At 47.5% G+C, this 255,393-nt stretch overlaps 11 protein-coding genes and 2 long non-coding RNA genes across 23 annotated transcripts; 5 read left to right on the top strand and 8 right to left on the bottom strand.

Annotated features, from left to right (window-relative positions):
• Window positions 1-4,094: 4,094 nt before the first annotated feature.
• Window positions 4,095-24,367, top strand: LOC308465268 (uncharacterized protein). Its single transcript, XM_080985044.1, has 14 exons — window positions 4,095-4,872; window positions 5,470-5,565; window positions 5,849-6,079; window positions 6,410-6,432; window positions 8,180-8,301; window positions 8,960-8,992; window positions 11,033-11,526; window positions 14,914-15,378; window positions 15,868-15,963; window positions 16,538-16,768; window positions 17,216-17,238; window positions 18,283-18,404; window positions 20,025-20,057; window positions 22,990-24,367. Exons 1-14 carry the CDS (start codon window positions 4,372-4,374, stop codon window positions 23,505-23,507), a joined length of 2,988 nt encoding a protein of 995 aa, XP_080841170.1. The 5' UTR covers window positions 4,095-4,371; the 3' UTR covers window positions 23,508-24,367.
• A 5,305-nt stretch (window positions 24,368-29,672) lies between these two features.
• Window positions 29,673-36,357, bottom strand: LOC308470002 (zinc finger protein 82-like). 3 transcript variants are annotated; one of them, XM_080993194.1, is made up of 4 exons: window positions 35,254-36,355; window positions 33,454-33,580; window positions 32,318-32,428; window positions 29,673-30,646 (listed from the first exon to the last, which is right to left on the bottom strand). In XM_080993194.1, the coding sequence occupies exons 1-4, from the start codon at window positions 35,392-35,394 to the stop codon at window positions 30,084-30,086; spliced, it is 942 nt and encodes a 313-aa protein (XP_080849320.1). In that variant the 5' UTR covers window positions 35,395-36,355; the 3' UTR covers window positions 29,673-30,083. The 3 variants fall into 3 exon arrangements, with proteins under 3 accessions (XP_080849320.1, XP_080849322.1, XP_080849321.1); XM_080993196.1 differs by having other exon boundaries at window positions 35,149-35,692; XM_080993195.1 differs by lacking the exon at window positions 32,318-32,428 and having other exon boundaries at window positions 35,254-36,357.
• A 772-nt stretch (window positions 36,358-37,129) lies between these two features.
• On the bottom strand, window positions 37,130-76,731 carry LOC308470217. The gene is made up of 3 exons (XR_013982270.1): window positions 76,520-76,731; window positions 38,424-39,007; window positions 37,130-37,786 (listed from the first exon to the last, which is right to left on the bottom strand). It is a non-coding gene; the product is annotated as an uncharacterized lncRNA (long non-coding RNA).
• LOC308469938 (uncharacterized protein) lies at window positions 39,863-49,635 on the bottom strand. The gene is made up of 5 exons (XM_080993069.1): window positions 49,360-49,635; window positions 48,197-48,279; window positions 45,836-45,962; window positions 44,402-44,512; window positions 39,863-42,963 (listed from the first exon to the last, which is right to left on the bottom strand). Exons 2-5 carry the CDS (start codon window positions 48,269-48,271, stop codon window positions 41,819-41,821), a joined length of 1,458 nt encoding a protein of 485 aa, XP_080849195.1. The 5' UTR covers window positions 48,272-48,279; window positions 49,360-49,635; the 3' UTR covers window positions 39,863-41,818.
• LOC308469840 (uncharacterized protein) lies at window positions 62,307-71,181 on the bottom strand. Of its 2 annotated transcripts, none has more exons than XM_080992846.1 (5): window positions 71,145-71,181; window positions 66,554-66,636; window positions 65,520-65,646; window positions 65,311-65,406; window positions 62,307-64,807 (listed from the first exon to the last, which is right to left on the bottom strand). In XM_080992846.1, the coding sequence occupies exons 2-5, from the start codon at window positions 66,626-66,628 to the stop codon at window positions 63,708-63,710; spliced, it is 1,398 nt and encodes a 465-aa protein (XP_080848972.1). In that variant the 5' UTR covers window positions 66,629-66,636; window positions 71,145-71,181; the 3' UTR covers window positions 62,307-63,707. The 2 variants fall into 2 exon arrangements, with proteins under 2 accessions (XP_080848972.1, XP_080848971.1); XM_080992845.1 differs by lacking the exon at window positions 71,145-71,181 and adding an exon at window positions 68,459-68,593.
• A 1,000-nt stretch (window positions 76,732-77,731) lies between the features above and the next one.
• ATF6B (activating transcription factor 6 beta) lies at window positions 77,732-94,067 on the bottom strand (the record flags this gene model as incomplete). Its single annotated transcript, XM_080992125.1, is given in 17 exon segments — window positions 77,732-78,660; window positions 79,714-79,798; window positions 80,975-81,086; window positions 81,561-81,631; window positions 81,818-81,908; window positions 82,030-82,137; window positions 82,770-82,940; window positions 83,965-84,056; window positions 86,603-86,788; window positions 87,560-87,747; window positions 88,447-88,623; window positions 89,157-89,286; window positions 89,374-89,480; window positions 90,493-90,577; window positions 92,201-92,304; window positions 93,585-93,888; window positions 93,891-94,067. Coding segments are annotated over 17 exon segments (2,472 nt in total). The 3' UTR covers window positions 77,732-78,376.
• Window positions 94,035-101,752, top strand: FKBPL (FKBP prolyl isomerase like). 4 transcript variants are annotated; one of them, XM_080993185.1, is made up of 3 exons: window positions 94,035-94,172; window positions 100,445-100,534; window positions 100,675-101,752. In XM_080993185.1, exon 3 carries the CDS (start codon window positions 100,773-100,775, stop codon window positions 101,724-101,726), a length of 954 nt encoding a protein of 317 aa, XP_080849311.1. In that variant the 5' UTR covers window positions 94,035-94,172; window positions 100,445-100,534; window positions 100,675-100,772; the 3' UTR covers window positions 101,727-101,752. The 4 variants fall into 4 exon arrangements, with proteins under 4 accessions (XP_080849311.1, XP_080849310.1, XP_080849312.1 ...); XM_080993184.1 differs by having other exon boundaries at window positions 94,041-94,176; XM_080993186.1 differs by lacking the exon at window positions 94,035-94,172 and adding an exon at window positions 96,331-96,450.
• Window positions 96,446-99,399, bottom strand: LOC308470155. Of its 2 annotated transcripts, none has more exons than XR_013982193.1 (4): window positions 99,385-99,399; window positions 98,635-99,252; window positions 98,328-98,423; window positions 96,446-96,720 (listed from the first exon to the last, which is right to left on the bottom strand). It is a non-coding gene; the product is annotated as an uncharacterized lncRNA (long non-coding RNA). The 2 variants fall into 2 exon arrangements; XR_013982194.1 differs by having other exon boundaries at window positions 98,635-99,247.
• A 2,502-nt stretch (window positions 101,753-104,254) lies between the features above and the next one.
• On the bottom strand, window positions 104,255-130,992 carry PRRT1 (proline rich transmembrane protein 1). Of its 2 annotated transcripts, none has more exons than XM_080993290.1 (4): window positions 130,695-130,992; window positions 114,267-114,679; window positions 112,424-112,549; window positions 104,255-108,274 (listed from the first exon to the last, which is right to left on the bottom strand). In XM_080993290.1, exons 1-4 carry the CDS (start codon window positions 130,711-130,713, stop codon window positions 108,098-108,100), a joined length of 735 nt encoding a protein of 244 aa, XP_080849416.1. In that variant the 5' UTR covers window positions 130,714-130,992; the 3' UTR covers window positions 104,255-108,097. The 2 variants fall into 2 exon arrangements, with proteins under 2 accessions (XP_080849416.1, XP_080849415.1); XM_080993289.1 differs by having other exon boundaries at window positions 112,424-112,600; window positions 130,695-130,989.
• Window positions 130,993-134,999: 4,007 nt separating this feature from the next.
• SLC25A53 (solute carrier family 25 member 53) lies at window positions 135,000-137,743 on the top strand. Its single transcript, XM_080993241.1, has 2 exons — window positions 135,000-135,362; window positions 136,755-137,743. The coding sequence occupies exon 2, from the start codon at window positions 136,793-136,795 to the stop codon at window positions 137,645-137,647; it is 855 nt and encodes a 284-aa protein (XP_080849367.1). The 5' UTR covers window positions 135,000-135,362; window positions 136,755-136,792; the 3' UTR covers window positions 137,648-137,743.
• Window positions 137,744-140,523: 2,780 nt separating this feature from the next.
• On the top strand, window positions 140,524-146,360 carry LOC308470147 (thymosin beta-15A homolog). The gene is made up of 3 exons (XM_080993436.1): window positions 140,524-140,667; window positions 143,498-143,632; window positions 145,920-146,360. The coding sequence occupies exons 2-3, from the start codon at window positions 143,533-143,535 to the stop codon at window positions 145,955-145,957; spliced, it is 138 nt and encodes a 45-aa protein (XP_080849562.1). The 5' UTR covers window positions 140,524-140,667; window positions 143,498-143,532; the 3' UTR covers window positions 145,958-146,360.
• Window positions 146,361-148,742: 2,382 nt separating this feature from the next.
• On the bottom strand, window positions 148,743-189,307 carry LOC308469563 (carnitine O-acetyltransferase-like). The gene is made up of 14 exons (XM_080992198.1): window positions 189,137-189,307; window positions 184,526-184,747; window positions 181,696-181,814; window positions 163,936-163,989; window positions 162,495-162,660; window positions 161,923-162,097; window positions 160,401-160,579; window positions 158,535-158,635; window positions 157,332-157,451; window positions 155,231-155,353; window positions 153,699-153,834; window positions 152,006-152,068; window positions 150,711-150,848; window positions 148,743-149,258 (listed from the first exon to the last, which is right to left on the bottom strand). Exons 1-14 carry the CDS (start codon window positions 189,200-189,202, stop codon window positions 149,031-149,033), a joined length of 1,890 nt encoding a protein of 629 aa, XP_080848324.1. The 5' UTR covers window positions 189,203-189,307; the 3' UTR covers window positions 148,743-149,030.
• Window positions 189,308-202,160: 12,853 nt separating this feature from the next.
• On the top strand, window positions 202,161-255,171 carry PPT2 (palmitoyl-protein thioesterase 2). 3 transcript variants are annotated; one of them, XR_013982173.1, is made up of 10 exons: window positions 202,176-202,287; window positions 232,883-233,055; window positions 237,831-237,984; window positions 240,034-240,129; window positions 241,427-241,534; window positions 243,692-243,775; window positions 245,767-245,851; window positions 248,500-248,554; window positions 249,882-251,133; window positions 251,256-255,171. XR_013982173.1 is itself a non-coding variant. In XM_080993231.1 (9 exons), the coding sequence occupies exons 2-9, from the start codon at window positions 232,894-232,896 to the stop codon at window positions 250,023-250,025; spliced, it is 888 nt and encodes a 295-aa protein (XP_080849357.1). In that variant the 5' UTR covers window positions 202,161-202,287; window positions 232,883-232,893; the 3' UTR covers window positions 250,026-255,171. The 3 variants fall into 3 exon arrangements, 1 of the variants encoding a protein (XP_080849357.1); XR_013982174.1 differs by having other exon boundaries at window positions 249,882-252,583; window positions 252,626-255,171; XM_080993231.1 differs by having other exon boundaries at window positions 202,161-202,287; window positions 249,882-255,171.
• The last annotated feature ends 222 nt before the right edge of the window (window positions 255,172-255,393 follow it).

Below are 255,393 nucleotides of genomic sequence, written 5' to 3'. Positions count from 1 at the left end.
AAAGCTCCTCTATATGTTGTAGCTTCTCTTCAGACCTTCCTGTGTTTGCCATGAATGTCTGCAGGAGGAGTCAATCCAGTTTGGGTGAGGGGCAGATTTCAGGGGCTTCCCTGCATAAGCTATTTTGCACCTGGGTCCATTTCTGGATCTCAGCATTCGGATTAAAAATGAAAGCAAATCCCCCAAGTCTGAAGTCTGCCCATCCCTTTATTTGGGGGAATCCCACCACCAGGAGAGAAGTGAGTCTGAGCCGTATCTGCCATGTCAGTGAGAGAGCAGGTATCCTATTGACACCCTACTTTTCAACACAGACAGTTGTGGGCAAATGGAAGGGGGGGAACTCAAAAGAATGCCAATTGCAATAGTTCCCCATCCCATTTTCAACAGAAGCATTGCAACCACCATCAAACAGATGGGGCAACAAATTGGCAGAGGCATTTTCATTCAACATTTTTATCAGTCACCCAAATGGCAATTCTCAAATCGGAAGAGGAAGTGAGACCAGCATATCTTTCTAATCTCTTCTGACCTCTATGGCACAAACAACAACAACAACAATAATAATAATAAATTTTATTTATATCCCGCCCTCCCCAGCCGAAGCCGGGCTCAGGGCAGCTAACAACAATAAAACGGTACAAAAGTACAGCATAAACAACATTTTAAAATCATTCATTTTAAAATTAATTAACAAGAAATTAAGCCTACAGCCCTGTGCTCACTTCCCTGAGATAAGTCCCTTTGAACTTACTATTGAATAGACATAGGAGTGCCCTCTATTTCCTGGAGATAAAAAGGATTAGCTCACAGGTTTTGGTGATTGCCTAGAGAAAGGCCTTCACACGTGTGGTTTTAGCCACTGGCTTACACACCCTTTTAAAGTTGGTGAGAGGAAGGGTTTGAGACCAAAAGCCCTTTCCTGTTCGCCTCCACAGCTTCAGCTGATTCCGAGGTAGACTGCCTCTGCACCAGGAGGTTTCATTGAGCAGGATGCTGTGCTCTGTCCCCGGTGACATTTCAGCCCTTTCTTCTGCTCCGGACTGCACATCTCCAACTCCATGGATCTCCTGCCCTGTTCAAAGGAGTGTGGGAGACAGGGGAAAAAGGATAAATGGCACACACAGAGGGAAGGTGGGGAAGGTGCTGTGCGCCAGCCCTTCCAGCCGGGGGAACTGATCTCCTATCTGCTGCGGTTCCTGCCAGGTTGGCTGTGAATAAAGTTCCTCTCCTCCATGACTTGACTGTCGGTGAGCAGGCTGGTCTAGTCTATTCCTGAGGCCTTATGGGTAAACATGGTGGAGTTGGTGCAGCATCGGGGCAGACTTGAGAGCCAGCCAGCGGGGGGTTACTGTGGTCTACAGTGGTACCTTGGGTTACGTACTTAATTCGTTCCGGAGGTCCGTACTTAACCTGAAACTGTTCTTAACCTGAAGCACCACTTTAGCTAATGGGGCCTCCTGCTGCCACCACGCCACTGGAGCAAGATTTATGTTCTCATCCTGCGGTAATATTTGTTCTGTTCTCTTAACCTGAGGTAATATTTCTGGGTTAAGGTAATGGGTATAGGGACCCCTGACCATTAGGTCCAGTCGTGACCGATTCTGGGGTTGCGGCGCTCATCTCGCCGGGTCATGTGGCCAGCATGACCAAGCCGCTTCTGGCGAACCAGAGCAGCGCACGGAAATGCCGTTTACCTGCCTGCTGGAGCAGTACCTATTTATCTACTTGCACTTTGACGTGCTTTCGAACTGCTAGGTTGGCAGGAGCAGGAACCGAGCAACGGGAGCTCACCCCATTGTGGGGATTTGAACCGCCAACCTTCTGATCGGCAAGCCCTAGGCTCTGTGGTTTAACCCACAGCACCACCCGCGTCCCTATTTCTGGGTTAGCGGAGTCTGTAACCTGAAGCGTATGTAAGCTGAGGTACCACTGTATAGAGATTCTCTTTCTCTCTCCAGCTGAATGGGGATCTAGAGTGTTTGTTCCCGGCACTGAGTAATCGGGACAGATTTGGGATTCTGCTGGTTTCCTGCCCGCCTCGCTTCCCAGCAGTTCCCCTGGCAGAGTGGCAGAGCCAGTCTTGGGGGCAGAGTTAAGGGCTCCCAGACTGCTGCATCTGGGGGGCTTCAACCTCCATGCTGAGGCGACTGGCTCTGGGGGTGGCGGCTCAGGAATTCATGTCTGCCGTGACAACCGTGGGGCTGTCCCAAGAGGTTGCTGGCCTGATTAATATCGCCAGGTGCACACCAGATTAAGAGGAGAACCCTCACTTCAGCATGGATCAAATGAAACATCAGAGAAAAATGCTCAGAGCATCAACACTGAAATTCCCCCCCAAAAAAGCCATGTGTTCTCTTTCTTTATGAGGAATATGTATCAGCCACCAAACAATAATACTTTATTATTACATTATTATTATTATCATTATTACAGTGGTACCTCGCAAGACGAACGCCTCGCAAGACGGAAAACCCGCTAGACGAAAGGGTTTTCCGTTTTGGAGGCGCTTCGCAAAACGAATTTCCCTATGGGCTTGCTTCGCAACACGACAGCCCATAGGGAAATCTCCGGGACAGCGGGGAAGCGCAGCACGTCTCGGACCTCCTCCGAAGCCTGGCGGCGGGGCGGGGACACCTCCCCCCCCCGCCGCCGGGCTTCGGAACGATGCCCCGATGCCAGGCGGCGGGCGGGAACGCCTCCCCCCGCCATCGGGACCATGCCCCGATGCCGGCCGGCTGGCCGGCGGGAACGCCTCCCCCCGCCGCCCGCCATCGGGACCATGCCCCGATGCCGGCCGGCCGGCGGGAATGCCTCCCCCCGCCGCCCGCCATCGGGACCATGCCCCGATGCCGGCCGGCGGGCGGGAACGCCTCCCCCCGCCGCCCGCCATCGGGACCATGCCCCGATGCCGGGCGGAGGGCTTTTAAAGGCAGGCAGGCAGGCGGGGGGGACAAAGATTTTCGCCCCCCGCCAGCCTTCAGAAGAGGTCCTGGACCTCTTCTGAAGGCTGGCGGGGGGGCGAAAATCTTTGTCCCCCCTGGCTGCCTTCCCGGGAGGGCTTTTAAATCGCCCTGGACAAAGATTTTCGCCCCCCGCCAGCCTTCAGAAGAGGTCCAGGACCTCTTCTGAAGGCTGGCGGGGGGCAAAAGTCTTTGTCCCCCCTGCCTGCCTTCCCAGGGGCTTTTAAATCGCCCCGGACAGCGGAGAAGTCCTCCGCTGTCCAGGGCGATTTTAAAATGCTGCCGTGGGGGGGGGGAGCAAAGACTTTCGCCGCCCCCAGCCTTCAGAAGAGGTCGGGGGACAGATTGTCCCCGGACCTGGTCTGAAGTCGGTTTCCATAGGAACGCATTAATTGATTTTCAATGCATTCCTATGGGAAACTGTGCATCGCAAGACGAAAAACTCGCAAGAAGAAAAAACTTGCGGAACGAATTAATTTCGTCATGCGAGGCACCACTGTATTATTATTATTATTATTATTATTATTATTATTATTATTTATTAATACTTTTTTATGAAGATAAAAAAATCACAAGTAAAAAGAGAGAAAACACTTCCCCCACACCAAAAGATAAAAAATAAAAAACTTCCATGGTTCATGTTAACGTAAACCCCTGTTTTTGTTAGGGACGCAGGTGGCGCTGTGGGTTAAAGCCTCAGCACCTAGGACTTGCCGATCGAAAGGTCGGCGGTTCGAATCCCCGTGGTGGGGTGCGCTCCTGTCGTTCGGTCCCAGCGCCTGCCAACCTAGCAGTTCGAAAGCACCTCCGGGTGCAAGTATTTAAATAGGGACTGCTTTCTAGCGGGAAGGTAAACGGTGTTCCGTGTGCTGCCCTGGCTTGCCAGAGCAGCGATGTCACGCTGGCCACGTGACCCGGAAGTGTCTGCGGACAGCACTGGCTCCCGGCCTATAGAGTGAGATGAGCGCACAACCCCAGAGTCTGGCAAGACTGGCCCGTACGGGCAGGGGTACCTTTACCTTTAAACCCCTGTTTAAAAGGCAAGCAGCCACGCCCCCCGACCACTCCGATTGGCCAGCCGGGGGGAGTGACGCGCCTAGGACTACCAATCACGCGGGCGACATCCCCCCGCCCACAAGAGAGTTCACTCCTGCAACTCCGGAAGGGAAGAGGTTTTCTCTTCCTCTCCTAGGCGCCTGGCTCCTTGATTTAGCAAGGAGTTCTGCCCGTTCTCTTTGAAAAAGCAAATTTCAATGTCACAGAGACCCTGTTCTACTGCAATGCACGTCTCTAAGGCAGCCGAGATCCTGAATTTCCTTCCTTGAATTTCCTGGGTGGGGGAAGCAGAACCCCAGATCTCCACGTCTGCGGAGCGGAAGGGATATCTCGAGTCCCGCCGTGGAATCTCCTCATGGAAAGGAAACGGAGACATCCATTCGTGCACGAAGAGCAAAGCAAACGAAAGCACCTCTCTCTTCCTGGCGAGGCAGCAGCCATGGCTGCATCTGGGGGTCCCGTGCAGGATCTCTGCGAGGAAGCCACTTGCCCCATCTGCCTGGAGAGTTTCCGGGATCCAGTGATCATCCCGGAGTGCGGGCACAACTTCTGCCGATCCTGCCTGATCCAGTGCTGGGGGGAATCCGAGGGAGAGGCTTCCTGCCCTCAGTGCAGAGAAATCATTCAGCACAGGACCCTCATCCCCAATCGGCCGCTGGCAAATGTTTTGGAAAAACTCCGTCTTCAAGGTGAAAAGGGGGCAGAAGGAAAGGGGAAGATCTGCGAGAAGCACCAGGAGCCCCTGAAGCTCTTCTGCCAGGAGGACGAAAGCCCGATCTGTGTGGTGTGTGACAGATCCAAGGAGCACAAGGGCCACGAGGTGATTCCTCTGGAGGAGGCGTCCCAGGAGTACAAGGTGGGAAATCTCTCTGGGTTTCGTTTGGGGATGATGAGGGTGAATTAGCAACAGAGAAGGGGGTCTTGCAAGAAAACGCTTTAATGTATTCTCCCCTCCAGCAGCCAAAGAGTCACTCGCCAGCAGGAGCTTTTGTGCAGCCTTCTAAAACTAAACCTCTGAAACTCTATTCAATAAACATTTCTTTTTTTCCTTTTGGGGGATTACAGTGCCCCCAATGTCCCCCTGCAGGAGAAACCCACCCCCAGTTCATCCTCTGGTAGTAGCTCCCTTAGGAAAGGGCTGGAGGGAGGAGCAATGGAGGTGGCAGGGAAAGAATCACAGAATGGTGGAGTTGGAAGGGACCCTGAGGGCCATCTAGTCCAACCCCCTGCAATGCAGGAATTCTGCCCACAGCTGTCCCTGGTTGGGCTCGAACCACCAACCTTCTGGTTAACAGCCAGACACACTGGCCAATTGCGCCACAGGCTCCCTGAATGAAGAAGGCAAAGACCACAGTTTTCGGGGCAGGGAGCAAGCATGTGATTCAACTTTCCTGTTATTATGAATTCCAACAAGGAAAAAAGCAAGCAAACTTTGATTTTGTTTTGTTTTCAGGATCAGATCAGCACCTGCCTAGACAACACGAAGAAGGAGAGAGAAAAATTTCTGGTGTTTAAAGCAGACGCAGAAAAGGAAAGTCAAGACCTGCTTGTAAGCACCATTGTTTCTTTTAAGATCTTCGGGGGGGGAATGAATATGGAATACAGAAAGTGGTTTCTTTTTGAACAGCCCTATCTCTTATCTCTCACAGTGCATGAAAGACCATTTAATGGAGGGGTTGGGCTTGTGAGTTTTTATGAAGCTCTTTCTCTGCTGAATATGTCAGAAGTGGCCTTCCAAGGGAATTGGGATAACTGGCCTCTTCATCCTGCAAGAGCAGACTAGATGCCTGATCTTGGCCCACTCTTCTCTTCTTTCAACCTCTTTGCTGCAGAAACAAACAGTTGCAGAGAGGGAAAAGATGGTGGCTGAGATCAGGTGGCTGCGCCAGTTTCTGGAAGAACAAGAGAAACGTATTCTGGCCCAGATGGCAGAGGTGGAGAAGGAGATTGCAGCCCAAAGGGAGGAGCACCTGGCCAGACTCTCCAGGGAACTCTCCTCTCTTGACAGCCTCATCCAGGAGATGGAGGAGAAGCTTCAGGAACCAGAGAGTGAACTCCTGCAGGTGAGGCCTCATCCTAATGCGAGAGGGTGGAGTGTGCTGCTTCAGACTATAGGCATTTTTAGTCACATAAAAATGTTGCTGGGATGAAAACAGTACATGAAGGGTGAAAGGCGTCATTCCTGGGGACGCAGAAGGGAGTCTGCTAGATCAAACCACAGGCCCCTTCATTCTAGCATCATGTTCTCTCATTAGCCAACCAGAGGTCTCTGAGAAGCCTAAACAGTAGTGCTCTCTAATCCTGTGATCCCCAGCAGTTGCCACTCAGCTGCTTAGGATTTATAACTGACTGCAGAAACAGCTCCACTGACATCTTTATTTCTTTCCTTCCAGGATATTGGAAGCTTCTTGCAGAGGTAAGTGATGGAAAAACCCCTGCCTTATTCTGATGCTATTGGTCTCATCAAGAATCATAGCAAGGAAGCTATTCCTTCTTCCCCCCCATTACATACTTCTCCCTTTTCCCTGATGGATTCATTTCCTCTGCAATAGATACAGAAAAGGGAGACATTCCAAAGGGGCTTCACTATAACTTACCCTTAAATATCCAGTGCATTTCTGGCTTCTGCAGGTTCTTCCTCAGACATAAGAAGGTGAGAAAGGGCCCTGCTGGATCCGGCCAGTGAAATTCCCCCCTCCCCAAAAAAAGCCATGTGTTCTCTGATTTTATGAGGAATATGTATCAGCCACCAAACAATAATACTTTAGCAGTATATAATGATTAAAAAAAAATTGCAAGTAAAAAGAGAGAAAACACTTCCCCCACACCAAAAGATAAAAAATAATAAAATTCCATGGTTCATGTTAATTTAAACTCCTGTTTAAACGGCAAGCAGCCAGTGACCCATCTAGTCCACCATCCTCTTTTCACAGTGTTTAACCAGAAGCCTGTGGGAAACCCGTGATCAGGATCCGAGCCCCAGAGGAGAAAACACAGCTTTAATTTCTAATAGTTCTCTCCGCTTTAAATATAACCACTGGGCTACAATATATTAATAATTTTAATCATTTGGAATGCTTCACTGGTGTAGTCCTAGAATCTCTGCATAAGGACCCATTATTGTTCACCTTTCTTCAAAAAAATGATATGCATATATCAGCTTATTTCCCTTCAATCTCATATTCATATATTTATTCCTATGTATTATGGAAGCAGGTGTGTATTGGTTTTTCTTCAACTCCTTCAATGCTTTTAGATCCACACGTCAACAAAATGCTCCCTTTTGCCAACTCTGCTCCCAAGTCCTAATGATATATCCATGATGCCTTTATCATCAGGATGAGACACCTGCCTTGTCAGAAAGCTTCTTGCATTGGAAAGATGGTGGCCTGACTTTGTTCTTCTCCTCCCAGGTCTCAGGAGAAGGAGAACTTAGAGGATCCTCCTGTGGCTTTTCAAAGGGGCACTGTGACATTCCAAAGGGGCTTCACTATAACTTACCCTTAAATATCCAGTGTCTTTCTGTCTCCTGCAGGTTCTTCCTCATATGTAAGAATGTGAAAAAGGGCCCTGCTGGATCAGGCCAGTGGCCCATCTAGTCCACCATCCTCTTTTCACAGTGCTTAACCAGAAGCCTGTGGGAAACCTGTGATCAGGATCCGAGCCCCAGAGGACACTCCCCTCCTGTACTTCAGAGGCACCACTGCCTTTGACCCAGGCATCGTGAATAGTAGCTGCTGAGAGCCTTGTCCCCAAACAGCTTCATATTTTGAAAATCTTCCATGCTGAGAAAATACAGCTTTAATTTCTCTACTTTCATTTGAAATGCTTCACCAAAATTGGTGCAGTCCTAAAATGTCTGCATAAGGACCCATTATTGTTTACTTTTCTTCAAAAGAATAATTTGCATATATCAGCTTCTTTACCTTTAATCTCATCTTCAAATATTTCCTGCCATGTATTATGGAAGCAGGTGTGTGTCGGTTTTCCTTCAACTTGTTAGGTGGTCTCTAGATCCACACGTCATCCAGATGATCCCTTTTGCCATAGAACTCTGCTCTCAATTCTTCATGATAGATCCATGATGCCTTCATCATCAGGATGAGCCTTGTCAGAAAGCTCCTTGCATTGGAAGGATGGTGACTTTGTTCTTCTCCTCCCAGGTCTCAGGAGAAGGAGAACTTAGAGGATCCTCCTGTGGCTTTTCCTCCTGCGCTGAAGTGGAGGATCTGGGACGTCTGTGATATGAGTCTCTTCTTGGAGGGAGTTATGAAGAAATTCAGAGGTAATAAAGAAGGGCTGAAAATATTTTATACTGGATATTTGAAATTGTTCATGAAAGGCTCCAAGTCATTAGCAGTGCCAGGAAAATGACAGGGGTGACCTGGGGTGATTATGCACAATCCCCAGGAATGTAAGCCTCCCTCAAGTGGTGAGTGTCTGTAAAAAGTTGTACTTGACCTCTGCACATCTCTCAGCCAGACTTTGGGTGCTTTCACACATCTCACTTTTGGGGCATTTCTCCTGTTCCTTTGGCCCTGAGATTGATGTAAGGGGTGCAGGAGGGAGGGGGGCTGTCCAGGAGCCAGCCAGGAGCAGAGGGGACTGGGGTTGAGGCCTCCCATCCTGGAACAGGGGTGTCTGGACCTTGTTGTTGATGGGGAGATCTTCTGGGGGTCTTGCTCCTCCTCCCAAGATTTGGGCAGGACTGACCTTTGATATCACCCCTGCCCTGGTTATGCAGGGATAGCCAGTATGGAGACCTTCAAATAGTTTTAACTTCAACTCCCATAATCTCCAGCCGGCGTGGCCAGTGGTTAGGGATGATGGGACTTGTAGTCCACAATACCTGGCTACTATCTCATGAGCTCATATTGTTCATTCCAGGTTTGTTGTTTGAATGATGTTGTGGTGCTAATTCTATGTTCTCTTTTCTCTCCCAGACACTGTGGAATATGGACTGCAGCTGCGAAAAGGTACATTTCCGGGTCAAGCAGAGACACTTATTCGGGAGAGATGGGATCTACTTCTCAAAAGACCAGGCCACTGCAGCTCTTCCATCCATGCCTTATTTCCCCTTATTTCCCAGAGGCATCTGTTCCGTGAGAGCAGCTTGCTGGGCTAGATGGGCTCTTGGCCTGATCCTGCAGACTCTTAGGAAGCCCCCAGCCCAGGATGGCTGGCTTTTCTGTGCCGAATCTCCATAAGACACAGGGCTGGTGTGACGCCAAAGGCTCCCGGCACATGAGGGGGAAATATCCCTTTGAGCCATACAAGATCCCCAACCCATTTAGGAGCGTTTATGTAAGAGTAAGGTGTAAGAGTGGGAAATGCATGAGCACAAATAGCTCAGAAAATGGCTGCAACAGCCTTTGGGGGTGAGAAATTAAACGGGTTCTGGTGTCAGTGGAGGGAGCTGGGGGCTGCCTGAGTGTGAACTCCAGTGGATCAGCGTCCCTGCAAGATGGGGGTCTTGTATTGGAGGGGAGACATGGCTTCTCTGCTTAAACTAGAGAAACCTGAATAAACTTAAAAGAGCAGGGCAGAATTGCACCACAGACCAGGGGAAAAGGCTCAGTGGGAAGATAGAAGTCTAGTCTGGCCTGATCCTGGACACAACAAAAAGGGAATCATAAGAGCTGGAAAAGGTGCTGTAGATGGCAGCATAAAGGAAACTCTTACTATCTTTAAAAAAAAATTCTGGGATTCTTCTAGACAACAGCAGTGAGTAAAATGCATAAAGGCTAATCAAGACAATAAGAAACTAGAAAAACCCATTACATAAAAAAAAGACTAATAGCAGCACTGGCAACATCCCACATCAGACTTAATCTCCAAAGGCCACTGTGCAAATGTGTGTCTGTAAAAAGAAATCACTTGACTAACCGGGGGGGGGGGGGGGGGGGGAACGATGGCACTTCAGAGCAGATCTTCTTTCTATTGTCCACCAGCCTGACCAAGTTTAAATAGGCTTCTCATTGTGCTTCTACAGCCCACTTTTCCCATAAATGTGAGGAACAGGGAAGAAAAAGATGAATCATATAGCCAATCAGGTCTGGGGAGCCAGGATGGGGTCTTTGCGTTGAAGGTGACAGGTGGGAATGGCACTTCCTAGGTTTTACTGGGTTCGGCTTTAACACACACACACACACACAAAATGTAATAGATGTCAATTTGAAAGAAAGAATTATCCATTTTCAGCATCCCTCTTACCAAACCGAAAGCGATAATCAAGTTAGTTCTTGGCTGACTGCTCATACTTTGACCAAAGGCCCACACTGCAGAACATGGGAGGGAGTCCCTCAGAAGGTGGTGGACTCTCCTTCCTTGGAGGTTTTTAAGCAGAGGTTGGGTGGCCCCCTGTGGTGGGTGCTTTAATTCAGATTTCTGCATTGCAGGGGGTTGGACTAGATGACCCTTGGGGTCCCTCCCAACTCTACAATCATACGATGGGCTTTCAAGAATCCCAAGCAGGACAAGAATCACACAAGGGGGTTCCGGGTAGCCTAACCACTTTCTTGCTTTTTCTAAACTACCTGGAAGGATTAAACATTAAACTGGTTAGAAAAGAGCGAGAGCACTTGCTGCCAGTTTTACCTGGTATGTCAAGCATGGTCTGTGATGTGAAGTAGAAGATTAAGATGTGAATTAGGGAGTCCCTGCTTTGACTCCCTTCTGCCATGAACTGTCGGGGTGGGGGTGGCCTTAGACAAGCCACTGCCTCTCAGCCTCAGTTTTCCCATCTGAAAAATGGGCATAGTAAGATTGACTCAACTTACAGGGTCTTTGCAAGGGTTCTATGCAGATAATGTGTGCTAAGTACTTCATACCCTTGGAAGAACTACAGATGTTTCAAGAAGCATTTTTAAGAACTTGATGGACATCCCTGTCTCCAATGCAAAGCCATGGAGTCCCTGTTCATTTCAGAGGGGATGCTATTTCTGTCATGTGCCTAAATAAAAGTCAGCTTTTCAGTTGAGGTCGTTTCTCTTCTCTTTCCTCATCTGCCCCCACAGAAAATGTAACTTTGGATCCAGACACAGCAAATCCCTACCTCATCCTGTCTGAGGATCGAAAGAGTGTGAGAGAGGGAGACTTCTATCAAGACCTGCCAGACAACCCTGAGAGATTTGACACACATGGCTTTGTGCTGGGATGTGAGGGTTTTACATCAGGCAGACATTTCTGGGAGGTCACTGTGGGAAGAGAGGAGGGGTGGGGGGTGGGGGTGGCCAGAAAGTCTGTGAAGAGGAAGGGTGTTGTGTCTTTTGATGCTACGGAGGGGATCTGGTGTTTCGGGAACTGGGTCTTTGGGTACGACCCCCTTGAGGCCCCTGTTCCAAGTGAGGAGCCCAAGAGGATCCAAGTGGCCCTGAACTGTGAGGGGGGACAGATGTCCTTTTACGATGCTGATACAGCAGCCCTCCTCTACATGTTCCCTGCAGCCCCCTTCTCAGGAGAGACCCTCCAGCCCTTGTTTTACGTGAGGAAGAACGAGAACCTGAGACTCTCTTGACTGAGGGTGCCCACAGGCAAGCGTATATTCCTTGCCATTATGACATATTCAGTCTTCCCTTCAAGATTGAGCTTACAAGCACTTGAGAAATCATATTTGCAGAACTGTGATTGGCCATCCCTTGCGTCAATCATGATGCAACTCTCTATTCCTGGGCCAGCTTTTTAAATGACACTGATTGATTGGGTCCCCTTTCAATCCCCAAACATAGGAAAAACATAGGAACATAGGAACTAACCCTACACACATTCCTGTTTCAATGTAGTTCTCTCTCTAACCCCCAACTCTGACTTAAGATTTCTAGAGAAAATACTGTCATTTTTTCCTGAATAAAATCAGAATTATGCAAAGAGCATCACTTAAAACCTTTCTCAGCCTCAATCCTGTTCTCAGATTCCCCTTTCCTCCTCCAAGATCTCCACTGGCCAGGGAGATGGAAGTTTCAAAATCCCTCTTTTTTGCTGCTCCTCAGGGAAGCTTATGTGGCAATTCAGCAAAATCTCTATATCCAAAGAGACCTGTTTGCTAGTTGAGTACAGATTGCACCCTGGAACCATTCCTCAAAACAAATGAATAAATAGAAAGAACATGAGAGACCTCATGGGTGGGGGGGCATTGGCAGTGGGGAAAAGAATTTCTAAGTCCACCTTGCTTCCCGGCCTCTAGAAAGGTCAAGATCTTTGGCTTCGGACAAGTAAGGATGGTTGCTTGGGGGGCATTTTCGAGGGTCTTCCTGACTTATTCAATATTGCCCTTGCATGCACAAAGAGTCGGACACGCCTAAACAACAACAAAAATGCTGAGCCCAGGAAGGTAACCCCCCACGTAGGTCTTGGGCCTCGAGGTAACAAAATCCTCTCTGACAATGAAGAGCCTCTGTCAGAGGTTGTGAATGACAATCTAGACTAGAGAATGTTAGGGGGTGGGGGTAGATTCCCATGTATACAATTATTTTCTCCAAGGTGCTTCGTAGTGAATAGTCAGTTTGTTGTTGTTTGTTGTTTAGTCGTGTCCGACTCTTCGTGACCCCATGGACCACAGCACACCAGGCACTCCTATCTTCCACAGCCTCCCGCAGTTTGGTCAAACATGTTGTGTGTCCCCCCCAAGTTTTAGTCTGAGGATACCCACCCCCCAACAGGTTTTTACTGTTTCCCCCGTGACGCCTCATCCCTTCCGCTCTAGACTGGACATCTCCAACTCCACAGAAATCCTGCCCTGTTCAAAGGAAAGTATGGTGTGGGAGACAGGGAGGGGAAAGATCAGGGACCCACAGCAGAGGCAGGTGGGGGGTGTTACATGTGCCAGGCCTCCCTCTGACCTGAGGAACCGATATCCTATCAGCCAGCCCTGAGGACCATGACTACTGAGGTTCATGCTAGATTGCCTGTGAATAAAGTTCCTCTCCTCCATTACTTGATTGTGGGTGAGGAGGCCAGTCTGGTCTGTATTCCTGAGACCTGGATGGGTAAACAAGGTGGAGTTGGTCTGGCCCAGTTGTGCCCACCTGGGTACTCAGTGCAGGATCAGGGCAGACTTGAGAGCCAGCAAGTGGGGGGGTTGCTGTGGTCTAGAGAGATTCCTCTTTCTCTCTCCAGATGAATGGGGATCTACAGTGTTCGTTCCTGGCACTGGGTAATTAATTGGGACAGATTTGGGATTCTGCTGGCTGCTTCACTTCCCAGCAGTCCCCCTGCCTGAGTGGCAGAGCCAGTCTTGGTGGCAGCGTTGAGGGCTCCCAGACTGCTTCATCTGGGGGGGACATCCATGTTGAGGCGACTGACTCTGGGGGTGGCGGCTCAGGAATTCATGGCTGCCTTGACAACTATACAGAACCAATAAAACAACAAAAAACAAGAACAGAACAATTGTACAAAAATTAATCCCCAACCAAATATCCATCCCACCCGCCCACCCCCAAAAAAGGAAAAAAAGAAATAAAAATTTAAATTGCCACCGACTGCTTGAGGACATTTTAAAACACATTAACCGCTTGGAACAGGGAAGCAATGGCAGAACACTTCCCAAAAGTTTGTTCCAAATAAGGGCCTGGGCCAGTTGGAAAGGCCTTGGAAGGAAGAAGAAGAAGAAGAAGAAGAAGAAGAAGAAGAAGAAGAAGAAGAAGAAGAAGAAGAAGAGAGTTTGGATTTGATATCCCGCCTTTCACTCCCTTTAAGGAGTCTCAAAGCGGCTAACATTCCCTTCCTCCCCCACAACGAACACTCTGTGAGGTGAGTGGGGCAGAGAGACTTCAGAGAAGTGTGACTGGCCCAAGGTCACCTAGAAGCTGCATGTGGAGGAGCGGAGACACGAACCCAGTTCACCAGATTACGAGTCTACTGCTCTTAACCGCTACACCACACAGTCCTCCCCACAGCCGATGGTCCGAGGCCTCACCGCAGCAGGAGTCCCTTTATAGCTGGGAGAGAGGGCCTGGGCCAGTTGGAAAAGGCCTTGGAAGGGAGCAGGCCCAAATTAGACCCAAATTAAGAAGAGTGCCCTCACCTCAGCATGGATCAAATGAAATGTCAGAGAAAAATGTTCAGAGCATCGACACTGAATTTTTTTTAAAACACTGATTTGAAAAGAATTTTATGAGGAATGTGTCAACCACCGAACAAGAATAATTCAGCAGTATAGTGGTACCTTGGGTTACATACGCTTCAGGTTACAGACTCCGCTAACCCAGAAATAATACCTCGGGTTAAGAACTTTGCTTCAGGATGAGAACAGAAATTGTGCTCCGGCGGCGCAGCAGCAGCAGGAGGAGGCCCCATTAGCTAAAGTGGTGCTTCGGGTTAAGAACAGTTTCAGGTTAAGAACGGACCTCCAGAATGAATTAAGTACTTAACCTGAGGTACCACTGTATATAAAGATTAAAAAATCGCAAGTAAAAAGAGAGAGAACTCTTCCCCTCACCAAAAAATAAAAAAGAAAGATAAATGATTCCATCCATGTTAATTTTTCTGAGAGGATGGACAGACTGGAGATGGGATCAGTGGATGTAAAAAAAGCGGGAAGAAGCTGGACCTGAAAACAGCTTTAAAATTCCCCAGGTCAGTGGCTGCTGAGGGGTCTCCAATTGTCCCATGAGAATGAGCATCGTAGTGGAGGGTTGGGCTGTGATGCTCCTTGGAGGCTGAACATTGTGCCCTGAAGCTGGAAAGATTTAAAAATGAATTTCCATATCAAAGACTTAAATCCACTTAAATCCACTTCTCAAAGGCAGCAGAGATCCTGAGTCACCCTGCTTGGGTGGGGCAAGCAATATGCCAGATCTCCTTTCTAACTCCACATCTGCAGTGCAAGGAAATTTTGAGTCACCCCCTGGAAAGGAAATGGAAACACATCCATTCGCGCGCGAAAAGCAAAGAAAAGTGATCCAAGCTCTCTCTTCCTGGCGAGGCAGCAGCCATGGCTGCTTCTGGAGGTCCCGTGCAGGATCTCTGCGAGGAAGCCACTTGCCCCATCTGCCTGGAGTATTTCAGGGATCCAGTGATCATCCCGGAGTGCGGGCACAACTTCTGCCGATCCTGCCTGATCCAGTATTGGGGGAAGTCCGAGGGAGAGGCTTCCTGCCCTCATTGCAGAGAAATCATTCAGCACAGGAACCTCATCCCCAATCGGCCGCTGAAAAATGTTGTGGAAATACTAGTAGCCGAGAAAGTCTCCCTTCCAGGGGAAAAGGGGGCAGAAGGAAAGGGGAAGATCTGTGAGAAGCACCAGGAGCCCCTGAAGCTCTTCTGCAAGGAGGAGGAAAGCCCCATCTGTGTGGTGTGTGACAGATCCAAGGAGCACAAGAAACATGAGGTGATTCCTCTGGAGGAGGCGTCCCAGGAGTACAAGGTAGGAAAATGCAGTGGGTCTTACTTGGGGTGCAGTGGGGAGACATAGGTGTGCACAAGGGAGACTTGAAACAAAATGTTTTACTACACACACACACACGCCAGACAAGAGAAAATCTCCAGTAAGAGATCCTGGGCTGCTTCACAGGGGCCAAATTCTGGGATGCCAAAGGGTGACCCAAGCATACTACAGTGGTACCTCGGGTTAAGTACTTAATTCGTTCCGGAGGTCCGTACTTAACCTGAAACTGTTCTTAACCTGAAGCACCACTTTAGCTAATGGGGCCTCCTGCTGCTGCTGCGCCGCCAGAGCACAATTTCTGTTCTCATCCTGAAGCAAAGTTCTTAACCTGAAGCACTATTTCTAGGTTAGCGGAGTCTGTAACCTGAAGCGTATGTAACCCGAGGTACCACTGTATTTAACTTGCCTATTATCTGTATACTAAAACGTTTGTTTTTAAAGAAAGGAACCAAACTGTTTTCTTTTCAGGATCAACTCTGCAACTGGATAGAAATTCTGAAGAAGGAGACGTGGGAAACTCTGGCAGTTAAAGCAGACTTTGAGAAGGAAAGCCAAGACCTGCTTGTAAGTGTTGCTCTTCCCGGGGTGTGGAAAAGTGCCATATATTTCAGAATCGCTGTCTGAAATCCATAAAGGGGTGTATGTGTGTGTGAGAGAGGGGGGTGTTATCTAATGCACCCCCTTACTATTTATAATGGCCTGATTGCCCAAAGAACATGAAATAGCATGGGGTGAGGGGTGATTGTAAGCTTGCTTCTGAATATTGGTGCGAATGTCAGATGTGCCCTTCCAAAGGAATTCTCAGAACTGATCTCTTGAGTCTGCAAAGCCTCACTCTTGGTTCCTGAGACTCACCCGCGGTTCTCACCTTTTCACTTTACAGTGGTACCTCGGGTTAAGAACTTAATTCGTTCTGGAGGTCCATTCTTAACCTGAAACTGTTCTTAACCTGAGGTACCACTTTACCTATGGGGCCTCCCGCTGTCACAGCGTGATTTCTGTTCTCATCCTGAGGTAAAGTTCTTAACCCGAGGTACTATTTCTGGGTTAGCAGAGTCTGTAACCTGAAGCGTCTGTAACCTGAAGTGTCTGTAACCTGAAGCGCCTGTAACCCGAGGTACCACTGTATTTGCTGCAGAAACGAACAGAATCAGAGAGGGAAAAGATGGTGGCTGAGTTCCGACGGCTACGACAGTTTCTGGAAGCACTAGAGAAAAATCTCCTGGCCCAGATGGCAGAGGTGGAGAAGGAGATTGCCAGGAAAAGCGAGGAGCACCTGGCCAGGCTCTCAGAGAAGCTCTCCTCTCTTGAAAACCGCATCAAGGTGATGCAGGAGAAGTTTCAGCAGCCAGCGAGCCAACTCCTGCAGGTAGAGTCTGGTTCTGAGTGGAGTGTACCAATTCACATTACAAACAGGGAGATACCATTTTTGAAATCTCCCCCACCCACATAAAGCCAATCAGGGGTGGAAGGCTGAACTGGTACACATTATCCCAGTCTTCAACACTTTCCAGCCTGAAACTCACTTTTAAACCAAACATGCATTAAAAAAAAAAACAAAAAAAAACCTTGCCCCTGCACAAATGGCTGTACTTTGCCATTTGACTCACTTATCTTACGATTATAGATGTGTGTGTATTAGATGGGGAAGGTTTGGTTTTGCACTTGGACGATATATATATATATATATATATATATATATATATATATATATATATGCCTGTTTTTTCTTCAGCTGTTGAGCGATTGAAATAGACCCACTCCATGTTACACAGGGAAATGTCTTCACTGAATCTCCCTTTTTATTTCCCTCTAGGATATCAGAAGCTTCTTACAGAGGTAAGCACAAAGATCACTTAGGATCACTGCCGGGGAGTAGCCCCAACTCACGCGTAGGAAACTATAGGAATATGTTAAGGAGGAGAGAGAAACAACAGTGACCTTACTATATAAGTGTTTTGCTGTCATACAGCTCTTACTGCCAGAAAGTTATTCCTTAGTTGGAAACTCCTTTCTTGTAATTTGAAGCCAGTGTGGTGTGGGAGCCAGTATGGTTGTAGTGGTTAAGAGCGGTGGACTCGTAATCTGGTGAACCAGGTTCGCTTCCCCGCTCCTCCACCTGCAGCTGCTGGGTGACCTTGGGCTAGTCACACTTCTCTGAAGTCTCTCAGCCTCACTCACCTCACAGAGTGTTTGTTGTGGGGGAGGAAGGGAAAGGAGAATGTTAGCCCCTTTGAAACTCCTTAGGTAAAGGTAAAGGGACCCCTGATCATTAGGTCCAGTCGTGGCCGACTCTGGGGTTGCGCCGCTCATCTCGCTTTATTGGCCGAGGGAGCAGGCGTACAGCTTCCGGGTCATGTGGCCAGCATGACTAAACCGCTTCTGGCGAACCAGAGCAGCACACGGAAACGCCGTTTACCTTCCCACCGGAGCGGTACCTATTTATCTACTTGCACTTTGACATGCTTTTGAACTGCTAGGTTGGCAGGAGCAGGGACCGAGCAACGGGAGCTCACCCCGTCGCAGGGATTTGAACCGCCGACCTTCTGATCAGCAAGTCCTAGGCTCTGTGGTTTAACCCACAGCGCCACCTGCGTCCCTTTGAGACTCCTTAGGGTATTGATAAAGCGGGATATCACATCCAAACTCCTCCTTGTTTCGTCGTCTTCTTCTTCTTGTCTTACCCTCCAGAGCAGGAGGAAACAAGTTTCCTCCATCTTCCATGTGTCAGCCCTTTAGATATTTGAAGATATCCTCTCAGTCTCATCTTTACCGGGTTAAACATGCCCAACTCCTGCGACCGTTCCTCATAAGGCACGTGGCTTTACAGAGAGCTGCTCTTCATTGGAAGGATGGTGGGTTGATGATGGTCTTCTCCCCCAGGTCTCGGGCAAAGCAGAACTTGCAGGATCCTCCTGTGGCTTTTCCCTCTGCCCTGAAGTGGAGGATTTGGGACTTCTGCGATATAAACCCCTTCCTGGAGGGTGTTATGAAAAAATTCACAGGTAATGAAAAAGAGCTGCAAGGTTCATGTTAAAAATTGTGCACAAATGCCTCAAGGTCATTTGTAATGTGAGCAAGATAGAATAATACAATAATTAGGCAATGAAAAGGCAAATATATTTACCGTATTTTTCACTCTATAAGACACACCAGACCACAAGACGCACCTAGTTTTTGGAGGAGGAAAACAAGAAAAAAAATATTCTGAATCTCAGAAGCCAGAACAGCAAGAGGGATCGCTGCGCAGTGAAAGCAGCAATCCCTCTTGCTGTTCTGGCTTCTGGGATAGCTGCGCAGCCTGCATTCGCTCCATAAGACGCACACACATTTCCCCTTACTTTTTAGGAGGGGAAAAGTTAGTCTTATAGAGCAAAAAATATGCAGAAAGGGCTCTGCTCAAACATAGTCTGGACAACTACATCCTGCTCATTTGTAGATGCTATGGGCTTCAGCATCCAGCCTTGTTTAACAGTGGGATGGGGGAATGATTTCACATCGTCCAAACTCTGGGTCCCTCTAGCTCAATATTGTCTACATTGATGCTCTCCAGGAGTTCAGGCAAGAGGCGTTTCCATCCCTCCCTGGATAGGCCAGGGACTGACCCTGGAACCTGGCATGGCTGAAGATAAGGCCATCCTCCAATGGCAGCAAGCCTTAACTCCCCACTCAAAAACCTGGGAATTCAATCCACCCTCTCGGTCTGGGGAGCTGAATTTGCAGCCAAAAAAGGGGACAGCTGAGACTCGTTCTCCCCTTCCCAGGATCAGGAAGGTTCTGCTGTGATTCGGCAGCTCCTCAAGGTTTCTGGGGAGATCTGTGAGTTGGGGGGGCGGGTCCCTGTTTTTCCAAGCAGACATAAGCTTGTTGGTCCAGGCACCGCCCCTGCCCTGATGTATGCAGGGAGAATCAACATGGTGGCTTGCCAGTGTTTTTGCCCACAACTCCCATCATCCCCAGCCAGCATGGTCCGTTCCTAGGAATGATGGGACTTGCAGTCCATAACATCTGGAGGGCACCATGTTGGCCACCCCGAGCTATAATGCTATGAGCTCATCGAATTGTAGGGGACCTTTTGCCAAATGCAAAAGGGTTCATTCTTAATGGATATTTGAAGTAACGACAAACCACTGGTGGAGCAGAAAGTCTGGATTTATTGAGCAAAAATAGGACTTTAGACCCACATACAAAAATGCAAATCCTCACCCAAGGTCAAAAAGGCAGGCAATCAACAATCTGTTAACACAGAGGAGCTAAACAGCCAACAAACAGCCACATCTCCCTCTTTACAAGGGCACAGTACTAGGCTACCGGTAGAATCCCTCCTTCCAGCTGTAGGGAGGCCCAAGGACGAGCTTAGGTCAGTATTGAATGAAAGGTTAATTGCACAAGGCCAGCTCCAGCTCCTAAATCACAATTCTTCCGCATTTCCACTAAAGGGTCATCTAGTCCAACCCCCTGCAAAGCAGGAATTTTTTGCCCAACATGGGTCTTGAACCCGTGACCTTGAGATTAAGAGTCTCGCGCTCTACTGATGGAGCTACCAAGGCTCATGTTATCATTACCAGGTTCTGACCGGGAATGGTGGTGTGGCACTGAGTCTATGTTCCCCTTTCCTTCTCCAGAATCTCTGCGGTCAGGACTTCAGCTGAGAAAAGGTAAATTTCCAAGTCTGTCTGGGGTGAAGAGCTCCAAGAGATCTCCTTCAGAAGGGGGTCGTTGGAGGCGCATTTCACGTTCTCATATCTGTGTCCGTTCACCAATAAAGACTGGCAGAACATAGGTGGTGGCAGCACACAGCTTAAACGATCCAGCAGGTGGATCCACTGCCCCACATCAGAGAGATCTCTCCCCATTTGCTTTAAGCTCAAAGAACCCAAATTCTGTTGTGTGTCCTCTTCTGCCTGTGACTCACTCAGCTATGTGTTTTTCTTCATGCACAGACAATAAGATTATATCCTCCTTAGCCATGAGTCCAGACATGTTTGCTTTCAAGACCTCACAGATATTTCTTTGTTATTTTGTCAGGGATGTTTTTAACCAAAAAAGGAAGGCGACAACTCTGCTGGGGCTGGAGCTCCATTAACTCCTCCTAATCTAACTTCTAATGGGATGCGGGTGGCGCTGTGAGTTAAACCACAGAGCTTAGGACTTGCCAATCAGAAGGTCGGCGGTTCGAATCCCCGCGACGGGGTGAGCTCCCATTGCTCGGTCCCAGCTCCTGCCAGTTCGAAAGCACGTCAAAGTGCAAGTAGATAAACAGGCGGGAAGGTAAACGGCGTTTCCGTGTACTGCTCTGGTTTGCCAGAAGCGGCTTAGTCATGCTGGCCACATGACCTGGAAGCTGTACGCCGGCTCCCTCAGCCAATAAAGCGAGATGAGTGCCGCAACCCCAGAGTCGGCCACAACTGGACCTAATGGTCAGGGGTCTCTTTACCTTTACCATTAACTCCTAATCTCATAAAATGAGGGAGGCAGTGCAGGATGTGGAGACAGAAACCTGGTCTTGTCCTGGACATTTTATCCTGGACATTTTAGGAGCAGGTGGGTAGTAGTGTAGCAGGGCTGGGTGATATATCAATATATTGTCCAAAACTGGTTTGAAATCCATATTGTGCTAATCGGTTTTGTAATTTTTGACCTGGTAATATATCACGAATCACGATGTGTGTATGTGTGTTATGCAAAAAACACAGGGAAGGAAAAGCCGGGAAGCCAGCCAATGCTTCTTTCACTTCCAGCTGCCTCTGTTAACTCTGCCAGCTCAAACACTCCTTTGCCTCATGTAGGGGGCAGCAAATCTCAAGAGTGGGTGCCAGCAAAAATCGCGATGTGGGAAAAACCGTGAAGCCAGCTCAAGCTCCATCCTTATTTCAGACATTGTGATATATCAGTATATTGCAATGTTTAGCTGGTGATATATCGTGACCTTGAAAACCAGGTACTGTGGTACCTTGCTTCTCAAACTTAATCCGTTCCAGAGGTCCATTCCAAAACCAAGGCGCGCTTTCTCATAGAAAGTAATGCAAAATGGATTCATCCGTTCCAGGCAGTGAAGCCTTATTGCCCCAGGGAATCGTTTGCCCGCGTCCCCAGGACCAAAGAAAGAGTAAAATAACACCAGGAAAGTTTCTTCTTTGGAGAAAAGAATTTAATCTGTGCACAGAGACAGCCAGCAGAATAGTTTCTGAAATCTGGCTGCAAAGCAATACACATCAGCAAACTTTCTTATACTTTGAGAACATTCACCCACCTCCCAAACTTCCCCCAAACTTCCCCAATCAGCTGGCAAGTTTTCACTTATTCCCTTTTAGGGCATATCTTTATTGCTGGCTAAGCACTCCCTCCCCTCTCCTTCGTACACGTGTCTTTTTGCTAGCTAAGCAGCCCCTTGTACGTGTCTTTTTTTTTTTTAATCTTGCATTACTGAAGCAGGAAGCGCAAGGCAGGAAATGGCCCCTCAGCCTGTCTGGTAGCTGGCTTGACCACAATTGCAGAAGTAAGTTTAGTGCAAAGACTCACTATGTACAGATAATATGAAGATTAACCCTTCAGCAGAACAACCGCTAAAACAGCAATTTAACATGAACTATACTATCTAACAAGACCATTGATCCATAAAATGAAAGCAATAATCAATGTACTGTACAATAAAATAAAAAAGACAGTATTGTAGATAATAATATATATATATATATATATATATATATATATATATATATATATATCTTACCTGCACTGATGATAGTAATTGTTTGGATGGGGGGCTTTTTAAAATCCATTTCTGCAGTCACACAATCAATCAATCAATCAGTAGCTGAACTGTGTTCCGCACAGTCACAAGAACAAATTAACCAAAAAAAGCCTTTAAAAAAAAAACCAACGCTAAATAAATAGCAAAAACAAAAGCGCCAAACTTAATCCATTCCGGAAGTTCGTTTGACTTCTGAAATGTTCAAAAACCAAGGCGCAGCTTCTGGTTGGTGCACAGGGCCATCTTAAGCATATCCGGCACCGTGGTGCAAAGATTCCCCCCCCCCCAAAGTTGTTGACCTTTTTTTAGGGGGCTGACACCACACATACACATTATTATCTCTGCTTGGGAAGAGAAAACAGGAAACCTAAACAAAGAACCAGTAAACGGTTAGGATGCAGCTTAACTGTGTATCAGAAAGGCACCCAGCCAATTTGGTTGACAATGAATATTCCTGCAGGCATTTCTGAGATCATGGTCTTTCCAACAAGTGGCTATGTTAATTGTCTTACTTTAAATGTTGTGATGATCCTATGCCCTTTTAAAATGTGGTTTTGGGGAGTGAGGGGGTTATTAGGGTTGTTGTTCTTATTTTGATTATGTATTTTGTGGTTTTATATTTTGATTTTATCGCCCAGCCCTACAGTGCAGCTGCCCCCAGGAGCCTGCTGGCCTGTGTCAACTGCCTCACCATGCCTCTTGGGTGGGCCGGCATTGAAGTCTTGTTGACAAAATAAGGAAGCGCTTTCCTCTGCCATATGTTTAGACTTAATCCAATCTCCCGGCTGACGTTGCTGGTCTTCTCTTTCCTCCCCTGACCCCCCACCCCACTGCAGAGAACGTAACTTTGGATCCAGGCACAGCCCATTCCCTGCTCATCCTGTCTGGAGATCTTAAGAGTGTGAGGAAGGGAGAAAGGCATCAAGACATACTAAACAACCCGAAGAGATTCGACTACCAATACTACGTGCTGGGACGTGAGGCGTTCAGGGAAGGCAGACGTTTCTGGGAAGTGGCTGTGGGGAGCGAGGGGGAATGGGCCGTGGGGGTGGCCAGAGAGTCTGTGAAGAGGAAAGGCGAGTTCATCCCGGGTCCTAAGGAAGGTTTCTGGCGCATAGGGAAGTGGAGTGATCAATATAGGGTCTCCACCCGCAATGGGCCCCCTGTTTCGATTCTGGGTGGGGAGCCCAAGAGGATCCGAGTGGCCCTGAACTGTGAAGGGGGACGGGTGTCCTTTTACAATGCAGATACAGCAGCCCTCCTCCACTCATTCTCAGAAGCCTCCTTCTCAGGAGAGACCCTCCAGCCCTTCTTTTATGTGAGCAAGAAAGGCATCCTGAAACTCTCTGCCTAAGGGTGGAGACAGATGGGCATAGACTCACTGCACTGATACAGCTTCCTCCCTGGCAGTGGCGGGCTTTGGCAACCTTTAGTACCCTGGTGCCCTAAGCAAGGTCAAAATCTGCCAAGCCCAAATGGTTTTTCTCAGTCGCAGGCGTTCTCAATTTTGCGCCCCCTTCAGCTCAGTGTCCTGTTCAGGGGAACCACCCTAAATGCACGATCGAACTCACAAGGTTACTTCAGCCCCGAGGAGCCATAAGTTGCTGCAGAATGATTGGCTGGCCCATGTGGCATTCACGATGCCACGCCTCCTTTTCAACCCAGTTCTGTACAAGGGGTGCTACCCAACGGAGCAGACCCCTTTGCATTCTTTGACAAAGCTGGCCATGTTTATTAACTTTGAAGGGTATACTCTGAATAGGACTAGCATTGGGCACCACCCACAGCAATGATTTTGGCTGCCTCTTGGGTCAATCCAGAAGACTGTCAAAAGCATTTTAGTGCCAACTTCTCCTAATAAACACATGTCTATATGCAGTTTTGACCAATGTACACATTCCCACCACCCCCAATATATTTCTCCTAGCATAATGCATCTTTGTATGTTATTTTCACAACAATATTCATTTTCACGCTGCCAGTTTTTTGAGCACTTTCACCCAATAAACGTATTATTGTGAGCATAGGTTTGGCTTGGGAAATGGCATTGCAATATTTGGATAAATGCACATTTCAATGGATAGCTATGTTTTAGGTTGTCAGGTTGCTATTGGAATGTGTGGGTCAGATTGATTCAGTTTTCAGTACGTTCTTTTTTTAATTATTTTTTAAAACACATTTTTATTTTTATTAAAGATTTGTTGGTTTACAAAAGTATGCACAATGTCTCTTTTTTCAAGTTACGCTTTCTACAGATCAGTTTCATTTGTTGAGACGTTAGTGTTACATTAGGAAGAAAAGGGAGAAAGAGGTGGAGGGGGGCATGGTGAGTGGGGGTGGGGTGGAAACGCTTCCATTCTACTTAGTGTATGTGTGGGGTTTTGTGTCAGCGTCACTTGTGCAGGTTCTCTTTACTATTCACTCATACAGTGGTACCTCTGTTTGCAAACGCTTCTGGTTACGCACGCTTCGGGTAATGAGCTCTGCTAACCCAGAAGTACGTGCTCCTGGAAGCGAACTTTGCCCCTGAATGCGAGTGGAAATCGTGCACCAGAGGCACACGCACAGCAGGAGATGCCATCCTCAGGTTGAGATGGTTTCCCGTTATGAACGGACCTCTGGAACGGATTAAGTTTGTAACCGGAGGTACCACTGTATTCCTTTGGTGGTGAGGGAGGTTGGAGTTGGCCTAGGGCAGGGGTCTGCAACCCGCGGCTCCGGAGCCGCATGTGGCTCTTTTACACCTTTGCCGCGGCTCCGGGGCGGATACTAGCGAGGGGAGGAGGCGCATTGTGCGCCCCGACACTCCCCACTGTGGCGGGCACTGTACTGGCTGTGATGTCGCATGGGGGCGGTGCGTGCGTTAGTCACGCACTGTCCTGACGTCACCTTCCCGCCCGCTGTCAGATCGGACATTAAGGTAAGAAACAATATATGCAGTGTTATATTTGTTTTAAATGTCACAATGGTTTTGCGGTTCCCAGTTTTTTTTTTCTTCGGAAACGGGTCCAAGTGGCTCTTTTTGTCTTAAAGGTTGCAGACCCCTGGCCTAGGGGGATTAATGAGGCAGAGGAAATATTTACAGTGGTACCTCTGGTTGCGAACGGGATCCGTTCCGGAGGCCCGTTCACAACATGAAAAGAATACAACCTGCAACGGTGCATCTGCGCACTTGCAGGTTGCGATTCGCCACTTCTGCGCATGATGTCATTTTGTGCGTCTGTGCATGCGCGAGCAGCGAAACCCAGAAGTAAACCTTTCCGGTACTTCCAGGTCACCGCAGGACGTAACCTGAAAGAACGTAACATGAAGCGGACGTAACATGAGGTATGACTGTAGTTTTTTAAGGAGAGCCAATATGGTTTCTGGATTGCTCTCCTGTACTGTTTTAGACATGTGGTTTATATACTTATGTATGTGTGTTTATCTTGTGCAATTGTCAACAATTATTCTATTTTTGAGACCTTAGAATTCCTGTAACACCTGGCACCTAAAGCTATATAATGATGGTGCCAGATGAGCCTTTGAGCAGAGCATTCCACAAGTGGGAATTGGCTCAACACGGGGATGTCGTCTACCATCATTCAATGTGTGTGTACCATCATTCAACGTGTGTGTGTGTATGTGTGTGTTGGAATATCTGATGGGTTTGGGACTTTGGAATTGGAAAACCTGCTTTTAAAAGTCCTGCTCCACTGAATATCAAAGGTAATGCCGAGCCGGTAAAAAATTCTGCCATCATCGTGTACAGAAAATTCCTTACGCAGAAAATTCCTTACGCAGAAAATTCCTTTTTGTTGTTATTGTTGTTGTTGTTTAGTCGTTTAGTCGTGTCCGACTCTTTGTGACCCCATGGACCAGAGCATGCCAGACACTCCTGTCTTCCACTGCCTCCCGCAGTTTGGTCAAACTCATGCTGGTAGCTTCAAGTATTGCAATTTTACATATTTCCTGCAAACACCCCTCCTTACACAGAGCTGCATTTCTGCGTTATCTTCAACCAGGGAACAGAAAGCTATCCAAGTGGAACTTGGGTGACCTCTACTGGCACGTGGAGAATTAAGTGTTGGAAAGCATGAGGAGAAAAATGGCTATCTGCCACCAGATGAATGATGAAGACCTTCCGATCAGCAAGCCCAAGAGGCTCAGTAGTTTAGACCACAGCGCCACCCACATTTTACCATTTTTGTGCATGGGCAATGCTGCTTTGGCTACCTAAGTGCAACAATACTCACAGCCCGGACACAGGTTATGGAGGCAATGATATGCTTTTTGTGGACTAGACTCCAGTTCATCAAATGCATGAAACAACTGGAATATTTCTAGCGTGCCTGGAATAATCCTACACAAAATGGAATGATAGTCATCCCCTCTCCCTTACGTCCATAAAGATCATATTAAGATAGCACTTGTATCTATGCATGTACCATACATTTAAAGTACAGTGGTACCTTTGGTTAAGTACTTAATTTGTTCTGGAGGTCAGTACTTAACCTGAAACTGTTCTTAACCTGAAGCACCACTTTAGCTAATGGGGCCTCCTGCTGCCGCCGCCAGAGCCCAATTTCTGTTCTTATCCTGAAGCAAAGTTCTTAACCTGAAGCACTATTCCGTTCTTATTCTGTTCTGTCCTGAAGCAAAATTCTTAACCTGAACCACTATTTCTGGGTTAGCGGAGTGTGTAACCTGAAGCGTATGTAACCCGAGGTACCACTGTACATTCTTATTATTAAATGTATATACTGTCCTTCATAAAAAGACTACAGAGATATTTACAGCATAGAGCACAAATGTCAAGATGTAATATCTGTACAATATGAACAAGACAAGTCACCCAAGACTCTGAATTGTGCCTCAAAACAAACTGTCAATCAGGCAGCCGAAGGGCTTGTCTCCTGAGTGAATTTTATTTATTTTATAATTTCTATACCACCCTTCATCTGAGGAACACAGGGCAGTTTACAACATAAAAACACAAAAATACATAACATAGTAACAAAGAAAAGCCCAATAGCCCCCACCTTTATTGAAACTCTTTGAACTGAAACATTGTAATTCATTGAAACATTGAATGCTCTCTTTAAAAACATTCTTTAGAGTTTTCTTTTATTTTATATATTTTTAATTGAAGCAGGTCAAACAAATCAATACAATAAAGACAACAGAAATGCAGAAAAAAAGCAGCGAGTGACTTCTCAGTTGGGTTTCCACAAGGGAACTCTGAGCAAAACATTTTTGATTTTCTGCACATTTACAGGGTTCCTCCCATGTGTGGGCTCTCTAGTCCTGAGGTACCATCAAAATTTTCCCTACATTCCAAGCATTCATGGGTTTGTTTTTTTGTCCTGTGTGGAGGTTGATGTGATTTTCCAAAAGGCTTGCACATTGATTTAACTATTTCCCACTCGTGGCATTTGCAGGGTCTCTCCTGTGTGGACTCTCTAGCCCAGGCTTCCTCAACCTCGGCCCTCCTGATGTTTTGAGACTACAATTCCCATCATCCCATGACCACTGGTCCTGCTAGCTAGGGATCATGGGAGTTGTAGGCCAAAAACATCTGGAGGGCCCGAGGTTGAGGAAGCCTGCTCTAGTGTCTGAGGAACACGAAGCATCGATAAAAACTTTTTCCTACACTCCATTTATGAGGTTTCTCTCTCTTGTGGAGCCTGTGGAGTAGTGTTGGAAACAAAAAATGCCCTTTTCCCTTATGGAGTATCCAAGAGCCCATATAGAGTCCTTACGTAGGTTCCCTATTGGTAGGAGAAAATAACAGAGGCCAACCAGAGAATATTGAGAAGCAAAGCAGCTAGTAAGCTTGATCTTTATTGATCTGTTGCAACAGGGTGCTCCCCTCACATGCAGGAGAAGGAGAAGAACCCAGAACAATGGCGCGCAAGGCCTTATAAAGACTTTTGAAATTGCCACCCTGTAGATCAAGACCACCCCCAGAAACATCATACATACATCACAGAAGGGGTGTAACTTAAGACCACCCCTCAGATACATCATACCTACATCACAGAAAAGGCGGTCTTAAAACAGAAATTTGAATATTGTTTGTTGTTTATCTCCTGTCTGGCAGGTTACTTGATTGGATTTCCTGGGGAGCCTGGCTAGTCTTTTGTAATGATAAATACCAGTTCCTGGGCCAGGTCACAGGCTCACACCCTATTCATATCTTAAATGTGCCCTTAAGACAGGATTTGTGAGGAAAGAGACAATGGGGAGGTTTCCCACTTTGACCTTGCAGAGAAAACATTTGCTCAGTTTAGGAATCAAAATGGTTTCAGGTCGGTCTTCCTGTGTTGATCTATGTATGTGCTTGGTTGGTACACTTATGAACATTTAACATATAACTAAGACCTCAAAGTTCTTATCACAGTAGCTGGGGGGGAGGCTGTGGGTCTGTGGCCCTGTGGCACATTTTTTTTGAGGGGGTGCGACCAGGCACCCCCACAACAGGCTCCCTCATAGGAGCCTGGCTCCAGCGCATGAGGGAGCTGTGGAGGCAGCTTTCTGGTGCAACAGTCCAATGCTGGCAGCTGCAGCTACACTCCGGGGCAGAGAGAGGAGAGTTGGTGGCAACTTGGGATGGAAAAGTTTGTTTACTGAGCAAGTTGAGTCATGGAGTGTTGTTGTTTTTTCCCCTTCCAGCAAACACTTACCTAGCAACAGCTCCTGATTGGCCAGTTCCATGGGAGGCAGTTGGAGTGGAGTGAGAGAAGGTGTGAGGAATTCATTCAGTCTGTGAGGGGGATTCTGTCAGGAGAGTTTGTTCTGACATGGGGTAGAGCTGAGGAGAGCCGAGAACTGACAGTATATGCTCTCAGGTTCTGAATCGCAGAACACCGTTAAAACAGAAAAGATACCGTCCTGAAGGGGAGCAGTTAGGATTACCCTAAAAACCCTAAAACTAGGGAACAGAGTCCATTGTTTTCTCAGAGCCTTGCTAAAAACAAGATTGCAACTTGCTTCTGTCCGGAAACCATGCCAAAGCACAAGAATGAAAAACTGGAACACTCTGAAACCCCCTCACCCCCTTTCCTGGGAAGAGCCCAAAAATGGTCCCAAGACAGGAACTTTCTGTTCATGCTCAGGAGACACATGGGAGGAGAAAGGGGGAGGGAACTGGAAGGGGGATATATACTCTATGCAAATGCATGTGAACTCGTGCTTGTTTTTGTGAGTTATCACACTTGCTCCTCTGCCCCCCCCCCATGGCAGAATAAAAGCTCTTTCTCTGGATTTAACCCCTTGGTGTCACTTGGCTCCTTTCGTCCCTGCTCGGGTGCAACATTTTCCTATCCATGGTTAATAAGGCCTAGAAAGGCTACATTTCCACATGGAAAAAGGGTCCTTAGAGGGAATACTGACAGGAAAGGGCAGTCGTGATTCTGAGGCAAAGGAGGATTTGGGGGTCTGTAAGGAAACAGTCCAGTTAAAATCCTAAATTCCTGAAGTGTGTGGGGGAGAAGTCTGATCTATAGAAGATGTGTAAAAGAAAGTAACCCGAACAGCATTCAGCTTAAAACTTGAAACTGTACTCATTTTAACAAAACGCAACAGCACTGGTTGTTACATTTCAGTGGAAGAAGAAGAAGAACCAAAACTCCTAGTTTACATCTGTTATAATACAGTTTGTTTGCAACCTGTTTTCCCAAAAGAAAAACCCACTGTCGCTCGTGATTCATTCTCCGTTGGGGATTTATCCTGTGGGAAAGGGAAACAGAGGGCTGGCCCAGTTGCGCCAGGGAGAGAAAGTGCTGTTGCGCCGTTGCACCACTCTCCGCGGCTGGGTGCCACCAGGCGAGGATGCTGCCAAGGCAGTTTTCTCACGCCTGGCCGCAGCATACCCCCTGCCGCTGTGTGGATCTTTTGGCGGCTCAAAAGCCACAAGCGTCAAGCAAAACACTCTCTACACTTCATGCATTTATAGGCTTTCCTCACTTGTGTGAAGCCTCTGATGTTTGAGGAGGTGTGTTTGTTGGGAGAAACGCTTCCCGCACTTTCCACAACGATAGGGCTTCTCTCCTGTGTGGATCCTCTGGTGAGCCTGAACCTGCGACTGCTGAGTGAAACGTTTTCCGCACTCAGAACATCCATACGGTTTCTCCCCTGTGTGGATTCTCTCATGTGCTATAATGTGCGACTGCTGGCGAAAACGTTTTCCGCACTCAGAACATCCATACGGTTTCTCCCCTGTGTGGATTCTCTCATGTGCTATAATTTGCGACTGCTGGCGAAAACATTTCCCACACTCTGAGCACTGATAGGGCTTCTTTCCAGTGAGAACTCGACGGTGGCTCAGGGGGACCTCTCTCCTTTGTGGTTTACACGTTCGCTCAGAAACTGTGGTTTTTTGACAGAACATGTTTGATGCTCTAAGCAACCGTGAGGTTTTTTCTCCAGTGCGGCATTTCTGTTGTTCGATAAGGCAGATCTGAGGAAGATCTTTCCCATACACAGGGCACAACGGCCATCTCCCAACATCACCTGCAAGGATAAACAACAATTCACTTCTGAACTTGAGAAGGAAGGAAAGGAAGGTAGTGAAATTAATAAAGGAAGGAAACAACACATGAAGATGTGCGAGAAACTGAAATTGGTTGCTGGGGTGTGCGTGAATAATGATTTATCATCTGTTGTTGATAAACGGCCTCGGTCCAGTATATCTGAAGGAGCGTCTTCACCCCCATCGTTCTACCCGGACACTGAGGTCCAGCACCGAGGGCCTTCTGGTGGTTCCCTCGCTGCAAGAAGCAAGGTTACAGGGAACCAGGCAGAGGGCCTTCTCGGTAGTGGCACCCGCCCTGTGGAACGCCCTCCCACTGGATGTCAAAGAGAACAACAACTACCAGACTTTTAGAAGTCATCTGAAGGCAGCCCTGTTTAGGGAAGCTTTTAATGTTTGATGCATTACTGTATTTTAATATTTTGTTGGAAGCTGCCCAGACCAAATGGGTAGGGTATATTATTATTATTATTATTATTATTATTATTATTATTATTATTTCGTTCTGCTCAATTATTTTTACTTCACCCTACACATGTGTGGGTCATTCAGCGCCTTTCTGTGAACTACAGGAACCAGCAGTCCCATGTAATTTATCTGTTACTGGACGCCATCTGAACTGACTACAGGCTGAGAATGAAATGTTTTAATATTCCTCCCTAAATAAACTTCTTGCACATAGAAAAGTAATGTGTCAGGGGAAAAACTTCACTCCCCCCGCTCTTTTTTAAAAGCAAGCATTAAGACATCAGACCATAGAATCATAAAACTGTACAGTTGGAAGGGACCCCAAAAGTCTTCTAATCCAACCATCTGCAATGCAGGAGCTGGATTGTGTATGGTGCTGATAACGCTAAGGTTGCAGGTTTGATCCCTGTAAGGGTCAGCTGCAAATTCCTGCATTGCAGGGGGTTGGACTAGATGATCCTTAGGGTCCCTTCCAACTCTGTGATTTTATGAGAAAGCTAAAGAATCTCTGACAGATGGCCATCCAACCTTAGGGTTTTTGCCTCTCACTAACCAAGACAAATATTCCTAAATGGGAGCCAGGATAAAATAGTTGATAAAAAAAAAAAGTAATACAGTGGAACCTTGGTTCTCGAACTTAATTCATTCTGGAAGTCCGTTCAACTCCCGAAACCATTCAAAAACCAAGGCGTGGCTTCCAATTGGCTGCAGGAGCTTCTTGCACTCAAGCGGAAGCCATGTCAGATGTTCGACTTCCGAAAAACGTTCAAAAACCGGAACACTTCCAGGTTTTTGGCGTTCGGGAGCTGATTTGTTCGGCAACTAAGCCGTTCAGGAACCAAGGTATGACTGTATAGTGATTCTTATAACATGGCAAGGGACAATGTCAACTGGAAACTGTGAACTGTGAAGTGGTCCACAGCTTAGGGGAGGTACAGTGGCTGTTACGGAGGTGTTGACAGTGTTGGAATGAACTTTGTAGATAAGCAAAGCTGAGGTAGCAAAAGGAATTAAAAGACTTCAACCATAGGGATGCAATGTCTTCTGGGTGATTATAACTCTCTCTTGGAACAAAATGGCTCATATATAAGAGCCAATTCTCAAGGGGCAATTAAGAGTCCCTGGTAATCCCTAAATGGTTTTGTGTTTGTGTGTTTTTCCACCAGCTTCCCCTAACTTCTCACCTGACTCGGTGTCCGACATCCCTGATGCATCCAAGACTTGAGTACCCGGCACCCAGGGCTGTTCTCCCTGTTCCAGCTGGGAGATGAGAGGTGGCTTAGCCAGTAAAAATCCTTGCCAAGAAGGAACAAAAGAGTGAGTAGTTTGGTGGAAACTTCCTAAATTTGGGGATGGGGAACCTGTGCAGATGTTGTGGCATTCCCCGGCCAACATGGCCAATGGCCAGAGATTTTGGGGAGTTGTAGACCAACAACACATGGAAAGCTGCAGATTCCTGGTTCCTGCTATCATTGAAGGGAGAGAACAGAAGACAAGACAGCTCCTCTCAAAAAGCTGCAGATGTCTGCTAGCTCCATCTGGTATGCTGGCTGAGACCCTACCTGCCTGCAGACTGTCTCACCAGAGTGGTGCATGCTCTGGTAATCCCCTGCTTGGACTACTGCAACGCGCTCTACATGGGGCAACCTTTGAAGGTGACTCAGAAACTACAGCTAGACTGGTGAATGGGAGTGGCTGCTGGGACCATATAACACTGGTCCCAAAGGATCTACCTTGGCTCCCAGTACGTTTCTGAGCGCAATTCAAAGTGTTGGTGCTGATCTTTAAAGCCCTAAATGGCCTCAGCTCTGTATATCTGAAGGAGCGTCTCCACCCACATTGTTCAGCCTGAGGTCCAGCTCTGAGGGCCTTCTGCTGGTTCCCTCACTGCGAGAATTTCTTATACTGATTTTTGGTAATTTGTAAACTGATTAGAGATTCCTCTTCAAATAAGAAGCGGTGCACAAAATAAATAAATCACTACACTGATGTTTAACTACTGTACCACAACAGCTGTGATACCCCAGGAGAGATAGATTTCATTATTATAGACCACCCATGACCATTGCCTGTAGATCTCAGCACAGAAACCAAAGAGGCTGCTGACGGAAGCATAAAGCAACGCATTTCCATGCTACCTGTGTCCAAGTGCTCTCTACATTCTGGAGAAAGAAAGCAAATGGAAGTCTGACCAACTGAAATAAACTCAACTCTCCTGAAAATGTAAAGGATTGGTGGGAGAGAAGAGATGCCGATGACAAACGCACAGGTTCCTTGCAAATCATCCAGCCTCCACCAGAAGAGGAATCAAAATGCTTACCTAACGAGGCCAAGTTCTCATAATTCTCCATCATGACTTCAGCGTACAAGGCTTTTTGATATGGATCCAGCAAACCTCCTTGTCCCTCGGTGAAATACACAGCCACATCCTCAAAAGTTACTAGACTCTACAGGAAGAAAAAGGCCTTGGTTGTTCTCTTCTTTTGGCTGGGACTTAGCCAAAGTGATGCCTAAAATTCAGAGATGGTGGCAGCCTGGGAGGGTTGGCCCATAATGTGCAGTGATGATGGCATCTCCTTTACTTACCAGAGTGCTGTTCAAGGATGGGCGATGTATAATGATAATGAATGGCGTAAAGGTAAAGGAACCCCTGACCATTAGGTCCAGTCGTGGCCGACTCTGGGGTTGCGGCGCTCATCTCGCTTTACTGGCCGAGGAAGACGGCGTACAGCTTCCGGGTCATGTGGCCAGCATGACTAAGCCGCTTCTGGCGAACCAGAGCAGCGCACGGAAATGCCATTTACCTTCCCGCTGGAGCGGTACCTATTTATCTACTTGCACTTTGATGTGCTTTCGAACTGCTAGGTTGGCTAGAGCAGGGACCGAGCAACGGGAGCTCACCCCGTTGTGGGGATTCGAACCACCAACCTTCTGATTGGCAAGTCAATGATAATGAATGGCATTGATGTGACCAAAATATGGGCGCCCCTGTGTGTGTGAGAGAGAGCGAGTCCGGGGGGGGGTGTCCAATTCCTTTTCAACTGCCCAAGTAAACAGTGGTTTGCTTCTTTCCTCCTGCTCCACCTTGGCCAGCTTGGTTCTTTTCTGATGCTTTGGACTACAACTCCCATCAGCCCCTGCTCCCCACATAATACACTACAGTGGTACCTCAGGTTAAGAACTTAATTCGTTTTGGAGGTCCGTTCTTAACCTGAAACTGTTCTTAACCTGAGGTACCACTTTAGCTAATGGGGCCTCCTACTGCTGCCGCCGTGCAATTTCTGTTCTCATCCTGAAGCAAAGTTCTTAACTCAAGGTACTATTTCTGAGTTAGTGGAGTCTGTATCCTGAAGCGTATGTTACCCGAGGTACCACTGCAGAGGCTTGGTGGCACATTGGAAACTGTCTTACACATGTCAGAATAGTTGTTCTTCCAACCCCGGAATTATCCATTCTGACTAGCAGAGGAGATACCACCTACCCAATCCTTCACTAGAAATGCTAAGGGTTCAACATTGGGACATCCAAACGTCCAGCATGCAAAGCTGCAATTATTATTATTCTCTACCCATATGACTGGGTTGTCCCAGCCGGAACCACTGGCAATGCCGTTGCTATTACCTGTTACTATTATATTTATCACGTTACTAAAATGTATGCACCACCCTTTGTCTAAAGAACACAAGGGAAACCAAGCCGGTCTCGGCTGCGGCCTCTTTAAAAGGCCACCATTCGAATTGCGCGCCATCCCGCCTCGTTTAAGAAGAGCTTGCGCAGGAGGGAGACGAGTTACTGGGAATCGCCCGCGCGCGTAATACGCGCACACGTTCAGAGCGAACACCCGGGCCTTTTGAGGTCGTGGGAACTGCGCGCAGCGACGGGCTTCTTCCTCCCCAACCCGCTCGAGCTCTGCCCAACCCGGGGCGGCGCAGCCGAGGAGAAACGCGCCCCTAAATTCCTGCAGAAACCGAAACACTCTCCCCACCGCGCCTCCCATTTCCCCGCCGCCACTGACCGGCATCTGCACCACCCGAAGAATCATTCAGACGTTCCCTCGAAGCTGCACACCCCGCTTCTTCTATCTCGGGATCTCAGCCCTTCGGGTCCCTGTTCCACTAACCTGCAGAGGTTTAAACCACTGGTCTCTTAGCCTAGGAATTTGCATTTCCTGGAGGATTTTTTTCGGCGTCGTTTGCGTCCGTCTGTCCCCCACAATACCACTTCCTGCGGGTCGTGGGAAATGCAGGATTTGGGTCCTCATTTTTACGCGCGCGCACTCACCCGCAGCCCGAGTTTGAAAGACCACATCGAATCAGATTTGGAAGGGGCCCTGAGCATCATCATCTAGTCCAACCCCCTGCAATGCAGGAATATGCTGCTGTCCCACGTGGGGATCGAACCTGCAACCTTCATGTTATAAGCGCCATGCTCTAACCATACTCTGCTCCCAAGGATCTACTTGTGCATGAAAAGGAGAAGCTTTTGGATTTCTTAAATCATTTTTAAACCATTGCCCTAGGGGCACTTTCCACCATAGGAGGGGGGAAAAGGAAGCTGTCCAGCTTTGTTTTCTCCATATTGGGGGAGAGGGGGGGCCATGAAACTAGGCAAAATATTCAAACCAATCGTTCAGGGTAGACCACTGCCATTATCTCCATATGGCCTGCTGAGTTTCCCTGCTATGCTGTGAAACTGAAAGAACTGAAGGAAGGAGACTGAAAGAATTTAAAATAATTAAACAACTGAACAGTTAAGTTACAAGTTTGGAGCATCGGAAAATGTTGATGAGAATGGGATGGAACATGGCCAGCAAGAAACGGCGTACTCTTACAGAGGCGAGCTGGGAGATTTCAAAGGAAAGACATCGGCTTGGGTTTGTTTGGTTTAAGGGGAGGGCGACCAAAGATTGAACTGTTAAAAAGATTTTCTAGGAAATACAGTCTGCCTCCCCACTGCTATGATGGGCTGGCTGTTAAGGTGCCTGGGAAAACAGAGAGCCAGAGGGTCAACGTTGGAATTCCTATTTTAGAATGAACAGAGGTATTTGGACTGGAAAGAATCTTTGACAGAGTGGACTGTGCAGATAAGAAAAGGAAAAACATCTAGTAAAAGTGAACTATTGGGCTTTTAGACATGCAGAAGGGAAGAAAGGAATTTATTTTAGAAATGATGATTGCTGATTGTAGATCGATTGTGAAGCCACCTCACTTGTAGATACTAGTTACAGGTAGGTAGCCGTGTTGGTCTGCCATAGTCAAAATAAAATAAAATAAAATAAAATCATTTAAAAATTCCTTCCAGTAGCACCTTAGAGACCAACTAAGTTAGTTATTGGTATGAGCTTTCATGTGCATGTACACTTTTGAGTTGGTCTCTAAGGTGCTACTTGTAGATATTGTAAATGTTAAAATATTGTATGTGCAGGAACTGGCAAGCGGACAGCTGATGGTTAAGGATAAGTAAGTTTAAAAACAAAAAAAACCCTAATGTAATGTAAGATTAATTGTAAAGAATGTGAACTAGAAACAACTAGGAAAATAAAGCAGCAACAAAAGGAAATTTTGGACACATCAAGAACGTAGTGCAAGAAACCAGTTTTTGGAGAAATTGCATTATATTTGTGTTAATTTGCAGCTGATCTGGTAAAATTTGGAAAACGAATAAAAACGATTTTGCGAAAGGTTCCCTTTATCTGGTTTAGAGAAGTTGTGTGAAAAGAACGGAAGGAAGAACCTTACCTGCCAGGTGTGCAGCTGAAGACTCAGCCAGAAATTTTCATGGGCACATGCCTATGTCACTTCAAGTTCAACATTCCTATAGAAAAAATCTGTCTTGGGCTGAGTGGTACAGCTTTCAGTATACTGAAGTGTGCAATCAAATACACACACTTACCTGGGAGTAAGTTCCACTGAGCACATTGAGTTATTTCTGAGTCAACATGCACAAGGGCTGCTCAGTAAGAATTAACAAAATGGAAATATCCGAATTTCGCATCGTTAATGCTTCTTAATTTTAATTCAGGTGGGAGCAAAGTAAGACACAACATAAATTCAAAGCTTTGCATCCTTTGATACAAAGCAAAGGCAACCTACATTAATAACAAGGAAAGCAGATGTAAGATATGCTAATAAACTTATGCCAAAAATTTAAATGCAAAACTAAGGAAAGCTAAATACACTTTATATTTTCAAGAAAAAACTACCCCACCTCCAATAAAACATAAGGAACTATGTATAGTACTCATCTAAAACCAGTCTCAAAGAGACATTATCCTATGGCCAATAAGGGAAGCTTCGATATTTCAGGCGGCAGGGAAGTGTTGAGTTCTTTATTTTTCTGGATGTTGATTTGCTACAAATTACTTACATGTGTGGGTAGACTAGTAAAAAAAAAAGTCGAGAATTTAAGACACCAGGTTGATTTAAACAAACAAGCAAAATTATGTCAGTCAAGCAGAGGGGGAGATTTTTTAAAAGGTTGCAGTTGAGTCGCCTGCAGGTGTCCCAAACGATTCATCCAATTTATTCAAGTTATCAAAAGGCGACAGCACTTTGCAAAGGCAGGCAGCCACCCTTGTGGGCTTACGACACACCCTTTTAAATTGCCATGGCCTGAGCAATCTTCACAGCACATCGCCTTCAGCAAACGAGAACCTTGAGCCAACAGTGTGACGCGGCAGCTAAAAAAGCCAATGCAATTCTGGGCTGCATCAATAGGAGTATAGCATCTAGATCAAGGGAAGTAATAGTGCCACTGTCTTCTGCTCTGGTCAGACCTCACCTGGAGTACTGTGTCCAGTTCTGGGCACCATAGTTCAAGAAGGACACTGACAAACTGGAACGTGTCCAGAGGAGGGCAACCAAAATGGTCAAAGGCCTGGAAACGATGCCTTATGAGGAACGGCTAAGAGAGCTGGGCATGTTTAGCCTGGAGAAGAGGAGGTTAAGGGGTGATATGATAGCCATGTTCAAATATATAAAAGGATGTCACATAGAGGAGGGAGAAAGGTTGTTTTCTGCTGCTCCAGAGAAGCGGACACGGAGCAATGGATCCAAACTACAAGAAAGAAGATTCCACCTAAACAGGAAGAACTTCCTGACAGTAAGAGCTGTTCGACAGTGGAATTTGCTGCCAAGGAGTGTGGTGGAGTCTCCTTCTTTGGAGGTCTTTAAGCAGAGGCTTGACAACCATATGTCAGGAGTGCTCTGATGGTGTTTCCTGCTTGGCAGGGGGTTGGACTCGATGGCCCTTGTGGTCTCTTCCAACTCTATGATTCTATGATTCTATGACCTTTTCCGCTGCTTCTCCTAGCAATAGCAGCAGCACTTTGGATATTATTCCCTTTTAAGCTCCCCTTGCCCCACACCAAATACATGAGACTGAACTGCTTCTCAAGCAGCTTCCCTTAAAAAGCAGAGGAAGAGGAGCTGGTGCCCTCCCAGATCCCATCAGCCCCAGTCAACACAGCTGGAAGCCAGGGATTATGGGGGTTGTACTGCTGCTGACAAAGATGGAGGTTCCTCACCCCTGCCCTAAAGCTCAAATTAGACACTGATGTGGGGGGAGGACCTGCTAGTCAGCTGCATCTCCTTTTCCTGTATGGATATCTCAGTCAGTAGACCACAAGACTCATTGATCTCCGGGTCAAGGGTTCGAGCCCCACATTGGGCAAAATATTATTGCGTTGAAGGGGGGTTGGACTAGATGATCCTTGTGGCCCCTTCTGACTCTACAAGTTCTATAACTCTCTGACCCAGAACTAATAAAATTAAATTTAATTTAAAAATTCCTTCCAGTAGCACCTTAGAGACCAACTACTGTATTTTTCGCTCTCTAAGACGTACCTGCAGCATCTTAAAAAGCAGAGACATCACCTTGCCGACAAAGGTCCGTATAAAGCTATGGTTTTCCCAGGAGTGATGTTTGGAAGTGAGAGCTGGACCATAAAGAAAGCTGATCGCCGAAGAATTTATGCTTTTGAATTATGGTGCTGGAGGAGACTCTTGAGAGTCCCATGGACTGCAAGAAGATCAAACCTCTCCATTCTGAAGGAAATCAGCCCTGAGTGCTCACTGGAAGGACAGATCCTGAAGCTGAGGCTCCAGTACTTTGGCCACCTCATGAGAAGAAAAGACTCCCTGGAAAAGACCCTGATGTTGGGAAAGATGGAGGGCACAAGGAGAAGGGGACGACAGAGGACGAGATGGTTGGACAGTGTTCTCGAAGCTACCAGCATGAGTTTGACCAAACTGCGGGAGGCAGTGGAAGACAGAAGTGCCTGGCGTGCTCTGGTCCATGGGGTCACGAAGAGTCGGACACGACTAAACAACAACAAGACGCACCTGACCATAAGACGCACCTAGTTTTTAGCGGAGGAAATGGGGAAAGCCCTGTTTTGGGGAGGGTTAGCTCACAGTTGTGAAGCTTCTTTTGCAAAGGGTAAATACCCGCTTTTTTGAGGATCAGCTGACAGTTGTGCAGCTTGTCATTGGTATGAGCTTTCGTGTGCATGCACACTTCTTCAGATACCAAATTAAATAAACTAATTTAAACTGCAAGAAGGCATGAAAAGGGCAAAAACGGAACGAAAATCACAGGAAGGCACTTTGGCATATCAGTCTACCTCACTTGTCGTCGTTTCCACAATGTCCTCCAGCGATGCGGAAGACCGTGTTACCATTCAAGCCAGTCTGGTAAGTGCTGCTGGCTTTTGAAAAGGTTTTTTTAAAAAAAGGTTTTAAAGAGCTCTAGCTGTTTGCAGGCTTTTTAAATGATGTTCCCCACGACACGTAATTTCACATTTATGCGCGGTACCCAAGGACGTAATCCCTGCGTTAGGTGGGGCGATGCCCGTATAATATTTTAATTGTTTTTACGTGTGCAGTTGTTTTACATGTGCGGTTTTAAAATTATTTTTAAACGAAGTTTGTATTTTAAATTACATCGCTTTAACTTTTTGACGGATGCTGCCCTGGGCTTCTTTGGGAAAGGGAAGGACAGGACAGAAATTTAATAAATAAAAATAATACGGTTAATTGTACTTGTGAAACTGCTTCAAGATGCTTTGCAGGAAGCGATTAACAAATGAAATTAATAATAATAATAATAATAATAATAATAATAATAATAATAATAATATTATTTCCGGGAGGCAGGGAAATGTCAAGTGCAGTAATGTCGCACCCCTGATCTCTTTTCACTTGATGTTACTGGAGAAACTGGAGGAATCAGATGCACATCAGTCCTAAGCACAAATCTCTCAATTCACATCAAGTTTAGGGCCTTGGAAAAAGCACCATTCAATGCAACCAGCTCTGGACTCAGGTGCTTCAAGAGTTCATTCACCTGAGAGAACTCCCCTGTGCAGAATTTAGAACTGTGGCAGTCCAACGTGGGTTCACATTTCCAAGCTTAGTGCTGCGCAAAACTCTCTAGGCGATTTGTTAACAGGGAAATACACCTCTCATGGGTCATTCCATGCCAAGTGATCCAGTGACTTTTACCTTACCATTTTATATTGCTTTCAGTTTTAGTTTCCTAAAAGTAGTATAAGCGACGATCCCAGATTTCGGCAAGCTATCGTTCTGCTTTGAAATACATTTTTAAAAGAAAAGCCAAACTAGCTTTTAACTAAATAACTTTTTAAAGAAATGCCTGAAGGTCTGGTTTATTCTGCTATATTTCACTCCAAGAAAACCCAATTATGCTAAATAGAATCCAATAAGGCAGACAGGTACGTACAAAATATTTTTATTAACTGTGATGTCATTGAGATCCCAAGATGAAATTTTGCAGGAAGCTCTTAGAAATATGAAATATTCCATACATTTGGGGGGGGGGAATCTTAATCATATTGATTTTTTAAAATCACCTTTAAAATTTTTAGCTTAATTTTACAATTTAAAGGAGATCCATCATGTGCCACATCATATTAAATTTCTGTATTTTTAGTTTTGAAGTATCTCCATTCTGGGCTGAGCTTTTAAGGTTTTTGTGTAATAGGGCATGATCAAAACTGTCAATTTTTTGAAATTCCAAACCTTCATACGTCAAAAAAGGGACGAGATGAAAGAATTAAAAGTTTAGATTTAAACTTAGTTTTGCTCATTCAACAAGTGTACAACAGGTGTAAAGAGTGTACAAAGTTTTAAGAAAATTGGATTTACAATTTTATAATATGCAGAGAATAACATGTGCTGAAAAACCAGAAAGAGGAGCTGAGGGAAGTCTGGGGTGGGGGGGGGGGTTGCTTTTATGAGGAGGGGGGAGGGAAAAAATGGGGGAGGAGGAGTTTGGATTTGAGGAGTTTGGATTTGATATCCCGCTTTATCACTACCTGAAGGAGTCTCAAAGCGGCTAAAAATCTCCTTTCCCTTCCTCCCCCAAAACAAACACTCTGTGAGGTGAGTGGGGCTGAGAGACTTCAGAGAAGTGTGACTGGACCAAGGTCACCCAGCAGCTGCATGTGGTGGGGGAGCGAACCTGGTTCACCAGATTACGAGACTACCGCTCTTAACCACTACACCACACTGGCTCTCAGTGTGAGGAGGAGGAGGATGTGTTTTTGATAAATTGTTATGTTGAAATTCCTAATTAAAAATATTCAAAAAAAAGAAAGAAAATTGGATGGAAAAAAATTAATTAAAAATCGGATCACTTGATATGGAATGACCCTCACCAGAGATTCAGAGCGCTTCTTGTTTAACTGCTCCAGGACAAGGCAGCGTGCCCGCGGCCGACAGCTTCTCTTTCACGTGAAACTTCTGGTGCTTCACGATGTGCGACCGGTGAGAGAAGCACTTCCCGCACTCCAGGCACTTGTAGGGCCTCTCGCCCGTGTGGACCCTCTTGTGAGCCAAGACGTTCGAGCGGTCCGAAAAGCGCTTCCCGCACTCGGAGCAGGCGAAGGGCTTTTCCCCCGTGTGGACCCTCTTGTGCCTGGCCAGGGACGAGCTGTCGGCGAAAGACTTCCCGCACTCGGAGCAGGCGTAGGGCCTCTCCCCCGTGTGGATGCGCTGGTGTTTCACCAGCCCCGACTGCTGGGCGAAGAACTTGCCGCACTCCAGGCACGTGTAGGGCTTCTCAGAGGTGTGGACGCGGCAGTGCTTCACGAGCGCCGAGGGCCGGGGAAAACACTTGCCGCACTCTAGGCACTCATAGGGCTGCTCCCCGGTGTGGATCATCCAGTGGCTCACGAGGGCAGAGTGCTGGTCAAAACATTCCCCACACTCCAGGCACTTGTAGGGGTTGGCTCCCTGGTGAACTCTCTGGTGCGCCACGACGTGCGACCGGTCAGCAAAGCACTTCCCACACTCCAGGCACTTGTAGGGCTTCCTCCCCGTGTGGACCCTCTGGTGCCTCACGAAGGCCGGGTGGTCGGCAAAGTGTTCCCCGCATTGCAAGCACTTGTGGGGCTTCTCCTGCAGGTGGGTTTTCTGGTGGGCCGAAAGGGACGACTCCTGAGTGAAGCCCTTCCCGCACTCCAGGCACGTGTGGCGAGGCCCGCCGGCCGCCGCGTGGATGCGCCGGTGCTTCACGAGGGACGAGGGCTGAGGGAAACATCTCCCGCACTCCAGACATTCGTACGGCTCCTCTCCGGTGTGCACCCTCCAGTGGCTCACGAAGGCTGCGTGCTGTTCGAAGCCATCGCCGCATTCCTGGCATTTGTAGGTTTTCTCTCCCGCCCGGGTCGCGACGGGGCCCGGCTGCCGAGCAAAACACTCCCCGCACACCAGACACCGGAAAGATCTCTTGCCCACCAAGATTCTCTGGGGCACGACGCCGCAACGATTCCCACACCGGGGGCACGCTTCCATTTCCAGAGGGTCACCTGGTGGGAGAAAGGAGGATTTCTTAGTCCATGTTTTAAACTAATGGAATCAGAGAACTGTAGAGTTGGAAGGGACCCCAACAGTCATCTACTTCAACCCCTTTCAAATACATATACAGTGGTGCCTCGCAAGACGAAATTAATCCGTTCCGCGAGTCTCTTCATCTTGCGGTTTTTTCGTCTTGCGAAGCACGGCTATTAGCGGCTTAGCGGCTATTAACAGCTTAGCGGCTTTAAGAAAAAGGAAACAAACTCGCAAGAACTCGCAAGACGTTTCGTCTTGCGAAGCAAGCACATAGGGAAATTCATCTTGCGGAACGACTCAAAAAACGGAAAACTCTTTCGTCTTGCGCGTTTTTCGTCTTGCGAGGCATTCGTCTTGAGGGGCACCACTGTACAGTGGTACGTCGGTTACATACGCTTCAGGTTACATACGCTTCAGGTTACACACTCCGCTAACCCAGAAATAGGGCTTCAGGTTAAGAACAGTTTCAGGTTAAGAACGGACCTCTGGAACGAATTAAGTACTTAACCCGACGTACCAATGTACATACATAAACCCCTGCGTAATTTTATCTGTACGCTGCCTTTCCACAGCTCAAACCGTGCTCAAGGTGGCTTACAACATGAAACAAATACATAACCACGAGATAGCAAAAGTAGTCAAAATCAATAAATGAATCATTAAAAAATACAAAACCAAACTGAACGATTCCCACATAAATCGCAACAAAATCTAAAATAAAAATACAAAAAAGCAGCAGCGCTCAACAAAGAAACCCAAACCCCCCGACCTAATGCAGGAATCTCAGCTAAAGCATCCCTGACAGATGGCCATCCAACCTCTGCTTTAAAACCTCCAACGAAGGACAACTCCACAATCTCCTGAGAACCCACGTTTTATGTTCTATGGAGTTTGCGGATCCCGTTCGCATCCAGAGGTACCACTGTATCTTAATTATCTTGAGATGGTGGTGATTTAAGAAATGGATGGTGATGATTTTGTTGAATCTATACTGTTACGTTTTGGTTGGAACAGCCTTACTTGTTTTTATGATTCTATTATTATAACTCGCCCTGGGATATTGTGGATAAGAAATTCAATCAATCAATCAATCAATCAATCAATCAATATTATTTATTCCTCAGCCACTCTGGGCGGCTTCCAAAAAAAATTAAAATACTGTAATACATCAAACATTAAAAGCTTCCCTAAACAGGGCTGCCTTCAGATGTCTTCTGAAAGTCTGGTAGTTGTTTTTCTCTTTGACATCTGGTGGGAGGGCCTTCCACAGGGAGGGCGCCACTACCGAGAAGGCCCTCTGCCTGGTTCCCTGTAACTTGCACAAGGGAGAAGGAGTGTTCCAAACAATCACTAAAAGGGAGGCAAGGGAAGAACATCAACTGGCTGAGGTTTTTTTTATCACCAACAACTTACCTGAGCAGACATCAAGGATCCCTGCTTCACCTCTGTTTTGGGATTCGGGTACCCAGAGTTCTTCTCCTCGTTCCATCTGGGAGATGAGTTCAGGCTTTGGGCACAGAAATCCTGTAGGCAAGGCAATGTGAGAGTGTCAGTTTGCATTTCGTAGTACAGAAAGTATCGATCTTTCCTATTCTGCTTAGTTCAAGAGGGTTCTAGAAAGTTTCTTTCTATGTGAAAGAAACAGGAAGGTTTCTGTTGTTTGGATTATTTCTTCTGGGAAGCTGAGTACAGCTGGTTTAAACTGCTTCTGTTATCTTTTTGTCAAGGCCATACTGACTATAATAGTAAGACCAGGAGAAGCCTGGGCCTCACTCACTTTCTCTTTTCTGTCTCCTTTGTTCTGGTGTTCTGTTTCTGTTTGCTATAGTGTTACAGTTTAAACTTATTATAAGTATTGTAAGTTTTCTTGTAATTGCCGCAACTGGATTTTTTATGGAGTGTACCAATCCTGAATGTGCTGGATTTGTGACCATTATGCTCATTTGCCAAAGCTCTGCTGGATGAAGTACAATGCCCTCTAGTCTATTTTTTGGGAACTCTGCTGTGTGTTTAAGTTTCTTCCTGCTCCTCCTTCATGGCCGACAGAGAGTACTTGATGTACCTTGTCATAATTCCTTAAATAGTGCTACTCAAACTGAGTCCTGGGGAAATCTGAGATTCCTCAGAAGCTCTTCATGGGTGCATAAGAATTCCCACAGATAATAATAATAATAATAATAATAATAATAATAATAATTTTTATTTATACACCGCCCTCCCCAGCCAAGGCCGGGCTCAGAGCGGCTTACAAGCAATAATAAAAACAAGTTGAATGATTACAACTTAAAAACAAAATTAAAATACAACATTTTAAGATGAGCTTCCATCTTATATAGTGCAGATATAGGTTGATATAGGTTTCCCCAGTAATGATGTATGGAAGTGAGAGCTGGACCATAAAGGCTGATCGCTGAAGAATTGATGCTTTTGAATTCTGGTGTTGGAGGAGACTCTTGAGAGTCCCATGGACTGCAAGAAGATCAAACCTCTCCATTCTGAAGGAAATCAGCCCTGAGTGCTCACTGGAAGGACAGATCGTGAAGCTGAGGCTCCAATACTTTGGCCACCTCATGAGAAGAGAAGACTCCCTGGAAAAGACCCTGATGTTGGGAAAGATGGAGGGCACAAGGAGAAGGGGACGACAGAGGACGAGATGGTTGGACAGTGTTCTCGAAGCTACCAGCATGAGTTTGACCAAACTGCAGGAGGCAGTGGAAGACAGGAGTGCCTGGCGTGCTCTGGTCCAGGGGGTCACGAAGAGTCGGACACGACTAAACGACTAAACAACAACAGGTTGACAGCCTCAGCGAGGATCAGGCCTCTACATCGAGGCTGCAAACTCCTTACCCAGTGAAGTTACATTCCCATAGTTCTCCATCATGACATCCCTGTACAAGGCCCTTTGGTCTGGATCCAGCAGAGCCCCCTGGCTCTCTGTGAAATAGACGGCCACATCTTCAAAAGTCACCGGACTCTGTAAGAATAAAGGGTTCTGTCTAGTTCCCACTACTTCATGAACGACATTTCAGGGTTTTTTTTAGAAAATGTAATCAATTAGTCAGTGAATAGTTTGAAAAGATTTATGGCATGTCAGCTTTAAAAATTTTGATTTTACAACAACTTCTTTGCATGGGTAACATTCCTAGCTCTAAGCCAGGCATAGGCAAACTCGGCCCGCCAGATGTTTTGGGACTACAACTCCCATCATCCCTAGCTAACAGGACCAGTGGTCAGGGATGATGGGAATTGTAGTCACAAAACATCTGGAGGGCCGAGTTTGCCCATGCCTGTTTGCTCCTGGACAGGCAGGTGTCGTTTTGGCTATATAAGCACCGGCAAAAGGAAAACTTAGGCCACTTTTAGTATGTACACTATGATGTTAAATATGCTTACCACTGACAGAGAGGATAAGTAAACCTCAACATCGCAGGCGGGGAACAAAAGGCAAGTGCCCTTTCTGGCCTTAGGAGGCTGGATTCTCCATACCCACATCTTCTATTGTAATGGGAGTTAGAATCACAGAGTTGGAAGGGACCACAAGAACCATTTAGCAATGCAGGAACTTTTCACCCAATTCTTATTATTTTTGAACATGGCTCTCCTATCCTGTGCCAATAGCTCTGTAGATCAGGTGGGCAGAAGAGCCTGAACAGTGGTACCGCTGGTTAAGAACTTAATTCATTCTGGAGGTCCATTCTTAACCTGAAACTATTCTTAACCTGAAGCACCACTTTAGCTAATGGGGCCTCCTGCTGCCACCGCCGCGCCGCAGCAGCACGATTTCTGTTCTCATCCTGAAGCAAAGTGCTTAACCCGAGGTACTATTTCTGGGTTAGCGGAATCTGTAACCTGAAGCGTCTGTAACCTGAAGCGTCTGTAACCTGAGGTACCACTGTATTTCTGAGCCCCAGCAGAAAATAAGGCTGCTTGCTTGGCATCCCCTAGCCCAATCCTATGCTCTGGAAAAGCCTGTCCAAACTGGGCACCCTCCAGATGTTGCCCTCTAGTGCCCATCAGTCCTGGCCAGCACGGCCAATGGTCGGGGGGATGATGGGAGTTAGAGTCCAGCAGAAACAGCAGCGGGAAGGGACCAGGCTTGGGTCAGTTGCCTGGCATAAACATCCTGCTGAACCCAGCAGGATCCGACTCTCAAGTCCAGGGCAGGAGCCATAGGTGCCTGTTCCTCCCCCAGCACCTGCCGCAGACCCTTCCTCCTTACCTGACCCAGCTCCGTTGCCATATAAGTGAAAATTGCGTAAGTGGGGATCACCCCCTAAATGCCCTCTCTGCCGCTCTCTCTCCAATCCAGATCAGAAATACAGTGGTACCTCAGGTTACATACGCTTCAGGTTACATATGCATCAGGTTACAGACTCCTCTAACCCAGAAATCGTGCTTCAGGTTAAGAACTTTGCTTCAGGATGACAACAGAAATCATGCTCCGGTGGTGCGGCGGCAGCAGGAGGCCCCATTAGCTAAAGTGGTGCTTCAGGTTAAGAACAGTTTCAGGTGAAGTACAGACCTCCGGAACGAATTACAGTGGTGCCTCGCAAGACGAAATTAATCCGTTCCGCGAGTGTCTTCGTCTAGCGGTTTTTTCGTCTTGCGAAGCAACCCTATTAGCGGATTAGCGCTATTAGCGGTTTAGCGGCTATTAAAGGCTTAGCGGCTTAGCTGCTAAAAGGCTATTAGCGGCTTAGAAAAAGGGGGGGGGAGTGAAAAAAAATCTCAAGACTCGCAAGACATTTTCGTCTTGCGAAGCAAGCCCATAGGGAAATTCGTCCTGCGAAGCAACTCAAAAACGGAAAACCCTTTCGTCTAGCGGGTTTTCCGTCTTGCGAGGCATTCGTCTTGCCGGGCACCACTGTACCGTATTTTTTGCACCATAACACTCACTTTTTTCCTCCTAAAAAGTAAGGGGAAATGTCTGTGCGTGTTATGGAGGGAATGCCTACGGGTGGCATGCCTACGGATTTTTCTCCTCTAAAAACTACGTGCATGTTATGGTCGGGTGCGTGTTATAGAGCGAAAAATACGGTAAGTACTTAACCCGAGGTACCACTGTACTATAGCAAAACTAGCCACAACTGGAATTGAAGCTGGAATTGAAGCAGGAGGCAGGAGCATAGCTGTCAAGTTTTCCCTCTCAAGTCAGGGCAGCAGCCATAGGTGCCTGTTCCTTCCCCATCGCAGAGCCTTCCTCCTTACCTGAGTCAGCTCCGTTGCTGCCCTGGCCATTTCTACAGAAAGGGGGGATAATCCGGATTCAAGCGCCGACATCATTCTGCATTCTGCGGGGGACCAAAGGGTGGCTTATCAAAATTGGGGATACGAGCAACACAGAGTCACATACATGCAACCCTCTTCGCCCCACTTGTTCCCAGAGCATCCTCTACTTCACTTTCCCCTTTTCTCCCCGCCCCCAACCAATGAATAATAATAATAATAATTTTTTAAAAAATATTTATAACCCGCCCTTCCCGGTTCAGAAAATCAGGCTCAGGGCTGCTAACAACAAATTTATGCAACAAAAAACAGCATAAAATACAGTATAAAACATGAACAACAATAAATTCAGAATTCAATAATCAATTTAGGGGGGAAATCCATCCAATAAACATTCGATGATCACCAGGGCTAGCTGGCTAAATTAGTCCTATTTGGGCCAGCGAGGAGACCAGGGGAGAATTAGCTGTGGGATCCCAGTTAACAACCATGTCAGGCTGAGAGAGACACACAGAGAGAAAACAGAGCAGAAGAGAACAGAAGAGAGGAGAGAAAGAGAGAGAGAGAGAATATGAATATGTCTGATCATGGGATATCCAAGTGAGCTTCAAGGCCATTGGGTACCCAATCTCCCTCGTCTCAGTCCAACACTCTTAACCACACTAGCCTTCTGGATAAAAGGTGCCCTCTTAAGAAAAAGAAAGAAAAAAGACTTTTGACTATCTCTATCCTCTTCCGGGACCAAGAAGGCAGCCACCCCTAAACTGCAGACCAACAGCCTCCCAGGCAAGGTTGCCATGGGAGTGTGGAGAGACAAGTGGCAGCAGGTTGATGGAATCCTATTGAGTGTGCAGGCAAGGAACCCCCCTTGCCATCCAGAAAAGCCACGGGAATTAGTCAGCCATTCCGGCTACTTCCTTTGGGAGCCTTCTTTGCCTTCTTTGTCTGGAATGTCCCCCGCCCCCTTTTAGTTTTATTTTTCAGTCCGGAAAGCACTTATCCAGCAACAATGGCAGGGCGTGCAAAGAGAGGAGCCTTTTTGCAAAAAAGGGTTCTGCCTCCTCCTGCTCCTCCTCCTCCTCCTCCCAGCTCCATGACGTCTTTCGCCCCTCCAGGGTCCCCCAAAAGCCAGCCCGCCCACCCACCCCTTAACGGGGCTCCTGCGGGCGCTTCCTCGGCGTCGCTCCTGACAATTCCATCCCATCCCTCATCCAGGCTCCTCCAAGCTGGGGCGCACGGAAGCCCAGTGGCCGCTGGGAATTGTAGTCCTTTGGCCCGCGTCCTTCCGTTGCGCGAAGTTACGTTTTGCAAAGGGGGTTTCTGGGAATTGTAGTCCTCGCTTCCCTGCTCTGCTCGCAGCTGGCGCTTTGGAAACGAGTTGGTGCTTGCTTTTGGCAGTTCTTGCGTGGTGGTGGGAGGGGGGGCAGCCTAACGTTGCTTTTGTTTAATAATAATAATAATAATAATAATAATAATAATAATAATGTATATTGTATTTTAAAATTGGGTTTCAGAGTTTTTAGGGGTTTTTGAATGTTTTATGTAGTTTTTCAAATTCATTGTATGGGACAATGACAATAAAGATATTGTATATCGAATAATAATAATAATAATAATAATAATAATAATAATTTTATTTTATTTATACCCCGCCCTCCCCGGCCAAAGCCGGGCTCAGGGCGGCTAACACCAGTAAAATTACAATGGAAACATAATAGGAGGTGGGAACCCAATTTAAAATACAGGTTAAAATGCAATTTAAAAAGCAGCCTCATTTTAAAAGTAGCCCCCACCTTTCCCCCTTGACAGATAAAAATAAGAACAGCTGAAAATTTGGGAGGGGTGTGAATAATTAAAAAGCAATTAAAATAAATATAACGTTAGGGATTAAACCATATATAGAGCCTTGCTAATTACTGCAGAATTTCCTTCCCCCCACCCCCACCCCAATGTGCTGCAAAGTCCTGCATTGTAGAGGGTCGGGCTAGAGTGGGGTCCCTTCCCACTCTACAATTCTGAGATTCTATGAAATATTTGTTAAACCTCAACAATATTCCGCCGTACTCATGTTCCATGTTTGCATGGATGCTTCTTTAATACTCTTCTCCCACCCGCTCCTGGGTATCTTCTCTCTTTTCTTTCTTATTGCCCCCCCTTCTCTTATGATTTTAAAGCTGCAATAAAATTATATGAGGGGGAAAAGGAAATAAACAGGGCCTTGCTGGATCAGGCAAAGAATCCTTATAACAACTTTGGATCGGCAGAACTGGCACTGTTACAGGTACCATATAATACTTGCTCCAGGTTGGTAGGGAATCAATCTTTTAGTGCGGCACCATTTACACTTTGGAAGGCAGATGCCTTCACTGAACTCTTTTCAGTACCTGCTGGAAACATTTTTGCTTATGCATGCCTACCCGGATATGTAGAATGTTGACGTGTGCTTTATTCAACTTTTTATCTTATTGCTGACATCAATTTTTTAAAGAGTTGTCTTTACTGATAATTACATTGTTTCATTCTTTTTTATTCAAACTGCTTTGAAGTTGTTGGTGGGTTGTTGTTGTTTTGCAATCAAGTGGTATACATTTTTATGCAGTAAATAAATATTGAATCCTAGAGTTGTTTCCCATGAACTTTCTTCTTTTTTTCTTTTAAAGAAAGGCTTGTGCTGTAAGTTACGGGATATAATGAACATAGTCAAATGAAAAGATAAAGTGAAAATACAACAACGGATATTGTTTTATGATAACTTGGAAGTTCCTTTATTGATTACAAGGAATATATGTTAAAACTTTTCTTAACCGTTAACGTGAAAAGTTACGTTTATCCATACAGAACACAAAGACAAGAGACATCACAAAACCCCCCAGGTAAGAAAAAAATCCAATCAGGTTACATCGTTTAATGCATTCTTCTTACCCACTCACGTAAATGATCCAATATATAAGTACCCTATATACTGAGTTTATTCTGAGTATTCATTCTTTCAATCAATCAATCAATCAATCAATCAGCTTACAGCAAGCCCAAATTACTCTCAAACCGTCCAGAATATTATTCCACTTTTAAATATTACAAGTGCCTTGTATTAAAATATTAACAATAGATCTATGCTGCTGGAGCCAGAAGGATAGTTACCATATTTTTCGCTCTAGAAGATGCACCAGACCACAAGATGCACCTAGTTTTTGGAGGAGGAAAACAAGAAAAAAAATATTCTGAATCTCAGAAGCCAGAACAGCAAGAGGGATCGCTGCGCAGTGAAAGCAGCAATCCCTCCTGCTGTTCTGGCTTCTGGGATCGCTGCACAGCCTGCATTCGCTCCATAAGACGCACACACATTTCCCCATACTTTTAAGGAGGGAAAAAGTGAGTCTTATAAAGCAAAAAATACTGTATGTTCTACCTCCACTGTCGGAGAAAGTATGCCTCTGAAAACCAGTTGCGAGGAGCTGCAAGGAAGGAGAGCACAGCTGTGATCAAGAGTCCTACTTGTGGGCTCCCCAAGGCCACTGTGAGAATAGGATGGGCTTCATGGGCCCTTGGGCTGTTCCGGCACAGCTCTTCTGACGTTCCTATGAACCGGTGGCGCCTGTTGTAGTTTCACTGCCCAGGCGCCAGTCGTTACTCCATTTGAGGCCACAACGAGCGGGAGAAGGAGGAGCGCTCGCTGAATGTGCAACCAGCAAACTCACCTCCAGTGTTGGGGTCTGATGGCAATTGACACTGGTCAGCCCCCATGACCCACCAGAGGACACATGCTGACGGGGTTTGCCATAAAAACAATGCCCGTTTCGCCCTGGCAAGCAGAGCAAAAACAACAGGGTCACCGAAGAAGGGGAGCAAAAGGAAGGGGTGGCCGCATAGTGATGCAACAGGGCCACTTCCTCGCCTGCCAGGAAGCCTGACTGTTTAGGGCAGATGTCTAGCCTGCAAACACCAGTTTGTGAGCCAAGTGGCCACTGACCAAGGAGGAGCAACCCCAGGTTTTTCTGGCAGCACCCAAAGGAAGTTGAGAGAATAAAGGTCAGGAAGGTGGGTCAACAACCCCAATGTTACCCCTTAATTTCTCAAGCTACTCTGGGGGCGCCCAATAACACACCAACCCGTGATTTTGATTTAGCTACAACTTGCTACCTCCCGTTTATTTTGGATCTTCAGGGGTGGAAGGGAATATTCCCCCCATCTTTATTTTCCATTTCATCAATTCTATCTAACGTTGATTAAATTATTTTCCTCCAGTATTTCTTAATTTTCAATTCAAGCTTGCTGAATATCATTCGTTCATATATCTGCATCTTTTTAGCCTATTCAGTTTTTATTTTAACCAGGCTATGGGCTATTTCCACCTATGTAATACTGATTAATATTTTTATCATTTTTTTCTTTATTTGCAATATATATCATTCATAAATGGTGATTTATACACTGCTGTTTTTTTTGTTTTTGTAACCCCACCTCCCGACACAGAAGCACCATGTGTCTCAGTTATGTTTAATTTTGAAGTCATTTCAGCTTTTAAACAAAGGTATCATCCCACAAATGTGTTCTGCTGATTTAGAATATTTTTTCAGTTTTATTCAAGAAGTGTGATGAAATATTTCTGTCCTTGTTCTTTCCCATGCAGAGCTACTTTATATTTATATTTAATATTTAAAAATCTACAGGATTCTTACAAAGTAGCTCTAAGGATATGGGATTCATAAACTAATTTTGTCATCCAGAGCACTCATTATTCTCCCCTTACATAATCCTATGAAATTTAACTGCAATTTGCTATTAGCTCTATCAATCAGATTGCAAACACTGAATCTTATTTGAGATTGCTATTCTAAACACACTTACTAGACAGCAAATCCCACTGAAGACAGTGGAATATTTGTCTCAGTAAACTTGCGCTCTGAATCAGTTGAATATATCCAATAAAACTGATTTTTCACAACACCACAATACTCAAAATCTAATATCTACTTCAATTAAGAAATATTTATTTCTTAAAAACCAACGTGATAAATTAATATAATTAATCATCACAGGTCCCCAATTTGCCATCTCTCTCCTCACGATTGTAATGACTGCAGTAATCACACTGTGGAAAACATTTACAGAACAATGCATACATATCCAATATTAATTTGCTGGAGTCTTTTTATCCAACATTTAACCACAAGATTATTATGCATATCACATGCCAACTGCTCTTATAAATCCCCCTATCTGTTAAACCGATTAATAAGTTCCTTCTTTTATTTAACAACACCAACAAAGATTGCCATAGTTCATAAAATGAAACTCAGGACACAAAAGTTATTTTTGGCAAAGTTTTCAAGACTTTTTTTGCTAAATCTTTTTTTTTTTAAAGTGTTTTTGAGCTACTGTATTTTTAATGCCAATTGCCAAAATCTACACTACCGACATGGGCCACGTCTGGAAAATTCCACATGTATGTCAACCCTACTTTAACGTTGCACACGATCCTGACAAGTACAGTACTTTTGAGTGCCCTTCGATTTTGACCGCCAGCGTTAAGCAACTAACTGTTCCAAACTCTCCCACTGAACTCAAATGAGAGGCTGTAGAATCACAGAATTGTAGCGTTGGAAGGGATCCCGAGGGTCATCTACTCCAACACCCTGCAAGGCAGGAATCTCCCCCCCCCCCAGACTTGGGGCTCGAACCCACAACCGTGAGATTAGGAGTCTCATGCTCTGTTGACGGAACTACCCTATCTGAGTTAAGTGCAAAGCTCATGTTTTGCACGGATTGCCAATCAGTTACGACCATGCTATGCTAGATGGATTCAAGGTTTGATTATAAGGCAGCTTCACGTGTCTCGCTATGAGATTTGGAATTGCTTAAATTAGGCTGGGTTGTGCCTATTGATTCTCGCTTAATTCTTTCCAGTTGTCAGTGCCTAGGGGCTGTATCCAGCACTTGCAGCCGTGCTCATGCAGCAGACTCCAGTACAACAAAACTACTTCTTCTCCTGTCCCCTCCACACCCTACACCAGCACCCCCAAATCAGCTCCCAGGGGATGGGGAAGTCAGGTTATTATTTCCCCCCCGCAAGGTGGAAAGGAGAGGAAATGGAAGTTCCATTGCATAAGCAAAACTCCAGTGTTCAATGCAGCCCTTTGTAGTGATTAATACTATGAGGTTGTGTTTTAAAAAAGAAAAAACGCCAGAAATTTCTGAGCCTGTTTAAAAAACCCCCAGAAAGCTTTAAAACGTAATTTGAGCCACGCTAAACACAAAACAAGAAGCAATGAAATATTGCATGTATACACGCACATACATACTGTCTCTATGTAGTGGAATATCAAATCAATAAACGCAGTGTATTATAGGATTATAATGAAATTATAAATTATCGAAGGCAAACTTCACATAAATTGCAAGCTGGAACAAAACATGCAGCACAAAGCAAACATAGAGGGGAAATGAAGGTCACAAACACAACACAAAGAGCAAAGAGCCATGAGTGGTGCAGATGTGCAGAATGGTGAGCCACGAAACGAACTTTCCAAGTGCTAGGAATGAACTAGTTGGGTTTCGCAAAGTTCACTGGATTACTTCAAAAATCTCCAAAGCCGTCCCTATAATTCCCGGGGGAAGAGAACGTGAATTAAGTTTGTTTTGGGGGTAGAACTTTGAACCATATCTAGTTCAGCTTCGGCTTCTTTCTTTTACGTGCGTTTTTGACTCTTCTAGGCTCCTTTACAATCGTTAATTGTTTCAACAAAACAAAATAAACAATTCACACCTTGTCTTCTTAAACTATATTTCACTCTTCAGCACAGCAGCCTGTAGCATCCTGAATGCTGAGATTCTTTTTGGTCAAGGATCCTTTAGGCCCACTTGAATTGAACTGTGGTCCGAACTAGTTCATTTTGGAAAGGGAAGACACTGAACTGGGATAAGTTCCCTTTTGGAGTCACTGAACTTGAGCTAGTTCCTATGGGGGGGGGGAGAGCTTTCTAAGCTCCAGACTGACTTTCCAACTTGGCCTTCAGCTAGGTAGCCAATAAGTAAATAATTCATTTAACATCCCCATCATTTTATTTTTTTATATTTGTAGCCCACCTCTCCTCCAGGGGGGAAGCACATGCCCTCCTCCAAAATTTTATGTCAGTTTATTCTGGTGGGTTAGTGAGAAAAATCCTGTCACGCAAAATGGTGGTTTAGGCAGGGCTGGCCTTGCATGAGGCGGCTGGGAAGGAGAGCTGAAGGCAAGAACTGGGGTCTTAATGGTACAAGAAGACTTTTCAAAGTGTTTGCCCTGGGAGGGCGAGGAAGGGTGCCATTTTGGCTCTGCTTCAGGCCAGAGATAAACATCATTAGACTCTGCTGCAGGCCGCAAAATGGACTCTGCATGTGTGTGTGTGAGAAAGAGAGAGAGAGATCATGCTCACACCATACATTTAAAGCAGTATAAAACTACTTTATAAACGGTCATGGCTTCCCCCCAATAATTATGGGAGCTATAGTTTGTTAAGGGTGCCGAGAGTACATTCCCCCTCTCAGAGCTACAGTTCCCAGAGGGATTGACTGTTAAACTCCTCTGGGAATTGTAGTCCTTGTGAGGGGAATAGGGAGGTCTCCTCACAACACTCAGCACCCGTAACAAACTACAGTTCCCAGGATTCCTTGGGGGAAGCCCTGACTGTTCAAAGCGGTGCAACAGTGCTTTAAATGGGATCCCTGAGAAGGGGTCTGTGCATATTTTATACCCCCAAATCCACCCACTCTGTACCCACCTCTATGGGATCCCTGTCAGGGTGAAGTACTATCTGGGCTAAGAGAGAGGTTCTCTCTTGGCAGCTGCAATGTCCCCATGGGATACTACTTTTCCTTTCAAAAGCGCATGGTGACGGCACATTTAATGCAACCAGAATTTCAGAAACACTGCTAGGAACCGGAGCCAAACCTCCTTCCTGTCCCTGGTGACCCCCCCACCCCCAGCCATTAAGAACCAAGGCTGCCCCTATCTGTATATAATGTGGAGTTTGGAACTGACAGGGTTAAAACTCACTGGTGTCCTGTATCTGGATCTGGGAGGAGCTGGGAGGAGCTCCATGCAGAGAAGTGCGTCACAGGATGTTGTTCTGATGCTCTTCAGATCTGTCTCTGCAACTGACAGAGAAGCAGCTCAACTTAGGAGCTGCTGTGAGAGTGCTTTTGGAAAGCACAAAGATGCCGGAATGCTCCGATGGTGTCTGATGGAATTTATTGCTCTGTAAATAAAGCTACTAGAGATAAGGACGGACTGTCTCTGGACTGATTTATCCCTTTTTCTCACACGGAAGCAGGACCGCTGCTACTCTGCAATTTCTTTGGCCAGGTCAGGGGAGAGCAGAGCCTACGCCGAGGAAGCGCTGCCTGGACCCAAAGATTTATTTCTCCAAAGGTTATGGAAGTTACGTGTTTCCTGACAAGTGTGAGAAGGGAGGAAGGCTGCCAGCTTTGAGTTGCTGTGATCTCCTGCCAGGAAGGGCAGTGAGGAATGCTGGTGATCGGAGCCAAGAGCCAAGAGGTAACGGCTGCTGCTTCGGACGACCAGTTTTGCTGGCATCTTGTGAGTACGCTTGAAGCCCCAGGGGGGAGGAGATGGCTGCTCAGGCATAGCAAGGCCATGAAAGCTTCAACATCCCCTTCGAAAGGCTGCATGGGGCCAATTGGGAGGCCTGGAGTAAGAGCATGCACCGCTGGCTGGCAGAAAGGAAGCTGTGGGACTGCACCCAGGCCGATCCAGTCTTTGCCCAGTCCAGTGAGAGGTCTGCAAAAGCTTCTGAAGCAGACGTGGCTGCTCTGGAGAGAGAGCAAAGGGTGCTAGCCATTTTAAGGGCCAGCGTTGATACTTGGCTGTTGCCAAAGCTCCAAGGGAGGAAGCCCTGGGTCGCGTGGCAGGCACTGAAGATGGCATGTCAAGCCTTAGTGGGAGCCAGACCAGAGGGGGCTGAGAGTTGCCCAGAGATTGCCCTATGTTCAGAGGGGGCTGGAGCTGTTTTGGGAAGCCATGCTTCACCACATCTGTGTGATGGACTGTGTGCTGGAGAGAAGCTAAGAGCTGGGAAGAGGAAGGCAGTTGCAGGCTGTTCCTTAGGCAGCAGAGCACCCAAGAGTGGGGGTGCAGGCCAGGCAAGCCGTTCCAAGAGCTCTGCGAAAGCGAAAGTCTCCAAGAGTTGTTTGTGCTTTGAGGCGACGTCCAACAGCGCTGGGAAGCATCCGCTGGAAGCCCAGGCTGCCAAGGACACCAGCTGGCGTGGAATGTCAACAAAGCAGGTTCCCAGGGCCGGTTCTCAGCAGAGACGTGAGAAAGCAGCAGGCCAGGAGGAAGACAAGGCGTCTTATCACCTCACAGCTGCGTTGGTCTGTCTGGGAAGCAGCGAAAGCCCTAGTCGGGGGGAGGCTGTGGCCATGGCAACCAGGAAGGACACTGACAGTGGGGGTGCAACCAACGCCATGGCATCTTTGGAAAACAGCCAAAGAGACACTTTTTCTTTTGTTGTCGACAGTGGAGCGTCGCATTGCCTCGTTAACTCCAGAGAGCTCCTGAGGAACTGCAAGACAGTTAAAACTGCACGCTCTGTTATCTTAGCAGATGGGTCGAAAAGACCGCTGACTGAATCTGGGTCTTTGTTTTGCTCTTTTCTAGGTTGTGAAGTGCCAGCTTATTTTGTCCCAGAACTTGCCCATTCTCTTTTGAGTGTGTCAGCATTAATGGCTATTGGAATTGATGTTCTGTTCTCTAATAATTTGTGCTCTTTTTACAGGGATGGGAAGAAGATCTACAGTGTTGAGAGGAAAGACAGGCTCTTTCTGGTGGAGATGCCCATTGAAAATGGGGCTGGTGGGAAAATGGGGCTGGTGGAAAATGAGGCTTGTGGAGAGTCCATTGATGATGCCCAAGTGCAGTGTGCTAATGTCCCACCACACCATGATTGTATTCACTTATGGCACAGGAAATTTGGGCACGCTGGGTGGTCACTTGTGCGGAAAGCAGCAATGAACACAATTGGGTGTAGGTTCAAGGCATGTGACAAATACCTAGATTGTCAAGCCTGTAAGCAATCAAAGGTCACAACATGCACATACCCCAGGTCAGAGAGGAGGACCAGCAAACCTTTTGAACTTGTGCATGCAGATTTGTCAGGTCCCATGCCAACACCTTCTTTAGCTGGATCTAAATGGGTTCTGATTCTGATTGATGATTTTTCGAAACACACTTGGCTGTTTACGCTTAGATGCAAGTCAGAAGCAGCTGCATTGATCAGAGATTGGATCACAGCGGTAGAGCTGCGTTTCTCTACCAGGGTGGTTTCCTTTCAATCTGATCGCGGGGGGGAATTCACAGGTTCTGCGCTGCAATCGTTTTTCAGGCAGAAAGGTATCAGTCATCGATTGACTGCCCCCTACTCTCCGCAACAGAACGGGGTGGCGGAGGAGAAGTTTCGCACTTTACAGGAATCAGCGAATGCTATGTTGGCAGACTCGGGTTTGCCACAGCGTTTTTGGGCTGAAAGTTATAAGACAGCATGCTTTGTGCAGAACAGGGTGTTCAATTCAAGTGTAGGAGACACACCGTATTTTCTGCTTCATGGGAAGAAACCGAAGGTGGACTTTTTCCACATTTTCGGTTCGCAGGCTTGGGTTTTGGTTCCAAAGGCCATGCGCAGAAAGGGTGAACCAAGGTCTAGGAAGATGATCTTTGTAGGCTATGAGCCGAGTTCAAAGGCGTGGCGTTTCGCATACCCTACTGGCAACCAGTCTAAGCTGCTTATTAGCGGCAGTGCTGAGTTTTGCGAGCAGAGTGGGTGGAAACGTCTTCACGGGAACCCAGATGTTCTGTTAGACTCAGGTGATGAGGAGGAGGAGGACGAAGCTGAACCTGTTGCTGAGGCACAGAGTCCAGAGCAGGGATCTCCAAGGCAGAGGCCCCAAACCTCTCCAAAAGGGAGTCCCAAGACCCCTCCACAGGTCTCTGTCAAGTCTGAGCCGAGGAGTGAGCCATCCTCGCCAGCAGCACCAGCTGTACGCCCAAAACAGCGCAGCAGGTCAGAGGGGGAGGTTTCTGACACAGGAGATGGTAGGGCTGATCCAGGTGAATCAGGCGCAGGTCCAGAATTCACACTGAGGAGGTCAGCAAGATCAACCAAGGGTAAGCCTCCTGAAAGGTATGAAGCCACTAGTGTTTGGGTTGGTGTGGCTAGGTGTGAGCCTGAATCCTTTGAGGATGTTCAGAAGTTGCCTCAGGAAGAAGCTAGCAAATGGCGTGAGGCGATGCAGAAGGAGATGAACTCAATGGAGTCTCTTGGTGTGTTCTCACTCACTCAACTGCCGGCTAACCAGCGAGCTGTTAGTTGTAGGTGGATTTACCGCTTGAAACCCACAGAAACGGGAGAACCACAGTACAAAGCGAGATTAGTGGCACGGGGATTCACACAGAAAAAGGGTGTCCACTTCACAGAGGTCTATTCGCCGACCTCAAGAGCGGAGACTTTGAGAATGCTTTTGGCGATAGCAGCACAGAGAGGTTGGAAGGTGAGTCATTTTGATGTAGATGTTGCCTACCTGAATTCAGATCTCCAGGAGGAGTTATATATGCTTCCTCCTCCAGGGTTTGAAGTCAGTGAGCAAGGCAGCGTGTGGCGATTGCACAAATCCATCTATGGGTTACGCCAATCTGCCAGGAATTGGAATATGTGCCTACATGAAGCCTTAGAAGAGCTAGGTTTTAAGAGGTCTGTTGCAGACAGTTGCCTGTACCTGAAGGGGTCAGGAGAGACACAGGAAGTGATTCTTGTTTTTGTTGATGATATCTTAATGATGTCACAGACTAGTGAACAGATGCAGAAGTTTGCTAGGGAGCTTGGAAAGTGGTTCAAGTTGAAGCAGCTTGGGGATGTCAAATCCTACTTAGGTGTTCAAATAGCGAAGACTGAGGATGGTAGCTTTTTGCTTTGCCAGAAAGGTAAGATTGAACAGTTGCTTGAAAAGTTCAGAATGTCTGATTGTGTAGGTGCCAGGTCACCCATGGAGGCTGGATACGCGAAAGAATGTCAGCAAGCAGAACGCGTTGTGTTCGAAAATACTGAAGTGTTTCAGTCAGCCCTAGGGAGTTTGTTGTACTTGTCTCAGTGGAGCAGACCAGACATTGCGTTTGCTGTCAATCTGCTCAGCAGGGAAGCATCAAACCCCAGTGTGCAAGCCTGGAATGGCATCAAGAGAGTTCTGAGGTATTTGCAGGAAACCAAAGACTTTTGTCTTAGGTTGCCAGCTCAAGGAGAAGTAAAGCTGACTTGCTTTGTGGATTCGGATTGGGCTAACTCTGAAGACCGCAAATCAGTGTCAGGCCTAGTGGTGAAGTTTGGGGACTCAGTAGTTGGGTGGAGGTCCCGGAAGCAAAGTCTCATAGCGCTTTCATCTACTGAAGCCGAGTTCAGTGCGCTATCAGATGCTTGCAGAGAGCTGGAGTTCTATGTGTGTTTGGTCAAGGAAATCTGTGGAGAGAATTGTCTGCCCGTTGTGGTGCATGAGGACAATCAACCTTGCCTCAAATTGGCTGAGACGGGGCAATTCAAGGCGAGGACCAAACATTTGGACATACGTTTCCGGAATGTATGTCAGAGCGTTCATGAGGGGCTAGTTGCTCTGAAATACTGTCCCTCAACAAAGAACCTCGCTGATGGTTTCACAAAACCATTAACCTTCCAGAAGCACGAGGAGTTCTGTGAGGGTCTGTGTATGGGGAAAGCATTGTTGACTGTTGTCTCCAGATGCAGGACAAGAGGGGGTGTGGAGTTTGGAACTGACAGGGTTAAAACTCACTGGTGTCCTGTATCTGGATCTGGGAGGAGCTGGGAGGAGCTCCATGCAGAGAAGTGCGTCACAGGATGTTGTTCTGATGCTCTTCAGATCTGTCTCTGCAACTGACAGAGAAGCAGCTCAACTTAGGAGCTGCTGTGAGAGTGCTTTTGGAAAGCACAAAGATGCCGGAATGCTCCGATGGTGTCTGATGGAATTTATTGCTCTGTAAATAAAGCTACTAGAGATAAGGACGGACTGTCTCTGGACTGATTTATCCCTTTTTCTCACACGGAAGCAGGACCGCTGCTACTCTGCAATTTCTTTGGCCAGGTCAGGGGAGAGCAGAGCCTACGCCGAGGAAGCGCTGCCTGGACCCAAAGATTTATTTCTCCAAATATAAGCCTGCTCCAGGTTCTGGTTTAATTTTAAAATTGAAATAACTTTTATTGTTTTTTTTCCAAAAAGGAGGAGGTTATACAAGATTTTGCAAAACAGTGCTATCAAACAGGACTCTAGTGGCAAGATAAATACCCCATATACAATTATAGATCATTGTCGAACATAAAATAAAGCCTAAATAAATAAATAAACGGCACCTACGCAGATGTGTGGAAGGTAACAACTAGAACTGTGTATAACACAGACAACGTAATGGTTGATCAAGACAAACTCTGGGCTCCGTTGATCCCCTCTGGCACCCTCCATATGTTTCCAGACTACATCTCCCTTCGTCTCTGACCGTTGGCCATGCTTGGCCGCGGCTGAATGGATTTGAAAGGTTGATACTCCACTTTGAGCTCTGGCTCCGCACGTCACAGACTTTGGCCCCACGCACTGACCCCAACAGATCACCCTCAAGAGAAAGTGGCCCTCAATGTGTGTGTGTGTGTGTGTGTGTGTGTGTGTGGTTTCACCACCCCTGCTCTAGAGTACAACAGAACGCTGCAAACCGTAATATACATAGCTAGATGCTCATAAGCATTACCTTGCGTTAGAGACACAGAACTGAGCATAAACTAGGCCGCTAAGCAACAACCAAAGTACTTAAACGACAACAGTGCTAATCGGAAAACTGAAGTGCTTTCCCCTACCGTACCATTCCGATTCAAACCCTAACGCGACAGGTGCCCGGAATCGGGCTTCGGGTCGCAAAACTGCCATACGGAACATTTTAAAGCCAGCATTACAGATCAGAACAGCTTTGGTTATATAGCTGTACGTTCAGCTGAAATCTTTCCTCTTCTCTCAACTACTCAAAAGCAGCTTATACTTTTCTTTAAGAAAGGCATTCGGCCCCGATTCCCGAAATTCTACTCTTCCTGCAGCTTCGGTGACTGATGGGAACATAGGTGTGGCTTAAGGAGATGTTCAGTAAACGAAGGTGCAACTTTACAGAGGAGACGCTGAGGCTACTCCTTTGGGGACTCGAGGCTCCACAGCGATAAAGCATACCAGATATTCAGGGATAATGGGGGCAACCTCCGCAGTAACTCACTCCTGAGCCGGACACTCGGAACCGAAAGAGTACATACCTGATTTCTCCCACACCGTTACAGCCTAGTAACAAGGACAGATACAAACATTTCAGAGTGGTGGGGTGACTGGCAAGGGCCTCTGCTGCCTTCAATATAAATGTGTTTATTCTCTTAGCCTGGGGGGTAAGCTCCAAAAAGTTGGGAGCCAGGGAAAGGGCAGCTGCGGACAGCGCCAACTGGCTAGCACCCGTGCTGTCACAAACAGCTTTCCCTGCTCCCCCGTGATGCAAACAGTTGTAAAATATTTGGTGGGCTGGGTTTTCCTGTTTGAGAAAGGAACAACAGAAGAACGTACGTGAGGTCCGCTGGCTTGTTTGTTAAAGGTAGACAACACACACAGCTGAGCCCATTTGACTTGTTGGTGTGTGGCTGCCCTGCTGACTGCAAAGTCAAGCTCAGGTAAAGAACTGTGGCTATTTGCTAAATACTAAATCCGTCTTCACCCCAAGGTACTTCTCACCTAAGCCTGAGAAGGTCCTCTTGGCATGCTTCCTATAGGTATCTGGTTGGCCACTGTGGGTGCAGGATGCTGGACAAAATGGGCCTCTGGCCTGATCCAGCAAATTCTTTTTATGTTCTTAACCAGGTGGTTAAGAAAGCCCAACAGAGACTCCATCTCCTCAGAGTATTGCGGAAGAACGATGTCAATCAACATTTGATTATCTCCTTCTACCAATCAACAATAGAAAGTGTCCTTTCATACTGCATCACGGTGTGGTACGCTGGTTTGACATCATCTGATAGGAAGTGCCTGCAGAGGGTGGTGAATACAGCACAAGATATTATGGGCTGTCCTGTGAATCCGCTGGATGAAATAGCGGAAGAACGTTGCCTCAGGAGAGTGAGGAAAATTCTCAGGGATGATTCACACCCTGGCCGGCACTTTCTTGATCTCCTGCCCTCATGCAGAAGATATAGAAGCATGATTAGTCCCACCAACAGGGTAAAGAACAGCTTCTATCCGTGGGCTGTTAGGCTGCTGAATGAAAAGATAACAACAGGGCAACTGACTTTCGGGTTTGGGGTGTGTGTGTGTGTGTGTGTGTGTGTGAGTAAACGAGGGGAATTAAGAGAGCTGAGTTGGGGGTGCTCGTTTAATCTCACTGTATACAAGTTGTACAAGTGACAATAAAGTATTTCAATTTCAATTAAGTGCTGGCTATTTGATACTGAATAAGGCTCCCCTTCTCCATCAAGCTCTCGAGATCGTTGAGGCGTTGGCTGGCTTTTGCTCTCAAGTGAACTCTGTGGTGAACCCGGAGGTGCGAGTGCCGAGCGAAGCACTTCCCGCACTCCAAGCATTTGTAGGGTTTCTCCCCCGTGTGGACTCGCTGGTGCTTCACGAGGTTGGACAGCTGAGAGAAGCATTTCTCGCACTCCATACACTTGTAGGGCTTCTCTCCCGTGTGGACTCGCTGGTGGCTCACCAGGGCCGAGCGCTGAGCGAAGCACTTCCCGCACTCCTGGCACTTGTGAGGCTTCTCCCCCGTGTGGACCCGCTGGTGGTTCACGACGTCCGAATGGATGGCGAAGCACTTGCCACACTCCAAGCACTTGTACGGCCTCTCCCCCGTGTGGATGCGCCGGTGTTTCACGAGGTCCGACTGCTGGGCGAAGCACTTCCCGCACTTCAAGCACTTGTAGGGCTTCTCGCCCGTGTGGACCCTCTGGTGGTTCACGAGGTTCGACTGGTGAGCAAAGCGCTTCCCGCACTCCTGACACTTGTAGGGCTTCTCCCCCGTGTGGACTCTCTGGTGGTTCACGAGGACGGACTGCCGTGCGAAGCATTTCGCACACTCCAAGCACTGGTAGGGCTTCTCCCCCGTGTGGACCCTTTGGTGGTTGATGAGGACCGAGTGGCGTGCGAAACACTTCTCGCACTCGGGACACTTGTACGGCTTCTCTCCCGTGTGGACTCTCCGGTGCCTGACAAGCTGCGATCTCTGGGTGAAGCACTTGACGCACTCCAGGCATTTGTAAGGTTTCTCCCCCGTGTGGATCCTGTGGTGGTTCACGAGGACGGACTGGCGCGAAAAGCACTTCCCGCACTCCAGGCACTTGAAGGGCCTCTCCCCTGTGTGGACCCGCTGGTGTTTCACGAGCTCCGAATGGTGAACGAAATACTTCGCACACTCCAAGCACTTGAAGGGCTTCTCTCCCATGTGGACCAAGCGGTGTATGACGAGATCCGGTTTCTGAGGGAAGCATTTCCCACACTTGCGGCACGAGTTCTTCTTCCTCAAGACACCTGGAAGGGTGAGAAGTGGGGGGGGGGGGGGACACTGACAGGACTGACCTTCAACTCCAGAAGAGGAAGAATCGTAGAAAGTCAATCAGGGTGAGTTGTGGGAAATAAGCTGTAAATTTCCTGGAGAAATTTTTTGCCACAGGAGGTGGTGGCGGCAACCAGACCGCCAAATCGGGCGGCTTTAAAACTGGAAGCAAGCTGTAAATTTCCTGAGGTAAATTTTTGCCACAGAAAGTGGTGGCCACCAGACCACCAAATCAGGTGACTTTAAAACAATTCAGAGGTTTGGTGGCTGGGGCGACCCGAGAGAGGGTATTCCTTGTGGCAGCCCCAAAGTTGTGGGATTCCCTCCCCACACAGGGTAAGCAAGTGTTTCGAAGAAGAGCAGTGGGAAGAGGCAACACATCCAAATGTAATGGCTGAGACTCATGGCTGGCCATGTTTCGGTGATGGGGACACACCTCAATGGATTATTTGCCTGTTGGCATGCCCTAACCTCTCACCTGAGCACCTGCTGCCCAAGTTCCGAGGATCTGGTACCCAGGGAGCTTCTCCTTGTTCCAGACGAGTGATGAGGACAGGCTTTGCAACCGGAAACCCTTGATAAAAGATTTTCAAAAAATTAAAAACCCTCCTCTTCCCGCAAAGGACTATCAGAAAGCAGGAGTTTTTTCTCCCTAGCTTAACAAAACAAGGCAGCAAAGTTCCTTACCTAAGGAGGTCACGTTCTCATAATTCTCCATCATGACCTCTCTATATAGAGCTCTCTGATTTGGGTCCAGCAGAGCGCCTTGTGCCTCTGTGAAATAGACGGCCACATCTCTGAAAGTCACCAGCCTCTGGAAGAAAGAAGAATCCTCGTCTCAGCCTCAAAAGCTCTCACCCGCAGAGAGAAAATGAAAGGCTGCAAACATTTCTATATTTCATTCCATAGTACTTATATACCAGAGTGTTTAAACAACCGATCCTTCTTCCTAGAGAGCTCTGGGAACTATAGCTCTGAAAGGGGAGGAGGGGGTCTCTTAACAATTCTCAGCACCCTTAACAAACTATAGTTCCCAGGATCCTCTGGGGGAAGCTATGACTGTTGAAAGTAATGTTAATAGTGTACAGTGGTACCTCGGGTTACATACACTTCAGGTTACAGACGCTTCAGGTTACACACTCCGCTAACCCAGAAATATTACCTCAGGTTAAGAACTTTGCTTCAGGATGAGAACAGAAATCGTGCTCCGGCGGCACGGTGGCAGCAGGAGGCCCCATTAGCTAAAGTGGTGCTTCAGGTTAAGAACAGTCTCAGGTTAAGAACAGACCTCCAGAACGAATTAAGTACTTAACCCGAGGTACCATTGTATTGTATCACATCCACGCAAGCCAGATGCGCAATCCCTCAATGGGCAGCACTTTTCCGTGGAGTTAAAAGGGTATTTTTGCATGTTCAGTGGTACCTCTGGTTGCAAACGGGATCCGTTCCAGAGGCCAGTTCGCAACATAAAAAGAGCGCAACCCACAGCGGCACATCTGTGCACACGTGGGTTGCGATTTGCCGCTTCTGCGCATGCGTGTGACGTCATTTTGCGTTTCTGCGCATGTGCGAGCGGCAAAACCCGGAAGTAATCCTTTCCGGTACTTCCGGGTCGCCGCAGGATGTAACCTGAAAGAACGTAACATGAAGCAAACACAACATGAGGTATGACTGTACCCCAATCACTTCCACTTGGAAGGACTTTGGGCCCCAAATCTTACCTGAGTTGGCTCAGCTGCAGCTCTTTCCCATCCTCTGGAAGGAGGAGACAATCCGGACAGAAACATGGCCCTCATATTGTCTTCTGTAGAAGTTAAAAAACCAAAGAAAAAGTGGTTCATTTCAAGTACAAAGGAGGGGGGGGGAAATCTCGTTTTTCAACATTACATTGGATTTTATGAGGTAAAATGCACGATGGGAAAAAGAGACACACACACCCATATATTTCCCTCCCAGAGCTACAGTTCCCAGAGTTCCATGTGAAGAGGATTTGACTGTTGCACCACTCTGGAAATTGTAGCTTGGTGGGGGTGGGAGGGAAAAGCCACCATTTACCCTTTTTGCTCCACACCCAGGGCCGGCCCAAGACATTTTGCCGTTTGAGGCAAAGGGACAAGCTGGCAGAAGCTGACCACGTAGGCGGCCGAATCGTGCTTCAACGCCGGCGAGAGGACAGCAGCCTCTTCCACCTCACCTGAGGCTAGCGAGCCACCTTTGGAGGCGCAGGCCAGGCGACATGGTGCTTGCTCAATTCCATCCTACCAACAGTTCAGCCCCATTCTCCGCCTCACCTGCTGCCCTGAGGCGGCCACCTCAGTCGCTCTAACAGCAGGCTCAGTGGCCCTGAGCACCCTCATCCAAAGAGATCCCAGGGGCATTGAGACAACATCTCTCCAGTTAAAGGAGCAAGGCACACGATAAAACAGGAAAACGCAAACTAAAAACCAAAATCCGTCGCCCAACTGAGCAGAGCGCTTCCTGCATCTGACAACGCAGACTCCAGTCCGCAAAAACTTCTGGCACCATGACTTCAGGCGCCCTGCGACTCTCTTTGGTGCGTTAGCTGCAACAGACTTACATTCTTGCCCCCCCCCCAGACTCTGCCCACCTGCACATGCGTTTTGGAGTAGGGGTCAAGAAGGAGGACGCTATCGGAGGCTACTAGCCACAACGGCTACGTCTTTCCTCCACTGTCGGAGAGACAGCATGCTTCTGTATACCTGTTGCCAGGAATCGCAAGCAAAGGGACTGCTCTTGCACCCGGGTCCTGCTTGGGGGCACTGGGTTGGCGACTGTGAGACCAGGACAGGGTGGATCCTGCTTTCGGTGCACCATATTGATTGGTTTGCAATCCATTTTTTTTAGCCACCCCTCATCCAAAGAGATCCATAGATGTCAACGTTTCCCTATTTTTTAAGGGAAATTCCCTTATTCCGAATAGGATTCCTCGCAAGAAAAGGGAAAAGTTGACAGCTATGAAGAGATCCCAGGGGCACTCACACAGCTCTCCAGTTAAAGAAGCAAGGCTCACAATAAAACAGGAAAACGCAAATTAAAAACCAAGTTGTTGTTGTTTTTTAAGTCCTGCTACTACCCTGTGGGCCGCGAGATGCCGTTTGCTGCCCCAACTCTAACCACCGCTAATGGTCAGGGATGATGGGAATTGCAGCCCGGAAAAATCGGGGGAGGGGCACTCAGCAAGGCTGCAGAATTACTAGATGACCCGACTTCTTTTTGCTTTGCTTTTAAAAATCTGTTTCTTCCTGTCCTTCCCTTCACATCTCGTTCGATTGCTAAAAAGGGGAGAGGACAGCAGGCGCCCAAGCAAGCCGTGATCTCCTCCTGCCCACCGTTTTTGCCTCCACTGAATTCCCCCCATTCTTCTTCTTCCACCTTTCCAAGGTTTGGGGTTTGGGGGGGTGGGAGCGGCGGAGGGAGAGGAAACAAAGGAAAACTCAAGAGCCCTGCAGCCGCTCCCTTCTCCACCCCACACCGCTTCCAGATCCATCACCCTCAAAATCTAAGACAGAATCAGAAAAGTGGGGCGAGGGGGAGGAAAGATGGGAGCCCACCCCACCCAGCCTCCTTCTCCAGGAAGGCAAGCGCCGCTCTTTCTGGACCCTCACCTGCATTGGCTAAATTGCGCACAGGCTCCTCCAGGATGCAATTCACCAAGGTTGGGGGCGCGCCACCCCACCGCACCCCACTCCCAGCAGATCCCTTTCCGCTCCCCAACCTCCCCACCCCCAGATCCAATGTCTCCGCTAGATCTCTTGGGATTCAGACAGCCTGACCCTGCCTGCTGGGACTTGTAGTCCTCTTCCCCCCCCCTCTCTCTCTCGCCCCCTCCTTTGCGTCTGCCCCGCACAAAAACCAAACAGAGGGGATTCTGGGAGCTGTAGTTCCCCCAGCGCCACCCTCGCCTGTGATTTAGGAGCAAACGCCAGGCTGTCGAGAGCACTGCTGTCAAAAATATAAAAAAGGGTCTGCGATGGGCTTGCATTTTTCAAAACCAAACAGAAAGCAACAACAGCTTTTGGCGGGTTGTAAGCCCGTCGTGGTTTCATTCTGATCAAGCTCATGCCCAAAATTCACTGAAGTGTTTTATGTCCCGTCCTCTGGCTGCGTCGGGATGGCATGGGGATGAGGGACCAACTCCCTTCTCTTGCGGGGGCCCAATTAGTGCCATTGCCTTCCGTTAAGAGTTTGGGTGTAATCCTTGACGCCTCCCTTTCCATGGAGGCGCAGGTTACAGCAACAGCCAAGGCGACATTTTCCCACCTTCGGCGCATCAAGCAGTTGGTCCCTTACCTTTCCCGCCCCGACCTGGCCACAGTGATCCATGCGATGGTCACCTCCAGGCTTGACTACTGTAATTCCCTCTACGCGGGGCTGCCCTTGAAACTGTCCCACAAACTCCAGCGGGTGCAGATTGCTGCAGCGAGGCTCCTCATGGGGTCTCTGCCATGGGAGCATATTCACCCAGTGCTTTTCCAGCTGCACTGGCTCCCGGTGGAGTACAGGGTCAGGTTCAAGGTGCTGGTTTTGACCTTTAAAGCCCTTCACGGCCTAGGACCCTCGTACCTATGGGACCGCCTCTCCCGGTATACCCCATGGAGAGCCTCAAGGTCCATAAATAGCAACACCCTAGTGGTCCCAGGCCCTAAGGAAGTCAGATTAGCCTCAACCGGAGCAGGGCCTTCTCAGCACTGGCTCCGGCCTGGTGGAACGCTCTGCCTCATGAGACCAGGGCCCTGCAGGATCTGATTTCTTTCCACAGGGCCTGTAAGACAGAGTTGTTCTGCCTGGCCTTTGTCTCTTGGAGCCAATTTGATTCCCTCCCCCTCTTTCTTTTTTCTTTTTCCTTTCTCCTCCTGTGATGAGGCTGTATTTTAATATTTTAATGTTTCAATATTTTAAGGTTGTATTTTAATCTTGTTTTTAAGTTGTATTCATTCAACTTGTTTTTATTATTGCTTGTTAGCCGCCTTGAGCCCGGCCTTGGCTGGGGAGGGCAGGGTATAAATAAAAATTATGATGATGATGATGATGATGATGTTTCCTAAATGGTGTGTTTTATGACGACTCTCGTCTGATCTGCAGCTGAATAACATATTTGGTTTAAAGGGAGGTCAGAGTGAACTAGCTGTTAGGTTGCGTTCATGGCTTAGAGAAAAACAAGTTAGCAGGCAGTTTGGTTCCTTCTCATGTGTAGCAGCGTTTGCACCTCTTTCCCTGCTGCTCCTGAACCTAGACTTAAATGTCCGCATGCAAAGAACCGATGCAATGGCTGTTGTACTCCTGGGATAGCTCAGTTGGTAGACTGCGAGACTCTTAATCTCGGTCATGGGTTCGAGTTTGGGCAAAGATTCCTGCATTGCAGGAGGTTGGACTAGATGATTCTAAAATGGTCTCATTCGCTGCAACACAACCTTCTTTCGGACCAGGCCAGGCTGAGGTCGCTGCAGGGTAGAACTCAGGATTGCCAGAGCCTGTTTCCTTTTGGATTTCCAGATCTTTTCCTCAAAAGGCACCCTAGTCTAGCCCTTTCACTTATAGGAATACAGTGGTGCCTCGCAAGACGAAATTAATCCGTTCCACGAGTCTCTTCGTCTAGCGGTTTTTTCGTCTTGCGAAGCAACCCTATTAGCGGCTTAGCGGATTAGCGCTATTAGCGGTTTAGCGGTTTAGCGGCTATTAAAGGCTTAGCGGCTAAAAGGCTATTAGCGGCTTAGCGGCTTAGAAAAAGGGGGGGGGGAGCGAAAAAAATCACAAGACTCGCAAGACTTTTTCGTTTTGCGAAGCAAGCCCATAGGGAAATTCGTCTTGCGAAGCGCATCGAAAAACGGAAAACCCTTTCGTCTAGCGGGTTTTTCGTCTTGCGAGGCATTTGTCTTGCGGGGCACCACTGTATAATGAGAAATACTCATAACACATTCTGGGTTTTTTTTAACACAGCACCTCACTTGTATTTGAGCTTCATTAGCAAAATAAGGTTAAATGGTTCTAATTATTCCATAGCTCCTTCTCCAAAGGAACTTACGTAGTAACTGGGGAGAAATGAATATGAGTGAATTCGGTCGCAGTTGGAAAGAATGAGAATGCTATTATTATTATTATTATTATTATTATTATTATTATACCGCCCTTCATTCAAAGATCTCAAGATGGTTCCCAGAACAAAAATGTGCGATTAAAAATGCATAATAAAAACAGAAACAAATCTATAACCCCCTTCCTCCTTCCACAAGCATGTAAAAGGATATGAGATGTCAGTCAGCCCAAGTCCTGATTAAACAGGAACATTTTTACCTGACACCTAAAGATGACTAATGAAGGTGCCCAACGAGCCTCCCAGGGGAGACCATTTCACAAATGAAAACAATTTGAATAACAGTCACAACAGAATGGAATGCCTCTGTCACGTGACTCACAGTCAGCCAATCACATGAGAGATAAGGGTGCCGTGGGCTTTGAAGATGCTCAAACTCAGGACGAAAGGGAAAAATGTGCTAAGAAGAAGACACACTTGGCAAACCCTCACCGGGATCAACTCCCATCCGGAAACCTCAGTCCCCACTGTGGAAGGGCTTGTGGATTCGCCTCCCCTGGTATGCCCCACAGAGGACCTTAAGGTCCACAAATGACAACATTTTGGAGGTCCCAAGTTGCAAGGTGGTTAGATTGGTCTCAGCTAGGGCCAGGGCCTTTTCAGTACTGGCCCTGACTTGGTGGAACGCTCTGTCACATGAGACTAGGGCCCTGCGGGACTTGACATCTTTCTGCAGGGCCTGCAAGACAGAGCTGTTCCGTCTGGCCTTTGGTTTGGACTCAGTCTGACCCTTATGTTTCCCTCCCCTTAGTGTCTTGATTTATTGGCTACTTTTAAAATGAGGCTGCATTTTAAATTGCATTTTAACCTATACAGTGGTACCTGTACTGCCCCTATTGCCCAACTTCAAGAGCATGCACTCAGAGAACTGGATCTTCCCAGTAGGACGCCTGGTGCAAGCTAGTGACTTCCTAAAAATCACTGCAACCCCCCCTCCCCGCTGCTTGCCCACCAGGTTTCTCTTACGCACAGCAACCCAGGTCATGTGGGCGGGGAGGGGGGGTTGCAGTGATTTTTAGGAAGTCACTAGCTTGCACCAGGCGTCCTACTGGGAAGATCCAGTTCTCTGAGTGCATGTTCTGGAAGTTGGGCAATAGGGGCAGTACAGGATTCCTTTTGGTGTACTGACCTCCCCGCTGCACCAAGGATTCCCTGTCCGAGCTGCTTCAGGTCGTGGCGGATTTTCTCCTGGAGACACCTAGTTTGGTTGTCCTAGGGGATTTTAACATCCATGCCGACATGACCTTAAAAGGGGCCGCTCGGGACTTCGTGGAAAGCATGGCCTCCATGGGGCTGTCCCTGAATAAGTTTGGCCCAACTCATAGTCATGGACATGCCTTAGACCTGGTGTTCACCTCTAGTGACGTGGGTGATCTGACACTAAGTAAAAGTGAAACAAAAGAAGTGCCATGGTCAGATCACTTCCTGGTGCAACTGGACTTCTCCGCGACCCTTCCCCTCTGCAGGGAGGTGGGACCAATTTGGATGGTCCGCCCCCGCCACTTAATGGATCCAAATGGTTTCCAGAGAGTGGTAGGGGATGCTTTAGCCCATGTTGATGGCCTTTCAGCTGATTCCCTGGCCCGCTGGAATGCGGAGTTAACCAGGGCTATCGACTGTCTGGCTCCAAAGCGCCCTCTCCGATTGCATGGAGCCCGGACAGCCCCGTGGTTTTCTTCGGAGCTGAGGGCGATGAAACAATCGCTGAGACGGCTAGAGCGTCGGTGGCAGAAAACTCACTCCGAATCTGACCGGATACACGTCGAGCCTACCAAGTGGCGATAGCGACGGCGAAGAAGACTTTCTTCACCGCCTCTATTGCATCTGCAGAAAATAGTAGCAGGAGACTCTTTCAGGTGGTTCGCAATTTAACGGAACCACCTTTACCACCGGGGCATTGTAAAGACCCCAAGATCTCCTGCAACGATTTTGCAAAGTTTTTTGCAGATAAAATCACTCATATTCGGAAGGAGCTAGACACCACCGTGGGAGCAGGGCCAGGGCGGGAGAGTGCTAGAGCTCTGTCTGGTCAAGTTGCATGGAATCAATTTCAATCCGTTACCCCCGAGGATGTGGACAGGCTGCTTGGATGCGTGAAAGCAACCACCTGTCTCCTGGATCCTTGCCCATCCTGGCTAATAAAAGCAAGCCGGGAAGGGCTGGGCGATGGGCTCTGCGGGGTGGTGAATGCTTCCCTCTGTGAGGGAACATTCCCAGATCCGCTGAAAGAGGCGGTCATTAAACCGCTTCTTAAAAAACCATCTTTAGACCCGGCCAGTATGGCCAACTATCACCCAGTCTCAAATCTTCCATTCTTGGGCAAGGTGATTGAGCGCGTGGTTGCTGAACAACTCCAGGCACGCCTGGAGGATGCGGACCATTTGGATCCCTTCCAATCGGGATTCAGGCCTCACCATGGGACTGAAACTGCCTTGGTCGCGCTGGTTGATGATCTCCGGCGAGCTAGGGACAAAGGTGAGAGTTGTTTCCTGGTTCCGCTGGATCTCTCAGCGGCCTTTGATGAAATCGACCATAACATCCTTCTGGACCGTCTAGAGGGGCTGGGAGCTGGGGGCACTGTTATACAGTGGTTTCGCTCCTTCCTCCTGGGCCGTGTTCAGAAAGTGGTGGTGGGGGATGAGTGTTCAGACCCCTGGGCCCTCACTTGTGGGGTGCCTCAGGGTTCTGTCCTCTCCCCCATGCTTTTTAACATCTATATGAAGCCGCTGGGAAAGATCATCAGGGGATTTGGACTGGGTGTCCATCAATATGCAGATGATACCCAGCTCTACCTCTCTTTCAAATCAGAACCAGTGAAGGCGGTGAAGGTCCTGTGTGAGTGCCTGGAGGCGGTTGGAGGATGGATGGTGGCTAATGGATTGAAGTTGAATCCTGACAAGACAGAAGTATTGTTTTTAGGGGACAGGGGGCGGGCTGGTGTGGAGGACTCCCTGGTCCTGAATAGGGTAACTGTGCCCCTGAAGGACCAGGTGCGCAGCCTGGGAGTCATTTTGGACTCACAGCTGTCCATGGAGGCGCAGGTCAACTCTGTATCCAGGGCAGCAGTCTACCAACTCCACCTGGTACGCAGGCTGAGACCCTACCTGCCCGCGGACTGTCTCGCCAGAGTGGTGCATGCTCTAGTTATCTCCCGCTTGGACTACTGCAATGCGCTCTACGTGGGGCTACCTTTGAAGGTGACCCGGAAACTACAATTAATCCAGAATGCGGCAGCTAGACTGGTGACTGGGGGCGGCCGCCGAGACCACCTAACACCGGTCTTGAAAGACCTACATTGGCTCCCAGTACGTTTCCGAGCACAATTCAAAGTGTTGGTGTTGGCCTTTAAAGCCCTAAACGGCCTCGGCCCAGTATACCTGAAGGAGCGTCTCCACCCCCATCGTTCTGCCCGGACGCTGAGGTCCAGCGCCGAGGGCCTTCTGGCGGTTCCCTCATTGCGAGAAGCAAAGCTACAGGGAACCAGGCAGAGGGCCTTCTCGGTAGTGGCGCCCGCCCTGTGGAACGCCCTCCCATCAGATGTCAAAGCGATAAATAACTACCTGACATTTAGAAGGCATCTTAAGGCAGCCCTGTTCAGGGAAGCTTTTAATCTGTGATATTTTACTGTATTTTTTGTTTCTATGGAAGCCGCCCAGAGTGGCTGGGGAAACCCAGCCAGATGGGCGGGGTACAAATAATAAATTATTATTATTATTATTATTATTATTATTATTATTATTATATACCTTGGGTTAAGGACTTAATTCGTTCTGGAGGTCCATTCTTAACCTGAAACTGTTCTTAACCTGAAGCACCACTTTAGCTAATGGGGCCTTCTGCTGCTGCCACGCCACCGGAGCACGATTTCTGTTCTCATCCTGAAGCAAAATTCTTAACCCGAGGTACTATTTCTGGGTTAGCGGAGTCTGTAACCTGAAGCGTATGTAACCTGAAGCGTATGTAACCCGAGGTACCACTGTATTTTAAATTGTATTCCCCCCCCCCCCATTACGTTTTTACTGTGATTTTATTGGTGTTAGCCGTCCTGAGCCCGGGGTATAAATAATAATAATAATAATAATAATAATAATAATAATTATTATTATTATTACACCAACCACCCGTCTCGCTGATCCACAGCAAAAGCAGGGCTTTGGTTAAAATAATTGGCTTTCCACCTCTGCAGAACTGCCCCCGGCGTTCAGGAATCCATGAGGTTCCATCAGCCTCCAGGGACGGACCATCCAATCTGGGCTTACCACCCATCCAGACTTTATGAGATATGGTGATCCAGGGGGATGCACTGAACACACAACCTCTTGTATGTACACAGAACCCTATTTATAGTTCTAGGAAGAAACACCATGCAGTCGTGGGCATATGATGCCAGTGGGCATGACACTAAAATATTAAAATATAACCCCTGCTCACTGAGCAATAGCAGCTGGTTGAAACCAGTTTTTTCAAAAATCCTTGACTCGCTACCTGTCCGCTGGCAGCTCTCGCCTCCTTGCATTCCTTCTCTTGCAACATGGTTCCCAGTTTATGTGCTACTGGGAGTCTAGACATGTTCTCGACAGGCATTTGAGTCGTGTATGTGAGTGCCAGGCTTTCCCCTGCCCCTCCCTACCCTGAGCAAGGCTCCACCCGGTTGCCAACTATTTTAATTTCAAAAAAGTTTGATTTTTACTACCCATCTGATTTTGAAACCCCACGATGGAATTGTGTTTTAGTTAACAAGATGCGTGAAGCACTTCATTAAAGTGTTTTTGCCTGGATAACTCAGCTGGTTAGAGCATGGTGCTGATAACGCCAAGGTTTTTCTGCATTGAGGGGGGTTGGACTAGATGATCCTCAGGGTCTCTTCCAACTATAATACTATTGGAGGGGGGGAAGCTCTCTAAGTGGCTCACATAATACAAAATGTTGATAAGAAAATACAGATAAAAACCAATGCGCCTAAAAGAAAAAGAAAAACAAATTACACCTAATAAAATTTGGCAAATCTAGTGAAAGTTGTTGTTGTTTAGTCGTTTAGTCGTGTCTGACTCTTCGTGACCCCATGGACCAGAGCACGCCAGGCACTCCTGTCTTCCACTGCCTCCCACAGTTTGGTCAGACTCATGCTGGTAGCTTCAAGAACACTGTCCAACCATCTCGTCCTCTGTTGTCCCCTTCTCCTTGTACCCTCCATCTTTCCCAACATCAGGGTCTTTTCTAGGGAGTCTTCTCTTCTCATGAGGTGGCCAAAGTACTGGAGCCTCAGCTTCAGGATCTGTCCTTCCAGTGAGCACTCAGGGCTGATTTCCTTCAGAATGGATGCGTTTCTAGTGAAAGAGGAGAGTGCAAAATATGGTCTGAAGCTCATCACCTAAAAAACTAAGATCATGGCCACTGGTCCCATCACCTCCTGGCAAATAGAAGGGGAAGAAATGGAGGCAGTGATAATTTTTTCTTTCTTGGGCTCCATGATCACTGCAGATGGTGACAGCAGTCACGAAATTAAAAGACGCCTGCTCCTTGGGAGAAAGGCGATGACAAACCTAGACAGCATCTTAAAAAGCAGAGACATCACCTTGCCAACAAAGGTCCGTATAGTTAAAGCTATGGTTTTCCCAGTAGTGATGTATGGAAGTGAGAGCTGGACCATAAAGAAGGCTGATCGCCGAAGAATGGATGCTTTTGAATTATGGTGCTGGAGGAGACTCTTGAGAGTCCCACGGACTGCAAGATCAAACCTCTCCATTCTGAAGGAAATCAGCCCTGAGTGCTCACTGGAAGGACAGATCCTGAAGCTCAGGCTCCAATACTTTGGCCACCTCCTGAGAAGAGAAGACTCCCTGGAAAAGCCCCTGATGTTGGGAAAGATGGAAGGCACAAGGAGAAGGGGATGACAGAGGACGAGATGGTTGGACAGTGTTCTCGAAGATACCAGCAGGAGTTTGACCAAACTGCAGGAGGCAGTGGAAGACAGGAGTGCCTGGCGTGCTCTGGTCCATGGGGTCACAGAGTCGGACACGACTAAATGACTAAACAGCAACAACAAGGATAAAATTCAGTTTTAAAACTGATATACATAATATAAAAATCGCAAGTCTGGGAAGGCCTGTCTTAAACTAAAAAGCTTGCAGCTGGCCTTGAAAAACGTACAAATGCACCTATATAGTATCAACCTGCAGAGTTCCACAGAGTAGGCCCTGCTATGCTGAAAGACAGATTGTAGCTTCACTAAATATTGAAATACGACATGTGATCGGATCGTAGTTTTTGCTATAAAAGCACACAGCTTTTCGCCAGAGGGGAGCAGGCAGCAGTATTTTGAAACTCAAGACAAAACCAGCAAGAGAAGCTTTGCTCTCTGTCTGGACCGCGCTGTGCCTGTTGTCTATTCCACCCCAGCATCAGTTGCCAGCAATAAGGGACACAGCTCTCTTTACAGTATTATCTGTAAATGATAAAATGTGAAGATTTTTACGGTTAAAGTAAGTGTGATTTTAAAAAAAGGTTAGAAATTATGATATATGTAAACTGCTAAATATGAGGTAAAATGAAAACCAGATGGGGGGACTTGGAGAAGCCCACCGAACGATGTTTAGAGAAAAATAATGATATGACAAGAATTTGTTTGTATTGTTTGTTTTTCTGTTTGTTTATTTGTGTTATAAAATGAATAAAAAATTTTGAAGGGAAAAAAAGGGGACACAGCTCTCTTGTTCAGACTATATGAGTGGCATGTACTGTGGTGCTTCAAAACCAGCGGAAAGGGGGAAAAAGCAAGAGAAAACAGTTCTGGTCACATATTAAGTTTATTTTGCACCTATTATCTTTTTTTAAAATAAAAAAAAACACAAGGAGGATCCAAAGGGGGCAGATCTAAGTGCCATCAGAGTAACTGGGAGGGGAGTGTCCACACACACACACAAACATACTGCATTTTGCAAACTTCCCTTTGCCCCTCTCCTACACACACACACACACACACATACACACAATGCATTTTGCAAAGTTCCCTTTCCCCTTCTCCTACATACATACACACAGACACACACACGATTGGAGACAGTAGTTTAAAATAGACACCCTTCCTCACTCTCCCACATTTACCCAAATGCACAGGTTCCTTAGTCTCAGCCATCAGGGGCAGCAGAGGCGCACAGAAAGTCTCAACTGGACCACGCGGGGGGGGGGTGTTGTGGGGGGGAGGCAGTGGCCGAGGTGCCAGCCCCCAGCCCCCCGAACCGCAGGATCCAATCCCCACTGACCCCTCCTGGAGGCAGCCGGAGATCAGGTGACAAAAGTGGCATAGCCCGTTTCTCGACACGAGCAGGAGTTCCACTGAGGGGGCGGGTCCGTTCCCCTGGCGCGAGGGCCCCCACTTTCCGTCAAGTGGGCTCTTCTCCCCGGTGTCGTCGGGGTGGGGGGCCTCCCTTTTCTAGCCCCCTCCCCCATGCTCCCCGAGGTACAGGGTGCGCTGCGGGGGCCGCCGGCCTGAGGGCAAGGTGGGTCTGGGGGCCCGCAAGGCTGCGCGGGCCGTCGCTCTCCCGGAAAAGGCCGGCGGGGAAGAAGGGTGGGTGCGGTTGTCGCGGGTGGCGGCGTCGTGCCGCCTCAGGAAGGGAGGCACCGTGGAGCTCTTGATGTGGATGACGCGGGTGTCCATGACCTCACAGTCTATCTGCATCATCACTTCGTAGCCCAGGGACGAATTGTACAGGCTCTCTGGGGGAGAAAGAAAACAAAGCAAGAAGGCGATTCTTATTTATTTATTTCATATTTGCTTCGTAGAATTTATACCCTCCCTCTGGAGGGAATGAGAATGGTCGTCTCCCCCCCCCCCCCAACTGTATATTAGCATATTATTGTAACCCGTCCTGGCACCTACTGGTATAAATTTTATAATATAGGTAAAGGTAGAGGTAAAGGTAAAGGGTCCAGTCCCAGACGACTCTGGGGTTGCAGCGCTCAACTCGCTTTACTGGCCGAGGGAGCCGGTGTACAGCTTCCAGATCATGTGGCCAGAATGACTAAGCCGCTTCTGGCGAACCAGAGCAGCGCACGGAAATGCTGTTTACCTTCCCGCCGGAGAGGTACCTAATTATCTACTTGCAGTTCGTGCTTTCAAACTGTTAGGTTGGCAGGAGCAAGGACTGAGCAACGGGAGCTCACCCCGTCGCGGGGATTCAAACCGCCAATCTTCTGATCGGCAAGCCCTAGGCTCTGTGGTTTAACCCACAGCGTCACCCGCATCCTAATAATAATAATAATATAGGTTAAAAAAAGGTAAAGGTAAAGGACCCCTGGACGGGCAAGTCCAGTCAAAGGCAACTATGGGGTTGTGGCGTTCATCTTGCTTTCAGACCAAGGTTAGCCAGCGTTTGTCCACAGACAGCTTTCCGGGTCATGTGACCACCATGACTAAACCGCTCCTGGCACAACGGGACACTGTGACGGAAACCAGAGCGCGCAGAAATGCCATTTACCTTCCCGCCGCAGCGGTACCTATTTATGTACTTGCACTGGTGTGCTTTCGAACTCCTAGGTTGGCAGGAGCTTAGACAGAGCAAAGGGAACTCACTCCATCGCATGGATTCAAATCGCTGACCTTCCAATCGGCAAGCCCAAGGGGCTCAGTGGTTTAGACCACAGCGCCATAGGGATATATATATATATATATATGGAGATGCAGATAGTCAGTGACTGCATCTCGCACAAAACATTTGGACACAAAGTCCTCAAGTCTACCCACACATTTTCTTTTCTTTCTTTTTTTACCGTTGAGAGCCATGGCTGGCATCACCAGTGACATTTTTGGGCGGGAGGTTTTGTTGTGGCTGATGGCAGGCAGCAGCAAGTGATCCTAAGGTTAAAAGAGGGGAAAAGACAGGAGGGGGAAATCTGTCAGTTTGCATTTCTTTGTGCAGAAAGTATGTATTGATCTGAAGTGTAGAGATCTTTCCTATTCTACTTAATTCAAGAGGGTTCTGGAAGCTTCTCTGTGTGAAAGAAGCAAGCAAAAGGTTCCTGATGTTTGGGTTGTTCCTTCAGAGAGGCTGAGTACAGCTGGCCTAAACTGGTTCTGTTATCTCTTCTGTCAAGGTCATGCTGACTATAATGTAAGGCCAGAAGGAGCCTGGGATTCACTTTCTCTTTCTATCTCTTTTCCTTCTGGTGTGGTGTTCTGTACATAGACTTATTAGAAGTTATTGTAAGTTTAAGTTAAGTCTGCTGCAACTGGATTTCTTATGGACAGTGCCAGTCCTGAATGTATTGGATTTGTGACCATTGTGCTCATTTGCCTTCAGAAGCAATAAAGCTCTGCTGGATGAAATACAATTGCTTCTGGTCTTTGGGAATCCTGCAATGTGTTTAAGTTTTTACTCTGCTAACTCTAAGTCGGAGTTCTGCTCTGGATCAATACTGAGTGGGATTTCATGACAAAATCATCACTGATGTAAGAATTAAGAGACCCAGGGTGTGCTGGAGTTCAAGGACACGCCCTGACAACCTCTCCCTGTTTGGCTCCCAGACTCCACAAATGCCGGCCCAAGGAGCTGTGTTCATCATCCCAGACGCCTGCATTGCAAGGTGACTCTCATGGTCCCTTCCCATTCTATAATTCTATTATCCCAGCTATTAAAAAAACATTTAAAAGATGGGTGCAAAGCAGAGGTAGGAACGGGGTATGGCTGTGAAAGGAATGTGGCCTGGGGACAGCCCCAGCATCCCTGAGCGCTAGCCATGCTGGAAGGAGCTGATGGGAGTTGTAGTTCAGCAACTACAGGAAGGGCCACAGGTTAGGCACTCCTGCCTGGTGGCTTCCGAGAAGGGAAAATTCTCCATTTGCATCTTTGCCCCAGTGTGCCTTTATGCAACCTGTAATCTTCTGCCCAAGGGCTTCCTTCCTCTACTGCTTTCTTCTTGGCTCTCTCTCTGGAGCCACATGCCTGAAGGAGAACATTGTGCAATGCAAAATCTGGGGCGCCGCACTGCCTGCTCAACTCTCTCAGTGCCCCGCAAGCCGCTCTTTACTCACCCTGCGGAAGGACACCACGTAGAAAGTATCCTCGCGGCGGTCAATGGCGTCCATGAAGTCGTGTTCCGTGTGGTCAGGGTGCTGGTATACCTGCAGCTGACTGAGGGAATTCCTGGAAAGGTAGAGGAGGGGGGGGTTGGAGAGGAGATCTGTTTGCAAACATAAGGGCTCCCTCCACCTCATCACTGTCACGGGACACAGGAATGGAGTCTCCAGTGGGTGGGTAGAGGGAGCAACGAAGCAAGGAGCCAATTTGAAGAGGCTCCACCAGGCCTCCTCTCCCTTAGCCCTGGAGGCAGCTGTTCCATTAGCCAGTCTCTGGGGGAGAGATGGGAAGCAGGGCTCACCCCATCCGTTCTGCTGTGAGAGGCCAGCTCAATTGCGCACCTCCTACCCCTTATAATGCCAGCTGGTCATTATAAGAACTTAAGATTGGTGCTGGAGTTTGAGTTCTTCCTCTTCCCTCCCTGATCCCTTTTCCTCGTGTGTGTTGGGAAGGGGGTTAGCTTGTCAGCCAGAGGGGCAGGGTGTTTCCACATCGAAAAAGGGAGCTAACTCAAAACAATTTGGTGCAGAAGCCGCTTACCTCTCAGGGTGCCTGGGGGGGCTGGCGGGGACGTAGCGGGAGGGGCTAGGGGGCTTCTTTTGTGGCTTTTCCTGAAATGAAGAATGAAATTAGGATATGAAAAGGCTGTGAAGCAACAGAGCCCCTGGCCCTGCCCTCAACCTTGTTGGCAAACCACAGTAAGATTCTGGGCGCCCTTGTCTAGCCCCACAAGGGATTATCGCCACTGCACCCCTCCATTTCCCAGCCCAGTTGCCTCCCCACAATCCACATCACACCTGGCTGGCTTGAGCTGCTTTGCGAGACTGTGAGGGTTTCCTGCGGTTGATCTGGTGCCGGCGGACCCAGCCGCTGAGCTCGTCTGCCAGTCTGTAGGGGGGATGAGGACGCAGGCAGAAGGGTCACCCACAATGTTCCCAGGCCTCAATGCTCACAAAAGTCCTCTCCAAAATGCTTAGCACCCCCTCCCTTCTCCTGCCCCAGGACCCACCTGAGGGATTCAGTGCGGTTGAACTGGCGGCAATCGGAAGCGAGGAACAACTTGTCCAAGTCCCTCAGCATCAGGTCCTTCATGTCAGAGAAGGGAGCCGACAAGTTTCTTGGGGGGGGGGGTGGAGAGAGAGAGAAGAAAATGTGAATTTTAAATAGAGATTGGCCGAGAGAGGAAATCAAGTGTTGAGGGAGAGCTGAGAAGAGCACATGAAGATTTGGGAGTCGCACAATCTGTAAGTAGCTGTTCAGCCCGGAGCAAAACCACATGTTTCAAGAACAGAATGAGGTGGGCTGGCTGCAGTTGGACAGTCCCCTTCCCTTCCTGCCAAACCAACTTTGCATTTTACACCATACATCTGTAATGCGGGAATCTCGACTAAATCATCCATGACTCATGGCCGTCCAAGCTCTGCTCAGAAACTTCCAACGTCACCTTTAGTTCCTTGGGAGAAATGGGTGGGGCAGGAATGCAATAAGCAAATAAAGGAAGGCCTGGGGAGGGGAGTATGAGTTGGCAGAGTCAAATGGGGCCGCCAGAGAGGCATGGAAGGCTATTGTCGGTCCTCTCCAAGCCAGAGGACCCTCACCCCTGGTTTAGCATCACATCCAAACACAGTCAAGGATTTCTTCCTGGTTGCCAGGGCCCCCAAAATAATTTTTACAGAGAGATGCATGGGCAGATTGTTTCTTCTTCTCTTCACCGCCTTGTTGTTTCTCCTGCCTGCCCCCCAAATTTACCGGAACTGTGCCTTTCTCAGCCTGGCTGGGGCCTCCTCTTGCCGTTCTTCCTGCTCCTCCTCTGGAGTGTCGTGGGTCTCCTCCGCGATGCCTAAGAGGTGCCTCCGGCCAGGGCCAGCCTCCACCTCCTGCTTCGGCAGCTCCACGTCTGCCGCCTTGCGCTCACTGATGCTGGAGAGATGGAAACGGGGAGTTAAGTTCCCTAGAGGAGTTCAGGGACACTCTACCAAAGAGGTCTGACCTTACTTTATTATCGTTTTTATTTCATTAAAATATCTATGAACCTATCTGTAAAGGTAAAGGACCCCTGGATGGTTAGGTCCAGTCAAAGGTGACTACAGTGGTACCTCGGGTTACAGACGCTTCAGGTTACAGACTCGTGCTAACCCAGAAATAGTACCTCGGGTTAAGAACTTTGCTTCAGGATGAGAACAGAAATTGTGTGGTGGCGACGCAGCGGGAGGCCCCATTAGCTAAAGTGGTGCTTCAGGTTAAGAACAGTTTCAGGTTAAGAACGGACCTCCAGAATGAATTAAGTTCATAACCCGAGGTACCACTGTATGGGGTTGCGGCACTCATCTCACTTTCAGGCCAAGGGAGCCAGCGTTTGTCCACCGACAGATTTCTGGGTCATGTGGCCAGCAGGACTAAACTACTTCTGGCTCAATGGAACATCGTGACGGAAGCCAGAGCGCCTGGAAACGCCGTTTATCTTCCCGCCGGTGTGGTACCTATTTATCTACTTGCACTGGCATGCTTTCGAACTGCTAGGTTGGCAGGAGCTAGAACAAAACAACAGGAGCTCACTCCATCATGGGGATTTGAACCGCCGATTTTCCAACTGGCAAGCCCAAGAGGCTCGGTGGTTTAGGCCACAGCGCACTGAGTCACAGCATGTGACTCCTTTCCTAGCGTGATGCAAAAAGGAGAGTTGCCTACAAGAAATGTGGGGTGGGAGAGCTTTCAGGGCTCTAGTCCAACTTCAACCCAGGAAATATGCTTCCCTATCCAGTCTGCTAAACTTTGCCAAACATCCAGCAAGCCTACACATGCCAGCTTCACCACCTACGAGTGAAACCAATTTCTCTGGGGCCTTGCCAACTTCAGAGGCTCCCAGACAGGGACTGCCTAGCAAAGTCATTCACTCCCCAACTATGGGACTGGAGGGACACCCGCAAGCACTCTGAAGCCTCACCTGACAGGCCCAAAGTTGAAAGCTATGAAGAGCAGCAGCACCATGACGCAGATGACTTTCCGGTTGCCAGAGCCAAATTTCAGCTCATTGTTCTGCAGGGAGAAGGCAAGAAACATGTGGTTATGGCCACAGAGGCATGTTGCCCACTTAGAAGTCTCACTGCCGGTATAATACCACTTTTCCAATTTTCCCCGGCAGTGAGACTTGGTATTATACCAACAAAAATAGAGTGGCTTACCAAATTATTGGAGTGCTACAATATATCCAAAACAATGGGAGAAATTGGAAGGATCTCAAAAGAGGATAGACAGGGACTGGAAGGTGTTTAAAGGATACTTGCAAAACCATATCGAAAAATCAGAACTCCTATTAGAATAAACAAGTTCCGTTTTAAATACTGAAATACTAAATAAGATGGATAACAATGTGTAATAGAAAAAGAAGCATGAAAGTAGGTTAAAGGTGTGTGAAAGAAAGTAATAGAAGTGGAAAGAAATTGCAATTGAGCAGATTGGAAGTCTAACACAAAGGTGGGGTGAGGGGTGGTGGATGGTGATGGGAAAAGGAATTATCCGTGGGATTGAGTGTAGGTATGTTTGAACATTTTTAAGGATTGTATAAAATGTATGTTTGTATGCTTGTATATTTGCAATATGTGTGTATTAAAGCTGAATTATTTTAACAATAAAAACTTTTTTTAAAAAAGAAGCCTCACTGCCCTTGCAGTGCCCAAATCGTTATTATTTAGCCAAGGGACGTCAACTGTGTCCCTTCTGTGTCCCTTCCAATGGGATTGTGAGAGTTTGGGGCTCCCCTTTGGGGAGTGGGCATCATCGTATCGTAGCCCTGTATGGCACTGGTAGACGGCCCAGCCGACTTCTCGTACAGAGTGAGACAAACTAGAAAACATCTAGACAAAGGTTCCCATCACTGAAGAGAAGCTTTCCATTAACCACTTGCATCCAAATGTCATGTTTAAGGATTTCAAGACAAACAGAACCAAACACCAATTATTTTGAAAGCAGACTGCTGTTCTTCATAAAACAATGGAGATGATAGCAGCCGAGCCACTGGAACCAAACTTGTGAAAAAAAAACTCTTTTTACTGTTTAGGGAAGCTTTTAATGTTTAATAGACTATTGTATTTTAATATTCTCTTGAAAGCTGCCCAGAGTGTCTGGGGAAACCCAGCCAGATGGGTGGGGTATAAATAAAAAATTATTATTATTATTATTATTGGTAACTAAGCACTAGAACAGTTTTTACTGCTGCTTTAGTTTCCTGTTTCTTAATGTTTATTATATATTGTATTTGGGAGGGGAGGACTTGGAATTTATGATGAAGGGTGGTAAATTATATAAACATAAATACGAATATGAATATAAATATAAATACAATAACACCTCCCCAGAAGAGGTGTAAGCATTTCAGTGCTGGCGAGGCATTTATAGATGCAGAAGTGATACGTTTCAGCAGCTATGAACAGCCCATCCCTGCCCAGCACAGGAGGGAAGACAGATATGGGAAAGGAGGAAGTCTTAGTCCACACAGGAAGAGGGCCATGACATGTGTTCCCTTATTTTCTCCTGCAAGGAGAGGCAGAACAGGCAGAATGAAAACCACACTGCCAGACTCCTTAGGATGACCCTGCATTCTGGCTCTCACGTGTTCACTCCAAACTCCATCCATCTGCAGAGGTGAGACTCGTGTGCAGTCATGCAACTGCCCAAGCAAACGTGTAAGAGGCAGTCAGGTAGAGTTTCTTGGGCCACGGCCTCTCCTGTTGTACCATAATCACTCACTCTAATAGCAGGCTCATAATCATAATTTATTATTCATACCCTGCCCATCTGGCTGGGTTTCCCCAGCCACTCTGGGCGGCTTTCAACAGAATATTAAAATACAATAGTCTATTAAACATTAAAAGCTTCCCTAAACAGGGCTGCCTTCAGATGTCTTCTAAAAGTCTGGTAGCTGTTTTTCTCTTTTGACATCTGATGGGAGGGCATTCCACAGGGCAGGTGCCACTACCGAGAAGGCCCTCTGCCTGGTTCCCTGTAACTTGGCTTCTCGCAGTGAGGGAACCACCAGAAGGCCCGCGGTACTGGACCTCAGTGTCCGGGCAGAATGATGGGGGTGGAGACGCTCCTTCAGGAATACTGGGCCGAGGCCGTTTAGGGCTTTAAAGGTCAGCACCAACACTTTGAATTGTGCTCAGAAACGTACTGGGAGCTCAGGTGGTGAGGGCCAACAGGACTGGAGTTAAAGTGGGACAGCAGAGGAACGAGAGAGGTTCATGCTTGCTCAAAGGAACCCCGAGGTTTACAGAAGTTAAACTCAAATTAAACTCAAACAGGGCAATTCCACCTCTCCACCAGCCTGAAAATCAGCTCAGTGAGAACCATGCAGGCAGGCTTGGCAGCCACGGTGTTTGCTGAGTATCACTGGCTGACATCCAGAACAGAAGAGCTGCTGTTGGGAGGCAAAGCTACACTGCAGCATTTTGTTGCAGTCCTGCTGGTAATCCACAGATTGCTGAAATGTGGATGTAATGCGGGTGGACAAATATGCAGGCACACACGGTGCGGGGTCTGTGAGGGACCCAACAAAGCTGCAGGTCTGGCCGGCAGGCACGCACCTCGTTCAGGACACAGTCCAGCCGGCGGCGAAGGAGCGTGTTCTCCCGCCGCAGCCGCTCGTTATCCGTCAGGGCCTCCCGCAGCCGAGACTCCAGCCCTTGCAGATATTCCTTCTTTTTCCGCCGCGACTGGCAGGCCGATTCACGGTTCTTGATCATCCGCTGCTGCCTTTTAAGTACCTTGATCTTTGGGGAATTAGCAAAGGGGGTGGGGAATGCTATATTCTCTCTCTCTCTCTCTCTCTCTCACACACACACACACACACACACACACACACATGCATACACTCTCGCTTTAAAACAGAGCTGCGGAGGCTGCGGCCCTCCAATTGTAATTGGGTTAAAATAATAATAATAATAATAATAATAATAATAATAATAATAATAATAATTTTTATTTATACCCCGCCCTCCCCAGCCAAGGCCAGGCTCAGGGCGGCTAACAAGCAATAATAAAAACAAGTTGAATGACTACAACTTAAAAACAAGATTAAAATACAACATTAAAATATTGAAACATTAAAATATTAAAATGCAGCCTCATCACAGGAGGAGAAAGGAAAAAGGAAAAAGAAAGAGGGGGAGGGAATCAAATTGGCTCCAAGAGACAAAGGCCAGGCAGAACAACTCTGTCTTACAGGCCCTGCGGAAAGAAATCAGATCCTGCAGGGCCCTGGTCTCATGAGGCAGAGCGTTCCACCAGGCCGGAGCCAGTGTTGAGAAGGCCCTGGCTCTGGTTGAAGCTAATCTAACTTCCTTAGGGCCCGGGACCACTAGGGTGTTGCTATTTATGGACCTTGAGGCTCTCCGTGGGGCATACAAACACAAAGCACACATGTGGCCATAATGTTCAGCCATATAACCCCCCCCCCCCCGTCACATGTGTTCAGGAGAAGTCCCAGGACAGGACCAGTGAAGCCCGGAGCAGCAGAAAGAAGGGGGCCAAAAGGTACTTACGTCAATCTCTTGGTTGCAGGGTCCTATTTGCGTTGGCGCCGGGACAATAGTTTTGGTTTCTGGTTTGGGGGCAGAGGGAGTTGGTTTTGCTGGGAGACTTTCCTTTAGAGGGGACTGGACCTTGATCAGCCCAGAGACGGGGAGATGCAGCAGCTCAGACTGGGAAATCACAACACTCTGCGCTGGAACTGAGGTTAAAAAAGAAGGCAAGGTCCTATAAATCCATGCCTGCCACACATACATTGTAGTTTTGCCCCACACAAAAAAAGGTTCTTTTCATTCATTATTAAATTTCTATACTGCTCTCCCTCCCAAAGGACCCCAGGGTAGCAAACAACAAAGCAGCGAAAGAACACAATTAAAATCAGTTTGAAAGGTTTTCAGCCTCGCGGGCACATTTGGGCTTTTGAGCAAGGTGGCCCCAAGTCACTTCTCTCCCCATGATCAGCCCCCTCCCAAGAGACCGAGAAAGCACACTGTGAAGGAGAACGCCAGCTCCAATGAAGTGAGTGAGCCTTAAAAAGCACAGAGAGCTGAAAGGGCGGGGGGAGAGAGTAGCACTCTTCCAACTTCAGCTCTACGTACTTTTCGAAGGTGAAAAATGGCAACCACCCTGACTACCTCATAACCAAGGGGGGCTCAGAGGACCAGTGGATGCCAAGGGAAGCCCTCAAGGGTGCAACTGTGCAGCTGGGGGCCACGTTTAACAACATTAGGGAAATTTGAAAAGAGGACTTGTGTGCCCCTTAGTACAGCGTGTTCGGTTGCACTTTGAACCGGGGTTCAAGCAGGCTCCTATTAGCCGAACCTTTCTCTGTTTCTGCACTGCCCAGTCTGTGGCCTTTCACATGCTCTGGATCACAACCCCCAGACAGCGAAAGCATTACCTGAAATCGCTGGGTTGATAGCCTGCGGCTGGGACACAGGTACAGGCTGCAATAAGATGGTCTTACTGGACGTGGCTGCAGGCTGCACTGGGACAGTGGTGACCACAACTGGCTTTGGCTGAATGGGGGGCTTCCGGCTGAGAATGCTCTCGGCTTTATTGGAAGCTGCCGGTTTCCCTGTAACAGAACAAGCTAATCAGTGAAGCCGCTTTTCTGAAGGGCACCTTATTAGGTTAAACTAAATGACCCAATTTTTTGCCACAGGAATCTCATATTGACTTAATTTGCATCTCTTTCTCCCTAAAGGTAAAGGGACCCCTGACCATTAGGTCCAGTCATGGCCGACTCTGAAGTTGCGGTGCTCATCTCGCTTTATTGGCCGAGGGAGCTGGCGTACGGCTTCCGGGTCATGTGGCCAGCATGACTAAGCCGCTTCTGGCGAACCAGAGCAGCGCACGGAAACGCCGTTTACCTTCCTGCCGGAGCGGTACCTATTTATCTACTTGCACTTTAACGTGCTTTTGAACTGCTAGGTTGGCAGGAGCAGGGACCCAGCAACGGGAGCTCACCCCGTCGCGGGGATTCGAACCGCCGACCTTCTGATCGGCAAGCCCTAGGCTCTGTGGTTTAACCCACAGCGCCACCCGCATCCTCCCCTTTCTCCCTAGGCACTTGCTATTTCTACCCACTCGCTCTCATCCACTACATACCTGTTTCAGGAGCCGGGACGACACTGATCTGCACCGTGCCAAAGTGGGGGGGTAGGACATCTCCATACATGCACGGAGGGGTGGGGGGTTGTTCGGTCTTCACTCCCATCACATCGGCCTGGCCAGGGGCCTGCGAGAGAAAAACGCAGGCCTGAGCACAAGAGCTTAAGGGGCAGGAGGCAAGATTCTACTGTATCAAGAGGCCCAACAAGCATACCTGCCCTGAGAGATCAGCGGAGGAGGAGGAGGAGGAAGAGGACAGCGTAGAGGAATCAGAGCAATGCGACGAGGCGGGGGAGACGGGCTCCGACTTCACCTGCAGCTCTAAAGGAAGACGGTGAACAAATCACTAACATGCTTTCACTGCCAGCCACTTCAACTGTGGAAACAAAGAAGCCGCTCAAACTTATTTCCTCTGTGCCCCCTGGGAAGTTTGCACTGAAAATAAATGCTGGACACGTATTTGTCTGGGAGGTGCCAAGGCAAAGAGAAGCTCCTTGTTACCAAGAAGCCCAGTCTAGCCCTGAAATGGGCTAGATTGCTGTCCAATGGCAAAGGGCAGCTTAACCCCTGCCAAACTGCCTTCAGGAAGAAGAGGGAAACTGCCAAACGCAGGTTATTTGTGGTTTCGAGCCTTAGCTGGTAGGGCAGAGCTTAGGGAGATCAGTGAAAGCAATATGCCCTCTCACCCCTTCTGCTGCTCTACCCACTAGCCAGTTTAGTTGCTGGCATTAAATATAAGACTTATATATAAAAACTATAGAAACTAGGTGGTCCAGGATGGGGGAGGAAAAAAACTTTGCTCCATGTTAATTCTAGGCTGTTCAAACCATACTGAGGCTCAGAAATAACAACTGTTCTGCTGTAACAGGCCAATGACCCATCTAACCCGCTGTCTTGACAGTGGCCAGTTAGATGTCTCTGGTGCACCCATGACGAGGGCCTGAAGGCAACAGCCCCCTCCTCTACCCCTCAAAAGTGGAAGAAAGGGATCTCCTTCTGTAGCATGGGGCTGCTTTATACCAACTGGTCCACGGGTTCTTCCTTGTCCAGTATTCTAGACTCTGACTGGCAGTGACTCTCCAATGTTTCACTGAGACCTTTTTAAACTGGAGAGGCTGGGGAATCAGACCTGGGATCTTGTCCATGCACCTCGACCAAGAGTGCTGACACATTATTTGCATTAACTCACAAAGACAACCTAGCCTAATGTGGGTCTCGTCTCCGTGCACCTGGTCCACACACCTGTATACTGTATCATCCTACCATATATATATACAGCTCTGCATCTCTCAGGCTCTCAGCAGCCCTCCCACAATCTCACAAAGGTACTTACCTGGGAAGAGAGAGTCGTGCAGTGGGTCCCAAGGTGGGTCGGGGGGCACCGTTTCCATGTCCAGGTCGAACCCATCACTGAACTGCTGCCAAGAGAGTTAGGATAGAAAACAAAACTGATCTCTGTGTGTGTCTTTCTGTGAAGCATTTTCACCCCAGTCTTTGGCCATAAATAAGCAGCTTGCAAAGATCAGTAATAAGGCTTCAGGTTTACAATGTAAATGATGCAACAGAAAAAGGAATTATGCAGGGAGAAGAAAAATGCAAACTCGTGCATCAATTCTTAATGTTACAACATTCCATTTCCGCTGTAAAGGAAACATTTCAGGGAGAAGATGAACCACACATTGTTAGTGTTTTAGCAGAGGTGGTGGAGTGCTTCCCTTCTCGCCTTCTGTACATCCTGAATGAATATATATTAATATGCATGCACAGCCGACAGGCAACAAGCCAGTGAAAGCTGGGAATTTGAGGGCATTATTGTGGGTGTAGCTTATTAACAAGTATGGGGTTTATAGTTTTGTAGGGCAAGAGTGGGCTAAACTTGTAGCGGGAGATGAGAGTTTGTGGCTTGGCGTCACAGATTTGGTAGTACACATCTGTGCAGCTTATTCAAGGACCAAGGTGAACATAGATAAATCTAGTACATGCAATCTAAAGAGGAAAATGCCCCTTTCACTGTGAAGATAAGGGACCTGGATCTCCCAAATGCAAACCCTGCTCACACCATCCTATATCAGTGGTGGAGAACCTATGGCACGCATGCCAGTGGACACTCATAGAGCCCTCTCTGTTGGCACACGTGCCATCGCCCCAGCAGGGCCAAAGTGGGCAGCCACCCCCCCCAGCACTGTGGGCAGGAAACACTCCCTATAGCATGCACCGGCCACAGCAGCGTTGGGGGATTTGCGCACCCGCCAACCAGCTGATATTTGGCCGCACCACTCCCCCCCCCACCGTGATTGGTTGGATTGTTTGCTGCCATGAGCAGAAGATAGTCAGTGGCAATACTGCGTGTGACTTGCGACTGTGTCACGGTTTGTTTGTTTTATTTCTGCTGCCGGTGAGCGTTGAGACGATTTGTAGCTTCAGCCTGCTACAGGAAGTGTTGTCCATGTGTGTTAGTGTTTATCTGCACGGCCTACCCCCCCCCCCAAAGCTCCACAGCTCCTGCCAATCCTCCCCACATTTTTATTATGGTATATTTATTTTTATGTGCGCATGCAGACAATCATTATTATCCCATATTAAATTGCCGTGTTGGCACTTCGCAATAAATTAGTGGGTTTTGGATTGCAGTTTGGGCACTCAGTCTCTAAAGGTTCGCCACCACTGTCCTATAACAATAACAAACAACAACAACAACAATTTATTATTTATACCCCGCCCATCTCGCTGGACTTCCCCAGCCACTCTGGGCGGCTTCCAACAAAATTTTAAAATACAGTAATGCACCAAACATTAAAAGCTTCCCTAAACGTCCCTATATCATGCACAAGCCCCATTATGCATGCATGTGCCCTCAGAAGATGTAGCAACAGGAATGAGGGTGAGCAGGTCCTCAAGACAAACAGCATTAAGGACTGATGTTAAGTAGCAGGGAGTGGATGAAAGATAAACAGAAGGTGAGAAGAGCATGCTGCTATGCAATGGCATAAGGAAGTAAAAAGCCTTTTCTAGGAAGGCATGTGAGAGGAGGCAGCTCTCACCAGGGAATGGGCACAGCCGCCATCCACAATGCTGCGTTCGAGGCAGGGGAAGAGCTCAGCTGCCACATCCCCATCGTCTTCCAGGCAGCTGTACAGACCTGCATCTGTGGGGAGAATGGGAAGGGGCAGTCAGTAGGGCAAGGAACAGACTCAAAACATGTTTTCACCCTTTACTGCTCTCCTTTTTCACTTATAGCCCATACCATGCACATCTGTGGGTGTATGCATTAAGCAAGGCTTTGCTCCCACCTTCTCCCCAAATACAACTAGAGCTGCTCCCCCTTATAATACCGTTCTGGAATTCTAGATTCTGGTGATTAGCCACATAAACAACTCACTCCACAGTAATAGAAATAAGCATGTTTTTGCCAGTTTGACTGAATCCACTAATATATTTTAAAGATTTCCCCCTCATTTCACAGCATGTATATTTTCAATTTTCGCTGATGTTGTTTACACATTGTATTTTGTTTAAAAAAAAAACAATAAAAAGACCACACATGGTTTGTCCTTTACCTCACAGCAGGTGCCTTTGGCCTCAACTACATTATTATGACAGGTAAAGAACAAAAACAAAGCACAAGCAGCCTTCAAAGACTAAAGTCAACGTGTCCCGAACACGATGGATGGTGTTGTGGGAGGTGGGGACCTGTGAACCTCCAGATCTTTGTTAAGGCAACAACTCACACATCCCTGAAGCATAAGCTCAGTCGGTAGAGCATGAGACACTTTAAAAAAATTATTATTTTTAATAAATTTTATTTTTGCATTTTCCTATTTTACATAAATGAATTCAAAACATAAACATAAAATACCTTCTGACTTCCCTCCCCCTATATTGTGGATCTTAATGTAATGGTTTCCCCCTTGGCATCTCTATCATAACTCTTATTTTTATAAAAGCTTTGTCAATTCATAGTTCAATTTTGTACTACAAGTTTTCAGTCAATCCTACCAATGTATGTAGTTGATTACAATAGCTTAATCTTAGGGTCTTGAGTCCCACGTTGGGTGAAAGGTTCCTGCGTTGCAGGGGGCCATAGCTGTCAACTTTTCCCTTTCCTTGCGAGGAATCCTGTTCGGAATAAGGGAATTTCCCTTTCAAAAATGGAAACGTTGACAGCTATGCAGGGGACTGAACTGGAGCCCCCTTCGGCAGGTGCATGGCAGGTGGGCACCCACCAGGTGAAGCTCCGCCCCTCCACCTCGTGGAGACGCAGAGGGCCTGTCGCTCACCTGTTTAAACTGTGGGCTAAGGTAGCGCAGGATCCTCCTTCCCTCCCACCTTCTTCGCCTTTGCAGCCCCTTCCCCAACAGCCACGTTCCGCCCACCCCAAACAAGCTCCGCCCACCGGCTCCCCCCCCGCCCCCGCCGAGCACCCACCCCAGTCCTCGCTGCTCAGCAGGTTATCCGCGCGGAAACGGCTCGAGTCGCTCAGAAGCAGCAGCTCCGAAGCCAGCGCCGCCATCTTCCTTCCGCCTTCCCGGTACACTACGCTGCACGGCCGACTCCGGCTCCCGCCCCCCCTCCCGCTGCCATAACAACAGAAGCGCCCAATAGGACGCCGGCTCCGTCGCCTCCTCGGCCAACCAGAGCGAGCAAGAGGCGGGTCACGGCCGGAATATCCACCAGTGGAGAAGGAGGATGATACGGAAGTTGTACCGAGCACCAGTGGAGAAGGAGGATGATACGGAAGTTGTACCGAGCACGCGGAGAAGGCGGAAGCCGCGAGTGCGCTTGCGCGCGGCGGTTGCTACAAACAGCGCGCAAGCGCATTATGGAACGCGAAGTGGTTTTCTTTCTTTTGAATGTCCGCTTGGTTTTGTGGGATGGCTCACAGAGCCGCGCTTGGGTCGAAGGACGCATGCGCAGTGGGGAAACTGCGCGGCGCTTGTCCCGGGACGCCTTGAAATTCCAGCGCGAAGGATTGAGCCTGCACCACGCTGCGTCAACGCGCTCCACGAGGCAAGGGTGGGTAAGTATTAATTCGGCGCACGCGCACTGATAAAATAGAGGTTTCAGGCGCTGCGATGCGTTTGTGCGTGTATAGAATCTAGGGAAAAGAGCGCATGCGTAAAGAAGGGGAAATAACTTGACGCGCAAGTGCTTATGGGAGTTGTAGTTTGGTTGTATTTTTTTAAATGAGGGGTTTCTATTCCTTTTAAGAATTATTATTATTAGGCCCCTTTGGCCCTTGAAAAATGTTGGAAAAGTGGCATATTCTTAGTCTCAGTTTCCTGTTTGAAAAATGAAAACAGCATCATTTCTCTCACACGGGTGTTTTAAGGATAGTGAGGCGCATTTTATATTATAGAGCACCTAAAGGTTGCTGTCGTTTTTATTCATGCATCTTTCTAGCTCTATTTGTATCTTTTTTAACAAGCAGTCTAGTGCACAGGTATTTTAACAAAGGACTTTCCCCCTTGTATGGAGCTAGGGAGTCGAAAAAGAGAAATGCTTTCCGCTGCCGATGGTTGATGTTTAAAGATGCTAGGAGCACAAGGGGCTATTTATTCATTTATATGTTTTAAAACCCATCCCTTTTGTTTTGGAAAAAAACCCAATACAAATATTTTATATGAAAGCGAAAAAGAAAAAAAATATGCCAGGTTTAAAATTGCATTTACTTATTTATTTTATATAAAAAATTGTGTGCCACTTGATTGTAAAAATGAAACAAAACCTCAAAGTGGATGTGACACGTTCAGGTTGGTTTAGTCCCTTGTTTTGCCAGGACAGCAGGGCAAATTGTGGCAAACTTTTTCAGAGGTGCCTCAGGGAATTGGGTGTTAGGAAGGTTGCCATGAGAGACCTCATTGCCCCACAGCACGACTGATTTGGCATGGTAAGCCCTAGATGTAGCAATGATATTATCAAAGGGTGGGGAATGAAATAACGCCAGGTTTCCTTTGCTTTTACTACTCTCTCTTATCCACCATCAAATCCAGACTTCCAAAGAAATGCTTCTCATTCCCTTTGTTTATATTCCAGCAGAAGCAGCCAGTTCCTAAGGTTGCAACATTTTTCCAGCAGCAGAACAAATTTAGACAGGGAAGATTTTCCCAGGAAAGCGTGGGTTCAGGGAGCCTACTTGAATAAAATATGGGGGGGCGGCGTGCCTAGGTAAGCCCCACCCTGCATAACCCTGTCAATTCCCTGGAGAGAGAAGGGACTCATGGAAAGTATGTGTTAACGTGGATATCCACAGTTGGACAAATATCAAAATCCGGAGATTGTTCATGATCCTGAAGGGTCCTATCAACCAAAAGTCAAAGAAGCCCTTCCTGATCATCCCACCCTCACCATTATGAGATAGGTGATTGAAATTCAATAAATAACGTAAGTAACAATCATGTTTAAATCACGTTGCTTCCTCCAAAGAATCCTTGGAACTGTTAAGGATGCTGGGGAATAGTGGCTTTGTGAAATACAGACTACAGTGGTACCTCGGGTTAAGAACTTAATTCGTTCTGGAGGTCCGTTCTTAACCTGAAACTGTTCTTAACCTGAGGTACCACTTTAGCTAATGGGGCCTCCCGCTGCTGCCGCACGATTTCTGTTTTCATCCTGAAGCAAAGTTCTTAACCCGAGGTACTATTTCTGGGTTAGCGGAGTCTGTAACCTGAAGCGTATGTAACCTGAAGCGTATGTAACCCGAGGTACCACTGTACAGCCCCCAAGATTGCTTGGGGGAAGCCATGTGCTTTAAATGTATGGGGGGGTGTATGCAGCAAGCCTTACGAGGAACAGTTGAAAGAGCTGGTTATGTTTAGTCTGGATAAGAAAATATTAAAAGGAGGCATGAGAGCAGCCCTGAAGTATCTGAAGGACTGTGGAGCAGAACTGTTCACTGTTGCACCCAAGGGCAAGACTAGACCCAATGAGGTGGAAACTGTGGGGAAGCAGATTTTGGCTAAGCGTTAGGTGATGCTTCCTGACATCATGAACGGTTTGACAGCAGAATGGACTGCACTGGAAAGGTATATGGCTTCTGTGGAAGGATAGCTGAAGAGGAAAAATACTGTTCTTTTCACCTTTGTGTGTGTGTGTGTGTATACCGATATGTTCTTTACTGGGTTTCTATTTTCCTTTCATCATCCCATTTCCTGCCCCAACCTGCGAGTATGAGGCTGCCAAAAAAAAATACTCCCAATAGAGAAAAACATTGTGGATCCCATTCTATTTCACAACCACCTCCTGCAAAACATACTGACCGACTCCCAAATTATGCTTCTTACAACGAGTTGGTGTAGTAGAGCACGCAAAGTGCTTCTTTTATTTAAGCAGATTTAACAGTAGAACGGTGAGGTGGAGGGGAGGCTAAAGGATGCTCAGGTCTGTTCGATTCCTGCGTGCACAGGAGTTGTCAAACGGACCGTCATTCTCCTTCTGCCACCCCTCATTTTCTTCCATCAAGAATGTGGCTTATGGATCCCAACTTCTGTTGTGGCAGCAGGGGGGGTTGCCCCTTGGCTGACAGGGGAACTAGTAGATGGCGGCATTGTGCTTTTTTGCTTGCCTGTAAGAAAAGACAGCAATAAGATATGTGGATGCTGCCCAGGCTGTCAAGAATGCTGATATTAATGCCTGATCTTCACCGTTAGCAAAGGCTGATCCAGAACTACTAACCTGGTTCCTCCCTCCAAACGTTTTGGACTACCAGCTCTCTTCAGCCCCAGGGATGATGGGAGCTGTAGTCCAACAACTTCTGGAGGGCCACAGGCTTCTCATCCCTGATCTACTTGATCTTTGGCAATGCCAGGAGAATGATAACAAGATACCTGGAGATGGACAGAGCTATCGTCCAACACCACGCTGCCTCTCCCTATCCTCCAAGATTTGTGCCCATATCCCTGCCCAAATCACTGAGATCTTCAGAGGAGTTGCTGCTGGTGGCCCCCCATGGCTCAGATGCGTGGCTCATTTCCACCAGAAGCACTGCATTAAGTATTACAGGTGAAACTCGAAAAATTAAGAATATTGTGGAAAAGTTCATTGTTTTCAGTAATTCAACTTCAAAGGTGAAAATAATATATGAGATAGGCTCATGACATGCTAAGTGAGATATGTCAAGCCTTTCTTTGTTATCATTGTGATGATCATGGCGTACAGCTGATGAAAACCCCAAATTAACAATCTCAGAAAATTAGAATATTCAATGAAATTAGCAAAACAAGGATTGCAAATCGAGCAAGATTGGACCTCTGAGTAGAAGCATATCTCGCTTTGCATGTCATAAGTCAATATCATATAAAAGTTTCACCTTTTAAGTTGGATTACTGAAATAAACAAACTTTTCCACAATATTCTAATTTTTCGAGTTTCACCTGTATTTGCCCGATTCTGTGGAGCTGCCTCCCAGCTGAGATTATACAGGCCCCCTTCCCATTGAACGCCTGGCAAAGACCTCTTCTTCTTTCAGGTACCTTAGAATCATAGAATAGAGTTGGAACAGACCACGAAGGTTGTCTAGTCAAACCCCCTGCAATGGAGAGATATTTTGCCCAGTGTGGGGCTCAAACCCACGACCTAGAGATTAAGAGTCTCCTCGTGCACTACCGACTGAGCTGTTCCAGGACTGAAAAATACCTTTCTCCTACAGCTGACATTTTCTGTTTTGATGATCAGTTGGAACTCTATTTTTTAAAAAAATAACTTTTATGTGCATTGCTTAGAGACTTCGGTAATTTAAGCCATATTTAAACACCTTTAGTAAATAAGATGGAATCTGCTGCCTGTGGCAACTGCCACACTCTGCCTCATAGTAAGGCATGAAAAGCACTTGCATTCCCCAACCCCAAGCAAGACTATGATTATGAAAGAAGGTCTTGTCTGGGAAGACTTTGGACAACAAACGAAAAATAAAATTGACAATGCGAAAAGCAACGGGGGTGGCTGCAGGGGGAAGGAGTCATTGAGAGCAGCAGATGAAGCCACATGTGTTTTGGGTGGCGGGGGCCAATTGAGACAAAGATTAAGGGATTTACATAAAAGGTTTTGTGATTCTTTTTTTAGGGGGTGGTTTAAGGAAGGGGCTTAAGCAGAGGCCGCATTTCCTGGAAGGGGGATCTTCCAGAAGATTACGGCTGGCAGGGAGACAGGGTAGGGTGGGGGGGGGTCACTTACCCAGCGGGCACACCCCATTCTTGCACGCCAACACAGGCTCCCCCAGATCCTCGTTGCGCAGCGATGCTGCTATTCTCCTCGCCACATAGCGGCAAACTGAATTGAAGAGAGGAAATCTCTTATTTCCCTGGAGGAGCTGGACACATCTGTGTGGCTGGTACTGGCTCCTGCCCAGGAATCCAGCCTCTAGTCTAGTGAGCACTGACTTCCTAGCTTTCTGCCTTCACGCAATGTGCCCCCCTCCCGATTCTAAAGGAACCCAGGAGTCCGGGCTCCCCTTGCCTCCATTTGCAGACCCTATACGTACCACCAATTATAAGTCAGACCATGCTTCGGGAAGGAGAGTGCCGGTCAGCTTGGAAGTTCTGCTATAAGACCCCTTGCATAAACTGGATTATAAAAGGCAGGAAGGAAGAAGGTGGAGTTGAAGAGTAAAGAAAGGCATTATGGGAAATGTAGTTTTATTACCTCTACTACAAGGTCGGGGGTGGGGTAGCTTTGTTGATCAGTTGCAGCAAAGCAACAAAGGCTTTTAAGGGGTTTAGGATTAATTGTTAGGCTCTAAAATGCCACAGGACTTTTCTACCCCATCTCAGAAAACCCATGAGTCCATTCTTGGGGCTGTAATTTGTTTTTAGTACTGTATTTTTAAATTGCCATAACCTGCCCTGAGACCTTATGGTGAAGGGCAGGTAGGAAATCAAATAACTAATAATAATGTAGCGTATCTTCCATAGTCTTTTATATGCCCCTTCTGGAGTTTCCAGGCATCTTCCTGCCACATGTCCATATTTCTTACCCATTTCTCTCTCTCGCTCTTTTTTTTTAAATGACTTGTGGGATTTGCCATCAGCATTGAATCCAGTCAAGTACGGAAGGTGACATCACGTTGCAGGAAGTTCCTGTCTTTCTGACTTTACCTGTCCTGGCATTAATGTATATTTACTATATATTTTTTAAAAAAGAAACGAAACAAACCTTTCATGCTGGAAAGCAGCAGAATGATTCTGTCAGCTTTCCAGGGCAAGCTTAAAACGTAGGGCATTTTTCTTATTACCTGTATTTCTGACAGAGGGTTCTGGTACAGAGCTTGGGAGTTGTGAGTTCACATCCTTTCCGTGAATATTGTGGGGTTTTTTAAACCTCAGCTTCTCTCTGGCAGCTGACTGAAAGCTGCATAGACAAGATGTCAAGAGGAAAAGCGGCGGCTTCCTATAAATTGGAAGGGGAGTCCCCTGTTTCATAACGGCGAGGGTGGGGTAGTCAGGGAGATCTCCCCTGGCTTCTGGCAAAATAAATAAATTATCCCTGCTTGCCTGCCTGCCTTTTCTGCTAGCATCTCCTGAGGGAAGGTTTCTGCTTACAATGGTTGCTAAGACAGGTGGTTGCTGAGGAAATGACGTTTTGTGGGGGGAGAGGAAGAAGAAGAAGGGGGGAATGTGAAGGGGGACTAGATAAACGAGTGTGTGACTGAGGGAGAAGCTGAAGCATATGCCCTGCTCATCCATTCAGTGCTGAGGACCAGTACTGAGCAACTGAGGTAAGGATAGGAGAGCATGGTTGATAATGATGGGGGGAGGGAGGGAATAAATAGAAATCGTGAGACATAGGATGAAGCGGGAAATATCGGGGGGCTTTCACAGACTAAAAAGATAATTAAGCATTTTGCTGCTCTGTCAGAAAGGTTACTGCAGCATGGATGTGTTGGGAGGAGAGATGGGGTGCTGAATCGTTTGAGAACCTCATTTCTGTTTTATGTGGCGTATTAAATCTGTTTTGGGTTTGGAGCCAGGTTCTGGGGGACAACTGAGTATATGTAATCTTCATAACGAGGGAGAATGAGCTAAAAGTTGGCTGTCAAAGACAAGCTCTGCCCAGTCATTGGTTGACTTGCTGTGATGTCATCAAATGGTCGCTCGCATTCTAGTGGCTTGGGAGAAAATGGGAGCCCTAGAAGGTCGACAAACATGGCAGGGCCTTTCTGGCTCTGCTAGCGAAAGGCAGTGGTCAAGCAGTGCCCAAACCTCCCCTTCACATTTAGAAAAAAATGCTTCTTATAGCTTGCTTGTCCTCACAACAACTCTGTGATTTAAGCTGCCGCTGTTCCCATTTCACAGATCAGGAACTGAAGCTGGAAGACTGTTGGCATCGCCCAGAGCCACACGGGGAAACCTTGGCTGAGCTGGAATTTGGAGTGGGGTGGAAAGGTAACAACTGTGCCCACTGCCATATGCCACACTGGGTCTCAGAGGCGTCTGGGCTCAGTGTGGGGAGGCAAGGCAAAGGCGGTGCAATTGCCCATTCTTTTCAATGCCATCTTGTGCTTTTTCTTCTTCGCTGTTACTAGGCCGGATTGCCTCCTGGCGAACAGCTCCTTAACGCCCTGCCCTTCCCTCGCTGGTGTTCGGGAGCATCGCATCCCCAAAGCTGGCAATAGTTGATTACATGATGGCAAGTACAGAACCGGTCCCCGAGAAGATGCCTGGCAAGAAACCCGACCAGGGGTCAGCCGTTGGCGAAGGGAGCAGCCGTGGCGCATCCGTTGGGAGTGGAGGAGAGAAGGGGAGCAGGGCCGAGGCGGAAGGAGAGGACCTGAAAGAGAACCTGCCCTCTCGGGAACCAGCCCGCAGGGACGTCCCTTGGGCCTGCCCGGACGGCACGTTCGTCAAGCTGGTCCTGGAGACGGGCACGGGTTTAGATAAGCCTAAGGAAGGCTCCCTCTGCCAGGTCTTCCTCGAAGCCGAGCCAGGGTCTCCCTTGAGTTACCCAACCCACCGGTGGGCTGAAGTGGAGCTGGGTGGCGGTGACGCCGAGTGGGACGGGGTCGTGGACCGCTGCCTGGAGACGATGCTGGCCGGGGAGCAGGCCGAGGCGAGGTTGGCAGCGGGAGGCACCGTGGCCATCCGGTTAGCGAGCTTCACGGAGGCCAAAGACTCCTGGGAGATGAGCGCCGCCGAGAAGTGGGACTTGGTCCTCAGCAACAAAGAACGGGGCGGGGAGCTGTACCGGGCAGGGGACGTCGCCGCTGCGGCACGGCGCTATGCCAGGGCCTTGCGGCTGCTCGTCGTGGCTGCCCCTCCGCCGGACTACGACCAGATCAAAGCCGAGCTGCACGCCAACCTGGCTGCCTGCCAGTTGAGGCTGCACCAGCCGGCCAATGCCGCCTGCAACTGCACCAAGACGCTGGCCCTGCAGCCGGCCAACACCAAGGCCCTCTTCCGGCGGGGCTTGGCTCACGATGCCATGAACGACCTGGAGGGGGCGGCGCAGGATCTGAAGGGGGTTCTGCAAGTGGAACCGGGGAACCGGGCAGCCCGGAGAGAACTGGAAAGAGTCATGGAGCGGATCAGGGCGCGGGATGCCAAGCTGGCCCGAGCCATGCAGAAAATGTTTGCCTGAATAAAAAGAATAATAATAACAATTTACCCTAGTGGTCCCGGGCCCTAAGGAAGTTAGATTAGCTTCAACCAGAGCCAGGGCCTTCTCAACACTGGCTCCCGCCTGGTGGAACGCTCTGCCTCATGAGACCAGGGCCCTGCAGGATCTGATTTCTTTCCGCAGGGCCTGTAAGACAGAGTTGTTCCGCCTGGCCTTTGGCTTGGAGCCAATTTGATTCCCTCCCCCTCTTTCTTTTTCCTTTCTCCTCCTGTGATGAGGCTGGATTTTAATATTTTAATGTTTCAATATTTTAAGGTTGTATTTTAATCTTGTTTTTAAGTTGTATTCATTCAACTTGTTTTTATTATTGCTTGTTAGCAGCCCTGAGCCCGGCCTTGGCTGGGGAGGGCAGGGTATAAATAAAAATTATTATTATTATTATTATTTATACCCCGCCCATCTGGCTGGGTTTCCCCAGCCACTCTGGGCAGCTTCCAACAGAACACTAAAATACAATAATCTATTAAACATTAAAAGCTTCCCTAAACAAGGCTGCCTTCAGATGTCTTCTAAAGGTCTGGTGGGAGGGCGTTCTAAAGGTCTGGTGGGAGGGCGTTCCACAGGGTGGGCGCCACTACCGAGAAGGCCCTCTGCCTGGTTCCCTGTAACTTGGCTTCTCGTAGCGAGGGAACTGCCAGAAGGCCCTTGGCGCTGGACCAAATGAGGCAGTGCTGCTGATGTTTATCTTTGTGGTATGCTTTTTATCACCCTGCCCTTTTATAGAGCACGTGTAGCGAATGCGGTACGCTCCACATGTTTCAGGCTACAACTCCCATCATTCTCATGTCAGTGGCTGGGGCTGATGGGAACTGTAGTCCAAAACTCTCTGAAAGTACCAGGTTTGCTTCCCTGAATGTGTTGTCCCCTGCCCCCCCCCCTTTTTTGCTGCTCTGTGACGTGAATGATGGTTACTCTGAATACCAGTTGAAGGGAACCACAGGGGTTTCCTGGGGTTTCCCATAGACATCTGGTTGGCCACTGTGGAAGCAGGATGCTGGACTATGTGGGCCATTGCCCGGATCCAGCAGGCTCTGCTTTTGTTCTTAAGTCCATTCGAGTGGAGACACAAACCCTGGTGTGGGAGATCAAAGCATAATTTCTGTGCAGCCACACAATACTGTGCACAGATAGAGATCTTGGCGCCCAGCATGGAATTTGGCTGGGTGCAGAGACTGCTGCCTTCCTTTTATTTTAAAAATGAGCACGTTTGCAACCCTTATGGATGGAAATGTATGGGCTGCTGAAATCTCAGCAATTAAAAAGGGGGGGGGACACCTGTTTAGCGATATCACTGCCCAACGCCACGTACGTTTCTGTTTTCTGCACCGCTGGGATTACATTAGACACATGATTTTACTAGAAATATTGCCTAGAAGTCAACACCTTCAAAATATTACCCCTCATCTCATACAGAGCTTTCATTTTTTAAAGAAAAGAAAGAAAGAAAGAAAGAAAGAAAGAAAGAAAGAAAGAAAGAAAGAAAGACAGAAAGAAAAATATAATGACAAGTTTCTAGACCTTATGGCTGCAAAACCACTTAGTGTGAAAACACATGGACTTGGTACAAGCTTGGAAGGAAGGAAGACTGGGAGCAGGGCTTCAATATTTGGTGGTGTTTTTGAATCATCCCATAGTTGCAGAGCTGAATAACTAGTGCTTCTTTCTTTCAGGGGGCAGCACATACAGACTTATTTTGCCCTACGGACCATCTCTCCCTTATCTTCATGCTCTTTAGCACAGCCTCCTCTTTCCCTAAAATCCTTTGAAAAGCAAAATTCTGGAAACAAACGGTACAAACATACCAGCTGCTGGTAAACTGCCATAATTCCCTCCCCTATGTGGTAGATTATTTGGGATGTGGAGAAGGGATGTTTCAAGCAATCCCAAGCCAAAACCTTGGCGCGACCCTGAAATGATGGTGCGTTGCCGGCGGGAGCTGAGTGATGGGTTCCAGTCAGGCGTTGTTTTGTAGCCAAGAGAAGCTGCTCAGAAAACCTGCAGTTCTCCCTTGCTGTTACCATTGCGGGTTCTTCCCGTTTGCCTCCCCTGCAGCCAACCTCTCTTTACCGTGGGCTGTCTCACACGCTGCTGCTTTGAATCCATACGTACCCCTCTTGCTGTTCCTAAGCAACCGTCTCCTGAGAGACAGCAGAGCTTGGGAAGTCCATATTGGCGGACGGTAAACCGAGGGGAAATAATGGGGAAAGGAGGGGGGCGGGAACACTGGGTTTTGAAAGAGAGAGAGAGGAGGTGAGGCGAATGGCGGGGGAGAGGAAATTCTGGATTTTCTGGCATAGCTCGTACACCATCTGCAAAGAGGAGCTGAGGCCAGCCAGGCAGGATCCAGGAGGAATAGATGGGCCAGGTTGTGACAAGGTGGGGGGGCTTGGCATCTATCCCCATTGTCGAGAAAAAGGCAAGGGGTCCCACGCAGAGCAAATTGGGGTGCTGGTAGCTAATGCTGTTTAAAAATACAGCCAGGTAGGATGTTGAGAATCAATCAAATGTCTTTATTAAGTAATATATATATAGAGAGAGAGAGAGAGATTCTGTAACCAGTCACTTGCAAACAGATAATAAATAACGGAGTCCAACATCCAATAAAATAAAAGTGGGTGTGCGGGGAATGAATTGGGAGCTCGTGTGACGGAATATGGGGTTTGGTGGAGTCTGGGGCGGGGCGGGTGGCCTGGAAACGAGAAGCCGAACAGCCAATACCCAGATTTAATTATGCCCTGCAACGCCTGAACCATTCAACATATGCTCACACTTCTGCGCCCATGTCTAGCCTCATATATGCTAAATTTTTCTCAATGCCCTTTGGAGCCAATCTACTTGTCATACTGAATGAAGTGGTATGATACCATGTTTAAAAACACCCCACCCCTTAAAAAAAAACACACACCCTCCCTGCATTTAGAAAGCTAGCCCATCAGCGTGAAAGGTTTAGCATACGGTAGTTCTCTCATCCTGGACCAACAGACTATAGTCCAGAATTCTGCCTTTGTTTAGCACAATATGCCGACTGTCTCTAAGGTTGGCTCTGTACACAACAAAGTGACAGAGTGAACTGTGCCGTTACAGATCATAGCTGGGGAATGCCCTATTTGAAAGTCTGCTTATAAACAAACAAACCTCCTTGTAAATAAAACAGTAGTTCCCCAACCTCACCACCACCACCACTCTCTGCAAACCACTGGAAAATTGCTGACTTGATTATTTTTCTTCCCAGTGTAGTGCCACACTAGATACTGTATGTTTTCTAGGGAGGGTTGGGTTTTGGTTTGGTTTTTTTTGCTGCTTTTATTTCTTATATATTGTATTTTATTTTGTTGTGTAGAATTCAAACTGCAATACAGTAAGCCATAAGAAAGAAAAGCAGTGATTAAAACGCAAATTAAAAAGCAACATGGCTTTTTAATATGATGGATGTGCCGTCTCCCAACCTCAAGCACAACCTCAAGCTTGTGAGCCACTGGTTGTCTGTGGACCATAGTTTGGGAAGTCCTGTCTATCAGGAAGCCCTGATAGAAACCTATCTTCCATAAGAAGGGCCTTGTCCATCTCTTCTCCTGTTGTTTGTTACATTTTTTATTTAAAAAATCCCGCCCTTCCTTCAAAGAGCTACGGACAGAATACATGGTCCCTCTGTTTAATCCTCACCACGACCCTGTGAGGTAGGTCAGGCCGCGAGACGGTCATGCAGGAATCTTTGTAGCCAAGCAGTCTAAATCAAATACTCTTACATGTTAACTACTCTTAGTCTTATCACTGATACTTATAAGCCGCTCTGGGGCTCGGGAGTCATTTTTGGTTGAAGAACAGGATTAAAATGCTGTTAAGATAAATACGCTTTGCCACAACATCACATGGGCTCTATTTACAAAGTGTCGTTAAGGTAGGGGATCAGTTTGGTGTTTTGTTTATTTAAAAAAAGGAAAATGCAGTCCCCGCAGCTGCAGTCTGAAGTGCTTGCAAACCGTAGACTAGGCCTCACTGGGTTACTTCGTACAAGTCAAAATGCCTTTCTTGCAGTCTTGCCCTGGCTTCTGCCTGCTCACTGGAAATACCACTGTCACAACCTGTTTTTTGAGGTTCTGCTGCTTATTCCCCATTATTCTGCCCTTTCTCTTTCTCCACCTAATTCTTTTTGCTTTTTAACAAATAAAAAATAACTAAAAGTGGTTGTGGTATGTTTTTCATATGGCAGCCAAGGAACAGCCTTGCTCTCCAAAGTTTTAAATGACTATTACCTCTATAAACCCAGCTTGTAAGGCAAGCAGTGTGGATAAGAGATGGCTATATTTCAATCTACCCCCAAGCATTGAGAAGAGAGTGGGAAGGAATCCGAATAACTGGCTACATACAAGGCTTTGTGTGATAGCTCAGTCAGTAGAGCGAGAGACCCACAAGGTTGTGGGTTTGAGCCCTACATTGGGTGAAAGATCTTTGCATTGCAGGGGGTTGAACTAGATTTATCCTTGTGGGTCCCTTAGGTAAAGGTAAAGGACCCCTGACAGTTAAGTCCAGTTGTGAATGACTCTGGGGTTGCGGCGCTCATCTCGTTTTACTGGCCGAGGGAGCCGACATTTGTCCACAGACAGTTTTTCTGGGTCATGTGGCTAGCATGACTAAGCCGCTTCTGGCGAAACCAGAGCAGCGCATGGAAACGCTGTTTACCTTCCCGCTGGAGCGGTACCTATTTATCTACTTGCATTTTGACGTGCTTTCGAACTGCTAGGTTGGCAGGAGCAGGGACCGAGCAACGGGAGCTCACCCCGTCGCAGGGATTCGAACCGCCGACCTTCCGATCAGCAAGCCCTAGGCTCAGTGGTTTAGACCACAGCGCCACCCGCTTACTCCCCAACAATTCTATTCTTCTTCTTTATATAAACATCAGGGCTGTGTGATATATCAGTATATCATCCAGAACCAGTTTGAAGTCCATAACTGCCCTGAGACCTCCGGGTATAGGGTGGTATATAAATTCAACAAATAAATAATATCGTAATATTGGTTCCATAATCTGGCAATATATTGTGAATCAATATGTGTGTGTTAGGTCTGGCTTTCAACATGGTGATAAATCACCAGGTAAACATTGTGATATACTGATATATCATGATGTCTGAAATAATGTAACTATGTAGAGGTGAACGGTATAATGTCCTGGCAAGTGCTATCTGCTTAGGGGTATAAAACAGATAAATTTCACAATGTTGAAAACCAGGTATCTCCCAGCTCTAATACCCATCACTCCCTCTGCTACCACATGGGAGAAGATATTTCTTTCTCCTACTCTCAGTCCCCCCCCCCGTACGTTTTTTAGCGATGGGAAGTTTTTTAAAAGAAGAGTCATATGAAATGGAGAGGTATTTTTAAAAAGAGGTGCTTTTAAGCAATACAGGGCATTCTTCAAAGAAACCTCGAGAAGGACTGAGAAGCTAGGAGCAGATGCACAAATGAAATGGTGAAGGGAAGGCTATGGCTTCCTAACTGCACATGAATATTTTTGACCGCTATCTTGAATAATTCTTTGGGAATCAACCTATTTTAGAAGGGGTTCCTATCTAAAACAGAGAGCTAAAAGACAACAGAGCAAGGCTGTATTATTCAGTGCAGAGAGGAAGGGTGGATTTGGATGGGAAACAAAATAAAAGGGAGGTAAGAGGTTCAAACTGCCCCCAATATTCAGTCACTCCACCTCCTCCTGCAAGGAAGGGAGAATTGGCTGATGGAACAGCAGCAACATTGGCAGAGCATCTTATTTGGCCTTATTTCATGTGGTGGAACTGCCAGAAAGCAATTGTGGATACAAAGGGGTAATGCTTAATGAATACACAGGTGTGGTGCATTGTCCTGTTAAACAGGCAGTAGGAAGCATGCAGAATGCAGCAGAAGGAAGGCGGCTGTTGCCATGGGCACGAGAGATTGGAGCCTACTCTTTGGGAAGGAAAGAAGCAAGCAAAGTATTCTGGATTAAAATAAAAAATCTAAAAACCGGCAGGGTGGAAAATTCGTTGCGAGGAGCCCCAGCTGACGGGCCCCCTCGGGTGCGTCAGCATTCAGTCTGAATATCGTCTTCCAGAAGTCATTTTGCTGAGTAGGTACCATTAATACTGCCGGGAGCTTTGTGGGAGACGGTTGCCAAGCATTCCAAGTATTGTTGGCGGTGGGGGAGGAGACGGTTGCTAAGGACCGCAGGGGAGACAGTTGCCAAGGACCATCCTTGGGAGCAATGGTTGCTGGGGGGTGTTGTCGGTTTCCTTCCAGGGCTGTTGACACCGGTTGCCAGGGGCACAGGAGGAGTCGGAAGGCAAGGCTGCCGGGCGCTAGGGGTCCCAGTCATTGTCATGGTGCTGAGCAGCGATGATGATCACTACAGTGAGGATAGTGCACAGGACCATGGCCGCGATGCCCACAGCCAGGCTGATGAAGGAGAAGTTGCGGGCCTCTCGTGAGGCAATTTCTGCTGATACGATGTCACCGCGGGCAACTGCAGTCCGCACCTGAAGAAGTGAGAGGAGAATGGTTATTTTGTGTGCTGCTTAATGCCAAAATAGGCTTCTGAGCAAAACATAAAGGTAAAGGTAAAGGTACTCCTGCCCATACGGGCCAGTCGTGTCCGACTCTAGGGTTGTGCGCCCATCTCACTCAAGAGGCCGGGGGCCAGCGCTGTCCGGAGACACTTCCGGGTCACGTGGCCAGCGTGACGAAGCTGCATCTGGCGAGCCAGCACCAGCGCAGCACACGGAAACGCTGTTTACCTTCCTGCTATAAAGTGGTACCTATTTATCTACTTGCACTTAAGGGTGCTTTTGAACTGCTAGGTGGGCAGGAGCTGGGACCGAACGACGGGAGCTCACCCCGCCGCGGGGATTCGAACCGCCGACCTTACGATCAGTAAGTCCTAGGCACTGAGGTTTTACCCACAGCGCCACCTGCGTCCCATAAACAAAACATACAACCCAATTATTTGATTGATTGATTGATTGATTGATTGAGTGACTGAATTTATACACTGCCCTATACTTGGAGGTCTCAGGGCGATTCACAGAATAAAATCAAAATATAAAACCACAAAATACATAATCAAAATAAAAACAACAATCCAATAACAACCCCCCCCAAAAAAACACATTTTAAAAGGGCATAGGATTACCTGTTCTGGGGGTTCCCCCAGGACTCTGCAATAAACTTGGAGGTGGTCAGAGTGTATGGGGTAGAGAGAGCTCCCAGGCCCTTTTAATATCCTCCCTGTCTTTGTTAGCCTCTGTTAGACTGTTCATCTCTTTCCTGTCCCTGTTTTTATCCTCTGGATTGTTTTAAGGGTTGTTTATTTTTTTAATATGCTTTCAGCTTTCCAAATAGCTCAGTTAATTGATTGTGGTTGTCTATGGATTTTGTTCTCTGTGCTGGTTATGGATTTTATTGTGGCATCTTTGCGGTACTTTATTTATATTTTTGACTTTCAAAAGCTGTTTTTAATTCTCTGCGAGTTGTCCGGAGGCCTGTGTTTTACGGAACAATTAATAAATAAATAGTCTGGCTGGAACTTCCTGTCATCCTTCTGAGCATGCCGCTCAGCTCCAGATAACTTAACCTTGAAAGAGAGTGAACTATGCCGGTGTGGAAACTGGACCCCAAGTGTGTAAAAGGAAATTAAAAAAAAGAGGGACAAGGGAGGCCGGGACAAGTAATAAACACAGAGGGTGGAATTGCAATTCCCTGGATTCCCTGGGAGAAGAAATGATTACCAGCAGTAAGTTATACTAAGAAACACACCCCATTGTGTTCAAATGCTTAGACCAGGAGTGGAGAGTCTTGGGCCTGTGGCCCAAATATGGCCCTCCGGGTATTTCTGTGTGGCCCTCAGGATTCTCTCCAAGCCACAGCCCTCACCAGCCCTGCTCCATGACCTCCTTTGCCTGAAATGTGTCACTGAACTGTGAGAATCCCTTATGCTTTCCTGGATAGAGAAAGATCTATGTGTGGGAAACCCTTGTCCTATGCAAAGCCTGCAACAGTTCTCCGATGAAAATAGGCATGTCCTAAGGAAAAGCAGGACATTCTGGGATCAAGTCAGAAACCGGGATGGCTTCTGTAAACCTGGGACAGTCCCTTGGAAAATAGGGATACTTGGAAGGTCTACCTATGCGTAAATGGGATGTTGCCTACATTACAAAGGGAAGAGCCACATCTGTCGCCCCACCCACTTTTGCCTGTAGCCCCACCCATCACTGACATCTGCCCCCACCCCACCCCACTCCCCTGAAGGTATTCCCCACCCTAAGCTTAAAGGTAAAGGGACCCCTGACAGTTAGGTCCAGTCACGGACGGCTCTGGGATTGCGGTGCTCATCTCACTTTATTGGCTGAGGGAGCCGGCGTACAGCTTCCTGGTCATGTGGCCAGCCTGACTAACCAGGCGAACCAGAGCAGTGCACGGAAACGCCATTTACCTTCCGCCAGAGCGGTACCTATTTATCTACTTGCATTTTGGTGTGCTTTCGAACTGCTAGGTTGGCAGGAGCAGGGACCGAGCAACGGGAGCTCACCCCGTCACAGGGATTCGAACCTCCGACCTTCTGATCAGCAAGTCCTCAGTGGTTTAACCCACAGTTAACTCCATTTAGGACTGTAGCAAAAACCAGTTTGTAGCTTTTAGAAATCGCTCCATGAGCACTTTCCCAACATTGTCATCTTCATAGCATGTTCCCAGAACGCTTTTCTCTCTGAGTAGGAGTCAGCGGCCGCCAAGCACCAGAGTTACATGTTATTTATCCTTTATGGGTGGGCGGGAAGGCAGGCAGGCAGAGATGGACTCGGCACCTCAGCTGGAGGCAAGAAACCTCGCGCTCTTCCAGCTTGGTAAAATGGCTGCCAGCCTCCTCTCAAGCACGGGATTATTTCCAGAGCACAGAACAAAGCGACTGAGTACAAAATGTGTGCGCGTGTGGGAGGTGAGGGGTGCCAGCCAGACGTGAACAGGGAGTGCGCCGAGCATATGTTCCTGAGGAATTAAAACTGTTTCCTTTTTCCCCATTTTAACTGCTTGCATATTCCTCAAAATCTTCAGCCTGTTTCTGCGGATGAAAAAGGGTGTCTTACCGCTCACAACATGGGACAGAATTTACCGTTGTGACAAGATTAAAACCTTCAACAGCAACAGTATCGGCTGTCACCCTATTCAAACCCATTGACTGCATTATGGAGCAGGGTTTTGTGACAGCTGTGATCATCGACCACGGGTCCCTAGATGTCATTGAACTACAACTCCCATCATTCCTGACCATTGGCTAAGCTGCCAAGGAATGATGAGGGTTGTAGACCAACTCTTTGACAGTGGAATGGTCTCCCTCGGAAGCTGGTGGACTCTCCTTCATTGGAGGTTGTTAAATTATGGTTACCAGAAGTCTCCGTTTCCCGGGGACAGTCCCTGGATTTACAAATCTGTCCCTGGACAAAATCCATCCCTGGATTTCATTTAATGTCCCTGGATTTATATTTTAAGTGTTGTGGATTTATTAGTAGGGAATGAATGTTGCGTGATTGGTTCAAGGGCACAAGACACATCATATGGGGCTTCTGGAGAGGCATTAGCTATGGGCCTCATCAAACCTAAATCTGGCCCTGGTGACAACCCTTGAGATATTTGAAGATGACTAGGATATCTTCTCTCAGTCTCCTATTTCCAGGCTAAACATACCTAGCTCCTTCAACCATTCCTCATCAGGCTTGGTTTCCAGACCCTTTATTATCTTGGTTGCACACCTTCCAGCTTGTCAACATCCTTCTTAAACTGTGGTGCCTAGAATTGGACGCAGTATTGCAGGTGTGGTCTGACCAAGGCAGAATAGAGTGGGACGATTACTTCCCTTGATCTGGACATTATACTTCTGCTGATGCAACCTAAAATAGCATTAGGTTTTGGGTTTTGTTTGCTAATGACCCCCCCCCCCACAGAAATAGCAAATACATTTTAAATAAGACTGAAACCCCAACAAAGTAGACACTTGTGGTAAAGACCCATTTACCCCGCTGAGAAAGCCTGTTGAAACAGGAATGTTACGTTTTCCATAGTCATAGCTGTCAACCTTCCCTTTTTTTGCGGGAAATTCCCTTATTCCAGCACCGTTTCCCGCTGCTTCCCGCTGCTATCCCGGATTGTTAGATATCCCGTAGACTGTCCCCAGGACAGGTGAGGCTGCTGATCCCTTATTTTCGAGGCTGCTGATCCCTTATTTTCAAATCTGAAAGTTGACAGCTATGTCCATGGTATCGGAAGAATGCAGATAGTAAATGCTGGTTGTATCTTGACATGAAGGCTTTCCCACAGAACAAAGCCAACCCCACCAAAAGCCCTGCTCTGAGTTACTGCATAGCAGGTTTCTGAGATCTTTGCAGGAGAAGCTCTCCTGTAGACTGCCGCAATCTGGGTTTATAAGGGATAAGGCAGTCCCTCAAGTAACCTGGTCCTGAGCTGAACAGGGCCTTATACGGATAGCTCAGTCGGTAGAGCATAAGACTCATGATCCCAGGGCTGTGGGTTCGAGCCCTGAAAGATTCCTGCATTCCAGGAAGTTGGACTAGGGCTCCTTCCAAGTCTACAGTTCTATGATTCTTGTACCTCCCCTCTTCCCTTCCTCAGCTGCTCACCTGCACGGCCTTGATGATAGCAATGATCCCCGTGGGCCAGAAGCAGCAGATGGTGGTGAGGACCGCGATGGGAAGGTAATCGTGGGGCGGGCGCCTCGGTTCCAGGATGGCGATGCCGGGGGTCATCTGTGTAGGGGACAGAGATGGTGGAGGAGGAGGGTTGGCCTGAGGGTAGGCCTGCAAGCAAGAGGGGAGAAAAGCCGTTGTCACGGGAGGAAGGAGTCTCCATTTTGCTTCTCTCCGGAAGTGTCAAAGGTGGCCTAAAGCATTCAGCACACTCAGGTGGATTTCATATTGTAAACCCCTCAGAAAGCATTGTTTGTTGTCTAGTCGTTTAGTCGTGTCCGACTCTTCGTGACCCCATGGACCAGAGCACGCCAGACACTCCTGTCTTCCACTGCCTCCCGCAGTTTGGTCAAACTCATGCTGGTAGCTTCGAGAACACTGTCCAACCATCTTGTCCTCTGTCGTCCCCTTCTCCTTGTGCCCTCCATCTTTCCCAACACCAGAGTCTTTTCCAGGGAGTCTTCTCTTCTCATGAGGTGGCTAAAGTATTGGAGCCTCAGCTTCAGGATCTGTCCTTCCAGTGAGCACTCAGGGCTGATTTCCTTCAGAATGGAGAGGTTTGATCTTCTTGCAGTCCATGGGACTCTCAACAGTCTCCTCCAGCACCATAATTCAAAAGCATCAGTTCTTCGGCGATCAGCTCTCACTTCCATACATCACTACTGGGAAAACCATAGCTTTAACTATGGAAAGCATAGGCCCGGCCTGTTTGTAATGCACCAGGCACATGAATGGCACGATAAATGTGAATAAGCACTTCCAGTACTGTACCACTTCAGGATGCCGGTGGGAGACAGGGTTCTAGGGATGGGGAAGAATCTTGATTCACTTAAGTTTCTTAGATATTCACTTATGTTTTTAGATGTGACGAAACTGCGGGAGGCAGACAGGAGTGCCTGGCGTGCTCTGGTCCATGGGGTCACGAAGAGACGGACACGACGCAACGACTAGACAACCACAGATGCCGCCCAGAGTGGCTGGGGAATCCCAGCCAGATGGGCAGGGTATAAATATAATCATAATTTAAAAGGCAAACCTGTCAAAAACCACACTTTCCAAAACAACGCACAGACTGAAACACAGCCACCTTTCAAACTTTGCTCCAGATTTTTGCAGTGCGGTTCTCTATCCAGATAACGTGCGCACAAATGCAGGTTAAAGTGTGCCTAAAAATGCATAAATTAATGACAATAGCATGCAAAAACTCATAATATGGGTGACTCCCCACCTGTTCTGGCACCCCACATATATAAGTGAAAATTGCGTAAGTGGGGAGCCCCCTCTAAATGCCCTCTCTGCCTCTCTCTCTCCAATCCAGATCAGAAATAACTGTAGCAAAACTAGCTACAACTGGAATTGAAGCAGGAGGCAGGAGCATAGCTGCCAACCTTTCCCTTTTTTAAAGGGAAATTCCCTTATTCCAAATAGGATTCCTCGCAAGAAAAGGGGAAAGTTGACAGCTGTGGGCAGGAGAATGCGAGGGAAATTGGTGGCTGTGGCTGCTGCGCTGCCCCGCATTTCAGCTGTTAGGGGGGAAGTGCTGAGCAGCATAAGCAAAGCCCTGGTGCGCCTCCAGCCTCTTCTCTGCCCTCACTGATGTCGCCTTTGGGCTCCGGGAAGGGTCTCTTCACGGGCCACAAGAACTCTCCAGCTCTCTCTCCCCATTTCCAGGTATGAATTTAATGATTTCCTAGCGCCGCACATATACGCAGTTGCCCGCAAGTTGATCACACCCATAAGAAGCACTTCAGATTGCCCACCACCATAAACAACTCACCGCCCCTACTGGGTAGACCGGAAGGTATGCCGTGCACGGCTGTAGCTGGACAGGGTATCCCGGGTGCATATAGCCTCCGATTGGTAGGGTCCCGACTGGTGGATGAGTCTGCACGACGTAGCCCTGAGGGGCTCCATTGAACTGAGTTTCCTGCATGTAGGGATCCGGGGGGAGGCGCGGCAGGGTGGCGGAATGGTGGCGTGGCGGGCGCGGCAGGGTGGCTGATGTAGGGGGAGGGCGTGGCAGGGTAGCAGCCCCTCCGAGCCGGGGCAATGTGGCAGTGCCTGAGTGGACGGTCGTGGCAGGGGGGTCGCTGTAGCCGGGGATGGGGGCATCTTGCGGGGGTGGAGGAGGCGGCTGCAAAGGGGCGTTGTAGGGGGGAGGAGAGGTGTGGGGGGCGGAGTCGGGGAGTCCTAAGGAGGAAGGGAAAGACAACATGGGGGTGGGGAGCCACAAAGAAAAGATGTTAAAGGGGCATCAATATACACTCAGCAGCACAGCATAATTTGAAAAATTGGACTTTAGCTGGTAAGGGATTGCCCCAAAACAATAACAACAACCCCCAAACAGGACTACTTGTGTCTTTTCCTTTTCCGCGAAACCTCCATTTCAACAACCAAACAAAGGCACATTCATTTAATGTATCCAGCAATATTGTCTTGAATTCAAATCTCGTCCACCAAAGTGCTTGCAATCTGTCTGAGCTTCGTGTTGCCTACAAATCTGATACACATTCTCTCCATTCTGGCATTCAGATGACTGGTTAAAACAGCTTTTGGAGCAAACATACCAGACCTATGTATGCTTTTCTCTTAGCTCAAATAAGTTCTAATGCTGGTGGAATGCTCTTTCGATGGAAGCCCAGCTAAACATCAAAGCACTCATCAGAGAGATGCAATGTGACTGCATCTTACCAGGCTGATGTACAAGGGGCACACCATGCTGTCATATTGAACAAAGCCCAGAAATGAAGGTTCACAGTCTGTATTTCGCAGGATACAAAAACAACCCAAGCTTTAGGTTTGCACAATTAAGTGCCCCTCCAGATGTCCCTTTTTTCCAATAATCATTCATCATGCTTTGTGCTCATGATATTATTGGGACGTTATACACAGCCACACTTTCAATATCATTTGCACCTGCAAAAGCTTTGGGGTGCTTTGCTTGCAGTAAGTCAATGATATAGTAACATTGGGGAAATATGGCAGAACTGCAGAATGGCATACCTGCCAAGTGTCCTGGGGAAAAACAGGATATCCTGGTTTTTTCTTGTGAGATTGTGGCGGCCATTTTGGGTGCTGTGCTATCGCGCTGCGCTCTCGCCCCCCCAAAAACACTTGGGGGGAGGCAAGAGCGAGTCGTGGGTCATATGACTCATGTGGGAGTGCGTCCTGGAAGATTAACATCCCAGTTTTGGGTGAACTGTCCAGCATAAATCCACTACTAACGTATTATTATTGCATCGATTACAGGCACTAGTCTGGAGGGGCCTTTTTGCAGTCTAGAAAGTGACAGAGAAAGACATTGCAAAATGTGGGATGAATGAATGAGTATAACTAACAGTAAGATATAGGAACACCCTGCAGGTCTATCAGGATGAATGCTTCTTGCCATATAACCACCGTGTAAACAAATAAGAATGAAGGCTTTCGAAAGACTGGCTCTAGACCAGACTTCCTCAAACTCAGCCCTCCAGATGTTTTGAGACTACAATTCCCATCATCCCTGACCACTGGTCCTACTAGCTAGGGATCATGGGAGTTGTAGGCCAAAAACATCTGGAGGGCCAAGTTTGAGGAAATCTGATCTAGACTAACAATCATGTAAGCTTTGAGCAGGCAAATTAGGATGGATGCTGAATAAGCAGGTTGCCTGAGGGAGCCCTTTGTTCCAGCATTAGCTAACTAATTTCGTTTCTCTGCCTTTCCCTAAGCTACGCTCTTCCGTTCTGTGTGTCTTTTCAGTTTGCAAGCCTGAGGGCAGGGCCTCTGTCTCACACTTTAATCAATGCGAGTTGTTTTTTTGGAGATCACAGTTGTCTGAAAAGCGAGGTGGATCGATGGAAAATGACTGTAGCACGGAACCGGTGACAAAGAGGCAGGCAGTGGAGAGTGTATGTCAGGGACCCTGGGGAGACTGAATTACAAATGTCTTTGGCCTGAGGCAGGGAACTAGCCTAATGCGCTGCCTCGACAGGCCCAGCTTGGGTGTTTGCCGCTTCCTCCTGAAATGGCAGCCAGTTGCCGCCATTTTGTTCAGCCTTCCATGCACCCCACCCACATGTGCCCAAAGGGCTGTTCTTAGGTTTTCCCAGCTGAGCCACACAACCTTGGTCAGCAGAGCAGCCTTTTATAAGCAGGTGCCTTCTGGAAGCTTTGGACCAAAGCTGGGGCTGATGGAATTCGTAGGCTGAACAACCTGAAAGGAACCGAGGCTGGTGAAGGCTGTCCCAGGCGCACCAAGACATCTCAACAAGAAGTAGCAAGCAGGCATAGCAGCTGTCCTGGTCACTGGTTCAGGGGTCTGCTGCTCAACGGTCCACTAAGACTGCAGTGCCTGAGGCTCACATGAACATGGAGTTGCCCTGTATGACAGGAATGGAAGAACTGTAGCCCTCCTGAGGTAGTGGACTCTAACTCCCATCCTCCCTGTTCATTCGCCTTGGTTGCTGGGGCCAATGGGAGCTGTACTCCAACAATACTGGAACATACCCAGCAAGTGTCCTGGAAAAACTGGGAACATCCCATTTTTTTATTGCAAGAGAACGGTGGCCATTTTGGTCGCCATGATTTCCCCCAAAATAAAAGGCTCCCCCCCGGGCTATAATCTTGTGTGGCACCCCAAAATGTGTGTTTTGGGCACCGCGCCCCCCGCAAAAGCGTCTTTTTCCAGGGAAAATTGTGGCGCAAAATCATGCGAGATCCTGGAATCCAAAATGGCTGCCGTTCTATTGTGATAAAAAAAGGAAGATGGTGTCCGGGAAGATTGCATCCCATATTTTGCCATCCCTGTGTTGGAGGGTATGCTGGGACACCCTCACCTTATAGGAACATAGGAAGCTGCCTTATATCGATTCAGACCCATCTCAGTGCTGTCTACACACCAGGGGTTCCCAAACTGGTCTGTGGACCCCCACTGCTCCTCAAGGTGTTCCGTGGCATATCTGCATCGAACATAAACAATATTTTTAATCCTGTTTTTATTTCTCCTTTTATTTCTTACATCCATGGACTGCAAATGGTAATGTAAGAAATAAAAGAAGTAATAAAAAGACAATTAGGAACTATGCCGCCTCTAGCACAGCGCATTGCAATTGCTACAACAGGCAGAAAAAATAGTTAAGTGGTCCGGGAAGACCCTCAGCTATTTTCAAGTGTTCTGTAGACAGGGAAAGTGTTTGGCAACCACGAATCTACGCTGACTAGTGGCAGTTCTCCATGGCTTCATAAGGGCCTAGGAAGAGCCAGCGGCCCATTTAGTCCAGAAACCTGTTCTCACAGTGGCCAACCAGATGCCTGTGGCCAGCTTGGTGTGCCTCATGAGAAGGCCTCAGAATAACTCTCTTCCAACAGGCAATATGAAACCTCTGGATCGGCCAGGCCTGGTATAAAAGAGCCTGACTGTTGAGCTTTAAGACTTCAGCATCCACAGTGCTGGCAGCTCAACCCTTCTTGGCTGCAGCTGTGGAGCCCATTGTCCTTCTGTGCCTGGAGAGCCTACTCTTCAACACTTACAGCCTGGCCCTGGCCCCCAAAACATGTGGGATTTGTCAACAGCCGCCTGGTATCAGCGCTCTGCCTCGCCCACCCGCCCCGGCAGTGATCCTGAAGGAGACAACTGTCCTAGCTGCACAAAGAGCCATTGTTTGCCTAACATTCCCCACGGCTGTTTATTCCAGAGTCAAGCCAGGCAGGGTGAGGCAAAGCACCTCAGGCAGCGTATTCGAGGGTGGCAGCTTCTCCAACCCTTCCTCCTCAGTCCCCAGTCCACTTTCCTCCATTGGAGATCAGAGCGACATGCTCCACAGGCCTTCCATGCACCCACTAAACAGCACTATTGCTCTCAAGTGCGCTGGATAATGCTATCTAATGGCCTGCATGCGTGCACACACACACACACACACACACACACACACACACACACACATATCCTGGGAACTGTAGTCTGTTAAGGCTGCTGGGATTGTAGCTAGGCCTGCTACAGTTTCCAGAATTATTTGAGGGGTGCGTGGTCTAAATGCATGGTGTATATGCAGTCCAATTGCCGGCACTGAACTGCCAGTCAGCTTCGGTCCAAGCAATGCGGGTGAGATGTGCAGGAGGGCAGTTTTGTCCTTTGCCTCAGGCGGCAAATTGTCTTGGGCCGGCTCAGAATCCAGGCGAAGGGGAGAGAAACAGGGATGCCCAGCCATGTGGTGTGTAGCCTACGGACTCCCTCATGATAACAGCCTTTCTCTCTGGCGCAGACAAGAAGGGAGCACTCATCTCCTGACCCGCGAGAGACTCAACAGCAAGGACACGCCATTTCAGAGCTCATGAGGGATTTTGTGGGATAAGGTGTCGGGAAGGGCTTGTGCCACGTGGAACAGCCAACGCTTGCTGGGTACTGTCACAAAAGTCAGGTGCTTCTGTCTCTCTCTGCCAAGCGGTGGCAAAAGCTCATGGGGTTCCAGGCATCCCCACAGGAGAGAGTAGAAGACATGGTGGAGACTGTCATAAGTTTAAGAAATATGGTGTACAGTGGTACCTCGGGTTACAAACTTAATTCGTTCCGGAGGTCCATTTTAACCTGAAACTGTTTTTAACCTGAGATGCGATTTTGCTAATGGGGCCTCCCGCTGCTGCTGCGACGCAATTTCTGTTCTTATCCTGGGGCAAAGTTATCAACCCAAGGCACTACTTCCAGGTTCCTGAAGTGTTTGTAACCCGAAGCGTTTGTAACCTGAGGTACCACTGTATCCGCCTATTTACACCTTCGGATTGCATGGAGGGAGTCCTGATCTTACTATCATGGGTATTTCAAGAGTGCATCCCTAGAGTCCAAGACATCTCTCCCAGTCACTCTGCAGCCAGCCTGCCCAAAGATTGGTCCCAGCCTTCCTTCCTTCCTCTTCTTCCCAGCAACCTTGGCTACCACACTCCCTTTCCCTGTCTCCTCAAGCATACAGTGACCCCTGGCAACCTTCCAAACCCCTGTCTCTGTTCATTGCCAATGGCCCTCAAAGGCCCTCAATTGTTTCTTAAAGGCCCTAGCTCAGCCGGGTCCTTTTACATAGGCTAACCCAGGAATTCCTATGCAGCTGGTATTTCTCCCTTCGCATCCTAAATACAGTGGTACCTCGGGTGACATACGCTTCAGGTTACATACGCTTCAGGTTACAGACTCCGCTAACCCAGAAATAGTGCTTCAGGTTAAGAACTTTGCTTCAGGATGATCAATTCCCAGAATCCCCTCACCCTCCTGCAATCCCACCACATATGAAAGAGAGATCAATTCTGGGAATTGATCTATTGTGAATTGAAAAAGATGCTTAAATACTCGTTTGTGAAGAAGCCAGAATCCTTCCTGCTAGGTATAACAGGAAGAGAGATAAAAAGACAGGACTACAAACTGTTCCAATACGCTGTTACAGCGGCAAGAATACTGATGGCCCAGAGGTGGAGACAGGAGGAAATGCCGACTTTGAACGAATGGAGGATGAAACTCATAGATTACGCAGAATTGGACAAAATGACTGGAAGAATAAGATATCAGAAAGATCAAAAATTCATCGAGGACTGGGGAAAGTTTGCGGCATATCTGGAATCTATATGTGATCAACAAACAACGCTAGTGGGGTTTAAAGAGACTTTGTAATACTGTAAGGTATATTGTATGACAGAATTAGAGAGGTGTAAGATAATGGTAAACCAGCAATACTATATAGAAAATGCGGGAAAATAAGAAAAATGGATGATTGTGGGAGGTGCTGGTGGAGGTTCAAAAACTGTAAATTTGTAATCATGGTTGCAGCCAATATAAGCAAAAGGAAAATTGAATAAAAATTTATTATCAAAAAAAAAAAAAAAAGAACTTTGCTTCAGGATGAGAACAGAAATTGTGCTCCGGCGGTGCGATGGCAGCAGGAGGCCCCATTAGCTAAAGTGGTGCTTCAGGTTAAGAAGAGCTTCAGGTTAAGTACGGACCTCCGGAACGAATTAAGTACTTAACCCGAGGTACCACTGTATGCAAAATCCTACCATTTATTAATTTATAGGTTTTAGCCTCACCCGCTGAAAACCCCCCTATAACAATACATTCCCAATTAAATTGCAAATGAGCAACGTGAGCATTCATTGTGACTTTTCATTATCGCTGTCTCGCAGCATGGTGTGGTTGCCGTTAGAGCGAGGGAAGGGTGTGTGTTGCAGGGTCTAACCCTTCTTTTTTTTTTAATGAATATTTATTCCAATTTTAAAAATTACAGAAAAAGAAAAAAGTAGAAAAAGAAAAACAAATCACATACATCTTATACAAAAAACAAACAATACAAAAGAAAAATACAAAAGACAAAAAATCACCATAAAAAGGTAACAAAAAATCAAATTAAACCTTTAAAACCGTTTTCCCATTTACTTATTTCCGTGACTTCCTCTCACCTCTCTGCTTTGTATTCTAGTTTGAATCGTGTCTCCAGCAAATCCTTCTAACCTTCTTTTCATTTACTTATTTTAACATTCGAAAGTATTTAATTCTCCTCTATCTTTATTTTACACTTCATATTTACTTATTCCATTATACTCTGTCTGCCAATACGGTCTAATATTCTTCTCCAACCTTTTCTAACATTCTTTTATATTACAGTATTTCTGAAGATATATTTTAAATTTTTTCCAATCTTCTTCCATCGACCCTTCTTCCTGATCTCGAATTCTGCCGGTCATCTCAGCCAGTTCCATATAGTGCAGGGTCTAACCCTTCAGGTGCGGCTGGACTCCAGCTCCCATCAGGCCTCAGCCAGCATGGCCAATGGGCAGGCATGGTGGGAGTTGTAGTCCAGCGACATCTAAAAGGCCCACAGGTTCTCAATCTCTATGTTAGGGGGTCAGATTAGAACTGGGGAGGCCTATGTTCAAATTCCTAAGCTAACAAGGTGACTTGGGGCCAGTTCCTATCCCTCAGCCTAAGATAACCTCACAAGGTTGGCACAGGGATAAAACTGCAGAGAGTTATTGACGTATAAATCTAAGAATGATATGGGCTCCAGAGGAGCCAATCCCCTGAGTCTGCCTGTGACTAAGGCATAGCTGTCAACCGTCCCTTATTTGGCGGGAAACTCCCTTATCCCAGCGCCGTGTCCCACTGCTGTCCCGGATTGATGATGTCCCTTAAATTTCCCGGGTTTCATGCTCGCCTGGCTCAGGAGGGAAGCAGCGGCTCAGGGTCCTCCGCCTCGAGAGAGCAAAAGAGAGCATGCGCACGAGCTGCCGCGTCTCCGTCTCTCCCTTCTCCCCCTCAGGGGCACGTCATGAGAAGACGGGTGGCAGCGGGTGGGCAGGCAGCCCCTCTCTTGCAAGACTTCCGTCGCGCTGCCAGGGGAAGCCAGAGGCAGCAGTGGCGGCTGAGGAGGCAGCCTGAGGGAGGAGGAAGAGGAGGGGATGGGGAGGGACGCAGAAGGGTGGCACTTCAGCGGCTGCGCCACAACCGCCTCATGCCGGGCTCCTGGGGGGCAGCATGGGTGAGAGTCTCCTTCCCTCTTGGGCGGGGAAGGGCCGATGGAACTCATAAGCTAAGCAAAATCCCTTATTTTGGCTGCTGATCCCTTATTTTCGAGGCTGCTGGTCCCTTATTTTCAAATCTGTAAGTTGACAGCTATGGACTAAGGGTGTGCTTTCTGACTTTCAACGTGCTGGAGGCAAGGCCCAGCACGGCGCCACATGCAGGGATGCAGCAAGCAGCCTCCCTGAGAGTCAGCATGCCTCTATCAGGAAGAGTTGGATGATGAGTTCACATCCCATGCAGAGATGCTGCAGGAATGCGGCACGGGCTGATTGGAAAGAAGCAAAACTGGAGCAACAAATCACACAAAGACTCAGCAGGGTCTGTGGGTGGGTACTTTGGTCCTGCAAGAACCTACAATTACATCCCTCCAAAATGTTCGCTGTTCCTCTGGCAGAACACTAATGTGCTACAGCCCACAGTTCCTGGCCTGAATTCTTCCCGTGCTCTCGGGCAAGGTGGCTCCTCGTGGTGATATCAAGCCCAGTAAATTACCTGAGCCCCTAAATGCACGGCAATCTCTCCCTTACCTCTTTCCCCTTGACCGAAAAGGGACCCTGCGGCAGGCCTGTGCTAAGAGTCCTGCCAGGGAGCCGTATAGAACCCTGTACAAGAAGCAAGCAAGTTACCAACATCTGCACGGGGCCTAAATACTCAGGGTTCAGCACGCTCTGGCACCAGCTTCGCCTGAAAGGAGCAGGGAGATGGGCCGATCTGGTGCAAATAGGACAGTGGCATTGAGGCAGGGCCGTGCCTTCTGTTAGGCAGGTGGCAGATACTGGGAGTGGGGGTTGCAGTGGCAGCCCCCGTGGCCATTGCTCCTGAGCACTGCAGCCAGACTGACCTGTGGCACCGGCTCCGTGCCACATCAGAGCGACATATTGATTACATTTACAGTGGTACCTCGGGTTACATATGCTTCAGGTTACAGGCTCTGCTAACCCAGAAATATTACCTCGGGTTAAGAACTTTGCTTCAGGATGAGAACAGAAATCGGGCAGCAGCGACACGGCGGCAGCAGGAGGCCCCATTAGCTAAAGTGCTGCTTCAGGTTAAGAACAGTTTCAGGTTAAGAACAGACCTCCGGAACGAATTAAGTACTTAACCCAAGGTACCACTGTATATCCTTCAACTCAAGGGGGAAAACATGGTTCTCTTCCTCCGCATTTTATCCTTGAGGCTGAGAGATTCTGACTGGCTCTTATGGTTAACCCAGTGAGTTTCATGACTGAGCAGAGCAGAGGTTTGGGCCCTGGTCCCAGGCCCTTGCCTGACACTCTAAAAACTACACCACCACTGGCTCTCACTAATCCTTTGTTGTTTTCTCATTATTATTATTATTACTATTATTATTATTATTATTATTATTATTATTATTATTAGTTATTAAACTTATTTGTGGTTCTTTCCAACGTGCTGCCTGCATTAACTTTCCTTGCCACATATATATATGAGTGTGTGTCTGTCAGTATGATATGATCGCTCTGTATTGTTAGATTTTAGGATGGAGTGCTGTGCTGCCTACGTTCCCTTCAGTTCGTAAATTCCTTTTTTTGCCCACCAGCTCACTACTTTGTGTCAAGCTCAGCTTATTTCCTGACTAACAGCGCCATTTACTCAGCTGCACCTAAAGTATTCCACGGCACAGTTTCCCTTAATGAGGAGGTTAATCTGATTCAGCTTAATATAGCAAACAGGGGACCTTAATCGTGCCTTCAGTCTGCATTTATGCTTCCGTTGATCACAACGGCAACTTGCTCTTCAGCACAATAATGTCGCTTCCGGTGCCTTTGAGGATTGAACTGGCTCATTGCCTGCTATTTTATGGGGGTTCTGGCACACCTTTGTCAACATGTTAAATTCTAATGTGCTTTTAAAAGGGTATTATCTGGCACTGTCAACCTTGGCCCAATAACTTTTTAAAAAGCAACAACAACGCAACCCTCATTGGCTTAGAAAGGAAAATTGCAATTAGAAACTACTGTAAAAGGAATTTTAGGCACCCTCCTTTAAAAAGGTGGGGGAGAGAGAATATGATGTTGTCACCATTCTTGTTCTCTTTGGCAGAAACATAAAATCATGACTGACAGTCTTCCTGTTTCAGTCCATATGTGTGATACTGTACTTGCTGCAGCCTGTGGCCTTGAAATCTTATCTGCAGCACATGTTCTAAGAGGATTTTATTTAGAAACTAGCACCACTGAAAATCAGCGACAACTTTATAAGGAAGGGCTTGTGTGGAACTGTTCCGGAAGCTCTGCAAACACCATCTTGGTAGTCGATATATCCCCATGATTACGGTAAATGGTAGTTGTTGTAGCAACGAGATCATGATTGTATGTCCGCTTCCTTTGATGTCCGCTAATCGGCTTGCTTTATTCTTATCTGGGGGCTTGAGGTGCTGGGCTCTGTGCCCAGAAAGGGGCGCTATCTGTAAGATTTGGGTATTTGCCACCTATGCCCTCATCTGGTCATGTGAAGTGATGAGAAGTACCTGGCCAAAGTGACATATGCTGCTTTGTGTATAAAGAATGTATGACTGTTTGCTTGGGCACGGACAGGCCATCCCCTTGCTGTGGTGTTTGCCCCACATCTATAAAGGCTGAGGGTCTTGGCAGGCTGCTTTGGTATTAAAGAACGTCTAGGCCTTTATTCTGATACGTTCCCCCCGCCCCCATACAAGTTTTTTCCCCTCCATATTACATCACAATATAAATAAACCAAAGCCGTCACCACATCCTCCCCATTCCCCCATCTATCCATCAATCAAACCTAATATTCTTTTGTCCCTCCCCCCACTCGATTTCCTCTACATTCTGAGATTACATTTATATTTGCATTTACAATCTTCTCAAATCTACTATATATTCTTATTATCTTTCCTTACTGATTTACCTTCCCTCAGATGCTTTACATTTTAATATCTTTTTTTTTTTTTTGAGCAATATTTTACCATATACTCATCAAAACATTCCCACTCCTTTTTTAATTTTTGATTCGATTGGTTTCTTCTTATAATAGCTGTTAGTTTTGCCAGAGTTAAGTATTCATTTAGTTTAAAAATCCATTCCTTCCTTAAGGGTAGAGTTTGTGATTTCAACTTAGCAGCAATCACTACTCTAGCTGCTGTACTTGCATATAAGAAGATTCCCCGCCCCGCCCCCCATGGTATCTCTTCCCCTATCAATCCAAGGAGATATATCTCTGGTTTTTTTATTATTGATATTTTCAACATCTTCTTTAATTCTTCATGACACGTTTGAGATCCTTCTTTGGTGTCCCTGCACCCAAGCCCTCCTTTGGGCCTGAGGTTCAGAGCAGGGCTGTAGATCAGTGGCAGAGCATCTGATTTGAATGCAGAAGGCCCCAGATTCATCTCCAGGTGGGGCTGAGAGTGCCCCCCTTCTGAAACCCTAGAGAGCTGCTGCCAGATAGTGCAGGCAGTACTGAGATAGATGGTCCAATGGCACAAGAGAGAGGAAGATGATGACAATTGCGCAAGCGGAAATCTACTGAACGCTTTGGCTAAAAACTCACTTCTGTTTCTAGCCCCACCCAACGTTGACATGTGGCCCTCAGAGAGTTGGCCAGAAGGGAATTCGGCCCTCAGGCTGAGAAAAATCCCCCCCACCCCTGCCCTAGAAGCCTGGGAACCAGCAACAGAATAACAAACGAGATATCCAGCAATTTGCTGCCCTATTTAACAGCATCCTAAAATCAGCCACCTGAGGCAGCTGCCTCACGCCGCTGAATCACAGGCTGGCCCTGCGGCCGCATCCATGTCCCTAACCAGTCATTACGCTCTGGGTATTTTTGTCCAGCTGCCCTTTCCCTTCAAATAGCGGTTCTGCATTAAATTACGTTGGTGATGTGTTTGTTTGTTTGTTCCCCGCCCCCCTCAAAGGCCGCCCATGGCATCCTTTAAAGAGGCGGTCAAAAAAGGAGGGCAGGTACACAACACATACACACACACACCGACACACAATTGTACACTGACAGCTTTTCCAGTGTGGTAAATATATATGATCCACTTTGGGGGTCATACAGCTGCCCTCTCTACACACAGAGCACACAAAATAGATCTTTATTCATGCTCTCTCTCTCTCTCTCTCTCTCTCTCTCTCACACACACACACACACACACACACACCCTCTCCAAAGTAGGCCATCCCTCCAGAGGGTGAACAAATTCCCGTTATGGGTTTTTTAGGTCACTTTGTTTGTGCTTGCCTGCTTTCTATTTATAGAGGGAGAAGGAAGAAGTGTCCTGGGGGGAGAAGAGAAATGGGGTGGGGGGAAGGTTGTAAGGGGGTTAGATGAATGAGTGAGTGGGTTACAAAAGGCACATGGAGAGGTTTGTTGGGATTCAGATGCCCGGTCTCGGCCCCCACACAACCTGGGCAGGTCATTTTCTCCCTCGGCATCAGTTACCGGCCTTTAAAACCGAGAGCATCCCTCTCCCAGGCAGGCTGGTTGTGATGGCGAGGATAAACCGGCTTGTAAGATTCCGAAAATTTCGTAAAGGTTAAATGGGGCATAACAGCTCAATGGCTGCTGATGTTTCAGGGCCAGCAAAGGACGAGGCCTTTTTTATTAACCTCACATTCCCTTCAGGACCGAAACCATTAGCAAACAAAGCCACCCGTTCTTCCCCCCTGTTTCTGAATATCTCACCCGTCAATCCATAATGAGCAATAATAGTACAAGGGGCAAGATCCAGGAAATGTTAAGCTCTTCTAAGCCGTATTGATTCCAATTAGAGCAGTGGGCACGTGCCAAAGCGTCTTGCCGTCCAATCGATGGGCTGAAGTGCTTAACTTTGGTGGAATTAAGCCCTTTGTATTGGCCTAGGCCTCATCCTAAACGTTCAGCGGGGCTTACAACAGCGGTGCAAGGTAGGCTAATATCATTCCTATGTCTCTGGAGGCGAGGCGGAGAGATTGTTTTGCTTAAAGCCCCCCAGCGTACAATCTTGGAATTCAGAAGTAAGTCCCTTTGAGCTCAGTGGGAGAGTTTAACATTAAGTGCGTATAAGATGGCAGGCCTGGTGAGTCAGTGGCCAAGAGGTGACGTCTGAATTGGGGACTCCCAAGCATGCAATTCTTTGTCTCGGCTGCTATAATGCACTGGTCTCAGAAAAATGGGTGTGCACAGATCCTCCAATGTCCGTATTTTCCAGGGACAGTCCCAGATTTACAGAAGCCACCCTGGTTTCTTTTTTGATCCTGGAATGTCCCGCTTTTCCGTGTTTTCATCGGAGAAACGTTGGAGAGTATGCAACTCTCGAGCCAAGGAGATAAGAAACTATACAACCTTTAGAAGACTTCTGAAGGCAGCCCTGTATAGTTTTATTATGCTTTTATATACGTTGGAATCCACCTAGAGTGGCTGGGGCAACTCAATCAGATGGGCAGGGTAATAATGATGATGATGATGATGATGATGATGGAATAGGAACTATTTTCATCAGAGAAATGTTGGAGGGTTTGGTGTGCAAATAATAATAATATTAATAATAATAATAATAATATGCTTTATTTATACCCCGCCGATCTGGCTGGGCTTCCCCAGCCACTCTGGGTGGCTTCCAACAAAATATTAAAATACAGTAATGCATCAAACATTAAAAGCTTCCCTAAACAGGGCTGCATTCAGATGTCTTCTAAAAGTCTGGTAGTTGTTTATTTCCTTGACATCTGGTAGGAGGGCGTTCCACAGGGCGGGTGCCACTACCGAGAAGGCCCTCTGCCTGGTTCCCTGTAACTTGGCTTCTCACAATGAGGGAACCGCCAGAAGGCCCTCGGCAGTGGACCTGACTGTCTGGGCAGAACAATGGGGGTGGAGACGCTCCTTCAGATATACTGGACCAAGGCTGTTTAGGGCTTTAAAGGTCAGCACCAACACGTTGAATTGTGCTTAGAAACATACTGGGAGCCGATGTTTCAAGACCGGTGTTATGTGCTCCTGGCGGCCGCTCCCAGTCACCAGCCTAGCTGCCGCATTCTGGATTAGTTGTAGTTTCCGGGTCACCTTCAAAGGTAGCCCCACATAGAGCGCATACATATACGCATGCAAACAGGAAAGAGCAGAGTGTGTATGTGCTATACAAGGCCATAGGAAGGCTATACAAGGCCATGAGGTAAATTGGGGCTAGGAATCCTTTGCAACCCGAGGGCCAGGTTTCTGAGGGCCACATGCCAGCGGTGGGCAGGGCCAGAGGCAAAAATGGGTGGAGCAATAAGCTTCCCTTCCTACAGGAGTGTAGTTTCTACACACCGCACACTTAGACACACATGTTCTTCTCTGTCCCTCCACCCAGACAAGCAAGAGCCATGGTCAGAGTTCAAGGACCTATTCCAGCTAGGTAAAAACCCTCAAGGAAGGTGCAAGGCAGGGCTGGCGGGGTGTGGGTTTGTCCTCAGGAAATCTCCAAGCAGCTGATGGAGAGCCCTGGAGGACCACATTCGGCTCCAAAGCCTAAGGTTCCCCACACCCAAATTTCCTACACTTTGTTGTGTAAGTGTGGGAGAGCAACAGGTCACATGGGTGTCCATAAAACCACCTGCGTGATCCTGGCATGTCGTCCTAGAATGATGTGCATGTTCAAACGGGCTGACATCCTTTGTAAGTATGTTAAATTGCCTCGTTAGTTCCTGTAAGGGTATTTTAGTTCTGGTGGGGCATAAAGCAGAAGGGATTCCTTAAGGAGCCCCTTTGGAGTGGCAGCAATGAGTGTGTCTCTGTGGAAGTTTCAGCTTCTGCCTGCTGCGTGTGTGCACCTGCAAGTTCAGGAACAGTTGTGGAAAATACTTGTGCGTGTCCATGCCCATGTGTTTGTGTATGGTGTCGTGGGCTGCCTAAGTGCGACATGCATAAAATACATTTGTATACTAGGATGTAGTGTGTTGGATTCCTGTTGTGCTCTGTGTGCATTGATTATGTGTTAGTACTGATGGGTGTGTGTATGTGTGTGGGGGCACCATCCATATAAAGCGCATCCATCACACATTTTAAGCATGCCTTCTCCCAGAGAATTCTGGGACCTGTAATTTGTTAAGGATGCTGAGCGAGCACTGAATGAGCTTTAAATGTATGGCGTTTGTGGTATATGGCAGGGATGGGGAACATTTTTCACTCCAGGAGCCGCTCTCCCTTCTGGGTAACTTTCTGGGGCCCACATTCCTATAGCGGACAAGGCCAGAGACAGACACGGGTGAGGAAGGAATGCAAATTTTACCTTTGTACAGTGGGCTAATTTCTATCTAGGCCAGAGCTTGGGGACACACTTTTTAGATATGCATTATTTCGCGACACAGTAATTCAGTTTTACTAGCAAACCGGTGGTTAAACTAAACCCCTTTCCAGCTAGGAGCGTTCACACGACACAATTGCAGCCGATACACCAATGTGTCGCGACACACAGTTTGGAAAGCTCTGATTTAGGCAAACCAAATGATATATAAATACAGTCTTCTCTCCACTGCGAAAATTCAGATGCACATTCCTCACAGCAATATTTGCTGTGGCAGTATAAACAGAAGCGGCTCCGCTTGTCAAGTCATGTCACATCAGTGGCATAATCCCTCTGCTCTCTGTACCTGCCGGATCCCATCTCCCATTTCACACCCTGCATGATACACACACACACACACACACCAAACACCCAGACACATAACAGATGACATCACAAACTGATGCGCACACAGTTACCCCCGGCACAGCGCTCCTGCTAAACAGTCTCACACCTCGCACATGGAATCTTGCCTCCCTCACCCATTGCACACGCTACCTGTGCCGGTGACCTCCGTGGAAACATCTGATCAATGCACAAGCTCACCCAACTCTCCAGCACATCAGATATCCTCCTTTCTGTGCATGTTTGAGGGAGAAAAAAACCCAAATAATTGCAAGCGCATTATACACACACACACACGGTTGAGGCTAACTCTCTTTTTCTCAGAAATTAACGGGCCTTTGTTAGCTATATTTATTCATTTCAATGGGGTTCCTCTGAGCAGGACTAGCACTGATGCAATCTACAGGCCCCGGCTGGTTGCACAACCTGGCCTTTGGAAAGGCCATATACACAGATACCTTCAGCTTCTGCACCCCTCCTTTGCACACCTGTCAACACAACCACACAGGCATTTTCCACAACAGCTCCGCTGCACAAATCCCAGCAACCGAGTGATAGGCAGGCACGGTTGCAAGAGGCTTCTGCAGGCAGGCACCCGCGCAAGAACTGCGCTCCGCTCCTCACAGCGGACCCACGCTCCCTCGCCCTCTCAAATTTCTCCTCTGCAAGCTGCATTCGTGGATAGAACATCGCACCGGAATATTTCCATTCTGCACAACGCACAGCATTTGCACGACCCCCTCCTGACAGCACCACACACGGAGGGATAATTCCCACACACAGCTTGATGGGCACATGTGCAAACCCCCCCCCCCAATATGTATCTATCTGATCTGCATCAGAGGGAATGGCACATGCTATATATATATAAAAACAGTCTTCATGTGCCATTCCCTCTGATGCAGATCTGATCTCTCCCCCCCCTCCCTAACCCCACCAAACGCCCACCTTGCGCCCAGCAACCCAGGCGGGCCCGATCCCCGCCTGATCGTTCCCCACCAGCAGCATCCTTTATTAAGAGACCCTTCCTTCACCTGTTTTCTCCGAAGACATCTCTGCCGCTGCTCTCGACGTGGCTGCCACTCTGTGTCTGTGTGTCTGTTGTGGAGGCGGGTGGGGGGGGGGGTTAGAGACCCACCGGAGGAGGGAAAGAAAGCTCTCTGCGTCACCCCCCACCAAGAAAAGCCTCCCTCGCCGTCTCCTCCTGTCTCTGCCTTGCTTTGCCTCCCTCCCTCTCTCCCTCTCCCTCCTTCCCCGGACGAGCCACGCGGCTCTTGCTGTCCCTGCGAAGATGATGGGGGGCGATGGAGCGAGAAAGAGGCGCGCGCGGGTGGGGTGTATGGGGGGGGGAGTTAAAGGGCCAGGCGGCTTCACGGGCAACCCACGGAGCCCACCTCTCGGCTGTTTTTCTCCTGCGGTGTGGGATAGCTCGCTTTCAGACCCAGGAGGACTTTTAAGGGTCTCTGACATACATATATATAAAGGAAGCTGCGTTGTAGTTTTTGGTCCCATCCAGCTCCATATTGTCGGCTCAGACTGGCAGCAGCGGGAGATGCCAGGGATCGAACTTGGGATTTTCGGCATGCAACGCAGATGCTCTACCTATCATTGTAGAGATGGAAAGGATCCCCCAAAGGTCATCTAGTCCAGCCCCCTGCAAAGGCAGGAATCTCAAGTAAAGCATCCATGGCAGATGGGCCATCCAACCGAAAACCTCCAAGGAAGGAGAGCCCACAAACCCCCAAGGGAGTCTGTCCCACTGTCAGAAAGTTCTTTCTCGTGCTTAGTTAGAATCTTCTTTCTTGTAACTTGAAGCCCTTGGTTCGAGTCCTGCATTCCAGAGCAGGAGAAAAACGAGCTTGCTCCATCTTCCATGTAACAGCGCTTGAGATATTTGAAGGTGACTATCCTATATCCTAAGGGACGCGGGTGGCGCTGTGGGTTAAACCACAGAGCCTAGGACGTGCCGATCAGAAGGTCGGCGGTTCGAATCCCCGCGACGGGCTGAGCTCCCGTTGCTCGGTCCCTGCTCCTGCCAACCTAGCAGTTCGAAAGCACGTCAAAGTGCAAGTAGATGAATAGGTACCGCTCCGGCAGGAAGGTAAACGGTGTTTCCGTGCGCTGCTCTGGTTCGCCAGAAGCGGCTTAGTCCTGCTGGCCACATGACCCGGAAGCTGTACGCCGGCTCCCTCGGCCAATAAAGCGAGATGAGCGCCGCAACCCCAGTGTCGTCTGCGACTAGACCTAATGGTCAGGGGTCCCTTTCCCTTTACCTTATCCTATATCCTCTCAGTCTTCTCCTTTCCAGGCTGAGCATATCCAGCTCCTGCAGTCGTTCCTCATCAGGCTTGGTTTCCAGACACTTGATCATCTTGGTTGCCCTCCTCTGCACATGTTCCAGCTTGTCAACATCCTTCCTAAATTGTGGTGCCCAGAACTGGACACAGGATTACAGGTGTGGTCTTACCGAGACAGAACAAAGCAGTACTGTGACTTCCCTTGATCTGCACACTATGCAGTCTAGAATGGCATTCACTTTTTTTGCTGCTGCATCACACCTTGGACTCGTGTTAAGTAAGACCCCTTACTTAACCCCTACTGAGCTCTGGGCCTTCCACAAGCCTGTAGACCCTGGCAGTGGTTGCCTTTCCAGTCAGGCTTGTTGCCTGATTCTGGAACTTTGCACTTTTCTGCCATACAGTGGTACCTATACGGGTTAAGACCTTAATTCGTTCTGGAGGTCTATTCTTAACCTGAAACTGTTCTTAACCTGAAGCACCACTTTAGCTAATGGGGCCTCCCACTGCCGCTGTGCCGCCGGAGCATGATTTCTGTTCTCATCCTGAAGCAAAGTTCTTAACCCGAGGTACTATTTCTGGGTTAGTGGAGTCTGTAACCTGAAGCATATGTAACCCGAGGTACCACTGTATACACCACTGAGCCCTTCCAGTGTGGTGTAGTGGTTAAGAGCGGTAGACTCGTAATCTGGTGAACCGGGTTCGCTTCCCCGCTCCTCCACATGCAGCTGCTGGGTGACCTTGGGCCAGTCACACTTCTCTGAAGTCTCTCAGCCCCACTCACCTCACAGAGTGTTTGTTGTGGGGGAGGAAGGGAAAGGAGAATTTTAGCTGCTTTGAGACTCCTTAGGGTAGTGATAAAGTGGGATATAAAATCCAAATTCCGCTTCTTCCTCCTCCTCCTCCTCCTCCTCCTCCTCCTCCTCTTCTTCTTCTTCTTCTTCTTCTTCTTCTTCTTCCTGTCCCACAGCACACAAAGGGTGTGTTCTAGACCATGGGTAGGCAAATTAAGGCCTGGGGGCCAGATCCGGCCCAATTGCCTTCTGGTTTGTTTTGCTCTTGTTTTTATTATGTATTTTGTGTTTTTATATTGTGTTTTTACGCTGCGAACTGCCCTCAGATCTTTGGATGAAGGGTGGTATACAAATTATTTGATGATGATAATGATGGTGATGATGATGATGATGATAGGTGTACAGTGGTACCTCTGGATGCAAACGGGATCCATTCTGGAGCCCGCTCACATCCTGAAGAGAACGCAACCCGCATCTGCGCGGGTCGCAATTTGCCGCTTCTGTGCATGCGTGTGACGTCATTTTGAGCGTCTGCGCATGCGTGAGTGGCGAAACCCGGAAGTAAAGCGTTCCATTACTTCGGGGTCGCTGCGGAGCGCAACCTGAAAATGCTCAACTTGAAGCAACTTTAACCCGAGGTATGACTGTAGATTTGCCTCTCGCACCTGCTAGCCATTGGGGTCTGGTTGGCCACTGCGAGAAGAGGATGCTGGAATTAAAGAAAGAGGGAGCTTAAATAAAGATGGAAAGAAGAAAAAGTTCCTACCAGAGAAGAATGGCAGATCAAGTTGATGGATTATGCCGAAATGGCTAAAATGACCGGAAGAATCAGAAATGAGAAAGACAAAAATTTTAATAAGGAATGGGGAAAATTTATAACTTATTTTATTGTAAACAGTTAAAATCGTTTGTAGGGTTGGAATATCACTTGTAGTTTAATGGTGAATTTTGGATACAATGGAGAGATAGAAGACTTGGATTATTATAAAAGATGCAGGAGGAAATGATTAACAGTAGGACCCAGAAAAGGGAGGACAGAAGTCCAAGAGATCCTTTGGAATCTTGCTTTTATGTTGTGTGCTGGATATGTGATGTAAAATTTCAATGGAATCTTTTTGCGGCTCTTCCAATACATCAAAACAAGTTTTTTTTGCTTCTAATATAGTAGGTACATCCATTATTTATTTATTTTTGACCCCTTGAAATCTCCCACGTGTTCCTCCTTTAAAAGTGGGGGTCAGGGTAACCTGGGAAGGATTTGCAAAGGGGTAGATGGAATGGGTGGGGAAGGGTAGGGGCCCCCTAGCAGGGGCTTAGCAATGGGGGTGCAGGCAGCACCAGGTGTCAGGCTGAAGGGGGGGTGCCATTTAAGGTGCTACTGGAAGGAATTTTTTTATTTTGACTATGGCAGACCAACACGGCTACCTATCTGTAACTAAAAAACTTAACTTATTCAAATTGCTACCTTTCTTTCTCTTAATGATAATTTCAATCCATAATGTTATACAATTCAACATATTTTACTCCTAGGCCAATTTGGTACTTACAAACAGTTCTACTTATATTATATTAGAATATCTAGCTAAATAATCCTTAAATTTCTTCCAAACTTCTTGATATGCCTCCTCTTTCTGATCGCGGATCCTTCCAGTCAGGTCAGCCAGCTCCAAAAAGTCCATCATCTTCATCTGCCATTCCTCCACTGTTGCTATTTCTTGCAATTTCCAATTTTTGGCTAACAAAATTCTTGCTGCAGTTGTGGCATACAAAAACAATCTAACATCTTTTTTGGGCAATTCCAATCCTGCATATAACTTTCTTAATGGGGGGGGGGGCTTTCCTGAATTCCACAGCGATTCTCGCCGCCCCCCTGCCCCAATCAAGAGTGGTTTTGTACAACACTCACAGAAACACAGTGGCCCTAGAATAAAATAACAAATAAGGAAATGGGGTGGGTACCCCACAAAAAAATCATAGAATTGTAGAGTTGGAAGGGATCTCCAAGGCTCATCTAGTCCAACTCCGTGGTGTGCAGGAATCTCATCCAAAGCAATCCAGGTATTGATTGGAGGAAATTATTGCGGCTCCTGATGGAGAGCGCGTGGTGCTGTGCTTTTTGCTTAATGTTTCGCTGACAATTGTGCGTTTCAAAATTTCATTCAAAGAAGCACATGGGAGCTAGTAGCCACTTTCTGCGTTGTCTCGCAGGGTATGGGGGGAGCGGGGGAGAGAAGCCTTTCGTTTAATTTTCTGCAAAGCGCTCCGTTGCAAGAAGGGGTTGGGCTCTCCTGACGCCAAAGGATGCAGCGAATGCATCTTTGGCTGCTGAGCAGGAGAGCACAGGCAGCCGGAAGTCCATGGACCGCGCAGACAGCAGCAGCAGCAACAGCTTCTTGTGAGAAAGGAAGTGGGAGGCGTCTCTCTCTCTCTCTCTGCAACCCCCCCTCTGGCACCTGAAAGAATAGAGTAAGTGAGCGAGAAAGTTAAGGGAGGAGGATGGCACGGGGACAGATCTCCTGGCCTGTGGCTGCTGTTTCTTTGGAGTGCTGCAAGGAAGAACTGCACCTCTGAGCATCACTTGGGGCCTTTAGGAAGGAGAAGATTTGTTCAGGTACCCGAGCCAAGGCCGGTGGCTGATGCATCACCCTCTGCCAAAATGTGGGGCTTTCAGAGGCTGCTGTCCAGAGGATTGGGGGATGGAGGGTGGTGGTGGTGGGAATCTGCCTGCCCTCTGCGATGGGACCTCCTAACGAACGGCGATCCCCTGCAGCCTGATGGAGACTTAAGGAGACTCAGCAAATGCAACCCCACCCCATTTTGCAGGAAGCTCTCCCAGCGTTGCAGTCGATTCATGTGAGGCCTGATCTACGCATGCAGCCAAATGAGGTAGTAGAGCAGATCTGAAGAAGAGATCTAAGGCTGGATCAGGCCAGTTGCTCATCTAGTGCAGCATTCTGCTCTCCGGCCAGAAACCCCTTAGCATCACCTTTCCTATAAGAAAGTGAGCCCTCCTGCAACATTACTGCAGATCGGAGGATAAAAGCTCCAGGCCACAACAGAGCCTTTGCTTCCCGCCTCTCTCCCAGCCCTGCTTCTTATGAAGGGGCATAGTCAGTATTTATGTTAGGGAAAGGCAGGACACTCATCTTCCGTCTGGCTCTGTCTAGCAGATTCGGAATGATATGTCTCAACAAGAGTTGTTTTAAATTACTTTCTTTTGACCCCACGTGCTCAGAAAAATCTGTCAGAATCTTTCTGCAATTTCTACTTTTAGTTAAGTATTTTTAATTGCTTTGCTTCATTTAAGGGGGGCAGCCCTCTCCCGCCCCCCCCCCGGCTTCTCCTCTGTGTGACAGACCCCTCATGTTAGTCATATAAGTCTCTGTATCTCTTCATAGGAACCTAGGACGCCATCTTGCCCAGTCAGGGTGTTGGCCCACCTACCCCAATATTGTCTACACTGACTGGAAGCAATGTCTCATGCGCGGGGGGGATGTCTTTCCCAACCGGGACGCGGGTGGCGCTGTGGTCTAAACCACTGAGCCTCTTGGGCTTGCCAGTCGGAAGGTTGGCAGTTTGAATCTGTGCGATGGTGGTGAGCTCCCGTTGCTCTGTCCCAACTTCTGCCATCCTAGCAGTTTGAAAGCACACCAGCGCAAGTAGATAAATAAAGTAACGGAATGCATTACTTCCAGGCTTTGCTGCTTGCGCATGCGCAGACGCCATGCGCATGCGCAGAAGCAGCGAATTGCGACCTGCAGACGCGCAGATGCAGGTTGCGTTCGCTTCAGGATGCGAACAGGGCTCCGGAACGGATCCCGTTCACATCCAGAGGTACCACTGTATACAACCTTTAGAAGACACCTGAAGGCCGCCCTATATAGGGAAGTTTTTTAATGCTTTATTATGTTTTTAAATATGCTGGAAGCTGCCCAAGTGGCTGGGGTGGGGTACAAATACTAAAATTATTGTTGTTATTATTTCTCTCTTCTAAATCTTGCAGTCCAAAAGAGGAAGACTCCCAGCAGGAACTCCAGGAAGATGGAGGAGAATCACCACAAAAGATGGAGCTCCGCCAGCTGTGCTGTGGGAGCTGCTTCCAGCTTCGCCACCACGCTGGTGACCTTCCCTGTCTACAAGACCATTTTCCGCCAGCAGCTCCACGCCTTGTCCATCACGGAGGCCATCAGCCAGCTGCGCCAGGAGGGTCTTGCCGGCTTTGCACGAGGCATTGCCCCTCCGCTTCTGGCCAGAACGCTGCAAGGGGCCTTGATGTACGGCACCCACGACAACCTCCTTCGGGCCTTCTCAGACAGGTCTCCCGGGCCTTACTCACTGAGAGACCGAGCCTTCGCAGGCCTCCTCTCGGGCTTCCTGGAAGCGCTGGCCTTTGGCCCCTTCGAGAGGGTCCAGAACGTTCTCCAGGACGGGCGGACTGTGAGGAGATTCCCCACAACCTGGAGCATCCTGGAGGAATTCAACTCCTACGCCCCCAAGGAGAGGCTGGCCCTGGGCTACTACCGAGGCCTCAGCCTCATCCTGACCCGCAATGGCCTGGGCTGTGCCCTCTACTTCTCCTTCAAGGACCCCCTCCGCAATGGCCTGTCTGACAGGGGCTTGCCCCGCTGGCTCCCGGCCCTGGTGTCAGGCAGCGTGAACGGAACCGCCATCTCCTTCCTCCTCTTCCCTCTCGGCGTCCTCATCGCCAACGTGCAGTCTCAGGTGGGGAAGGAGGAGACCCTCAGACTCCCGGCGGCAGCTGCAGCCGTCTGGAGGGCTCGGGGCAGGAAAGCCACGCTCCTCTACAGAGGAGGGTCCCTGCTCATCCTCCGGGCCGGAGTCACATGGGGCCTCACCACAGCCATCTATGACTTACTCGTGGACATCAGGGGCTAGGAGCCCCTATCCCATCCCGTTAAGGCCTTCCCAGAGTGGGGGACATTATTCTGGGCCAGGCCAGAGAAGAAAGGTCCCCGTAGGGGAGGCGGGGAGAGGAAACAGCACGGAGGACAATGTTTAATATTGGGGGGCGGGGAAGAGACCCAGTTCTAGAGCAAAACTGCAGGTGGAAAATACAGGTCGCAGAATCCTCTGCAGAAACCTGAGGCTGATGGAGAAACATCTGCTGATCTTGCCACCTAAGGCCTTCTCCTCGATCCAGTCTGTGCTTCCGACTGCAGTCCTCAGCACCATCAGAAGTGGTTCCCATTGAGATGGGGACCTGCCTCTGAGGAACAGGCGCTTGCATGGGGCTGGGCAGGACCAAAACTGGAGGTGCACACCTCAGGTTCTTCCTTTTTGTACTACAGTGGTGCCTCGCAAGACGAAATTAATTCGTTCCGCGAGTTTTGTCATCTTGCGATTTTTTTCGTCTTGCGAAGCACGGTGTCGGGAAAGTTTTGGAAAAGCTTCAAAAATCACCAAAGTCTTTAAAAACCTCAAAAAAGGCTACCACACCGCGTTCTATGAGTTGCTCCTCGAAGTCAAGTCACAACTGTATTAACGGTGTTAAGAAAAAGGAAACAAACTTGCAAGACGTTTCCGTCTTGCGAAGCAAGCCCATAGCAAAAATCGTCTTGCGAAGCAGCTCAAAAAACAAAAAACCCTTTCGTCTAGCGAGTTTTTTGTCTTGCGAGGCATTCGTCTTGCGAGGTACCACTGTATATGCGGGTAGTGCTGGTTTTCTAGAAAAAGAGGTGCCGCAACTCACCATGAATGCCTCCCTCATTCTCTTAGAATGGGAATGGTGCCCACCTGAGAAGTGCCTGAACCCACCTGAGAGGTGCCAGGTGAGCTCCAGCTGGGGGAAAAAAACTTGCTGCATGCGGGTATTAATTAATTTAAGCTGCATTGCGAAACAAGTATAAGGGGAAGTCCCTTTGAACACACTGCCACTTTCTTCTGAGTAAACGCAAGGGGGCTTCCACTGTTAACAAACCAGGGAAGCAAGGAACAAACAATGCAATGGTTGAATTAATTTGCACACTAAAGACTTTGATAAGCCAAACTCACCTCTGACTCTTCTGAGGAAGTGGGACTGTACTTATTGCTGCAGATATATGCACCCACATGCATAACTAGTTATTCAGTATTACAGTATACAGACACAAATCATTATGTGTAATGCAGTAAACTTTGCTTTTTTTAAGTGAGCTGTATCTCTGTACTGACTAATGGCATGAATTAAACTGATTCAGTAGAAAGAACTATTCGAATAATTACCTGAAGCTGGTCATGACTAGCCATTATTATTTTATTTTGTTATACCTGTAAATAAATTAAATTTAAAACATGAATTCCTTACTGTATGCTGATAATGGAAAATAATAATCAAAGTCCTGGCTTTGGAGCTCCCACATTCCGCCACTGGTTGGCGCTCAAAGCAGCAGTGAAGTTTTTAATTTTTTAAATGTTTTTAAATATGCTGGAGGGACGCGGGTGGCGCTGTGGGTTAAACCACAGAGCCTAGGACTTGCTGATCAGAAGGTTGGCGGTTCGAATCCCCGCGATGGGGTGAGCTCCCATTGTTCGGTCCCTGCTCCTGCCAGCCTAGCAGTTCGAAAGCACATCAAAAGTGCAAGTAGATAAATAGGTACCGCTCCGGCGGGAAGGTAAACGGCGTTTCCGTGCGCTGCTCTGGTTCGCCAGAAGCGGCTTAGTCATGCTGGCCACATGACCCAGAAGCTGTACGCCGGCTCCCTCGGCCAATAAAGCGAGATGAGTGCCGCAACCCCAGAGTTTGTCACAACTGGACCTAATGGTCAGGGGTTCCTTTACCTTACCTTGGGTTAAGTACATAATTCATTCTGAAGGTCCGTTCTTAACCTGAAACTGTTCTTAACCTGAAGCACCACTTTAGCTAATGGGGCCTCCTGCTGCCGCCGCACGATTTCTGTTCTCATCCTGAAGCAAAGTTCTTAACCCGAGGTAATATTTCTGAGTTAGCGGAGTCTGTAACCCCTTGTCACAATTTCAAAACTCACCCATCTATCCCGTCCTAAAAATTAATCCATCCGTTGGCTGGGGGCCAAGCAGACATCTGACAGGTGTTGCTGGGAAGAACACCAGCCATCGAGACAGGCCGGCCTCGCAAGGCTGTTGTAAGAATGACTGCAACAACGAATCAATGCAGGTGGGGCGCTAACAGCACGGACAAACATGTCCTGTTTACTCAGTGGTCACTTGGGGCTTACTTTCGAGTAAGTGTGGCAGGGTCGAGGAACCAAGCAAGGTTACGGGAAAGCTCAGCCGTGCTGTCATTTCGATCCATTTGGCGGCGGAGAGGGATCAGTCAGAGGACACGCATCGGGGGCTGCCGGGAACAGTTCCCATGTCTGGGCAGACGACTTTCCCGGGCGGGAGAGGCGTTGTCACCATTCTGTTGCCCGGGGGCACCATGCACGACAGCGCGTATCGAGCCGTCGGGGTGATTTCCTGCTGGCACATGGGGGGGGGGCGACAGAGGGGCGCCACATCCGCGCTACTGGACCTAGAGTGGGCTGGCAGGGACTGGAAGGCAAAGACTTCCGAGGGAAGGTTTCTCACTGGATGCTTTGAAATTCCTGCCTTGCTGGGGGGGTTGGACTAGATGCCTCCTGGTGTCCCCTTTCAACACTAGGGTTGGGCATTCAGAAAAACCCCACCTGCCTCATCGCCCCGCTTCCCGGGGGCCACGTGCTGCCCCTGCCAGCTCGGGCATGCCCTCCCGAGGAGCGGGGGGCGGGGAGGCGGGCCCGCCCCGTCCAGCCCTGGGGCGCGTAGTTTTCTCCGCCGCGGCCGCCGCAGCCCAGCCAAGCGAGGGGACTACACTTCCCGGCGTGCCGCGCGGCTCGACGCCAGCTATAAAAGGCCGCCCCGGACACGTTGCCTTCGGAGAGCGCGGTGCGGATCAGTTCGAGGGCTGCAGACAGTTGAAGGTAGCGCAGAGAAAGAGGGGCGGTGGCCGGAGCTTTGTGTCCGGGGCTGTTGGGCTGTGCCGTCCAGGGGCGCGTGGCGGGGGGGGGGGGTTGCAAAGCCCGGGGAGGGGGCGCTCCTTGCTTTGATCTTCCTGGTGGGATCCCTTGGGGCGGGCGCGTTATGGCGAGGGAGGGGGGCGGCATGCGCATGCTTCCGAAATGCTTGGCCGACGGGGACCTGGATGGATGCACGGGGGATTAAGCATCTCCCTTGCTCCTGCGAGGTGCAGGATCCCGTGGGTGTGTCCGGCGAATTCGGTGCATGCCTGTTTTGCAGTTTGGGTTGGGACCCCATCGCGGTAAACGATGGTTTGGGGGCCATCGAACACTTGCGCTGCTGTTTGGAGGGAGAGAAACCCGAGCTCGCGTTCAGACGACCAAACTGACTCGCATCAGCTGTCGGGCAACGGGAGCAGCCAGGGAGGAGGAACGGTGCAGAACTTTCGAACAACATGCACCTTGAACAATAGGTTTTCTTGAAAAAAAAAAATATCCAGTATGTTGCTTCCTGCGTGATAACGCTTGTAATAGTACGATGACTTAACTATGTCAATAGTAAGGGGAGAGATATTGTGTTGCACAGTACATAATGGCTTTTTCCACCTGCCTTGCCCCACCCTCCAGGCCTAGGAGCCTTCACAGAATCATAGTGTTGGAAGGGACTCAGGGGTCATCTAGTCCAACCCCCTGCAATGCAGGTATCGCAACTAAAGCATCCATGACAGGTGGCCGCACAACTCTGCTTTAAAACCTCCTAGGAGAGGTCTACAACCTCTCAGAGAGTCTGTTCCACTAGCAAACAGCTCTTACTGTCAGAAAGTTCTGATGTCCTTTCTTGTCACTTGAAGCCCTTGGTGCGAGTCCTGCCCTCCAGAGCAGGAAAAAGAGAGCCGTTTCCAGTGGAAAAAAACTGAGGGGGGAGAGACTCTGTTTGCCTTTGTGGGTGTTTGATTTCACCTGTGCTGCCCCTCCTTCAAAAGGGAGTTGCTACCTTGGCAGGGCACTGAGTTTATGTGTATTTTATCGAGCTCAATAGAACGAAATATGAGTCATAGGGGCATGGAGAGTGTATGTATTGACTTAACAGTACTTAATTAATTCTAACATTGCTTTATAGATTATAAATGCTGTCTCAATTTGTTCATTACATATGTTCTATTACATTTTATCATGCTGGTTATTTGTAAGCCACTTTGGGATCCCTTTGAATGAAAAACAGCAAATAAAAAACATTTTGTGCAAGGCTGCCGCTGGCAGCCGGAGCGACAAGGGCACAAGGCTATTCAATATAGGGGCTTTGTGGACCAGCTGCAGCCTCCCCGCCTCACACCGTGGCTGGCAAAAAACCACCTGCACCAATATAAGATGGGGGGGCACACCTTACAGTACGCATGAAAAGGATCTAGGGTTTTAGCGGACCACAAGCTTAACATGTGCCAGCAGTGTGATGCAGCAGCAAAAAAAGCGAATGCTGCATCAACAGAAGTATAATTTCCAGATCAAGGGAAGTAATACTGCTGCGCTATTCGGCACACCTGGAATGCTGTGTCCAGTTCTGGGCGCCACAATTTAAAAAGGATGTTGAGAAGCTGGAACATGTGCAGAGGAGGGCAACCAAGATGATCAAGTGAGGAACAGTTGAAGGAGCAGTTTATGTTTCGCCTGAGGGTTGAAGGGGAGATTGAGAGGAGATAGGACACCCATCTTCAAATATCTCAAGGGCTGTCATGTGGAAGAGGGAACAAGCTTGTTTTCTCCTGCTCTGGAGGGTAGGACTCGAAGCCGTGGCTCCATGCTCCATGAAAGGAGATTCCTAAACATCAGGAAGAACTTTCTGACAGCGAGAGCTGCTTGACAGTGGAACGAACTCCCTTGGGCTCTGCCTCCTTGGAGGTTTTTAAGCAGAGGTACGATCTAGTTGAGATTTGTGGACTGTGAGGAGTTGGACTCTAGGGGTCCCTTCCAACTCTACAATTCTAGGATTTCAAATTATGTTGGACGTTTTATGCCCTTTAAGAACAAATGTGCCGGGTGTTTGCGTGCACTAGTGCATGTCTTATCTAAATGGGGGGTGCCAAGCCCAAGGGTCAGCAAACTTTTTCAGCAGGGGGCCGGTCCACTGTCCCTCAGACCTTGTGGGGGGGCCAGACTAGATTTTGAAAAGGAAAAATGAACGAATTCCTATGCCCCACAAATAACCCAGAGATGCATTTTAAATACAGTGGTACCTCGGGTTACATACGCTTCAGGTTACATATGCTTCAGGTTGCAGACTCCGCTAACCCAGAAATAGTACCTCAGGCTAAGAACTTTGCTTCAAGATGAGAACAGAAATTGCGCGGCGGCAGCGGGAGGCCCCATTAGCTAAAGCGGTGCTTCAGGTTAAGAACAGTTTCAGGTTAAGAACGGACCTCTGGAATAAATTAAGTTCTTAACCTGAGGTACCACTTTAAAGGCACATATTCTACTCATGTAAAAACACCAGGCAGGCCCCACAAATAACCCAGAGATGCATTTTAAATAAAAGGACACATTCTACTCATGTAAAAACACTCTGATTCCCAGACCGTCTGCGGGCCGGATTTAGAAGGCAATTGGGCTGGATCTGGCCCCCGGGCCTTAGTTTGCCTACCCCTGCCCAAGCCTTTGACCCGGGTGAAATAAAGCCTAGTTTCTGTGTGTGTGTGTGTGTGTGTGTGTGTGTAGTGGGGGGTTGCCTTTCCCTCTGCTGTTTGGGTGCTGCCTCTCCCCCCACCCCACCCTTAACGGAAGTGTCTGTGCTTTCTTGCAGTTCTCAAGTTGTCGTCTCGCTTCCCTGTGGCCAAGATGTGTGACAAACCCGACCTCTCCGAAGTGGAGAAGTTTGATAAGAAGAAGCTCAAGAAAACCAACACGGAGGAGAAGAACACGCTTCCTTCGCAGGAGAGTAAGTGTTTCCTGGGACGGAGCAGCCTTCCCTGCGGGCGTAACTGGGACTCTGGTTTCCCTAAGCTCTGCAACTTGGGGAAGGGCAAACTTGACCCACGGCTTGGCGGGTCAGCTGGTTGCAGCTTCAAGCAAGAGCCCACGCAGCTCGCCCAGTTCACTGGCATCTCCGGGGGGTGGGCAAGAGAGGTCCCTGCCTGAAACCACGGAGAGTGTAGGCAATACTGAACAGGGTCTGACCAGAGTCTGGTGCTGCTGGGAAAGCCCAGGGCAGACTGGTGCTGCTTGGAAGTCCCACAGAAGTGCCTTGACTGCCTGACCCCTGGCCGGGCTTGTTCTGCATTCAGCGGCCCCACCCCTGGGATTGGCGCTCCGGATAAAACTGGATTCCTCTTTCCTCTACTTCTGGTTCCTGGCAAGGAAGGAGGAGTATCCTGTGGCAGCAGAGGGGCTGCTGCTGCTGCTGCTGCTGCTTTCTGTCGACATCATCCAACAGGAATCTGGCTCCTGAGGAGGAGCTGAGCATGTCTGGGCATCTCAGGGCCCCACCTGAAATTTTTGCACTCGGCTGGCTGGCTGAGTGAGGCCTCCATGCCCCCGAAGACCCACTTTTTATTAGTAGTAGTATTTTTTTAAAAGGAATTTCAGGTATTCGAAATAAGTGATGAAAGGAAATGGGGCTGGGGGAGTACAAATGATACAATAAGAAATGTATAGTGTAATTCAGGGGTCAGCAGACTTTTTCAGCAGGGGGCCGGTCCGCTGTCCCTCAGACCTTGTGGGGGGCCGGACTATACTGTATTTTGAAAAAAATATATGAACAAATTCCTATGTCCCACAAAATAACCCAGAGATGCATTTTAAATAATAGCACACATTCTACTCATGTAAAAACACCAGGCAGGCCCCACAAATAACCCAAATAAAGGGCACATTCTACTCACACTGATTCCTGGACTGTCCACGGGCTGGATTTAGAAGGCAATTGGGCCAGATCTGGCCCCCGGGCCTTAGTTTGCCTACCCATGGTATAATCCAATGTGTAGAATCGGTTACATTTCAATACATTATTATATAATAATGTCCTAATACGTACATGATTATTAGGAACATATTATATGCTGTATAAGCTCGTACCAAATGTCAATATATTCATCCAAAGTCTACATCTATAAGCAATCCATTCATATGTTTGAAACACAGGTATATAAACTGCAGTTGCGATATAAGGGATTGATATTTGGACTGGAGCATAATTGAAATTAGTAAGATTTTGGAATGCAGAAACAAAGAAAATGATCAAGCCATTAATACTAGCATGTGGGGGAGGTACCTAAATTGTATAATTTAGCATCACAGTGATTAGTATTATTGTATTATAATTTCGCATTGTTATAATGAGGCTATTATTGGATTGTTGTAATTGAAAACTAATAAAAATTATTATCAAGGTTAATAATCTAGTTTACGGTCGCCCCAATGTCTAGGTGCCATTTTCCCCGCCTAGAGGAGTTTCATTACTATTATTCATTTCACTTCCGTACTGCTTTATAATTTTAAGAAAAAAATCGCCGAACCATATTATTTACCTACTTAACTTACAAAGCTGCCCCATAGCAGAAGTACTCTAGGAAGCCAGTGTGGTGGAGTGGTTATCGAGTGGGAGATCAGGGTTCAAGTCCCCACTCAGTCATGAAGCTCACAGCCTCTTAAGGAATCTCCATGTAGTCGCAATTGGACCCATTCCAGTTGCAAAACATGCCTGGGTAATGTTTAATACTTGCCAGTAGAGTGATGTTGGACTGAAAACAAGTGGTTTCCAGCTGCACAGGTTAAAGTTAAGGATAGATTAAGATTAAAGACCAAGATTAAAGATGTTTAAAGAAATGGAAATTTGATATTAAAAGGGAAAATTTTAAAGTTATATGATATTAAGATCAAGGATTAGGTTTAAAAAAAAAAAGTTGAAGTTCTATATTTTAACATTTTATTAAATTAAAGATTGGGATTAAAAAAGTGGAAAAGAAACTGCTGTACAAATAATGTGGACTGGAATACAAAAGAGGGAGGTTTGAGGAAGTCTAGAAAATAAGTAATTTAAAATTGGAAATGGAAAAGAGAGTTTGTTTTTAATTGTTGTGTTTTGTGTTTTTATTGTTAAGTTTTGTATTGTTTTTTGTGTGTGTTGTTTTTCTTGTTTTGTTGTTTTAAACTTTAATAAAAAATTATTAAATAAAAAAAATGTTTAATACTTGCCAGAGCCCTAATAGTTCCTCCTTCTCTTTCAGCCATCGAACAGGAGAAGGAATCTGCGAAGTGCTCATAGAGAAGGCCTCTCCGCATGGAAACATCCACGTTCTTCCTCCCTTTTTTTAATTGAGTGAGGTGTTTTTGTAATATGATGATGTCTGTTGTGTATATTGAGCAACGCAACCTCCTCTTTAGCTGCTTCGGGGGGCCTTGAAGACCTGCCCCCTCCCCATTTCTTCCTGGGCCGCTTCCTGTTTTGGGGCTGCCAAAGGGGTGGGCAAAGGATGCCAAGAAAGAAAAGAGTTCTGGGGCTCATGGCCCCCCCCCCCGCAAACCCCTCTCCTTCCTCTTCCCACACGCAGCAGCTCCACAAAGTGCCACTGCCTCAAACCTCTTTCAGCAGCTTTCCTCAATTTGTTTTTCCTACAAATGAAATGGAGAAATACCTGTGAAAAATAAATGAACATGAACTCCTTCAAGGTTGTCTTTTGTGTCTTTGTCAGAACTGCGGAGACCTGTTGCTGCTTCCTCCCTTGTGGATTAAAGGTAAAGGCACCCCTGACCATTAGGTCCAGTCGTGGCCGACTCTGGGGTTGCGGTTCTCATCTCGCTTTATTGGCCGAGGGAGCCGGTGTACAGCTTCCGGGTCATGTGGCCAGCATAACTAGCGAACCAGAGCAGCACACAGAAACGCTGTTTACCTTCCCGCCAGAGCAGTACCTATTTATCTACTTGCACTTTGACGTGCTTTCAAACTGCTAGGTTGGCAGGAGCAGGGATCGAGCAACGGGAGCTCACCCCGTCAAGGGGATTCGAACCACCGACCTTCTGATCGGCAAGTCCTAGGCTCTGTGGTTTAACCCACAGCGCCACCCGCATCGCTCCCTTGTGGATTGCATATCCTCAAAAGTCTCCCGGTTTTCCAGGGACAGTCCTGGAATTACAGAAGCCATCTTGGTTTCTAATTTGATCCCAGAATGTCCCGGTTTTCCTTTTTCCTCCACCTCTTAGAGAAGAATTAAAAGTGGTGTGTGTGTGTGTGTGTGAGAGAGAGAGAGAGAGAGAGAGAGCGCACGATTGGGTACGAAAACAGTCCTGTTTATACTGAAAATAAAAACCAAATGAAGGAAACATTGAAGCTGGCATACAAAGCCCTATAATTTTGAAGGAAGATGTCACCAATCCACTTGAAATTCTTTCATTGCAGTGCTTCATATGTTACAACAATGGCGGATTTTTGCATTTTTATTGCAGGCCGACTATGCATGGCTTGTAACATTTGAAGGACGACTGCAGGCTGCTTCACACTTGTGTCCCATCAGGCAGAAAGGCAGGAAATAAACGAATAAATAACACTTGATCACTCTACACTGATCTGTTTTTACACATGCACGCCCATCCCTGGATGAGTGCATCCTCACCACAGAATGTGCGCCATGCCTTACATCGCGTTAAGGACAATTAAAAAATAAAGGTGGGGAGAAGCTATTGAAACGTGCAAAAAAAGTTTAAAATAGATATTTTTGACTTGCTTTGGAGACACAGAAATCTGCCTTTTGCTGTGATGCGCGAAGTTGCAGTAAGACAGCAAAACGGCTACAAACAGAATACTTGGGACATGTTTGTCCCCATTCCTAATCAAGATTAAAGTATAATCCTATAAGGTAAAGAAAGAAAAAGGTAAAGGACCCTTGGATGGTTAATTCCAGTCAAAGGCGAATCAGGCTGTGGCACTCATCTCGCTTTCAGGCCGAGGGAACCGGCGTTAGTCCACAGACAGCATTTTGGGTCATGTGGCAGCATGACTAGACTGCTTCTGGTGCAACGGGACACCGTGATGGAAACCAGAGTGCACGGAAATGCCATTCACCTTCCTGCCACTGGCGTGCTTTCGAACTGCTAGGTTGGCAGGAGCTAGGACAGAGCAACGGGAGCTCACTCAGTCATGGGGATTCGAACCGCCGACCTGATCGGCAAGCCCAAGAGGCTCAGTGATTTAGACCACAGCACCACCCGCGTCCCTGTAATCCTATAGAGTGGTACCTCGGGTTAAGTACTTAATTCGTTCCAGAGGTCCGTTCTTAAGCTGAAACTGTTCTTAACCTGAGGAATGCTTTCGTTAATGGGGCCGCCTCCCACTGGTGTGCGATTTTCGTTTTTATCCTGGGACAAAGTTCTTAACCTGGAGCAACCACTTCCTGGTTAGCGGAGTTTGTAACCCGAAGCGTCTGTAACCTGAGGTACCACTGTAATCCACTTATGACACATAGGCCACATCTGCACTATCCCTTTTTAAAAGAGTCATAGCACATTAAACATCCTTGGGTTTGCGAAGGGTGCTGAAAATGATTAGGAGACCCCCTACTGCCCTCCCGCAGATACAATTCCCAGAATTCACTATAAAGAGAGACTTGTGTATTAAACCACTCTAGAAATTTGAGCTCTGAGGAGAGGAATTGGGGGTTGCTCAAGAGTTGCACCACCTTTGTGAAACTTGCTGGTTAACTCTTGCTAAAGAGAGAGGTGGCACAAGAACTTGCTTGAAGAAAACTGCCCGTTAAGAAGCTGTGAAGAATTACTGTCAGCACGGCAGCTGGAAAAACCACAACATGCTCCGTTAGATTTCGAGAAGATAGAGATACAAAATGTGTTCAGATGACTTGCGTGGCAATAAGCATCCTTTGAGGAGACACTTTTCCCTTGAGAAATGGATCCCGTTACAGAGATAGGAAAATGGGCCCAGAGAGGAGGGACTTGCCCTGTGAGCCTACAGATCTGTTTCTTCAACTCCACTGAACCGCACCATGCATGTGTGTCCGCCATGTTCTTTTTCATTCCTCCCCAAACATGAAAGACAAGCATTTTCCCGAAAGAACCATTTATTTCATTATTCCACGTGGAAATAGATTTGGCTTCGAATTAAGACTGTGTAGAAAAAAAGAAAGCTGTTTCCCCCCCTCTGGAGTGATACAAAGGGAATTCTGGATAAGGAAAGGCTAGAGGATAACAAGCTTTGGCACAAAGGGGTGGTAGAGCACAGATTTTTGGCCTGAGGTGTTTGGAATTATGGGTGGTAAGCGTTGGCCTGAGGCTGAGAGGATCTTCTCTCGGGTCCAAGGTGAGGAAGCGTCGAGGTATGGAGTGTCTTCTCAAGGTTGCCTTTGATCGCTCCCAACTCCCCAGTTCCCCAGCAAAGCTCCCACATCATCCAGGGCCTTCTGGATGCTACCAGCCAGATGCTCAGCATTGGTCTCCTGGCAACAATTGAAGGCAGTAACAGCAAAGTTAACATGGGTAGGCAGAGGGTTGTAGCAGACCGCATAGCCGTCGGGGACCAGCGGCCCGTAGCACATCACACAATCCGTGCGGGCAGCTACCTGAGGGAGAAAAAATAAAATGTGATCAGCAGATCATCACCATCCCTTGTTACTTCTTTCTCTTTAAAGTATTGGCTGTTTTTCCACATTAAGATAATAATAGTAATAACAGTAATAATGATAATTTATTATTTATACCCCACCCATCTGACTGGGTTTCCCCAGCCACTCTGGGCGGCTTCCAACAGAACAATAAAATACAATAACCTATTCAACATTAAAAGTTTCCCTAAACAGGGCTGCCTTCAGATGTCTTCTAAAAGTCTGGTAATTGTTTATCTCTTTGACATCTGGTGGGAGGGTGTTCCACAGGGCGGGTGCCACTACTGAGAAGGCCCTCTGCCTGGTTCCCTGTAACTTGGCTTCTCTCAGTGAGGGAACCGCCAGGAGGCCCTCGGCACTGGACCTCAGTGTCCGGGCGGAACGATGGGGGTGGAGAGGTTCCTTCAGGTATACTGGACCGAGGAATGACATAAACAACAATATTCCACAAACCACAAAGGAAGTAAAACAAAAAAAGGTCTTCACCAGTAAGCACCAGCCTCAGAAGCAACACACTGATTCATAAGTCTGTCTGGTGGAACAAGCATGTTTTTTTCCACTTGGGGCAGGAAAAGTCTTGTGTCGGAGGAGCACCAGATTCAAATTCTCACTCAGCCATGAAGCTAACTAGGTGATGTTTGACCACTTCCTCTCAACTGGACCTTCTTCACAATACTGGTTAGAGTAAGAGGAGGAAGGAAAGAGAATCTCGGGCTCCATAAGGAAAAGGTATGACTAAATTGTAATAAGAATTGGGGTGGGGTGTTTTTTAAGGGATGTTGCTTGTCAGGCCTCCTGGGAAGAGCATCCCACAATCATGGTGCCATCACTGACGAGGCCCTGCTCCGCACACCCACAGATTCTAAGACTGAAACCCAGAGCAGAATTTCTCCAGAAGGCCTTGGCAACCAAGGAGGTTCACGTGTGAGGAGGCTCTTGAAAAGTCACAACACAAGGGCCACGGCTCCGTGGTATGACACATATTTTTCATGCAAAAGGTCCCAGGTTGAATCCTTAGCCTCTCTGGGTAGGGTTGCGACAGAGCCCAGTTTGAAACCTTGACGGGCCACTGCCAGTCAGTGTAGACCAGTGTTTCCCAAACTTGGACCTCCAGCTGTTTTTGGACTACAACTCCCATCACCCCTAGCTAGCAGGACCAGTGGTCAGGAATGATGGGAACTGTAGTCCAAAAATAGCTGGAGACCCAAGTCTGGGAAACACTGGAATGTTGACCAATGGTGAATATATACCACTTGAATTTTATTTTTTTAATGAAGTTGCTGTACTCAAGCATTTTTATAAATAAATGTCACTGGGACATATAATTAGGGACTCAAAGAGGGTGAACGGAAGACGTAAAGGACTCTGAGCTTGAGCTACACAGGAATGTGGAGGCCTAGCAGACTCTACCTGTCCCGTGGAGAGTTTCCAGTGAGACGCCACAGCGTAGGAAGTGTCCATGAAAAGCTCCGGCACCCGGAAGCCATCGGCAATGGCCTCCAACTTCATTCCCAGCAAATGGCGGTCGATGCCTTGCCCAGCCAGAGCCTGCAAGAGAATCAGAGGACAGAGGGTTTCTCACTGCTCTATGGGAAGCAGACTTTATGACGCCGCTGTTCCAAGGCACCCCCAAAGCTTGCATGCGTTCCGGACGCAGCTAGAGAAGAAAGGGTGAGCTTGCTCATCCAAAATGGTGTACAGTTATATTTCTATAGCTTGATACCTGTGGGCTCTTGTTTCCTTAAAAAAGGAGCCTGGACTCAGGACTGGGCAAACCATGGTTTTCCTCCGCACTTTCCTAGGTGTTGCAATACTTGTGCTCTGTCACTATGGGCTGCTATAGTGCTGCTTGTTTCAGAACAAGAGCTGCCACCCGCCCACTTAAAATAGCTTTTCCTGCAACCACCACCATGTGGTGGTGTCAAGAGGAGCTTTAAATATATCTAAGATGTCACAGTTGGAGATTCACAACCTACAATCTTTGGGAAAAGGTGCGGGGAAGAAATCAAATCACAAAAACAGCACAGGCAAAATAATTTAAACGCACTTCCTGCAGCACTGTGGAGCTGGTCTAAATTCCTTTCCCCCTTGCTCCCACCCACCAAACCTTTTTGTTCTTTTCAAATACTGTAAGAAGGGATCTAGTCAAAGATTGACTGTTTCACCTATTTACGCCCTAATTGTCACCTGCAGTTCCTCAGGGCTCGGGCCTACACGTAACAGCGTTTTCTTTTCTTTTTTAATACACACAAAATCAGGCCTTCTTTCACTCAGCGCCAGATTAGTTCCCAACAAGAAACACACTTTATGTGTTTTTAAAGAAAGAATCCTGCTGCCATTTTGTCTTGTAGCAGAATTTCCAACAATGAGCTTCCCATTCGCTACCAACAGGAAGACACAAGTCCTGCAGAACTCCTCACAGAGTCCCTTGTTTGTTGGTTACATTTTTTTAAATCTCACTTTTCATACGATTTGTGTATCCAACTGCCACTCACATCAATTAGACAGAGAAAGAGAGAGCATGCATGGTGACAGTCTTGCAGGCTAAATAAAAATACAAGTTGCACAAAGAGAAGGAAAGGGTCAGGAGAAAAGCAGAGAGGGGAAATTAGTCATTCAAAGCCAGCTGTAAAAGTAGGCATCAAGTGCTTCCTGTGTCTATCCTTTATGCAACCAAGCCACTCCTGTACAGGGGGTTTTGTTACCTGCTCTGTGAGGGTGCTGTGAACCTCGACTGCTTTCTTCAGCAAAGACAATCTTTCCGGAGCCTAGTGTGCAGAAGAGGAGGAAATGGATCACAGATGGAGGGCAGGAAGTTCCAAGTCTCTCTCACACAAATAATAATAATAATAATAATAATAATAATAATAATAATAGGTGGCATTTGCCTATTGACATTATTATCATTACAGTGGTACCTCGGGTTAAGAACTTAATTCGTTCTGGAGGTCCATTCTTAACCTGAAACTGTTCTTAACCTGAGGTACCACTTTAGCTAATGGGGCCTCCCGCTGTCGCTGCGCGATTTCTGTTCTCACCCTGAAGCAAAGTTCTTAACCCAAGGTAATATTTCTGGGTTAGCGGAGTCTGTAACCTGAAGCGTCTGTAACCCGAGGTACCACTGTATTTATTACTAGGTTATACTCAGAACAGACCAACCCTGAAATTAATGAATATAACTACCGTAAGTTAGGTCTATTCATTTGAATACGTCTACTCTGTATAAAAGGGATGCAGGTGGCGTTGTGGGTTAAACCACAGAGCCTAGGACTTTCCGATCAGAAGGTCGGCGGTTTGAATCCCCGTGACGGGGTGAGCTCCCATTGCTCGGTCCCAGCTCCTGCCAACCTAGCAGTTCGAAAGCACGTCAAAGTGCAAGTAGATAATAGGTACCACTCTGGCGGGAAGGTAAACGGTGTTTCCGTGCGCTGCTCTGGTTCGCCAGAAGCGAACCATGCTGGCCAAATGACCCGGAAGCTGTACACCGGCTCCCTCAGCCAATAAAGCGAGATGAACACCGCAACCCCAGAGTCGGTCACGACTGGACCTAATGGTCAGGGGTCCCTTTACCTTTTTACTCTGTATAAAATTTAGTTGAATATACCATCCAATGCATTAGATTTATTATCCGCCCTTCACCATGAAGTCGCAGGGTGGCTTACAACAATAAAAACAACAACACAATTCACAAAATAAATTGTAGTCAAGAGAATAGACTGGGACCTAAATATATAGGTATCTTGGATGTCAAAGGTCAGGGGTGAAGAGGGGCGTCTTTTGCAAAACTGTGTATGGTTTTTACTGTGTTTCTATATTTTGTTGTGAGGCTGCCTAGAGTGGAAGGTACACATGATATTATTTTTATTTTTATTATTATTACTACTACATAATGAAGGTGTCAGATGCACCTCTGGGGGTGGGGATTCCACAACTTAGGGTCTGCCGCAGAGAATGCTCTCTTTCCAAGCCAACTCCCCAAATTCAAGGCAGTGGGATCACCTGATAACCCATCCCTCTTTGCAGGGAACTCTGGGAATTATAGCTCTGTGAGGGGAAGAGGGGTCTCCTAACAACTCTCACACCCTTAGAAAACTACACTTCCCATTGGTTCTCTCTCTGAGAGGACCGGAAGCCATGACCATTGATGATGTGTTATATAATAGGGCTTGAAATGCACAGTGATAGTGTGGCCTAGTCTCCCAGGTCCATAGCTGTCAACGTTTCCCTTTTTTTAAGGGAAATTCCCTTATTCAAATTGGATTCCTCAAAAGAAATGGGAAAAGTTGACAGCTATGCCCAGGTCCTGGTTCAACACTCTAGCCACAGTTCATCATATCCAAAGTTAGTGCGGTCCACTCTTCTCCTTTCAAGCCTCCTTAGGAAGCAGGGGCTGGATACCTGACAGTCGTCGTCAGCCATAGCTCGGACAAAGGCCAGCGCGGCAGAGGTAGTGGAGCGAATGGTCTCCGTCCGGCCGCGGTGGAAGCGACGGAGAGAGGCCGACTCGGCGGTTGCGCACAGCTCCCCATGTGCCCTAAGGAAGGCACAGCAGTCAGGCACAAAGACACAAACACACAGCCCTTCTGCGCAATGCACACAGCCTGCCCTTCCTCAGATGAGCAATTCCACATACCGTATTTTTCGCTCCATAAGACACACGTTTTCCCTCCTGAAAATTAAGGGGAAATGTGTGTGCATCTTATGGAGCGAATGCAGGGGGGAGGTAGGCAGGAAAAGCCCCCAAGAGCCACACACAAGCTCTTGCAGACTTTTCCCCAGGAGGGAGAAGGGACTGATGAAGCCAGTCAGTCCCTTTTTCCTCCTCGTAGAAAAGCCCGCAGGAGCCACACGCTCCTTAAAGGGTGCGTGGCTCCTGTGGGCTTTTGCAGGAGGTGGGGATTCTGTGGGAGGTGGGGCTTCTGCAGGGAGAGGCTGTGCGCGGCTAAGGAAGCCGAGACAGTGAGCAGGATCCATCCCGCTCGCTCTCTTGGCCTCTGCCATAGCCGCGCGCAACCTCTCTGGCGGCTAAGGAAGCGAGCGGGGTCTCGGCTTCCTTAGCTGCGCACAGCCTTTCCCGGCCGGAGAGGCTGCGCGTGGCTATGGCAGAGGCCAAGAGAGCGAGCGGGATGGATCCCGCTCGCTGTCTTGGCTTCTTTGCTCTTTGGGGCTGGGGGCAGGGGGGACCCGGGCTTCCTGGGTTTCCCTGGCCGCCTGGAGAAGCTCTGGGAGAAGCGGACAGGCTTCATATTTTTTTCTTGATTTCCCCCTCTAAAAACTAGGTGTGCCTTATGGAGCGAAAAATACGGTACACAAAAGCACATTCTTCCGTTTAGCCTTAACTGGTCTGATGCCAACTTGCACCTATTCCTGGAAAAAAACAGGACAGCACCTTCCATTTAACATTCCCTAAAGCCGGCTTCACTCCTGGATAGCTCAAGTCGGTCTGAGCATGGTGCTGATCATGCCAAGATTGCAGGATCGATCCCTGTTTGAGACAGCTAGTAGGGACTAGATGAACCTCAAGGGTCCCTTTCCAGCTCTACAATTCTATAATTCTACCTGTCAAGGGACATGGGTGGCGCTGTGGCTTAAACCACAGAGCCTAGGACTTGCCGATCAGAAGGTCGGCGGTTCGAATCCCCGTGACAGGTGAGCTCCTGTTGCTCCTGCCCTGCTCCTGCCAACCTAGCAGTTCTAAAGCACCTCAAAGTGCAAGTAGATCAATAGGTACTGCTCCGGCAGGAAGGTGCACTGCTCTGGTTCGCCAGAAGTGGCTTAGTCATGCCGGCCACATGACCCGGAAGCTGTACGCCGGCTCCCTCGGCCAATAAAGCGAGATGAGCGCCGCAACCCTAGAGTCGGCCACGACTGGACCTAATGGTCAGGGGTCCCTTTACCTTTACCTTTACCTGTCAAGGCAGTCACCTCACCTGTAATAGGCTAGCTGCAGTGCCACCTGCAGGACAGAGTCTGGGCTCAGCCTAAGGCGTTTGAGAAGCTCCTTGCCAAACCCGCAGTAAGTGAAACAGCTGATGTCGAGGTCGGTGATGAGACTGTGATAAAAGAGAAAAGGGAGGCAGACTGATTAGACAACAACCCTCAGCTGCAGCTTACAGCCTGCCTGCCTGCCTGACCACACACCCCCTTGCTATGCCAGAAACTATGTACCTTATCCTACCATCTTCCAAGGCCAGCTTAAATGCCACAGTGAAGCATGGTTCCTCCGCCGCTAGAATTCTGCGTCAGTTGTGCTGTTTCTGTGCCCAGAACTGACAGGGTTTCTGGTAAAGGTAAAGGTAAAGGGACCCCTGACCATTAGGTCCAGTCGTGGCCGACTCTGGAGTTGCGGCACTCATCTCGCTTTATTGGCCGAGGGAGCCGGCGTACAGCTTCCAGGTCATGTGGCCAGCATGACTAAGCCGCTTCTGGCAAACCAGAGCAGCACACGGAAACACCATTTACCTTCCCGCTGGAGTGGTACCTATTTATCTACTTGCACTTTGATGTGCTTTCGAACTGCTAGGTGGGCAGGAGCAGGGACCGAGCAATGGGAGCTCACCCCGTCGCGGGGATTCGAACCGCTGACCTTCTGATCAGCAAGTCCTAGGCTCTGTGGTTTAACCCACAGCGCCACCCGTGTCCCTAGGGTTTCTGGTACTAAACTTCAAAGCTCTGAACCCTTTGGGACCAGGTTTTGCCTATAGCAGCCCAAGACCCTGAGAGCCACTGCTATCCAGACAACACAATGCTGGGAGACTAGATGGACAACAATCGGACATGGGAATGACCCAAAATGATCAAAGGGTATGTGTGAAATTTTTCGGGGGGGGGGGAGGCAAGTAAGCGCGGTGGGGAGGGAAGGGAGATGTCAATAGGAAGATGTTTTTTGCCCCTTTCTCATAACATTAGAATTCAGAGACATCCGAGGGAGCTGAATGTGGGACGATTCAGGACAGGGGGTGGGGAAGGAAATACTTTTTTCACACAGCACACATGGTTCAACAATGGTAGTCGCTCCCACAAAAGGCAGCGATGGCCAAGTTGGACGGCTTGGAAAGAGGATCAGACAAATTCATGGAGGGTAAGGCTATCTCCCTCATTGCGAGAAGTGAGGTTACAGGGAACCAGACAGAGGGCCTTCTCGGTAGTGGCGCCCGCCCTGTGGAACACCCTCCCTTCAGATGTCAAGGAAATAAGCAGCTAGCTTATCTTTAAAAGACATCTGAAGGCAGCCCTGTTTAGGGAAGTATTTAATATTTAATGCTGTATTGTTTTTAACACTCGATTGGAAGCCACCCAGAGCAGCTGGGGAAACTCAGCCAGATGTTAAATAGTAAATTATTATTATAGCCATGATTTTGTTTTTTTATTTTATTTATTTAATTTATATAGGCTATGATAAACCACCTTCTGAATACTGGGGAGAGCACTGTTGCGCTCAGCTCCTGCCTGTGAGCTTCCCATGGGCATTTGTTTGGTGCCTTTCAAAACAGGATGGCAGACTAGATAGGCTTTTGGCCTAATCCAGCCGTGGATTCTTCTGTTCTCGTGGAAGAGGGCTGCTTCCTGTGTTCCCAAGAGGCCTCTGTTGCTCATCTCTGGTAAGTTGCAGCTTCCCATGTGCTGCCTTTCATATGCAAATGGAGGTGGCGGACAGGAAACAGAGGGACACATTGTACAGCGCCAGCCTCCCTCGCTCCGGCTTAACCTCATCTCAACTGTCCCTAAAAAACATCTGTTTGGTACAAAAGAACCCTCTGCTCCCCTTGCGACAGCCAGGTCTCTGCGACTCGGAAGCTGAGCGACAAGGCTTAATGGGGAGAAACAAGAATCACTGTGATCTTCTTCCCTGAGCTGTGGCAGGGAGTTCTGAATGAAAACCCAGCGCAAGGAGCAAGATGGACCGGGTTTTCACACTGGGAAACGCTCAAGAACGAGACCACACCATTGTCTCCCATTTGGCTGTGGTTCTCCTCCTCCTGCCCAAATCCCACTCTGATTGTGACACCACTCTCACACTCACACACTCACATGTCCAGGTTCTGTTTGGCATGTTCGATGTCGCGTTTGATTTCTGGAGTGAAACAGAAGTAGAGTTTTTTGGGTAACTGCAGAGGTATCAGTGGGGCGCGGACTGGGACAGGATCTTTGCTGGCAATTGGGGAGGAGAGAGAGAGAGAGAGAGAGAGAGAGAGAGAGAGAGAGAGGAAAAATGCATTAAAAAGAAAGTGATGGGTTAAAGACCCACAATTGTTTGTCTCCCTATGGCAAGGGAGACACACTCCGGATATTCATAATGTGAAGTTCAGTTCACATTATGAATACAACCACCGTCAATAACATCGTAAATTCAGCATATAAGGTACTATAAACCTTCCAAATATCCAGACTGGTATCCACACAAAACTGATGTCTATATGAAATATGTTCAAATGTAGCCAGGACTGTGAGTTCCTCAGATCATTGCATAATGGACAAAAAAAATAGATTAAAAAATGTTTTCTCAAAACAGGAAGTTCCAACTCCCATCTTTCGTCTGCCTCCCAGTGTTGAAGAACACAGGAAGTCCTCCCCTTGCACAGGGCAGCTTTCGACAAAAGAGGAACCAGTGCTGGGCATGCAATATTTATTCATTTTCATATGAAACTCAAGAGCTGCCCTCTGAGGACCCTTAAACAATCTCCCCCAGTTTTTCTGTTTTTACTTCCAGACCTTTACATCTCCAGCAGTGCACCTCCCTACTCCTGCTATATATTGTTTTGTTGTTGTTTAGTTGTGTCCGACTCTTCGTGATCCCATGGACCAGAGCACGCCAGGCACTCCTGTCTTCCTGCTATATAGGCAGTGATCCCCCTTCATGGATCACTGCCTTGCCGTGGCGAAGGGGCTTGAAAAACTCAGAGAAGCTATGAACTATGCCAAGCAGGGCACCCAAGATGGACAGGTCATAGTGGAGAGTTTTGACCAAACGTGATCCACCTGGAGCAGGAACCGGCAAGCCACTCCAGTATCCCTGCCAAGAAAACTCCATGGACAAAGACTGCTATATATTAAGGCTCCTAAACTTCCTCACAGTAATTTTTAAGAGAGCTTGAGCACCTAACATCCTTAGAACAATTTTTTAAACAGAAATATGCTTGTCTCTTCCTCAGCATCGCCATTGCACAAAGCCTTCTCCTGGACCTGAATCTGACAAGCCCCACATCCCTTCCACGCTCCTGGTGAGGGCATTACCAGTAGTCAAGGACGTGGTCTATGATGGTGGCGATTGGTGGTCCTTCAGCAACGGCTTGTTCATAAAGCACCCCACAGGAGCCATCTTCTCCCACAATAAACTGGGAGAATGGGGTGGGGAGCAAGAGAAGGCAAACATGTGGAAAGAAAAGACAAAGAGAGAGAGGGTGTGATAGACAGAAAGGACTTACGAGAGCTTCCATCTTGAAACAGAGGAAAGGAACCTCTTCCCTCTTGGGATGTTTCCGGACTACAATTCCCATCATCCCTGATCACTGGCCTTGCTGCTTGGGGTTGATGAAAGTCAGGGTCCAACAACAACTGCAAGGCCAGGTTTCTTCTCCTTTGCTCAATCAGTCACAACAGGCAATTTTTATTATCTACATTGTCAACACCTATTTTGGACCCTGGCCTTGCCCACCCCTGGTACACAGTCCAGATAAGGTTTCCTACAACGGCTGAAAAAGTTTCCCCACCCCTGGGATAAAGAATAGGCAAAGGTAAAGGACCCCTGACAGTTCAGTGCAGTCGCGAACGACTCTGGGGTTGCAGCGCTCATCTCGCTTTACTGGCCGAGGGAGCTGACGTTCGTCCGCAGACAGTTTTTCCGGGTCATGTGGCCAGCATGACTAAGCCGCTTCTGGCGAAACCAGAGCAGTGCACGGAAACGCTGTTTACGTTCTCGCCGGAGCGGTACCTATTGATCTACTTGCACTTTGATGTGCTTTCGAACTGCTAGGTGGGCAGGAGCAGGGACCGAGCAATGGGAGCTCACCCCGTCGCAGGGATTTGAACCACCGACCTTCTGATCGGCAAGTCCTAGGCTCTGTGGTTTAACCCACAGCGCCACCCGCGTCCCTAATGGAAGGATAGAAAAGCATTAAATAAATAAGTGTGGTGACACCAAGCGGAAACAGTGTAGTACACCTTTAAAAAGGTTTGGGTTTCCTCATACCAAACCGCTCTGGCCATGCATCTGACTGGCTACGTTTCCCCATAAGAACCACAAAAGCAATGATCCAATTCTTTCCTGCTTGCTTCTGCATTTATTTAAGTACAGCCTTTGCTTAGGGTGTCTCCAAACTGTCGAGTATTTTGCAGGAGAGAGCCAAGCGCATACAGGAGGGCAACCCAGTCAGATGGGCAGGGTAATAATAATAATAATGGAATAGGACGTCCCTATTTTCATTGGAGTGGGACGCGGGTGGCGCTGTGGGTTGCCGATCAGAAGGTTGGCGGTTCGAGTCCCTGCGATGGGGTGAGCTCCCGTTGCTTGGTCCCTGCTCCTGCCCACCTAGCAGTTCGAAAGCACATCAAAGTGCAAGTAGATAAATAGGTACCACTCCGGCGGGAAGGTAAACGGCGTTTCCGTGCGCTGCTCTGGTTCGCCAGAAGCGGCTTAGTCATGCTGGCCACATGACTCGGAAGCTGTACGCCGGCTCCCTCGGCCAATAAAGCGAGATGAACACCGCAACCCCAGAGTCGGCCACGACTGGACCTAATGGTCAGGGGTCCCTTTACCTTTATTTTCATTGGAGAAATATTGTGTGTGCCATTTCCAAGATTCTTTGGAGGAATCCACGACTGGGATGATACTGCTTTTAATGTACAGTGCAGAAGGAGCCTTTGTTGCTTCCCTCCCTCTCCAAAAAAAGCACGACAAAAATAATGCTACCCTTTTATGTGGCGCCCTATAGATGCTCTGCCTTGTGAGCCCTTCCCTACCTGAACCAAGACATGGGGGTGACGGGGGGGGGGGGAGAGAGCCCCAGTTTCCAAACACCTCTAGTCTGACCTCAGCGGCGGTGCCTCCTCCAGGCTTTCAAAAAGGAGTAGCCCCCCCCTTTACCCTGAAGTCGTCCTCACCTGCAGAGTCTTGTCGAACCAGCGATTGCCGCTATTTGAGTAGCTGCCTCCGCCATGTAGCATCTGTGCTGCCAGGCGGCTGCTCGCTAGCGCATCCGAGACTTTCAGGACGGGAGCGTCCAAGCAGACGGTGAAGAGGCTGCGCTGAATGGCACGGGCCGATTCCCGGTTCAGCTTGTCTGGTGGCAAGGAAGGAGAGGAAAGCGAAACACGAAGGTTATGCCAGTGCTGCGGTGCAGCAGAGAAGGAGCGTTGCGCTCGCAAGCTGAAAAATGCGTTGTTTTGAAGAAGCTGCCCACCAGAGAGCGCTCTCTATGCTGGCCTGGTGTAGACATTAATGCTTGACCCCGGGCTAACTTTCTTAGCCTCCATAGTTAAGCGTTAACACTGGGGAGGTGTTGGGAAACTGGATTAAGAGCACGCTGTGAGTGACTCCCTGGTCCTGAATGGGGCAACTGTGTCCCTGAAGGACCAGGTGCGCAGCCTGGGAGTCATTTTGGACTCACAGCTGTCCATGGAGGCGCAGGTCAATTCTGTGTCCAGGGCAGCTGTCTACCAGCTCCATCTGGAGCCAGTGTGGTGTAGAGGTTAAGAGCGGTAGACTCGTAATCTGGTGAACCGGGTTCACGTCTCCGCTCCTCCACATGCAGCTGCCTTGGGCTAGTCACACTTCTTTGAAGTTTCTCAGCCCCACTCACCTCACAGAGTGTTTGTTGTGGGGGAGGAAGGGAAAAGAGAATCTTAGCCACTTTGAGACTCCTTCGGGTAGTGATAAAGTGGGATATCAAATCCAAACTCCTCTTCTTCATCTGGTACGCAGGCTGAGACCCTATCTGCCCGCAAACTGTCTTCCCAGAGTGGTGCATGCTCTGGTTATTTCCCGCTTGGACTACTGCAATGCGCTCTACGTGGGGCTACCTTTGAAGGTGACCCAGAAACTACAACTAATACAGAATGCGGCAACTGGACTGGTGACGGGCAGTAGCCGCCAAGACCATACAACACTGGTCCTGAAAGACCTACATTGGCTCCCAGTACGTTTCCGAGCACAATTCAAAGTGTTGGTGCTGACCTTTAAAGCCCTAAACGGCCTCGGCCCAGTATACCTGAAGGAGCGTCTCCACCCCCATTGTTCAGCCCAGACACTGCGGTCCAGCTCCGAGGGCCTTCTGGCAGTTCCCTCACTGCAAGAAGTGAGTTTACAGGGAACCAGGCAGAGGGCCTTCTCGGTAGTGGCGCCTGCCCTGTGGAACGCCCTCCCATCAGATGTCAAGGAAATAAACAGCTATCTGAATTTTAGAAGACACCTGAAAGCAGTCCTGTTTAGGAAAGTTTTTAATGTTTGATGTTTTATTGTGTTTTTAATATTCTGTTGGGAGCCGCCCAGAGTGGCTGAGGAAACCAGCCAGATGGGCAGGGTGTTAAGAATAATAAAGTAATAATAATAATAATAATAATAATAATAATAATAATAATTCTATAGCTGACCCAGTCTCCCTACAGCATGCACACACAAAGATACCTCTCATGAGAGTGGTGTAGGCCTGTCCCCACGTGTGTCGGTGGTCACTAGTCAGCACTCCCAGGGGCTCCTTATCGGTCTTCCAAGACTGCGCACGGATTCGCTGGAGCTGCCAGTGCAGCTGGTCGACGGTGAGAGGCGTCCCGTCGCTGTTGTACACTTCAAGTTGGAAGAACTGCAGGAGGCATAAAAAGCAGCCTCTTGTAGTAAGGTTTAAGCTTACTGGGAAACAATATAAACAGTGGTACCTCGGGTTACAGACGCTTCAGGCTACAGACTCCGCTAACCCGGAAGTAGTATCTCGGGTTAAGAACTTTATTTCACGATGAGAACAGAAATCGCGCGGCGGCAGCGGGAGGCCCCATTAGTTAAAGTGGTGCTTCAGGTTAAAAACAGTTTCAGGTTAAGAACAGCCTCCCGCTGCAGCCACGTGATTTCTGTTCTCATCCTGAAGCAAAGTTCTTAACCTGAGGTACTATTTCTGGGTTAGCGGAGTCTGTAACCTGAAGCGCCTATAACCTGAAGCGTCTGTAACCCAAGGTACCACTGTATAGTGGTACAGTGGTAGTTACCTGGAAGTTGCGGACTACCGTGATGTAGGTGGGCGGTCTTCGGCCGGGTGGAGGCAGCAAGACGGAATCGTGCTTAGGCCCTGGGAGTCTGCACGAGGCAAAGATGCGGGAATATTGCTCCATACAGAGCGGGTAGCCTCGGGAATATTCGACTAGCAGGGTCTGGCTGGCATGAAGGGGGGGAAAGGAGATAAACAAGTCAATGCCCTTCAAATCTCAATCTGTAAGGTCACTGCTGCTGCTCTGGGCAGTAGAGTTGATATGGGGTGTGTTTTAGGCAAGGCAGTTCACAAAAGCTTATGCCACAATATACACGTTAGCCTTTATCGTCACATATGCTCTTGAGGACCACTTATTATTTTATTTAACAAATTTATAGAGCATTTCACAGCAGAAATCTGCAGGAGAGAAGCAGAATGAAACACCAAGTTCCAAAAAGCCATTTTGGAAAACTCTAAAAACGATACAGCCATCTTTACAAGTTCTAAGAACAACAGGACATTTTTCTTTCAGCTACACAGTTGCTCCATAAATGACCGGGTCACCCCTCGGGGAAATGCTTCTTTAAACAAAAATGTCTTCAGTAGTCACCTAAATATCGAAATGCCTAATTTCAGCTGGTAACCCATTCCAGAGGGCTGGAGCTGCAACACTAAAAGCCCCCCTCTTTTGCTGCATATGAAGCTCACCTCTGAGACATGGAGTACTCTCAGCAGTGCCACTTTATTAGGAGCAGTTTCCAGGCAGGGATGTACGGGGCAAGGCAATCCCTGAGATACCCAGGTCTCAAGTTGTTTGGGCTTTAAATGTTAAAAGGGCCTTAAGGAACTGACCCAGCCCTGCAATCATCCTCTGAGGACCTTTTTTGTGCGCCTCCTCCATGAGAGGTCCGGAGGGTGGCAACACGAGAACAGGGCCTTTTCTGCAGTGGCTCCCCGTTTGAGGAATCCTCTCCCTAGGGAGGCTCGGTGGTGCCATCAATATATATCTTTAGGTGCCAGGCAAAAACTTCCCTCTAGAACCAGGCCTTTGGACTTAGTTTAAAATTTAATCTGTGGCCTTTTAGAAGCGGGCAAGATGCTTTTAATGTATTTCTCCTCCCCTTGATTTTAATTTCTCTAAGTGAGGTTTTGGTTTGTTGGTTTTTTGGTTTGTTTGCCTGGTTGTACAGCCGAGGTACTAAATTCTCCTGGGTTAAGCCCAAGGGAAGCCCCACATTGAGTATGTTGCAGTAATCCAGTCCTGAGGTTGCCAGTGTCAAGACCACAGTGGCAACAGCCATAGCTGTCTAATGCACACCCAATAGCGCCCTGAAACAGTAGACTCTCCTCTCACACACACACCAGAAGATACCCTATGTTTACATCTCACACCAGCAGGTTGTGTCCTGCATGTGACACTCTCTCTGCATTTCCCGATTTTGCCAGTCCAGAATACTCACTGGTCAATCTTTGCCTTGAAATCCAACACACCAGCAATGAGCTTTGCAGCAAACCTACATGAAAGAGAGATAAAAATAAAATTTTAGGTTAAACGCTTCATAGAGAAACCTCAAGCTCCAGTATTCATGCACCACGGGTCCTGGGCTACACAATACCCCTTAAACACGCTAAAATAGATTCCCTACTTAATAAAATCATTGCCTTTGTTATTATGACTGACCAACCAAAAGGGGGAAAAGATTGAGGAAGAAAGCTTCCAATTTCTCAGGAGCTCTCCATCAAGCTAAGCTGGGTGATCCTCATTATTTTTATACTTTTTAGAAAAAGTAATTATTTTTCAGTGTGAGAGTGAAGCAGTGGTCAGCAACCTTTTTCAGCCATGGGCCTTTTTCAGCCACTGTCCCTCAGACCTTGTGGGGGCCAGACTATATTTTTTTTGGGGGGATGAATGAATTCCTATGCCCCACAAATAACCCAGAGATGCATTTTAAATAAAAGCACACATTCTACTTAGGTAAAAACATCAGGCAGGCCCCACAAATAACCCAGAGATGCATTTTAAATAAAAGGACACATTCTACTCATGTAAAAACACTCTGATTCCCGGACTGTCCGCGGGCCGGATTTAGAAGGCGATTGGGCTGGATCTGGCCCCCAGGTCTTAGTTTGTACCATGGAGTGAAGCCTGCCTTCAGGAGCAGGGAAGTGTGATTCAGATCTAGAAAGTTTGGGAAACAAAGCTTATCTGTGCTTTATGTGCAACTATGTGTTTCAGAGCTTCAGAGAGCAGAATCACACTTTCCTTCAAAACTCACCAGAAGAGTGAGGAAAACGGTTGTTTTTATTTCCACACAGAGAGATTTTTTGAACAAAGAGACATGTTTTTAAGGACTGTATTTATACCTTACTTTTCAAGGGGGTAAAGCCTTTACTGATCAGCTCACAAGATAGCTGAGCTAGTATAAATACAATTTTAAACCCATGTACCTTCTCAGCCTCTCTTTAGAATTTTGAATTTAACTATTCAATTAGGAATAATTATTACATTGCCCAGGTAATGTTTAATGGTGGTGTTGTAAAATTCACAAAACTATAATTATGCTAAATACAAAAGAGAGAGCTGGTAGCACCAGATTAGAACCAAGACTCCTTGATCAGAAGTCAAATACCAGAACACAGGTTTTTAATCACTAAGAAATCTATGTAAGGGCACCAGATATGCCCCGTATCTTTCTATAAACAGGTTTATTTACATCATAAATTAAGTCCTACTACCATTTTGCACACATCAGGGACTTGATCTGCAGTCAAATTTTCTACCACTGAGCTAAATGTGGAGAAGCCATCTCTGTGCCACCACTGATCTTATTTTACACCACTTTTCATGAAATCCATGTTACCCACCACAAGTTATTGGAGAAAGCAGGATGGTGGCAAACCAGAAACAAATTCCTCTAAAAAGAGGGGGCACCCGGACTTGAACCAGGGACCTCTTGATCTGCAGTCAAATGCTCTACCGCTGAGCTATACCCCCGGCACATAGGCATGTCTGCCCAGCAAGCCTTCTTATGGATACTGGTTTTGCCGCATAGTTCTCCTACTGTGTACTTATGACTAATGGCTTTAAATGCTCTACCTATAGGAAACTCTGATCTTAGTATATACCAAAATTGTAAGGATGTCATCAGGCTGCAGTGCGTATGGCCACCAGCAGAGGGCCACACAAACTGCAGTGTGAAAACAAGAGCAGGTTGGCAGCTTAGGCAGGCTGTCGGGGTGTAGCCCAGGCAAGACACAGAGGAATAGGCAGGACAGACTGAGGCGGCTGCTGCCGCCTGCCTCACAGCTTTCTCATTCCCCTCTTCTTCCTCCAGCAGCAGTGGCATGTAGTGAAAAGAGGAAGGTCTAAGCTGCGCCATGCTCCCCCTGCTACCACAGCTGGTGGGGTGGAAAGAAGACCCCCCACTGCCACATAAATTGATAGGGGAAAACCTCTGTATTGTGAATTGCAGGCTTCCTTCTCTCGGTAGTAGGGGCAATGAAGGTGAGAAGTCACTGAATGCTGGTTGTGGGGCATGCAGGGAACCTGACATATCTGTGTGGTGGCAAGACTGTCGGATTGGTCTACGCCACATGCTCGCTTTTGGTAAACAGCAGCAATCTGCGGTGTTGGAATGTAGACAGAGTAATGGAACTTGCCCTGAACTGCCTCAGCAGCTACTACTGCATGTCAGAAGATGGCTGGTAGATTGGGTGAACTATGATCACTGCAGATGGTGACAGCAGTCACGAAATTAAAAGACGCCTGCTTCTTGGGAGAAAGGTGATGACAAACCTAGACAGCATCTTATAAAGCAGAGACATAACCTTGCCAACAAAGCTCCATATAGTTAAAGCCATGGTTTTCCCAGTAGTGATGTATGGAAGTGAGAGCTGGACCATAAAGAAGGTTGATCGCCAAAGAATTGATGCTTTTGAATTATGGTGCTGGAGAAGACTCTTGAGAGTCCCATGGACTGCAAGAAGATCAAACCTATCCGTTCTGAAGGAAATCAGCCCTGAGTGCTCACTGGAAGGACAGATCGTGAAGCTGAGGCTCCAATACTTTGGCCACCTCATGAGAAGGGAAGACTCCCTGGAAAAGACCCTGATGTTGGGAAAGATGGAGGGCACAAGGAGAAGGGGACGACAGAGGACAAGATGGTTGGATAGTGTTCTTGAAGCTACCAGCATGAGTTTGACCAAACTGTGGGAGGCAGTGAAAGACAGGAGTGCCTGGCGTGCTCTGGTCCAGGGGGTCACAAAGAGTCGGACACGACTAAACGACTAAACAAAACAAATGGATCTGGAATGTTGGTGAAGTGTAAAAGGAGGGGAATTTGCAAGGGGTGGCAGGTTTTGTTGACAATTCCATTCCACCTTAAGGAACAGACATGGGATTGTTACGTGTCACATGTCTGTTTACATTCCAGCACATTATGCCGGGAACTTCTGTTGTGTGTATAGTTTTTGCTTTTGTTTCTCTCTGAGACAACATGAGAGAGAGAGAGATGACATGTTTCTTTGTCCTGATTTATGATTAATAAATCTGTAGTTGTAGTATGCTTCCACAAGCCTCACGCCTACACTGTGTGCGCAGTTCTATCAGCTGATAGTGTGCCCTGGCTTTGAAGCCCGGGTCTCTGATTTATGTCGGAGCAGAGGCGATGGTCTTCGAACCAGGAAGACCAGAAGGAGACGGTCCAGCCAGGGCTAGCCAGCTGACCTCCCGGCCCTCTGCACACCGACAGGTTTGGCAGGGGGTAGTGGATGGGTGGGGTTGGTGAGCAATACGAGCAGGTGCACAGTCTCAGTTACATCGTATTCCACTAAACCCATTTTTGACGTTTCCCATTACAAGCTATTGCGGGGGGAAAGGCGCTAGCAATACCTGGAAATACATTCCTCTAAAAAAAAGAGGGGGCACCCGGACTTGAACCAGGGACCTCTTGATCTGCAGTCAAATGCTCTACCGCTGAGCTATACCCCCGGCACATAGGCATGTCTGCCCAGCAAGCCTTCTTATGGATACCAGTTTTGCCACATAGTTCTCTACCATGTACTTTCGACTAATGGTTTTAAACGCCCTACCTACAGGCAACTCATTCCACATCAAGCTTTCTACTGAGGAATAACCTCCCGCAAATCTCTGTCTTGCAAAGTGTTCTAGAGCAGAGTCAGCTCACACGGAGGCCGCAGCTTTAGGCCCAAAAACAATCCCCTGCAAAATGATTATTACATATGAGAACACTACCTGCACTTCTTCTAGTGGCACATGGCTGGAGAAGATCAGTAAAGGCAGGTGATTTTATTTTTTTTAAACACCACTGATCTTCTTATTTCGTAGTATATAATAAAATTGTAAGGATGTCACTACGCTGCAGTTTGAATGGTCACCAACAGGTGGCCCCATGAACTGCAGTGTGAGAAGAGGACAGGAAGCTGGCAGCTGAGGGAGGCAGGCAATAGTAAGCAGTGTCTCAAATTCCTCCTGTCACTGATGGAGTGGAGAGGAACGAAGGGGAGATAGTAACATCAAGGTCTTTTCCAGGGAGTCTTCTCTTCTCATGAGGTGGCCAAAGTATTGGAGCCGCAGCTTCACTCTTCTGTCTTAGTATATATCAAAATTGTAAGGATGTCATCAGGCTGCAGTTTGTATGGCCAACCAGCAGAGGGCCACACAAACTGTAGTGCGAAAACAAGAGCACGTGGGCAGCTCAGGCAGGCTGTCGGGGTGTAACCCAAGCAAGACACAGAGGAATAGGCAGGACAGGCTGCTGCCGCCTGCCTCACAGCTTTCTCCATTCCCCTCTTCCTCTGCCACCAGCAGTGGCATGTAGTGAAAAGAGGAAGGTCTAAGCTGCTCCATGCTCCCCCTGCAACCACAACTGGTGGGTGGGGAGAGGACCCCCCACTGCCACAGAAATTGATAGGGGAAAACCTCTGGAGCGTGAATTGCAGGCTTCCTTCTCTCAGTAGTCAGGGCAATGAAGGTGAGATGTCACTAAATGCTGGTTGTGAGGCATGCAGGGAGCTTGAAATATCTGTGCGGTGGCAAGACCATCGGATTGGTCTATGCCACATGCCCACTTTTGGTCAACAGCAGCAATCTGTGGTGTTGGAATGTAGACAGAGTTATGGAGCTTGCCCTGAACTGCCTCAGCAGCTACTATGGCATGTCAGAAGATGGCTGGTAGATTGGGTGAACTACGGATCTGGAATGTTGGTGAGGTGTAAAAGGAGGGGAATTTGCAAGGGGTGGTGGGTTTTGTTGGCATTTCCATTCCACCTTAAGGAACAGACATGGGATTGTTACGTGTCACATGTCTGTTTACATTCCAGCACATTATGCCGGGAACTTCCGTTGTGTGTATAGCTTTTGCTTTTGTTTCTCTCTGAGACGACATGAGAGAGAGAGAGAGAGAGAGAGAGAGAGAGAGAGAGAGAGAGAGACAACATGTTTCTTTGTCCTGATTTATGATTAATAAATCTGTAGTTGTAGTATGCTTCCACAAGCCTCACGCCTACACTGTGTGCGCAGTTCTATCTGCTGATAGTGTGCCCTGGCTCTGAAGCCCGGGTCGCTGATTTATATCGGAGCAGAGGCGATGGTCTTCGCACCGGGAAGACTGGAAGGAGACGGTCCACCCAGGGCTAGCCAGCTGGCCTCCTTGCCCTCTGGATGCCAACAGGTTTGGCAGGGGGTAGTGGATGGGTGGGGATGGTGAGCAATGCGAGCAGCGGCACAGTCTCAGTTACATCGTATTCCACTAAACCTATGAGGTTTCCCATTACAAGCTATTGCGGAAAACAAGGTGCTGGCAACACCTGGAAATACATTCCCCTAAATCACTGAATGCTGGTTGTGGGGCATGCAGGGAACTTGACATATCTGTGTGGTGGCAAAACCATCAGATTGGTCTATGCCACATGCCCGCTTTTGGTCAACAGCAGCAATCTGCGGTGTTGGAAAGTAGACAGAGTAATGGAACGTGCCCTGAACTGCCTCAGCAGCTACTACGGCATGTCAGAAGATGGCTGGTAGATGGGGTGAACTATGGATATGGAATGTTGGTGAGGTGTAAAAGGAGGGGAATTTGCAAGGGGTGGTGGGTTTTGTTGACCTTTCCATTCCGCCTTAAGGAACAGACATGGGGTTGTTACGTGTCACATGTCTGTTTACATTCTAGCACAGTATGCTGGGAACGTCCGTTGTGTGTACAGCTTTTGCTTTTGTTTCTCTCTGAGACGACATGAGAGAGACGACATGTTTCTTTGTCCTGATTTATGATTAATAAATCTGTAGTTGTAGTATGCTTCCACAAGCCTCACGCCTACACTGTGCCGCTGCCTACTGATCAAATGCTCATGCGCCATGCAATGCGCCAAGATCCCTGCGACCTCTCCCTCTCACGAAACAGCAGTGGTCTGCAATGCTGGGAAGCTGGGAGATCAAGGCAGAACAGCTGCACTTCCTCACCAACCCCCTTAAAAAATGTGGGGGTCACATCCGGGTTTGGCGCAATGTGCACGGTCGCACACATTTCGGACGCGCATAAAATGGTTGCAGCCTCTATTTCCTTACACCCATCTACCAGGTTACCCACCACAAACTATTGGAGAAAGTGAGGAGGTGGCAAACCAGAAACAAATTCCTCTAAAAAGAGGGGGCACCCAGACTTGAACCAGGGACCTCTTGATCTGCAGTCAAATGCTCTACCGCTGAGCTATACCCCCGGCACATAGGCATGTCTGCCCAGGAAGCCTTCTTATGGATACCAGTTTTGCCACATAGTTCTCTACCCTGTACTTTCGACAAATGGTTTAAACACCCTACCTACAGGCAAGTCACTCCCCATCAAGCTTTCTACTGAGGAATGATCTCCCGCAAATCTCTGTCTTGCAAAGTGCTCTAGAGCAGAGTCAGCTGACACGGAGGTCGCAGCTTTAGGCCCAAAAACAATCCCCTGCAAAATGATTATTATATATGAGAACACTACCTGCACTTCTTCTAGTGGCACATGGCAGGAGAAGATCAGTAAAGGCGGGCATATAGAAATTAGATAGATATAGATGATATAGATATAGATGATATAGATAACCACCATTGATCTTTTTTCGTAGTATATAATAACATTGTAAGGCTGTCACCACGCTGCAATTTGAATGGTCACCAACAGGTGGCCCCATGAACTGCAGTGTGAGAAAAGGACAGGAAGCCGGCAGCTGAGGGAGGCAGACAAGAGTAAGCAGTGTCTCAAATTCCTCCTGTCACTGGTGGGGAGGAGAAGAACGAAGGGGAGATAGTAATTCTCCCCTTCGTCCTCCTGCCCTGCTGCTGTTGGAAGCAGGAGAAAAAAGCCTGTAATTTACTACACAGGCTTCTTTCTTTCAGCCGTGGGGGGAATGAGAATGAGACGCCACTTCCCTACACTGTGCCACTACCTACTGATCAAATGCTCATGCGCCATGCAATGCGCCAGGATCCCTGCCACATCTCCCTCTCAGGAAACAGCAGTGGTCTGTAATGGTGGGAAGCAGGCAGAACCAGCTGCACTTCCTCACCAACCCCCTTAAAAAATGGGGGGGTCACATCCGGGTTTGGAGCAATGTGCACGGTCGCGCACATTTCGGACGCGCATAAAATGGTTGCAGCCTCTATTTCCTTACACCCATCTACCAGGTTACCCACCACAAACTATTGGAGAAAGTGAGGAGGTGGCAAACCAGAAACAAATTCCTCTAAAAAGAGGGGGCACCCGGACTTGAACCAGGGACCTCTTGATCTGCAGTCAAATGCTCTGCCGCTGAGCTATACCCCCGGCACATAGGCATGTCTGTCCAGGAAGCCCTCTTATGGATACGGGTTTTGCCACATAGTTCTCTACCCTGTACTTTCGACTAATGGTTTTAAACACCCTACCTACAGGCAACTCACTCCACATCAAGCTTTCTACTGAGGAATACCCTCCCGCAAATCTCTGTCTTGCAAAGTGCTCTAGAGCAGTCAGCTCACACAGAGGTCACAGCTTTAGGCCCAAAAACAATCCCCTGCAAAATGATTATTACATATGAGAAAACTACCTGCACTTCTTCTAGTGGCACATGGCAGGAGAAGATCAGTAAAGGTGGACATATAGATAGATAGATAGATAGATAGATAGATAGATAGATAGATATAGATAACTACCACTGATCTTTTTTCGTAGTATATAATAAAATTGTAAGGATGTCACCACGCTGCAATTTGAATGGTCACCAACAGGTGGCCCCATGAACTGCAGTGTGAAAAGAGGACAGGAAGCTGGCAGCTGAGGGAGGCAGACAAGAGTAAGCAGTGTCTCAAATTCCTCCTGTCACTGGTGGGGAGGAAAGGAACGAAGGGGAGATAGTAATTCTCCCTTTCGTCCTCCTGCCCTGCTGCTGTTGGAAGCAAGAGAAAAAAGCCTGCAATTTAATACACAGGCTTCTTTCTTTCAGCCGTGGGGGGAATGAGCATGAGACGCCACTTCCCTACACTGTGCCGCTGCCTACTGATCAAATGCTCATGCGCCATGCAATGCGCCAAGATCCCTGCCACATCTCCCTCTCAGGAAACAGCAGTGGTCTGTAATGCTGGGAAATCAAGGCAGAACAGCTGCGCCTCCTCACCAGCCCCTTTAAAAATGGGGGGGTCACATCTGGGTTTGGAGCAATGTGCACGGTCACACACATTTCGGACGTGCATAAAATGGTTGCAGCCTCTATTTCCTTACACCCATCTACCAGGTTACCCACCACAAGCTATTGGAGAAAGTGAGGAGGTGGCAAACCAGAAACAAATTCCTCTAAAAAGAGGGGGCACCCGGACTTGAACCAGGGACCTCTTGATCTGCAGTCAAATGCTCTACCGCTGAGCTATACCCCCGGCACATAGGCATGTCTGCCCAGGAAGCCTTCTTATGGATACCAGTTTTGCCACATAGTTTTTACCATGTACTTACGACTAATGATTTTAAATACTCTGCCTACAGGAAACACTGGCCGCATCATTTTTTCCTTCTGCAGAACAACCTGCTGCTAATTTATGGGTTCTTGAGCAGAGTCAGCTCACACAGTGCACTAGGTATTTCTTTGGGCCCACCATCCCCTTGCAAACTGAGATTACGTCTGAGAAAAACAGCTTAAACATCCTGTATCTGCACATGGCGGAGGAAGATCAGTAAAGGTGAGGAAACCATATAATAAAAATGTAAGGCTGTCGTCACATTGCAGTTTGTATGGTCACTGATAGATGGCCACACTAACTGCAGTGTGACAACAGAACAGTAGGCTGGCAGCTCAGGAGCAAGGAGCAGAGAGCATGGTGATAGAGGGAATCTGATGCCCCTGCCACCATGCAATGCACTGAGCTCTGAGCACCTTCCCCTTGCAGTAAGCAGCGGGAGCCTGCAATGTTGGGAAGGCAGGAGAATAGCAGAGCCCCAGCTGCCACTAAAAAGAGGGGGCACCCGGACTTGAACCAGGGACCTCTTGATCTGCAGTCAAATGCTCTACCGCTGAGCTATACCCCCGGCACATAGACATGTTTGCCCAGCAAGCGTTCTTATGGATACGGGTTTTGCCACATTGTTCTCTGCTGTGTACTTACGGCTAATGGTTTTAATTGCTCCACCTATAGGCAACTTTTGCCACATCATCATTTTTTTCCCCTGCTGAGCAACCACCTCCTGCAAATCTCTGCATTGCAAAAGGTTGTTGAGTACATAGTCAACTCATGCAGAGTCCTGGCCCAACCATCATCTGCTTGCAGGCTGAGAGGACACCTGGGAAAACTACCTACACTTCCTAGTGTTGCACAAGGCAGGGGAAGATGAGTAAAGTTGGGGAAATCACCTTTCTACCATCACTGATCTTCCTGTTCTACATCAAATTTCATTAAAAGCATCTCCCATGTTACCCACCACAAGTTATTGGAGAAAGCAGGATGGTGCCAAACCAGAAACAAATTCCTCTAAAAAGAGGGGGCACCCGGACTTGAACCAGGGACCTCTTGATCTGCAGTCAAATGCTCTACCGCTGAGCTATACCCCCGGCACCTGGGCATGCCTGCCCAGCAAGCCTTCTTATGGATACTGGTTTTGCCACATAGTTCTCCTCCTGTGTACTTATGACTAACAACTGCAAACATTATACCTAGCAGGCAACGCTTCCACATCAATCTGTGCATTGCAAAGGGTTTCTGGAGCAGCCTGGTGGCCTCCAGATGTTTAGAACGTCCAACTCTCATCAGTCCAAACAGCTGGAGGACACAGCTAGTCTATGTGTTCGGAGCCTTGAGGCTGGACTACTGTAATGTGGGGTTGCCCTTGGGCCTGGCTCAAAAGCTCTGGCTGGTGCAGCATGTGGTGGTTGAATTGCTGAAGGAACATCTGACCGACAACATGTGACAGAACTGTTAAAGCGTCTGCACTGGCTGCTCATCTACTACTGAGCCAGGTTCGAGGTCCTTGGATTAATTTACAAAGCCCTGAACAACATACAGTGGAAGCTCGGGTTGCGAACATGATCCGTGCTGGATGCACGTTTGCAGCCCGCACCGTTCGTAACCCACAGCTGCACATCTGCGCACGCGCGGGTTGTGATTTGGCGCTTCTGCACATGCGCGGCCACCGAAACCAGGAAATAACCCATTCCGGTACTTACGGGATTCGGCGGTCCATAACCCAAAAAAACGCAACCTGAAGCGTCTGTAACCCGAGGTATGATTGTACGTCCTTAATCTTTAAGTTCCAGCTCGATCCCTGAGATCATCTGCCAGAGCATCACTGGCTGTTCCCTGAGATGGCAAATCTCATTTGACAACAGGGAGGTAAAGGTAAAGGGACCCCTGACCATTAGGTCCAGTCGTGGCCGACTCTGGGGTTGAGGCGTTCATCTCACTTTATTGGCCGAGGGAGCCGGCGTACAGCTTCCGGGTCATGTGGCCAGCATGACTAAGCCGCTTCTGGCAAACCAGAGCAGCGCACAGAAATGCCATTTACCTTCCCGCCGGAGTGGTACCTATTTATCTACTTGCACTTTGACGTGCTTTCGAACTGCTAGGTTGGCAGGAGCAGGGACTGAGCAACGGGAGCTCACCCCGTCGCGGGGATTCGAACCGCCAACCTTCTGATCAGCAAGTCCTAGGCTCTGTGGTTAAACCCACAGCGCCACCCGCGTCCCCTGACAACAGGGAACTAAGCCTTTAATGTCATAGAATACTAGAACTGTAGAATTGGAAAGGACCTCCAAGGTTCATCTAGTAAAAGGTAAAAGGACCCGTCGACAGTTAAGTCCAGTCAAAGGTGACTATGGGGTTGTGGCGCTCTTCTCGCTTTCAGGTTGAGGGAGCCGACATTTGTCCACAGACAGCTCTCCAGGTCATGAGGCCAGCAGGACTAAAGCGCTTCTGGCACAACAGGGCACTGTGATGGAAGCCAGAGTGCACAGAAATGCCGTTTACCTTCCCGCCGCAGCAGTACCTATTTATCTCCTTGCACTGGTGTGCTTTCAAACTGCTAGGTTGGCAGGAGCAGGAACAGAGCAATGAGAGCTCACTCCATCACAGGGATTCGAACCGCCGGCTTTCTGATTGGCAAGCCCAAGAGGCTCTGTGGTTTAGACCACAGGACTTGCATCCCTATTCTCTATATGTAGGGGGTTATAACACCCAGATACGATTTATTCCTCGTTTCCCCCCAAAGAGGGGGTAAGAAAAGCTTGATCTGCAGTCAAATGCTCTACCACTGAGTTACCTCCTTCAACGGACAGGGAACTGAGTTATCTCTAAAAACTCTTAATTATGGATATAGGATTTGCCCAATCATATGTTTCTAGAAAGAAGTGTTACCCACCATGAGCTTTTGAGGTCATGGAAGAAGAAAGATATAGACGTAATTATATTCTGGAAATGTGGGAGATTACAAGGGGTCAAAAAAAATGGATGTACCGTGCTATATTAGAACCAAAAAAAACTTGTTTTGATGAATTGGAAGAGCCGCAAAAAGATTCCATTGAGAACACGGATTGATAATATGGACAGCTTAGCTACATACGAACGAATTGCATGTTGACGCAAATTAAGAATGGATAAATATGAAGAAACATGGAAGGAATATTTAAGCGATAAGGCGGATAGTGGTGGGAAGTAGGGGGAGGAGAGAGAGGTGGGGAAATATTGTTAAAAAGGTGTAGCCATAGGTATATCAGTGTATTCAAATCTAAATTGTCAAATTTGTTATTAGTGTTATCATGGTTTTTGTTGTAGGTGTCTTTTGCGGTTGTTGTTTGTATTGAAAAAATGATTAAATAAATTTAGAAAGAAAGAAAGAGAGAGAGAGAGAGAGAGAGAGAGAGAGATGCAGGCATGCCTTTAAAAAGATGGAAAGCACCTGAGCTTGAATCAGGCACCTCTTACTCTGCTATTATTATTATTATTATTATTATTATTATTATTATTATTATTTACCTGCCCTTCACCCTAAGGTCCCGGAGTGGGTTACAACACTAAGAGGCACTTGGCAGGGGGTTGGACTTGATGGCCCTTGCGGTCTCTTCCAACTCTATGATTCTATGATTCTAAGGCACAGTGTTAAAAACAGCTTTAGACACCTCAAAATCACAAAAGTAAGATGGTTCCCAGAAATGGTCTTCCATCAGTGACTGCCCAATTGGACCCAAATTCAATCACAGAGGCCATAATGGGGGTTGCCCATTCAGAACACATTGCACTGCTCCTCTCTCTAGTTTTGCTGCTTCCCAGACTGATTCTGAGCTTTGAATGGTTTCCCAGGACCCTGGTTCCACTTGTCATCTGATACGTGAACTTCTCGGTTGTGGCTCCCGGAATGTGCAATGGAAATGTCTGCATGGGCACCCATGGGAATTTTTGTTCTGTGTTGTGGGGGTGGAGTACAAAGTAAAACCCTTAAAAGGGGGAGCAGGCTAATTTCTTACCAACAATGAGAAGTACAGGGGAAGGGCTACAGTTCAGAGGCACAGTGTTTGATTTGCAAACAAGAGGTTACAGGTTCAAGTCTTGGCATTGCTAGGTAGAGCTGCTACCAGTTTAGTGTAGACAATACAGAGCTAGATGGACCATAATAATAATATTATAATTTTTTTATTATTTATACAGTACCTCGCCTATCTGGCTGGGTTTCCCAGTGGTCTGACTCAGTATAAGGGCGTTCCTATATCCCTAACTGTGTCTGAGCATTTTGTCCCACACCCTGGGTTCTGTTGTTGTTTAGTCGTTTAGTCGTGTCCGACTCTTCGTGACCCCATGGACCAGAGCACGCCAGGCACTCCTGTCTTCCACTGCCTCCCGCAGTTTGGTCAGACTCATGCTGGTAGCTTCGAGAACACTGTCCAACTATCTCGTCCTCTGTCGTCCCCTTCTCCTTGAGCCCTCCATCTTTCCCAACATCAGGGTCTTTTCCAGGGAGTCTTCTCTTCTCATGAGGTGGCCAAAGTATTGGAGCCTCAGCTTCAGGATCTGTCCTTCCAGTGAGCACTCAGGGCTGATTTCCTTCAGAACGGATAGGTTTGATCTTCTTGCAGTCCATGGGACTCTCAAGAGTCTCCTCCAGCACCATAATTCAAAAGCATCAATTCTTCTGCGATCTGCCTTCTTTATGGTCCAGCTCTCACTTCCATACATCACTACTGGGAAAACCATGGCTTTAACTATACGGACCTTTGTCGGCAAGGTGATGTCTCTGCTTTTTAAGATGCTGATCCTGGGTTCTACAAATTCTAATTTTTTATTTTTTATTAATGAAAGCTGGGAATGTGGGGATTATGTTTCATCTGGGGCAGGGGGCAACCCATGGAAATATCTGTCTCCCTCCCAACTTCACTGAAGGCTGTAAATATTTATTGATAGTATACAAGCACATATTTATTGGGTAGCCTGCTTCTGCTTTAACCTGCTGATGATCTTTGACGTCTGTTTGCTTTTACGTTGTGTTTTGATCTTATTTTGTTGAAAGCTGCCTTGTGGACATTTTGCCAAGAAAGCAGGGTAGAAATAGAGAAAGTAATATTGAAAGATGTGAGATCGCTTTCCTGAGACTTTCCCATATGTTCCTAGTAAGGAGGTTACTCCTGAATTTTATTTACTATGAACCTTTAAGGAAAGGGAAGGTGAGAAATCAAACAAAATCCCTCCTAAAAATAAAAAAGAGGGGGCACCCGGACTTGAACCAGGGACCTCTTGATCTGCAGTCAAATGCTCTACCGCTGAGCTATACCCCCAGCACACAGACATGCCTCAACTGAAGCTTATTTATGGACACTGGTTTTGCCACATTGTTCTCTGCCATATATTTATGAGTAATTGCTTTTGAATATTCCATCTGCAGGGAATCTTCCCAGAGCAGCTTTTCTGGTAGGCAACAAACCCCTTGCATTGCAAAGGGTTTGGGAACATATTCCAGAGCACAGCCTCTGTTGACACAGAGCATGGACCACACACACCTATGTTTGTTTGCCTTCCATCTACAAGTGGAGAACACACCCAACACTTCCTGTAGCCACAGATTATGGGCAATTATTAGTACAGTGGTACCTCGGGTTAAGTACGTAATTCGTTCTGGAGGTCCGTTCTTAACCTGAAACTGTTCTTAACCTGAAGCACCACTTTAGCTAATGGGGCCTCCCGCTGCCACTGCACGATTTCTGTTCTCATCCTGAAGCAAAGTTCTTAACCTGAGGTACTATTTCTGGGTTAGCGGAGTCTGTAACCTGAAGCGAATGTAACCTGAAGCGTATGTAACCCAAGGTACCACTGTAGTGGGATCTCCGGTACCAGTGTTACTGATTTTGTTAAGAAAAGAGCAAAAGTGTCAAGACCTCCAACTTCCCCCCCTGAACCTGAAGAACCACAGAAATGTAGGGCTGAAAGGGACTCTAAGGGCCATCTAGTCCAACCCCCTGCAACACAGGAATATGCAGCTGCCCCATAAGGGATTGAACCTGCAACCTTGGTGTTATCGGCACCACGCTCAAACCAACTGAGCTATCCAAGGATGAAGCATCTCCCAGTAGGACGGTAGCAACATATTTTGCTTCTTTTTGAGGGATTTCAAAATTCATTGGCGAGCTGCCGTTTCCCCTCAACTCTCGCCAGGTCAGAGAAGGACAGGGGCTTGTCCCCACAGTCACACCGGGCCTCAGAGTATCTCCATGGGGCCGAACATACTGTTAGGCGAAAGGAGGTAGGCCTCAGGCAGCTGCTTTTGGGTGTCATGAGAGGGACATTGTTTTTATAGCTTTACTGCCACAGAGAGGCACTGGGGGATTTTCTGCCACAGGGACCAACATAAACTCAATCAGATGGACAGAGAATAATAATACAATGGTACCTTGGGTTAAGAACTTAATTCGTTCTGGAGGTCCGTTCTTAACCTGATGTACCACTTTAGCTAATGGGGCCTCCCGCTGCCGCGCCGCAATTTCTGTTCTCATCCTGAAGCAAAGTTCTTAACCCGAGGTACTAATTCTGGGTTAGCAGAGTCTGTAACCTGAAGCGTCTGTAACCCGAGGTACCACTGTAGTAGTAGTAATAATAATAATAATAATAATAATGGCCAGCCCTTCAGGGCTATGTGCCTTGACATGTGAGGACACAGAATTGCTGCTCCAGTTCCGACAGCAAAATATACAGTCGTACCTTGTGTTGCGTCTGCTTCATTTTGCGTCTTTTTGCGTTACGTCCTGCGGCAACCCGGAAGTACCGGAATGGTTTACTTCTGGATTTCGCCGCTCGCGCATGTGCAGAGGCACTAAATCATGTTTCGTGCCTGTGCAAGCGCAGTCTTTGAGTTGCAGGCATCTCACATTATGGACGGGCCTCCGGAACGGTTCCCGTCCGTAACACAAGGTACCACTGTATTGGTATCGCTCAAATGTTCTGTTCAATGACAAAAATTACCTGCCAAAGTATTTCAAGATTTTACCCACAAGAGGAGGCTTTGGGGATTGGAAGAACCAAAAATGTAAAAGGTGTTTTCTCCCCCCGCCCCACATAAGGGAGCACTGGACTTGAACGAGGAATATGGGGCCTGTCCTGGCCCTTATTGCAATATTTTCCAAAGGAAAAACAATTATACATTTTAACTAACCTGAAACACTGGGGCTAGGGAAGGATAAAAAATGTGAATTCCTCCAAAAAGAGGGGGCACCCGGACTTGAACCAGGGACCTCTTGATCTGCAGTCAAATGCTCTACCGCTGAGCTATACCCCCAGCACAATTGTTCCTTCCCAAGAAGCCATCATAAGGATACAGGTTTGGTCACCCGGTCCACTTTGATCTGCTGCCAGCAACAGGTTTATTAACTGCAGGGATAGCTGTGGTTAATTGCCATCCACCCACTTGGTAATTATACTTCGTTTTACATCATGCTTAACTAGTTCGGTGTCCGGGTGAGCTGATTTCTAAACACCGTGACTCAGCCTGAAGCAGTTGTGCGACAACCCGGATTCAAGCCAGGGGTGTGTTCACACGGACAGCTTAAATAAGAGCTGCTGCTGCAAGATTAACACGGCGTGGCGAACCCGTGCTATCCGGGTGTTGCAGAACTACAACTCCCACAACACCTGACCACTGGCCATGCTGGGAGTAAAACTCTGGCGAGCCAAAGGTTCCCCCTGGATGAACAGAACCCATCTGGCTAGGTCTCCCCAGACACTCTAAAAAGTCCTAAACTGTCTTGGTCCAGTATACCTGAAAGAGCGTCTCCACCCCCATTGTTCTGCCCGGACACAGAGGTCCAGCGCCGAGGGCCTTCTGATGGTTCCCTTGCTGCGAGAAGCCAAGTTACAGGGAATCAGGCAGAGGGCCTTCTCGGTAGTGGCGCCCGCCCTGCGGAACGTCCTCCCACCAGATGTCAAAGAGAACAACAACTACCAGACTTTTAGAAGACATTTGAAGGCAGCCCTGTTTAGGGAAGCTTTTAATGTTTGATGCATTACTGTATTTTAATATTTTGTTGGAAGCCACCCAGAGTGGTTGGGGAAGCCCAGCCAGATGGGCAGGGTATAAATTATTATTATTATTATTATTATTATTATTATTATTATTATTATTACTCTGGGCGGCTTCCAACAAAGTATTAAAAATACAATAAAACATCAAACATTTAAAACTTCCCTAAAGAGGGCTGCTTTCAGATGTCTTCTAAAAGTCAGATACAATGGTACCTCGGGTTACATACGCTTCAGGTTACATACGCTTCAGGTTACAGACTCTGCTAACCCAGAAATAGTGCCTCGGGTTAAGAACTTTGCTTCAGGATGAGAACAGAAATTGTGCTCCGGCGGCGCAGCAGCAGCAGCAGGAGGCCCCATTAGCTAAAGTGGTGCTTCAGGTTAAGAACAGTTTCAGGTTAAGAACGGACCGTCGGAACGAATTAAGTACTTAACCCGAGGTACCACTGTATTGATGCTTAATTTGCTTTTACGTTGTTGATCATGAAATCAATTTACCGTATTTTTCGCTCTATAAGACGCACCAGACCACAAGACGCACCTAGTTTTTGGAGGAGGAAAACAAGAAAAAAAATATTCTGAAACTCAGAAGCCAGAACAGCAAGAAGGATCGCTGTGCAGTGAAAGCAGCAATCCCTCTTGCTGTTCTGGCTTCTGGGATAGCTGCACAGCCTGCATTCGCTCCATAAGACGCACAGACATTTCCCCTCCCTTTTTTGGTGGGGAAAAAGTGAGTCTTATAGAGCAAAAAATACGGTAAATAACATGTTGCATTACCTGATTTTCCTTCTGCCTCAGTCCCCTTTTGATATGCCAAATGCTAAGTTATCACAGGATAAAGATGCATTATATGCTCCTTACACTGATGGCTCATTCCTTCGAAAAATTGATGTGGCACACACTTGTTTGTTACTTTAAGGGGCTGCCTGGAATCACGCTGACACCTTCCTTGACACCTGATGGGAGGGCCTTCCACAGGGCGGGTGACACCACCAAGAAGACCCTCTGCCTGGTTCCCTGTAACCTCACTTCTCGCAGTGAGGGAATTGCCAGAAGGCCCTCACCTTGAAGCTGGACCTCAGAAGTGGGTTGTGCAGGGAACGTAACCTGAGCAGCCTAAAGCCAAGGCAGCTTCCCCACCGACTGCCAAAATTCCCCACCCATCTTGAGCATCCATCCATCCCTCACCCACTGCCCCCTTCCTTACCTCAGTTGTCCTTTCCAGTCATTAAAATCCTGCTTGGGCAGCACGACAGCGGGGCTGGAGTGAACAGCCAGGGGCAGGCGGCTTTCCAGGTACGCTGACTGAACCCACCAGTCTGTGATCTGGAATGAATGGGATACAGTTAGAAGAAGAGTTTGGATTTGATATCCCACTTTATCACTACCCTAAGGAGTCTCAAAGCGGCTAGCATTCTCCTTTCCCTTCCTCCCCCACAACGAACACTCTGTGAGGTGAGTGGGGCTGAGAGACTCCAGAGAAGTGTGACTGGCCAAGGTCACCCAGCAGCTGCATGTGGAGGAGCGGGGAAGTGAACCCGGTTCACCAGATTACCAGTCCACCGCTCTTAACCACAACACCACACTGGCTCTCAGTTAGGACAAGGGAATACAACACTTCTCTCTGCCCTGATGTGTCACCCCCCCACCAGGGCTTTTTTCCTGGAAGTAGTAGCAGGAACTCAGTTCCGGCACCTCTCAGATGGGCGCCATTGAGGGAGGTGTTCGTGGTGAGTTTTCTAAACCACCAAGCCTCTTGTGTTTGCCAATGGAAGGTTGGCAGTTTGAATCCCTGCAACGGGGTGAGCTCCCGTTGCTCTGTCCCAGCTCCTGCCAACCTAGCAGTTCAAAAGCACACCAGTGCAAGTAGATAAATAGGTACCACTGTGGCAGGAAGGTAAACAGAATATTCTGTGCGCCCTGGTTTCCATCACGGTGTCCCATTGTGCCAGAAGTGGTTTAGTCATGCTGGCCACATGACCCGGAAAGCTGTCTGTGGACAAACGGTGGCTTCCTCAGCCTGAAAAGCGAGATGAGCGCCGCAACTCCATAGTCGCCTTTGACTGGACTTAACCGTCCAGGGGTCCTTTACCTTTTTCAAGAAAAATACTGGTCACCCCCATCCTCCAAGTGTCTTTCACAGCTCATTTATGGTAGGGGTAGTGTACCTTTGTCTCTCCTGATGTTGCTGAACTATAACTCCCATCCTTCTTGGACAATGGAGGTGCTTCCTGATGGGAGTTGTAGTTTAGCAACATCTGGAGGGCCAAAGATTCCCCACATCTCATCTGGTTTCTGGTTGGCATCCCTCTGTCTCAGGAGACAATGGAGGAGTGTGCCTTTTGGGGGTGAAGTAAAACCATTGGACGATTGCAGCGCCTGCTGTGACTGTAGAAGCAGGAGAGACATATTTTGTTGCAGCCGGGGCAGATGAAGGCGTCCGGTTTTGCTGTTACAAATGCAACATGGCATTTCTTCTCTCTGTGCTCCTCCCAGCGGCCATTCCTCCTCCGGTCAATGCAGTGGCGTAGCGTGGGTTGTCAGCTCCCGGGGCAAGGCAAGTAATTTGCGCCCCCTAACCCGTGGATTTTAGTAGGGGCAGAGAGCTGCGAGTGCGAATGCGCCCCCCCCAGATGTTGCGCCCGGTGCGGCCGGCCCCCCCCTGCACCCCCCACGCTACGCCACTGGGTCAATGATATGGATGCACACAGCATGGCTGTCTGTTTCCAGGTGCTGTTGTTATCTATTGTTATTATTAATTTGTGCATGAATTTTTATGTGCATAGCGCTTCACAGAGCACAACAGGGCAGGTCTCTGCCCCAGAGAGCTTACAATCTAAAATCTGGCACAGGTGAAACAGAGGAAGGGAAAGGAACAGGAGGAGGGGTTAAAGCAGGAGAAGAAAAATTGGAAGCTAGACTTTATGTTAAGTGTTGTCAGTGGCAGCTGGTGTTGGGAGGAAGGCAAGGAGCCCAATGGCAGATGAGAAGGGCACCTTTTCCAAGCCTAGTGGGTGCTTACCCAGTTTCAGGAAGGAGGCGTCATGGCTTTGACAGGTCCCTAAAGTCCTCCTTACTGGGCTATGGGAAGGAGTTTTAAGGGCTCTAGGACCCTGCCACAGCCTCACGCCTCCTTCCCAAAGCCCAGCTTCAGCCAGCGCCACAAGGGCTGGCAGGAGGGCGTCAAATGGCCTTGCACAGGTGGCAGATTACCAAGGTCTGCTCTTGGGCCGTGCCCTGTCCGTCCTAACGGAGCAGCTACGGCACCAACTTTAAAACAGCCATGCCTTTCCCCAAATCATCATGGGACCTGTAATTTGTTATTTAGGGTCCTGGGAGCTGTTAGGAGACCCTGATTCTCCTCCCAGAGCTACAACCCCCTGCGTTCCCGGTGACTGTGAAACCACTCTGGAAACTGTGTTGTTGTTGTTGTTGTTTAAATTTGTGTACCAGCCTATACCCGTAGATCTCAAGGCAGTTCGCAACATGAAATTACAAAATATATACAGTGGAACCTTGGTTTTCGAACATAATCCGTTCCGGAAGAGTGTTTGACTTCCGAAACGTCCAAAAACCCGTTGAGAAAATTGAAAAACATGCAGCGGAAGCCATTCGACTTCTGAGGCGCATTCGAAAACGGAAGCAATTACTCTCGAAAACCAAAGGCCCAGTTAAAAAGGAATAGTTTCACCAGGCACCTAAAGGTGTATAACAGGCACCCCCAAACTTGGCCCTTCAGATGTTTTGGAACTACAATTCCCATCATCCCTGACCACTGGTCCTGTTAGCTAGGGATGATGGGAGCTGTGGTCCCAAAACATCTGGAGGGCCAAGTTTGGGGGTGCCTGGTGTAAAATGAAGCTGCAGTTCCCAGAATCCCTTGGGGGGAGCCATGGCTGTTTAACATGGTAGCATAGCTCTTTCAATGTATGCAGCGAATTTGCCCGGAGAGCTCTGCTGGGAAGCCCCACTGCCACCGGCAGCTTCTTCCTGCTTTGTGGGGTCTCTCCGCAGAGCCCCGGGTCCCCCTTCCTTACCCAGTTCTCCATGCGGTCCACCCGGCGCTGCAGTCGTGCTTGGAGCCTCTCGCCCTCTCCGCCTGGCACCCCGAACTCAGCCAGCAGCTGCTGCGTCTGCTCCAGCTCCTCTGGGCTCACCAGCGGCTCCAGGGAGCGCAGGTACCGGGCCGTGGTCTCTGCCAGTGAGGGCAAGGGCTGGCGAGGGAGCGGGAAGGATGAGGCATGCCTGCAGTGGAGTGTCTGGAAGGGAAGAAAGGGCAGAGTCAAAAGAACAGTCACTCCCACCCAAGAAGGGTCAGAAATTCCCCAGGTGCCACAAGGAGATTTCTGGGTGCTGACGTCTCCATCTGGCTAGCCCCTTCCTACTACTACTACTACTACTACTAATAATAATAATAATAATAATTTATTATTTATAACCCGCCCATCTGGCTGGGTTTCCCCAGCAACTCTGGGCGGCTTCCAACAAAATATTAAAACACAGTAATGCATCAAACATTAAAAGCTTCCCTAAACAGGGCTGCCTTCAGATGTCTTCTAAAAGTCTGGTAGTTGTTGTTCTCTTTGACATCCAGTGGGAGGGCGTTCCACAGGGCGGGTGCCACTACCGAGAAGGCCCTCTGCCTGGTTCCCTGTAACTTGGCTTCTTACAGCAAGGGAACCACCAGAAGGCCCTCAGAGCTGGACCTCAGTGTCCGGGCAGAACAATGGGGGTGGAGACGCTCCTTCAGGTATACTGGGCCGAGGCCGTTTAGGGCTTTAAAGATCAGCACCCACACTTTGAATTGTGCTCGGAAACGAACTGGGAGCCAGTGTAGGTCTTTCAAGACCAGTGTTATATGGTCTCAGCGGCTGCTCCCAGTCACCAGTCTAGCTGCCGCATTCTGGATTAGTTGTAGTTTCCAGGTCACCTTCAAAGGTAGCCCCACATAGAGCGCATTGCAGTAGTCCAAGTGAGAGATAACCAGAGCATGCACCACTCTGGCGAGACAGTCCGTGGGCAGGTAGGGTCTCAGCCTGCGTACCAGATGGAGCTGATAAACAGCTGCCCTGTACACAGAATTGACCTGCTCTTCCCTGGACAGCTGCAAGTCCAAAATGACTCCCGAGCTGCGCACCTGATCTTTCAGGTGCAGTTACCCCATTCAGGACCAGGGAGTCCCCCACACCCGCCCTCCCCCTGTCCCCCAAAAACAGTACTTCTCTCTTGTCAGGATCCAGCCTCAATCTGTTAGCCGCCATCCATCCATTTACTGCATTTATAGCCCACCTTTTTATCCAAGGAGTCTATGGTTCACACACCCCTTCCTCAGATAATCCCTACGACGACCCTGTGAGGTAGGTTAAGAGGCTGCAACTGACTCCAAGGTCACCCGGTGAGTTTCAGGACTGAGTGGGGATTTGAACCCTGATCTCCCAGGTTACCTAGTCTGACACTTTAACCACTACACTACACTGGCTTCCTAGAGTCCTTATGCTATGGGACAGCTATACAGTGGTACCTCAGGTTACAGAAGCTTCAGGTTACAAACTCTGCTAACCCAGAAATATTACCTCGGGTTAAGAACTTTGCTTCAGGATGAGAACAGAAATCACACAGCAGCAGTGGGAGGCGCCATTAGCTAAAGTGGTACCTCAGGTTAAGAACAGTTTCAGGTTAAGAACGGGCCTCCAGAACGAATTAAGTTCTTAACCTGAGGTACCACTGTAAATATAAAGCTGGGAAATGTAAAATGTCACGTAGAAAAGGATCTGATTTTTTTTTTATTGATGCTTGAATTTGATTTTTTTTCCTGGGTTGCTTTATTTGATGTTTTGATGCGTTGTAAACCGCACTGAATTTTCTTCTTTAAAAAATAAAGCGAAAAATAATAACAACAGCATGAATAAAAAATTTCACTGTAAAAAAACAAAGGCACCTAGCCATTACAGCGTGGTGACCGTAACCTAGGTTTAAGGTAAAGGGTAAAGGTAAAGGGACCCCTGACCATTAGGTCCAGTCGTGGCCGACTCTGGGGTTGCGGCGCTCATCTCGCTTTATTGGCCTGAGGGAGCCGGCATACAGCTTCCGGGTCATGTGGCCAGCATGACTAAGTTGCTTCTGGCGAACCAGAGCAGCACACGGAAACGCCGTTTACCTTCCCACCGGAGTGGTACCTATTTATCTACTTGCACTTTGACGTGCTTTCGAACTGCTAGGTTGGCAGGAGCTGGGACAGAGCAACAGGAGCTCACCCCGTCATGGGGATTCGAACCGCCGACCTTCTGATTGGCAAGTCCTAGGCTCTGTGGTTTAACCCACAACACCACCCACAGCCCTTCAGGTTTAAGGTACCATTTGGCAATTAGCTTCTGTATCTGAGTTTCTAACACTCCACTCAATAAATATCTCCAGTGGCTGCTGAGATTTCCCCAAGGGCAAATCCCCACAAACAGGTTTTAATTAAGCCGCCTTTGTGTGCTGCCGACCCAAAAAGACAAAACATGTACAAAGCTCTGCCTCTTGCCCTACCCTCAATAAGGCTCTGCCCTCAGCATCTATGCACAGCACAAACAACGAGTTCTATGCAGAGGAAGCCCATTTAAATTAATGGTCCTACGTCAGTCATGACCACTAATTTCAAAGGGTCTACTTTGAGTTTGACCAAGTATCATACCGCTTTAATCAGCTCCCCCGCCCCTCAAATAATCCTGGGAACTGTAGTTTTGTTAAGGGCACTCAAAGGTGTCAGGATGCCTTCAAGAGAGCTACAATTCCCGGAGTTCCCTGGGAAGAGGGGTTGCTTGTTAAACCTCTGTGAGTTCCACCCTTTACAGTGCTACAATTCCCAGCACCCTTAACAAACTAGTTTCCAGGAATCTTTACAGGGGGGTTTTTAATGAGTAGACTGTAGATAAAACAAAAGGGGAGGGATGTGGGCACACATTCTTAGAAGTCTGGTTATAGTGAGGAATAAGAGTTAATTGAGGGAAGCGGGTGGCTCTGTGGGTTAAACCACTGACCCTAGGGCTTGCTGATCAGAAGGTTGGCGGTTCGAATCCCCATGACAGGGTGAGCTCCCGTTGCTCGGTCCCTGCTCCTGCCAACCTAGCAGTTCAAAAGCACGTCAAAGTGCAAGTAGATCAATAGGTACCGCTCCGGTGGGAAGGTAAACGGCGTTTCCGTGTGCTGCTCTGGTAACCATGCTGGTCACATGACCCAGAAGCTGTACGCCGGCTCCCTCGGCCAATAAAGCAAGATGAGCACCGCAACCCCAGAGTTGGCCATGACTGGACCTAATGGTCAGGGGTCCCTTTACCTTTACCTTTACGAGTTCATTGCCTCTGATTGGCAGCTGCTTGGGAATGGAGGTGGGAAAAGACTGTTGTCCTCATGTCCTGCCTGCGGTCATTCTATGGCAGTGGCATCGTCTGTCTGGCCACTGCGGCAACAGGATGTTGGGACTAGATCAGGAGCTGAGAAATTTTGCCACTCAGAGAGGGCAAATTCCAGGAGTCACTTTTCAGAAGCAAAAATGTGGTTGTTTACATTTACGGTTGTGCAGTTGGGTACATCCCAGTTATACAAAAGGCCGATGTTTCTGCATGTCCCAAAACTCTTCATCCAGGCAAGCAAAACACAGAAGGAGGGCCGGTGAGAACTCACAGCTTGGCAAAGAGACCCGAGGGCCCAAAAACGAAGCTTGGAGAACTGCCTTTCGCAACTGTGCCTGAGGTCCCCCATTCCTGAACTAGACAGGCCTAGCAGGAATCTTTGGGTGCGTACAAATCACATTTTAAAAGCACCTCCCCAAATCTTAGGAACCATCATTTTTAGAAAAGGGGTCTGGGAATTGTAGTACCGCGACTGGTAAACTGCATTTCCCAGGATCCCGGGGGCGCTGGTGGAATGTGATTTAAATGCAAGGTGCATGCGCCGCCTTCCAACACAGGAAGCCAATGGCGGAGCGGGAGGAACTGGAAAAAGAGGTGGCACCATGTTCAGAGGGGCAGAATCGCAAATGGCTTTGCTTTGGTGTTTTTTAAATAAGAGTTTTGCGGTTTTGCTCTGTCTGGCGCGGCCCCACCCGTTTGTATCCTAAGGGCCTCTCTCCACCCACTGCAGTTTCTCTGGGCCTCTCCACTCTCACGGGCGCTGCGATCATCTGAAGGCTAAACTCGTGGCAACTTTCTCCTTCGTCCTCTGTGCAAGAGCCGTCCACCTTCCTCCCCTTGCAGGCAGACGCTCGCCATATGGAAGCCCCGAGGGCGCGCACGCTTTGCAAAACAAACGGCGCTTGCCAGGGGGGCGATTCCCTCTACCGCCCACTATCAAATGTGGGGAGGTTTTTTTGGGGGGGTGAGGCTGGATGCGGGGTTCTCCATTTCCCAACTCGATCCGACTCCGTGCATAGGCTTCCTCGTGAGGAGAGAGTCGTCCCCACCCCCACCCCCGCCGAGCTCCCCGGGATTTCCCACCCAAGTCTGCGCGCAAAGACGATCCCCGCGCACCGCCCCTTCCCCATCTTGCAGACGCGGCTCCTTGCACGTCCGCACGCGGGCAACGTGTTTGCAAAACAACGGGCTCCGCCCACGCTCGTCGGGATCGCACGCATCTCTCTTTTTAAAAAAGCGAGGCTTTCCACTCACCGCGGATCTCAGTCCCGGGGGATTCGTGCGCCCCCAAGCCCGCCACATCAGCCTCCACCTGCCCATCGCCGGAGTCCCATGCGCCCTCCCGAACAGCTATGGGGTTCGCAGGGCTGCCTTAGGGGGCGGAGGGAGGGTTTAGGTGGGGGCGAGACAGGAGGGCTGGTTGACCCGGGTGCAAATATTTGTCATTTCCTGAAAAGGAGGGAGGAAGAAGATGGTTGGGAAATGGGGGTGGGGCTTTCTCCGCGTGCCCCCACCCCCCACACCAAATGCATCCACGCGCTAAGGTCCTGGGATTTGCTGTGCATTTGATCTCGAGCCGTAAAAACAACTGGTGTTTTTTGCTGCAAGGGGAAAATATGTTTCTGTCTACGAAGGAACGGAAAGTGTTGCAAATCTCTTCCAGCGGAGCGACGAAAGAATGTTGCAGGCGGGCCTTCAACATTGTAGCTGCAAGAGGATGCGAAATTGGCTTTGCAACCTTTTCCTGGGATACAAATCAGCGCGTCGCTGAATTAAGTTTCCAGGCTTGGGTTTATTTAGGTGCAGAATATTCAGGTTCGCCTAATTTTAATTGCACGCTGCCTTTCCGTAGTTAAAACCATGCTCAAGACGGCTTACAACATGGGAAAAAGGCAAATATGATTACAACATGGCAAAAGAAGTGATAAACAATAAATAAAACATCAAAAACATATGCAACCGAGTTGTGCAATTCCCACATAAATTGTAAGACCTAAAATAAAGATACAAAAAATTAATGTCAAAAACAGCAACAGCCCCATCCCCAACAAAAAAACCCCAGCCCAAGAATCTGTTCAGCAGCCTCAGCTTTTGCAGCTGGAGTCAGTCCAGGCCCCACCCTCACCATTGTGTGAACCGCCCTGACCTCTGGGTATAGGGCAGTATATAAATTAACTAAATAAAAACTGATCTCTCCTCCAGATCAAGCTGCTATATGAAGGCATAGCCACAAGGACCCATTGAAAGGCTCAGATCTTGCCCTTAAACTGATTTTGGAGAAGCTGAGTCAGAGGAACCTTTTTTATTTTGTTCCTGTGTCTGGCAGTATAAGGATATACTGCCTCAATTTTCCAGAGGCTGTACATGACTAAATTTTAAATCATCCTTAATTTTTCAGAGGCAAAATGTGGCTTGGTGGAATGGGACGGGGGGACGGGACAGCAGCTAAGGTTGTGTGTGTGTGTGTGTGTGTGTGTATACACAGTGGTACCTTGGTAGCCAAACGTCTTGGCTCCTGAACAAATCAGCTCCCGAATGCCACAAACCTGGAAGTGAGTGTTCCGGTTTGTGAATGTTTTTCAGAAGCTGAACGTCCGACATGGCTTCTGATTGGCTGCAGGAAGCTCCTGCAGCCAATCAGAAGCCGCACCTTGGTTTTCGAACCATTTCAGGATTCGAACGGACTCCCAGAATGGATTAAGTTTGAGAACCAAGGTACCACTGTATATGGCAAGATCTGAGCTTTCCAACGGGTCCTTGTGGCCATGCCTCAAGCTGCTGCCCTGCAAATGCAAGTAGGAAAAACACATCTCTGCCTGCTTCTTGGGAGAAAAGCAATGACAAACCTAGACAGCATCTTAAAAAGCAGAGACATCACCTTGCCAACAAAGGTCCGTATAGTTAAACCTATGGTTTTCCCAGTAGTGATGTATGGAAGTGAGAGCTGGACCATAAAGAAGGCTGATGGCCGAAGAATTGATGCTTTGGAATTCTGGTGCTGGAGGAGACTCTTGAGAGTCCCATGAACTGCAAGAAGATCAAACCTCTCCATTCTGAAGGAAATCAGCCCTGAGTGCTCACTGGAAGGACAGATCGTGAAGCTGAGGCTCCAATACTTTGGCCACCTCATGAGAAGAGCAGACTCCCTGGAAAAGACCCTGATGTTGGGAAAGATGGAGGGCACTAGGAGAAGAGGACGACAGAGGACGATATGGTTGGACAGTGTTCTTGAAGCTACCAACATGAGTTTGACCAAACTGCAGGAGGAAGTGGAAGCCTGACGTGCTCTGCTCCATGGGGTCACAAAGAGTCGACACGACTAAATGACTAAACAACAACAACAACTAATTACTTGTATGCAGAAGTTCCAGGTTCAATCCCCAGTATTTCCAGCTGGCGAGAGTTGGAGAGAACCTTGCCTGAAACCCTGGAGAGATGCTGCCAGTCAGTGTGGAGAAAGCTAAGGTACATGAACTGATGCTACTTCTGATGTTCCTTTAAAAAAAAAGTACCATTAAAAAAATTGAAGAGTTGCATTTCTGCTTGAGGCAGTGAAATGTGTTAGTAAATGTTCACAAGCAACAGAGAGGGATGATAAAAAAAAAATCCATCTTGCCTGCAGTCTGGGAGAAGATCTAGGCCGTACACCTTTATAAGAGACAATGCGGTTAGAACAATTACAGGGCAATGCTACGCACGCCTGTTCAGAAGAAAACTCCATGTTAAGTGTTCATAACAATATTGCAGTCTCCAGATGCCAGCCCTCCATGCATTCACATGGCAGCAAGACCAGTTTGACACAATAAGAATCATATCCAAGTAAACATTCAGTCTGTAAGAGGGACCGCTGTCTGATGTTTTCTGTTCAAACCGTGGGCCAATCATGGACTGTTATTATGATGATTATTTTACTATTAGGCTGTCTATCATTATGGATTTAATTACGGTTTTCTCATTGATGTTCTGTAATGTGTTTTTAATGCCGTACACTGCCCTGGAGTCTTCTGATAAGGGACGGTATATAAACTGAAAAATAAATAGTAACAACAACAATAATAACAGAGCTCACAAGCCAAGTCACTGCACCAGTCTGGGGGCTGAATGTGCCCCCCCCAGGCCTATCTGACCCCTTACTGCCATGCGGGTGGTGCTGTGGTCTAAACCACTGAGCCTCTTGGGCTTGCCGATCAGAAGGTCAGTGCTTCGAATCCCTGCAATGGTCGTTGTTCTGTCCCAGCTCCTGCCAACCCAGCAGTTTGAGAGCACACCAGCGCAAGTAGATAAATAGGTACTGCTTGGAAGACACAAGATTTACCCACCCGGGAAGAATGGCAGATGAAGTTGATGGACTATATGGAATTGGCAGAAATGACTGGCAGAATCCGAGACCAGGGAGAAGAGTCAGTGGAAGAAGACTGGAAAAAATTTAAAGACTATTTACAGAAATACTGTAAAATTAATGAATGTTAGAAAAATGTTGGAATGAAGTTATATGGCTTTAGTAGAAATGTTATACGGAATTAAGTATAAATAGATTAATAGAGAATTAAAGGGAAAAATAAGGTTAAAATGTGTTAAGATAATTATAGGATGGAAAACAGAGGAAGATGGAAAGGAATTGCTGAAACAATTAACAGAAGTGGAATACAAAAAGGGAGGTGTGAGGAGGTCACTGAAATAAGGGAATGAAAGATAAGATATTGAAACTGTTTGATGTGTTTTAAATTGTTTTTGTTTTGTTTTGTTAGTTTAATGTGTTAGTGTTATGTATTGTTTTTGTATTGGATTGTATTGTTTATTCTTTTTTTGTAATGTTTAAACTGTTGGAAAAGTAATAAATATTATTTTTTTTTAAAAAGATAAATAGGTACTGCTATGGCGGGAAGGTAAACGCCATTTCCGTGCGCTCTGGTTTCCGTCACGGTGTCCTGTTGCGCCAGAAGTGGTTTAGTCATGCTGGCCACATGACCCGGAAAGCTGTCTGTGGACAAACGCTGGCTCCCTCAGTCTGAAAGCGAGATGAGCACTGCAACCCCATAGTCGCCTTTGACTGGACTGGACTTATCCGTCCAGGGGTCCTTTACCAATTACCAAGGCATTAACTGTGTCCTTGGACTGTGATGATAATATCTCTTGCTTACCAAGATGGAGGATTGAGAGGAGTACATAGAAACCTCTGTATTTTTCCTTTTCTTGTCTTTTCTTTTTGCATGGCTACAGTATAATTCAGAGGTTTCCAAACTTTTCATGTTGTGGAACACACGTTTTAGACACTTATCATTTTACAGCACAGTCATTCAGTTTTACCAGTGTTATAAGAATTTTAAGGTCTTAGATATATAATAAATGTTCATAAATGTACCAAGCAAACACATACATAAATATATAAACCACATGTCTGGAGCAGCACAGAAAGACAGTCCTGAAACCATTTTGACTCCCAAACTGACCAAATGTTTCTCTGCAAGGAGGGAGAGGGAACCTTCCCATTGTCTCAGGAATTAAGTGATTACCATCTCAAAGGAATGGCCAGACTACCAGGAAAGGCAATCAGATAAAGCATCATCAGATAACCTGGCAGATAGAAGATAAACAAAGCACTCAAATTTATGTTGTAGACCGCCTTTTCTATGATGTAGGTATGATGTATCTGGGGGGTGGTCTTGGGTTACACCCCTTCTGTGATGTATGTATGATGTATGGAGGGGTGGTCTTGAGCTCCAGGGCAGGGAATTTCAAAATGTCTATATAAGGGGAGGCACACCTTTGTTCTGGGTCCTCCTCCGTCCTCCTGCGTGTGAAGGGGGCACCCTGTTGCAACAGCTTTAATAAAGATCAGGCTTACTAGCTGCTTTGCTTCTCAATATTCTCTGCTTGTCCTCTGTTATTTTCTCCTACCGATGGAGAACCTACAAAGGACTCTATAAGGGCTCTTGTGTACCCCGTAAGGGAACAAGACCAGATTTTGTTTACAACACCAGCAAAACTATAACCCCTTTCCAGCCCCGGGAGGAGCATTCGTGTGACACGCTGCAGCCGACACACTTAATGTATCACGACACACAGTTTGGAAAGTTCTGGTGTGGTCTGTTGTACAAAGGCACATCCATTGCTCTGCTCACTTTTGCCCCTGGCTCTGCCTACCACTGAAATGTGCCCCCCCCCGGGACCCCTAAAACAGAACCTGGCCCTTGAGCTGGAAAATAAATCCCCATCCCTGCTATTCATGCTAACTGGGAAGTAATGCATATTTAGCTCAGTGTGACCTACTTCTCTGAGTAAGCTAATAGGAATGGAGAGATTTGAAATAATTTGTCTTGGGCTCCAAGCCTTTACTTCTCCAAATAAAGTAAGAAACATTCCTTAGCAGATCAAAAGAAGAAGAAACAGAATATGTGAGGTGCGCAGAAGATAAAAACATGCACTGATTAAATTAGAGCAGGCATTTTTTTTTTGTTTCTTTTAAAGGCAGGCGTGCCAAACTGAATATTTCAGCTACATTTGACAAGTAATGTTTCCCTGAAGGAAAGGGCTGCACAGAGAGAGGAAAGGATATTGTTTGCAACGATTCAATAGATCTTCTGGACCCTGGATATTGTCTGCTTTGCATCGTGTTGAATTTGTAGCATCATCCTCTTTTGTGGCTTCGTGACTTTGCTGATAACTGAAGGCAGGAGGAGGAGGAGCACATTGGAGAGGAGAACAGGCAGCAGAGAATATGCTGGAAGGATGGAGCAGAGCATATACAAACAGGCAAAGGTATAGCTATAGAAATAAAACAGCCATGTGGGAAGCGATGGCGCCAATAGCCCAATAATTATATCCAAACCCAGTAGGCCTCAGGCAGGCCTTCCGGCTGATGTAATTCACACAAACATGCATACACACACTGGGCCAGCTCTATCATTAGGCAGAGGGAGGCAGCTGCCTCCCACAGCAGATTTGTTGCAAGGGCAACAAATGGTGCCTCCTGTCACTATTTTGTGGGAGGGATTCAAGCAGAAACAGGAGCGGTAGGTTTGCACAATTAACATGTACTAAAGTGCTCTGTCACCACGAGCTTGGTGCAGTTCAGAAAGTGATTGAAAAGTCTGGGATGAATGAATGATTAATGGGAAGACACCCTGCCCTCAAGTGAATCTGGAACGAACGTGGGACAAACACTCTTTGTTATATAACTGCCCCGCAAGCAAATCAGAATGAATGTTCAATAAACACTGGCTTTCATTCTTTCCTCTTCCAGATTGTCTCTGGTTTGGGATGGGATTCAACAGGCAAATTCCAGATGTGAAATTACAGTCGACTGGTCTTGTGCAACTAGCAGCTTCCCCAAAAGATCGCTGATAAGGGAAGCGACAGGAACAATCACTGGGAAGTGTGGGAGGGATAATGCTTGATGCAATGTCAGTTCCCCCAATGCAATCTAACCTCCCCACAAACAAATCAGAATGGATGTTCATTAAATAGCCAGCATAATCTAATCTCTCTCCAAATGAATGAGGATGCGTGCTGAAAAACAGGTAATCTGGAGGATTCCAAAGCATTCATTGTTTAGTTTGCTATTATTGCATTTTGACTCCCAGGGGGGAGGAGAGGTCCTTTTCAGAAGCAGCAAATATCTGACATTGAACCACCGTGAGCTGCAGGGGATTGTGGAACCATTCTATGGAATGTGCAGTCAGTACATGCAAGGCACTGGCAAGGCCTGCTCAGCCTCACTGTCAGCATGTGTGAACTCAGAAGCTGCCACAATAAAACACCCCCCCACTCTCTTGTGATTCGCACAACAATATATTTTACTCATGGTGGATCTTTCTCTTCCAGACTGCTTCCCCACCTCCAGAGAAGCTTCTATGAAATTCTCGGATCCCTCAAAACACAGAACCGAAGAACCGTAGAGTTGTAGTTGGCCTATGAACCTTGGTTTGTTTTAGCTATGGTTTGGTGTCATGTGTGAACCAGACACCTTTCCATAACCATGGTTTGTTCTGACTAGCCCACCCCAGATGCTTACAAGTTTGCAAAGGCATGAGCAGCTGGAACACACAAAAAATATTTGGAGAAACGAGCCATGGTATGTGTTATGTACTGAGTTGAATAGGATCCAAAAGGCAGCAGTCTGATTGGTCCTAGAACAATAGGGTCCAGAATGCAGCAGTCTGATTGGTCCACAGGAGCCACCCAATCCAGCTCCAGGTGGAAGTGAATCCGCAACCTGATTGGCCTACAGGCGAATCCCAGAATTAGCCATTCATGTGGGGCCCATTGTGTAAATAATGTATATAAAGCAGACATTCTGGGTGAACTTCCATTCCTCCTCACCACTATGAGCTGAATAAAGAGTATGAAATCCACTCTCGACTCCGAGTATATTTCAGTATGTTTGATTGTTTGTGGGACAACTTGTGTTTAACTTGTGGTTTGTTAAACAAAGTATGGTCGAGAGTGTTGGATGAGGAACACGCCTGGCAAATCCTCACCATGCTGAACTCCAACCCATAAAACTATGTTCCCACTGTGGAAAGACATGTGGATCCAGAATTGGCCTCCACAGTCACTTATGGACACACAATTAAGACGTTTGTCATGGAAGACAATCTTTCTCAGCTACGAGTGCTCACCAAAGGAGCAGAAGAAGGAGGATGAGGAACAGTTTATAGCAAAATAGCAGTGTTTCATCTGTCACAGTGTTAAACAGCAGAGTCATGTAGCACTTTAAAGACTAGCAGATGTCATTATCTGCTTTCACTGATTAGAGTCCATCATGCGCATGAAGAGTAATCCTCAGGTGAGTCTCAAACCTTTGGTGAGTTAGGGACCTCTCTTGCATGCAAAGGCAGGTTCTGGTAGATTAAGTGGATGAGACTGTAATAAACGAAAATCTGCCCTTGTTCCCTTATGGGGGACACAGGAGCCCTTATAGAGTCCTTTGTAGGTTCTCCATCGGTCGGAGGAAAGAACAGAGGCCAACCAGAGAATATTGAGAAGCAAAGCAACTAGTAAGCCTGATCTTTATTGAACTGTTGCAACAGGGTGCCCCCTTCACACGCAGGAAGGGAGGAGGACCCAGAACCAAGGTGTGTCCGCCCTTATATAGACATTTTAAATTTCCCACCTTGGAGTCCAAGACCACCCCCAGAAACATCATACCTACATCACAGAAGGGGTGTAGCTCAAGACACCCTCCGATACATCATACCTACATCACAGAAAAGGTGGTCTACAGCAGAAATCTGAGTGTGTTGTTTACCTCCTATCGTTGTTTACCTCCTGTCTGGCAAGTTACCTGTTAATGCTTACTTGATTGTATACCCTGGGGAGCCTGCCAGTCTTTTGTAATGATGAATACCTAGTTCCTGAGCCAGGTCACAGGCTTACCTTATTCATACACAGACATACCCTTAAGACGGGTTTTGTGAAGGAAAAGACAACGGGGAGGCTCTTCCATTTTCCTTTGACTTTGCAGAGAAAACATTTGGTCAGTTTGGGAGTCAAAATGGTTCCAGGACTGCTTTCCTGTGCTGCTTCAGACATGTGGTTTCTATATTTATGTACGTGTTTGCTTGGTACATTTATGAACATTTATTATATATATAAGACTTTAATTTATTTATTTCAAGACCAAAAGCGGGTCCAACGGTCAAGAAGGCAGTTCCTGCATGTGCTGCAGAGGGAAGTGAGGGGCAGATGGGGCTCCTCAGCCTGGGAAGGGAGCCCATCTAGGAGAAGAAAAACTCTGATCCTTCAGGAGAAGGAGCGGCTGAGGAGTAAACCCGACACAAACCCTAAGACTTGCCAGTGGTGCATGCTCTAGTTATCTCCCGCTTGGACTACTGCAATGTGCTCTATGTGGGGCTACCTTTGAAGGTGACCTGGAAACTGCAATTAATCCAGAATGCAGCAGCTGGACTGGTGACTGGGAGCTGCTGAGACCACAAAACACCTGTCTTGAAAGACCTACACTGGCTCCCAGTACGTTTCTGAGCACAATTCAAAGTGTTGGTGCTGACCTTTAAAGCCCCAAACGGCCTTGGCCCAGTATACGTGAAGGGGCGTCTCCACCCCCATCGTTCAGCCCAGACACTGAGATCCAGCACCGAGGGCCTTCTGGCGGTTCCCTCATTGTGAGAAGTGAGGTTACAGGGAACCAGACAGAGGGCCTTCTCAGTGGTGGCACCCTCCCTGTGGAACACCCTCCCTTCAGATGTGAAGGAAATAAGCAGCTATCTTCTCTTTAAAAGACATCTGAAGGCAGCCCTGTTTAGGGAAGTTTTTAATATTTAATGCTGTATTGTTTTTAACAGTTGATTGGAAGCCGCCCAGAGTGGCTGGGGAAACTCAGCCAGATAGGCGGGGTATAAATAATAAATAATAATAATAATAATAATAATAATAATACAGTTGGATGGTGCCTTGAACACCTCCTGTCAACTCCTGCAGCCAAGCTAGTGCCAAACATCTTGCTCTGCTTCCCTTTGGGCCACATCATTGAGGCCAAGAGGTCTTGTCACCTGGGCAGCCCAGGACCTCCATACACACTGACCAGGCTTGAGCCCCTGGGAGATCACTTTGGTCCTGCTAACTCATTGGTTTCGCTTCACCCCTGGAGGCACACTCCATTCTCTCTCCGGACGGATGGATGCCGACAACAATCCACAGGAACATAGGACACTGCCTTATATTGAGTCAGACCCATAGCTGTCAACTTACAGATTTGAAAATAAAGGACCAGCAGCCAAAATAAGGGATTTTCCAGGCACAGATATGTTCAACTTCTGAGCCCCTCCGAGCCAAAGGCAGAAAGCCCAGCCAGCAGCCAAACGAAGCCTCAAGCGGTGGTTCCCACAGCGCAGCAACCCAGCAAAGGGGATGCAGCAAGGAAAACCACCATCACCTCTCCGCTGGGAAGCGCTGAGCAAAGGCGAGTCCCCAGGCAACGCGGCCGATTTGATCGGCACAAGGCATGCAAGCTCCACCCCCCAGTTGTTCTTAGACTCCTTATTGGGTGAGCAACGCAGCCAAGCAACACAGTTGGAGCCTCCCTGGCTGGCAGGGAGGGAGGGAGGGAGAGGAGCTGCTTCCTTTGAAACCCGGGAAATTTAAGGGACATCATCAATAAGGGACAGCAGCGGAACACGGCGCTGGGATAAGGGACTTTCCCGCCAAATAAGGGACGGTTGACAGCTATGGTCAGACCACTGGTGCATCTAGCTTAGTATAGCCTACACTGGCTGGCAGCATGGCTCCACGTTTTCCAATAGTTATCTTCCAGCCCTACCTAGCTATGCTGGGATTTGAACTTGGTACCTTCTGCCTGCAAAGCAGATTCTCTACCACTGAACTATACAGTCTTCCCCCCTTGCAGGTATAGATACACCTGTCTGGTGGTGGGTAAGTTGTAAGCTGTGGCTTCAGAGGAAAATGACATGCAAAGAAGTACAGATAGCAACATGCTGATTTATTTGTTTTTTAGCCCTGCCAAATTCAACCCCTTTGGCAACATTTCCTTTTCCCTCTTGCTTCTTCAGAAGGCTCCCTTTCCCCTTTACATCTCCTTGAGCAACCACCACTTTGACATTTCCCACTTGACAAGCCCTTACTGCCTTTGGATTGTTTCCCTAGCAAACAGAGTCACGTGTCGCTGGGTTACGTATTGGGTGGAACTCAGCGCCTACCTAAGGGAATATCACTTTTTCTTAGGAGAAATGATAGACAGCCTAATAGTAAAATAATCATAATAACAGTCCATGATTGGCCCACGGTTTGAACAGAAAACATCAGACAGCGGTCCCTCTTACAGACTGAATGTTTACTTGGATATGATTCTTATTGTGTCAAACTGGTCTTGCTGCCATGTGAATGCATGAAGGGCTGGCATCTGGAGACTGCAATATTGTTATGAACACTTAACATGGAGTTTTCTTCTGAACAGGCGTGCGTAGCATTGCCCTGTAATTGTTCTAACCACATTGTCTCTTATAAAAGTGTACGGCCTAGATCTTCTCCCAGACTGCAGGCAAGATGGATTTTTTTTTTATCATCTCTCTGTTGCTTGTGAACATTTGCTAACACCTTTCGCTGCCTCAAGCAGAATTACAACTCTTCCATTTTTTTAATGGTACTTTTTAAAAAAAGACCACCTGAAGCAGAGCATCAGTTCATGTACCTTAGCATTGTCCACACTGACTGGCAGCATCTCTCCAGGGTTTCAGGCAAGGTTCTCTTCAAATCTCCCCTGGAGTTGCTGGGGATTGAACCTGGAACTTCTGCTTACTAGGTAGTAGCTCTACCACTGAACTACAGCCCTTCCCTTTTTTTGACCTTTTATGTGAGCCAGATACAAAGTAATTAGTTGTTGTTGTTGTTTAGTCTTTTAGTCGTGTCCGACTCTTTGTGACCCCATGGACCAGAGCACACCAGGCACTCCTGTCTTCCACTGCCTCCCGCAGTTTGGTCAGACTCATGCTGGTAGCTTCGAGACCACTGTCCAGCCATCTCGTCCTCTGTCGTCCCCTTCTCCTTGTGCCCTCCATCTTTCCCAACATCAGGGTCTTTTCCAGGGAGTCTTCTCTTCTCATGAGGTGGCCAAAGTATTGGAGCCTCAGCTTCAGGATCTGTCCTTCCAGTGAGCACTCAGGGCTGAAGTGGTCTCTTAAAGGTAAAGGTAAAGGGACCCCTGACCATTAGGTCCAGTCGTCTGGGGTTGCGCGCTCATCTCGCTCTATAGGCCGAGGGAGCCGGCGTTTGTAAGCAAACAGCTTCCGGGTCATGTGGCCAGCATGACTAAGCCGCTTATGGCGAACCAGAGCAGCGCACAGAAACACCGTTTACCTTCCCGCCAGAGCAGTACCTATTTATCTACTTGCACTTTGACGTGCTTTTGAACTGCTAGGTTGGCAGGAGCAGGGACTGAGCAACGGGAGCTCACCCCGTCGCGGGGATTCGAACCGCTGACCTTCTGATCGGCAAGTCCTAGGCTCTGTGGTTTAACCCATAGCACCACCCGCATCCCTGAAGTGGTCTCTTAGCATGTACCATATATGTGGGAAATAAATGTAGGAAGTAAACCATAAATTAATATAACGCGATGGAGTTCCTAGGGGCAGGTATTGTCACCATATGAAAGGCCTTCATATGGAATGGGTCTCCTGATGAGGTTGTATCTCCCGGAGACCCTCTCCTGCAGAGTACAGGTGATCTTTTAGGTCCTAAGCTCTATAAGGCTGTGTACACCAGAAAAAGGAACTCGGACTTTACTCGTTTAACTTGGCCAGCTGGCAGCTGGCGCAATACTTTATGCAGAAGTGTCAACATGTGGCAAGAGTCTGCTCCGGTGGTTTACATAGGATACAGCTGTAGATGAGAAGATAAGAGAGGAACCTGGCTGTGGCATCAGGCCAGTGGCCCACCTAGTCCAGCGTTCTCAAAATGGCCAGCCAGCTGCCTCAATGCCAAGCCCCGGCCTGAGCACCCGCAGCAAATGCACACGACAGCAGTCCTTGGTTGCAACCCTAATTTGAGAGCAAATGCCATTAATGTTAATAGGATTTATGCATGAGGGAACATTGCCGGGGATTATTACGTTTTAAAACTAAAAGAAGGGGGGTTGGTTGGTTCAAGAGTATGGGTAGGCAAACTAAGGTCTGGGGGCCGGATCTGGCCCAATCGCCTTCTAAATCCGTCCCACGGACGGTCCAGGAATCAGCGTGTTTTTACATGAGTAGAATGTGTGCTTTTTTAAAAAATGCATCTCTGGGTTATTTGTGGGGCATAGGAATTCATTCTTTTTTTTCTTTTTTTCAAAATATAGTCCGGCCCCCCACAAGGTCTGAGGGACAGTGGACCGGCCCCCTGCTGAAAAAGTTTGCTGAGCGCTGTTCAAGAGCCTTCTTTTAGTGCTGCTCCCCTTTCAATCTGAGCTCCCTTATTGGCGACTGGTAGAAATCAAAGCCTTCATTTGCAGGCACTGGAAGCCGACGCTTTGGGGAACCGAAGGTTTGCATCCATAAGAGGCAAATTAGCTCCTTTTTTTTGTTATTACAGTATTGTTGTTGCAAATCCAGATGTCCGGGAACATTCTAGCGCAGAGAGGGAGGGAGGGGGTTGTGATTCCGGCTTGACCCCCAGCCCCCTCCTGATTCGCGGTCTCTTCCTCTCTTTAGGGGGCGCCAGTTTCGCGATGAATGAAGCGGGGGTGGGACTAGAACGTTGCAACATTTGGTTTCCAGGGACGCCTGCGCGGTCGCCGGGGGCGGGGGAGCATCCCCGGATCTGACGCGCGCGCTCCAGCACGAGAGGGGAAATAAACAACAAGAGAAAAAGCGAGAGAGAGAGAGAGAGGAGTAGAGAAGAGAAGAGATCAGCAGGCGGATGGGGGCAGGGAAGCGGCCGGTGTCTTGATCCAGGCAAGATCCGATGGGCGGCGGTGGGGCGCACGATCCGGTGAACTGCAAGGCGGGGGGGGGGGGGAGACAAAAGTTTGCGAATTAATGGGGTTTACAGCTGGGGAATCCCATTCAGGAGAGGCGGGGTGGCGAATTCTCCCACGATCTTAAGCTGGGAGCGTGTGGGGCGAGGATGGGAATGGGTTTGGTTTGATGCTGAATGGGGCTTGATCGGGGATCCGCAACAGAAATCATTCATATACGGATCTGCTGTGGCTGGAGAAGGGCCTGCAAGGGAGCCGGGAGGGTCGCGTCGACTTTTCCTTTTGGCCTCCGTTAAGGTTTCCAGGTATGGATACTGTATTTTTGGAGAGTTGCACACGCAGAAAGGACTTTCCCTCCGGGGTGGCTGCCCAGCGCGGGTCCACCCCCCTTCTCCTAGCTGCACCGGCGAGAGAAGGCGAACCTGATGGAATTTTCCCCGCTCGGCAGCCCTTAAAGATACAGGAGCCCAAGCGGCTTTTATGACCCGGAGTTATTTTTATATATATATATTTATGGCTTTGCAATGAGGTTGGGTGGAGAGGGGACGCCTTAGTTTCTCGATCGCTGGGGGGGAAAGGGGCGGATTTCTTCCTGCCAGCGTTAATTCTTTGCAAATTTGCAAAAGGCGCAAAAGAAATGGAGGGGTGGTTTCGGCGGGGCAAATAACTCAGTGCCTACCGAAGGAAAAGTGGAGGAGGGCTTTTGTTCGCATCTGCTTTCGTTCTCTGCCGAGCTTGCCGGCTGCTTGTAGTTATTTATTGGAACCACAGCTTGGTGCGCAAGAGAAGCTCTTCGCAGCATTAGCGCCTGCACGTCTGGCTGCTGGTCAAAGCGAAAAGAGCAGAATCGCGCTTTGCTCCGATCCATTGGTGAAAACCTTGCTTGCAATCCTAGGAATGTTTCAGCCGTGCGGCTCTTCTGGTGCCAGCGTTGGATTTTCACAGGATCTCGCTAATTTTTGTGGCTTTGGGGGTGTGTGTGTGTGTGTGTGAGAGAGAGAGAGAGAGAGATTCATCTTTTTGGGGGAGGGAGTGTTGTGTTGCATTTGTGCATCGGTTTTATACCCCGCTTTTCCTCCCAAAGGAGCTCAGAGCGACAAACACACCAGCATTTCAACAACAGCAAAACCAAAAAATAGTTTGATGCAATGGCTGGGTAGGATTAGTTACTGCTCTGGCCAACAGCCTGTGACTTTGAAGCTGTTCCTTTGTATTATGTATATTTAGGGGCTGGAAAGGAGAGAGGAAATAAGTCAGGTTTTGCAGTTCTAACAGGTTCTGCATCCCCACTAGGAAATTCTTCCCTTCTCCAAATGGTGAGGTAGCGCTGCTAAGTAGTTACCTTCATTACTGGGCTTTTCACTGGCCTTAGCTTAGGCTGTGTACACACCCTAATCTTAAGACACACAAATTTCGCAAACAGTCCTGGGCACTGCAGTTTATCTCTTAAGGTAAAGGGACCCCTGACCATTAGGTCCTGTCGTGACTGACTCTGGGGTTGAGGCGCTCATCTCGCTTTATTTTCCGAGGGAGCCAGCATACAGCTTCTGGGTCATGTGGCCAACATGACTAAGCTGCTTCTGGCGAACAAGAGCAGCGCACGGAAACGCCGTTTACCTTCCCGCCGGAGCAGTACCTATTTATCTACTTGCACTTTGACGTGCTTTCGAACTGCTAGGTTGGCCGGAGCAGGGACCGAGCAACGGGAGCTCACCCCGTCACGGGGATTCAAACCGCCGACCTTCTGATCAGCAAGTCCTAGGCTCTGTGGTTTAACCCACAGCGCCACCTGCGTCCCTTATGGAGCTACAATTCCCAGCACCCGTAGCAAACTACAGTTCCCAAGATTCTTTTGCAGGAAGCAGTGTCCTTTAAATGTGTGATGTGTAGGCACTCTGCTTTTCCTTCTCCTCTCCTTCCCCTCTCTTCTGAGGATTGGTCAGCTATTCCATGCTTGCACCTTCAGGAACAAATAAGTCTTTCTAGAGATATTCTCTTGCCTCTTAAGCAGGGATTTCTGGCCTGGGGAAAAATGGATTCCTTTTTATAGAACTGATGATGAACTGGTCTGTGAATCAAGTTGCAGCTTCTGAGGAAGGGTTATAGCTCAGTGGTAGAACTCTTGCCTGGTAGATATAAAGTCCCAGGTTCAATCCCCAGGTATGGCTGAGAGAGTTTCTCTGCCTGAAATCTTAAGAACTGATAGTTGGTGTAGACATTACTGAGTCTGATGGACCAATAGTAGTTTCCTGTGTTCCCTCTGTCCTTTCTGGGACTTTTAATCCACTGCTTCTTTGCAGCATGGCCCGTCTGCTCAGCCTTAGCTGCCTCCTCACCCTAAGAGAGGGCACTTCCAGACAACCTGTTTATTGAGCATGCACACTGATTTGCTGGCAGGAAGCCTAGGTGACGAGTTGCATCAGATTCAGGTCACACCTCCCAGTGCATGTCCTCCACCACTTTCCTTGTTGCAAACACCCAGGCTATCTCCACGTTGCAAGCAATTATAATTGTGCAACCTGCATTTGGTGGGATGCGATTGCATCCCAGTCCCAAAAAAACAACTCCAAAAACTGGCGAGTCCACAGTTTGTCAGTGACAAATGTAGAGGCATGGGAGAAACTCTGGGATCTGACCTTGGAAACTTCACACGAGATGGGAAGGACTTTCCCCAGGGCTGTAGCCATGGAATCAGATGCAGCAGGTCAGTTGTTGGTGAAGTTAACTCTTCAAGGAAACGACACACAACTCGGCAACACTTCACAGTAGGTCTTGCCCTGTGGAGCAGGTCCCTGCCCTCCACCCTTTCTAAGGCTCCTCCTCTCCTGGATGTTTCCCAAGCAGTCTCAAACTGCCTCCCTCTAGCCTCTGTTCTGCCCTCCTCAATATTCAGCACGTTCTTTGAAACCAGGGTGGAGGTGGGCTTGTCACAGGAGGAGAGGGAGACCCCCCTGGATTCTTCAGCAGTATCCTGATTCCTCTCCTCTGCTTCAGCCTCAGAGTCTGGACAGCTCCCTGTCACATATTCCTCCTGCTCACTAAAAACCCTGTTGCGCCTTCAGCTTCTGGAACCTCCTCTCAATTTCCCCCTTCTCATTGGTGTCCTGCCGCCAATCCCTGGGCTCTGAGCCTTCCTCCTCTGGGGTTTCCCTTGGGGGTCCCCAGCTGGTGCCTCCCACCACTCCTGTTCTTCCAGCCTGTCCCTGACAGTGGGGGACTGGCCCCCTCAACAAAATGCCAAGCTATAATATCTTCTGTGCGTTCTCAGCTTTCATCTTTAAAAAGTCTTACTTACTGAGAAACCAGGAAAAATATGTTCGCTGCGTTCTACTTGGTAGAGAGTAAAGGGGCAAATGTCCCTCCCTCCAGATGTTTTTGAACTCCCATCAACCCCAGCCAGTGGCTATAGCTAAAGGAAGCTGGAGTCCAGCAACATCGGTGTTTTGTCAATAAGTGTGAAGAAGCCGGGGGGAATGACCGGTACTTGGAACATTGGTTTCTAATTCCAGAATTGAATAGATAAAATAACATTTGAACTTAACTGGAGTGCACACGTTTTCTTGCCACCACTGGTTTTGCATGGGCTTTGTCCTGGGTCAATTGGTGCGCAACAACTGTGCAACATTTCTGTGGCCGTTTGTGGTTATGGACCTAAATTCCCTACGCATTAAAAACAGCAACAAGCATCTGACATCAGCCCTGCATTATGAAAAAGCAAGATCCTGTACTGTGAGCAGTATAAATTTTGCACATTGAAATTATTTTTCATAACTCTGTTTTATTTTGCACAAAAGAACAGCTATGATTTTGCCCTTTTTTTTACTCCTCCTGAGACGCCTGCATGCGATTTGTGCTCACGTGCTTTCAAGCAGAGTATTTGCAGCTAAAGACTTGCTCTGGGGCCACCTTCTGTACTCTGTGCCACAGCAGTATTTATTTACTAACTTAGTGCATTCATACCCCCCTTTTTTTCCCCAAGGAGCCCAAGGTGGCATGTATGGCTCTTCGCCCTTCGTTTACTTCCCACAACACCCCTGAGAGGTAGGTTACGCTGAGAGGAAATGACTGGCCTGACAATACCCAGCGAGCTTTGTGGCTGAGTGGGGATTTGGCCCTCTAGTCTCCCAGGTCCTAGTCTGACACTTTTACCCCTGTGCTGCACTGGCTTGCGCCCTGGTGCAATCCGTATTATGGTAGCTCAACATCCACCTTCCAAGGGGGTTGTTTTACTGAGCAGTAAATAAATGAAGGGACGTGGGTGGCTCTGTGGGTTAAACCACAGAGCCTAGGACTTGCTGATCAGAAGGTCGGCAGTTCAAATCCCCGCAACGGGGTGAGCTCCCGTTGCACGGTCCCTGTTCCTGCCAACCTAGCAGTTCGAAAGCACGTCAAAGTGCAAGTAGATAAATAGGTACCGCTCCAGCGGGAAGGTAAACAGCGTTTCCATGCGTTGCTCTGGTTCGCCAGAAGCAGCTTAGTCATGCCAATAAAGCGAGATGAGCACCACAACCCCAGAGTTGGCTACGACTGGACCTAATGGTCGTGGGTCCCTTTACCTAAATAAATGAAGGAGCGTCTCCACCCCCATCGTCCAGCCCAGACACTGAGGTCCAGCGCCGAGGTCCTTCTGGCAGTTCCCTCACTGCAAGAAGCGAGGTTACAGGGAACCAGGCAGAGGGCCTTCTCAGTAGTGGCACCCACCCTGTGGAACGCCCTCCCATCAGATGTCAAGGAACTAAACAACTATGTTACTTTTACAAGACATCTGAAGGCAGCCCTGTTTGGGGAAGTTTTTAATGTTTGATGTTTTATCGTGTTTTAATATTCTGCTGGGAGCCGCCCAGAGTGGCTGGGGAAACCTGGCCAGATGGGCAGGGCATAAATTTATTATTATTATTTTATTATAAAGTTGTTTATGTGGTCATTGGGACACATGCATGGGAAGAGGCAACTGAACACCTCTGCCCCAATCTCCTCTTTTGACTGCCGTAAACTAATGTTTAAAGTGTCATATTTTTGTTGGTGGGAAAATACTGCAATCCTACTCCCCCCCCCCTCAACTGGCACCCAGGATATGATATGATAATTTTAATTGCTGTTTTAACTGTTGTTCCATCTTAATGGGGTTGCATTATTGCACATTTTAATTATGGATGTTGCAATATTTTGATGGAATTGTTCTAGCGTGTGTGTTGCAATTGGTTTTATACCTACTAAGAAGAGGTTTGGGGACAGGGGTGGCGCTGTGGTCTAAACCACTGAGCCTAGGGCTTGCTGATCTGAACGTTGGCGGTTCGAATCCCCGCGACGGGGTGAGCTCCTGTTGCTCGGTCCCTGCTCCTGCCAACCTAGCAGTTCGAAAGCACATCAAAGTGCAAGTAGATAAATAGGTACCGCTCCGGCGGGAAGGTAAACGGCGTTTCCGTGCGCTGCTCTGGTTTCGCCAGAAACGTCTTAGTCGTGCTGGCCACATGACCCTGGAAAACTGTCTGCAGACAAACGTTGGCTCCCTCAGCCTATAGAGCGAGATAAGTGAGCAACCCCAGAGTCGTCCGTGACTGGACTTAACTGTCAGGGGTCCTTTACCTTTACCTTTTTTTAGGAAGAGATTTTGGCAGTCTGAAGACATATGGTCCACCCACCTTTCTGAAGCTAAGCATCGTTGGGTCTGGTCAGTGCTTGGGTGCATGATCTCCTTGGTAGCCACATGAACACCATCTTGGGTTCCATGATTAAAGAAAGCGGGGGACATAAATGCAAGAAAATGAACTTCAGAATATTATGTACACTTGCAATGATGGCTGAACTTTGCTTGGAAGCACCACTTGGCATAGAATCTCAGAGTTGGGTCATTCCAAGGCTTATCTATTCCAACCCCTGGCAATGCAGGCATGATTCAGTTCAGTGTGGTATAGCGGTTAGGATGTTGGACTAGGACTCGGGAGACCAGGGTTCGAATTCCCACTAGGCCATGAAGCTCACTGGGTGACCTCGTAGCCCAGGGGTCAGCAAACCTTTTCAGCCGGGGCCGGTTCACTGGCCCCCAGTCCTTGTGGGGGGGGGCGGACTATATTTTAGGGAGAAAATGAACAAATTCCTATGCTCCACAAATAACCCAGAGATGCATTTTAAATAAAAGGACACATTCTCCTCATGTAAAAACACCAGGCAGGCCCCACAAATAACCCAGAGATGCATTTTAAATAAAAGGACACGTTCTACTCATGTAAAAACATGCTGATTCCCGGACCGTCTGTGGGCCGGATTTAGAAGGTGATTGGGCCTGATCCGACCCCCATGTCGTAGCCAGACACAGTCTCTCAGCCTGATTTGTTGTGAGGATAATCTAGAGATGGAAAGCTCCTTGGATAAAAAGGTGGGATAAAAATGCAATAAATAATGAGGATGATGAAGATGAGTGACCACAGCTAAAGAGCAGATTGAGAGATGGTGAGCTAACGGAAGGAAAATGAGCCTCGATAGCTCAGTTGGCTGGAGCATGGTGCTGATAACGCCAAGGTTGCAGGTTTGATTCCCGTATGGGGCAGCTGCATCTTCCTGCATTGCAGAGGGTTGGACTAGATGACCCTCCAGGTCCCTTCTAACTCTATGATTCTACCAGTGTTGCCATCTTGGCAGGGAGTTCCTGACAAATGGCAGCTTGACTGAACAAGCCTGGGTGTGAAATGTCTGGAAGGAAGTTGTTTGGGAGGGACCAGGGCAGGGGCGAGGAACCATTGGGCCTCCAGATGTTGTTATTAGTATAAAATAATGTGTTTATTTAAATTTATTCTATCCTGCCCTTCCTCCCGAAGCTGCCCAGGGCGGGAGATGCACACATTATAAAACAATTAAAAGATCTGAAAAGGATCTTGTTGCTGAACAACATCTTGCATCAGCTCACACAAGCATACCCAAAGGCTAGGAGTGACGGGAGTTGTAGTTTGAATGAATTTTATTATTTCGGTCACAGACCAGTTCCAGCCCACATACAATATCAAGGAAGTCATAAAACACGATAGGGATACATTTGAATTTGAAATTAGGTATAACAGGGACAAAACGGATATAGCAACAGTTAAAAAAATATATAAATTAAAACTTGGTCACCAACATACAGTGGTACCTCTGGATATGAACGGGATCAGTTCCGGAGCCCCGTTCGCATCCTGAAGTAAATGTAAGACGTGCGTGCGTGGGTTGCATTCCGCCGCTTCCGCACATGCGCATGACGTCATTTTGAGCGCCTGCGCATGCTCGAGCGGCGAAACCCGGAAGTAGTGCGCTCTGTTACTTCTGGGTTGCTGCAGAGCGCAACCCGAAAATACTTAACTTGAAGCTACTTCAACCCGAGGTATGACTGTATAGCCTAAAATGATCATTTAAGGCCTTAATCATTATGATAGCACAGCTTGTTCCCTAGGTTTTATGGCAATCGCACAGAATTTGGCTACCCTTAACGTGATCTCAGGATCCTTGACGGGAGTTGTAGTTCAGTAACATCTAGAAAAGGGACGCGGGTGGCGCTGTGGGTTAAACCACAGAGCCTAGGACTTGCCGACCAACGGGGTGAGCTCCCGTTGCTTGGTCCCTGCTCCTGCCAACCTAGCAGTTCGAAAGCGTGTCAAAGTGCAAGTAGATAAATAGGTACCGCTCCGGCGGGAAGGTAAACGGCGTTTCCGTGTGCTGCTCTGGTTCGCCAGAAGCAGCGTAGTCATGCTGGCCACATGACCCGGAAGCTGTACGCCGGCTCCCTCAGCCAATAAAGCGTGATGAGCGCCGCAACCCCAGAGTCGGCCACGACTGGACCTAATGGTCAGGGGTCCCTTTACCTTTTACCTTTAACATCTGGAAATGGAAAAAAACAAAACAAAACCCAAATTAAGAGAGGGCAAATCCCACTGGGTTCTTCTGTGTGTTTGCTTTCTGGCACTCTTGTGGTGTCTTGTTTCCATCATCCACCCAAGAATAAGTATCTTAACACTTATTTTATGCTTTCTCTTTGGGACAATCTAGAAATATGCTTCGCTCGCTGCCTGCAAACCCCCTCTTGCTTCTGAATCTGTGTGGCTGATTCACTGTTTCTCCATGTCGGTGTGGGTTCGGCGGGTGTGTTGTTGCTGTTAATTTGGCGTGTGGCTCCATGCCCTGTCTTGTTTACTGTTGCGTGCCGCTGCTGAGCCAGGTGTAATGTTTCACTGGAAGGGAACAGATATGATTCGGGCAAAAGGAAGCAAATTGAAGTGCCACTGATTTTGGCAAGAGACTGGCAAGGAGAGGGTGCAGTGGATGAAGCTTTTGCTGTACCACCAACGCTGGGAAATGAGAGAGTGTGCAAGGCACAAAAGCGCAACTCCCGTTTTGATTCTGTGCCCAGTTTCAGGTGCTTCTTTAGACTTTTAATGATTCGGGATCTGGGGGTGCAGAGGACTGCATCCCACCCACAAGAGGCTGCTTGTATGCTGCGGATGTCATACGCTCTGTCCCCACCTCACCCCATCTGAGATGCGTAGAATCGTAAAATTGTAGAGATGGAAGGGACCCCACAGGTCATCTAGACCAACCCCCTGCAATGCAGGAATCTCAGCTAAAGCATCCATAGCAGATGGCCCTCCCACCTATGCTCAAAGACCTCCAAGGAAGGAGAGTCCAGAACTTCCCAAGGTTGAATCACTGTTGAACAGCTCAGAAAGTTCTTCCTGATGTTTAGGCAGAATCTCCTTTATTGTACAGTGGATGCTCAGGTTGCGAACGTGATCCATGCGGGATGCATGATCGCAACCTGCAGTGTCCGCAACCCACAGCAGCGTGTCTGTGCATGCGCGGGTTGCGATTTGGCGCTTCTGCACATGCGCGACCGCCGAAACCCGGAAGTAACTCGTTCTGCTACTTCTGGGTTTTGGCGGTCCGTAACCTGAAAAAGAGCAACCTGAAGTGTCTGTAACCCAAGGTATGACTGTACAGTGGTTCGTTGGGTTCCAGGCGCTTCAGGTTACAGACGCTTCAGGTTGCAGACACTTCAGGTTACAGACTCCGCTAACCCAGAAATCGTACCTCGGGTTAAGAACTTTGCTTCAGGATGAGAACAGAAATCGTGCGGCGGCAGCGGGAGGCCCCATTAGCTAAAGTGGTGCTTCAGGTTAAGAACAGTTTCAGGGTAAGAACGGACCTCCAGAACGAATGAAGTTCTTAACCCGAGGTACCACTGTATCTTGAATCTGTTGTTTTGGATCTAACCCTCCAGAGCAGGAGAAAACAAGCTTGCTCCCTCTTCCATGTGACAGCCCTTGAGATATTTGAAGAAGATATCCTATCTCCTCTCAGGCTAAACATCTTCCAGGGTAAACATACCCAGCTCCCATGACCGTTCCCCATAAGGCTGGCTTTCCAGACCTTTGATCATCTTGGTTGCCCTCCTCTGTACACCTTCCAGCTTCTCAATCTCCTTCTTAAAAGTGCTGTTTTGCTAGAAAAGGAGCTGCCAGAACTCACCATGAACGCCTCCCTCGTTCTCTAATAATGAACTGAGTTCTGGTGAGTTCCGGCTGCAAAAAAGCCCTGCTTCTTTTATTTACTTACAAGTGTTGAACTAATTGGCTGATGAAGAATTCAACGAAACAGTAGTTGTTATCCATAAAGACTGTTCAGCCTAGTTGGACATCAGAATCGGACATATGCTGATTATACAAAGCTTCACGGCTTGCTCTCCGCCGGGTAAAGTCTGGCACCGTGATTCATTTAAGGACTTTCAGAGACTTCAGTTTGTTAGTTTTGATGTTTTGAATTATTCCATAAAGTTTTTCACATTGTTCTTGTTTCTGGCCATCGTGTTGCTTTTGATATTGCGCACTCTTTTATAGTGACACCTAGAACTGGACACAGTACAGTGGACGCTCGGGTTGCTAACGTGATCCGTGTGGGATGTATGTTCTCAATTCACAACTTTCACAACCCGCAGCGCTGCATCTGTGCATGCAAGGGTCATGATTTGGAATTTCTGCGCATGTGCAAAGCGCATTTTAGTGCTTCTGCACGTGCACGGGTGCCGAAACCCGGAAGTAACCCGTTGCAGTACTTCCGGGTTTGCCGTGGTGCGCAACCTGAAAACATGCAACCTGAAGCGTCTTTAACCCGAGGTATGACTGTATTCCAGGTGTGGTCTGACCAAGGCAGAATAGAGTGGGACTATTAATTCCCTTGATCCGGACACTGATTTGGACACTGTTGATGCGGCCTAGAATATTTACAGAATATTTGAAAAATTATTGTACGCAACTTAAAGTCGTTGGTAGGGTTGACTTAACATCGTGCAGTGAGAGTAACTTTAATGGACTATGAAGGATAATTAGAAAAATAAATTGGACTTTGAGATGCAGAGGTAAAAGATATTGCATTAGCAACCGCAGAACGGGGGGGAGGGGGGCCGAGGACATGAAGTTTTGAACGAAAGATGTAATTTTGTGTTGATGATAATGCAAACTGAGCAAATTAAAAATAAAATACTTTAAAGTAGAATAATAATAATAATAATAATAATAATAATAAATAGAATAGCATTTGCTTCATTTGCTGCTGCGTTGCACTGCTGACTCATGTTTAGGGAAGTTTTTAATGTTTGATATTTTACTGTGTTTTTAATATCCTGTTGGAAGTGGCTGGGGAGGCCCGGCCAGATGGGCAGGGTATAAGTAATTATTCATTATTATTATTATTATTATTATTAATCATGTTCAGCTTGTGGTCTACTAAGACTCCTAGATCCTTTTCACATGTACTGCTAGTAAGTCAGGTTTTCCCCATCTTATATCTGTGCAGCTGTTTATTCCTGCTTATGAAGGCCATAGCTCAGTGGTTGAGAAACTTTGCATGCAAGACATCTTAGGTACAATCTCCAGCTTTCTGCCTGGAACCCTAATCAGTGAGTTAGATTAACCAATGGGCCTGATTCTGTCTGAGGCAGTTTCCCAAGTTCCTATATCAGGATGTTCATTTCAACAAGAGGTTGAGGCTGCAATTCTGTAGCCATTTGGGGGCACTTTGGGCTGAGTGGGACTTGCTTCCGAGTACAGTCGTACCTTGGAAGTCAAAGGGAATCTGTTCCAGAAGTCCGTTCGACTTCCAAAATGTTTGAAAACCAGAGCACGGCTTCCTGCAGCCAATCAGAAGCTGCAGAAGCCTCATCGGACATTTGGCTTCCAAAAGAACGTTCGAAAACCGAAACAGTCTCTTCCAGGTTTTGATTGTTGGGAGCCTAAACGTTCGAGAACTAGGCTGTTCGAAAACCAAGGTACAAATGTAGACAATATAAGGCTATTCTGCTAAAGATTCAGGGCCTTAGCAAAAAAATCTATCTTGCATATAAATATTTATCGTAGTCTTTCTGGGTCATTATTAAAAGAAATATGCTTTTGGGAAGATGCATGTTTTTCCTAGTGTAGCGCTGGTCTTTTTTTTTGTACTGTTTGCTAGGCTCTCCTGGGGTTTTGAATTGTTCATATATTTTTAATATTGTTAGCATTTTAATGATATTATTCTGGGGGATGGGATGGAACGGAAGGTGCAGGATAAAAATATTCTCATAAATTAGTAATGGCAGTTTTGAGATTAGAACGTTTTAGTAATAGCATATTATATTGGAGTAGCATTTTAAAAAGCAGCAACGCATCCTTCTTTTATGTGCAAAAGGCTCCCTGGTTGGCTTACAAATACCCTGCTCTGGAGGACAGGACTCAAAGTAATGGCTTCAAGTTACAAGAAAGGAAATTATGACTAAACATCAGGAAGAACTTTCTGACAGTAAAATCTGTTCAACAGTGGGACAGCTTGGAAGGTTGCGGACTCTCCTTCCTTGGAGGTTTTCAAGCAGAGGTCAGAGGGCCTTCTGGGGGTTCCCTCACTGCCAGAAGTGTAGGTACAGGGAACCAGGCAGAGGGCCTTCTCGGGTGGAATGCCCTCTCATCAGATGTCAGGGAAATAAACAACTATCTGACTTTTAGAAGACATCTGAAGGCAGCCCTGTTTAGGAAAGTTTTTAATGTTTGATGTTTTATCTGTTAATGGAGAAATTTGAGGGCTCCCTTGTGCAAAAAACAAGGACACCAACCAGGAATACCAGAGCAAAACAGCAGCCAGTAGGCTTGGTCTTTATTGAAGACTGTCTTGACAGGACTCCTACCTACCACAAGATGGAACAAGATGGAAGCACAGAACAAAAGAGCCCCCAAACTTTTATTAGCTGCTAATCCCCATGTTACACCCTCCCAAACTACATCACTTATACATCAAGGTTACATCGTGTAAGGGGAGGTCTGGTGGCAGTAATCTGAGCATCCTGGACCCTGCCCCATGGTTCCCCTTCCCCTCCACCAAACACCCATCAAGTGTAACAAAAGAGATATTTACATTTCCCTGTTTCCCAGCCAAGTTAATCATACCCTTTTGTCTTCATCTGGGTTAGTTATTTCTGGAATGGCTACCTGTCTGGCACTCAGGTATCAGGATGCCAGGGATTATCACTCAGGCAGAGGGGCTGCTGAGTAGCTGAGCTCACATGTCTATATGAATTTCTGATGTTTTCCCTGTGAGCCAGTACATAGATACATCTATCAGTGAATTCTTACATTTGGTATCTTGCAGCAAAGGCCCTTTGAATAGATAGGAAGAAACTGTGATGAAGTGTTTTGTGGGGAGAAATCACAAAAGTCACAAAAGCGATTGTGCTGATTTTGGTAGTGGGCTGCATGTGCATGATATCTGCTGGAGGGGCAACCCCCCTGAACCTGTACATAAATTTCTGCAACATATCACTTTTTATCATTATTAATAATATTCTGCTGGGAGCTGCCCTGAGTGACTGGGGAAATAAACACGATTGTTGTTGGCTGGGGAAATAAACATGATTGTTGTTGTTGTTGTTGTTGTTATTGCTGATGGTCTTGGTAGACCACTTAGAGAGCAATCTTAAAACCATTTACCTGGGAATAAGCCTGGCTTCCTTTTCTGTAACCTTCTCCAGCTTGGAGGGCCACACCCTATTGTGCGCAACCTTCAGGGGGCCACATAGACACGGTGGGTGATGCCAAAAACGCTCTACTCTCCATTCAAACAAGTAAAGAGGGATTATCGAAGATCAAAGATGTATTCCTTCCAGGTATAGTCGGTAGAGGAAGAAGCCAGTGGGAGAGGCAAGTTGTACAAAGTCTCAAGGGCCAGATAGGCAGGCCTGGAGGGCCGCGTCAGACACCCACCCACACCCTGGCTTTGAGGTTCCCCATGCCTTGTGCTCTGTAATCCTTTGCCTGGTGCCCTTTCTCCTTCTGCAGTTACGGAAGAAGTTTACCTGGTCACTGTGTGACTTTTTATAAATCTCTGTTATGATCTGTTTAACTGCCGGGAGTTCTTCTGCGTTCTGTCTTCTGCGTTCTTCTCAGGCTTTTGTTCCTGTGGCTGGGGGTTGTGCAGTAACTTTAATTGGAGGGTGAGTCACCGAGGTTGGCAACATGGCCAGATGCCAGCAAGAAAGCAATTATAAGGGAGCAGAGAGGAAGCTCTCTCTGTCTCTCTGTCCCAGAGGACTGGCTGCTGAGGCCACAAGGGCAAATGGGTGGCAGAATAGAATCATGCCTTGGAAGGGGGCCCTGGGGTCATCTATTCCAACCCCTGGCTATACAGTGGTACCTCGGGTTACATATGCTTCAGGTTACATACGCTTCAGGTTACAGACTTTGCTAACACAGAAATAGTACCTCGGGTTAAGAACTTTGCTTCAGGATGAGAACAGAAATTGTGCTCTGGCGGCGCGGCGGCAGCAGGAGGCCCCATTAGCTAAAGTGGTGTTTCAGGTTAAAAACAGTTTCAGGTTAAGAACGGACCTCCAGAACGAATTAAGTACTTAACCCGAGGTACCACTGTGCTGGAATCTCGGCTAAACCATCCATGACAGGTTAAAAACCTCAGCTTAAAAACCTCCAACCAGTGTAGGAAGCTCAGGTTTAAAAGCTAATTGTCAAGGGACACCTTAGGTTACGGTCACCACAGCAGAATGTCTAGGCGCCTTTCTCTCCCCCGCCCCCCAAATGAAATTTATTATTGATATTTATTTGCTTGGAAGCAAGCCCCCGCCACCTCCAGAGGGGCTTTCTTACCCTCGAGAAAGTGCGCCGCGGATTGCAGCTCTCGCAGCAGCGCAGAAGCAAGGTTTGCTGCCCCGTGAGCTAGCTGATCCGCAGGGCAGGGCAGGAGCAGAAGGCCACGGGTGCCGAGTCGTGCCTGACATTGGGGGGGGGTGTCTGTGACATTAGGCATGCAGCGCACATGATGTCACGAGCATTGCATGTTCCATGTGTGATGGCTGTCGCATCAGGAGAGGCCGACCAAGTCTGTGTGGCATCTCTCAACACTGCCCGGCCTGGCATGACATCCAGGAGAAGCCCTGCAGAAGAAGAGTTTGGATTTGATATCCCGCTTTATCACGACCCGAAGGAGTCTCAAAGCGGCTAACATTCTCCTTTCCCTTCCTCCCCCACAACAAACACTCTGTGAGGTGAGTGGGGCTGAGAGACTTCAGAGAAGTGTGACTAGCCCAAGGTCACCCAGCAGTTGCGTGTGGAGGAGCGGAGACGCGAACCTGGTTCACCAGATTACGAGACTACCGCTCTTAACCACTACACCACACTGGCAGTCAGGGACAACATCCTGCCAGGCCTCCTCAGCTCCCTCAGGATATGTGGGGGGGGGCTGCCCCATCCCATCAGATATTGAGGGGGCTGTAGAGGCCTCAACCCCATGGGGTTGGCACCCCGGCACAAGACATGTCTTTTGAGTGCAGTGCCTCAGCACCCCCTAGCCAGATGGAGATGTCAGTCGCATCCAGAGATCTACCTGAAGGAGCATCTCCACCCCCATCATTCTGCCCGGACACTGAGGTCCAGCTCCAAGGGCCTTCTGGCGGTTCCCTCCCTGCGAGAAGTGAGGTCACAGGGAACCAGGCAGAGGGCCTTCTTGGTAGTGGCGCCCGCCCTGTGGAACGCCCTCCCTTCAGGTGTCAAGGAAATAAACAACTGTCTGACTTTTAGAAGATATCTGAAGGCAGCCCTGTTTAGGGAAGTTGTTAATGTTTGATGTTTTATTGTGTTTTTTAAATATTCTGTTGGAAGCCGCCCAGAGTGACTGGGCAAACCCCGTACTAAGAATCATTTTACAGACTTACGATTCCAATCGACGGTAGTGTCTGGTTGGTACGGCAAAGTACTGTACAGTGGATGCTTGGGTTGCGAACGTGATCCGTGCGGGAGGCATGTTCGCAACCCACAGCATTCGCAACCCACAGGGCTGCGTCTGCACACACACGGGTCGCGATTCGGCACTTCTGCGCATTCATGAGCTCCGAAACCCGGAAGTAACCCATTCCGGTACTTCCGGGTTCGGCGCGGTGCACAACCCGAAAACACATAACCTGAAGCATGTGTAACCCGAGGTATGACTACAAGGAGAGACTTTGTCTGTGTGGGCAACCTTGCGTAGAGGAACTGTACCACTCTTTATTGCAATGCCCGCTATATATAGAACCAAGAGACCGAATTATAAAACCCCTGCTTACAAATGGAACACACCCAAACAGGGCGGAAAGGGTGAAATGGCTGCTGAGTGATACTGATGACTTCGTAACTTATAAAGTAGCACTATATACGTTGGCAGATAAGAAGATCACGAGAAAAGAACTACATAAAATAGCGGTCAGTTGCAAAGGTGATTCGGACATTTAAGCTGGCACTTTCTACCTGAGACTGGGCAAACCCAGTCAGGTGGGCACGGTATAAATAATAACTTGTTGTTGTTATGTTGTTGTTATTTGCACGTGGTTGCAACATGACCCCTGGGGATTTTGAATACAGTGGTGCCTCGGGTTAAGTACTTAATTCGTTCTGGTGGTCCGTTCTTAACCTGAAACTGTTCTTAACCTGAAGCACCACTTTAGCTAATGGGGCCTCCCGCTGCTGCCGCCACGCAATTTCTGTTCTCATCCTGAAGCAAAGTTCTTAACCCAAGGTACTATTTCTGGGTTAGCAGAGTCTGTAACCTGAAGCGTTTGTAACCTGAAACATATGTAACCTGAGGTACCACTGTACTGCCTCCGACGAAGGAGAGTCTACCAACTTCCAAGGGAGTCCATTCCTAAGTCGAGCAGCACAGGTTTTTCTGTAAAACTCTGTCAGGGGTAGCGAATCCACACAACTCCCACCAGCCACAGCTAGCATGCCCATGGGTCAGGGCTGATGGGAGTTGTAGTTCCACAGCATCTGGAGTTTCCCACCCCTGCTTTTACGATGCTGAGAGAAGACTGACGTTTTTACGAGGGCAGTCAAGATATTGCACATGATAATAACAATAATACATTTTTATTTATACCCCGCCCTTCCCGGTTCAGAAAACCAGGCTCAGGTTGTTAGGGCGGCTAACAACAAATTTAGAACACTTAATTGATGCAACAAAAAACAGCATAAAGTACAGTATAAAACGTGAATAACAATACAGTAAATTCAGAATTCAAAAATCAATTTAGGGGGGAAATCCATCCAATAAACATTAGATGATCACCAGGGCTAGCTGGCTGAATTAGTCCTACTTGGGCCAGCGAGGAGACCGGGGAGAATTAGCTGTGGGATCCCAGAGCGGGTAATCTTCATAAAAAGGGGAGAGGGAGGGAAGGAAGGGGAATAAAAGATCAGGCTAAGTTCAAAGACATGAGCATGCATGTCTGTCTGATATTCCGCCCAAATATGTATATAAAGTAAGGTAAAGGGACCCCTGACCATTAGGTCCAGTCGTGACCGACTCTGGGGTTGCGGCGCTCATCTCGCTTTATTGGCCGAGGGAGCCGGCGTACAGCTTCCGGGTCATGTGGCCAGCATGACTAAGCCGCTTCTGGCGAACCAGAGCAGCGCACAGAAACACCGTTTACCTTCCCGCCGGAGCAGTACCTATTTATCTACTTGCACTTTGACGTGCTTTCAAACTGCTAGGTTGGCAGGAGCAGGGACCGAGCAACGGGAGCTCACCCCGTCGCGGGGATTCGAACCTCCGACGTTCTCATCGGCAAGTCCTAGGCTCTGTGGTTTAACCCACAGCACCACCCGCGTCCCACATATAAAGTAGATCAGCCAATTATAATATTAGCTAATCATAATATTAATTAGCTTCATTCTGTGCAAAGAAGGGAAAGAAGAGGCTACCGCTTTAGCTGGGTAATCTTATTTCTGCGCAGTCCCCTATGTAAAGCAAGCTCGCAACTGATAACATGTCTCTCTGTACTTTATTTGCACTAGATTGCAGTCGCACTTCTTTTACGAGGTTTTAAAGACAAGGACGGGGTTGAGGAGTGAAGGTCAGCAAAATGCACGAGAGAGCCTGCCCTCTTCCCGTCCAATCGCTGACTGCCTTTTACCCAGCGGGGGAGGGGAAGGCACTCTGTGCATGTTCAGAGCAGCCCCTTTTTTGTGCACAGGGAGCTGGAGAGGGGTATTGGCAGGTAGAGCAAGTGGAGGCGAGCAGAAACGCACACACCCTCCCAAGTAATTAGAAAAGCAGCTCAGGTTTGCCAAAGGGCTGGGGAACAAATCTAGACTCCTGTGCTATTTGGGGCGGTTTTTGTACATTACGCTAAACCGAACAGGCTGGACTCAAGACTTGCTTCTGGCTCCTTGGCAATTATGGACGCTAGACTGAAGGGTCAGAGGCTCTCGTGATTGAGAGTGAGGGAATTCAATTACAGTGGTACCTCGGGTTACATACGCTTCAGGTTACAGACGCTTCAGGTTACAGACTCTGCTAACCCGGAAATATTACCTCAGGTTAAGAACTTTGCTTCAGGATGAGAACATAAATTGTGCTCCGGCAGCGTGGCAGCAGCGGGAGGCCCCATTAACTAAAGTGGTACCTCAGGTTAAGAACAGTTTCAGGTTAAGAACGGACCTCCGGAACGAATTAAGTACTTAACCCGAGGTACCACAGTATCTTTATGCAGGTTCTTGGGTGGTGTTTAATATTATAGAGCAGAAAAGGCCTTCAACAATTGAAGAAAGTCTCCGTCATTATGGAGGCATCCTTTGTAGCTTTATTAAGCACTGCAGGAAATTTTCTTAGAAAGTGTGTTTTTCTTTGGTTTTTGAAAGTTCTCTAACACGTCAATAAATAAACCAACTAGAACAAATGGTGAGGTAGCGCTGCTCAGTAGTTACCTTCATTACTGTGCTTTTCACTTGCCTTAGCTTAGGTTGCGTCCACACCCTAATCTTAAGGCACACAAATTTCGCAAACTGTCCTGGGCACTGCAGTTTATCTCTTAAGGTAAAGGGACCCCTGACCATTAGGTCCAGTCGTGACTGACTCTGGGATTGAGGCGCTCATCTCGCTTTATTTTCCGAGGGAGCCGGCGTACAGCTTCCGGGTCATGTGGCCAGCATGACTAAGCTGCTTCTGGCGAACCAGAGCAGCTCACGGAAACGCTGTTTACCTTCCCGCCGGAGTGGTACCTATTTATCTTCTTGCACTTTGACGTGCTTTCGAACTGCTAGGTTGGCAGGAGCAGGGACCGAACAACGGGAGCTCACCCCGTTGCGGGGATTCGAACTGCCGACCTTCTGATCGGCAAGTTCTAGGCTCTGTGGTTTAACCCACAGCGCCACCCGTGTCCCACATTAGTCCTACACCCCGCCTTTTAGCACTTTTCATTACAAGTTGAGTGCTAAAAACAGTTTTTCTTCCTGGCAGGCCCATGCAGAGGCAGGTGACAGCCTCTTTCCCCTGAGCCTCTGATGGCTGAGTGGTTGGCCTATTGTTCTTTTGTTTTGTTTTAGTTTATAACTTTATTCTTTCAAGACTCCTGCCCCAGGCCTCAGACAAGTTCTGTACAGGCCTGACTTCATGCATTTATACAATCCTTTTTTTTAGAATCGCCTTTTGGCCCCTCTCCTGCTGAGTCGGCTCGCAGGCACACCTTTAAAATACAGCGCTCTTTTCAAAATAATAAATGGGAACGCAGAGAGCCAAAAACCTAGAGTCGACTGGTGGGTGCTAGTTCTTTATTTGCAGGGTCTGTTTCCAAGTGGGGGCCATTCAGAGATGGGCAGCCTGAGGTCTCCAGCCCAGTGTGACTGATCCGAATTTATTAATTGACATCACACCCTTTCTCTCTTTTTTTAAAAAAATAATTTATGCTTTTCAAGTTTATGCATTTCATTAATTTTACAACCATTTCGACATTTCTAAACTTGACTTCCTTCCCCCTCTTCCTGCGGTTCCTTAAATTTATTTTTAGTATCTTCTGCATATCCAAATTGACCTAATTTGCTCATTTATTCATCTTCTTTAAATATATACAGTGGTACCTCGGGTTAAGTACTTAATTTGTCACGGAGGTCCGTTCTTAACCTGAAACTGTTCTTAACCTGAAGCACCACTTTAGCTAATGGGGCCTCCTGCTGCTGCCGCGCCGCCAGAGCACGATTTCTGTTCTCATCCTGAAGCAAAGTTCTTAACCTGAAGCACTATTTCTGGGTTAGCAGAGTCTGTAACCTGAAGCGTATGTAACCTGAAGCGTATGTAACCCAAGGTACCACTGTACTCCTAAAAAACTGCAGGTTATTACAATAATCCTGCCAATGTTTTTATCTGTTTACAGTTTATCTGTAAATATTCAATAATCCATTTCCATTCTTTTATGAAAAGTTTGTTATATTGATTTCTTATTCTTCCGGCAACTTTTGCCATTTCTGCATATTCCATAAGTTTTTGTATCCGTTCTTCCTTTGCTGGAACTTCTTCTTCTTTCCATTTTGGGGCAAGTAACATTCTTGCCACTGTAGTCACATAGATCAATAAGTTTCTATACAATATAAATAGTTCTGTCCCTATAATTCCCAAAAGAAAAGCTTCTGGGTTGTTGTTTTTTACAAAGGTTATTTTAAACACCCTTTTCAGTTCACTATATATCATCCCCCCTCTTTCTTTTTTCCATTTCTCCTTCTGTGATGAAACTCCTATTTGGGGACTTCCCTGGCTTTTTTCTGGCCCATGTAGGACCAGTCTGAATAGTTAGCCTTGGTGAAGACTTGACGTTTTTCCCCCCAAAAAAGTTTCTACTGAAAGGAGGCTGCATTTTAATGTTGTATTTTAATCTTGTTTTTCAAGTTGTATTTCAATCAATTGTTTTATATCTGGTGTTAGCCGCCCTGAGCCTGGTCTTGGCTGGGGAGGGCGGGGTATAAATAAAATTTATTATTATTATTATTATTATTATTATTATTATTTATTTCCCAGTAGGCTTTAACCTACCACATATGATAAAAAGAACCTTCTTTCTCTTTACATTTCCAACACCGAATCACACCTTTTATCCAAGGCGCTCAATGTGGCGTATGCAATTCCTCCCATTGCGACATTTACTGTGAGGTAAACTGAGAGAGGCAGTGACTGGCCCAAGGTCACCCAGAGAACTTTGTGGCCGAGCAGGGATTTGAACTCAAGACTCTCCTGTATCCTGCTCTAGCCACTGCCCTTCCTGTGCTCCTCAGTGCAGTGAACAAACACCCCAGGGCCAGAACACCTGAGGGAGCTTCTATCTCCACCTCCTTGTGTTGCTACTGGCTGAAAGGAGGAGGCTGGACCAGGAGGCGTCCTCATAATCTCCAGAAACTGGGAAGGTGGCCAGAAGGACCGGCCACTGGGGCGAGGCCTCTCTGAGCAAGCAGTTCCCGATTCAGGAGTGTGTCATCCACACAGCCTTCGGCCAGGTAAGGGCTCAGGGATAACTAAAGCCCAGGATCTGGGGCGCCTTCCTCCTTGGAAGCAAGGCAACCCACTCCTTGAAACTCGAGTGGGGCATCTGCTGCATCTCTGAAGCCACCTGCCGCCTTTCCTGAGAGATGCTAATAGGGGAGGTGCTGGAAATCCAGGTTTGCAGGCAAAAGAGGGGCAGATGTGGACTTTCAGATGTTGTTGGACTACAACTCCCATCGTCCCTGATGGTTGGCGGACCTGCTTGGGGTGGAGGACCAGAGACCCCTCTGCTTTTGGCTGAGAAACCGCAGCCTTTGTTGCGGAAGCTTGCTCTCCTCAGGTGAAGTGCCAAATGTTTTGCGCCATGACTCAGCGGTGAGGGATTCTGCACGTGCTTGGGTGAATTTTTATTTACGGCCTCTGCCCAGTATACCTGAAGGAGCATCTCCGCCCCATCGTTCAGCCCTGAGGGCCTTCTGGCAGTTCCCTCACTGTGAGAAGTGAGGTTACAGGCAGAGGGCCTTCTCGGTAGTGGCACCCACCCTGTGGAATGCCCTCCCTCCAGATGTCAAGGAAATAAACAACTGTCTGACTTTTAGAAGATATCTGAAGGCAGCCCTGTTTGGGGAAGTTTTTAATGTTTGATGTTTTATTGTGTTTTTAATATTCTGTTGGGAGTCGTCCAGAGTGGCTGAGGAAACCCAGCCTGATGGGTGGGGTATAGATAATAAATTATTATTATTATTATTATTATTATTATTATTATTATTATTACTACTGCTACTACTACTACTTGTATCTTCAAAACAGGTTCCAGTTCTGAGTGCCGGGCTCCAGCTTTTAAGTCTTGCACTTATCTAGCAGTTGTGCTTGTTTGTTTGACTGATTATCTTTAATTATTATTATATCAATATCCCTTCCTTTCTTCCAAGCAGCTCAAGGTGGCGTAAATGGTTCTCCTCACGCCTCGATTAATTTCCAAAACAACTCTGTGAGGTAGATTGGACCGAGAGGCAGTGACCAAGGGCACCCAGTGAGCTTGATGGGCGAGTGGGAATTTGAACCCCAGTCTGCCAGGTTCTAGTTTGGTGCACTCTAACCACTGCACCACACTATCTCTAGGACAGCAAACATCTCTCTCCCTCCCTGCCCCCTTTATTCTTGAGACAACCTTACACATGGCACGGCTTAGTCTCTAAGAAGCTGGTGGGCTCAGGGACTATCCAGTGAGCGTCGTGTCTGAATGGGGAGTTGAGCCCATCTTTCTCTGTTTGGATACCTCAATGTGGCTAGGAGCTCCTCAGAATGGAGGGAGTCTGAACTCAAATTTCCCACTTGGCTGTCAAACTGGATAACCCCAAGCCAGTATAACTCTCCCCTTCTCCCTCTTTCCACTGAACCTACCTCGCAGGATTGTTGTAAGGATAAAATGGGGGGAACAAATAATTGTACCCACCTTATTGTGCTTTTTCTGTTGGTGTAAGCCAGGGGTAGGCAACTTAAGGTCCGGGAGCCTAATCACCACCTCAGTTCGGCCCGCGGACGGTTTGGGAATCAGCATGTTTTTACATGAGTAGAACGTGTGCTTTTATTTAAAATGCAGCTCTGGGTTATTTGTGGGGCCTGCCTGATGTTTTTACATGAGTAGGACGTGTGCTTTTATTTAAAATGCATCTCTGGGTTATTTGTGGGGCAAAGGAATTCATTCTCTCCCCCCCCCATATAGTCCGGCCCACCACATGGTCTGAGGGACGGTGGACCGGCCCCCTGCTGAAAAAGGTTGCTGACCCCTGGTGTAAGCACTCCTTTTCTGTTCTTTCTGGGGAAAAGCAGGTCTATGCAATGGTTTCTAAAGAGGTGCGAGTGTAAATTTGTAATTCGGGGGGAGGGCAGGGTTGTAGGCCATTGCAACTGACTGCAATGCCCCCCTTGTGAGCGCTGGGTGGTGGTGATTATAATAAAAGGCCGTTGTTTTCAGTTCTTTGTAACCTAGTTTTGCAAATCGCCTAGTATTGTCAAGGCTCAGTATTTTTGGCTTTGAGAAATAATCTGCAATGCAAATGTGTTCAGCCTCTGGAAGCCTGGCCTCTTTTTCACCTATTTACACACACACACACACACACACACACACGCGCGCGCCTGTGAGTCTGCTACTGCTGTATTCCCCCTGGTGAAGGGTTCTGTGAAATGCAGAAGTTTGCATGTGCCAATGGCAAAGTATGCTGGCCCAGTTAGAAGGCACCGGCTTCTGAATCTCAGATGTCTTCAGCAGGTGCCCAAAAGACAAGAGAGACGGTGTTTGCAACAGAGGTGGTAACTGCAGGTGACCTTCACCTGGGAGTGCTGTTTATGTCCCAAGCTGTTTAGGTCTTCCTACACCAAAACAAGCACCTTGAGCTTCACCTGCTCACTGCTTGTCAGCCTGTGCAATTCTCTCAACAGTGGGATGGCATTGCTGGCAATCTCCCTCCTCAACAGTGTTAGGTAAAGGTAAAGGGACCCCTGACCATTAGGTCCAGTCATGGCCGACTCTGGGCTTGCGGCACTCATCTCACTTTATTGGCCGAGGGAGCCAGCATACAGCTTCCGGGTCATGTAGCTAGCATGACTAAGCCGCTTCTGGCGAACCAGAGCAGCACACGGAAACGCCGTTTACCTTCCCGCCGGAGCGGTACCTATTTATCTACTTGCACTTTGACGTGCTTTCAAACTGCTAGGTTGGCAGGAGCAGGGACTGAGCAACAGGAGCTCACCCCGTCATGGGGATTCGAACCGCCGACCTTCTGATCGGCAAGTCCTAGGCTCTGTAGTTTAACCCACAGCGCCACCCCGCGTCCCAACACTCAGCTATATAAACTAATCACTAAATGGCACCTTTAACCTACGTTACGGTTGCCGCAGCAGAAAGTCTAGGCGTCATTTTTTTTTTTTTGGCAACGAATTTTTATTCTTATTCTTATTCCTATTCTTAATAACTCCATTTCTTTTCTTTTTTTTAAAAGATATTTATTAAAGTTTCAACATATTACAAAAATAAGAGAAAAGAGAAAGAGAAAAAGAGAAAAAAAGAAAAAGAAAAAAGAGAAAATGAACATACAAAGTAAAAACAATTAAAAACAGATCAGACTTTCCATATCTTATCTTTCATTTGCTTGTTTCCCTGACCTCCTCACACCTCCCTTTTTTGTTTTCCAGTTCAATTAGTTAATTCAGCAAATCCTTTCCCTCTTTGATTTTATCTTAATCTTTTATCTTAATATATTATAACTTTAGATTATCACCTGTTAACCATCCATTTTTACATATTCCTTTATAACATTGCTACTAAAAACCACTTAACTTCAATCCAACATCATTCTAACATTCATTAATTTTGCAGTATTTCTGTAGATAGTCTTTAAATTTCTTCCAATCTTCTTCCACCGACTCTTCTCCCTGGTCTCGGATTCTGCCGGTCACTTCCGCCAGTTCCATATAGTCCATCACCTTCATCTGCCATTCTTCCAGAGTGGGTAAATCTTGTGTCTTCCAATACTTTGCAATAAGTATTCTTGCTGCTGTTGTAGCATACATAAAGAAAGTTCTATCCTTCTTTGACACCAATTGGCCAACCACGCCCAGGAGAAAGGCCTCTGGTTTCTTCAGAAAGGTATATTTAAATACCTTTTTCATTTCATTATAAATCATCTCCCAGAAAGCCTTAATCCTTGGGCATGTCCACCAAAGGTGAAAGAATGTACCTTCAGTTTCTTTACATTTCCAACATTTATTATCGGGCAAATGATAGATTTTTGCAAGCTTGACTGGTGTCATGTACCACCTGTATATCATTTTCATAATATTCTCTCTTAAGGCATTACATGCCGTGAACTTCATACCTGTGGTCCATAACTGTTCCCAGTCAGCCATCATTATGTTATGTCCAACATCTTGTGCCCATTTAATCATAGCAGATTTCACCGTTTCATCCTGAGTATTCCATTTCAACAGCAAGTTATACATCTTTGACAAAATCTTAGTTTTGGGATCTAACAGTTCTGTTTCCAATTTTGATTTTTCCACCTGGAAGCCAATTTTCTTGTCCAAATTATATGCCTCCATTATCTGATAATAATGAAGCCAATCTCGCACTTTATTTTTTAGTTTTTCAAAACTCTGCAATTTCAATTTGTCTCCAATAACTCCATTTCTACAAAGCTTTATATTTTAAAGGGGGAAAAAAATCTTCCAAGCAGTTTTCAACACGTTAAAACATCAAAGAAAACAATCCAGGAAAAAGAAAACAAATGCAAGCTTCAATGAAAATGTTTCAGATCCTTTTCTAAGTGACATTTTGCTTTCCCCATACGTCTTGAGTGACTTAATTTATAGAGCTGCCCCGTAGCAGGAGGACTCTAGGAAGACAGCATGGTGTAATGGTTAGAGAGTCAAACTAGGACCTGGGAGATCAGGGTTCAAATCCCTACTCTGTCAGGAAGCTCACTGGGTGACCTTGGAGTCAGTGACAGTCTCTAAGCCCACCTCAAAGTGTCCTTGTGGGGATTAACTGAAGGTTAATCCTTGGAGAAAAAGATGTGATATAAATGCAATAAATAAACTCTTCTGTTTACCTGTTCGAGAAAGCTGGAGGGGCTAGCCAGATGGAAATGTCTTTTGCCAAACTGTCATCCAGAAACCTTCATCATACACCTGGCGAATACCCCAGTGAGCAGTGGTTAGAGTGCCATTACAGTGGTACCTTGGTTCTCAAATGCCTTGGTACTCAAACAGCTTGGAACCCAAACACGGCAAACCCGGAAGTAAGTGTTCCGGTTTGCGAACTTTTTTTGGAAGCCGAACGTGCTCCGTTTTGAGTGTTACGCTTCCGTTTTGAGGTCTGTCTGTTTTTGCTATTTATTTTGCGTTTTTGTTTTTGTGGCGCTTGTTTCTGTTTTTGTGACTGTGTGGAACCCAGTTCAGCTACTGACTGACTGATTGTGTGACTGCAGTACATTGCTTATTGCTTTCATTTTAGGGATCAATGGTCTCATTAGATAGTAAAATTCATGTTAAATTGCTGTTTTAGGGTTTTTTTTAAAAAGTCTGGAATGGATTAATCCGTTTTGCATTACTTTCTATGGGGAAGCGTGCCTTGGTTTTGGAATGCTTTGGTTTTGGAACGGACTTCCAGAACGGATTAAGTTTGAGAACCAAGGTACCACTGTATAGGGTTGCCATACATCCAGAATACCCAAAATACTGTAGTCGGAAGCAGTGTCAGGGCAAAAATATCCAGGAAATCTGGATGTATAGCAAGCCCTGTCTATTCAAAAGAGCTAAAAAATTGCATTTTTTTTTTGAGGGGGGGGAAATATGAAATATGGCAACCTTAATCTAGGGCTACACCCAGAGTTGCCCCTCTATGGCTGAGGAGACCCAAAGTACAAATCCTCACCCAGCCAGAAAGCTCACTGGGTGACTTTGAACCATTTGCACACTCGGCTTAGTCTATCCCGCAGGGTTGTTGTGAAGACAAAAGGCGGAAGAGAAAGAACTACGCGTACTACCCAGAACTGCCTGGAGAAAGAAGCAGGATATTAAGCCAGGCTGAATCTTGAGTCTGTTTGGTTTAAAGATCTGAATCTCGCTCACCTGATGGAATGCGTTTTTCTTGTATGCTTATAAAATATTGGCTGCTTAGCCACCCTTTTCATATGGAAGGATTTTTCTGAGAATCGGTTCTCTGGCTCTGTCTTCCCATCACAATCTGTGATAGTTTCCTTTTTAGTGTGGATCACACCGTATGTTTACTTAGGGAGCGGTGGATTTCTGTGCCAAATTTTAAATCGTGGGAAGAGCTAGTTAGTTATTCAGATGACAAGAGAGGAAGAGGGCGCAACAGATTAAAACAGCAATTTTAAATTCATACGCATGTGTATGTAATGGGCGTGCAAGACTGTCGTGCCGTCCTCTTTGGTGTGAAAATATACAACTGCTTGACTGTCTGAACCTACTGTAGGTGCACAACAAATTTGCATCTCTGTGACGAAACTGCTGGCTGATCGCGCAAACTTTGACCTTATTTGCCTTCCAGGTGGGAGGGGCACCGGCATTAGAGAAATGTATATGCTAATGTAATGCATCTTAGGATCTCTGCTTGCATTCCTGCAGTTGCCTGGTTTGTGAGGGAAGAGGACAACAAATAGGTTTTTAAAATTATAATTATGGGGCAAATTGCAGACTACTCCTGGGCCTCAGACACGTGAGAATGCCAGGGTTGAAAGATTTCACAGTGAAAGCAGAGCTGATTGATCTGGCTTCTAGAAAGACCCTTTTTTTGCGGTGCTGATTGGTAAAAATGCCAGTGTAGGGTTCAGGATGAAGGGCCTTTTCAGTGGTGGCACTGCATACCCAATGAGACACACCTGGCCACCTCTCTCCAATCTTTTAGATGACAGGCAAAGACACCTCTCTTCTGCTCAGCTTTTCATAGAATAATAGAATTGTAGAGTTGGAATTGTAGAGTTGTTTATCAGCTCCATCTGGTACGCAGGCTGAGACCCTACCTGCCCACGGACTCTCTTGCCAGAGTGGTGCATGCTCTAGTTATCTCTCGCTTGGACTACTGCAATGCGCTCTACGTGGGGCTACCTTTGAAGGTGACCCGGAAACGACAACTAATCCAGAATGCGGCAGCTAGATTGGTGACTGGGAGTGGCTGCCGAGACCACATAACACCGGTCCTGAGAGATCTGCATTGGCTCCCAGTACGTTTCCGAGCACAATTCAAAGTGTTGGTGCTGACCTTTAAAGCCCTAAATGGCCTCGGTCCTGTATACCTGAAGGAGCGTCTCCACCCCCATTGTTCTGCCCGGATACTGAGGTCCAGCTCTGAGGGCCTTCTGGCGGTTCCCTCGCTGCGAGAAGCCAAGTTACAGGGAACCAGGCAGAGGGCCTTCTCGGTAGTGGCACCCGCCCTGTGGAACGCCCTCCCATCAGATGTCAAAGAGAAAAACAATTACCAGACTTTTAGAAGACATCTGAAGGCAGCCATGGTTAGGGAAGCTTTTAATGTTTAATAGGTTATTGTATTTTAATATTCTGTTGGAAGCCACCCAGAGTGGCTGGGGAAACCCAGCCAGATGGGTGGGGTATAAATAAATTATTATTATTATTATTATTATTATTATTATTATGGGGCCCCAATGGTCATCTAGTCCAACCCCCTGAAATGCGAGAATCTCAACTCAAGCATCCCTGACAGGCGGCCATCCAACCTCGTGTTTCAAAAACCTCCAAGGAAGGAGAGTCCCATGAAGGAGAATTTTGGGAGGGGGTAGAATGGTTTGGAAAAATTTCAGTTTCCTTCAGTTGGCCTGTTGCTTTAAGTATGCTGCCCCGTGAGTTGAAATAGCTTTTATGAACTTCTTGTTTGTTTGATTTCGGTACACCTCCCAGCGACATAAGGGGAAGGGCAGCATGCAGATACTAATAATACAAGATAAATAGGTGATGTGTTAATGAGGATATGCTTCGTGTCGTTTTTCGTTCAATAAGAGCAATAATACCTAGTGAAACTGGAAAGGGCTGGCGCTTTATAATTTGTCTGCAGGAAGTCCCGGGTTCAGTTCCTGGCATCTGCACCAGGAAGGGCTGGGAATGTCCTCTGCCAGGAACCCTGGAGAGCTGCTGCCAGTCAGTGTAGGCTATACTGCGCTGATTCATGCTGAAGTGCTAAACTTGTATCTGGGCAGTACCATTTCAGTTTGCACGGACAGGGGAAATATCTCATGACTGCACTTAATGACTACAAAACATGAAATCCCTGCACACAGAGTGCTAGCATGCCAGGAAGAGGGCAGGCCAGAACCTTTCCCTCTGGCACCTAGATTTCATTGTAGACATAATTGTTTCTGTACATAGGAGCATTCGCTCCCTCGATTCCCTTGCCTGCAGTCTGAAGTGCTGCAGCCCAAGCACAGATTTGCTATTAAACTAAGTTTCACTCAAGGTAGACCTACTTAAATGAATGGACCTAACTTAGTCATGTCCGTTGATTTCAGTGTGTGTGCTTTGGGTAAAACGCAGTTTAATACCTTCCCAGGAAATTCTTATTCCATTAAAGAAAATGATCCTGGAACATTTTTACAACAGAAAAACTTAAAATGCAATCACATGAAAGCAGTGATGAAATAACATCTCCGTCCATCAAACCACTGGGTGGTTTTCAGTAAACTGCTGTCTCTTTCAACTCTCTGTTGTTGTTGTTGTTGTTTTTGTTGATAATAGTAATACTCCACCCATCCGGCTGGATTGCGGAATGGAGATAATGTTGCCTATTTTACAAGATGATGACATGCGAATAATCGAAAGCACTTTACAAACAAGATCTCTGGCAATAATAATAACTTTAGGGTGATATTTACCAGGGTTCACAAGGCCGTGTGTGGCAAATGGGAGGTGACAGGTTGCAGAACTTTTAAAGGCGTTGGCAGGATTTCTGGGTCATGACCCAGCAGAGAGAGGTGTGTGGGTTGAACAGGTCGTAGACTCATAGAATATGCAGGCTGTGTTCATAGGCCATGCTGAACCACAGTTTAGTGCTTTAGGCTGTGTTAGTACGTAATGCTAAGCCACAGTTTACTACTATGCAGCTGAGTCTCCATCAGTCGTGAGCAAAGAAGCATCAGGCTTGTGTTCTGCCATCTCCAGCTCCCATATGGCTTGTGCTAAGATTATATTGGATTTCGCTGAATCTCGCCTTAGCTTTACGGGCAAACCAGGTTTACTAAACCACTAGTCAGTTTGAACAACCTGGCTTCATAAACCCTGGTTTGAAGTTGGGCTTGTTAAGCAACCGAGGGCAGTTTGTTGCAAACCAGTACAGTGGTACCTCAGGTTACATACGCTTCAGGTTGCATACGCTTCAGGTTACAGACTCCGCTAACCCAGAAATAGTGCTTCAGGTTAAGAACTTTGCTTCAGGATGAGAACAGAAATCGTGCTCCAGCTGCGCAGTGGCAGCAGGAGGCCCCATTAGCTAAAGTGGTGCTTCAGGTTAAGAACAGTTTCAGGTTAAGAACAGACCTCCGGAACGAATTAAGTACTTAACCCGAGGTACCACTGTATTCCTGGTTCTTAATAATAATAATAATAATAATAATAATAATATTTTATTTATATCCCGCCCTCCCCAGCCAGAACCGGGCTCAGGGCAACTAACACCAATAAAATTACCATAAAACATAATAGGAAAGGGAAAAAAGAAATTAAAAAGTTAATTAAAATATGGGTTAAAATACAATTTAAAATGCAGCCTCTTTTTAGTAGTAGCCCATAAATCAGAACCATAAGGGGAGGGAAACATAAGGGTCAAACTGGGTCCAAACCAAAGGCCAGGCGGAACAGCTCTGTCTTGCAGGCCCTGCGGAAAGATGTCAAGTCCCGCAGGGCCCTGGTCTCTTGTGACAGAGCGTTCCACTGAGTCGGGGCCAGTACTGAAAAGGCCCTGGCCCTAGTTGAGACCAAACTAACCACCTTGCGGCTCGGGACCTCCAAAGTGTTGTCTTTTGTGGACCTTAAGGTCCTCCGCGGGGCATCCCAGGACGAAGGTTGGATTCTGTGAAAATCATCTTGGCAGAAATCCTCCTCTTGGCTGCAAAGGGAGGAGGAGAACGTGAGGGGTCCTGGAGGTCAGTCTGGGTTCCACAACGGAGGATCAAGTAAGGAGACAAGGAAGGTTAGGCAGAAGAAGGAGAAATTGCACAGGGAGGTCCCATTAACCCTAACCCTCATCTCTCTCTTTCTCTCTTGTCTAGCTGGTGGGATCATGCAGCAGCGCCAAGGCTATATTGGGCTACTTGCTCCATTATGTATCCTGTTCCTTTTCCTCCTGTTCACACTCACTGCCTCTTACAAACCCATCATCGTGGTCCATGGCCTCTTTGACAGCCCTTCCGACTTCCGGCAGCTGTTGGTGTTCATCAATGAGGTGAGGCTGAGGACCAGAATTCCTGGCATGAATGTGGGAAGTGGGAACAGAATAGTTCATGTATCTTAAAAGGTAAAGGTACCCCTGAACATTAGGTCCAGTCGCGGACGACGCTGGGGTTGCAGCACTCATCTGGGAGCCGCCATTTGTCCGCAGGCAGCTTCCGGGTCATGATGTGGCCAGCATGACTAAGCCGCTTCTGGTGAACCAGAGCAGCTCACGGAAACGCCAGACACCCATATCACTAAAACTAAGGGGCCTGTCACGAAGCTGGATGCTTTCTTTGATCTTTGATTTCTCAAAAGGGCTCTCAGTTTGGGATTTGGCAAACGAATCCTCAGTTGTTTAAGCGAAGCGTACCTGCAGGATGCATCAAACCTCTCTTGTGACTCTGATGCATACCATATATGCCACTCATCTGCTGCAGGGCAGACAAACAAAGGGTTTTTATTTTATTTATTTTTTGCTCTTACTAGCGGAAGACCTGTGTAATTTCACAAGAGGAAGGGAGGAAAGGAACAGGAGCTTCCAGTCCCTGGTGCCACCCTTCTTCCTTGCTCAGTCCCAGATCTTTATTTTATTTATTTATCTTGTTTAGGCTTTTATCGTAGAATCATAGGGAGGCAAGGGGCCTGAGGGTCATCCAGTCCAACCCCGGCTGCAATGCAGGAATCATTGCTAAAACATCCATGACAAGTATCCGTGCAACTTCTGCTGAAAAACCTCCGAAGAAGCAGATTCTCTTGGGGGAATCTGCTCCACTGTTGAATGTCTCTTACCACCAGAAGTTCTTCCTGATGTTGAATCGGAACCTCCTTTCTTTTCACTTGAAGCCATTGGTTCGGGTCCCACCCTCCAGAGCAGGAGAAAACAAGCTTGCTCCATCTTCCATGCGGCAGCCCTTAAGATATTTGAAGATGGCTATCATATCTCCTCTGTCTCATCTTTACCAGGCTAAACATACCCAGCTCCTTCGACCGTTCCTCATAAGGCATGGTTTCCATGCCCTTGATCGTCTTGGTCACCCTTCTCTGCGCACCTCCCGGCATGTCAATATCCTCCCGAAACTGTAGGGCCCAGAACTAGACACAGTACTCCTGGGGGAGTACTATCCTTTGCCCCAAGGATCTTTGGGGTAGAGATTTTACTTTCTTGGGCTCCATGATCAATGCAGATGGTGACAGCAGTCACGAAATTAAAAGACGCCTTCTTGGGGAAAAAAGCAATGACAAACCTAGACAGCATCTGAAAAAGCAGAGACATCACCTTGCTGACAAAGGTCCGTATAGTTAAAGCTATGGTTTTCCCAGTAGTGATGTATGGAAGTGAGAGCTGGACCATCAAGAAGGCTGATCGCTGAAGAATTGATGTTTTTGAATTATGGTGCTGGAGGAGACTCTTGAGAGTCCCATGGACTGCAAGAAGATCAAACCTCTCCATTCTGAAGGAAATCAGCCCTGAGTGCTCACTGGAAGGACAGATCCTGAAGCTGAGGCTCCAATACTTTGGCCACCTCATGAGAAGAGAAGACTCCCTGGAAAAGACCCTGATGTTGGGAAAGATGGAGGGCACAAGGAGAAGGGGACAACAGAGGACGAGATGGTTGGACAGTGTTCTTGAAGCTACCAGCATGAGTCTGACCAAACTGTGGGAGGCAGTGGAAGACAGGAGTGCCTGGCATGCTCTGGTCCATGGGGTCACGAAGAGTCGGACACGACTAAACAACTAAACAACAACAAATGTGATTCCATGCCTCAGAACAACAACCTTATGAGGTATTCCATGCTGAGAGAGAGAGAACGACTAGCTCAAGGTCACACCGTTAAGTTTTAAGGCAAAACAGGAGGAGGAGGAGTTTGGATTTGATATCCCGCTTTATCACTACCCTAAGGAGTCTCAAAGCGGCTAACATTCTCCTTTCCTTTCCTCCCCCACAACAAACACTCTGTGAGGTGAGTGGGGCTGAGAGACTTCAGAGAAGTGTGACCGGCCCAAGGTCACCCAGCAGCTGCATGTGAAGGAGCGGGGAAGCGAACCCGGTTCACCAGATTACGAGTCTACCGCTCTTAACCACTACACCACACTGGGTCCTCCCCTATCCTAGCCTGACATGCGCACCCGGGTTAGGGAACATTTAGCCCTCCAGATGTTGCAGTACAATAACATCTGGAGGGCCAAAGATTCCCCACCCTTGAGATAGCGGCTACACCCAACTGGCTTTATGCTTCGCCCTCTTCCCTGATTTCACCCCACCTCTCTTTTTCTCAGTGTTAATACGGGAGGGATAGTTGTGTAAACATCTCTCCTAATAAGAGGCAGGGATGGGTTGTAATTTACTTCTCCAGCCCCTGTGTGACTCAGAGCCATCACAGGTGGAGCCGTTGCAAAGATCCCTGTATGGCAGGCTGATGTCTGCACTGGGATTCACTGGTTAGGCTGGAATGGCAAGTTACCTGGGTAGTGAAAGAGGAAGCATGGAGTTCTGGCAACTCCTGAGTGCTTGCTTGTCTCAAATTCGTTTGCAGAAATAGAACCACAAGTCTAGGAGAGTTCTTAACTGGCCCCTTGTCACTAGTCAGATAAAGCATTTGCAGGACTCTCTCTCTCTGTACGTGGCATTGCACCATGCAAATGCAGAATGGGATGCAGTTTCCCAAATGTTTGCTTGTTTTTTTTAATGTAGTGGCATAGCTTAGGGGTGGTTGCCCCGGATGCAAAATTGTTAGGTAAAGGGACGCCTGACCGTTAGGTCCAGTCGTGGCCGACTCTGGGGTTGCGGCGCTCATCTTGCTTTATTGGCCGAGGGAGCCAGCGTACAGCTTCCAGGTCATGTGGCCAGCATGACTAAGCCGCTTCTGGCAAACCAGAGCAGCACACGGAAACGCTGTTTACCTTCCGGCCGGAGCGGTACCTATTTATCTACTTGCACTTTGACATGCTTTCAAACTGCTAGGTGGGCACGAGCAGGGACCGAGCAACGGAAGCTCACCCCGTCGCGGGGATTCGAACCACCGATCTTCTGATCAGCAAGCCCTAGGCTCTGTGGTTTAACCCACAGCGCCACCCGCGTCCCTTGCAAAATTGTTAGGGGTGCAAAATTTCAACACCCAGTGCTGCCTCAATACAGCTGCACGCTTCCGTCGCTGGGCTCCGTTGAAACCAGCATCCACATGCGAACCAGGAAGCGACTTGTTGTTTTCTGCTGCTCCAGGTTGTTTTCTGCTGCTCCAGAGAAGCGGACACGGAGCAATGGATCCAAACTACAAGAAAGAAGATTCCACCTAAACATTAGGAAGAACTTCCTGACAGTAAGAGCTGTTCGACAGTGGAATTTGCTGCCAAGGAGTGTGGTGGAGTCTCCTTCTTTGGAGGTCTTTAAGCAGAGGCTTGACAACCATATGTCAGGAGTGCTCTGATGGTGTTTCCTGCTTGGCAGGGGGTTGGACTCGATGGCCCTTGTGGTCTCTTCCAACTCTATGATTCTATGATTCTATGATTCTATGACTTCTCCAGACAATGGAACGACTCTTTCATTTCTTATCTCTGCAGCTGTGATCTCCTGAGTTACGTGGATACTATTACATGCATGCATGCTACGTCCATTTCCCTCCCACCCCCTACGTGCAGCCCCGGGCACTGGCAACCCATGCTACACCACCGTTTTAATACACAAGTTTCTAGTCCTTAAGAATGCATTGATAACTTTGGACTTTGCAGCGGCTGTTGCACAATGCCACATGTGGGCACTGCCTTGTGGAGTCTTGGGGCACAGCTAGGCAGTAATGGCAGCAGGACTCTGCTTTGCGGCTGCCAATTCCCTATAAAATGTGAGGGTTCTGCCAGCGATATAAGGCACGATTAAACTAGGCAAGAGGATTGGGCATCATAGCATGGGCAGACAAACTCACGCTGCCTGTGCTTTTTTCTACCTAATCCTGCTCTTAATTTATTTGTTCATTTCTGTTCCTGAATTGTTTCCTATTCCCAGAGTTCCCTGGGAAAGGGGATAGATTGCTGAACTGCTCTGGGAACTATAGTTCTGTTTGGGGGGGGAAAGGAGTCTACTAACAAGAGCTGGACCATAAAGAAGGCTGATCGCCGAAGAATTGATGCTTTTGAAATATGGTGCTGGAGGAGACTCTTGAGAGTCCCATGGACTGCAAGAAGATCAAACCTATCCATTCTGAAGGAAATCAGCCCTGAGTGCTCACTGGAAGGACAGATCCTGAAGCTGAGGCTCTAATACTTTGGCCACCTCATGAGAAGAGAAGACTCCCTGGAAAAGACCCTGATGTTGGGAAAGATGGAGGGCACAAGGAGAAGGGTACGACAGAGGATGAGATGGTTGGACAGTGTTCTCAGAGCTACCAGCATGAGTTTGACCAAACTGTGGGAGACAGCGGAAGACAGGAGTGCCTGGCATGCTCTGGTCAATGGGGTCACGAAGGGTCGGACACGACTAAACAACAACAACTACTTTCTGCTCCCGAAACAAACTACAGCTCCCAGAATTCTTTGCATCTGTGGCGGGTGGGGAGCCATGACTTAGCAGAACAGTAGTTCCTATGCATGTGTGGAGATAGCCTTGGCATGATGTGAGCCGCGAGTGCTAGCCATGAAAAGCAGTGTTGCAAAAACTGAAGTTAATATTTACTTTTTAAGAAACGTATTTTCGGCGGGGCAGCAGCAGCTCACCTTAAGCCTTGGGTGCTCAAGAGAGGTTGAGCTTTCAGCCCTTTTAAAATCTCTTCTCTGTTCCCGCTGCTTCCTTGCAGACCCACCCGGGTACCAACGTCACAGTCATTGATCTGTTTGACCACACCGAGAGCTTGAAGCCCCTTTGGATGCAAGTGGAAGGTTTCCGGCAAGCCATTTACCCCATCATGCAGAATGCTGTCGATGGAGTCCATCTCATCTGCTACTCCCAAGGTATGTGTGAGCTGAGGACTTCAGAAGCTCTTTCTGGGTCTAGCCAATGGCCCATTGTCTGGTCACAGGAACACAGGGACCTGCCTTATACAGAATTGGACCGTTGCTCCATCCAGCTGCTGGTGTTACACCCATTGTCCTGGGTTTTAGAGACGAATTTTTCTCAGTGTTATGCAGAGATTATCATTTTCTGATTACTCTGGGAAGCACCATGTTTTTTCCGTGTATAACATGCCCCCCGTGTATAATAATAATAATAATAATAATAATAAATAAATAATTTTTTGTTTATACCCCACCCATCCCGGTTTAAAAACTGGGCTCAGGGTGGCTAACAGCAAATAGAAAACATTGATTAAAATGCGACTTAAAAACAGCATAAAACCTATGTATGCAAGCATTCGATTGACATTGGAGAGAGACTGAGCTGAGAAACAAGACCAAGGGTACATATTGATATAGGAATGTATTAGATAAAATGTAAAGAAATATACAATAATAAGAGTACATTCATTTGTAAAAAAAGGAAGATACAACGGGATAGACAGGAAGTCCAAAGTGTTGGTATATATATGATTTCAGAGTAAATTTGGAATAGCTTTTTATTTTTGGTTTTTTTTTTCCTTTTCCTTTTTTCTTTATGTATGTAAAGTATACATACAGGTTGGAAATTACAGCATAATAAGTTTTGTGATGTAATATGACAATGTCTGACGATGTAACGCAAGAACTTTAATAAATAAATAATAATAAAGCATAAAACAGCATAAAATACAACATAAAATGCAACATCAATATCAATAAAATTCAAAAATTCAGGGATCATTTCAGGGGGAAACAAAAAATAAAACACCCCAGTCAGTAGACATCGAATGATCACCAGGGCTAACTGGCCAAGTTGGTCCTACTAGGGCCAGCAAGGAGACCAGGGAAGAGTTTAAATGTGGGGTCCCAGAAAGGGTTTCTTCATAGAAGACTCCAAATTGGAAAAGTGTGGCGGAGATCGCCTAGGGTTGTTGAGCTATTTTGCAAGGGATGGCCCACAGTTTCTGAGCTTTTTTGGGGGGGTTGCCGAAAATCGGTCACCCACTGGACTGCCACAGCCAATCACATGCACATCGACAAAGCCACCAATCGTCTACACGTCTAAAGCAAGCGCCAGGCACCCACAGTAATTGCCACAGCAGCCAATAGCAAGCAGGTCTTGCCGTACCCACCAATCACCCACAAAAACTCCACTGACAATCTCTAGCTCGCGGCAGCCACCAATCGCCCGTCCCATCTCTCCACTATCCGTGTATAAGACGACCCCAAATTTTGAGCATAATTTTTAAATACAGTGGTACCTCAGGTTCCAGACACTTCAGGTTCCAGACGCTTCAGGTTACAGACTCCGCTAACCCAGAAATAGTACCTAGGGTTAAGAACTTTACTTCAGGATGAGAACAGAAATCGCTTGGCAGCAGTGGGAGGCCCCATTAGCTAAAGTGGTACCTCAGGTTAAGAACAGTTTCAGGTTAAGAACGGACCTCCGGAACAAATTAAGTACTTAACCCAAGGTACCACTGTAAAACAACTTCGTCTTATACACGGAAAAATACAGTGGTACCTTGGGTTAAGTACTTAATTCGTTCCGGAGGTCCGTTCTTAACCTGAAACTGTTCTTAACCTGAAGCACCACTTTAGCTAATGGGGCCTCCTGCTGCTGCCACGCTGCCGGAGCACGATTTCTGTTCTCATCCTGAAGCAAAGTTCTTAACCTGAGGTAATATTTCTGGGTTAGTGGAGTCTGTAACCTGAAGCGTATGTAACCCGAGGTACCACTGTACAGTACATTGTATTTTAGGGCCTTCATAAGATCTTCCTTCTTACCTGTAAACAGACACCACAAGACTGAGCAGTGACCACCACTTTGGGGTGTGTGTGTGTGTGTTTCCTGTAATAAATATTTTTTTTAAAGAAATGGAGCAATGTGGAACAAGGTTGACATCATACAGGACTAGGGTTCTTCTTCCTCTAAAATATGACCCCCCTTCCTCTGTCTTCCAGGAGGACTCATCTGCCGCGCTCTCCTCTCCACGACGCCCGACCACAATGTGGACACCTTCATCTCTCTCTCTTCCCCACAGATGGGGCAATATGGGGGTAAGTCGTGGGGCATGGGCAAGCCAGTGATTCAGGGCACCACAATTTAGGAAGGGTGTTGACAAGCTGGAACATGCGCAGAGGAGGGCGACTAAGATGATCAAGGGCATGGAAACCATGCCTTATGAGGAACGGTTGAAGGAGCTGGGTATGTTTAGCCTGGGAAAGAGAAGACTGAGAGGAGATATGATAGCCATCTTCAAATATCAAAGGCTGTCAACATGGAGGAGGGAACAAGCATGTTTTCTCCTTTCTGTGGAGAATAGGACTCGAACCAATGGAATCCAAGTTACAAGAAGGGAGATTCCGACTCAACAACAAGAGCAAGCTTGAGTGCTGCTGGATCCTTTTCTCTCTCACTCCTCTCTATATAAAAGTATAACTTTTTTTAAAAAAGTGATTTTATATATGCCATTGTTTTCACTGTTTTTTATATATATACAGTCATACCTCGGGTTACAGATACTTCAGGTTGCATTTTTTCGGGTTATGGACGTGCCAAAACCCAGAAGTACCGGAATGGGTTACTTCCGGGTTTCGGCGGCCGCGCATGCGCAGAAGCGCCGAATCGCAACCCATGTGTGCGCAGACACGGCGCTGCGGGTTGCAAACACTGCGGGTTGCGAATGTGCCTCCCACAAGGATCACGTTCGCAACCCGAGCGTCCACTGTACAGTGGTACCTCGGGTTAAGTACTTAATTTGTTCCGGAGGTCCGTTCTTAACCTGAAGCTGTTCTTAACCTGAAGCACCACTTTAGCTAATGGGGCCTCCTGCTGCCGCTGCGATGGGGGAACACTTTTTCTGTTCTCATGCTGAAGCAAAGTTCTTAACCTGAAGCACTATTTCTGGGTTAGAGGAGGATGTAACCTGAAGCGTATGTAACCCGAGGTACCACTGTATATGTAACTGTTTCTTCATTATCTTGTAAATTCACTTAGGTGTGCCTCATGGCAATCAATAAGAAAGAAAGAAAGAAAGAAAGAAAGAAAGAAAGAAAGAAAGAACCACAGAGGGGGAAGCAAAGCCAGTGTGGTGTAGTGGTTAAGAGTGGTAGTCTCGTAAATCTGGGGAACCGGGTTCGCGTCTCCGCTCCTCCACATGCAGCTGCTGGGTGACCTTGGGCCAGTCACACTTCTCTGAAGTCTCTCAGCCCCACTCACCTCACAGAGTGTTTGTTGTGGGGGAGTAAGGGAAAGGAGAATGTTAGCCGCTTTGAGGCTCCTGAAGGGGAGTGAAAGGCGGGATATCAAATCCAAACTCTTCTTCTTCTTCTTTGATTCCTTTTGTCATTTCAGACACCAAGTACTTGAAGTGGCTCTTCCCGGAGCACATGAAATCCAACCTGTACCGTTTATGCTACACGCAGCTGGGCCAGGATTTCTCAATCTGTAACTACTGGAATGGTGAGATTGCTGCTGCTGCTATTATTGCTACTACCGAGATCACAGATCATAGAACTGTGGTGTTGGAAGGGACCACGTGGGTCATCTAGTCCAACCCGCTGCAATGCAGGAATCTTTTGCCCAACGTGGGGATCAAACCCATGAGTCTCATGTTAATAATAATAATAGTAATTTATTATTTATACCCCGCCCATCTGGCCAGGTCTCCCCAGCCACTCTGGGCGGCTTCCAACAAAATATTAAAATACAGTAATGCATCAAACATTAAAAGCTTCCCTAAACAGGGCTGCCTTCAGATGTCTTCTAAAAATCTGGTAGTTGTTGTTCTCTTTGACATCTGGTGGGAGGGTGTTCCACAGGGTGGGTGCCGCTACCGAGAAGGCCCTCTGCCTAGTTCCCTGTAACTTGGCTTCTCGCAGCGAGGCAACCGCCAGAAGGGCCTTGGCGCTGGACCTCAGTGTCCGGGCAGAAAGATGGAGGTGTAGACACTCCTTCAGATATACTGGACCCAGGAAATGGAAATGTTCTACCAACTGAGCTATCCCGGCAGCCCCGGGGTTTTGAGGCTTCCCAGTAGCTCTCATTTACGTACCCAATCTACAAGAATGTAAATTGCATACATGCAATATGCCATGCATGAGAGTTGGGACCTCAATGATTATTTATATGAGGATGGTGACGATTATCAATATGGGAGAATCTGCAGAAAACACAGCCCAAGAAGAATCCACAGCTTATCCCTGTTCCTCCACCACCACCTGTTATTTGACAATTTGAGTTGCCAAAACAGCATTTGCTTACGTTATTTTGGCAGTGCTTACAATGGCCCTGTAAGGTAGGCCAGGTTATCATCCCCATATTTCAAATCAGTATCCTTGAGGATGAGAGAGAGAGAGAGAGCGCGCGCAGCTTGCAAGGACCATTTGTGGCTGAGGGCAGATAAGAAGCAGAGATGTCCCAGCTAATACTTTTAACCCTTAGGGACTAGCTCTGATGGCTCCATTGTGGATTTCCCATCCATCATCCTGTCTTTTGGAACACCGGAAATTTGCCACTACCAGGAAGCAGGATATTGAGATTGCTTAAACTCCATAGATGGTCATTGCTCATGTTTATGCTCTTATTTAGATGTCATAAAGTGTCATAAAGGCATTGCCCTCCAGACCAGAAAAACCAGTGACCTCAAATAGTATGTGGCTTGGCTCACTTGTGCGAGTCATCGGCAGCTATGAGATTTCCCGCAGTTCTGATGAAGTGTGCAACATATGCCATAATAAATTATGTTAGTCTGTTGCAGTAACAACAACAGAGTCTCGTGACACTTTGAAGATGGTTGTAGCTGATAATCTGGCATTTGCTTTCTTCTTCTGGCTCTTAGTAGTCTCAGTTGCAGGAGCTAACAAGGACTCATTTGTCCTACCTTAGTACAGTGGTGCATGACTAAGCCGCTTCTGGCGAACCAGAGCAGTGCACAGAAACGCCGTTTACCTTCCCGCTGGAGCGGTACCTATTTATCTACTTGCACTTTGACGTGCTTTCAAACTGCTAGGTTGGCAGGAGCAGGGACCGAGCAACGGGAGCTCACCCCGTTGCAGGGATTCGAACTGCCGACCTTCTGATCAGCAAGTCCTAGGCTCTGTGGTTTAACCCACAGCGCCACCCGCGTCCCCTGTCAGACTAGGACCAGAGTTCAAATCTCTACTCAGACATGAAGCTCTCACTGAGTGGCCTTGGGCCTCTCACTGCCTCTCAGCCTAACCTGCCTCACGGGGTTGTTGTGGGAATTAAAAGAGCAGGGGAAAGGACCTTGAGCTCTTTGGAAAAGGAGGTGGGAGATAGACAAAATAAATAAAAATTATTCCGTTGCAGGGAAATGCACTCTGCGCATTCTCTTGAGTCAGTCACAGCTTCTTGCTACTGCTACGCTTGTTCCAGAGATAAAACCTGCCAATAAAAATAAGTTCCAGGGCTATGTTCAAATCTAAAGCTGTCGTCCCGTCCCCCCCCCCAAAAAAGAGACTGGTTTTTAAAATGTTATTTATTTATTTTATATTTATATATTAAAATAAGGGGGGGGGAGGAGTTGGAGCCTGTCTCCTGGGTTCTGTGGGTAAAGGCCAGTGTATAAAGCAAACGAGATTTCTCTGCCTTTTTCAGATCCACACCATCGGGATCTTTACCTCAACAACAGCAACTTCCTGGCTCTCTTGAACGACGAGAGGCTCCATCCCAACGCAACAGGTAATAAAGTGGCATTGCTCCTCAGTTCCCAATGTAAAAGGGGGAGTGGTAGGCTAGCCCCACTTGGCAGGCCTACCCCACATCCACACTTGCCGCTGATGTTTGTCTTATCCTGGCAGCCCTGTCCATACAGCCCCACAGCCCTGGGCGATGTAGGTCTGCGTTGCTAATCTTTGGTCAGCTAGGTCTCTCAGGCAGTCTTCCTCGTAATTTCTTTTTTTTCTTCTATAATTTTTATTACATTTTCCGTTTTACATTTTAGAAAATTCATTCAAACAACCTTAAAACACCAGTGACTTCCTTTCTTCTCTTTCCATGGTTCTTTTTCCAAAACATAAATCCCTGCATATTTTATATAAACTAAACCAGTCAGTATTCCATTATTACATCCATCAAAACCTATTTACACTGTTGAGTTTATCTTAATGCTGCCCACGTTTTCAAATAAACACAGTTTTCCTCCCTATATTCTATAAACGTTTTCCAACCTTCTTTAAACATATGTTTAAATGTTTATAGTCTTGCTCATAAGTTCCTTCCTGAGGTGGAAGGAGAACTCCGTTGCTAAATGCACACCCACAGCGAAGCAATGGCTGAAGAGAAAATTGAAACGGGGGCTTCCTAGCTTACAAATTATCCTCTTAGGGCCAAACTAGTCATGTCGGTGGATGCCAATGTTTGTTCGTTCAGGTGTCTCCCCAATTCCTATCTCAAACATTTTCCTCCCTGGTCTGATTCACTTCCAATGTCAGCTGAGTTGAGAGAAAAGTGTCTGCCATGATAGAGTGCCTGGCTCTTCTCCTTCACCTGCAAGAGTGTTGTGCTTTAATAATAATAATAATAATAATAATAATAATAACAACAACAACAACTGACACCCCCCCCCAATTCCAGTTGATTCATGAAGAATAAACATGGCTGCCTCCCCTGTCCTGCCCTTAACCCTTGTGGTCCTCATAGTCTTTTACTGCCTCTGAGGTGTTACAACCAGTCCAAGTCTCAAGTTGAATAGGGTAGCTCTGTTTTATTAATTTTTTTTAAAAAAAGGCCTTGCCAGCATCCTGACACAGAAATTTAACAAGTTGTTGGCCCACAACATCTGGTAACCGAGCACAACGTTTTGAAGATGGAGTGTTCTTTTGTTTGCTCGAATGCCGCTGCCTCAAGTTAAACTTTTCCCAAAATGGAGAGTTAAAATGTGGGGGTGGTGTGGGGAAATCCTTGCTTGCTAAAAGTTTATATGTCAGGCTGCTGGAATTCTCCAGAAAGGTTTGCCAGGCCGGTTCAGCTGTGGCAGCTATAGAAAGGCTTGTAAAAAACCTTTCTGTGTTTTGTTTTGCCAATCCTTTTTGGAACTGATGCAGTTGGATCCTGGATTCCTGCCATAGACTGCTTGCTGACTGTGCTGTGCGTGTTGTGTTTTATGACTTTTCACTGGGTATTTCCACCCACCCACCCCTGTTTTGCTTTATTTTAATCACCTGCTATCTAGTTTTTAATACTTCAAGCTGTCTTGTGGGTCCTCATAGGAAGAAAGGCAGGCGACAAATATTTGAAGGAAATAAAAGTACGGGAGCAGAGCCAGAAAACAAGTCGTCACAGCTTATTCCTCTTTTTTTACTGCAGTTTGCCTTAAGACTTCTAAACAGCAAAGGGCTGTGAGATCAGTAGGAAATGGGAACATCTATCAGTTTTGTGTTCTTTCAGTTTCTCATTTGTTTCTGTCCCCACCTTCCCACACCAATTTGTGAGGCCATAATAAAATTAAGTTGCTGGCCATCACTACCTCTTACAGGAGCAAATTATGTAGATTAACTCAGGTCCAACTTCCTTTCACATCTCAGAGAATTCAGAGTGAGGAGAGATTGGTTGTTCTCTGTCAGGGGCAGACGAAGGAGGAGAACATGGGACATAGGAGAAGAGTCTCCATAGTGACTTTTGTGACCACATTTCTGAATCTTTTGCCTCTCTCTCTCTCTCCCGCAATACAGCCTGGAAGAGAAACTTTCTGCGGATCCGAAAGATGGTTCTGATTGGGGGTCCGGATGACGGTGTAATCACGCCATGGCAGTCCAGGTGAGCTTTTGGAAGCTGCGAGAAGACCCTCTCACCCAGGTTGAGATACGATACAATACGATAATCTTTATTGTCATTGTCCCATACAGAACAACAAAATTGAAAAAATCTGCATAAGACATTCAGAAACCAACAAGCCTGCTATCCCAACCTGGTTAGCCCCCTAAAAACTCTGATACCCCATTTTTAAATACAATATACCCCCATAGAGACTTCTTACACTGCATCTAAAACCAAAATCGCATTTGGATAGAAACTGTTTCTCAGGCGGCTAGTCCTAGTCTTGTGTTGAAGGATCCTTTCTAGTTTCCCGCATGTGTAAGAGTGAAAACTCTCGGTGCCGCTGCTGTTTTGATTTGTCTCCAGCCTGTCTGCTGACTCATTCGCCTGCTTATGCCCCAACAGTAGAGCAGGATAATAAACTGATAATAAATGAGGATAAGGCTTTTGTCTCCAAGCACAGCTTTTTGCTTTCTCTGTCACTCTTCTCCCTACCCCACCCGTATGTTATCAATGCAGAGACGCCATTTGGACTTGCCAATAAGGCCATAAGGCTTTTAGGCTTGTGAATCAGAGCACACAGCCCAGATTAAGAACTTGTCTCACTGTTGAGATCTTTGTTGGAGGGCCAGCTTTGGAAAGTCCCTGTTTCTGAAGTGAGATAGGGCTGCCTATTCCTCTGGCCCCTTCTGTAATGCTTTTTAGGTGCCGTGCAGAATCCCTGTTGTATCCCTAGGCTATTGATACTGTGTATGCTTTCTTTGCTGCTGGTTCTGCCCCCCCCCCCCCCCAGTATTGTATCCTAACTTTCCTTTTTCTCTTTTTTTCTTAATTTTTATTGAATTTTACAAAAAAAAGAAAATGAAACAAAAAACAATACATAACACTGTAAACACATTTATATGCATGTTTTCCAAAATGCAAACTGAAAAAAGAAGATACTTTTCATAACCAATAGTATTACCAAAGTCATGCTTCAAACATTACAATATATAAATCTTAGTTAAAATATTATAAAAGACTTCCACTGCATTCACCGCACGTCTCTTAGTTATCTCGCTCGCCTTCACATCTATTCTTCAATCATTTCCCTTCTTTAGATTCTTTCATAATCAGTCAAATCTTTATGTTCTCTATATTCTTCACAAGGTTAGTCTAGGCACAACCAAACTTTCGTATTTGAGCCCTGCTTGTATAGATATTCGTTTAAGCATTCCCATTGTTTCTGAATTCTGAATTTTGATTTATGCCTTATTAAATCCGTCAGTTTTGCTAACTCCAGGTACTCACATAGTTTACTTAACTATTCCCCATTTGTTGGGATATAATTTCCTTTCCAGTGACTGGCTACCAACGTTCTCGCTGCTGTTGTTGCATACAGAAAGATGTTGATTTTGCCTTGTATGCTAACTTTCATTGCTTGCTTTGTTGTATTTCAGATAAGCTGCCTTGAGAGTAGGTAGAGCAGGTTTGTAGCTCTGTAGCAGAGCCTGTGCTTTGGAATAAAACAGTCAAGCCCCAGGATTTCCATGCAGGGCTGAGAGAAACACCTTTCTCAGATCCTGGGCAGTGTCGACAATACTGAGTTAAATGAACCCAATGGTCTGATTCAGTATATGAGGGAGCTTCCTTTGTTAGGTATAAATATTTGTGTGTGAGAGAGAGATAAATTCAGCACTGCCACAGTGCCTCTCTGTTAGGTGGCAAAATCCCTTAATAGATGTGGGCATTTTTTTTAAAAAAAGTGGTGGTGATACTGCCCTGAAATACACTGAATATTGCAAAAGGAAACAAAAACCTTGAAATATTGCAGGGTGTTGATTTTACAACCTGCATGCTATATCCTGTACTGCTCAAATCCAAACGCAGCACGTGGCTAATAATGTATTATCAGTAGTTAGGTCATAAATCATAAGCATCCACGTATAATATATGCATAGTTATGCAAAAGTTCATAAACAAGAAATAGTAAGCGTAATAAATTGCTGTCAGGGAACACCCTGATGAAGGCACAGTAGTCAGTGTCCAGCAATATTGTAGTGGTAGGTGCTCCAACGTAGGGAGAATATATTCAAACCGCTGTAGAGTGCAGCAACAAACAGCAAACAAAACAGGACTGCAGCAGGAATGCAAGCAAAACTGTTGCTCATCCGTGGCAGATAGGAATTGCCTCCTGACAAATAGGGAGGGAAACTTTCAATGCACTCCCCCCCAAAAAAAATCAATAGGAAATGAATTTATTCTTTGTTTTTAGGCATCAAAAGATTAACTTAAACATGTGTAGGTGACTAGCTGGTAACTTTCATGGACTTATTAGTCGGGATAAAATTGCAGGTGCATACTTTTCATATGGGTCTTATCACAGAATTTGTTTATTTGAATCATTTTCGCTCCGGCCTTCAGCCAAGAAAGACTCCCAGTGTGGCTTTCAGCCTTCACAACTTGAAAGATGTGACACGAAAGGAAAAGGGATTGGGGAGGGAGGAGGAGGAAAGCAAACACAGGCAGTGGTTCTTAATTAAGAGTTTCAGGTCATGGGGTTGGATCTCAGCCCTGAGTGTGAGTGAGTGAGAGAGAGAGTGAGAGAGAGAAAGGGATCAAGCACTGTCCTTGTAATGAAACCTTTTTCTTCCCTCTTCTCCCTGCAGTCTGTTTGCCTTCTATGATGATAACGAGAATGTGAGAAATATGACATCACAGCCGGTGAGTGAAGCTAGACTGCCTAATTGGGGGGATGGAGCCGGGGCAGCAGCATGTTGAAAGAAGTGTACATTTTGGTTTACTTGGAAAGGAAGTTGGTACAGTCATACCTCGGGTTACAGACACTTCAGGTTGCATGTGTTCAGGTTGCGCACCGCACCGAAACCGGAAGTACCAGAACCGGTTACTTCTGGGTTTCGGCGCTCGTGCATGCGCGGAAGCGCTAAATCGCACTTTGCGCATGTGCAGAAGTGCCGAATCGCAACCCGCACATGCGCAGACGTGCCGCTGCGGATTGCAAATGTTGCGGGTTGCGAACGTGCCTCCCGCACGGATCACATTCGCAGCCCGAGCGTCCACTGTGTTGGGAAAGGAGGATGTTTTGAATTTTTAATATCTTGTTTTAAACTTGGATTTCCATTGGTATTTTTAAATGTGCGCACACACACACACACACACACACACACACACACTGGTACCTTGGTACTCAAACGGCTTGGCTCTCAAACAAATCAGCTCCCGAACGCTGCAAACCCAGAAGTTTACGAACGTTTTCCGGAAGCCGAGTGTCCGACGCGGCTTCCGCTTTGAGTGCAGGAAGCTCCTGCAGCCAATCGGAAGCCGCGCCTTGGTTTTCGAACCATTTCAGGAGGCGAACGGACTCCCAGAACGGATTAAGTTCGAGAACCAAGGTACCACTCTATATATCTTAGAATGTTCCTGTCAGTTGCAAGTCTGCTCCTCATCAACCTAAAGGCCTAGATTTTGAATGTACAGTGGTACTTCGGGTGACAGAAGCTTCTGTTTACAGACTCTGCTAACCCAGAAATAGTACCTCGCGTTAAGAACGTTGTTTCAGGATGAGAACAGAAATCGTGCGGTGGTGGCAGCGGGAGGCCTCATTAGCTAAAGTGGTGCTTCAGGTTAAGAACAGTTTCAGGTTAAGAATGGACCTCCAGAATGAATTAAGTTCTTAACCTGAGGTACCACTGTAAATATTTCTAGGCTGGTTTTCTTCCATAAGATATTCAAAATGGCTCCTGAAGGCTGGCGGGGGTGTGTGTGTGTGCCTCTGGATTTGAAATATCAGAGGAAACTCAAAGCATTCCAGGCCTAGTTAAAACACATGTGTAAGAACCAGGACCTCAAAATCCCGTGGAAAGGTACGTGTCTCTTGCGCGTTGCAATCTAAAGACACAACCAAGCGACACATTAACTGGTTAAAAAATCCCATGCAATTGGTTTTGTCTTCAGCTTCATGACAGGGCATTTTTTTTATTCTTATTTTTTGAGCAGGAGCTTAAATGGTCTCGTTTCTCCTTTCTCTCAGGTCTACCTGCTGGATACCTTTGGCTTGAAGACTCTGGACGCTCGAGGCGACATCGTTTTTTACAAAATGCCAGGCGTCACCCACACAAACTGGCACTCCAACCTCACAGTTTATGACACTTGCATTGCCAAATGGTTGACGTAGCTGGCGGGGACTTGAGGAGAAGCTGGCAGAGGAGGAGTGTCCTAAACCGAGATGCGCTGTGGTACCTCATCTTGGCATTTCTTCCCAACCGAGAAGAAACCCCGCTTTTGTTACCTATAGCTTTTTTTGTTTCGTTTTTATTTTTAGGATGGTTGATATTTTCTTTCATAGTGGAAGAAACCTTTTTCCCCCTGCAGGACCTTTTGGGGAAGGCTGGGAGCAGTTTGGGGGATTCCAGGGGGCTGCAGGGCAGGAAATGATCGTGCCATTTTTAAATTTTGGCAGCTCCGAGCTATGAAAACTGCAGGAAAAACCGCAAAAGGACAATTCAACAGGATCAAATACTTGAGGAGAATTGGGGGAGGGGGAGGGGGATTTAGGTGCTGAATTTAGCGAAGAGACTGAAATCAGGAAATGTATTACATTTAAATGCAACAGATAATGTTCCTATTTCATATTTCCCGCTTCCAAACCTCTTGCAGAAATCTATGCCTTGTGGAAGCTGGCCATATTTCTCTTTGAAATTCTGACACCGAAAAGGTTGGATTTAGAAAATGCCTTTTCAATTGGACTTTTTAAAAAGACATCACATTCTTTCTGGCAAAAATCTGAATACTGTTTCTAATGGAGACTAAAGTTCCAGAAAGGTGACAGAAACTAATTGTGAGAACGTTTCAATAAGCTAACATTATTTTGCACAGATAAGTTGAGATTTCTGCTTTGACATTTCAACAGAGAAGATGGGTCAGCTTGTAGTATTTTACCAAAAGCCCAGTTCCCTGGCATTTTCAAATTTTAACCATGTAGGTGTCACCACAAAATCATCTAATGGTTCAGGGTTGCCATTTTTCCAGTAATTTGCTTCAGTCTCTTTGTTTGCACCACAATGTTGGAAGGAGCTTCAGAGCTCAGTCCTCCAATCATAGATCAAAACAAATATTTTAAATTGTTGACTAAATGGAAAGGCAATATGTATTTATTATAAATGTGTATATTTCCCCTCCTCCTTTAGAAGCACATTCTCAGAAACTCAGGTTAGCAACAAAAATCAATGCAGACAGACACTTCGTCGTTTGCTCTGTTGTCTATATTTTTAAAAAAATGATATGTGCTTAAACCACCCAGTGACAGCTGTTAAGAGGCAGCTGCTGGCTGATTTTGGGAGAGCATCTGCTAAAGTACCCTCATCTCTTGGAGGGAAAGCTGCAGAGCTTCACCACTTACAGAAAGGGAAAGGGACCTGGCGCCCTTTCTGATGTTTTGGGACTACAACGTCCATCATCCCTGACTTCCGGCCATGGTGCTTGGGCTGATGGGAGTTGGAGTCCCCCAAGATGCGAAGGGCCACAGATTCCCCACCCGCCTGCTACAGTATTAACTCTTACTATCACCAAGGTACAATAGGACATAACGCAATAGGACTCAGGTTTAACACTGACTGTGGATCCAGGCTGTGTTTATGTGAAGCACATTCATTTCCTCAAATAATTACAGGCGCTGTCGTTTACCCCTCACAGAGTTACGATTCCCAGCAGCCCTTAACAAACTGCAGAAAAGAATGTGCCTCAAAGTGTATACTCAGCTGGAGTTTGAAAAAGGAAATGAAAAGGGAAATGAAGACAAGACAGGGTTCACTTTCAGCTGCGCTTGGTGAGCCTTGAGGGGGATAATTATTCTTGGAAATGTTTTACATGCTATGTGGAATGAGAGAATGGAACGCTAGACTGCTCCACTTCTAGCAGCGTGGAGAGAAGTTGTGTTTTTGAATGTTCCTCCACATAAAAGAAAAACACAAATCCTTTATGTAGTAAACTGGTACACTGGAGAGAAATGCTTAGCTTAGCGCTTTACCTGTTGTCTTAGCTGCCTGCATGCTACAGAAGGGGCTTTTTAGCAGGGGAACATCTAGAAATGTGACCCACACATGCCTGCAATCGGCAGTCTCCTTATCCAGACTCCTTATCCCTCCCTTTCATTCAGTCTAATATGTTGATCAGCGGGCTCTTAATGTGTTTTGACGTTCTTCCTTTGATGAGGTGATGACCAGAGCTGTCTAGATAGCCCAGCTAGCAAGCAAATGGGCAGTATTCAAATTTCATCATGCAAAGTTTGAGTTCGTTTGCACAGGCTGCCTGGATTTTTTTTAAAAAATATATTATTTGGATAAATCAGCCGAAAGGCGCAAAACTTAGGGTTTTACTGTAACGTATGGCAAGCAAGGTAGATTGTAGAGTTGAGGAAAATCCTCACTACAGTGGTACCTTGGGTTACATACACTTCAGGTTACATACGCTTCAGGTTACAGACTCCACTAACCCAGAAATAGTACCTCGGGTTAAGAACTTTACCTCAGGATGAGAACAGAAATTGTGCTCCAGCGGCGCAGTGGCAGCAGCAGGCCCCATTAGCTAAAGTGGTGCTTCAGGTTAAGAACAGTTTCAGGTTAAGAACGGACCTCCGGAACGAATTAAGTACTTAACCCGAGGTACCACTGTATTCCAAAGTAAAAGTGCAGGTAGTGGAGGTGATTAATATCTGAGGTGCCAGATTGCTGTGAGGTACTGAGGACTTCCTCCGATTTTCTTCCTTGGCATGAATAGCATTTTCAGTTTGCTGTCCGAGCACCAGAAGAAGGCTACATTTGCACTGAACTCCTATCTTTGCTTAAGGTGCAAAAATCCTTGTTCCAGTGGTGGCTGATTGACATTGGGACCGATAGGGCAGGAAGGAGGGAGGCCGGCAGTAGGTGGCGCCGGAGCCAATGGCAGGCAGAACCAACGAATTCTACTTTTGTCCCTATCCACCTCCCTGCCGAGTCCTCTAGGGGGCAGCACTAAGCAGGTGGAAGCTGACAGGCAGCACCACCCTCTGGTTGTAAATAAGAAGGCAGGCTGGTCTGGAATAGCAGAGAGCAGGAGGACAGTGGGGCAGACTGACAGTGGTGCTCTTGAGTGTGCCCCATCCCATTTTCCATATAAGTCAAGGGTAGGCAACCTAAGGCCCGGGGGCCGGATGCGGCCCAATTGCCATCTCAATCCAGCCTGCTGATGGTCTGGGAATCGGTGTGTTTTTACACAAGTAGAATGTGTCCTTTTATTTAAAATGCATCTCTGGGTTATTTGTGGGGCAAAGGAATTCGTTCATTTCCCCCCCTCCAAAATATAGTCTGAGGGACGGTGGACCGGCCCACGGCTCAAAAAGGTTGCTGACCCCTGATATAAGTGAATGGATGCATTTCCTTCACCGGGGGGGGGGGCGCAGAGAGTAAAGCATTGCATTTTGGGCCACGGTTGCTGAGGTAAAGACTTGGCATTCGGTTGCAAACATTTGGCACTGCCTTCCCATGCAGCTGTCCAGTTTTAGCAAAGGTCTTAAGATCCTTCTAGCGGCAAGTGCCAAGGACTGGAGGTCCTAATAATAGAATAAGGACGTTTTAAAAAATACGCATTTGGGTGTTTTTTTTGCAAAGCATGTTCTGTACTTTTCCACATGTGAACATAGCCCCAACGAAGTCACTTGGGTTTGTTTCAGATTGTACTTTGTTTCAGGACTTCACCTTCAGAAATGTTCATCATAATAATTATTATTATTTTGAGGCTCAAATAGTTAGAAAAATTGATGGACATTTGTGTGTGAAATTAACAGAACTTGGGAGTGGGAGCTGTTTTGAGGAGTTCATAATTTAGTAGCCACTAGTGTGGATTTTAGCAGCATTGTTACAGTACTTCATAGTTCTGCAGAAGCTTAAGATTTTATTTACCGTATTTTTTGCTCTATAAGACGCACCAGACCATAAGACGCACCTAGTTTTTGGAGGAGGAAAACAAGAAAAAAAATATTCTGAATCTCAGAAGCCAGAACAGCAAGAGGGATCGCTGCACAGTGAAAGCAGCAATCCCTCTTGCTGTTCTGGCTTCTGGGATAGCTGCGCAGCCTGCATTCGCTCCATAAGACGCACGCACATTTCCTCTTCCTTCTTAGGAGGGAAAAAGTGAGTCTTATAGAGCAAAAAATACGGGGTTTTTTTGCGTTCTCACATGCAATGTCTTGAAGGTTTTTTGGGTTATTTTTGCCATGTAGCTAATATAGGATAAGGGATAAGGAAATGTCTTTGGCATGAATATTTATTTTTATCATATGGAAAGCTGAAGCAGTACACATTTTGGATCTGACTTGAAGTAGTAGAAGTAAGTGTCCCCCAAATTTCTGATGGCCAAGGCATGCTTTTAGTTGTTGTTGTTGTTGTTGTTGTTGTTAAAATTGGAAGTGCAGGTGCTGTTGTTACACCTGAAAACCTTTCCTTTGGAATGTGTACGAGTCAGAACAGAGAATCTCACCCCTTTAATTTCTGCATGAGCTGCTGTCATCTAGGCCTACCTCCTGATTTAAAAGTGAGACTTCTGGAACAGCAGCCATTGCTTCAACCGACATTTAAAGCACACAGCTTCCCGCAAAGAATCCTGGGAACTGTGGTTTGTCGAGGGTGCTGGGAATTGTAGCTTGGTGGGTGCCAATATTCTTTGCAGGGAAGTCATGTTTTTCAAATTTAGGGTGTGGTCCTCCTGCCTCGTGTCCCTTTAGAAGGGGTGGTTTGTCCAATGATTTTCCAATCATGCCTGATGCAGAGACAGGGCCGAATTGTTTTATCCTATCTGCTTGCCTCCCATATCTGGATTTGGAGGAAAGAGGTGCTAAACCAGTTAATCATTCAAGGAGTTTGGTGGGGGTTCACACAGACTTGCTCTTAGGGTGGCAAGTTGTGGACTACCCTGAGTTGGATGGCGAGTCTGTGGCAATGAATTCCCTACACAACCACCCATCCCACTTCCAGAAGGGTTGTGAGGGTGGGGTGATCTGGTTGTGTGGCAAGGAGATCTGGCAGCTGCTCAGCATTTATCTGGTACTTGCTTGTGTCCTCAGCGTGGCATAAGTTACCTCTGAGCAGCTGCTGAAACCCTTTTCAAATTGGGGTTAATGCAATTTGGGGGCTGCTTTTGAAGAGGGTATGTACATTTATAACCACAATCCACACACTACAGCCCTATTTTTCTCAATCTTTTGTCCAATGTGGGACTCAAACCCACAACCCTGAGATTCAGAGTCTCGTGCTCTACCGAATGAGCTATCCCAGCCTAGTTACAGTGGTGGGAATGACTCCGCTAATGAGTCCCATCAGCAAAAGCCATGTGCATGGGCTTCGGCTTTTGTAATAGGGCTCCCCCTCTATTCACCCTCAAAATTGGCTTGGGGTGGCGGCGGCGAGGTCAATAAAACAGCACACAAGGGGAGGAGAAGCAGCGATTGCTCCATCTGGCCCAAATGCTTGCTGGGACAGATCGATCTTAGTGCAACGTTGAGTTGGCATCTC

Source organism: Podarcis pityusensis, assembly GCF_964106645.2.
Source record: "Podarcis pityusensis genome assembly, chromosome: 2".
Lineage (NCBI taxonomy): Eukaryota > Metazoa > Chordata > Lepidosauria > Squamata > Lacertidae > Podarcis > Podarcis pityusensis.
Note: the sequence above shows the minus strand (reverse complement) of the source record. Positions and strands in the feature narration are given on the sequence as shown.

Coding starts and splice junctions, on each gene's coding strand:
- LOC308470002 (XM_080993194.1), bottom strand. CDS start 35,394: ATGAGGACCCAAATCCTGCATTTCCCACGACCCGCAGGAAGTGGTATT. Junction 32,429..33,453: donor TGAGAACTTGGCCTCGTTAG/GTAAGCATTTTG, acceptor CTTCTTGGCAAG/GATTTTTACTGGCTAAGCCA. Junction 30,647..32,317: donor GATGTCGGACACCGAGTCAG/GTGAGAAGTTAG, acceptor TTATCCTTGCAG/GTGATGTTGGGAGATGGCCG.
- LOC308469938 (XM_080993069.1), bottom strand. CDS start 48,271: ATGATGTCGGCGCTTGAATCCGGATTATCCCCCCTTTCTGTAGAAATG. Junction 45,963..48,196: donor CAGCAACGGAGCTGACTCAG/GTAAGGAGGAAG, acceptor TTATTCTTACAG/AGTCCGGTGACTTTTGAAGA. Junction 42,964..44,401: donor GATCCTTGATGTCTGCTCAG/GTAAGTTGTTGG, acceptor TTCTCCCACCAG/GTGACCCTCTGGAAATGGAA.
- FKBPL (XM_080993185.1), top strand. CDS start 100,773: ATGATGGCAAGTACAGAACCGGTCCCCGAGAAGATGCCTGGCAAGAAA.
- LOC308469840 (XM_080992846.1), bottom strand. CDS start 66,628: ATGAGGGCCATGTTTCTGTCCGGATTGTCTCCTCCTTCCAGAGGATGG. Junction 65,647..66,553: donor CTGCAGCTGAGCCAACTCAG/GTAAGATTTGGG, acceptor TCTTTCTTCCAG/AGGCTGGTGACTTTCAGAGA. Junction 64,808..65,310: donor CTTGGGCAGCAGGTGCTCAG/GTGAGAGGTTAG, acceptor TCACCCTTCCAG/GTGTCTTGAGGAAGAAGAAC.
- PRRT1 (XM_080993289.1), bottom strand. Junction 112,601..114,266: donor CGGTCTACCCAGTAGGGGCG/GTGAGTTGTTTA, acceptor TCTTGCTTGCAG/GCCTACCCTCAGGCCAACCC. Junction 108,275..112,423: donor CTATCATCAAGGCCGTGCAG/GTGAGCAGCTGA, acceptor TCACTTCTTCAG/GTGCGGACTGCAGTTGCCCG.
- SLC25A53 (XM_080993241.1), top strand. CDS start 136,793: ATGGAGGAGAATCACCACAAAAGATGGAGCTCCGCCAGCTGTGCTGTG.
- PPT2 (XM_080993231.1), top strand. CDS start 232,894: ATGCAGCAGCGCCAAGGCTATATTGGGCTACTTGCTCCATTATGTATC. Junction 243,776..245,766: donor GCTCCATCCCAACGCAACAG/GTAATAAAGTGG, acceptor CCCGCAATACAG/CCTGGAAGAGAAACTTTCTG. Junction 245,852..248,499: donor ATCACGCCATGGCAGTCCAG/GTGAGCTTTTGG, acceptor TTCTCCCTGCAG/TCTGTTTGCCTTCTATGATG.
- LOC308469563 (XM_080992198.1), bottom strand. CDS start 189,202: ATGGGCAGGTGGAGGCTGATGTGGCGGGCTTGGGGGCGCACGAATCCC. Junction 184,748..189,136: donor CCCCGGGACTGAGATCCGCG/GTGAGTGGAAAG, acceptor CTTCCCTTCCAG/ACACTCCACTGCAGGCATGC. Junction 162,661..163,935: donor TTCAAGGCAAAGATTGACCA/GTGAGTATTCTG, acceptor CCTTCATGCCAG/CCAGACCCTGCTAGTCGAAT.
- LOC308465268 (XM_080985044.1), top strand. CDS start 4,372: ATGGAAAGGAAACGGAGACATCCATTCGTGCACGAAGAGCAAAGCAAA. Junction 6,433..8,179: donor ATTGGAAGCTTCTTGCAGAG/GTAAGTGATGGA, acceptor TTCTCCTCCCAG/GTCTCAGGAGAAGGAGAACT. Junction 8,993..11,032: donor TGGACTGCAGCTGCGAAAAG/GTACATTTCCGG, acceptor CTGCCCCCACAG/AAAATGTAACTTTGGATCCA.
- LOC308470147 (XM_080993436.1), top strand. CDS start 143,533: ATGTGTGACAAACCCGACCTCTCCGAAGTGGAGAAGTTTGATAAGAAG. Junction 143,633..145,919: donor CACGCTTCCTTCGCAGGAGA/GTAAGTGTTTCC, acceptor CTTCTCTTTCAG/CCATCGAACAGGAGAAGGAA.